At 40.9% G+C, this 279,545-nt stretch overlaps 3 protein-coding genes across 7 annotated transcripts; all 3 read left to right on the top strand.

Annotated features, from left to right (window-relative positions):
- Positions 1 to 18,557: 18,557 nt before the first annotated feature.
- CHRNA1 (cholinergic receptor nicotinic alpha 1 subunit) lies at positions 18,558 to 33,668 on the top strand. The gene is made up of 9 exons (XM_054562466.1): positions 18,558 to 18,668; positions 24,259 to 24,404; positions 24,516 to 24,560; positions 25,624 to 25,733; positions 27,354 to 27,549; positions 28,007 to 28,244; positions 31,104 to 31,327; positions 32,494 to 32,733; positions 33,300 to 33,668. Exons 1-9 carry the CDS (start codon positions 18,626 to 18,628, stop codon positions 33,429 to 33,431), a joined length of 1,374 nt encoding a protein of 457 aa, XP_054418441.1. The 5' UTR covers positions 18,558 to 18,625; the 3' UTR covers positions 33,432 to 33,668.
- Positions 33,669 to 58,186: 24,518 nt separating this feature from the next.
- On the top strand, positions 58,187 to 181,194 carry WIPF1 (WAS/WASL interacting protein family member 1). Of its 5 annotated transcripts, XM_054562464.1 has the most exons (9): positions 104,437 to 104,799; positions 114,876 to 114,979; positions 158,136 to 158,224; positions 161,896 to 162,025; positions 166,462 to 166,656; positions 168,543 to 169,304; positions 173,047 to 173,259; positions 174,224 to 174,337; positions 178,180 to 181,194. In XM_054562464.1, the coding sequence occupies exons 3-9, from the start codon at positions 158,174 to 158,176 to the stop codon at positions 178,233 to 178,235; spliced, it is 1,521 nt and encodes a 506-aa protein (XP_054418439.1). In that variant the 5' UTR covers positions 104,437 to 104,799; positions 114,876 to 114,979; positions 158,136 to 158,173; the 3' UTR covers positions 178,236 to 181,194. The 5 variants fall into 5 exon arrangements, with proteins under 5 accessions (XP_054418436.1, XP_054418439.1, XP_054418437.1 ...); XM_054562461.1 differs by lacking the exons at positions 104,437 to 104,799; positions 114,876 to 114,979 and adding an exon at positions 58,187 to 58,327; XM_054562462.1 differs by lacking the exon at positions 114,876 to 114,979.
- A 52,866-nt stretch (positions 181,195 to 234,060) lies between these two features.
- Positions 234,061 to 275,002, top strand: GPR155 (G protein-coupled receptor 155). The gene is made up of 17 exons (XM_054562696.1): positions 234,061 to 234,272; positions 236,273 to 236,352; positions 238,159 to 238,655; positions 246,203 to 246,602; positions 248,945 to 249,110; positions 250,014 to 250,169; positions 251,741 to 251,824; positions 252,401 to 252,518; positions 255,732 to 255,816; positions 256,494 to 256,584; positions 257,639 to 257,849; positions 261,928 to 262,032; positions 264,582 to 264,718; positions 266,207 to 266,302; positions 268,880 to 268,944; positions 270,477 to 270,614; positions 273,813 to 275,002. Exons 3-17 carry the CDS (start codon positions 238,190 to 238,192, stop codon positions 274,102 to 274,104), a joined length of 2,610 nt encoding a protein of 869 aa, XP_054418671.1. The 5' UTR covers positions 234,061 to 234,272; positions 236,273 to 236,352; positions 238,159 to 238,189; the 3' UTR covers positions 274,105 to 275,002.
- The last annotated feature ends 4,543 nt before the right edge of the window (positions 275,003 to 279,545 follow it).

The following is a 279,545-nucleotide window of genomic DNA, read 5'->3' as shown; positions in this document are numbered from 1 at the left end:
CATGAAAGAAATAATGTTGCACATACTCTTTTAAGATTTGCTTCACTCATTAACTTGATTGTGAGCCACACCCCTGTCCCTGCACCTCGCGGCAGTTACTTCACCTTTGCAGACGTGCCCCCTTCCACCGTACGAGCATAGCTCCATTGATTTGGGGCATAGGTGCTATAAATGCTGACGCACGGAGGCTGCCCCCAGGTCGGAGCTATTAGAAAAGACAGGCCCGTGATCACCCTCGCCCATCTCCAGGATCAGCACTGCCAGGTCGCGGTGTCTGTGTATCGTCACCTCTGCTAGATAACGAGTGCCACCCCGTTTGCCTGCTTCGCTGCGTCATCCTCACGCTCACCTCAGGTGAGAAAGTGCCCGTTGCGCCCCCGTCCTCTGACACGCGGAAGATGCTCTGTCGGCCCACGCACAAGGAGGGCCCACCTGTCTATTCTGCTGGAGCTAAAAAACGTTCCATAGACACATCCATGACCTTAGCAACCTCCAAACCCAAGGACACTAGGAGATCCTTCCGCAGGAGCTGCACCCCAGTTTGGGGGTGACAGGGGTGGGAGAGATGATGCAAGAATCTGAGGGGCAGGCATGAACCAGGGGCTTGCCACTGTCATCCTGGAGCTGTGAACCCGGGAGCCCTAGCCAGCCAGTCATACAAAGTACATCAAAGGCTCGGGATGCCACTGGCTGTGGGTTTAAACAGAGCCCAGGTGTGGCCTATAAACTCCCTCTCGACTCCCTGCAGGGCTGCACGCCTGCCCCGACCGGAGTCTCCGCACCCAGCCTCAGTGCGACCGGGGCGCAGGGCCGCGGGGCCGAGTCTCCCTTGGCCTTCCAGCTGGGAGGGCTCACTTGGGCTCTGGGACGGGTGCTCACCCCCGGAATAGCGCAGAGATGCCCTACTACTCTTTATAAAAATGTACCTCATTATTATAAATTTCAAGCAATAGAGGTAAGTACAAAGAAGAGCACAAACAAATGCATCTGAAAGCTCACCACCCAGAGATAATCATCACAAACATTTGGTCAAGGGCATTCCAGATATCTTTCTGTGCAAATGTACAGATGGACAGAGGGTAAGAAGATGGACGAGTGGATGGATGGGTGGGTAGGTGGATGGACACACCAGTTATACATATAATTTTAGAAAAAAACCTACTGTCATTGGTAGTTGAAAATAAAAATTTATTCTCTTTACAAACTAATATTTGTTGATCTCTTCCTCTAATTATAAGAGTAAGATATTTTCAATGCAGAAACCTGGAAATCACAGAACATAAATGAAATTCATCTGCATCCCACTGCCAGAAGATTACTATTCACAAATGTGCATATACGATGCAATATTCTCATCTATTGGCAATGCCTTTCTCAGAGGAGCACAGCAACGCACCTCTCTCGCCCACCTCCCAGCTCTGCCTGAGCTGTTCACACGGCCCAGCGGCCAAGGACTCTCTGGCAATGCTGGCCACTAGGCCCCACACTAAGCCTGCGCAAACGGACTCGCCCACCGAGGGCTCAACAATAACCAAATCTTGCACTTTCCGATAAGGAGCCAAAAGGACGACGGGCCCAGCCCTCGCTAGTCCAATGGTAGGTGGCAGCACACTTATTTTCTCATAAACAACCATGCACTTGAAGCAAAACAAAGCCAATCCTGACCATTGTGTACGGTCTTACGCAATCTACAGATCTGCATGGCTCAATCCATAGAAAATATCAACGGCAACAGTTTTTTTAATAGCAACTAACTCCATGAATCTTATTGGGGCAATAAACTCCATGAATGCCCTCAGAATACAGACACGGCAGCTCAGAGTGCGGCCTTTGGAGACTGCCCACCCAGAACAGCTGTGGCAGCCCCTCGCACGGTTCCTAAAAAGCACAAAGCCAGACAAAAGTTGAGACCAACTACCTATCTCATCTCCACAGCTACAAGGCCTTGAACCAAACTGTAAAACAAAGCACTTAGGAAATGGAAACAATAAATAAAATTCTGCCTATGTCCGTCCCTACCACCAGCTGGGAGCTACCTCTCCCCTGCGAAGTGAGTTGGCCTCTGAGCTCCCACCGCCATCTCCATGGCCAGTGCTCACCCCAGGAGGCGCCGGGGCCTGCTGTCTGCACCCAGGCTCTTGCGAGAGGCTTCACCAGAGCTTTGGAAAACCAGACCCAAAGGTTTTTAGCTTCCCTCCCATACCACAGAGTGGCGGGGCTGCGCCTGGGGGGTCCTGAGGCCATGGATTGATTGTCCCCACCCCTAATCCCTCATTCCACACCCATTCCATGCTCCCTGGTGCCCCTGGTTACCCAAGAGCCTCATGTGATCCCCACACACAGAGCAGCCACCACCGAAGACCCTCCCCACAGCCCTTCACTCACATCAAAATCTCTCAAACTCCCATCCTCAGAACGGCCCCGTAGCCCACCCATCAGTCATCCCATGGCCAGCTCTGTGGAGGGGACTGAGCTGTTCATGCATTTCGGTTCCCAGGCAACAGGGCTGCATTTCAAGCGGGTCCTGCTGAAAGCTGTGCTCTACTCCGAGAGCGTGGCCGTGCCAGATGCTGCTGCCCTGGGCCTGGCTACTGGGGCTCTGTCTGGGGCGTGTCAGCTGTGGGGACCCTACTGCCTCCATGACTGAGACCAACCTGATTCCAAGGAGTTGGGGAAAGGGAGAAAGGAGGGAGGGCACCTCTCCTTTTCTGTCTCAGCCCCCCTGTGGGGGCGCAGAGCTCACTTGCTCTGTTCAGCCTAGCCACGCACGGCACCAGCTGGTGAGCTTGCTAGATCCTTCTCTATCCCCCATGCCACCTCCTCCTCTCACCTAAAATGGGAGGAGAGAGGGGGAGGAACGTTTTCGTCCTGTGCTGAATTTATCCCAACTGCAGACCGGCTGCAGAAGCTGGGGAGAAGATAAACAGAGGTCTTGTTATAATCTTTCTAAACCTCCCAGCGTTCTCCAGCCCACTCCATTTGCTTCCTACCTTGTTGGGGGAGGAACTCCGGCTTCTACCGCTCCATCCTGCATTGGAAAGGCTGTCCCCTTGCTCATGGAGGTTCTCCTCCCTGTGGGAGCTTCAGAGCCCAGCTTAAGTTTTTTTCATATATTGGGACTGAGTTTTGACAGGAGCTTAGCATTTTCTAACCAGTGCTCCCCTTTGCCTTGGTCACTACAGGCACATCTTGTTTTATTGAGCTTCGCTTTATCAAACTTCACAGATATGGTGTTTTTTTACAAATTGAAGGCAAGACTCTCCACCCAAAAAAAGATTATGAGTCGCTTTATTGCGATAGTCGCTTTGTTAGGGTGGGCTGGAACCTTGCCCGCGAGCCAAGCCCAAGTTATGCCCGCAGTTGACCCTGAGGCCCACCCTGCCCCTGCAAACTCTCCCCAAAGCAATGGCACATTTGGTTTTGTCTCATATCCCCCTTTCTCGCTTCTAAGAAGATATATAATAATGGCCACAGCCTGACAAAGAAAAGGGAAGGACTTGGATATCCACCAAACGGACTATCAGGCTTGGACGCTAGGTGACTGGGTGAAGGGAAAGGATCAGAGAAACTCCAAGGGTCAGAACGCAGTCCCCTTTCATCTCCATGAAAGCTCATAAAGTTCTCCTGCCGGAAACTGGGGGAATTGACATCAAAATTCAGGCATATGGGTGTTTGTCACCTTGCAGTGGGACACAGGCACATGGTCATCCCTGACCATTTAGGGGCCCTGGACTTTGTGAGGAGCCAGAGCTGCGGCCAACCAGGGAGGAGCACTGCGGCAGAGGGGCGGGGCCCTGTGTCTGCAGGGCCCCCAGGCAGCTCTCCCAGCCACGCGGCCAGGTGCAGCCCCCGCGGTCCCTGGAGGAGTTGTGATGCCCACTGGTCACCAGCAGGGGGTGCAGACCCTGCAGGACTGGTGTTCTGCGTGCTTTTGCCTGCGGGCCTGGCTGTAACACAGCCCGTGCCTCTCTTTTCCCAGGCTTGCTCGCCAGCCCTCGGCTGCCCGCTGACCCAGGCCCAGCTGCTCTCGTCACAAGGTGATTTCTACATGGGACTTTTATTTCTGAAAACAAGGTGCCCAGAGCGTAGAGTGCCTTTTTCAGCATGACGGTCCACCTTGCCATGATTAATAATCACCCTAATCCCAATACAATAATGATTTGAAAACTAGGCAAGTGTTTCCTTTTGTGCTTGCCTGTTTGCTTTGGTGTTTTTCTCTCTGCACATACTTTTAGCACCTGCCTGGCAACATTAATTATTTAAACTGATGTGTAGGTGGGCAGAGCGTCCCACGGTGCCCTTGAAGTGACAGTTTGCTTCTGCTCTCAGGAGAGTCAGAACACATGATTCCTTAGTCCTCGGGAGAAGAGAGGAATAACAAGAAACGAAAGGTTTCTCAGTCCATTCAGGTTTGTGGGGAGGGAGCTGAAGGGGGGACCAAGGGGCTGCCCTGGAATGAAGACCTAATGAGTTCTTCTGAGTATCTCTGACTGCGATGCTCCTGGCCCAGGCGCCTTGAGCAGACAGAGCCGGTCTCACATCGTGCATCCTCGAAGGCCGTGTAATTACCCGCAAAGGCGGGCTCTGAAATCAGTGGAACATGTGGGCTCTTTGAGGCTGCAGTCCCCGTGGTCCCCGGGACCCCGCCTTCCGGATGACATCCAGACGTGTCATCATTCTATAGGTCTGATTAGCTGTACGATGTGCTATTTTCATGTTCCCAGGATTCGTCTGAGGTAACTCTGCTGCTAATTGGGTTTGTATCTGGCAGCAGTGACATTGCAAAAAGGTTTTGTAGTCAATTATGTTCCCTGGGAACACACAGAAAAGGGTTGTCCTGTCAATGCTGATGTGGTCTCTACCTTAATGAACTGCCCCAGACAAAGGCACAAAAGGACATTATGGTCCCTGAGTACCTGTCTTTGCAGGTGTCTGTTGAACAAGCAGCGGGGCGTTCTCTGGGCACCGTGCGAGCCCGCTTCCCAGCACCTCCCTTTCACCTGCTGGGAGGAAACACACCTGAGTGTGATCAGGCCTGTCAGAGCCACTTTAAAAAATCTCCCCCAAGGAAATGAAACACTCAGTGCTCTTCCTGCGGCCTAGGGCCAAGGGTTTGGCTTCACTGCACCGAAGCCAGGAAATGGACGGTACCCATCCCACTGCCTCATGACAGAGCCACACGGCACACGCCTGGGGCAAAAGAAGTGGAATTCTTCCCACCAGGTTTGTTTTTCTGGTCCAGAACAAATAATCTTTCAAATGCTTTAACATCCTGGGCGTGGGTGTAAGTGATGTTACTTATGTCTCATGGAGAAGATGGTGTGTTTACGGAAGTTATCTCGCTGGCTGCAAGGGCCGGCCATCACTTGGAGAAAACAGCAAGGCCTCGGCTTCTTTTTTTTTTTTTTTTTTCCTTAGGGCCCTGATGGGTCAACTTCTGCCACATTTTTAGAATACTGGGGGTTTCCAAACCTCTGCCCCAAGGACCTGGAGTCACTTCCTGTTCACAGGGAAATGGAAATGGGAAACTCCAGATCACTGGCTCAGAAAGAAATAGGCCCCCGGGCCTGGGAGTGGCGTGGAGGAAGTGGGCTCTCTCTGGGGCCTGGGGCTCCCTCTGGGTCATGGGGAGCCCCAGTGAGAGTGACCTTCTGAAGAGGTGGCCACCGTCACAGGCAGGGGTGGGCGTGAGCGAGGCTGCGGTCAGCCTGTGGTGAGCAGGCTTCCAGGCGGCGTGGGCAGCACCTCGTGAGTTGGGCCAGGCCAGCCCGGGCCTGAGGTCACCCTGCACCGTGTTTGCCTCCACGATCCCATGACCAGCCTATAAATGGATACAGTGTGGTCCAACCACTCCTGCTATGGGAACTGAAATTGCACATTTCCTGCCTTTCATCTTGATGTGTTGGGGATGAATATGTCAAATAACCTAACCGCAGCGCTGGGGCAACGGGCAGGGCCATTGCTCTGGGACGCAGGGAGGGCTCCAAGGGTATGTGGAGAAGCTTGAGGGTGGCAATAGAGAGGGGCCCCGGGGCTTGCTCCCCTGGGCACCATCTGCCCACACAGGCCATGGGAGGCCTTCTGCTTGGCTGGGTGAGGGATGTGGCTCAGACAAGGTACACGGCTTGTGTGTGGGCATGTGCTGCGGTTGATGAAGCCAGATTGCTAATTCTGGCTTATTTCTGGGTGATGCTGGGAAAGCTTCACTGAGAAATTTTACCATTAGCTCGAGAGCATGGGGCTCTCCCTTGATCTCCTGCCAGGGTAGATTTTTGGAGAAGGGCCTGGCTTTAAAAAAGCAAAATCAGGGAACATAAAGGCAGACCATGAACACGCCAGCTAACTTTGGGGTGATAAAACTGATTTATTTTTTAATTTCAGGACACAGTAAATACAGGGTGGTCACAGGTCCTTGTAGAGCCCCGCACTGGCTGGCTTGCTGAGTTTCCTCCTTAATCCTGATTTGCTTTCTCTCTCCAGCTCTCCACCCCACCCCCGCCTCACGTCTTCATCATACCCCCCACCCCCGCCCACACTCACACACAGGCAGCCAGGTTTTCCCTGCAGCCTCTTATCCTTGAAGGCATGCGTCTTTCTCCCTATACCAGGCCCCATGTAATGACTCCCGTCATAAGCCCAGGAAGCTTCCTGGTGTATCTCTCTTGGGTCTCTGATGACAACCTCTCATTCCCAGAACCTGTTTCTGGTTCTTCCTTAGAATTAGCCCAACCCACTGTCCTTGTTTTCTTAGTTCGTTTGACTCTCTTTGCTCTTCCTCAGCCATATGGCAGGAGGCAGATGATCTGTCTCCATCTCAAGGGTGAATTTCCATCTGCAATGTGTCAGTCTTCATGCACAGGGTACAAGAGAGAGCTACGGTTTAGGGCAAAAAGGGTTATATATACCCTGTCCTGTGTCACTGAAGGGTGGGGGTGTTTGTCACAGAGCCAGACCCTGGAAACACATTCTTAAGGTGACAGTTCTGATAAAGGCACAAGGTCCTCCTTAACTGACATGTGAATTAGCCTCCAGAATAGAAATGAACACAGAAGAACAACCCTTCAAATTGGCTAATTGTTCTTCTCTAAGAAACAGAAATCAAAGATCAGTTTCCAAAAAATTATATTTTTAAGAGGTCAAGCGTGAGGGGCTCTCTGAGGGGGGTCAAATCCTTCAACCCTCCTCCACAATTCATTGAAATGGGACCTGGAACTGGTCTGGCTGGAGCGAAAGACTATCACGTTCAGATCTCGAATTAGGGACTCCCGTGGGGCATTTCTTCCCCCCTACATGTGTTGTGAAAGGCTTCACACAGGAGGAAGGAGGAAAAGGCCAGGTAATAAGACAGCACTTGTTTGTGCAGGACAAGAGGGCCCTGGCCATCCTCAGGCCCCTCCATTCAGTGACAGTCTCAGGCTCAGAAAGGCTTTTCTCGCCACCCTGGGCTCCCTGAGTTTCTGTTGCTGTCCGCATGAGAGGCTGGGTGTGCTGCTGCGCACGTGCCCACAACGCAGCCCCAGTGCCCCGGACCCGGCCTCCTTGCTCTCGGAGCTCCGGCTCCCCCGCACCTGCCACACTGGTTTTATCTTTTTGGAAATGAAAAACAAGCCACATAAAGTGAATGTCACCAAAACAACTTTAAATACTTCTGAAAACAATTTTACAAAACACAAAAAGAAAAGGACCAGTCCCCACAAAATTGTCCCATTTAAGAAAGGGGACTGGTTTTAGTCCTCTGACATTCTGTATGGACTGGGAAACAGGGTAAAGGCACTGCTAGGAGGCAGGATATATGGACGGTGTGGATTTCCTCTGATTCCAGCAGGACACGTACCCTCTGAAGAGCCTTGTCTCCAATTTTGGGGTGGACTTCACCTGCGGCCTGTCACCTTCGCTCTGCACAGATGAACCTCAGACTTTCACTTCTCAAATGTGTCTGCTGGTGGCGTTCTCTTGGCAGAGGAAGACAGGCCACAAACAATAGTGTCTTATATCTTAGACATTTGTGTGAATTCTGCATTTGTATTTATTTTCACAGAAAAAAATCCGACTTTAAATTCTTCATTGGTTGAACCCAGTTTGTAGTACTAGGAGTGAACCACATAAAGGCAGGAACCAGAAGCCTGGATCAGGGCAGAGGGCGGGAACTCCCTCAGCCTGGAACTGGACCTGAGCAAGGCTGCGTTGCCCGCAGTGGGCAGACTGCTGAGGGGTAGGGGGTACCACGAAGGGCCACATAGAGGGATCCCCATCAAAGGTAGGGACTTGGGCACCAGGAGTTGGCAGGTGCCGTGGCCAGGTCTGGGGGAGTAATGGGAACAGCTCTTAGAGGATGTCCTTGAGCCTCAGGGATTCTGCCCAGTGCAAGCTTAGCTGAGGTAGGAGGTAAGTTTCTTCATGGCTCTGCCCGTGCTCTGCTGGTCCAGGTGCTTTAGGATCTCACCTAACGGGATGGATCCTATTCCCTTGGGTTGGAGGTTTCCTTTCCTTCCAACAGTCCTTAGAGTTCCTGCCCAATGACAGACGGCTCGGGCAGGAGACGGGGGCAGCGGGCTCTGGGCTGCTTCACTTGGAGGACTGGCTGGGGCTATGTCCCAACACTCTCCCAGGACGAGTCATATTTTTTTCTTCAGCATCACTAGCTGGTTTATGGCTGGAACTCTGACAGCTAAACACACTTCTTCGTTTACAAGTTGTTCGTCTATTACTGCAAGTATTAGTCAACATTTGGGTTGTAGTCATAACAGAGTTAATGCATAATTTTTCTTGCTTCACAGCATATTAAATAAAGAATTGGCAGCACATTAAATAAAAGGTTAAACTGATTAATTATTTTCCCTGTAAGTCTTCAAGTAGAATCAGAACTCCAGGCAAATGTACCATGTCTATCCAGGAGCTCCAGACACCCCCAGGGATGCGACAAAATGAAGTTAGTGTCACTGATGCATTGAGTCACTGCACAAAGAAGAGATACCAGGGATCTACTGACCCCTGATGGCTATCAGTAGGCTAATGTACTTAAAATTAGTATGACAAATGAAATACCGTATTTTGCCACATATAATGCATACCTTTTGCCCAAATTTTTTCAGGGAAAAATGAGGATGCACATTATACATGGGTGGTACTAATTTCACATCTATATATATGTTTTTAATTCTTTTATTTATGTTTATGCATTAAAAGTGTAACTCCAGAAAGCAATAATGATATCCAATAAGCAAAACAATACCCTGGAATACGATGATCAGTTTTGTTTCTAAGTATAAATAAATAAAAGATTGAATTATAAAATTAAAACAAAAGAGGTTTTTTCCTGAAGGTCTGGGCCAAAGATGTGGACATGCCTCATATATGGGAGTGCATGATACATGGCAAAACATGGCAGTACTTGACTAAAACTCAGTCTTGGCTAGCTCATCTTTCAAAGTCTAGCTAGATAATTATGGAGCTGACATCCATGTTTTAATTTGTTATAAGGCCTCTATAACAGAGAAGGCAAATCCCCATAAATATTAAGAGACATCTACACTCTTTCCCACTGAGCTGCTAGTCCTGTCAGTCGTGCAGTAACATCCAAGGCCCATCTTCGTAATATGTAATTAGCTAAGTGGTCCCGAGACCAAATTACACAGTGCTTGAGAAAATGAGACTGTAGACAAGACTCAAGTTGATCTCTACGCTTGGCAAATTTATCATGCATATTGCAGGCTTTTCACTAAGGAAACCCTCTCACGCATTTATGAATGTATGCGTTTCTGGCCTACACTAGGGCACGCTTGGATGAGTCTCACGTGCAAACTCCTCACAGCATATTCCACTGATGTGTCCAAACCCTCCCTGAATCTCCTTTGATCTTGGTCAGATTTTTAACCCAAAAGTATTCAGAAGACTGGCCCCGATATTGCTGGCCCTTTAAAATTTGGCCACCTTTTAGCCAAAAGGATGTGTGAGTCTTTGCTAGACTAATGTGCTAAAGGTTAGGGAGCAACTAACATCATTGCCTAAAGGACAGGGGAGGAAAGAAGGGAGGCTCGATTTTAAAACTGTAGCAATATTTTTTAAAATTTCTTGTACTGTCTGCTTTATAATATTCTGGGAGCCCTGACAAGCTTTTCTCTTTGGCAGTTCTTTCTGCGAAAGGGTTATTGCTCATCATTTTTTGCTGTGTAATGAATATAGTAACTATTCAGCTAGACAAGTGGTTTCAAAGGCTTAAGAGAGTTGCTGATTTGACTGCATTTCTTGCACTTATGCAAGTAATTCTACTGAAAGATAATTTAAAAATTCCATTGTAAAAAAATTCAGGAGAGGTGAAAAAAGTATTTAAGTGACCTCTTTACCAATGCAATTGTTGCTTTGAGAAACATAATTTAAAAACAAATTTTAAATTGTCTTTGCTGAGATCAACATCATAAAATACTCTATTAGTGAAAGTTTTTTTCTGAAGTGAATTCTTTATTAATTTTACTTTTGATAATTTCTGTCCTTGTGTCAACAGTAGAACATTCTTGGTCCAAATTAAGACAAATTAAAGGTTTAGGGAACACAAGTGAATAACAATGTTTATTAGCATTGCTCAGAATAGAATCTCAAGCAGCAGATGAAATGGACATTGAACAGCATTCATGGTTTTGACTCTTCCAGATCACAGCAAGGACTGAAGTTCATGTAACCAGCATAAACCAAGGGTCCTGCATGGTCCAGGCTTGGCACTGGTCCAGACCTGCAGAAAAGTATAATTGGAAACAAATCAAATCTTTTCTGTCTCTTGAGAAAGTGCCAAAGATAAGAATGGGTGTTAAACATCCAAATATCTCCTTAAAAATACTCTTTAGACCACTGTCTCTCAGTCTCCAGCTCTCTCTCCTTCTGTTTCCCCAACAGCTCCGGGGACCCGGCTTGTGGCTTTTCCCTCCCGCTCCCTCAGCCCTCAGTTCTCCATCTGTGTTTCAACTTGGCCTCACAGGCTTCTTCAGTTTTCCTCTAGGTCATTATTATCCGGATTCTGCGTGGCCAAGAAAAGCTCAAAACACACTGCTACAGGCCGAGGGAGGGAGTAGGGCACACGTTCGAGTCTGCAGCAGATTTATTGTTCTTGATTTCTGTTTGTCCCAGAGAAGATGAGAAGCTGGTTGCAGAATTTTGCTGTCAAATCACTTCCTGAATTAATCAAGTGGTTAGACCCTGGAGGTGCAGGGCCAAGGGCCTGCTCTCAGTTCCTGCCAGCTTTGCCTTGTCTTAGAGCCGCAGAACCCAGTTCACACTTCTACCCAGAGTCAGCGGAGGCAGAAGCTACCTGAGACCGTATGTCCTGCGAGAGGACTCTCAGATCTTTTTCCTTTTTATACTATATACAAATATGGGGAGGGGGAGGCAGAGAGATCTTTAGTTCTTAAAAATCAAAATGCAATTGCTCTCAATGAAGCAAGGGTGGGAAGCGAGAGGCCTCTCCCCTCGGGTCACATGTCCCATTCTGCCTTCCCTTCTCTTGGGGCCACTCTGAGGGGCTCCTTGGAGTGCAGTTGGGGCCATGGGTAGAGTGGATGAGCACCATATTTGGAATCAGAAATGAGAGACTGCTGTCATGTGAGCTCTGCTGCTTATGACCTCAGTGAGCTTGGACACATTACGCTAACACCCGGCCCGCTGGGCTGCCGTGATGGTGAAACGGTAGACAGGGGGACCACAGCAAATGGTGACATCTTCCCTACCCTTCGTCTCAAGGGAACAAAGAAGAGGGCAAAGCTGGGTGTGGGGCAAATCCATCTCTGCCCCCGGAAAAAGCCAGCACCCTCCTGGCTTTTTCCACGAGTGGGCAGCCGCCTGTTTTGTCTGTAATGAGAAGCATTGATGTAATCCAGTGATTAAAGATCCAACAATTACTACCGAACTGGCAGCCCAAACTGCAAGACACTAAGCTGAGATTGAAAAAAAGAAGCAGCAGCAAAACCTGACCATTTTGGATGTACTGAGACAATGACAGAGGCAGGTCAGCTGTGTCATGGATGAAATCTCAGAGCCTGAGGAAGTCCAGATGTTCAGATGAATTTCATTTGGCTCTCGAGCCGTCTGCTCTGGAGTCACTCAGGACTGTAAACCCTGCAAAATGGAAAAGCAGAGCTGACTCTCTCAAGGGCTATGAGCTGACCCCTGATCCTTTCTCTTCTGAGGGGAGACCACTGCTCCAGGGGTCCCTGGGAATGGCCCTGAGCAGCCTGCCCCCACTCGGAAGGGACCCGCTGGCTGGTCTGCAGGACTTTTTTCATGTGGGCAGTGCCTGGGGACAGTAGGTGGCGTCCTAGCCGGGAGAGAGGCCCACAGAGACTGGCCTCTGAAGCTCTCAGCCTCTTTAACAACCATCTGTTGCCACCTGCTGGCCGCTGGGAGGAAGTGCTCAGCGCTGGAAACGGGAGGGTTTGGTAAGGGGCAGGCAGGTGGCCAGGCTCCTGGGAGCTGCATCAAAACGTACGCTTAGATGGAGTATTTTCTCCAAAGGAGTGACCTTGGGGGGGACCCACAATGATTTCATTAGGTAAGCCACACAAGAAGGGGGACTTTTACATTGAATAAAAGCTCTATTCTGCATTCATGTAATATATACTTAGTCAATTATAAACACCTTTGAAGCTATGTACCAGGTACCTTGGAAGGGGCTGGTTGAGATTAATAGTCACACCTCATTATAGCTCCAAATGACATTATCCAGTGTGATCGTCTACCTTTTTTACTGAATTAAGCTCTTCATTCATTCATTCATTCACTCATGGACAGTGCCTGAATGATGCCTGCTATATGAGAGGCGTAGGCCCGCAAGCTGAGGACATGGCCGTGAGCAAAAGCAGGTGCCATCTCTGCCATCACTGGCTTACAGTCTGGGGAAGAGACAGACATTTAGCACAAAATCACATGACACGAATAAACATAACAGTGCACAATTGTGACATGTTGTTGAAAAATATAATTGCGATAAGGGTTGGCCTAAATGAGTTTGATCAATACTAAAATTGGACTATTTGATATGCATTAAGATTATTTTAAATGTTTTCATTGTTTGGCCCAGCACTTCCACTTTTAGGTGCTTATTGGAAGGGAGCAGTGAGAATATTGGGCTGATTTATACGTATAAGGACATCTACTGCATGATCGTTTATAAAGTCAGGAAAGAAAGAAAGAAAGAAAGAAAGAAAGAAAGAAAGAAAGGAAGGAAGGAAGGAAGGAAGGAAGGAAGGAAGGAAGGGAGAGAAAGAGAGAGAGAGAGAAAAAGGAAGAAAGGAAGGAAGGAAGGAAGGAAGGAAGGAAGGAAGAAAGACAGGAAGGAAGAAAATACATTCAAATGTCCAGTAATAAAGGGTTGGTTAAACAAATTATGGTACACTCAAAAAATAGAATATTCTGCAGCCACTTAAAATGAAAATGTAGAGCCACATTATTTGACTAGAGACATATTTATTATGCATTTCGGAAGTTATAGAGGAGTATTACAGTAAATCCAATTTATGAAAACATTTTATGTGTGTTTTCCTTCAGCTCTCTACTACAAAATCAATTTTTATTGTTACTGTTGGATCATTATGATCATCATGCAAATATGCTGTTATTTTTCCCATGCAAAAAAAAGGTCAGAAAACAGAAACTTCAATTAATTAACTTCTGTTGACCCTACATCCCCCACCCACTATCACCTCATTTCTTCGTTACCCTTTGCAGTAAAGCGCCTCTAATTCCTCCCCTCTTAAACGTACTGCAGTGAGGTTTTGTACATGTCAAAGTCACTGTGGCCTTCATATTGCCAAGACCATAGTCATCTCTGTCCTCCTCTCATGGCTCCAGCAGAAGCTTGAACACAGCGACACTGCCACTTTCTTGTCTTCAGCGGGCTCCCCGAGTCCACCGTCTCCCCACTCTCTTCCTGCCCCACACTTCCTCCTCAGTCTGGGCGGCAGCCTCCTCTTCCCAGTTTTTCACCATTAGTTCTCTTCTCTGCCTGTACTCATTCCTTTGACCTTATCCAGCCATGGCTTTCAGCACCACCTGCCCTCGCCTACATCTTTCCCCTAAACTCCTGCCTCATGCGTGCAGCTGCCTACCCATTCCGAACAGACATCTCAAACTCATCAGGTCCCTAACAGAGCTCCTGCTTACGCACCCTGCCCCTCCATTAAACCTGCTTCACTCACTGCCTTCCTTAATTCACTTGTTGGCACCTAAATCCTTCCTGATGTTCGAGCTAAAACCCTGCAAATCATCTTAAATCATCATCCTTTCTTTCTCACAGCCAGATCCAATCCGTGAGAAAATCCCATTAGCCCTAGCGCCAAAATATATTCCCAAATCCAACTGGGTCGCCTCGCCCTCAAGGCAACCGCTCTGGTCCCCTCCACCGCCCTCTACTGCCTGGGCGGCTGCAGTGGCACCTAACCGGTCTCCCCTACAGCCTCTGGTCACCACTGGAGTCACAGCTGTTCTTTTACAACGTATGTCAGATCGTGTCACCCCTCTGCTCAAAAACCCTGCAGGGGCTCCCCATCTCACACAGAATAAAAGTCCACAAGGTGGGCCGCATCCCCCCCTCCCCCTGGCTGTGCTCTGATCTGGTCTCCTAGCCGCCTCCCCATCACTCGCTCTGCGCCAGCGCGGCGGGCTGGCGCTGTGTCTTGAGCACCGCAGGCCATTCCCCTTTGCGAGTTTTCGGGCCCTTCCCTCCACCTGGACTCGCCCGCGGGTATCTGCAGCGCTGTCTGGGCTTTGTCAGACGGCCGGTTCTCGAAGAAGCCGGCCCCTCTCCGGCTCTCCTGGTCCCTTCGCCCTGCTCTACTGTTTCTTTCTTCCTCAGCATTTCTCACCCAATAAGATACTAAACAATTTTCCTTATTAACTATATTCATATTTGTCCATTTATTTTCTCCAACTAGAGTGCATTATTCCTAAGGATCAGAAATCTTTGTTCCGTTTGCTGATGTATCCCAAATGCTTAGGGCTGTGCTTGGCACGTAGCGACGCTCAGTGGAAAAAGTGTTTCATAAAAGAATGCATGGGGGGATTGCTTTCGCAATGAATACCAAAGCATCACACTGTATACTTTAAATATTTTACAACTTTATTGGTCACTTTTACCTTAATAAAGCTGGAAAAGAGATTAATCTGAAAACAGCATTTCCCTAGCAGTGGTTAATCCACAAAAGCCTAAAAATGAAAGGAAATCTTCCGACTTTAAATAACATGAAGTAGGGATATAGGATAGTGAAATACATATAAACATATACATATCCATACCTGGAATTGTCTAAATGGATGTAAAATAACCTATTAACCATGGATATTTCTGGGTAGAAGGTTAGCGGGTAAACATTTTCCTTTTTGTTCATCTGTTTTCTAATTTTTCTATAGTAAATATAAATTACTTGAATAGTAAATTTTCAATGAAAAAATAGGTTTGCTTCCGAGAAAGTTTTGATTTTTTTTTAGTCTACTTTTCACCTCCAGAAGAGAGTTGGTAAGTTACTAGAAATGCGGAAAAGGCACCCATTTCACCAATGGGAAGACCCCCTGCCCAGACAGCGGGAGGGATGCCGTCTTGACTTGAGTTTCCCCAAAAGCAGCCCCTGGACGGAGTTTATCTGAGAGGCGGCGGGCGGGGGCGGGGAAGGGAGAGTGAGGCAGAGAAGAGAAGAAAGACAATAAAGGGAGGGTTGTCGGGCCGTTTCCACCATGGGTAACAGGGACTCGGTCCCACAATGTTCAGCATAGAGTGAGCCTTAGTTACCCCACTATGGGGGTGAGGAAGCTGGGGCATTATCCTTTTTGCAGGGGTTGAGGGTTGTTTCTGGGGGCATCAGGAACTCTTTGGCTATGCAATTCCTCCAAATACTTAGGAAGTTCCTGAAATGTTTGTTTGCAGCCATTTCCATGGGCCAGTGTGCACACATGGGGTTCTCTCCTGGTCTTCATTCTCAAGCTTAACTTCTTGCCTTGGAACCTCTATTCCTCTCCGTCAACCTAACAGCAATCATCCTGAAGCCACCTGGAAAAAACAGGCTTGAGTGCGAAACGATGAAGTGCCCTTAAACTGACCTTCGCTGAGGTGGTGCAACTATCTGCTTACTGAGAATTCTTAATGGGCTTTCGTGGCCCGAAGCCTTTTTTCTTTGTTATCACTTACTCTTTGGAGTTCGAACCAGAGGACTCCAGATTTCTGGACTCCTTCTACTCCCTTTCATTGCTGCTCTTGAAGCAGCCAATTCCTCTCTGAATTTCACTCTCCCTTGTACTGACTCACTAAGCAAAGCCAGTAAGAATCAATGTGCACTAACTTGGGTTTTCCAACCTTTTTGTTGAGAACCACAGGTTCTCAGTAATACTTTGCTTACTAAGTAATCGAGGAACCATTTTATTAAATAACACTTTATTGCATAACATGAGTCTTCATCCTTTCAGCCTCCAGTACCAATTTTCTTGCCTTCCTCTGCAGTGCTACATATTTTAGGGTTTATTCTTAACCACAGGACCCCAATGCAAGGGAGTACATTTTGTATTAATAATGGTAACATTAGCTTCAGAACAAATAAACCCAAGAATGTCAATAGCTTAACACAATGAAAGTTTTGTTCTCATTCATGAAAGAGAGCTGGGTGGTGACCAGGACAATGGGGTGTCCTCTTCCAGGAAGTCATTCAGGGTCCAGGCTGTCAAAAGCAAAGCCCCTTCGACACATGGTTTCCAAGGTTGCCCTGGGGGTCATGTCCATGCCTTGCAGTCAGAAGATGACAAGAGCATGGATGGCTCTGGTAGGAGGTTTGTGAGTCTTGTTAGGTTGGTCTGTGATGTGGCTGTGAAAGAATTCACACAGAGAAGAAAGCGCAGAGAGTAAAGCTTTTATTCACTCTCCAAGACAGGAGAGGGGCATGGTGTGGAGACATACACCAGCCTTGAGGGGTAGGGGCTTTGAGCTTTTATTGAACTATAATTGGGTTATAAAAGGGAGAGGTGCTGCTATGAGGCTCCTGGGCTATTGGGGGTGTTGTAACAGGAGGCTGCCGTTTGTTCCAATGTTATCTTCTGCCTGTTGCTGTACAAAGTGGTTATTCATGTTCTTTTCTTGCTTTCCAGTAATTTCCAGTCTGGGGGCAAGCTCAGGAGAGCGAAGCTGCAGTCACGTTTAACAGGGTCACAGGCCTGCTCGGCAAATGGCGCCATAATAGCAAACGGCGCTGGCTCTGTCCTTTCAAGTCTCATATAATTTCTTCTCACATTTCATTTTCTAGGATTCAGTCACATGAGTTCATCTAGATGCAAGGGGCAAGGTGTGTTGGGGTGGAGGGTGGGGGGCGGGTATAACTCCTTGGCTAGGCAGTCACAGTGCAATGCTGTGTTGAAGGGAGAGAACCATTTTTTTTTACTGGACAATTAGCTGATCTCCCGCAATTTTGAACAGAAAACACATAACTGTAAACTCTCAGCTCTCTCCTCTACCCTCCAACTCCTTTCTCTGATTATTTGGACTCACTGAAATGAGGAATTTGTCAGAATGCTGTCCTTGGGCTTGAGGTGAAGGACCTTCCTCACCTGATTCAACTGGGAAGGAGGGAGAAAAGGAGCAAGCAGTGTATCTTTACCTAACAACTGCCTCCCTGTTTTGGTAAACAAACAAGCAAACCAACAAACCCTCTCAAGCTGAGCAATTACTAACTGCTGGCTTTTAGGATTTTTTTTTTTTAAACAAAGGAAAAGCTGAACCAATCTGCTCTTTGCTTCCCCAGTGAGAGCTGGCGGAGGACTGGCTGGATGGAAGGGAGCAGGAATCTGGAACAAGAGCTTAAGCAGCGGGACACCTTGCTGTTGATTACTGCTCACGTGAATCACAGTATGTGGGCGGTGGGCGGTCTGCTCCGGCGAAGGAACGGCCGCTGCGGGGCAGCCGCGGCCTGAGACAGAGCGGGACTGGGACAGCCGCTCCGGAAGCCAGTAAAACCAACCTTACGGAAGAAGACTCCTTCGTTAAAAACCAAGTGCGATCAAACCTGGACCTCTCCAGCAGTAGATTCAGTGCCAGCCACATGCTTCTCAAATTCATTTTCTCACCAAAGCTCCAGTCAGGCTCAGCCTCGAGTGACCCTGAGCAGTCGAATTCCCTGTGTGCGGAATGTGGACTTCTGGGACTTAAGAGGATCAGTGTGTAATATACACCGCTGACTCTCGCTGCTCAGACCAAGTGACCCTAAACAAATCAATCCACGGAGGTGAGGTTCTCGTTTTCACAACAGGGAGAGCGTTGCTCACTATTCAAAACTAAGAACTTCCCTACTGTAAGTTTTTTTTTTTAAAAAACTAAGATCTGACCCACGATGCATATAAAACATAATGCAGTTCACACTCAACTTGTCAAGGGTATATAGCATTTGTGTGCGGAGAGGCGCTCAGTAACAGTGCAAGGCCTCAGCGACTCCCTGGCCTCCAGAGCTCGGGGCAGCCCAGCTGTCACTGCCGCAAACAGGTGGTGTAAAACAATAGCTCCGCGGAGCCGACTCCCTGTCCAAACCCCTTAGCAGCCAAGTGTCCAGCCAGAGTGCCGGCCAGCAGCACAGGTCACCAGTCTGCCGCCGGTCCGCACCAGCGCCCGCGGCCCATGGAGTCCCGGCCGCTCCTCTTGCTCCTGGGCCTCTGCTCAGGTAGGTGCCGGTGCTGGGGGGCTCTCCTCTGAGGCTGAAGCGCTAGAAACGCACAAACCAGACTCGGGCTTCTTTGATGGGAACACAGAACGGCGGGCTTCAGCAGCCCCAGGCTGCCGTCAGCTTCTCACCAATGTTGGCTTGATTGGGTGTGTGGATAAAGATTTTTCGTTTGTGTTTTCCAAATAAAATAGGAGTTGCTTGGTCTAAGGCTACAAAGTAACAGGCAGGCCTCTCCCTCGATCAGCGCCAGGCATCCGCCGCGCCCGCACGATCACATTGCGCACCGCTCTGCCACCCCGGAGCTGCTTTCAAATTTGAACGACTACAGGCACTTAGTGGGACCCACTGACAGTCCCAAACAATAAGGCTAACAGCGCCTTTTATTGCTCCTGGAGAATTCTGATAATAAAGAGGATTGTCTGTGCTGGAGAGAGAAACCTATTTATATTTGTAATTAAATTCTCTCCATGAGATGAAATATTTTGCAACGTTTTAAACTTCTGAAATTAAAAAAAAAGTTCATATGAATGCATTCTTGCCTATCTTTTTTTTTCTTTTAAAGTTCATTACTATATGTAGGTTTGGATTGGAATTGAAACTGGAAAGGCTTGCGCAGCCCTTGGACTGTATTTAACTCTGGAATGTGTCACAACACAGCAGCGGAAATACTACCCTGAATCCCAGACTTCCGGTGGAGGAAAATAGGAGATGTTTGCTGATTGCTTCATATAAAAGTTTAGCGGTGATATCATCCCAACTGAGAAGCAAGGCAGCTGACATACTGTGACTTCTCTAATATTGCTCTGACAAACACAGGCCTTCTGGGCAAAAGAGGAAAAGAGCTTTATTATTAATGTTTTTCAATAACAGAGTTGAGGGAAATCGCCTAAACTCTGATAAATCCAGATAAATTATATCCTCTGGGATTTGGACGTGATCCAGCCAAATCTGGCCTGGCAGTGGCGGTGGCACCAACGGCGGGTGGTGGTGTGTGCGCCTGTGTGTGTGCAAATGTGACACTCAGTGAAAATTCTTAAGCGATATGCTTATGCCTAAAAATCTTTAGAAGGTCTGTTAGGACACCAACAGCTTCCAAAAAATGCATGCTGAGCTACTTTTAAAAGAATGTGACTTGTATTTAGAGCAATCTTAGAATTTGCTGGTATTGATTCACATAGGTGAATTTAGGGCTGGATGAGGCATTCCAACATCTTCAGTTTTGTATTATAGAGAAACTGAAGCTGGAAGACATGAACTGACCTGCCCAAAATCACTGAATTTATAAATTTGGAACGTGATCTTGTGGAAACTCCGTTTGGTATATGCACAGTCAGAAAACAGCCTGAAATTGCCAAAGGTGGCAAAACAATACAGCACCAGGTCGAGATAAGCATTACCCAAGTTGACTAGTAATAGTAGAGAATTCCTTTTGCCCAACCCAGTGGGCATAAAAATACAAATTGGAACAGTATGGTACAAAAAAACATTTTGAAATTTTGGTTGTGTTCCCCTATTTAGAATCAATCCTTCGTGGGCAAAATTCTCATTCATATCAGGGATATATTTTCCTGCATTAGCTTAACACATAATAATGTCTGTTCTACTTATGAAGCATTTTTTATTACAATCTTTCCTCTCTTCTGTCTCAAAAATCCCAGGTACTTTACTGCCACCTCACTTACAGCATATTACTTTCCAACTTGTTCGCAGCTATTTATGTAAGTGAGAAATGTCAGTCTCCAGGAGGAAGACAGGATTTACGTCAGATTCACCTTTGAATATCTCAAAGCTCTTAAAACAACGTTTAGCACACAGTGAATGCAATAGTTGTTGAACAAATTAAGGTTACCACTATCTGAACAAGGATGATTTTGCTGACAGGGGAGACTTGGACATTATTTATTCATCTGTGTGGTCATTAATTTATACCTTGCATTTTAAAGAAAGTAGTTACTGTGATTCTTTGACTCTATGGGGAACTGGTCCAATTCTCCAGACCACGGTGGATTTAGGAATAGAACTGTAGAATTCTGACTTCAAGACCCATAAGTTTTCTGTCACTTGACCCTGTTTCAAAGAGGAAAAACAGGGACAGAAAACAAATGAACCCAATCTAAGAAACGGAGACCTTTCTGGAAATTCCTGAGAAATTCCCTACGGAAGGAGCCAGGCCCGTTGTTACCGGCCGAGGTGGGAAAGGGGGCAGGAGCGGCACTGGCAAGTTGACCGCACCTGCCTCGCAGCCGCCCGTCTCCCAGGCCCCGCCTCTCCTTAGGGGGCCATAGGGTTGGCCTGCATAGTTTTCCTGCTACATAATGCTCACCATCTGCTCTGTTTGTTGCTTTCCAGTATGTTCTTCCTATCAAACCGGAATAAACCATCACTTGAAAATAAGCAGCCCAAGGCAATGCCAAAGCAATAGCTTCAAATTCAGTGGCCAAGGCACCCAGTGACCCATGCCAGTCGCCTACCCCTATGGGCTGAGTGGGGCCCAGGATAGACAAGCATGGGGGGCAGAGGATTTCCATGTCCCAGCGGCTCAACGGGGTGACTGCAAACACTGGGTCTTTGGACAACATGCTCCTTGGAAGAGTCCTCGAATGCAGGTGTATTTGGGGAGATGCCATACGAAAGGTCTGCATGGACCTTTTTGGGTTCAGGAAATGGAAGAGGCAGGCTAGGTCACGGATTCCCTATAGCGAGTCCAGGGAGGTCATAACGAAGAGCTTGCAGCAACACCGAGAGCTTCAAAAATCCAAATGGAAATGACACATGTACCTTTAGGGAGGTGGCAAAGAGCGCGGGCCCTAGTGTCAGCCTACCCCACTCACAGTCCCATCTCTGACTAGTGGGGAACAATGAATACATCGCCCAGCTGTCCCAACCTCAATTTCCTCACTTGTAATACAGGGCTAAAGACTTGCTTCGTAGGACTGTTACAAGCATCTAATGAGTTTAATACAAACACAGGGCCTTTAACAAAGCTCTGAAGGCTAATTAAAGCATGCTTTTGGGGGGGGATAAAAATGTCTTCAACTTATTGTACAAGTAGGCTATTTCAAGCTGATCTCAAGTTCTGGGTGAGAAATAGTGGCTGAGAGCATGGGCTCTAGATTCGAATACTGGCTCTGCCACTTGGGAAACCTGGGCAAGTCATTTATGCTCTCTGTGCCTCAATTTCCTCATCTGTAAAGTGAGGAGAGAAACAGTACCTACCACACCCCATTATGAAGCTAAAAAGAGTTAGTATATATAAGCATGTAGAAACGTAGTACCTAAGTCGGACATGTCAGTTATTTTTATTAATAAAAATAGGAAGAGTAATTAGTTTTTACTTTATAATTATTTTGTTGACAAACTCTTTCAAACTTAAGATGCATGGATACAACTAATATATTTAAGAAAAAGAAGAAGATCAAAACTATGAACAATACAGTGATAATACATACATATCTGTCACCAATTCAATCTAAAAAACAAACAAGCAAACAGGAAGGATGGAGACAGAATCATGGCTACCAGAGCGTTTTGATGGTTGCCCATGTGAGGGGTGTGGGGGAATGCATGAAGAGGTGAAGCAATTAAGAAGTACAAATAGGTAGTTACAGAATAGCCACGGGGATGTAAAATACTGTATAAGGGACTGGAGTAGCCAGGGGACTTACACGCACGGCCCGCGGACATGAGCAATGGTGGGGGGACTGCCTGAGGGAGTGCGTGTGGGGGTGCTGGGTGGAGGGGGGCAAAGGGAACAATTGGGACAAGTATAATGGCAAAATCAATAAAAAGTAGTTTAAAAAATAACAGTAACTTGTCTTAGAAGTAGTAGGTTAACACTCCTGGGGAAAAAAGAGAAAGCATCTCCTTCATTCAATTTTTCACGTTGTCGTGGTCCAGGGAGGAGGTTGGAGGATTTCAGCAATAACCTGCGGAAAGGGACGATCTGGTTACATGAATCAGGGCCAATGGATCGCGTGTCTGCTTCCTCTCCCAGCCCTGCACAGGCAATCCCCAAGCCACACGAGGCTTGAGTTACAAAAATCTCCCGTAAGGCACTTGCTGGAATCTGGAGTATTTTTCCTAATAGGGATAATGTTGTACAATTTCCAAGACAGCCCGTGACACACTCCTGAGTGACTGCAGGAGCACAGCACAGAGCAGCAGGGCTCTCGCCCGAGCTGCAGGACCTGGCGCAAGTCGTGCATCCTCCCAGAATCCCAGGTGAAAAATGCCAGCCTCACCGGAGGCTGGCGAGGACCACGTGGCATTGGCCCTAGAAGGGCTGCGAGCCCTGAGAGTATGGATGATCATGCTTTCCACCCTGAGAGGGAATTCAGTACAGGCCCCCTGGTATCACTCAAGCGCCACCTGGCAGCCCCAAACCAGGCCAGCAAAGCACAGTTTTCTCTCTCTCTTAATAACGTAAATGGGACATGTACCCACCAGCAGTGACTTTTTTTTAATTATGGTAAAATACACATGATATAAAAATTTACCACAGTAAAATATGCATTACATAAAATGACCATTTTAAAGCGAACTATTTAGTGGCATTAAGTACATTAAAAATGTTATGCAACCATCACCATTATCTAGTTTCATAACTTTTCATAACCCGGAAAGGACACCCTGTACCCATTAGCAGTCACTCCCTATTCCCCTGTCCCTCGGTCCCTGGTAACCACTAATCTGCTCTATGGATTAATTTATTTTGGACATTTCATATAAATGCAGCCATATAATATGTGCCTTTTTGTGTCTGGTTTCTCTCACATAACGCAATGTTTTAAAGGTTAAGCCATGTTATAGGATGTATCAGTACCCCATTCCTTTTTCTGGCTCAATAATATTCCAGTGAATGGTGTTATGCCACTTGTTCATCAACTTACCTGTTGATGGATATTTGGGTTGTTTCGATCTTTTAACTACTGTACATAGTACTGCTATGAACTTTCAGGTACAAGTTTTTGCGTGAACAATTCTTTTGGGATATGCCCAGACGTGGAATTGGTAGGTCGTACACTAATTCTGTGTTGAACTTGGGTGAGGAACCACTGAAATGTTTTCCACAGGGACTGCAAGTCCACATTCTCATCAGCAATATATAAGGGTTCCTGTTTCTCCACGGTGTCACCAATACTTGTCATTTTCAACTTTGTTAATTATGGCCATCCTAAGGGGTATGAGCCAGCACTAATTTTTGGCTGTCCCTCGCCTCGGAGACTAGCCAATCCGAGATTTCATTACACCATGACCAGACTCTGAAATACTGAGACTGGATTTGGGGGGATCTTTCTTCTTGTATGTACATATTCCTAGCAAACTTGATTCAGCCAGAAACTGTGTTAAGGAATGTCCTCTGTCCAAAGTACAAGCGTCACGATAACCTGGCACGCCCCACTGAGAAGGGACCATACCAGCAGCTGTGCTCAGACAGGACTTCAGGAAATACCAGCTGCACTTGGGATCCCTTCAACCAGGGGTCCTGCGTGCCTTCCGTCAGCTGGTCGTGCCTCAATTCCTCGTGTTAGCGTACGTGGAGGTGGGGAGCAGAATCTGACCATGTGTGTGTCATTTGCTGCCTCAGCTGGCCTTGTCCTGGGCTCCGAACACGAGACCCGTCTGGTGGCAAAGCTATTCGAACACTACAACAGCGTGGTGCGGCCAGTGGAAGACCACCGCCAGGCTGTGGAGGTCACCGTGGGCCTGCAGCTGATACAGCTCATCAATGTGGTGAGAGCCGAGTGTTCTGGGCCCCCCACAGCACCCACAGTCTCACCCTGGAGCACCCTCCCCTTTCCTCCCCTCTCTGCCCCCTAAGGATGGGGTCTTATCTTTTTCCAGGATGAAGTAAATCAGATTGTGACAACCAATGTTCGACTAAAACAGGTATTTCAGCTAGATCATTGCATTCATGTTTGTTGTAGTCATCCTGAAATTTAACCCGGACCCACAGTAAATCAATTTCAGTTAAAGGGGTATATACCAAAACGTTAAAGTAAGTACTTGGGGTAGTGGGATTATGGATCGTATTTGTTTGTGTGTGTTTGTTTTCACTTTGTGTTTTTTCTGTGTGTATTAGTTTGCCAGAGCTGCCATAACAAAGCCACAAACTGGGTGGTTCAAACAACAGAGATGTGTCTCATCGTTGTTGAAGCCCAAAGTCCAAAGTTAAGGTGTCAGGAGAATGAGTTTCTTCCGAGGGCTGGGAGGGGGAATCTGCCTCAGCCTCTCTCCTTTGCTTATAGTTAGCTGTCGTCGTGTTCTCATGGCATTTTTCCTGAATATGCATCTGTTGTAAAATGTCCCCTTCTTGTAAGGCCACCACTCATATTGGGTTAGGGCCTACCTTAATGAACTTATTTTAACTTAATAATCTCACGAAAGACCCTATCTCCTAACAGGATCATATTCTGAGGTACCAGGAGTTAGGACTTCAACACATGAATTTTGGGGAGACAAAATTCAATTCATAACATCATATTATCCAAATGTTCTGCATTGGGCATATATTACTTTTATAATACTTTTTAAAAATGATGCTGCTAACTTCAGGAAAAATGTTCACAATAGTGTCATTCTCCTCTCCTGGCGTGGGCGTTGTAGCATGATAGATCTGCCACCACCCAGAGGCATGACTTGGAGGTACCTTTGTTTTCCTGCCTGTAAAATGGGGGCAATGATCACTCTTACCTCACAGGATTGTTGTGAGAACTAAATGATCAATACCAGCAAAATGCTTAAAACAGTGCCTGCATGTAGCCAGTCAGTAGAAGTGTTTGCTGCTATTGTTATCTAAAATGAAAGCTGACGTCTGAAGCAAACCTTTCTTACAATAGAGCACAATTTATGTTGCTATCTGAATGACTATATCCATCAGAGCTCTTGATAACCCTATATTGTTTAAAAAATGTTTTGAGCTTTCTAATCAGCTAAGTGTCTTCATATCTAGCAATGGGTAGATTACAACCTAAAATGGAATCCAGCTGACTATGGCGGCGTGAAAAAAATTCACATCCCCTCTGAAAATATCTGGCGCCCAGACATCGTTCTCTATAACAAGTAAGCAAAACGGACAGGATGGGGCGGGGACTTTCCTGGGGTAGGTGGAGCCCAGCGCCCTAACAGAAGGGCCGCCCCTGTCGGTATGCTTCAAAAACCAAGAGCCAAGCTGCCATGCCAGGGCGCCATATGGTGTCTCGTGTTATGAAGAGGAACAATTATCAGAGCCAAATTGAATCAGGGCGGTGGGTGGAGGACATTTAATCCCTGAGAGCTCCTGAAGGGTGTATGGCAACTATCCAAGGAGCCCAAACTTCCTATAATTGAGTTCCTTGGAACTAAATGTCCTTCCTGCCAGTAGGTCTGAGCCTCCCGGGGTCGTTATTCATCACACCCTCATGGCAGCCGCGCGGCTGACGGCCCGGGACGCCTGCGTAGCCCACCCAGGGACTCTGTGACAGACTGCATGTCACAAAACTATAATGTGATTCAAGACACTCTGCTCTAATGACATGTTCATTATCATACATCCTTCATTTGTCAGGGACTGTGCATCTCAAAGCGCATCCTTCCCAGGCAGGAGCATTTAACACTGGCCTAGAGGATTTGCGCCTGACAGGATGCAGCCCGTGTGTGGGGTGAGCAGACTTACCAGGGAAGGCGGCAGCGGCCAGTGAGTGGAAAGGACACCCTTTATAGCCAACCACCCCTCTTTCAATTTCCTTACTTATATATTTTCCTGTTATAACTGGCATTCAAGCATGAGCCAAATGATCCAATAATTTGTGTAAACTTTTGACAATTATGCTAGTAGGGCCAAGTGTCCTGTGTTCGTTTTCTCTTCCAGTGAGAATGTGAGGGAAGCTATGAACTCCTCTGGTCCTTTTGACAAGCTTGTTGAGGAACACCCCGGTGGGGAGAGAACCCTGTCTGACCTGCTTAAAGGGAGAGGTGTAGATGATGTGGCCCTCTGCTCTTTGGAAAGGCTCAACAGGGCATAGTTTTCTGGATAGATCCCCACTTCTGTTCCAAGGAAAAGTCAATGGGAAGAAAATTTCTTGACTTATGAAGTGAGACAGCAATATATGCTGCATGTCCCTGAAAGCCCACTGAGGCAGACCCCGCCTACCTGTCTGACACCTACATTCTGCCCTTGGCCAAGGCCTGGGACGCAGGCTGTTTATAGGACAAGGACTGCTCACCGAATAAGACCCTCAGAAATGGCCTTTTGTTACTTTTAATATCTACCATGGTGGATATTTTTTAACAAGAAATTACTGCCAACATTTGAAAACTGGGAACTATCACATCAAAATCTAAGTCTTCTAGCCTCTCTAGAAAAACTTGGGATATAAAAATGGAGATTTTTAGCTTCTGAGGAAAAATCCAATAATCTGGAGATTATTACAAATACTGCTAAGCAATGGGAAGAAAAAAACTTGGGATGTAATGGATCAATATTGCTTGTTACTTCTTTAAAACCAAAGGTTCCCACCCCAGGTAATCTGGTTCAGTGCTTCGGTGGTGCTTAGGAATCTATATTTTAACATACAGCCCAGTGGTTCTTATTATCAGACAGATTGGGAAAACATTGGCATAGGTAAGAAGCAAACTGCCTGAGAGAAACCTATGATTAGCACCTGAATAATTAACAGCTACTCCTCTTTGGTCCCATTGTAGTGCAGATGGTGACTTTGCCATTGTCAAGTTCACCAAAGTGCTCCTGGACTATACTGGCCACATCACATGGACACCTCCGGCCATCTTTAAAAGCTACTGTGAAATCATCGTCACCCACTTTCCCTTTGATGAACAGAACTGCAGCATGAAGCTGGGAACCTGGACCTATGACGGCTCTGTGGTGGCCATCAACCCGGTAGGCGGTGACCTCGTGCAATGAGGGTGGATTCAGGAAAAGCATGATTCAGGTCTTCAACTCTGCCCTTGATAATCATGGGCTCCTGGCACCATTGGGAACTTTGGGCATCATCTAGCCAGATGGTTCTCAGTTGGCTGGTAAGGTTCTTGATGTGCTGCCCATGAGAATCACCTGGGAGCTTAAATGAAGCCCCAAGAATTTGGATTTAATCAGTGTGGGGTGAGGTTAGGGCACCAATATGTTTTAAAGCTCCTAAGGTGGCTTGAATCCCAATAGTTCAAACTCTCTTATTGTTTGAGAAAGTAAACTGAGGCCCCAAAGGGGAAGTGACCCAGGGTCCGCTCTGGGTATGTAAGGCACTGGAACCTGTTGCATCGTCACAGATGATTACGAAAACCTGCCCTTCCTCAGGGTGACATGGCTGGGTTTTGAAAGTTTCACTTCATCTTCTCAGGAAAGTGACCAGCCTGACCTGAGCAACTTCATGGAGAGTGGGGAATGGGTGATCAAAGAGGCCCGTGGCTGGAAGCACTGGGTGTTCTACGCCTGCTGCCCCTCCACCCCCTACCTGGACATCACCTACCACTTCGTCATGCAGCGCCTGCCCCTCTACTTCATCGTCAATGTCATCATCCCTTGCCTGCTCTTCTCCTTCTTAACCGGCCTGGTGTTCTACCTGCCCACAGACTCAGGTGGGTGCCGTTGCCATGGCTGCGACTGCTGATGCTGACAGATCTTGTGCTGCTATTTTGGGAAAAGCCAGAAATAATTACAGGCTAATCAACAAGTCCAGGCAGACAGACAGAAACCATCATCACTCGGAGGACACGCTTACTGAGTGGCCGTGGCCAGTGGTGAAAGCCCCCAGGGAGGGAGCTCACAGCCGGAGCAGACGACAGGGCAGGCCGAGAGTGGAACGCGGCCCTGAAGATGCATATAAATAGCTCAGTCTACTTAAAGAGAATGGCCACCCGTAGCTATTTTTTAAATACCTACTGTGTGCCCCGAAGTGTGCTCGGTCCCAGACACACCTCACGCCTCTTCCCCTCCACAGTCACTGCTCTCTACTGACTCATCCAGGTCTTGCCTCTTTTGTTCACTACTGGCCACTTGAAAATAGCTTTTGTGTGTCTGTTTTCCAGATGGCAGCGTCTTTATACACAAGACCATACTTCCCAAGTGGCAATGCTTTCTCACATATCAAGCCAAACAATTTCTTTACCTCCTACTGAGTCATCACATCTGTGACATAATTTCACCAAATATCAACAATCTACAGAAAAGAGGGAAACGGGATATCTGCCTGCCAGCAAGTCACTGCTCATAAACGATCTATGGCTGGCATGAGGGGGAAAAGGAAGATGGTACAGACAATTCTCAGACTTATGACAGGTCTCAATTTTATCAAAATTATTTTTAAAAAACCTCACAAAAGCCTAAATCCAATTTTCCAACAAGGAAAAAAAAAAGATTATGCATTCACTCATTCAACATACAGTACTTGTTGAACAACTGTTACATGGCAGGAATATAGTAGGAAATAAGGCAGATTTTCCCCTTCAGAAAGTATGTTCTAGTAGTGATTGTATTTATTTTTAAAGAAATGATCACAAAAGAGTATTTCTTTTTTTAGCTTTCTAATCAAATGAAGTGTCTTAAAGTGAAGAGAAAACACTAGTTGAGGCAATATGCAAACTAATCCTAGTTTCTATAAATGTTAAATGATTTATGCTTAGAAAAGATTTAGAACAGTGAAACTACTTGATGAATGTTAGCTGTTATAATTATTGCTATTATTAATTCAAGAAATGTGATGTAACTTGATCAACATACCATATTTAAATTGTCTTCTTTTTCACTTTTAAAGGCTTTCTTCCTCAGGAGGTAGAACTGATCATTTCTTGTTTGCACCTGCTCTGTGTCCTGCTCTGTACTCCTAGCATCTGGAAACATCCAGTATGGGAGGGCAAAGCTCCATACTGGAAAGCAGGGCAACACAAGCTCTCCCAGGACACAATCAGCAAGACCAGCCCAAGGAGAGTCCCTACCAATGACTCTCTACTGCCTCTAAGTCCCCACAGAAACATCTCAGTGCCATTCAGTCCCTGCCCTTCTTGTCTGCCATATTTGCCTAGTTGTAGGGCCAGGAGAAAAGGGGGGAGCAGGAGACTCCCTAGTTCCTTACTATGAAGAATAGAACAAAAACCAAATTATCCTCTGTAGATGAAAGTAAGTGGTATGAAATCATTGATTTCATTTCCTCAGTTTGGGTCTTACTGCTTGCTCCCATAATGAGAAAATCATGCATGTACTTGTAGGCTTCATTCTGGAAAAATATACATGGACTGCCCACTCATCTGCAAGGTAACAAGTAGGCCAGGCTTTGGTTCAGTTTTGTGAGGTTTATTATGACATTTTGCTGCAGATGGAAAAACTGCCACTCAGGGTCTAGCATGCCACCCAGTTTGTGTAACTTTGTTCTCTGAGCTCCACCAAGAAATGCAATTCTGACCCTTGCTGATGTGGCTCATTTTGTTGGAGCATCACCCCATACACCAAAAGGTGGTAGGTTCAATCTCCTGTCAGGATGTGTATGGGAGGCAACCAATCAATGTTTCTCTCTCTTTCTTTCTCTCTCTCTCCTTTTTCCTCTCTCTCTAAAATCTATAAACATGCTTTTTTAAATGTTTTTTTAAAGATTTTATTTATTTATTCATTAATTTATTTATTTATTTATTTTAGAGAGGGGAAGGGAGGGAGTAAGAGGGAGAGAAACATCAATGTGCAAGAGAAACATCGATCGGTTGCCTCTTGCATGCCCCCAACCAGGGGCCTGACCTGCAACCCAGGCTTGGGCCCTGATGGAGAATCAAACCAGCAACATTTCGGTTAGCAGGCCAGTGCTGGATCCACTGAACCACTCCAGCCAGGGCTATTTTGAAAATTTTTTTAAAAAAGAAGTAGAATTCTGGGGCATGAGATGAACTAGTCATTTCCTGCTTGGCAGCTTCTAATGAACCTACGACTGTCAGCAGAGTTAAGGTGCTACAGTCTCATAGGAAATTCTATCTGATGAATTTCCCCAGAACGATGCTTTGAGAAATGCTTGTCACATCCCTCTCACCCTGGGGTTTTGGTGGTGTCTTAGTCTGCGAGGGCAGCCATAGCAAAGGACACAGACTGGGTAGTTTTGAAAAAACAGAGATTTATCATCTCACAGCTCTGGAAGGTGAAGTTGGAGATCAAGGTGTCAGTAGGCTGAGTTTCTGCTCGGGTCTCTCTCATTGGCTCACCGGTGGTGGCCTTCTCCTCGTGTCCTCTTATGGTCTTCCCTCTCTCTGTGTACCTGTGTCCTAGTCTCCTCTTCTTATAAGGACACCAGTCGCAATGGATGAGGGCCTGCCACGATACCTCATTTTGGTTACCCCTTTAAAGGCCACGTCTCCAAATACGGTCACTGAGGTGCTGAGGCTTAGGACTTCAGGTTGGAAAGGAGTAACCATTGAAGCCATAACAGGTTGGTGGTTATGTTTCTTCTTCACTTTGTCCAGGAGAGAAGATGACTCTGAGCATCTCTGTCCTGCTGTCTTTAACCGTGTTCCTTCTGGTCATCGTGGAGCTGATCCCTTCCACCTCCAGTGCTGTGCCCTTGATTGGGAAATACATGCTCTTTACCATGGTGTTTGTCATTGCGTCCATCATTATCACTGTCATCGTCATCAACACACACCACCGCTCCCCCAGCACCCACGTCATGCCGGAGTGGGTGCGGAAGGTGAGTGAGCGAGGCCCCTGCCAACTCTGCACAGGGCAGCCGTTCTGCCAAGTGTGCACAAGGCAGGGCTCTCCAGGGCTCCCCCTCGTGGCCTGCGGAATTCTAGCTCACCCCTGTGGTGCTCGGAACTGAAAGTCCTTTCTGGGCTGTAGGGATTTTTGGAAGGAAATTTCTTGGGTCTCTTTCTAGAGATACAGAACTTAGATAGCTTCCTCAGAGGGAGAAGAAAAACAGAATTAACAAAGCTTACCTCTAATTCAAGCTTAAAGAATCTCTTTGATTAGAGAAGATAAATAACTGTTTTGTTTTTTTTTATTGAAATGCTGAGAAATTCTTGAAATTTCTGTTTGACTGTCTCCTAGTCTGTGAACAGGTTGCAAAATTTTTGCCGGTAGAATCATCCGCATAGAATAAGGGCTAGAGATGGAGTAGAGGCTTGAGAGATTGTCAAAAAGTGAGTTTCAATGGGGATCTTGGTCTCAAGTATCTATGTTTTTGAAATTTAAAATATGATAACATTTCAAATATGTCCATTTCTTTTTTTTAATAAAACTTCACAGAGACACAAATACCAGGGTCTTTTGTGTAAAATTCAAAAGATTTGTCATGAATTGACAGAGAAACTACTGCTCACAATTTTTTTTTAAGGAGAAACAGTCCTTGTTTCTATCAAGACTGTTAGTGACTCCTGGCAATACCTATGTCGCATTTTTTCAGAAACAAGAAACAAAAGAAAATAGTCTAGCTGTTTTGTGGTGCCAGAACCTTATCTATTTTTTAGCTCGAGGGACACTTTCCTCAACCATATGGTCATGAGAACTCATCGCTTTGAAAGAAGCAGGTACCTCAAGGAGGCCCAAGCTAATCACTGTTTTCCTGTGAGCATCACTGGTTTCTTGAGTTCGACAGCTGCGCATAGGCTCCCTCCAGTGGTGAAAGGCTCACATGACAGAATCATCACAACCATAGTAATTTGACAGGCCACAGGCTATGCGTGAAGTAATCTATGAGAAAATGTGGTATGGTCCTTTTGTTTTCGGGACAAAGAGGCTGAGGCTCAGAGAAGATGAACGATTGGCCTAAAGTTACATTGCTAATTCAAAGTCAGAGTTGATGCTCGCCTGGCTAGCAATTATTCTCATAAATGGATTTCTTTCTTATGTTAGGTTTTTATTGACACGATCCCAAATATCATGTTCTTCTCCACAATGAAAAGACCATCCAGAGAAAAACAAGACAAAAAGATTTTTACAGAAGACATTGATATTTCTGACATTTCTGGGAAGCCAGGGCCTCCGCCCATGGGCTTCCACTCTCCCCTGATCAAACACCCTGAGGTGAAAAGTGCCATCGAGGGTGTCAAATACATTGCGGAGACCATGAAGTCAGACCAGGAGTCCAATAACGTAAGCTTTGTGCCTTGAAACTCAAAATAATAAATTTGATTATTTCAATAATCAAATGCTCGAGCGCAGATGGATGGTTTTGGCTTGGTGGGCAGGCTGGGGTTTTAGAGGCAGCTATTGCCTAAGATAAGCCTTGGTGCCTGCCTCTAGGCCACCTTGGTAAGTCATCATTGTGAATGATCAATTCAAAAGATAAAGATCTTGCCCTGGCTGGTGTGACTCAGTGGATTGAGTGCAGCCTATGAAACAAAGGGTCGCCAGTTCAATTCCCAGTCAGGGCACATGCCTGGGTTGCGAGTCAGGTCTCCAGTGGGGAGCTCAGGAGAGGCAACCTCACATTTATGTTTCTCTCCCTCTCTTTCTCCCTCCCTTTTCCTCTCTCTAAAAATAAATAAGTAAAATCTTAAAAAAAAAACACACACACACAAAAAAAAACTCCACAATGCCAGCCAAAGGATGTTGAGGACTTCGAGATCTATATATTAAATGGGTTGTAGAAAATTCACAGCATGAACACTGTGAACCTAATGACAATAAGGAAATTCTAACACCTCCTTCTCTCCCAGGCGTCTGAGGAATGGAAGTATGTTGCAATGGTGATGGACCACATTCTCCTTGGAGTCTTCATGGTCGTCTGTATCATTGGAACCCTGGCTGTGTTTGCAGGTCGGCTCATTGAATTAAATCAGCAAGGATGAGCAGGAAGCTGAGCTGAGCCTGGCTTCGCCCAGCACCAGGCAGAGCAGAGAAGACAACTTGTCCACTTGCATGTCAGCTCACTTATCAAACATATTCTGTATTTATGATTAATGATAATAATTTACCCTTATGTAAGGTTGTAGCCTCAAAGTGTTTTCATATTGTTTCTCCCTTCAATTTCAGTCAGTGTGGAGAGTGTTTCCTTTCCAGTAAAGGAAACAGGATCGCTACAAGAAGTATTTGTTGCCAATGGTGTCTGGAAGAGTTTTGCCCAGAATAGCTGAGGTTTTCTGTTGATTTTGTTCTTCTGTTCTTATTTTTTTAAGCAAGGAATGTAGGTTTTGCTTAAAAGCTAGTTTTGTGCCTACGGGGAAAGCCCCATCTACTAGTCCCAAAAAGATAAAGCATTTGATTTGAGAGAAAGAAGGTAGTAGAAAGGCAATAGGTAAATTCTAGAATGGCCACTAAAATACAAGTTGCATCACACCCTCCTGTTTTAACATCCATGTCTAGAACTGGGAGGTGGGGAAGTGTTTCGCAATCTAACACAGCACCTGAATTTGATGCTCAGGGTTTGAGGGAAAACAGGTCCCAACCTGTACTGCGTGGGAAGGCCAGGCACTGAGGGAATCATCTCAGGTACATGATTTATTTCCTCCTCAAGACTCTCCGACAGATAAGAAAACTGACCTTGAGGGAGGTTAATTTCATTGCCTAAACTATCAAAGAGAAGAACTGGGATTTGAACCCAGACCAAATCTGGGCTCCAAGCCGCGCCAGGCTGTATCTGCTCCCCTGTTCCTTGCTCCCCCGGCCACCCCCAGCTCGACCTAGTGCCAGTGTTCACTGCAGCATTATTCACAACCGCCAAACGGTGGAACCAACCCAAGTGTCCATCAGTAGATATGCAAAATATAGTACATCCATACAATGGAATATCATTCAGCCTTCAAGGGGAATGAAATTCTGATAACACGTTATAATATGGATCAACCTTGAAAACATACTAAATGAAATAATCCAGAAACAAAAGGACAAATGCTGTGTGACTCCGCTTACGTGAGGTGCCTAGGATAGGCAAATTCATTGAGATAGAAAGTGGAATGGTGATTACGAGGGTTTAGAAGAAGGGGAGAGTTATTGCGTAATGGGTAGAGTTTCAGTTTGCGATGCTGGAAATGGATAGTGCCGGTGGTTGCACAGCCTCGTGAATGTACTTAGTGCCACAGGGCTGTACACTAAAAGGCAGTTAAAGTGATACAATCTGTGTTATGAATATGTCACCACAATAAAAAGCACTGTTTATAAAGCAAAACCAAACCAAACCATACATCGTTCCTTGCTTATCCTTAAAAATGGTCCCTGGGTGAGGACTGGTTGAGCCCAGGGCCCTGATAGAGAAAATGGTTTCCTCTTGGTGTATTGCCCTCCACTCCGCAAACATCATATGGGGTCCAGCTCCGTCTTAGAACCAAGTCCCAACATATTTTCCCTCAGAGGGTCAGCCTGGAAGCAGAGAACAGGAAAGCTGTCCCCCTTCAAATTGAAACCAGTTTCGGGCGAGCGGCCCACCGCCTGGGAGCCTATCAGGCGGGCAGAGCAGCGAGCAGAGAGGGGCTCCCTGTCCCTTCCTCGGCCAGCGGAGGCCCTGCTAGGGTACTTTGTGTAGAAGTTTATTTTTTAGCCAGAAAAATTAACCTCTTGAGCAATCTTTATTTTATGAACATCAACTTTACATAGTGTTTTAAGCCTATGCTTCCATTCTCCTTCATAGACCACATGTCACTTTACAGCATTTTCTTGGGTCCCTGTCTGATTTCAACTCGCAACTTAGAATCTTTCCAAAGAACAAAGATTCTATTTTACTTATGTTTATATTCTCAGATATTAGGTAAATGCTCAAAAATGTGTTGAATAAATTAAGAGATAAGTGAATGAATGGCTAAGCAATGTGAATCGTCTTGAGAGCCCCCTCATTCTCTAATTAACATCCTACTTGGTATATTGGTCGAAACAAATGGCTTCAGCTGTGTCGATATGGGTTTCTTACACACCTGTGCTTGTTCATATGCTCACCATGGGCTTTACAACCTGTGAATACGCACACTTCTAGGAAAAGCAAGTCTGCGAGCACTTCTTATCCGTCTCTAAAGACAGCTACGCCCGGCACAACTGCCCTGCGTGTGAGAACCTCACCCGGCTGTGAAGGTCCCTCTCGGAGGCCTCGGCCTCCAGGAACGTTCCCCACCACTGCCTGCCCACCAGGGCCGTTGGAAATTTTCCATATCCCATACATCGGGCCTGATGAGGCCCTGCAATGTCGGCTTCACTAATTACTTTATGGATGTCCATCGTCTGTCTTCAACGAGATTGTCCCTCTCTGAAAAAGGAAGTTGGGGTCCTGCCGCCCCTACTTCCTGTGGGACCCTGGGCAAATTACTTAACCCTTCTGAGTTTCAGAGTTAAAAATGTGGATAGTGACGTCTTCTCCAGGGCACTGGGGACGTGGCGACACTCTGCAGAGGCTCCTAAACCAGACTCTCCAGGGCAAAGATCACATCCTAAACCGCTTTCTGTCCTCTCCCAAACCCAGGAGAGGGTTGAGTACCTACTGTGCCCACAAATATTCGTTGAATTTTTCTCTGCACATTTTATTAAGACATTCAGATACCACAAAATTCACCACTTGAAGGTGGTTGCTAGTATATTCACGAGGCAGTGTACCATCATCGCTGCATAATTCCAGTACATTTTCATCAACCCATCTCAGTTATATTTCTTTAAAGCTTTATTTAGTTTTTGATGAATCAAAGTACCTTCTGACTATATCATACTAAATATAATTATTCTACTTTATAATCACTGATAGTATTTACTATATATCAGATATGATTTTGAGTACTTTATAAATAATACATACAGTATGGCAAGTTTCACCAGCATCATCATCCTGTTATTGATGAAGAAATCGAGATGTAGAAAGGACAGGAATCTTGCCCAGGACCACACAGCTTGAAGTGGCAGAGATGGGATTTGAACCCAGGACTCCCTCAGTCTATGCTCCTCACCACTCCTGCTCCCTCTTGACCAGAGCATTAGCATTTACCAACCAACCAGCCGAAACCAAGTAAACATATAATCCTTAAACATTAAGAGCCTGTTTTCTTCCCCAATATGTATTAGTCAACCTTGGTCATTGTTTTTTCTAACTATGAAAGAACTGTCCACTCCTGGCCCCAGTCTAGGCTATGCAGGTGACGCAAACATCAAGAAGGCCTGGTGTTCACCCACCAAAAGCGAATAGTATGAAACAACCACAGGGGTAGAAGGTGATGCACAGATGCCAGCAGTCAGGCTTGGGAGAGCGCAGCCCCAGGTGATGGCAGAGAGCCGGGCCTCCTGTTACAAAAAGGATCGTAAATAATGATGTATTTACGGGAAGACCAAAGGGATTGTTTTCTCTAAGATAAAATTCAGATTCTTAACATAGGTTGAATTTGGTCATGAATTGGGCAAATGTTCTTTCACTTTAAGCTATTTTCTTTTATTCTCAGATAGTAGAAAGCACACAGACCACTGTTTACCTTAACAATACTACCTCCCACATTTTAACTACCTTCCAGTGTCGTTTATAGGGGGCTGCTTTTAGATGATAGCAGCACATACTTTATTTGATAGAAACGGTGTGCGGATTTCATTTTGGTAACTCAAGTTTTTAAAAAATGGACAGTTACTTGGGAGCTTGCTATGGGGAGAAATCTGTGGAGAATCCTTTAGTAAAGCAAGAAATCCCTTAAAAGCATATAATTCTTCCCCAACTTTCCCCTAAGTTCTGTGTTCTTATTTAAGACACACCTGAATTTTAGCTACTTCGTAGTCCATTACTTGCAGCACGTTGTAAAAAGAAATTGTACATCCTAAGTTTGAAGGCCTGGACTCAGCCAGCGTCTCAGCCAGACCCTGACCCTCGTGAACGCTTGGGCCCTTAGAAATGGCCGTTATCTCAGCTTGGCTGCCCACACATGAGGCTCTGAATCATTTTTATAAGTAGAGCTTCCATCACTGGGAGACCCTGAGTTTATTTAGGGCTCTGAAGAGCCCTCCAGCCTGGTCCAGGATATCCATTTATAAAACATTCTAAATGCTACCTTTTTCCCCCTACTAACTGTGTAACTTAGGAGAAATTCCTTTTAGAAAATAATGCACCGCCCAGAACAATTTTATTGCTCTGGCTGCATAGCGCAGTTGGTTAGAGCATCATCCTAATACACCAAGGTTGAGGGTTTGATCTCTGGTCGTGGCACATACAAGAAGCAACCAGTGAGTGCACAAAAAAGTGGAACAGCAAATTGATCTCTTTCCCCCTTCATCTCTCTCTAAAATCAAAGAAAAAAAACCCAATTTTTAAAAGTTAATATTATTGTATTGTAATGGGATATTTTTGGTTGGTGGGTTATTTGGGAGTAAGGTGGTTAAAAGGCTCAAAATACTACACTTAATTTGGGAAGAACTGGGTAAACCTTAAGAAATACTATTTCAGTTAAATAAACTGGGCAGCAGCTCCCTCTTGTGCTGAAAAGTCAGTACTGCAGCCACTGAATTAAAATGTGAGAAAGCATCCCGTAACACACATAAAACTTGCTTTAACTAAGAGTTTTCCCCAAATGCTTTCAGTCTAAGAGAAGCCTTGTGCTTAGAAACTGGTTTAACTGGCATGTTCACTGCCATTAGAGTTTATTTAATTAATCCTTCAAACGCTTACTGAGCACTTACTGGGTGCCAGTTACTGGGGATACCAGGGTGATTACGCAGTCACTGTCCCCCAAGCGCTCACACGGTCTGGTCCATCGACCTTCCTCAGAACGGCCGCCTGGTCCCTGTCCCTGGTGACCTCTGCCTCCTCTGAACTGTCTCCTTTTCCCCTCCTGCTGCCCCTGGAGACTGAGTCATCTCCACCTTCTTGATTATCAGTTATTTTCTTGTCTTCCCACCCGCGAGGCTGCAACTTCTGAGAAGGCAGCCACCGCATCTGATCCACTCTCAGTTTTCCCACAGCTCCTCATGCTGTGATTGTCCAGTTGGTATCCAAGTGCATATTTGTTCAATTTAATTTAATTAAACCAAAACAAAAAGCAACAGAGCTCCAGAGCTAATTAAAAACAGGTTCTTACAGAGAATTGTATTTCAGCTGGTGTGTACATATAATGCTTAAAAATGGAACATGTAGCCATTGTTGTACTGCCATCAAAATGCATGTTGAATTTTTCTCATCCATGTCTGTGGTATAAGGCCAGCAAAAGAAGATAAGAATTGTTTCATCCTGGATTCCATTGTGTCAGAAAGAGTTTGCTTCACCACCTCGCTGCCGGTCGTGAAGGGACACTGGGGTGCAGACGTGGTCCCTGTGGGCTCCGTGTCACGGCCCTGAACGTGAACGCTGCTCTGGCCGAGAGGCCTGGGGTGGCCAAGCTTCTAAATCAGTGCTTCTCAGATTTGGGGATTTCACGGTAAATACTCTTAAAAACATTTTTCAGGGACTAATAGCATGATGTTGCCAAAATCTTATTTTGCTAACTATGCAGTTTTAAAAATTGTCATTTATTACGACCTTCATTTATTAAAAAAATTTTAACACTAAAAAAGTAGGAAGGTCACAATCTCAGAATAAAGAAGTTTTTTCCCTATTAAATACACTGAAACTCAAGTTCTAGGACACACACTTGGATCAAGAAATTGGAGAAAGGAAGCGGAGGGCAGACACGAAGGCTCACACCTGACACCCACCTTCTGCCCACCCTTTTCCTCTGTTCGATCCGAGAGTCTCTTTTCACTTGACACCCCCCGCACTCAGGTTTGCCTCCTAGTGTGTGGAAACGATCAGGAAACCATGGCCCTGGGGACAGAAGCGAGAGCGGACACCAGGGGATGCCGAACCCCCGTAAGGGCAGAAGGCAGGTGTCAGGTGTGTGCCCGCACGTCCGCCCTCCACGTTCTCCAGCTGCTTGAACCAAGTACGTGGCGTGGTTGTTTGGGCAGGAGGGCAGTTTGTGGGACGGCCTCGCATGCGCTGGGGAGGATGGGTAAATGAGACGAAGGAATTCACGCCACTTGCTGGGAGCAGGGTCTCTCCCTTCTCCTGACCACCAGGTAAACAGCACAGAGCAGCCAGTGGTGGTCTCTGCCTTTGCTTTTACAAAAGCCTTTCAAACAGCCTGTTCTACCTGATCCTCTCCACACAAGCACGCCATCTGATTCCAGGAAGGGGCTGAGGTTGGCTTTCTCTTCTTCCCACTTCAGACTGACTAGCAAGGGGAAAGGCTCTCAGTTATGTTTCAGGGCATTGAAAACCCTTCAACTGGACTCTTCGCTGTCCAATCTGCTCTTCATCTTTCCCCCCAGGGGGGCCCTGTTGTCTTAATCTCTTCAGTAAACCTCCAAGCCCTGAAAGGGTCTCAGAGTGTGTTCATGCATTCCTCGGCCCATCTCTTAGTCCCCTTTCCCTCTGGTTTCTCGGGGCCCTCCACCCCCTCCCACCATCCTTCCTCACCCTCATCCGGTTCCTCTTCCCCTCTTCTCCTAAGGCCAACTTCAAAATAACCCCAGTGACTACTGGGGAGAAAAAATTCCAATGCAACAGTTTGTTTATAGTACGCAATCTCTTTCATGGCATTAGTTGTAACAGAGTTTTCCCTTTATAATTTAACCTCCTGTGACCCAATGTTCACAAACAAGAGTTGCCAGATAAAGTTATCCAGTTAAATTTGAATTTCAGATAAACAAAAAATATTTTAGTATAAGTACATTCCATGCAATATTTCAGACGATCTTCTTTGCTAAAACTGGCAATCCTGTGTTAAGCAAATGTAACAATAAATGTGATGCTATCACTCACAGAGCACCTAGTACGTGCCCTTTAATTAGGGAGACCGCAGGTGCAGCTTAGCCAGGGACGCCACGGTCATGCCGAAGGTCCCCGTGTAATGATGGATCGCACCCCGACTCATGCTCTCAAGTGTCTCACTTGGGGCACTTATGCATCTTCCATTCAAATGTCAATCCCCATGATAACCCTATGATTTTGCAGACAAGGCAGCCAATTTTCAGGAGAAATAAATAATTAGCACAAAGTAATAGAGGAAGCGAGGGAGCAGCCGTGCCAGGAATCTGGCGCGGGCCTGGCTGACTCGAAGCCCTTCTTGGCTGGACGCTGTCCCTGCGAGGAGGGAAGCTGTGAAGCTGGTACAAACAGCAGTTTGACTTCCACAGGGACTCACCCCCTGGAAGAGTCGCGTTCCCTTCCTTCCGGACTTGGAAACAAAACTGTGCATGAGATTCTTCTCCAGGCAATGGGCCCCCCTCCTATTTAGCTGAAGTAGATCAACGGTTCTCTGCTGATCTCACAGAAAGAACCAGCCTGGGGGTTGGGGAGACTTGCACATGCCTCAAAAGAACATGCTTCTTGTGGTGACACCAGAGTCACCCAGGGGCACTGTGAGTGTCGGAGGCAACACTGAGAAGGGCAGAACACGGTGTCCTCCCTTCAGTCCCAGCCGCACAGTTTAGCAGGCCCAGGACAGACAGGGGACAGGGAAGGGCTTCCCCTTTGGTCATTATGTTTATAACTACAATATTCACCTGTCTTTTATTTATCCACACAGTACCCCTGGAATACGCACCCACTGTGTGGCAGGAAAAACACTAGATGCTCTCCAAACTCGCTAGTGAGGTAGCTGGGGGCTCCGACCATCACGGGGCTTAGGATCTAGTGGAAAACCAGGTGGGTCAGCCAGGGAGGGGACGGGCCGGCTTACTTTCCCGGCCCCGCCTGCCTCCTGGCCCTCCTCTGGGTACAAGGGCTCGAGCCCAGGGAGTCCCTGCACCTGGTCGGCGGGGCAGCAAGGGACGCTGAGCTCCTACAGGACAGGAACACATTTGAGCCCACTAACGAGGGCCCACAAGGTGCCAAAGCTGCTGGTCCACGGTCACGCTTTGAGCAGCGAGGCTTTGTGCTCCTGGATAATTTGACTACTTTTTATCCTCCATTAAGCTTTTCCAAACGGCTCAAGGTATCAGCAGTCAACGTTTTAGCTAATTTTTATTAAGCACTTACTTTATATCAGGTCTCGTATTAAGTGCTTTCCATGGATTATCTCATTGATTAAATGGAAGTAGGAGACAATGTCCCTGTTTTACACCTGAGGAAATGGAGGCCTAGAGAGTTTAAAGGATTTGGTCAAGGCCACAGAGCCAGCAAGTGGCAATGTGCCTGAGAAGGGAGTGTTGCTAACTCGTTTCGAATGTGGAGAACACCAAGGTGGAGCGTGTTCAACATTTTAAAGCAAAGCCTGGAAACCATCTGGCTCTCATGCCACAAAATCCCAGGCCTTTTCCACCTCCCCCAACGCCCCTCTCCCCCAACCGTGAGCAAATGATTCCAGTAAGAGATTTCTTCCTTCAGACAGATCTGAGGGCGTCCTTAACCAGTCCATCACCATCCCCCAGGGACTTGAACTAAATTTCCTCGCTCAGCTGTCTCTCTTTGCAAAGTACATTTTGCTGGTTAGAGTCCCCAGAGGCCTGCAGCATCTCAGGGAAGTTCTCAGAAGCCTCCAGAGCTCCTGAAAGAGCGCCCCCCCCGCCCCCCCCCCCCCCCCCCAACAGACCAAAGTGCGTCTTCCCAGAGTTACTTATGAGTTCAATCAGCTGCAGCAGCGCCAGGTGCCTTCGAGCCCAAGACCTCCTGTAAACTGTCAGTGACGCTAAGCAACAGCAGGCGCAGCTGTTTTCCTGTCACACCCTCCCCTTCTTCCTCAGCTCCTCTCCCCTCTCTTCTCAGGTGTTGAGGCCCTCCCTTTTTTATTGTACATTCCTTCCTTCTTTTCTGAAACTTGCTTTCTAGGAAGGACCCTTTGTATTCTAAACTGATAATATGTAATAATTGCACCAGTTGAGCCAGGTGCTGGGAATGGGAATAAAGAACTCAGAGATTCGGAAGATTCCTGCCCTAGAGAAATACACAGCTTAGTGAATATCACAGATACGGAATTTCAGCCCACCACAGGTCAATTCTCAGAAGTAGGAGCCTCAAGGGTTTACCCCGTGGCAGCTCTGAGGACTTATCAGAGGAGATGCTATCAAGGGTGAATTCTGAAGATGAGCGCGAGGCGGTAGGTGGAAAGGCATTCCAAGCAGAAGGAACAGCATGAGCACAAGCATGGCGGCATGAAAGAGCTCAGATGTGTCCACTCAGTTCCATCCTCTGGGACATAAAGTGCAAAGCAAGGAGTGGCCAAAGATAAGCCTGGAGAATAAAACAGGGGTAATGTCCAGGGAGTCCCCAAGTGCCCCCTCAAGAGGCGTGGACTTGCTCCTCCAGTGTGTCTCAAATCGTGCCACAGGGTCCATGTGGAAGACCGAGCGTGGACAGACATCCGAGTCCCCACCCGGCCGCCTCCGCTGCCCTCCCATCAGGGCAACTCTGCCCTCATCTTCTTTACACATCTGGTGCTCCGCATAACAGCGAGTAAAGGAAGGCTTCTCTTAAGGCTTCTGTTGTCAAGAGACTTGTGAAACCACCACACTACCTGATGAGGTGGCATCCCAAAGGAACTCGGGATTTCTGGGGTTGGGGGAGGCTACACTGGGGGTTTTTCTCTAATTGGGGGATGCCCCCGGGGTACTCTCTCTGCACAGGCCAGGAAGTGATCATTTCATTTCTTCATTTGATTCTGTGATGTGGAACCTAGAGCTGCTTTCTTCCTCCCAGGATGGCTAACCCGGGTGGACCGCTGACCCGGCAAGCCTCACCAGCCCCACTGGCCCCTCAGGTTCCTCTGAGTCCACTCCCTCAGGGCCAGCCCGTGGGGGTTTGTCCCTACATTGACTCTTGATGCAAAGCTGGAGATTACAGGTATTGACAGACCCCAACGTGACGCCAGAGCTGACCTTTCTGATGAAATCTATCTGTTTTAAAGCTTTGCTGGCTTCCCCGTACCCACCTTTACTTACCTCGTTTACTAAGACCTCGCTTAAGCTGGGCTCGCCTTCCCTCCTGCCCGAGGACCTGGCTTTCCAATGCTCCACGCCTGCCTCCAGGGCTTGCAGGTCACTTGGTCAGGCTATGGATATTCTGGTTCTTTTATGTTCTTCACATCAACCAAGGCCCTCGCCCCGAATCCTGACTGCTGCTCTGCTTTCCTTGGCTTCATACTGGCTGGTGCTGCTTCCACCCCCAGGAAAGCAGCTGGCAATCCACCCTCCAGCACTGCCCTCCAAGGGCTTCACTGAGGAGCCTCCGAAGTTGACTTTCTTCGTGGGAGAGCATTACTTCTGAAAGCTCCAAGTATTGTGAAGATAAAATACTTAAATAAAAATGTTTGAGGATGCACACCCCCCCCCAAATAAATCTATAGTTGATTTACCTATAGATTATAATCACATATTACTGCAATAATCCATTATAAACATTATTAAACATACACAAAAATATAAATTAAAGCAAATGAGTCAAAGGTAAATGATACTTTGCAAAACGTTTTACTTATGGAAACTTTTACTCTCACTTATAAATACAATAAAAGTATTCTTTCTAAGAAGACTATAATGGAAATGCTCAATTAAATATTTTTAATTAGCATACTGCTAACCACCATTATCATCACAGAAAAGAATTATATATAAAGTTTTTAAAAATTTTTATATTTGGTAACATCTTTATGTACTTTTACAAAGATAGGAAATCCTTGCAAATTCCAGATTTTTATAGCCACTCTCATCTAATAAGTTTTGTTTATTAATGTTATTATTGCAATTTTAATGTTTTATAGTTTATATTTTACTTTTGTAATTTTTAAAACATTATTGCAGAAAGTTGAGTTCATCACTCTTTGGAATCCACAACACATTATCATTCTTCAAAATATTCTTGGGACATTTCAGCAAGTGCCCTCATCACCTTCTAAAGAGTTGTCTTTCAAATCAATCATATTTAACAGCATCTTTGTAAAGCATTTTAAAAAATAAATATAAATTTGCCACAAAAAACTATATTAAATAAATTCAGCCTTCCCCGCTCCCTCCCAGCGCCCCCCACGTCAGCAAGCCTGAAGCCTGGAGACAACTGTTCAAACACACCCAGACCTCCACGGGGGCTTCCTGTGGATGCAGAGGCTGAAGGGAAAGGCCCGCCCCGAGTCCTGGATTCACCCCATTTCCTGGTTATGGCATTAAGGTCCCCCTCCTCCAGCTGCGCCGCCTTGTCTCCTGGACCTTGCTCTGGGAGGAGGATGGCATTTGGAAAACCTTGTGCCTTTGGAAGCCCCTAAGGTCTTCGCAGGTACCTGCATTGGCACCTGACCAATGAAGCAAAGTTTAATCATCCGTCAGAGTCATCAGGCTGAGCAAACAGAACAAATGCCTTTTGTGCTATTAAGGTCATTCCCCAGATAAATAAAACCTGCATTCTACATTGGCTTCCTGAGACACATACTCTGGACCCACCTGCTAGCTGTGAGTTTAAATCCCTGTACCTCCATCGCTCGCCCACAGGAAGCCCCTATAGAGGCACCATAAACTCCCCTGAAACTGTGTTTCCCACTGCCAGCCCGTCCCAACCCCTACCCTGAAAACCCAGGATTAACTGCTTTTTAGTCCCTTTTTACGTGATGGGACCATGGTATCACATCCCCAGGAAATATCCCATTAGTGAATAGCTGTGTCTGCCCACACGGACACTTTCCCCTTGCCCTTTAGTCCGGGGGGCTGACCCGAACCGCAGGCGGTGTGGTGGGCTTCCTTGCTCTTTGGCTCCTGGCGGGGCTCACAGGATGGGTGACCCTGGCAGGAGAGGAGGAAAGCCGGGGTATGTACTCCTCTAGTCTCACCCCGCTCGGCACCGTTCTTCTGAAGGGTGCAACTGCTGCTGGGGACAGGAGCCCCGCTCTCCAAGTTCTGGGTACCTCTCGCTCCCCTTCAGGCCTAGGCATGGTAGTGGCTGCCCGGTGGTCTAGCCCCGGAGCAGGGCACCACCCCTTGTCTCTTTCCCTAACCACCTTTGCAAACTATTCCCTTACTACACTTTCCTGGATTACCTCACTTGAGAAGATGTCTTTGTTTCTTTTTCTTTTTTGTGTGAAAAAGTTTTATTTATTTATTTATTTATTTATTTATTTATTTATTTAATGTTCAAATACCTTTGTCTCCACCTTCCCACCACTTTCCCCTGCCCCCCCGCCCCCACCTCCCTCCCTCAATCTGTCCAAATAGCAGCTTTGGTGTAAACGCCAATCTTTGGTTTCCGACGTGATACTGAGTCAAATGGGAAGACAGGTGTGATGATAACAACAGTAATAATAATAAACTTTTCTGGAGTGCTTACTAAAAGTCAGACACCCTGTATCTTCCTTTGCATGCATTAACCCACTTTAACCCCACACCACCGTCCTGAGGGGTATGGTAGGCAGCCTCGGCGATGGCCCCAGTGCCCCCTGCCTGCGGATATTCACACCCTGTGCCACACCCTCCCCTAAGTGTGGGCTGGATTTAGTGACTTGCTTCTCATGACTAGAACACAGCAGAGAGACGGTTCCTTTCAAAATTAGGTTACAAAAATACTATGGCTTCCATCTTGCTCACTTTGAGGGAAAACAGTTTTCATGTTGTGGGCTCTCCTATGAAGACACCCACTGGCAATACACTGATGTCCCCAGCCCATAGACAGAGAGGACCCGAGGGCTGCTGAGAGCCGTGTGAGTCACTCCGAAGCAACTCCTCCTCCAGCCAAGCCTTGCGATGACTGCACCCTGGCTCCCGCGGTGACTGCAGCAGTGAGAGACGCTGACCAAACACACCCAGCGAGGCTACACCCAGATTCCCAACCCACAGAAACGATGACATAGTAAATGTGTGTTTTAAGTCACTAAGCGTTGGAGTAACTTCTTACACAGCAACTGATAACTAATACAAAGAAATGTCATAATTATCATCCACATTTTATTTATTTATACTTTTTTTATTGAATTTATTGGGGTGACATTGGTTAATAAAATTATATAGGTTTCAGGTGTACAGTTCTATACTACATCATCTGTATATTGTATTGTGTGCTCACCACCCCAAGTCAAGCCTCCTCCCATCACCATTTCTCTCTCCTTTACCCTCTTCTACCTCCCCCCTCCCTTCTTTCCCTCTGGTAATCACCATACTGCTTGTTGTCTGTGTCTATGGGGGGTTTTGCTGTTGTTGTTTTCCTTGATCCCTTCATCTTTTTCACCCACCCCCACACTCTCATTTTAGAGATATAGAAACTAAGGTTTAGCTGCCACCTTTCCAAGTCATGCAGTTAGGAAATCAAAGAGCCGAGACTGTCAGCCAGACGGCCAGATTGCGAGTCCACCTAACTATTACACTCTCAGCCTCCTGATGAAACAGTCTTCGAAAGGAATTGAAATACAATAATTAGCCACTTCCATTCTTATATAATGTCATTGGAGATATAAATTGATATTCTCATTTTGGAGAACAATTTGGCAGTATCCATCAAAGGTGTAAACCCTCGTACCCTGCAGTTCCATTGGGTTGGCCAAAAAGTCTGTATTGTTTTTTTCCCTTAAAATAAAAGATACATTTTTCATTTTCACCAATGACTTTATTGATTTGGATATTTTGAGTCTGTCGGCTATCCTCCGCTAGTGACTTCTAGTGGGTACAGGCCAGGGGTTCTGCCAAACATCTTCCAACGCATAAGACAGACCCACAGCAAAGAATTACTTGGCCAAAATGTCAATAGTACCAGCAAACTTTGCAAACCACTTTTGACATGTTCTATCAGTCACAGCACCTTCTCTATACACTGCACAAATCTTTTTTTGCATTTCAGTTGCGTTTTTTCCTTTCTTGAAATGATAAAGCACAGTACACCAAAAATGTTATGTATCTTCTTTCATCTTTAATATGAAAATGGCTGCACAAAAATTCACCAATTTTGATGTTTCTTTTTAAAATGCACACTGATAAGATGGCTGTCACAATACAATCTAACAAAATTGTTTCAAATGAAGTTAAAAGACAACTAGGGACTCCTAGAGCCATCATACAGAAAAAAACCTAACGGACTTTATGGCCACCCCAATACTTGTGGGATACTAACTTACAAAAGTACATAGGTGCATAAGCATTTAAGAACCAAAATGTTTATTGTGCATTTTTAAAAGGCTCTTTAGTTGGAAATAGTAAAAATGCCCACTAATAGGGGATTTGTTTAAATTATAACACATCATACGGTGAAAGACTATGGAATTATTAAATAGAATGACATAGTTTTATACTTTAGGGAGATGGAAAGATAAACCATGATATCTGTGGTAGGATTATAAACCGGTCCCCAGATTCCCGCTCCCCCAGCCTTGTACACAAAATTTCTCCCAGTTGTTCAGCCATGCACTGATATAGGTGCTGCTGTGAAGGGGTTTTGCAGATGTAATTAAGGTCCCAAATCTTTGAGACCTTTGAGAGTTTAAGATAGACTATCTTAAATGTACCTAACCTAATCAGTGAAGCCCTTAAAAGGGACTGGCACAGGACACTGGAGGTGTGAGAGGGATTCACTCGGAGGGAGTTTCTCCACCGCTGACTTTCAAGGTGGAGGAGGCCAGGTGGCAAGAGACATGGGTGGCCTGTGGGAGCTGACAGACAGCAAGGAAACAGGCACCCCAGTCCTACTACCATGAGGAACTTGATTCTGTCAATCACCTGAATGAGCTTGGAGGTGGATTTTTTCTCAGAGCCTCCAGAGGAGTCAGCCTGTCTAAAACTTTGATTTCAGCCTGTGAAACCTTGAACAGAGAACCCAACCATGCCATGTCCAGACTTCTGACCTACAGAATCATGAATAAATCATGTTGATAAATTTAGCTGATAAATTTATGGTAGTGTGTTTGAAAGCCACAAAAAACCAACACAATAGATTATTTAGTAGAGAGAGAAGGTAAATTACAGATGTCTAGTATGATCTCATTTACCTGGCTTTCTATGAATATTTGTTGATTTTTTTAAAAAATGAAGATATGTAGAAAAAACATGGAGAAGAATATACGTCCTTCTATTACAGTGGTTATCTCTGGAGATGAGATACGGAAGTCTTTTGCTTTATGTGTAATATTTATGCTTATGAATACTTGGATTGTTTAGAATAAGAACATTTTTAGTAAGTAAAAAGGACGGCTCCTTTCTGCCCCCCCACACACCCCCTGATTCTCTGAAGCGCCCCCGGCGGAGCATGTGCCCTTGTCCCACGCAGTGTTCCGTTTCCTCCCTGCACTAATTCAGAAGACAGGGCCCACATTACTCAAGTCTTTAACCAGATCTACCTAAATCCCAATCACTCTCTACCAAGATAAATATAATATTTTCTTCTTTTGCTATTTGACACCAAGAAATCTGGATGCTATTCAGTTCAGGTCATTCACATGTGCAGAGGCTCAGTGGTGGAATAAACAAGAAGTAAAGTCAAGAGACAGCATGCATACTAGTTAGAGCAAGCGTATTAGGGTGAAAATAACCCAGATTCTGAAGTTCACAAACTGAGCGATCTTGGGCAGGTTACCTAAGCACTGCAAGGCACAGTTTCCTCACCTGTAAAATGACAACAAATGTCTATTGCAAGGTTGCTGTGAGAATAAAATGAGATACTATCAATATATGTAAAAGGGCCTAGCTTAGTGCTTAGCGTTCATTAATTAAGTGGTAATGAGTACTAAGAGTGTGCCAGGTGTTGGGAATACTATGCTGAATCAGATAGGCAGGTCCTTTTGCACACACCTCCCCCCAACTTGGGACCACTGTCTCTGGGACAAGACAGGCATTTAAAAACTAATTGTTAAAAAAATTTAGTAATTAGTAACAATTACTAATTGTTAAAAAATAGTTAATAGAAGAGGAGAAATTCTAAGGCACCATAGGGCTAGTTTAGAGGTCAGGGTGTGTCGCAAAACAGTAGCTATAGAAAAAGCAAGTATCTATTTAATAATGTTGTACTCTGATAAATTTGTCTTAATATTGCTAATCACAATGTCCTTCTCTCTCCCTCCCTACTCCAGCCTTCCCAAGATAACAGTAACATTTCTTGCCTATCTTTGTCTTCAATCAGCATTCAGGAGGCCATTTTTCTTATTAACTCGTTCATATCAAAGTCTATTTGTACATGACTACAAAGGTTTAGCATAGTGCCTTCGCCTACTACAACCTTCATCCAATATCTTCATTTTAAGGTTTAATTTGGTATCATACTTAAGGTATAACTGATACCTAACCCAAGGGAAGAAGGTATCTTATAAAATTTTAGGGTTTGATCTTTTTTTTAATAAAAGAAATTTTTCAGCTTGAAATTATTTCAAACTTAAAACTAAGTTGCAAAAAAACAGTAAAAAATGTTTAGATGTACACTTCACTCAGCTTTTCCAAGTGTTGATATTGTACGTAACCAGAGCCCACTTATTGGCACTAGAAAAAGTACCACTGATAAAATCCTACTCAAGTTTTGACCTTATTGGAGAGAAGCATTGGTTCTGAGGGGAGAGAGCAGGGGCTTTCTGGACAATTGAGGACTGGCCTGATGGGTGATTTAAAACAGTGGACTATTCAGAACACCATTTACTTTTGGTTTGCAATGATGAAATGATGGGCAGGGCATGTATTTTACCTTCCTAATTTTATGTACACTAATGCAAAAAATTTACATGGATTCTTGAAAAAATGTAAACTCAAGAGTTCTTATCCCAACAAATATTTAATCAATTCCTTAAAAGGCTCCAGGAGCTCTGCTGAACTTTGGGAGAGTCGAAGATATATAAAGACTCCTGTCCTACCGGGGGGCCACTGCTATGCTCCTCTCGAGAGAGATTATCGTATTGAACCCTTACTGCAAACTAAGGTGGTTGGAACTATTTGACTGAAGGAAAAATTGAGGCTTAGAGAGCTAGCAAGGAAACCAGGAAGCTCCTGGGCTAACTTCCATGCCACACTGTGATAACTGCTAGTGATCTGTTTTCAAGACTGGAATAAAAAAAAAAATTGGCATGCAAAATAATGCGCCTTCATTTTATATAAAACAACTTGTGCATAGTAGCATGGAAATGGCTTAAAAAGTCAAATATATGTAGAACCTTTAAAATATGGGTACCTTTAGGGACAAAAGTTTGTCATCAAGAAGAGTTTACCCATGCTACTAAATCTCTTTCCCAAAGGAGTTATTGTATCCCTTAAGAGCATGTCAAGGTACAAGTGTGCTCTTGGGAATGATGTAGGAGCAGAGGCAGCCTGAAGTCAAGGATGAACAACCTCCTCAGCCTAGGACACCAATTCTGAAGTGTATATATTTCCATCTTTTATGCTTTTATTCAAAGGGATATACGGCCTAGGTATTTATACAATATGATTAAATGGTTATTATATTGATCACAACTTGTTCTTTTCAAACGCACATATTCTAATATCTGCGTTGTCTTAATGAGTGTTAATTTTTCTTTGTGGCCAGGAGGTGGGCTTTCAGAGCTGGTCAGCGCCTGGTCATAACAGGCAGCTCTGGCAATAGAATAGAACCTCAGCTTTCTCTAAAAGTTCGCTCTAGATACTACCGCATTTGAGGATACGGGTGGCTGATGATAAATCTATCTCCACTAGCAGCAAACAACAAACTAGTCAAAGGATCCCTAACTCTTTGAGGGGATAATTGGCATCTTTTCACAGGGAGAGCAACACTGTTGTCCCCATGCAGTGGGCAGGGAGACAAATGCATATGGCCTTGGGCCTCCAAGGTGTGAAAAATAATATAAAGGGAGCCACTTCAAAATGGAGTTGGAGCTGCCATCCCAGAGGAACTGCCTTGCTCCTCAAACCTTGAGGATGTTTAAACTGGGCAAAATAGCCTGGGGCTGGTCCAAACCAACAGAGTGTTTCCAAAAACTGTATGAAAAGCTAACAGGAAAGCAGACATTCTGATTACCACACTGAAAATTAAAGACATTCTTTAGAATTAGCACCATTGTGTAGAGCTAAAGAATAACTCAACTTATTTGTAACTATAGAAGTTCCTTCCATGGCTTATCAACACCGATAGATATTCCTATCTTCTACATGTAATTATTCCCCATTCCTGTCACTTAAAAATCTCCTTGTCTCCCTGCCCCCAGCCAGCCCCTGCAAACTGACATGCTTGCGGTCACCAGACTGGCTCTATGTAAACAAATGTATGTGGGTTATAGGCACACGAGGTATAAACCAATGCTAAGGGAATCTTGGAAGCCAACACTGCAAACTGATGGGCATGGATCCAGCATTTAATACTCATTAGGACACTCGCCACCTCAAGCAAAGGCTCCCATGATAGAATAAGTTGGTCACAGAGTAGGTTAGATTGACATCAGAAATCTCAAGAAAAATGACAACCTCAAGAAAAATTCTGTGCAATGAGAATTTTAAAGTGTACACACTCTACAACCGCATGGCACATCCTTCTGAGATCTTAGTATGCCTCCAAAGAAACCAAGGCTTAGTTGTTCACATGCATGTGATTAAATAAATCAATAACGTGGACTTTTACTTTTGATCCCTGCCATCCTGAAATTGTATGTACCAGTGTGCATTTGGCAGTCAAGGTACTTGCGGCTTTATTTTTTTAATTCTTACCCAAAGACATTTTCTCATTACTTTTTAGAGAGAGAGGCAGAGAGAGAGGAAGGGGGAGAAACATTGACATGAGAGAGAAACATTGATTGGTTGCCTCCCTTATTGGCCCAGACCAGGGTTTGAACCCACAACCTAGGTATGTGCCCTGATTGGGAATAAAACCCGCAACCCTTTGGTTATGGGTAGATGGACTGAGCACACAGGCCAGAGCTACCTGTGGCTTTAAATTAATATGTCTTTTGACTTTCTATCTATCCATTAAAGCTTTCAGGAAATTAGTCTTTAACAAGTGATCTTCACTCTCTAAAATTCCCCAAAAGTTCCTTCCTTGGGAATTCAGCAAATTTTATATATATAAACATTTTGATCTCTCCTCTTGTGCCTTTTTAACATAATTGGCCAACTCAGCAGAAGTAATTTAGGGAAATCTGTTTTTTTAAAAAAATCATATTTATTCTATTACAGTTGTCTCAATTTTTCCCCCTTTGCATTCCTCCACCCGGCCCACCCTGCCCCCCTCTCCCACAGTCAATTCCCACTCTGTTGTCCATGTTCATGGGTCATTCATACATGTTCTTTGTTTAGTCTCTTCTCTTTCTTTCCTCCATTGCCCTCCTTTCCCATCCCCTCTGGTCACTTTCAGTCTGCTCCATGTTTCCTTGCCTGTGGTTTATTTTGTTCATTAGTTTATTTTGTCGAATAGATTCCACTTATAGGTGAGATCATATGGTATTTGTCTTTCACTAACTGGCTTATTTCACTTAGTGTAATATTCTCCACTTCCATCCATGTTGTTGCAAAAGGTAGGAGTTCCTTCTTTCTTTCTTTTTTAAATGCAGATTGATTTTATTTATTTATTTTTTAAATGTCAAGATCCATTATAAAACATTAAAAAATGTAAATCCATTATAAAGTCTCAGCAATTATGACACCTGCACAAAATAGTCAAGTAGATCAATGAAATAAAATGAGCATTCTAGAAACAAATGTATATATCTTACTAACAGTGTAATATATGATTAAATTGATATTTCATATCAATGCGGAAAATAAGGCTAATTCAACATATAAGCTGCATGGACCACTATTACTTGAAATAAAACAAATATAGAACCCTATTTCATACATTATACAACAAATATTCAGGTGAGTTAAAAATCAATATGTAAAATCTAAGGAGTTTTAGGAGAAAATAAAAAATGATATTTTTCTTAGCCTGAAGTAACATATTCAAACCCAGAAGCTATAAAGTAAAATATTGATAATATGACTATATTAAGCATTTAAGACTATATGGTAATAGTTATGTAAAAAAAGTTAAAAGAAAAGTAATAGAATAGGAAAGTATTTGCAACACATCTAAAAAAGGGTTAATAGCTGTTTGGTTTGTTTTTTTTTTAAGGGAAAAATTCTACAGACCCTTAATCAAAAAATGGATAAAGAATACCAAAAAGTCATTTAAAGCTTTTTTTAAAAGTAATAAAAATAGGCATGAAATATACAAAAACAGGTTTAGTTTCAACAAATAATGAAGTAACAATGAAAATAACACATCATTGTCACTATCATATTAATAAGCATTAAAAATATTGGTAATATCAAGTATTGGTGACTGTGAAAGGAACTGGGTATTCATAGACTCTTTTTCTTCATCTTCTTAAAGGAGTCCCTTTAGCATATTTTGCAATGTTGGTTTGGTGGAGGTATATTCTTTTAGCCTTGTTTTGTCTGGGAAACTCCTTATTTCGCCTTCCATTTTAATTGAAGAGCCTTGCTAGGTAGAGCAGTCTTGGTTGCAGGCCTTTGTTTTTCATTCCTTGGAGTATTTCTTGCCATTCCCTTCTGGCTTGTAGTGTTTCTGTTGAGAAGTCAGCTGCTAGCCGTAATGGGGCTCCCTTTTATGTTACTACCTCTTTCTCCCTTGCTGTCTTTAGGATTCTCTCTTTGTCTTTGATATTTGCCATTTTAAATATGATGTGTCTTGGAGTGGGCCTCATTGGGTTCTTCTTGAATGGGACCTTCTGTGCTTCCTGGACTTGTGCGACTTTTTCTTTCCTTAAATTAGGGAAGTTTTCCATCATTACTTTTTCAAACAGGTTCTCTATCCCTTGCTCCTCTTCTTCTCCTTCTGGGACACCTATTATACGGATATTATTACGTTCCAAGTTGTCCTACATTTCCCTAAATGCCTCTTCATTCTCTTTGAGTATTTCTTCATTTTCTTGCTCTTTCTGGGAGCTTTTTTCTACCTTCTCCTCCAGCTCACTGATTCTATCCTTGGCTTCATCTAGCCTTCTTTGGATTCCTTCTACTGTGTTCTTCAATTCAGAAATTGTATTCTTCATTTCCTCTTATCTCTTATTGATAGTTTCTATGTCCTTTTTCATGCTGATATAGTTTTCAGTAAGTTCCTCGTAGTTTCCCTGTAGATTTTTGTAATTCTCTCTAAGCTCATTAACCTCCTTAGAACCGTTGTTTTGAACTCAATATCTGATAGTTTACTTGCCCCTTTTTTATTGAGTTCTCTTTCTGGGGATTCCTCCTTTCCCTTTGACTGGGAGGTGTTTCTTTGTCTTACCATTATTTGTGAGACTCTTCTTTTTTGCTTCTGCTTCTTAAATTGATCTGTCTTTATTTCCTGACTTTGTGGTGTGAACTTCTATGGTAGGAGACAGCTGTTTTTTTGTTTTGTTTTTTTCAGGAAAACCTTTGTTTTAAGTCTACTTGATGGCCTTTCCTTAAGGAAAGAATTTCAAATATCTTGGGAACAATGGAATGCATTCTATGACTGATATGTAGAAGTTTCTAAAATACAAAATGACTTCAAAAACAGCTCTAAAAAGATCTAAAGGACACTTTGACCATCTGAGCAGGTAATTTTAACTTAGGCAGTTAAAAGCAAGGGTCTCCTATAAAGTGCTAATGAAAAATTGAAGATATAAGAGGAACCTAAAACAAGACTGTAAGACCAATTGGTCTTTTATCCTTTCTCTCCCTGGAAGAGCCATTGCCCCCTTTTGTGTTCTGAGGGCTTGACAGAACTTTCTGCTTGCTTTGGGACCTGTGGGCCCTCAGTTCTTTCTTTTAACTATCAAAGGAAATGACTCTGGAAGGTTGTAAACTTTGCACATTGTTGGGTCCATGGACTTGTTCTATACTATCAAAAATATTTACTGTTTGTCCCACCTGAGACCTGCCAAGATAATTCATGGAATTTAATAATTCTGTGATCAGGAATTAGGTAGAACTAAAAGTCTGATAGAAAAATTTTTAAGGTTCCCTCAGCAACTCTCTAGGACCTCCTGCGAAAAATCAGGAATGTAGACACAGTTGAAAACTGCTTGTGACTGAGCAAACCAAAGGGAAAAACAATTAGGAGAGAACCTTTAAATGCACAAGCAGCTGAAAAGGTTCCTTTTGCCTAAGCAGCCCCCTCCCTACCCTCCCACACCACCCCCTCTTCCCATCCTTAAGTATTTTGTCAAAGACAAACAGAAACCTTAAAACTCTTCTCTAAATATAGTAAAAGCCTTAGCCATCTAAATAATGAAACTTAGCTTATAACAACTGTTATAAACTAGTGGGTTTCATTTGACATATCAGACTTCAATCCTGACATCTACAATTTTACTTAAGATCTGCCCCTTTTGGTAAACATGAGCTCGCACTTTTTAAAATAATTATAGGTCAACCTATGCATTTACTTTTACCTGCTTTTGTTATCCAATTAAATAAAGGAAATGAAGAAATTCAACACCATAATTTATAACCAGATGAATACACATATTAGAAAAGACACCTTCAGAAGGACTCTTTAACCTAACCAAGATGGAAAGGACCACATCAAGTACTCCTAACTAATTTGCGGGCTGCCATTTTTAAAGTTGCTAACTCTTGGATTCATGTTTCCCTCTTAAAGAAAGTTCCTACACCCAAACTGGACTGCTCAACCACCAGAGGATTTGAAATTAAAAAATACTAGGCCATGAACCAGACAGTATCTGTTGTGGAGAGCTAACCCCAAATTCTAGACTAGGCTTATATAGTCAAACCTTTTTCTTCCTCCCGCCTCCCCTGGCCCCCGCTTATTTTAGTTCCTTCCTATCTCACAAATAATATGAGAGCCTAAGCATTCACTATAATAATTATTGTTTCCTTTTCCCCATAAATTTCTACCTGGATAGATAACTCACCAATGGGCATGATTTTTAACCTACTTCACGGGTCAAAACATGCAACTCGTTGCACACATAGTTAAGGGTTCAATTCAATTCCTGGTGATGCCAATCCCAGTAAGATCAGATTTGAAAGAATACTTTTTCCTTGAGCAGATGTGGCAGTGAATGAATACATGATTAAGAACTTATCAAAACCCTAGAAGAAGTTGTTGGATCTACCACCAAAGTAATAGCCACCCAAGAAAAAAAAAGTCTTTAGATTCCCTGGGCAAGTTGTATTTGACGATGGAATGCTTTTGATCATACCCTAGCTGAAGAGGGTGGGTTTTGCTCTATTGTTAATGTCTCTTGCTGTATTTGGATAAAACACCTCTGCTGAAGTACAGTTGGAACTAGGTAAAATCTGGGCACAAATCGAACGATTAATACAGTACCCACTGACACTCATAGTTCTTTGATATCTTCATCTGATTGCCCTCAGGTATTGCCCCCTGGTTCAGATCTATTCTCCAAATTGGACTGAACATTTTGTTTGTTATTATAAAAATTGTTGCTGTTATAAAAACTGTTCATTTTGCATAGCTTGATGTTATATAGATACTACTCAGATAACGGTTGCTTGTCATTTTCAGATGATTAGCAGATGATTTCAGATGACTAGGGCCTATGGGACCTCATATGAGAAACCTCGAGAAAACATAGATGTTTGTCCTTAAGAGTACGAAGAGAGTTTGATGGTAAAGCCTTCCTGTTCTGGCATTCTTGTTGCTCGTCCGTGGCCTAAGGCTACTCAGGAAACCTCTTTCCCTCCTACGCAAGTCATGATATAGCAGGAATGAACCTTCCCAGCAATGGAGGACCAAGGATGCTTTTCATAAAAGATCAGTGTTGCTTTCAAGGTTGGTTGGTCAGAGATGCTTTCAAGGAAAGATCCTGATCAAACGAGAGAAATGTGAAAAATAATATAAATGGATCCACCTCAAAATGGAGCTGGAGCTGCTACCCCAGAAAAACTGCCTTATAGGACTTATGCCTCAAACCTTTGTAACATGTAAATTGGGCAAAATAAACTTTAGGCCAAACCAACATCATATTCCAGACAAATTTTTGCAAAGCTAACAGGAAAGTAGACTGAAAATTAAAGGGATTCTTTAGAACTGGAACCACCATGTAGAGCTAAAGAATAATTTAGGCTATTCGCATCTATTGAAATTCTTTCCTTGATTTATTTACACCAGTAAAAGTTCCTTCCTTCTATTCAGGTAATTATTCGCCGTCCCTTTCTCATAAAAGCCTATTGCCTTCACCCCCAGCGGAACCACTATTTGGGTTTTTTTCTGCTCGAATCAGCGCTTCTCAAATAGCTATTCTTTTGGATCTCAAATAAATGCTTGTTGCCTCTTACTTTCATCTTTTTTTTTTGTTGTTAGCACTGGGTTCCACTCCATTTTAAAATTCAGTTTGTAAAGTCAATTTGAATTTAAGGTAACTCAAAGCTGGTCTCTCTCTTTTGAGACGAGAAGGCGATGGGAAAAAGCGTTCCCTAGGGGTGGGGGAGGGGAGCCCCAGCAGCGAGAAGCTGGAGAGGATGCGATCTTTGGGGAAGGGCCCTTGGTCGGACACTCTTTCCAGTTCCTCTCTCCTCTGCAAAAGCCGCCGTGTCCCTTCGCACACCCCCCCCACCGCCCTTACCTCAAACCCGCCACGCTCCTCTGCGGAGAGTGGGGGGCACCCGAGGCATTAGGACGCTCAGCCTCAGAACCAAGCTAGGCTGGCGTGGCGCCCTGAGGAGAGGGCCAAGGGCCAGCGGCGGCCTCGCGGCGCGTCCACATGTGGCGGAGCCGCAGGGGGCGGGGGGTACCCGGAGCCGAGGGGGGAGGGTTTACATCTCGGTGAAGTTCCCGGATGGTCGCAGCCTCCCGGCGCTGAGCACTTTTCCTGCCGGGCGGCTCTGCCCTGCAGATCAGGGAAAAGTTTCCCAGAAAAAAATGCCTGGCGCGCCGCGGGGCCCTGGAGCCGCCTGGAGTCGCTGCGCGGTAAGGGACGCGCCGCCGCCTCGGGCGCCACCAGGTTCCGGGGTCTTAAGGCAGCGCCCGTGGGGACCCCCGCGGCTGCCCCGGACGCTTGCAGGGATTGGGCTTGGAATCGGGCTTGGCATTGGGTGGACGCGGGGATGGTACTGCAGCCGGGGACGTCGGGTCTGCCGGAGCTGCATACGCTGCGGGAGGCGGGCGCGCGGCCTCGGGAGGGGCGCGTCTCCCGGCCCCGCGGCCTGCGCGTCCTGCCCGTCCGGCCGATGGGGAGGGAAGGAAGGGGCCGTGGAGAGCGAAGCTCCAGGCGCGGGCGCCTCTCAGGCTGGGCGCGTTCCTGGACTCCGTCGACACCAGAGCCGCCCAGGGTGCTCGGGACCCGTTCCTGCCGTACTTAATCACCGCAGGGGTTTAGCGGAAATGCGTCCGGCTGCATCTATACCCCCAGCTCGGGCCGATGGGGACTTTTAGGCATTCCCCTGGGCCAGTTCATGCCATGAAATCGCCTCGGCTTTTTCGCTGGGGAATCACGCCCATCCCAAACCTCGGTTTCCCCAACTAGCCTCCCTCCGGTGTCCCCACACTGATGCTTGCTCTGTGGTCGGTGTAGATGCGCGCGTTCGATGTATCGGTTGACCTTAAAGGCACTTCCAGTCCCGGTCAGCACTCCGCCACCACCATCATCCCCCGCAACCCCGGCCAGCAGGGCCTCTTCCGAACTTTCTGGACTGCTTCACTTCGGTCTCACTCTCCCTACTTTTTTCTATTGTATTAACATGATCCTTCCTTCCTTCCTTCCTTCCTTCCTTCCTTCCTTCCTTCCTTCCTTCCTTCCTTCCTTCCTTCCTTCCCTCCCTCCCTCCCTCCCTCCCTCCCTTCCCTCTCTCCTCTCTCTCTCTTAAAAAAACAAAACAAAACAGTAAAAGAAAGTTGCAAGTGTAAGAGAAACCAGCTGCCCCACTCGGGGCAGGGTGGGAGGGGGCGATGGCCAGATCTTCAACTGGTGATGAGGTTGAACTATTTGAGATTAACAAAGGGTGTGTCTGTGTGAGGAACCCAACCTGGTCCTGAGTAATCCCCGAGGAATAGCCCCTCCTGGGTTGGGCTCCTGGCCTTATCTCAGTTCTCTAGGAAGCCTCTCAAGTTGTCATCAACGATTGGGTGGACTCGGTCCCTTTTTCTGAAAATTGTGTCACTATTGTCCCCTGGATAGTCATTGGATGCCACTCCCAATCACTGACCGCGTGTAACCCCAGACTCCCGGCGATGCAGCCTCAGAGCCCCTTGGACAGAGGCCCGCTCCGAGTGGGTTTTCTGTTGCCAGTTTCCAAAGGCAATGTCAAACAACACTGTAGCTTCATTCTGAGTCATTGGTGGTATTTTTCCTTTTCAAAAATGTATTTTTCTAGTAATGGATAAATTAATTTCAAGGAAATTCGTATTTTGGTTTTTATAAAACACAGTTTTACTTCTTGAGGTGAAGGAGCCCTCTGTCAGCATTTTTCATCCTAATCCCTCTTCATAGTGCTCAACACACGGCCTTCTGCTCTTGCTGTCTACCTTCCTGCCATCCCCACAATGCGAAGTTTCTCAGGGACCAAACTCCCGGCCACCTGTGGGGAGCCCATTCATTACCATTGAATGGAAGTGTGCAGAGACTAGGCTCTGCAGATGTTATTAAAACATTTTAATGACATCTTTTTACTTGGGACCTACCCAACCTCTGAAAGCATTTTGGCTTCCTGAGAAGCACATAAGCTCTTTTCGGTGTTGGTAATGAAGAGCAAAGGGATTTGTCAGCAAGGACGATCAAATTCTGGGACCTTTAGAGACAATGAGATTACTTCCAGCTGGAGAGATTCAGGTCCTCTTTCATTTGTCCATATCACAAAGTGCCAACTGTGTACCACCTTCTAGTACCCTTACTTATATAGTGCAACTTGAGCCTCAGTTATCTCCTCCAAGAAATGGAGTTGATAATCTTTGTTCTTTCTTTATTATAATGTATGAGGATCGAGTGGGAAAATAGGGTGTGAAATGGCCAAAAGCAGCGTAGCACAAGGCATTAGGGGACACCCAGGCACCATGCAGTATGTAGCACTAAGACACAAGAGGGATAAAGAGCTAACGTGGTGGACTGGGGGCAGTGAAGAGAAGCTTGTATGCCCTACCTCAGGTGCTCTAGCCAGGGACAGGCCCACTTTCACGGGAAGTATTCATAACTGGGTCTGTGTCACTGTCTTTGATATTTCAGGTTGTAGTTTTAGGAACATTTATGGTTTCTACAATGCACATCAGGAGAACAAAACCAAAGTACCTTTTATCTGTTGCTATAATGCTCTCACTTCTGAACACCCAATATTTCGGATTCTACCTTCCAGAGCCATAGTCTTCCTGAAGCCTTACAATGAGGTCAACCAAGTTCCTAATGATTTCCATGCAGAGGTCTCTCTGCCACTGTGTCCCAGCAACCCACAACTATGCTGCAGCACTGGAAGGTTTGGAAGGCCTACTCCTTGTGAATAGCCAGTACCCACATATGTGAATCAAGACACAGTTGGAATCAAGCCAGACACTCATCCAGCATTGAGGGTCCCGGCTAGTGGTCACTGCTGTACTCTGTGCTGGCGGGGAGGGAGAGACGTAGCTCAGAGAGGTGGAGCTTGACCCTGAACGCTTACCTTCTGGTAGAAATGAGACATGGTTTCAAACAGCAGGAATGCAAGACAGAATGTAGTAAATAAGGTTAAAAAAACAAATGGTACAGATCAAATACAGAGAATTTAGAGCAGAGTGAAATTACTTCCAGCTGGAGGGCGTCAGTCTTTCACCCATTTTTTGGTCCATTTAAAAAGTATTCATTAAGTGTCTACTATGTGCCAGGCAGAGGAAGATTAATAGGCACAGCACGTCATGCTTCACCTTCCCTACTCCAGTTCTGAGGAAGAGTTCAGGCACCGCCTCTCTGTGACAAGGGAACACTTCCTCACTCAGCCTCATTGTACTGCCCCGCCCGACATTTGTCAAAGTAATTAACTCAATCTCTTGTATACTTAGGAATAATAAAAACTCTAGGCTCACCAAAGCCCCCAGAATACCTGCAATTAGTTGTGTGATGCTATTCTGCCCAACACACTTCCACCAGTATTAAAGTATGCTGGTCCTTAGTGCTGGGTGTGACTAGAAGCTTATAAAGTTTTGATTCTATTAATCTGGGGTGAGGCCCAGGAATCTAGATTTTTAAAGTCCCCAGGTGATGCTGACGTGCTGCCACAGGCACGGGTCCCTCAAAGTTGAAGCATGGGACAGGAATTAGGACAGGTCTTGCTTCCAGTCCCAACTGTCATTTATGAGTCTGCGACGTCTATTTCTTTACCTTTAAAATCTACCTCGTAATAACATTGTAGTATGTATGTATGGTGTCAGATGGGTACTGGAATTATCGGGGGGATCACTTTGTCCATTATATAATTGTTTAAGCACAAAAAAAATTTATCTTGTCCTGAGTGTGGGATGACGTCATAGGGGTTGATCACTTAGCAGCACTGCTGTTCAGTATCTGCAGGTTGTTGTTCTTATTATTATCAGTGTTAGTTTGTACAAAACATTGTTGATATTCCTCTTTTCATATGGAAATACAAAAAGAACCTAAACATAGGAACTGCTTTTTACGTAAATTAACATTTTAGACAACCCCTCAACTGGCTGTAGTCTGGTGAGAGTTTCACACCCGTCACCTCACATATTCTCTTAACAGTGAAGGAGGAATCTTCTGTCTGAGGACAGAACCTCAGTTTGGGGGGGCTCCCAGCCTGTGGTATCTGCTTACCCAGGGGAGCATATTCTGCTGAGATTATCAGGGCAGATAAGAGGCTGGAAACCAACAATGTGCTACTTTCCTGGCCCTTTGGCACCAGGAAGTGCCAGGGTGACACACTGTGGCCCTCGTGCAGTGACCATCGTCAACATGGGTGACCAGTGGGACTGCTTGCCCCAGGCCAGACTGCTCTGGTCATAGGTATAGCACCTAAGCCCATGGGGTGGTCATCGCACTGCTTTTGTGTTCTCTTTTGGCCAGGGCTCAGGGAACTGTGGTTCCAGGGAAACATGCTTGTTACTGTTCTTCGGATTAGTTATAAACTGGCTTTGCTAATATTCAATAAAAGAAGAACGTAGCTAAAATAAGTAGGCCACACAATTACCTACAGTTTTCATTAGTTTAGAAGCTTCAGTAAACATTGCTATGATGTTACACAAATTTAACATTTAAGCATTGCTTACTGTAGATATATTTTTCTCATCTAATAAGCCATCTTCCCAGTGTAACTCGATTTTTTCTTTTTAATTTTTCTTTTATCTCTTAGTTATATTAATTGCAGTAAATTGGATTTTTAAGGCTTTCTATGACCTGGCCCAAGCTTTAAAAAGTCTCCCTTTTTCTTTCTACCTACTCTACCTCTTTTCCGTCCTGTTTTCTTCTAACATTACCACTCACTATATGTCATTTAATTGGATCATTTATAGTCACACAACCCTATGAGGTAGGTTCTGCTCATATATGTGAAACCTGAGGTTGAGAGTTTACGTCACTTGTCCAAGGCCGTACAGCTAGTTGCAGAGCTACTGCCTGATCTCTAACTCTGCACTTTTAACCCTAATTTCACCTTCCACGGTGTTGTACACGACTCCTCATGCAGCGGGCCCTTTTCCGTTCCCCTGTGTGTGCCTTTGCATTGCCATTTCTTCTCCCTACACTGCCATTTCCTTCACTTAATGTTGAATCCTGTAGATTCTTCAAATTGGCCACAAATACTTGTTGAGGAGAAAAATAATAGACTTTGCTAATAATAAAAGGAGAATATATCTAAAATAAACAAGAGACATAATTGCTTCCGACTTTCACTAGTTTAGTAGCTTCAATCAGTGTGGTTCACATTGTAAAAACATGCTTCTTAAGAAGAACCAAAATACCTGCTTCTGCCTGAGCTGATTCCTGCCTCTCCTGGTCAATTCCCATAGCTGTTTGTTTGGGCCTCACCTGTGGCTCAGAATCCACTCTATCCTGTGCTGGAATCACTTTTATGTGTCTCATCTGCCTCACTAATTGATAAACTCTCTCAAAGCAATAACTTAAAAAAATAATTTTTGTATTTCTTCAAAAACAGTAGATTTTTGTATAGTAAGATCTCAGTTAATGTTGATCGAATGGCAGTTTACTACTGCCATTCTGGTTGTAAGATCTGAGATAAGTAAATTTTTCACGAAGGCAAAGTGGATCTTGATGTTTTACAGAAGAGTATTTGGTTTCTGAAGATGCTAGGAAACAGATTTCATCTTAGAAGTAGTCCTGCAACATCATTGATATGTAATGTATGACATTTTAAATTCATATATATAATTAACTTTATTATTATTATTATTGATTTCAGAGAGAGCAAAACATCAATATGAGAGAAAAACCTCGATTGGTTACCTCCCATCCGTATCTCGACTGGGGATTGAACCCGCAGCCTAGGCATGTGCCCTGACCATGAATCAAACCTGAAACCTTTTTGGTATAGGGGATGGTGTCCTAACCAACTGAGCCACCCGGCCAGGGCTATAATTAGGTTTAAATGCTGTTTATTTTTATATCTTCCAAATTGAACAGTAACAATAATCTTAATAATTAAAGACTAGGATTGTGCATTCTTGTGGAAAGGGTGGGACTTACTATTGTAACGTAGAACCTGAGAAGTGGCACTTCCTGTCTAATACCTGTATCTGGTATCTGGTTCATTTCCACATATATGAGGGTTGGGACTCTGCCATCCACGGAGCTTTCATCGTGTGTGTGTGTGTGTGTGTGTGTGCGCGCGCGCGCGCGCGCGTGTCTCTCTCTCAAAGGCAATACACAACCTGAGAAAGAAGTTTAAGCAAAATTTAAGGCCACTTGCTTCCTCCCAAACTGCCACAGACTCCTTTGAATTGGGGGAATACCCAGTTCTCTCAGGTAAGAGGTGTCTGCAGGAGAAAGAAAATGGTGAATAAAATAGAAAATTTAGAGCCAAATAGTTTCCTGGGACAGTGGAGTCCTTTACAACTTAAAATAAAAGTTTATTTTTATATACTTTCTATTTTTCTTATATAAGCCTAAATGTACTCCATTTAAGTGTATACCTATATATGTTAACATTATGTAAATACATGTTACATTATTTAAATATACTTTTTCTCTCATAAGCAATACTTGATTCCTTTAAATATATGTAGTGTGTATACATACCTTACCTCATTATAACATACAACTACTCTGTTCTTAACAGCTGTGTGGCATTCTGCTGAAGGGATGGGTATGTAAAACTGGTGCATTATTGGCTGTCTACAGTCACCCTGTAGAGTTTGCACTGCCAATTCAGTGACCATCAGCTCACCTGTTAGCTCTTCCTAATGATGCCCAAACAATCCACCCATTGAGTCAAGTCAAACAACCAACTAATTCAGTGAGAGAATAAATATAGTCAGTCATTTCATTGGCATCCACAGACCAAATGAGCAGTTGGTTGGATTTCATGCTTGTCAACCAGTTGTGTGTCTCCTCAACCCATTTCTGAAAACTCCTAAGCATTTTTCTATACACATACACAGAAAATTTAATCTATGAACTGAAGAATTTAGGCCTGGATGGGACCAAGAGAGAAATCTGGCCACATTTTAGAGTGATGCAATGCGAAGTGTTAAACATGTTATCAGATAATATTTTAGGGAACCCTGAGACTGCCCCTGCCCCCATCCGCAGCAGAATAGGTTTTGAAAGTAGAGAACCTCCAGACCTTGGAGAAGATCTCGAGGAAACATGTACTGTAGCTATTTTTTTTTTCTGAAAGTGTAAACAGTGAGATCAGCGTCTTAACCATAACAGTGTGTTGTGGGGATGGATATTTAACTTACGGAGACAATGAGATCTGCCTGAGATATAAAAGGGAAAAATGGGCTGTTAACAGGCCCTTGTCCTGGAAGCCCCACAAGTGAGTGTGGGGGACCGACTTCCAGGCGGACCTCCCGGTGATGGATTGAGAGAGGCCAGTGAGGGGGGCGGGGCTTGAAGACAACGAATCCACTTATCTTTCCCAGATCTCAGACAGCAAGTTAAGGGACATTAAAACAAGTTTTCGCATGGCGCTGAAGTTTCTAGTTTGATTTTTGAGGGTCTAGAAAAAGGCAGAGTAGTTGAAGCTCTTTTAAAACCTCTTAAAAAGTAGTAAAGCAATGAACTTTAGCAGTGCCCACTTTTATTAGAGCCAGAATTTGATTGCCATGTATGGTTTAAGAAATAAGTCAAAGTGTCAATTTAAATAATCTCAGGTTTTGTGGGTAAAATTCCACACTGCTCTTTTCCCTGGTGTTGTTGTATTGTTTTGTTTTTTTTTAAAAAACACCCCACATTTTGTGAGAGAGAAATTCAAAAACTACATTGTTAAATTTGTGTGGAGCCACACAACCTTGCTTGAATGTTGTTGAGAATAAGCTGGATAGAAGGAAAATGAAGAAAAAAAGAAAAGAAAAAGAAAATTGGGGCTTACTTGAGTGATATTTTACAAGATATTGGAGCTAGAACCTTAATCATTAAACATTATAATTCTTTCACCCCTTCATTTTCCCTTTTTGATGAGGAACTGAGAGAAGTATTAAAAAAAAATTCTCAATCGGTTAAAGGACTATGTGGGGGTTATTATGGCATTATTTTAACCATAAAATTCCTTTCGGTACAGAATTTTTGTACATATCCCCTCCACTCTGCTATGATGAAACAACATATCACTAGAGTTAGGAAGAGGTTTTTGTTAACCACCAAGCCAGGCGCTCAGTCTTTGTAATCCAGTCTTTGCTCCCTTGTTCTTGCTGAAAATGTGACTCTTAAAAAATTCAATTTTGTTCAGATAACAGAAGTATTATATGCTTGATACAAGCCAAAAATGAAAGAAGTATATAAAGAAAAAGTTAATTTTTCTCTTATCTTTCTCAAATTCTAACCTCTTCAGGTAATCAATAGTATCAGGATATTTCCTCAACTTTTTTTTTTTTTTTTGCTTGCATAACTATATACAAATATATATGCACACATTTAGTTTTTTCTGTGAAAAATAGAAACATTATACCTATAAGACTACAAGACATTTTTTTTTTGAGATATAATTGACGTAACATTGTGTAAGTTTCAGGTGTACAATGTGTTGATTTGGTGTGCTTGCATTTGCGATGTGATTACCATGATAGCACCAGCTAGCACCTTTTATGTCATATAATTACCTTTTTTGTGGTGAGAACATTTAAAATATAGTCTCTTAGCAACTTTCAAGTATATGATACGGTGTTGTTAACTGTAATCACAATGCTGTGCATTAGGTCCCTAGAATTTATTTATATCCTAAATGCAAGTTTGTACCCTTTGGCCTACATCTCCAATTCCCCCACCCCCCAGCCCCTGGTAACCACCATTCTGCTTTCTGTTTCTGTGAGTTGCGCTTTTTTAGATTCCATGTATAAGTGAGATGATACAGTATTTGTGTTTTTCTGTCTCATTTATTTCACTTAGTTTAATGCCCTCAAGATCCATTTATGTTGTCACAAATGACAGGATTTCCTTTTTTCTCTTGGCTGAATAATATTTCATCGTGTATATATACCTCATCCTCTTTATCCATTCATCTGTTGATGGACACTTCGGTTGTTTCCATAACTTGGCTATTATGAATAATGCTACAATAAACGTGAGGATGCAGATATCTTTTGATATCATGAGCTTTTAAAAATATAACAAGGCATTATAGACATCCTCTCCAAATATTTAAAAAAACTCATTTATATCATGGCTGCTTAATTAATCAGATTGTTTGAAGTTTTGTGCTACTTCAACAGTTGTTCTCTGAATATCCTTGTGTGTGAATTTGACCATGCTACCATACAGAAGCTTTCATTTCTGTCTGTCAGAGTCCCCAAAGTGGTATTACTTTCCAAAAGTTGTAGTAATTCTTAGTTCAACTAACATGATTTGAAAATATCTGTTTCCCCACATTCTTGGCAGCATAATTCATTTTAGAAGTATAAACTTTCTAATCTCTTTTTCCTGTTTTGTTTCAACTTATTTCTTTAGGGAGCACTGGTCGCTATGTTTACCTTTTTATATTTGAATTATTCATGCCCTGTCTTTTCTTTAATTTTCCAATGTGCATATGATTTGTCTTATAGAAGTAGAGGAGAAAATCTTGAACCAAAGTTCACTGAGCTTAATCTTCTGTACTGAAATGAAACAAAACGCTTGATTTCTATTTATTATAAATTAAATATAGACCTTTCAATCCTATTTTTTTTCCTTCTAAAAGTATATCACTTGAGAAATGGTCTCAGGGAATATAAATGTTTTAATGGGAAAAACAGGAACATTACATGCAAAGATGGGAAATTTTAAAGGAGTTTTAATCTTGCAAAGCTAGCTGGGTGTCCCTCTTGAATCCAAAGGTCTGAAGACAAAGATTCTTTGAGAGCATTAGTTATAAGTTATGCTGAATTACATCAAGAGGAAAAAGTGAATCACAGCAGATAGGAATTTAAACCTGGAACATTGTTGAAAGCCCCTGCCCTTATTGCTTCTGCTTGTTTTTTCTGGGAGGTGAGACTAGATTCCATTTCTCCTGTCCTTGTAGTTGCTGAGTTCATTATAAAATTATTTGTATATAACTCCAGCAGTACATTGGCTAATCAGAAACAGCTGTACAACTGGATTCGTTTATATGAACAGAATAACTAAATCAATCAGCAAAATTTCTTGTATTCGGGTTGGTTCGGGCCAACATTGTGTAGCCCAGAATAATAACAGTGCTTTGTAACTAACCTGACACAGATGGCAAAAAGATTGTGTCTGGGCAGCAGAGGTTGGAACTGAAAATTCAGAGACCGTGTGAGTCCTTGGTATCTGCCACAATGAAGTGTAACCCAGTTTTTAATGTGAGTGTTTTAAAAGCGAAAAAGCTTTATGAAGGGGCATCCTATTCAAAAAAGAACACGTGAGGGTTGTATCCTCTAAGGCCTGGGTCTCCTGATGAGGCTGAATTGTCCGGATCAGTGTCCCCTAAAAGATAAGTTTGTACATTCTGCCAAACTGCACAGGCTGAAACAAGCCAAGGTCCCCATGCTGGGAAAATGTCACAGACAAGGCAGACGCACTGTCGTGTCTGACTAGAGGAAGCCACACTAAATCAGGGAGAAGATACAAGTTCCCAAGTGAGATTGAGGCTGAAGTCCTAACATAACATACCAAGAGGAATTCCTCAGAATCTGTGTTCTTGGGCAAAACCCAAAGTTCCATAAGAGCAGAATGAGTTCACAGAATGCAGCCCTGTTCATATGGTTCTTACAGTCCATCTAATGAAGACCTCAATACAGTAAGACGTGAGAGGTCTGATGAGAACAGGACCATCTTTAGACCCTGAGTCTCCATGCTTGGAACAGACTTGAGGAACCCTGAACTCTCTACCACTTAAAAACACATCTCACTCTCAAGGTGGGAAAGCCACTGGCCCCAACTAGCCAGGGTCCCAAGGCTGGGCTGGGCTCCAGGGCCCAGTGGCCTGCTGTGCAGCTAACCTTGGTAGGGAGCTGCTGCTTTAGGTTTTATCCTGTGAGTGGCAGAGTGAGGGAGAAGGCTGCCAGGGAGAACTGGCAGCTCTCCTCTTGCTGCGTTCCATAGTTTTGGCATTGGAATTTGCAAACACATCTTTGTGGGGCCCCATATGCTGATGCCTGCATGGGTGTAATCCCTCTGCCCTCCCTTCACTTTTCCTGCCCCTGGTTTTGGATGGACAGATAGTGTAGATTTTTGAAAATCAGGTCACTTCCAGGTTGAGACCTGATATCAACCAGCTCATTTACTTCATTCCTTTTGCATTGAATCTGCTAAAGGTAAAATGAGTGGTAAGTTGAAAGGAGTGGTAGACGAGGAGTTCACACTTGTATTCTAGTGCCAGCTTTGTTGCCTAGCGGTCATGTGACCTTGACAACAATAAAGTATATGAAAAAAAAGAGCAATCTGTAAGAATGGCGAGAAGATTGAGGCTAGTGATGCCTGTGATAGGACAGACCTAACATCTCCAAATAAGGCACTGTCTAGTATACAACATAACTATTAACATTTTATTTATTTATTTATTTATTTATTTATTTATTTAAAATCCTCACCCGAGGATATGTTTATTGATTTGAGGTGAGGGGGGTGGGGAACGGGGAGAGAGAGAGGGAAACATTGATTGATGTGAGAGAGAAACATCAATTGGTTGCCTCCCTTAACCTGCCTTGACCAGCCATCGAACTCACAACTTAAGTCTGTGCCCTGACCGGTGACTGAACCGGTAACCTTTTTCGGTGTGTGACAGGATGCTTTAACCAACTGAGCCACCTGGCCAGGGCACCAGTTAACGTTTTAACTTACCAGTCGACTTTTTAACTTACCCGTCAGAAATTTGATGAGTCTGAAATGTTACTTTTGCCCTCTTTTGACTATGTATGTGGTAAATAAGGGAGAGAAGTATATGTCTATCACATTGCTCATTTAGCTATAAAATAGTATATGTGTGTTTTGCATAATATATAAATATGAAATTATATTTCAGCAAACTCATCAAGTTCTTCATTTATATTTGAATCTCAGTGTGTACCTGCTGGAAAAGAACATTAACTTACCCTGAGATTTCCTTTGTGATGTTATTTGTGGCAGTGGGATATGAGCTAGATGAGTGTAGGTCTGTCTGCAGATCTCGTTTTGTGTACATGCAGTGGAAATGACACTTCTTCACTATGTGCACACACACACAGTATAGGCACCCTTACTCTCTATTAGTGCATACATGGTCACAACTTGAAACCATCTGTCCTCACCATCTACCACACACAGGCGCATGTGTGCACACATGTGCACGTGTACATCATTGGCCAACTCTTTTTAAATAGCACTTCAGATAGAACCAATTCCAAACTCCATAGGGAAAATACATGTATTGCTGTAGTTTTATATTCACCAGCCTTCGCAGTTTCTTAGAAGGCAGAGGTCATTGCTCACTACAGTGCTCTGTGTACTGTCTCAGGCAAAACACTGTATGCAGGCGACTGTAGGTGCATGCTTTGTAGGATGTTCACTATGATGGTGATGATTCCTGGGAGTGGATAAAAATACCAGTGGGACTTTCCGTTGGGAGTTCTACCATGACTGTTGATTGGTGGTTGCGACTCTCGCTGGTTGAGGCTCTTGTTTGTATTTCTCGCTCCTGCTCTGAGGAACAATACTTTGCTATTTTGGCTCAGAGGCAGACCATTTTGGATGGCATCCAAGAAACTGTGCATTGCCCTTGCTTCTTGGGATCGGTGCTAACATTACAGAGCCAACAGTTGTGCACAGAAAGATCCTGGACCAACACACTGGTCAGTGGTGCCCCTGTGGACTTTCTGTTTTACAGAGAAGCTAGACAGACTTGCCTGCCTGGGAAGCTGAACCTTACAACTGGTGCCCAAGAGAGTCCAGTCACCACGCGTAGATGAGGAGAAAATGCTTTCTGAGTTTCAACCTAGAGGCCCCCAAAAGATGGAGCTCTAGTAGGAGCTTGTACATTCCCCTTCAGCTCTGGCCCCAGCAGCACAGAGCAGGAGAGGAAAAGGGAGGAGGCTCCTGGTGGTGGAGAGAGGGCAGAGGTCAGCAGTGAGAGCAAGGGAAAGAATCCAGTGGTCCTGAGCTACAGGGAGAAGCCCCACAGTGGGATGGGGAGGCAGGGGGTGAAGGGGCCAGGACCCTAAGCTTCCTCTGCAGGTGTGAGAAGCTCCCTGGCCTAATGAAGTTGCTGGGCAGGGGCCCTGGAAGTGCAGGAAAACTTGCCGAGCTGGATTAAGCTGTGGTCTGCCCTTAGAAAGAACTCACAGGAAACATAAAGGGACGCCTGCTCTTCTCATGCTTACACAGAGAGGTCAGGAATGAGGTATTCCTCTTCAGATTGCCACCGATCATTTTTGGACAAGTAATAATAATATCATTTATCATAGGTATTGCTTACTATGTACCAGGCAATCTTCTAAATGCCCTAAATTAAATCAGCAAATCTGTATAACAACTCTGTGAGGCAGGCTCTATCATCTTCATTTTAGAGATGAGGAATTTGGGTTCGTCCCCGTGCCCAAGTTCACACAGCTCACCTGACAGAGTCGAGGTTCAGTCCAGGTCTGAGCTCACTCTGAGCCCAGATGCACCCCTGCTTTTTTCTCCAGTAAGGGATGTCTGTCCAATTGTAAAGAATGTACGTGACCCCAGCTGTTTCCAAGCAGATAGCTGACCGCTGATACAGTGTTCTGGGAAGTAACCTCAGCTTTCTGTTCCTCTCTTTTTCCTGCATGATTCTGGATTAAGGTCACCAACCCACTGCGAAAAGGACAGCCAGAAATAAATCAACCAACTGCTGATCCATGAGCAAAAGGGTCTGCTCTTTGTACCTGAATCACCCACCTTAGCACCTGATGCCCATCACATATATACTTTGTAAGTGACCCCCAGGACTTTGGTGGTCTGTAATAGGGAAAAAAGTTTCCTAGAGTGTCACAAATGCTGCCTGATTAAGATGGGTGTCAGTGACTAGTATCACATTATGTTCTCAAGAATAAATGAATCAGTTATGTTCCCAGCCAGTGGGGAAAGACTATAATACTCAATTGTAAAATGTAGAACTTTTCATAAAATCCCAGAACATTAAAGTTGGGAAGTCAAGTGAAATGGAGATAATTTTGCCTGACCTCCATTTCAAAGGTGAAGACAAAGCATCGCAGAGAAGTTAGATGACTTTCCCAAGGCCAATGGCTGTTTGGTAACGTAGTTGAGACAAGAGCCCAGGCCTGCTGAGTTCCAGTTCAGTTCTCTTTCCCCTGCTTGAGGTGGCATAAATTGTTCTCTAAATTACTTCTTATTAAATTATAGGTGAAGCCCTGGCCGGGTGGCTCGGTTGGAATGTCATCCCGTACACCAAAAGGTTGCGGGTTTGATTCCCAGTTGGTATGCACAAGGGAGGTAAAGGATACATATTTCTCTCTCACATCGCTGTGTTTTTTCTCTCTCTCTCTTTCTTTCTCCCTTTCTCTGTCTCTAAAAACCAATAAACATATCCTTGGGTGAGGATAAAAAGAAAAATTACAGGTGAAGCATAGAATGGTCTGTTTCTTTACTGGGCAGCACCAGGTTAATTTTGCCTTACAGATGTGAGAGATGCAGCTGGACACCTCCTTCCCCGACAGCACACAGGAAGCCCAGGTGAGAAGGCCAGGCAGTGTTGCCGGCAGCTGTCCCCATGGAGTTCGCATTGCTGAGCCTCTGCTTTCTTGACAGACCTGGGTAGGACAGCAGACATCTGTCCCTAGTATCTCTGCTTAAGTCACTCGTTTTGGAGGTGAAGGAATCAAGACAGCTCAGGTTGTAGCAGAGTTCAGTGAGGGGGATGAAGGAGAAGAGGGAAATTGTCGCTTCCTTTCCATAAAGAAAAATATTTCTCAAAACCGTGCTGCTGAGAGTACTTGTGAGCCAAGTGTTGGCTTAGTCGGCACTCGAGAGGTCTGCAAGCCGTAGGGCCCCGGCCGGGCTCCTGGGATGGCGGAGGCCAAGTCCTTCCTGGAAGAACTCTGGGCCGCCGGTGGAGACCTCCCTGGGGAGCTCTGCTTCACCAGCCACCTGGGCGGTACTGCGAGCATCTGAGGCCAACACAAGTCTCACCTGGGGTCAGTGCAAACATTTCTGCGGACGAGGCAACTACAGGTAACCTTGTACCTGCAGAACGATGAACCGGGGGGAAAAGAAAAAAATGGAAAAGAATTCAGTTTTTTGTCAGATACAGACAGAAACCGAGGGCCGGAGGAGCACCCAGAGCCGTTTCCCCCACCTCGGGGCCATGCGTTGAGGTGGGCTCAACGGGGCTGTGACACATCACTGGCTGGGGCTGATTTCAGCCCTGGTCCGGTGTCGTCTCATCCACAGCAAGAGCATTTGAGGGGACTTGAAACTGCGAGGGCAGAGAAGACACTTGCGAGCCATCATCCTCAACCCCGGCAGAGATCTTGACCAGAAGTCCCCGCCAGCACCCTTCTTTGTGGCCCACTGAGGTGATAGGGTGCTTTCTCCCTTCCCGCCTGCCAGGCCCCACAGTGCAGTCAACATCCACGGCAACTCCTCTGCTGGCACTTTATCTGGCCATCTTTTCAACTCCAGGGACAGAGAAAATAAACAAGCTCTCAGAAGAGCTGAAGGTAGAACAAAAGCAACTCGGTTCTTAAGAGCGACTGGGAAGAGTTTCGGGGGGCTGTGCTGTTCATCAGCCCCCAGGGCCTTTCCGGCTGCGCAGCCACAGGCCGATGTTCTCAGTCACAGGGGAAGAGGAACTCATTTTCTCTTGAAACACAGAACCCTCTTAGAGTTAAGAAGAAAAAAAAAAAAAACCACAGGCAAAGCTAGGATTCAAATTTTGAAGTTTCTGATTCCCAGGTCTTTGGTCTGTCTACCTTTTGCTTGATCAGAATGACAGTTTTGGTGACACCTCCTGTCCCTGAGAGTGCAGTTCCAGTGTCAGCCTGCCTCCTGCGATGCCGCTTGGCACATGCGGGCTTCTGACCCATTGCTGCCCCTTTTCCCCCTTACACCTGGATGGTATAGAAAGTGACTTCAGTGTTCCCTCGGAGTGGTCAGGGAGTACGGAGGGCCCTGCTGTGGGCACGGCCCTGAACTTGCTCTCTCAACTGCCATGTAAAGCTATGAACTCTCATGAGACCAGTAGTGACCTACTTCCTTGGAGGAACTAGAGGGCAGGGTGTTCTGTAACTAACCCTATTGCATAAGTCAACACAGTGAGTTCCTCCTTTTTTCCTCTTGAGGTACATCGGAAGGACCCAAGGCCGAAGAGCTGCACGAATGAACTCAGGCCAACAGAGAGAAACGTCTATGGCAGTGCAGATTCTGGGCCTTGGGAAAACGGAAGGTTGGGGGCCCCTTCAATTCTTTCCACAGCCAAAATATTTTTGAGAGAAAATTTAAATTTAAGAGGCTGCAAGTGGTTTAGAGGTAAAACAAGAACAAAAATAAGCATGCTCCGAGCAGAATCCTTTTCCTACAGTTGAATGACAGCTGTGAAGGGAGATGGCACCCAGGCAATATTTGAAAGGAATCTCTGTGAACAGTGAGTACACCATATAAAGAAGCATGTCTAAACGAACGTTTTAAAAACTTTTTTGACTTTGACCATGACCCACAAAAATAGATTTTTCATTGAGATCCAGTACAAGCAGATAGATAGATAGATAGATAGATAATAGAAACAAAAGTTTTATAAAACAATTCCCATTCTCATGAAATGCAATACATTTTTCATTATATATGTATATATATATATGTTTTTAAAAAGGAGCTATTGCAACTTACTAAATTGATTTGACTTTAGAGAATGGGCAGCGACTTGCAGTTTGAAAACTACTGATTAAAATATTGGGTTGGCCAAAAAGTCCATTTAGTTTTTTTCCGTAAAATAAAAGATATTTTTTATTTTCACCAATAACTTTATTGATTTGGATATTTTGAGTCTGTTAGCTATCTCCTGCTATTGGCTTCTAGTGGGTAGAGGCCGGGGTGCTGCTAAATATCTTCCAATGCATAAGACAGCCTCAAAGCAGAGTTATGTGGCCAAAATGTCAGTAGTACCAAGAAATTTCACACATCAGTTTTGACACTTTTGCTCAGTCCCAGCACCTTCTTCTTACACTGCACACATCTTTTTTTGTGTGTTTCAGTTGCATTTTTACCTTTCTTGAAATAATAAAGCATAATACACCAAAAATGTTGCATATATTCTTCCATCTTTAACATTAAAATGTCTGCACAAAAAAATCACCAATTTTGATTGTTTTTTTAAATGCACACTGATAGGTCAGCAGTCACAATACAGTCTAGCAAAATTTTTTCAAATGAAGTTAAAGATAATTAAGAGCTACTAGAGCCATTATACAGAAAAAACTAAATGAGCTTTTTTCGCCAAGAAATGTCAGGCATGTAGAAACCAGTCTGTAGAAGGAGATCCAGTAACACAGGATTCATGGTCCTTGAAGACATTTTCTTCCCTTATCCAATCACTAAAAGTTGGTGGAGCCAGTAATGGTAATGGGACAAAGGAGGGAAGAAGAGGTCTTGCCTGATGGAGGGAGTAGGAGGCTGAGTTTTAATCCTGCTCATGCAGAAAACATGTGAGTGCCCATGATGCATTGTCCGGGTGCAAATAAGACACAGACCCTGCTCACAGTGCCAGGATGCTCACAGTTGAATGGGTGTGCGATGACCCCATCCAATACAGTTTATAGTGAAATGGAAGCATAAGCAGAATGACACAGAGGACCTGAGGTCCTCTGCAATCGCTAGAAGGAGGCACCAAGTTATAGGGTTATCTTCAGTGTTACGTCCCTAGTTCTCTGTCTCATAATAATATTCGGTAAATATTTATTGCAAGACCATGTTATCTGATTAATACTTACAACTAGACTATTAAGATTCCTAATTAAAACATTTTTTGAAGGGCACTTTAACATACCTGATTTATAATGTATCATAAGAGGGGACAGGACAGATAAGAAAGACCCCAAAAAGTTCGGGTTATGTAACAGAATTGCTCAACCCCATCTGGGTTTCAGGCCCTCTGCAAAGCAAGCCTTTAAAGAGTTGAGGTTTGTCACATTTGACCCGTAAGTGAGGCTTAAGACAAGTTGCTCTGGCACTTTGCTTGGAGATGAGAAGTCCAAGCCGGGTGGGGTGAGCTGCCCCGGCCCAGCAGGGGCAGGACCTCGCATGCGTTCGACCCTTCCACCACTGCGCGTCCGGCGCTGCGCTCAGTTTACCCGCCCGGGTCAGGCAGTGCAAGATCATGTGATTCAAGTTTTGGGTTGGAAGATTTCTCTAGAGAGGAGGATGCTAGCAGACCACTCTCTGTTGGATCCTAAATGGAGCCTTTGTTTCAAGTTCTGGGCCAACTCGGCACTAACAGGGCGTTGAGGCTGAGCAGTGATCTGGGGCCATGGAGATCTGGCGTGGGTCCCAGCGTAAAGTGAAAGTAGCCCGGCTGCAGTCCCGCGCCAGGTTTCCTGGAAGCGTCTGGGCCCAAGGGCTGACCTTCAGCACCTGGGCCTGTTGGTCCGGATCCCAATTTGCCATCCTGCTGCGAAACTAAATTAGCTACGCGTCTTTCTTTCAGGCAGTTTCGGGGCTGGGTGGGGTGGGTGGATTGGGAGAGAGAATAGGGGAAGCAGGTGTTTGCAAAGAGAAGAGGGAAAGACAATATGTAACATGAGAAAAAAAGGATGGTTTTCCAAATAAGAGGGTCACGTCAATTGAAGACACTAAGGAGACACACCTAAAAGTGGACACATTTAACCTCAAGATGATTGCTGTGCATTTCAGACATTCATTCAACCCTAGAGAAAATAGCTAAGGACAACTGGGGACAGAGGATAGTTTACACTCTTGAAAAGGTCCCTGGGACCAGCCACAAAGAACAGGTAGCCCTTTGGCTCTGAGGCCTGGACATGGGCATTGGGACCGCGACTATGTGGATGATAGGCCCACATAGCCAATTCTGTCTGTGCTTAAGAATTTCCTTAGTTGTTTACACCTATTTAAGATAAAGAACACTCTTGGATAAGACCAAATCAAAATGGCAAAGAGCATTTAAAATAAGAAAGGCAGGCAGGGAGCCCCAGGTTCTAACTGCAGCTTTGTCACTGTGTGACCTTGGGCCTCAGTTCCCTCATCTATAAATTGGGGAGATTGGAGATGTTCCCTCTGATCTCCCTCAGCTCAGACACTCTGTGGCTCTCTTCAGCCTGAGAAACATTTTTCTGGCAGGAAAGAGAGGCTGCCCAGAGCTGCTTTCTCAGGCAGCCAATGAGCACATCCTTTCCTCTGCCCACATATGGAAGCAATTTCTAGATTATCCAAAGCACTTGTGCTGCTGAGCTCAACCAAGCAGAGAAGCTCAGAGGTGGAAAGTGGAAAAAGACAAAAACCTGCATGCGTTTTCTTACCACCATGTACTTTCATATCTGGAATCCCCGGTTAGCCTGCCTTTCCATGCAATCTCATGGGTGTGCCAGTGGGTTAGGGGGTTTCACAGGTAAAATCCTGGAAGAACAAAACGAGTGTTGATCTCATTGCCTGTCTGCTGAGGCCAAAGGCTAGACTGCCTTTCTCCCCTGGAAGCTTTAAGGGTGGGGCTGGGGAAGACATGAATTCTTGAGTTTTATTCCCACATTTATTGTAATCTTTCTGATCTGTTAAAATGAGGACCATTAATGGCTGCCTTCAGTTGAAAGTTGAATTGGGAAGCGTTAGCCAAGTGCTTTGAAGGGGAAAATGTTTTATTAGTTCCTTCTCTGCCAAGGTAACCCTTTATTCATGTTCCTCTCCTGAACTCCTCGGGGGTTTTGGTAGCAGTTAAACCAAGAAGTCTTGTAAATGAGAGGCATTTACTCTGAAATTCAGGTCTGGAGAATGCCTTTTTCTAGAGCACAGCCTATTCACAAAGCCTCATCTGTGGCCTTGGTTCCATCAGTGGTCCTAAGGACCTGATTTCCTCCATCCCTCTCTTCAATCCTGACCTTAATTCTTGGAAAAGGAGGTTACTGAAAAGGGCGTGTTTATAGAGAACTGTTCTTCGTTCCCCTTTCAGTTCGTCTCTCACTTCTCCACTGCCTAATCCCCCACTGATATTAAAATTTAAAAGTTAATTTGTAAAGCAGAGATATTCTTCCTAGAAATGGAATCTGAGTAATTAGGGATCCACAAACATTTACTAATGCTTATTAAAACTGGTTCATCAATGTTCCCATGGATTCAGGGTATCCCTTTCAAATACTTTCTGGAAAAATATCTGTCAGAATCAAGACAGTAGGCTGATAAATGCCCATAAGCTTTTTAGCAGGAACCACATTTTTTTGTTTGTTGCTGGGTCTCCAGGGCAGACCCTTTGGGTAAAAAGGCCCTCTATTCCCTTCAGAGAGAATATGTTTACAGCTCTGGTTTGCCTCATCTGGGGTTGCTGCTGTCGAGGGCTAGAAATCAAGACGTAAAGATAGAAACACTTAGCAGAACCTCGCATGTGTGGTCACCCTATTTCAGAACACTCAGATAGCTCCACTTGGCTATGAATATGATTGTCATTCCATGCATAGATTTTCCTCCTATGGTTTCTGGCCTATTTTAAAGCAGCTAAACTTTGCCACCCTATTGAACCGTAATCAGGAATGTTTATTTTAAGTCCCATCTCTGTGGTATTCTGTGTTAGATTCTCTGTAACACTTATCAAAGTTCGTTCCACCAACCCACTTCCTATCTGGTAGGTGCTAACAGTCTGAAATACCAATTCGAGAAGAGTTACTGAACACAGGCCTCTTCCTGCCGTAGGTATCTGCGGCGTTAACGTGGGGCCCCCTTAGGTGCTCTGTGCAAGCCAGGGCGATGCAGTTCCCTGCTTTGCTGAGAAGATGAAGACCATTCATTCCATCAGTTCTCCCTCAGGGGCTCTCCTCTCTGTCCAGGGCAGGCAGCATACCCTGCCTCTGGTCTCTAATGCAGCTGCAGGCACACCCACCCAGACACCAGATACCGGGCTCCTGCTGACCAATCAGGTTGAACACCCCCCCCCAGGCCGCCACCAACAAACCTCCTCACTCCTCTGCAGCCTGCTCTTGCTTCAGCTACTCACTCAGCAAACACTGAAGTGCTCACTATTGAGAGTGCTTGTGTTCTAAAAGGGAGAAAGATAGTAAACAAGCAAACAAATAACTACTTAGCCAAATTAATTCATGTTTAATTAATACTTAGATAATTACGAGTGATGAGGGCTAAGGAAAAGGCTGACAGGATGATAGGATGAGAATAGCGGGGATACTACTTGAGGTACAGCTGTGAAGGAAACCTTATGAGAATTGAGGTAGAAATGAGAAGGAGCCAGATGTGAATGTCTGGGGAGAAGCTTGTGTCAGTCAAAGGGAATGTCAATTACAACGGCCCTGAGGTGAGAATAATCTGGACAAATCCAGGAAAAGAAAGAGAGAGCGTGTGGCCGTGAGGAGAGATGTAGGCCAGGGCCCAGTGCCCTGTAAGGACTTTACTAGGGTTTTAGCCAGTGGGTATCATCTGACGTGTGTGTTAATAAAATCACTCTTGCTTCCATCCACCCCCTGCCTGGCTCTGAGCTCACGGCCTTGCTCCCTAACTCGCACCTGCTTGTCCCATCAGGTTACCCCCAGCTCCGCCTGCCGCACCCTGACCCTCCCATTCTGGTTGCCCAAGTTCAGGTCCGTCACTTCCGCAGCCAGGCCCAGGGGTTCAAAGGATGGGTGCAGCAGTCTGCCCCGGGCTGGACTGTAGCACTAGGCAGAGAAGAGAGCGCGGTGCTCATCAGGCGGTGAGACTTTGGGCAGGCTCCTCATTACCCTGACTTCAGCCCCCGCCTCCGTTCCGGTGCTCTGCAGTTGTAGCCTCCAGTGATCGGTGCCATCCTCGTGGTAAGAGTGTTCACCAGGCACTTGCTCTATGCACTTAATCCTCTGTGAGATTGGCATTGTAGTTCTCTCTCTTTTACACTGTAGGAGACTGAGGTCCTGAGAGGTTAAGTAACTTGTCCAGAATATCCAACTAGAATATGGTTGAACCAGGATTCAAAACAGACTGTCTGATAGCCTTATACTCCAAATCAGTTTACTTCACTTTGGCATGGTTTGTTTTTTTGTTTTGGGTTCCCCTCCCCCACCCCTTACCAGTCCTGAATGAGGTTCTTTTCCAGATTGCTCAGCCCAGAGTGCAGCCCCAACGAGGGGCCCGGATGCTCCCACTGGCACACGCTGCCTCAAGCAGTGAGCAGGCCCCACATTAAGTGCTCCACATTAGGATGGCATCTCCAATATCAGCTAAGCAAGGGTTGACTGTCCTCTCCAGGACAAGCCCCGCAATCCTTTTCTGTTCCACACGTGGGAACCTCTATTCTGGGAACATCCACTCCCTGCCAAATAGCAGTAATAACAGTAGGACCAAATGTCCATGGAGTACTTCCTATGTACCTGGATCTCTTTTTATTATTTTTATTTTACCAGTGAAGAAACTGAAGCACAAAAAGGTTAGGTAGGCAGCCAGCTTAAGGTCACAGAGCTAGGAAATGGTAGAACCAGGATTTGGATTCAGGCAGGCTTGCTCCAGAAACCATTTAGTGTACACTTCTTTATACTGAAGAAGAATTCCACTCCTGTAGTTTCCATGTTGTAGTTCATGTTCTAATTCTTATAGCCACAGGATGGTCTGATTTTATTAACACGGGATAAACCTGTAAATATTTGAAGACAGCACATCTATCTTGGTTCCAGATGATCACACCAAGCTCTCAGGGCGCAGTTCTATCCTAGGTCTTCCAGTTCCTCCCAGAAAAGCACGAAGAGTGCTTTATAATTTTCCATCCAAATCCAGACACTTGTGAGAGGCAAGGGAGCAGTATTAATAATTATGCTGGGACAACAGGCATAAATAGAGATTGTCCTGGGTGAACCAGGATGTGGTTCGCCCTACCCCTAGGCAATGGTAGAAATGCCACTTGCTGGCTGTGTCCAAGTGGATTATGGGGAAGTTGAGCTGACTCTACACAGATTCCTTTTTTTTTTTCTTTTTAAAGAATTTATTTACTTACTTTTAGAGAGAAAGAATAAAGGAATGAGAAAGGGAGAGAAACATTGGTGTATGAGAGAAACATCGATCAGCTGCCTCTTGCATGTCCCCAGTCGAGGACCTGGCCCACAACCTGGGCATGTGCCCTGACTGGGAATCAAACTGGCAACCTTTTGGTTTGTGGGACGACACCCAATCCACTGAGCCAGACCAGTCAGAGCTCTACACAGTTTCTCAGTTGGTGGGAATTAGGTTTTAGGAGTCTGCCATTAGTTAAACTGCTTGCAGTGGAAAAGCACTGGATATATAGTGGAGTCCCGCAATTGCTAATGTGCTCTTGAATGAGCCACCTCCCATCCCGAGTTCTCAGTTTTCTCATCTGTGAAATAGGAATTGATAATCTGGAAGCCCCTTCCAGTTCTAAAGCTCCGATCCTGCGTCAGCCTTCCTGACACAAGCTACAGTCTACGCCCTCACTCTCAAGCCACGGACATGGAAGTTGGAATTTCTCTCTTTTTAAAATTATTATTAGTTTTTTTACAATCCTCATCCAAGGATATAGTTATTGATTTTAGAGAGAAAGGAAGTGAGGAAGAGAGAGACAGAGAAATATCAATGTGAGAGAAACATCGACCAGTTGCCTCCTATATACAAACCGACCAGTAATCGAATCGCAACCTAGGTATGCGTCCTGACTAGGACTCAAACCCGCAACCTTTTGCTGTACGGGACAATGCTCTAACCAACTGAGCCACCTGGCCAGGGCTGGCAGTTGGAATTTTTAATCCATTTTCTGTGTTTAGCATTATATGCCATACCCTAGAAGTCAATTTTCAGAGGACCAGTGAGATTCTCTTATTTAGCCTGCTTCTGGGGTGTCCGTGAAATTGTGCCAAGCCCTAAGTACCTTCTTTACATAATACTCTTCCTCTGACAGCCACAGATTTTGTCGATATAAATACGGGAAACAGGCAGCAGGCTGACTTATTGATAAATTTCTTACCTAAAAATTACCTTTTATAATTCCTAAAACCTGTATCTTTGAAATTATTTCAAAGTGTTTTCACGCACTCTTATCTTATTAGATCCTCAGTGTGGCCATGTAAGGGGGTTATTATCTTTGTTTTCTAGATGTTGAAACAGAGGCTCAAGCAGACGTCATGATGTGTGGAAGACACAGCTAGTTAATGGTGAGACTGCAACTCTCGTTCACGTCTGCAGGATCCTTATCCAATAGTCTGTGCCACACAGGTAGTTTTCAGTTTGTTTTTGTTTCTTAAGCAAATAACTCATTTTTTCAAACAGAAGCAAAGCTTTTCCTGGTGAAATAGGTATACCTGCCTTACGCCCCCAACTGAACATGGTTTGAACAACTCTGCACTCTTCTAAGGTGCCTCACACTGTTTTGCCCATTTCAGGGATATAGGATGCTTATGGGATTCTGCACAATTCATCCTTTGTGAACTTGTTGCATTTAATGAACTTCACTGTGATTCCAAGTCACTTGGTCAAAACGTCATGGGACCTGTGTGAGTTGCATGACCATGGTCTTTGCTTGTCCCCCTCCTTCTCCTTTCTCTCCCTTAAACCCTGAGGCTCAGCTCTGACCCTGTCCACCCTGTTTTCCCGACTTACACAGTCTCACCATTACCAGAACCACGACTCCTTCCTGGATATTTCTTTCCTGCCTTCATCATTTATCCTCTCACCCAATAAACACTTATTAAATACCTACCAAATAAAACTGTGTGAAAAGGCCCAGCCTAACCACTAGCATATAAGGAATATGAGTCCCCATCTCCCTACAAAGCACAGCACCCCTTTATTTCCTTGTGTCTGAGGTGATTGACTTCTCCAAGATAATCTCCCAGGTTCTTCCATGGGAAAAACCTCTTGCTGTCATGCCAGCCTGCTCTCTTCCCTAGAAGGTAAACACGGGGTGCTTGGCTCAGGCTCACTGCCTGTGTGTCCTGACCTCTCCCCATAGTCAAAGTATAGCCTGTGCCTCCACCAGAAGCTGCTCTACAGAAGAAGAAAAGTTACAGAACAAGTTCTCCATTCTTTCTGGGGTTGCTGTGTCTCAGGGAGCAGCCAACTGGCATCTATTCAAAGAGCACTCTTATCTAGGGAAGAAAAAATGAATGGGAAATATTTCCCATTTTTTAAGTCTAGAGTTTGCTCGCTCTCAGCTGTTTAAAAAGGGTTCATGCTCAGCTTCACCAACTGACAGGTCATTGACGTTTATGCTTAAAGTTCTGTTTCTCCCACTTGGTGCCTGGAGCTTTCAGACACTGGGGGCTGATTCTTCTCTTTCTAAAATGCAACATTCACGCTGCCAGTTTTTTCCTAAACCCATTCTTTACTTTAATCTCCATCACACACGATTTACTAATTGGAGATAGTTTTAGAAGACATGATATATTCCAAAAAATACACTGACAATTTTACCTATAAGAGAAAACTCAGAAAATTCAAAGCATTAGTCCAGTATAAACTGTTAGGAAATATTCTTGGCATTCTCTCTTTTGATTTTTACAAAAGACAGATATTTTTTGCTTAGACCATGGTTCTTATATAATGATTCTTTTCCTTTCTGAAAGAGCAGCAATTATTGGAAGTAGCAATCCAAAGTTTCACCAAGCCACTATAAATTTAGCAGCCTTTCTCCTCATTCTGCAAATGTGCATGGGTTTTTTAGAATAATAGTTTAGCCATATCCTGGATCATGTAACAGTGTGCGTCAGCTGTCTCCATGGAACACCAATAGTGTGTGTGTGTGTGTGTGTGTGTGTGTGTGTGTGATTGATTGGATGCCTGGCCTAAGGCATGGGCAGCTGTTTATTTCTACTAGTCATTTTGGTCTACTAGTCAAGCTTGGCCATTCTGTTCTTAAGGTAATTTTTCACACAGGACTGAGCATTTGATGGCCAGCCCACCTAAGCCAGCAGCCCCCACAGTGTTCGTCTCCCTGAACACAGTAGCGCCCACGCCCGCATCCACAGCTGCGGATCTGCACTGCTGGGAGTAAGAGGAAATGGAACATCAGGATGGGTTGGCCAGGGGCTAGTTTCCATTCATGTGGTAATGTTCACAGAGCAGCCTTGGTCGGACTTCTTAAAAAAAAAAAAAAAAAGTTGGAAAATCTTTTCATTGGAAAATGTCTTAGAACCAAAGAAAAGTGGCAGAGGAATATTGTGCTATATTGTAAATGGAAGCAGTTGGTATGAGTTCCTCTATATTCTTTTTAATTCTGTTGTTATTTTCTTGGATATGCCTTTTAGAAACTTGGACTCACCTTTGCATGGAATTTATCTTTTGAAATAATTTTTTATTCCCCTTTATTCATAAATTTAGTTTGTTAATTAAATGTTACTATATAATACACATGAGCCCAAAACTTGGTGACTTAAGACAACAACCACTTAACTGCTTATGGGTCTGCAATCTGGGCTTGGCTCAGGTGGGCGGCTCTCTTGCTTTAACCAGACTGGGGTTGCATTCAGACGGCAGGTTAGCTGGGACAGGACAGAGCTGGGAATCAGGGAGGGCTGGGCTTCTCTTTTTCTCCATGGAGCGTCAAGATCTCTCCAAATGGTCTTCTCGTGTGTTCTTTCCATATGATCTGTTCAGCAGGGTCACTGGACTTTTTACATGGTGGTTAGGATCACAAAAACAGAAGCTGCCAGGCCTTCTTAAGGTTCATGCACAGAACTAGCAAGGTGTCACTTCTGCAGCTTTCTTTTGGTTAAAGCAAGTCATAGGTGCAGCCCAATTCAAAGGGAGAAGACTAAACAAGGTATGAAATTCCAGCAGGCATGCTTCATTGGAGGCCACCAATTGAATAGATTACCCCACAGTCATTCTCCTATCAAATGATATTTATCGAGTACATGTCATACACCAGGCATTGAACATACAATGATGAACACGCAATGCATGGTCCTTGCCATTATGGAGTTTATAGTCTGGGAGAGCACAGGAAGCCAGGGTTCAAAAACATACTGTACATGGTGATATGTACGGGGCTGGAAGGAGCGCTAGGGCCCTGGGAGCATGCCTGCACTTTGCGGGCGGATAGAGAGTCATCCCAGGGAGATGAGCAAAGAGGGTTGCTAGCAAAAAACCAGCATGCTCCTAGGCCTAGAACCAAGTGAAAACAGGGCCCTTCCATGGAACTGAAAGAAGTACTGTGTTGCTAGAGAGTAGAGCTATGTGAGTACATTTGGTTGCAGGGAGAGGAGGAGTCACACCTAAGGTTTGCAAAATAGAAGGCTGGAGAGTTAAACAGGAGCCTTTTCACATATTGAGGGCCTGCTAAGCCATGTTAAGAAAGTTAGATTTGATCTCAGTCATAATGGGGAGAGATTTTAAGCAGTACTGCCTTTCAGATAGATCACAGCTACTACAAACTGTGAATGGAGGGGCCTGGGCCTGGAGACCAGGAAAGTGTTTAGGGGCCAGGCAAGGGAGAGCGGTGGATGGCCAAGCGTTTGGAGCACTAAGGATGGATTCCAAAGATACTAGGAGGTAGAATCTACAAGTCTTGGTGATTCATTGGTTGGTTATGTGTCCGAGAGAGGGAAGAGGTGAGAGTGACCCGCAGATTCTTAGCCTGGGGAGCTAGTGATGGTCTCATCCACTCCAGTAGGAAACCCTGGAAGAGGGGCAGGGTTAGATCCCACCGGAATGGGCTGGAAGCAACAAGAAGAGCCAACTGGAACGTACCAAGTTTGATTCCTTTGGGTTTTAGTCCACTGCATGCATTTTTCTGACTAATATGTTGTGAGATCCTTAGATGCATTTAGCTTCTGCTTAACTTCACATGTCTCTCATATACTTTGTTCCTTTCTGCTGCTCCCCTGTCCCCACATGGAAAAGAATAGGATGACCAGGTTTGAGGCAGGAGTGTCCAGGGATGTCACCTTCTTTTACCTTTCACTTTGAGAGCAGTGGGTTGGAGACACTGGTGATGGAGAATGATAGGATTTGGGCTTGTGGCTTGCAGAGAGCAACTTAGGTCACAGGGTTGAGAAGTGCAAAGGCAAGGGGATTAGGGGAAAAAATGGAAAAAGAAGAGAAAAAACCTAAACTGATTAGAAGAAAATTAAGAAGTAACTGAAGACATAATAAAGGCAAAGAAAATGAGTCATCCGTCTGAGGAGAAAAAAAGGAACAGAATAGAAAAGGCAAAGAGAAAGAGATGAATCCTCAGGCTATGACCTTAGTCACGGAAGATTCTAGAATCTTGTTCTTCCATGCCTCTTTTTTGCATTTGCATTCATAAAATAAGCCTCCCCCTCCTCCAAGGCCTCAGTGGGTCTTTAGATAAGCTTTCTAGTTATATAATAAAGGAAATGCGCAGTTAATACATTAAGGTAACCTCTAGTTCTTTTGTCAAAGAAAAGTAATCCTTAGAAAGAAATATACAAACTGTGAAAGTGAATTAAAAAAAAGCCAACCTGTCATCTATTACCAAGTGATGTAACGGAGAAATATCTGTAGCCTGAGAGAATGGAGAGGGAGCAGGTCCTCATGATCAATTTTTAATAAACGAATGGTATAATGAATTATGCATGGAGGAATGTATAAAGCATTAAACAACAAAGGATAAATAATTTAAATGATTAAAGGCTGCATCTATCATACGTTTGATGCATGAGTTTATTTGAGTTTTCTCTTTAAGGAAATAGAAGGGGACTTTTTTAAAGGGGATTTTTTTTAAGGCAGGCTTTTAAAGGGAAAATCATTATGCGGTCTGCCAAGACAGGTTGTTGAGCCCAGACATCCTGACTCCCACGCTGCTGTGCGTACCTCATGCCTCCCTGATAGATCCGTGAGCAGTGCCTTGCTGGCGGACAGTATTGTGTCCTATAGGAGGTCAATGGTGGGAGCACTGCCCATCCTCTAGAAGGCTGAGACTCGAGACTTTTTTTCAAGTGTCCAGAGAAACTTTGTCAGGTCACAAGACTACAGTGGTCACTGTTTCTTATATAGTCTTAAACTTCCAGGACTTCTGGGTAAGAGGTACTTCAGTGCATATTCACTGCTTTGGGTAAACTCCCGTTTCTATCCCAAAATTAGAGCAGCTGGACAGATTACAACCAAAGAAATGTCAGCAAAGGCATCCTCCCCCTTCTTGGGGGTGACTCACCTGTGGTTTCGGGAAGCCACATTCATCAGAAGCACCATATTATAACATGTAGTGGCTAAAGCCATAGGTATAGGGGTCAAACATGTCAAGGTGTGAACCCACTCTACCACTCACTGGTGTTGTCCACCTTTATTATTAATCGACCTCCCTGAACATCAATTTCCTTATTTGTAAAATGGGTTAATTAATACCCCCAAAGAATTGTTAAGCATTAAATAAGATACAAATGTTAACAGCTTAGCTCAGTGTCTGGAACATAGTAAATGCTCAATAAATGTTTATTATTAACTACAGAATTATATATTGGGTGTTTATTTTCCCATCTCAGAGCCGTACAAAATGAACCAAGATCATTAGGCAAAAAAACATAAATCTAGGAAATATCCGTCACCTAATCTAAATTAAAGATCATTAGCTGTAGTCTAAGAGCCAATTCTGGAAAGCATAGTATTTTTAATATAATTCATTTCAGGTACCTTAAGGCAAAAGCTTAAGGTGCTCCAGTGAACCCCAGTCTCCAGTATTTCCATTTGCTTACCCAGCCTGCTTTTACTCCTCTGCCTGCCAAGCTCTGACAGGAGCTTGAGTTTACCACCTCAAGCTGAATCGTTAGTTCTATAAAGTTAAAATGTTTTTAAAATGAATAATTTTGATAAAATTAAATGCCAAATATTTCAGTAGATCTTCTGCCAGTTATTTACTCTGTCATTAGTTCAAATTAATATTTATCTCACACCTGTGTATGCATATCAGAACTATAAACTCACAATTCAGAATCTGATTATCTAGAAATATAACTGCAGCCATTTATGGTTGATATTCTGTAAACACACACACATATATATATAAATAAAAGTTCAAATTCAAATTGTTGGTGCACCAGACCACAGGAAACTGAAGATTCACTGTGAGTGTTTAAAAACGTGGCTGCAAATATATTGACACTTCTGCTAATAAGAGGTGGGTCTCTGTCCCTTTTCTTTGAATCTGGTTGCAGGGAAAGTGTTGTTATTACTTTGACCAAGAGAGTTCCACAGAAACGGTCCCATGTGACTTCCAAGGCTCAGTCACAAAAGACCACACTTCTGCCTTGTTCAGTAGGAACACTTGCTTAGAAGATTTGAACCACCAAGTAAGAAGTCCAACTAGGCCCTGGCTGGGTAGTTCAGTTGGTTACAGTGTCATCCCAATGTGCCAGGGTTGTGGGTTCAATCCCTGTCCAGGGCACATGTAAGAATCAACTAATGAGTGCCTAAATGGGTGCAAAAAAAAATCTCTCTCTCTTCCCACCCTCCAGCCTCCCCCTTCTCCTTTCCTTCCTCCCTTTCTCTCTCTCTCTCAAAATAATTTTAAAAAAGGAGTCCAACTAGGTGCTGGAAAGGCCACATGTAAGTGGACAGTCTTGATTGAGCCTATCCTTAGCCTACCCAGCCTTGCATCAGACATAAAAGAAGAAACTGTCTTGGAAACAGATTCTCCAGCCCTAGTATTCTGGTCCCCAGTTTATCCGTGGTCTCAGCTAAGACCACATAGACATTACGGAATAGAGGAGAGTTGTCTCCACCGTGACATTTCTGAATTCCGACCCACACAATCCATGAAGAAAATGAAATGGTTGTTTTATGCAGCTAAGTTTTAGGGTTGTTGGTTACGCAGCAATAGATAACTGGAGCACTCACCAAGTAGGGTTGCCTGGCTTTATATCTTGAGTGGTTACTGCGAAACATGTGTTTATAAGATCTTAATGGTAAGATCTGGTCCCATCAAAATATGCCAAATTACTGCTAGTTATTTTTCCATACAAGATAAACATGGGAGCTTAGATAATCAGTTAACAGATATTTATTGACTGAGACCCATGGTGAAAGGCAACAAACCAAGCTTTTCTGCAATTTTATAGCTTGCTTGGAAGGGTGTGTTGCTGTTACCTTTCATATTGCAGTAACTCTGTGTCACCACCTCTAAAGTAGAAATAACAGTTTTCCTCAATGATTATGAATTAAACTGCATTAAAAAGCACTTAGGGTTTTTAAAGTTATATTTTATTTATTATGTTATTATAGTTGTCCTTATTTTTCCTCCTTTGACCCCCTTCTACCCAGCACCCCCTACTCCCCCAGGCAATCCCCCCCACCATTTTTTGTGTCCATGGGTCATATGTATAAGTTCTTTGGCTACTCCATTTCCTGTACGGTACTGTACATCCATGGCTATTCTGTAACTACCTATTTGTACTTCTTAATCCCCTCACCTCTTCACCCATTCCCCCAAACCCCCCTCATGCCTGGCAACCATCAAAACACTCTCTGTGTTCATGATTCTGTCTCTGTTCTTCTTGTTTGCTTAATTTGTTTTTTAGGTTCAATTTTTGACAGCTTTGTGTTTTTTACCATTTTATTATTCATGGTTTCGATCCTCTTTTTCTTAAGTAAGTCCCTTTAGCATTTCATATAATAATGGCTTGGTGATGATAAAGTCCTTTAGTTTTTTTGTGTTTAGAAACTCTTTATCTGCCCTTCAATTCTAAATGCCATCTTAGCTGGGTAGAGCAATCTTGGCAGTAGGTTCCTGCTTTCATGGTTTGCCAATCCCTTCTGGCCTGCAGAGTTTCTCTTGAGAAATCAGATGACAGTCTTACGGGAACTCCTGTGTTGGTAACTAACTTCTTTTCTCTTGCTGCTTTTAAGATTCTCTCTTTATCTTTAACCTTTGGCGTTTTAATTATGTTATGTCTTGGAGTGGGCCTCTTTTCATCCATCTTGTTTGGGACTCTGTGTGCTTCCTGGCCTTATGTGTCTATTTTGAAATTACAGAAGTTTTCTTTTACTGTTTTTCCAAATAGATTTCCAATTTCTTGCTCTTTCTCTTTTCATTTTGGCACCCCTGTGATGCGAATGTTGGACCCCTTGAAGTTGTCCCAGAGGCTGCTTGTACTATCCTCATTTTTTTGGATTCTTTTTTTCTTGTTGTTTTTCTGATTGGTTGCTTTGTCATTCCTTACATTCCAAATCATCAATTTGATTCTCAGCTTCATCCACTCTACTGTTGTTTCCCTGTAAATTATTCTTTATTTCAATTAGTGTATTCTTCATTTCTGACTGGATCTTTTTTATGCTGTTGAGGTCCTCACTAAGTTCCTTGAGCATCCTTATAACCAGTATGTTGGAATCAGTGTTTTGAAATGAAGATTGCTTATCTCCATTTTGTTTAGCTCTTTTTCTGGAGTTTTGACCTGTTCTTAAATTTGTCTTCTCGTTTTGGCAGCCTCCCTGCATTTGTTTCTATATACTAGGTAGAGCTGCTTTGACTCCATATCTAGGTAGTACAGCCTAATGTAGTAGGTGTCCTGCGGAGTCCAGTGGCACAGCCTCCCCTATCAACCAAGCTGGGTACTCAGGGTATGTCCTTTGAGTGGGCTAAGTACACCCTCCTCTTGTAGTTGAGCCTTGGTTGCTGTTGGCAGATCAATGGGAGGGACTTACCCAGGCTAAGCAGCAAGGACAGGCTGTGACCACTGACCACCAATCTCTGCCCGCTGTGGAGGATCAGCTGTGCAGGGGCAGGATGGTGGTGCTTCGATGAGATCTGCAGCTCTCCACTGGGTGCGCTGGCTCTGGGATTTCCCAGGTGGTGCAGACCAAGGTCAGTCCTGAACTGTGTTTTGCACGGGGCCACCCTGCCTAAGCTATAAAGCAACCTGAGATGGCTGCTACTTGTGCTGGGCTGGAGATTCCCAGGTGAAGCCAAGATGTGGATCTAGGCTGGATGCTGCTAGTGCCGGGCCTGGGGCTCACTGAGGCCCGCTGTTGCTTGTTTGAGAGGATTTAGGAAGTTGTGCAGCAGGAGCCAACACTAGCCATTCATATGGAAAAGCAGCTTGGGTGGGCCCTTAAGTTGGGTGGGGTGAAGTCTCTGGGGATCTCCAAGGTCAATCAAACAGTATTAGCCAGGTTGATGGAGTCTCAGATATGGCACCTACCTGCCAGCTCTGTTGGGGGAGGGTTTAGAAAAGGGACTTTGGCCTTTGCTCACCTAGATGCCAGACACTTTAGTTCCTCCCTGTGTGCCACTGGAGCCTTTCAAGCTGCTGCCCCAGTGCTGGAGATCAGGGAGTGAGTCGGGAGTAGGTACGAGTCTCTGTGTGGGTTCTTTAAGAGGAACTGCTTGGGGCCCCAGAAGTTTCTTCCACCAACTCAATCCCTGCTGGTTATTGCAGCTAGAAATGGTGGGGACTTATCTTCCTGGCACTGGAACCCTGGGCTGGGGGGCCTGATATGGGGCTGGAACTCCTCGCTCTCCAGATGTCCCTCCTGAATTTTTATCCACCACATGTGGGTGAGGGACTGGCCCATTCCACTTCTGTGCCTCTCCTACCAGTCTGGATGGATGTGGTTTCTTTAATTCTGTAGTTGTCACACTTTCATCCAACTTGACTTTTGATGGTTCTGAGTGATGGTTGTTCTATATTTTAGTTGTAATTTTGCTGTGGTTGTCTGGCAAGCCCTGTCTGCCTATACTGCCATCTTGACCACTTAGGGTTTTAAAAAAATGTATAATACTATTGATACACATAAACACTTGATGTAATAATTATTTTAGGTTAATGGACAATGCTAATAGTGCATGCTATTAGGAGCATTTACAAAGCAATATGAGCATATGCATGAAGATTAGGTTGTTTTAGAGCCTGAGGTAACTCATGCTTTAGAAGCAGCTGAACTGTAATAAGAGTCTTAGTATTTCCATTTGGAATCAGTTTATGGTCTTCTAATGAACAGATAATTCAGTCTGAATTTTGAAAATCAAGGTGTGGCAGATCACAGGGCATATCCCTTCTGAGAGGCTGTGTGGAGAAATCTCTATTCTTTCCAATGCTGCCTTTTCATCCAGCCAGCAACGTAGGACACCAGCACCCAGCTGGTTAAAAGTTACGCTCTGAGGTCAGGGGTAGCAAATCCACAGCACATGTGATCAGTCTATTAGGCTGTCTCGGGACACGTAAGTTCGCCTTGGTGTTGGTTTCATCTAAACAGTGTGGTGATTACACACAAGTTCTCATGGCATTTGGGCATTTCTCATTGCCCGTCCTTCAGAAGGCAGCCAGCCCATGGGTGTGTTGAACAAGAACAAAGATCTCTACAGCACAGGTACGACTGAAGAGAGGTTGGGTGCTTTCTATTTGTCCAAGACTTTCTATTCTTGTTAAAAAAATATTGTCAGGAGGTGTGCTATTTATGTTTAATCTTAAAAGGAAAACTGAAAAGCTAAAGAGAGTTCATACTTTTTGAGAAGAGCAGTTGGAATGGCATTATGATTCAGTGAAAGCTGAAAGTCCAGGGAACACCTCAGCATACAGGAGGTTGTAGAAGGAGAGACAAAGAGAGTTTTATATCCAGTTTCAACCTTAAAGTCTATAAGTTACTAGACAGGTTAATTTAGAATCCAAATCGGCATTTTTTAATTTTGAAGCTCTTATACTTTGTGCATACACAGAGTGGACCATTTATAAAACTGGTGACCTGGACTGCGTGTGTATTTGTGAATGAGGAATTCTTCTGTTCTTTGTTGTCGGGAGGCAGTGATCTTTCCTTCATTCAGCAGACACCTGCAAGGTGCCAGGTTCTTTCCCCCTCCCAGCAGGAGATAGACATGCACAGGAGTGGTGTAGTAGACCGTGGGTGCATTGAAGTGAGGGGCTGTGGCCCTTCCTGAGAGGGTCCAGCAGGAAGAAGTTGATCCCAGATCCAAGACCAAGATTGCGTTGTGGAAACAAACCACTTCTGAGGTACTTATTGCCCTAAGCATTGATCTTTACTGAGAAATGAGAAGTCATTTATTTGTTCTGCTACATATCGTTACAGATATTTTTAAATTTTTATTTATTGAGAGAGAGAAAGAGAGAAACATTGATTTGTCATTCTACTTATTCATGCATTCATTGGCTGCTTCTTGTATGTGCCCTGATTGGGGATAGAATCCTCAACCTTGGTGTATTGGGGCATCACTCTAACCAACTGAGCTACCAGCCAGGGCCTCCAGATAGTTTTAAAGGGATGATAAAGCAGATTGTGGTGTGGGCTTGGTTGTTCCAGTAGCACATTCTCATGTGTGAAAATATTCATCTTTGGAGGTGCCTACTCCTGTTTTCCTTTAAAAGGGCAAATAATGCTCCCAACTTCCTGTCTCCTTTAGAGAGACACGAAACTGTCACAGGTGCTGGGCGGCAATAAGAGGGTTCCGTTTAAAAAAATCTGCCTCAGACCTTCACTTCATCAACTTGGTAGAAGGAGACTATGGGGGAGGGACTGCCCAGAGAGAATGACGGTTTATAACTCAACCTTAAAGTCACTGCAACAGCAGAGTGTCTGAGCCCCTGTTGCTAGTACAGGAGTAGCCAAGTTGAGATAAAGACTGATCTGGTGCAATGCCATTGTAGATTTAGAGCTTGCAGTTGTGGCTGAGGTAGAAATTGCACCTACTCAGAATTACCCTTGATTGCTATTTCTTTGCTTGACCACCAGGTGAAGTGGCTGGCTGCTATTTATGGGTCCTGGCATTTGAAAAATAGGTGTTTTTTAAGGACTGGATTCACACCGGGTGGGGTATACTGGTGATAGCCACAAATTCATGTCTGCGGTCTCAGGATACTCTGGGGACATACTCAATGTGCAGAATGGTGGGTGACATGGCTGTAAAGGAATAAAGTAATCTGCCACAACTAGTAAGTAATGGATTTGGGATTTGAACCCAGGTAGTTTGAGTCCAGAAGCTTTCCTTTTGGAAGTGACATAGCTTGTTTGCCATTTCTGCCCTATTCTATGTGATCTTAAATATGGAAGTAAATATGCATCTGAGTAGGAAGACTGTGCATATATAGGCAGTTAATTAATTAGATGTTCTCTTGGTTTCATGTTAGGTATGTGTGTGATGAAAACACAAATCCTGAATCACAGCCATAAATATATACACTACCATTCATGATCTCTCTGAGCACCCTTAGTACACTTTTGAATTATTTACATTGACTTGTATTCTATTCTCTATTCAATTTAACAGAAAGGAGCAACAAATGTGTGAGAGTGTCTTGGTTCTTAGCAGTGTCTACCACCTCTGGATTTCTGTATTTATTGGGCATCTTAAAATTCGTACTGGGTGAATGGCAAAGCTTTCTATGTGTCCCTAGCCAGTCTTTTTTATGAACAAGGAAATTTGCCATATCATTTCAGTGTTTTGATCAACAACAAAAATGAGAACTTCTGGCCAAGATGGAGGTGTAGGTAGATATACTTTGCCACCTCACACAACCAAAAGAAGGGCAACAACAAATTTAAAAACAAAAAATAACCAGAACTGCAAAAAATTGAACTGTGTGGAAGTCCGACAACCAAGGTGTTAAAGAAGAAACATTCATCCAGGCTGGTAGGAGGGGCGGAGATGGGCAGCTGGAGCAGAGAGGACATGTGACAAGGAGGCAGCTGGAGGACCGGGCAGGGGTGAGGCAGCAGCTCGTGGACCAGGTGGTCCCACATTTGCGTGTGGATAAACTGGAAGGAACAGCTGGGGAGCAAGACAGGTCACACAATCCAGGGCTCCAGTGCATGAAAAGAAAGCCTCAAATCCTCTGGCTGTTAAAACCTGTGGGGGATGAAGCAGTGGGAGAAACTCCCAGCCTCAGAGGAGAGTCCGTTGGAGAGACCCACAGGGTCCTAAAATGTATACAAACCCACCCACTTGGGAATCAGCACTAGAAGGGCCCAATTTGCTTGGAGGGAGCAGGAGAAGTGACTGAAAGCTGGCCCAGAGCTAAGCAAGTGATATTGTTCCCTCTCGGACTCCTCCCCCACATACAGTGTCACAACACAGCGACCTGGGCTGCCCCGCCCTGGCGGATGCCTAAGGCTCTGCCCCTTCCAATGTAAGAGGCATACCGAGACAAATAAATGAAAAGAACAGATCAAAGCTCCAAAAATAGAACTAAGCAATGAAGAGATAGCCAACCTATCAGATGCACAGTTCAAAACACTGGTAATCAGGATGCTCAGAGAATTGGTTGAGTATGGTCACAAAATGGAGGAAAAAGTAAAGGTTATACAAAGTGAAATAAAAATATACAGGGAACCAACAGTAAAGGGAAGGGAACAGAGACTCAAATCAGCAATTTGGAACAGAAGGAAGAGATAAACATCCAACCAGAACAAAATGAAGAAAGAAGAATTGAAAATAAATAAGAAAAGGATTAGGAACCTCTGGGACAACTTCAGATATCCAACATCCAAATCATAGGGGTATCAGAAGGAGAAGAGAAAGAGCAAGAAATTGAAAATTTATTTGAAAAAATAATGAAAGAGAATTTCTCCAATATGGTGAAGGAAATAGACTTCCAGGAGATCCAGAAAGTTCAGAGAGTCTCAAAGAAGTTGGACCCAAGGAAGCACACACCAAGGCATATCATAATTAAGTTACCCAAGATTAAAGACAAGGAGGGAGTCTTAAAAGCAGCAAGGGAAAAGGAGACTGTTAGCTACAAAGGAGTTCCCATAAGACTATCAGCTGATTTCTCAAAGAAACCTTGCAGGCAAGAAGGGGCTGGAAAGAGGTATTCAAAGTCATGAAAGGCAAGGACCTACATCCAAAATTACTCTACCCAGCAAAGCTATCGTTTAGAATGGAAGGGCAGATAAAGTGCTTCCCAGAAAAGGTTAAGTTAAAGGAGTTCATCATCACCAAGCCCTTATTATATGAAATGTGAAAGAGACTTACCTAAGAAAAAAAAGATCAAAAATTATGAACATTAAAATGATAGTAAACTCACAACTATCAACAACTAAACCTAAACAAAAACAAAAACAAAAATAAACTAAGCCAACAACTAGAACAGGAACAGAATCCCAGAAATGGAGATCATATGGGTGAGGAAGTGGGGAGAATGGGGGAAAAGGTTGAGGGAATAAGAAGCATAAATAGTAGATACAAAGTAGACAAAGGAAGTTAAGAATAGCATAGGAAATGGGGAAGCCAACATGTGTGACCCATGGACATGAACTAAAGGTAAGGGGGAATGTTGGTGGGAGAGGAGATGCAGCGTGGAGGGGAATAAAGGGAAGGAAAAAAATGGGACAACTGTAATAGCATAAGCAATAAAATATATATTAAAAATAAAAAAGATTAAAAGAAAACAAAGATGAATGAGAGGCCTAGTTATTTGGAATTCAACTGCATGATATTGGAAAGATACAATTTGGTTGTTGGCATCAGGCCTGTAGAATGCCGAAGAAGAATGAATCTGCTAGGGCTCTGGCTGTGGAAACAGCTAGCCAGGAGTCTTGATAATTCTGGCTTAGATTACATTACAATGGCATAAACAAATGTACCAGAATGCGAGGCATCAGCAAGAGAAGTTTCTCGACCTTTCATCTTCCCTTTAGCTGCTTCAAGGGCTCAAAGAGTGGTGCATGGTGTCTTTTGGCATGATTGCTAATGAGGAAAGCCTTTAACATGACATAATGCTCCAAAAATCCCCCAGGATCAGTGCAGAAACAATTGCTCTGAGGTCTGACTGGACTCCTTGATCTGCACTGTGATGCATTGACTGCCAAGGGCAGGCCTCACTACAGTTCCTCCCTGCACAACATGCATACGGTGTGCATGGGTTTAATTTTCTCTTAGAGGCAGAACAACAAGGAGACAATTTTGGTATATACTGGAAATGACACCAAACTTGTAGTCGGAAGCTTGAGGTTTAATCTAAATTCTATCACTTACTTACTTTGAACAAATCTCTTTAGCTCTTGGAACTTTAGTCTTCCCTTTTATATTATGAGAATGATTAAAAAATAAATTTAACTCATAAAATGTTCATATACCTAAGTTAATTTTGTTAGTTATTATGTTAGAACAGAAATACTCTTTTAAGGTAGTGTATCACTTCTTCTTTGTGGTCCAAACTAGGATCTTAGTCCAGTAAATTGGAAGTAGCTGGCAGGTCTTCCAAGGGCAGGTGCTACACCTTTATCCCTAAACCTCTCTTCTCTCCACCCTGGGATTCTCCATGAAAAATTGAATATGAAATTTTATGTAAACCTTCATTCAAACACATACATATATATTACAAATATGCACAAACAATACTTGCTTAGATATTTTTTGGCCAGAATTTCCCCTATCTCCATGCACTGATATCAAAGCTTTTGAAATGTGGAAACTACCTCATTTTTCAGGCAAAAAAAGTATAGATTCTTGTTGAGTCCTGTGCTTTTGTAACTAGGTGTTAGGAAGCTCAGCATCCTATCCTCGGAGCAAGTCTAGCAAGTTATTTTCTCATTTGAATTCCTTGACTCTTTAGAGAATACGCTTACATTTTTATTATCTTACGGTTAAGCTCTTACCTAATTCTAGAATAGATTCCTTAGATGATGATGACTTCTAGTGACTAGAAGTAAGATAGCAGGAAACCTACCCTTCAAGGTTCCTTTCTGCAGATACACCCACAGACCTCCAGAGTGCCTGCATGTCTCAGAGTCCAAAATTTGCAAAATATTCCACAGGATGTTCCTGGCTATGCACCAGCCACTGGGTTCTTGGCTGTCCCTCTACCCTACACTTACCCACATGATTTGTGAAAGCTATAGCCAGTCCTTGTCATAGGAAAGGGGCAGAGAAATGAATAGAGACCTGACAGTATATTACTTTAGAAATGGTTTCTTTTGCCTGTGTTATGCCATTCCCCCTAACCCACAATTTATTATTGTTATTAATATAAATCTACCATTAAATTTACCAAAACAATGTACTGATCTTACCAGTTAGCAGGGTCCTACTACGTAATTCTCTGATATTCACCAAGAAAGGCCTCATGTAGTTGATCTTTAGAAAAAGGTATAGGTAGGATTTCTAAACCATTAGCTATTAAAACACACACACACAGCTGAGGTAGAGAGTACTGCAATAATAAAAGCATAGCCAATCAGTAAATGTCATGAAAAGGGGAAAAAACAAGAGGAAAACAATATAACAGAATACATGATAAATGGCAGGAGTAAGATAAATGCATAACAATAAATTTGACTAGGTTAAATCCCTCTAACACAGTCCATGACTCTTAGATTGATTAAAAAGATAGTCTAGCCATATGCTATCTTAGGGGTCATATGCATCCCAATATTACACAGAAAGGAAGAAGAGAAAGGGGTTGGTAAATGCTCACTAACAAAAAAAAAATTGGGACGATAATATTAATATTTTAAAAATGTAGGATTAAATATAAAAAGAAATATTAAATAAGACATAAAAGAATAAGAGAGCTAAGTCAGACAAGAAGATTAAATAATAATGAACTTTCATGCACTGAACATCTTAGCACTGGATTAGATATAGCAAAATTTGTTAAAAACACAAGTAAAATAATACAAATACAAATATAAATAAATAAATAAATAATTTAAAAATACAAAGTTTTCCATAGTTATAGTGGGAGACTTTAACAAAATGCTTTCAGAATTTGATCAGGTAGACAAAGCTAAGCAGGAACAGAGCTTTGAATAACATAATTTTTGTTACTGACCTAACCTAACAAATAGGAAATACACACAATTTTTTAAAAGACCATAGAGCATTTACAAAAATTGATGAAATACTAGACCACAAAGAAACTTTACAATTAACTAAAAAGTAGACATATTGGCCACATATGATAATATGATAGCATTGAAAATTAACAGAAGAATCCTCAACAAAATATTGGCAAACTGCATCCAGCAATACAATAAAAAGATCATCCACCATGATCAAGTAGGATTCATCCAGGGATTCAAGGATGGTTCAATATTCACAAATCAATAAATGTAATACATCGCATAAACAAAAGGAAAGACAAAAATCACATGATGGTATCAATAGATGCGGAAAAAGCATTTGATAAGGTACAGTATCCTTTTATGATAAAAACACTCAGCACAATGGGAATAAAGGGCAACACCATAGAAGTCCTAGAGGAGAACATGGGCAAGGAACTCACATACTCCACACAGCAATATTTTCACTGATATGTCCCCTAGAGCAAGGGACATAAAGGAAAGAATAAACAAATGGAACTTCATCAAAATAAGAAGCTCTGCAAGGCTAAAGAAAACATCAGCAAAAAGAAAAGGGAACCAATTGTATGAGACAATATATTTGCCAGTGATACCTTGGGCAAGGGTTTGATCTCTAAAATATATAAAGAACTCACATGACTGTACTCCAGGAAGATACACAATCCAATTAAAAAATGGGCAAAGTACTTGAACAGACACTTCCCCAAGGAGGACATACACAAGGCCCAGAGACATATGAAAGGATGCTCAGCATCACTAGCCATCAGAGAAATGCAAATTAAAACCACAATGAGATACCACTTCATACCATCAGAATGGCCATCATAAACAAATCAACAAACAACAAGTGCTGGCGAGGCTGTGGAGAAAAGGGAACCCTAGTGCACTGTTGGTGGGAATGTAGACTGGTGCAGCCACTGTGGAAAACAGTATGGAATTTCCTCAAAAAGCTAAAAATGGAACCACCTTTTGACCCAGTGATTCCACTGCTGGGATTATACCCTAAGGATCCCAAAACACCAATTCAAAAGAACCTATGCACCCCCAAAAAAAACAAAAAAGAAAGAAAATTAACAGGAGATGGCTCCTACCCCCACCTCCATCCAAGCACTTGGAAACTAAAATATGACCCTTTTAAATACTTGGGTCAAACAGGAAATCATTACTAAAAGACTATTTAATAATTAACAATTAGAATAAAACTCATCGAAATGTGTGGGATAGAACTAATGATATGCATAGATAAAAAGTTAAGGCTTTTATTTAAAAGACCTGAAAGTAAAATATATTTGTAATTTAAAAAGCTGATAAATGAAAAAAATAAAACAAGATGGGGGAGGGGGGAAAGGTAAATTATTTACCTTTATTAGAAAAATTACAGATTTTTTCTAATAAATTTTTTTCTAATAAATTAGAAAAAAATAGATTGGCAGTAAGGCAGAAGGACAGGATTTATGAGAAAGCTGCTAGAAGGAGGTTGGAAAGCTGAGTTAATGGGATGAAAGAAACTGTCCCTGCCCGTAATTGCCACTTAGTTTTGGTTGAGGTGAAAAGCATGTGCAGAAAGTAATCAGAGAACAGGACTACATTCTATAAAGTGCCTGTTTATGAGATATGGATGGTAAACCTATTGACCGCAAAGAGCAGCATTAGGCCCTGCGTCTCTGGTATCAGGCAGAGCTGAGGTTGCATATTGCCTTTAAACTTTTCAAGGGGCACTGGATAGATTATTTAGCGTCTCTAACTTGGTTACCTTTTCTGTAAAGTGGGGATCACAGTACCTACCTCACAGTATTACAGAGAATTAAACCAAAGTATGTATGTAAAGCATTTAGCTCCATGCTTGACATGTGATAAGGGCTTGGTCAATGGTTTCCTAAGAAAGTCAGCACAGCATCTCCTTACAGCCTCTTCTGGAGGTTGGTGAGATGATTAGGGTGCTATCAGAAGCTTAGTCCATTTTATGCAGGAGTGAGACAGAAAATAGTGTTTAGAGTGTCCAAGTTCTGCTTACCTGGATGAAAATATTGGGCATCACTTGGGTGACTGTGACATATACCCATGCTGAATGACTGAACAAGACTCTGTCTATTAAAAGAAAATTTCTAAAAAACATGATGCTTCCAAAGCAGCGGTGGCTCATGAGGTAGAGAGAAGATCCTAGCCACAAAGAAAGGAATGGCCAACTCTGCCAATCTGCAGTCAGCTGGCTTCTCTAAATAGGAAAGACAGAATCAAGGCGTCCTTCCTGTCCTTCCTGACCTGTAAACGCTTTGCTCCCCATTAACATGAGTGAAACATCATTCTTGCAGCCCTTCAATGTCAGCATTAGGCTCCTCAGACATGATGATGGATTCGTAAGATCTTGAAAAGGCAACATGAAAGGAGTCATATAGTAAACACACAAAAATTTGAAAAGAATGTAACGCCCCCTCTTTTATCTATATTTAGGACTTGAGAATTTGTGGTTTGTGGTAAAGGTAGAATAGTCTGGGAGTAGGTGAAAATCTTGAGTTTTAATGTCTGTGGATGCTACACATCAAACCACTTTAATCAACATATGGGCTCAGTGTGTGTGTGGTGGTGGGGGGGGCCCTGGAAATCAGTGGAAGTAGTTAATTGATGTCTCTGCTCCAAATAAGAACGAATTGACTGCTCTATTACCCCATCAGCTGTAAGGTGTACCATCACATTAATGACAGATGAGGAGAGGAAGGACATGATTTTAAATGTACACTTTGATTCCAGGAATGTTGAGCTATGAAGAAAAAAACCCCACCATCAACAAAAACATGCATCTTGGAATTAAGGAAATGCGGGATTTCACTGAGGTGGTATTTTGGTGTTTTCTCACTGGTAGAGGCTAGCACTAATTTTATGAAAGCAATATTTTTTTTTATTAATACATGTGGCAGAACTGATGAAAATTAAAAGCAAAGAAATTTTCTCAGACCCATAGATTTATTTTCTTTCATTCTCTTGTGGAGGCAGAAAAAAGCTGTGGACGGTTGGGGTGGTACTACAAACACTGAGCCTGCAGCATCTTGTAGTATGTCAGAAAATAAGAAAGTCTCAAAAACAAAAAGCAAAGAACCCCAAAAGTGATAGAAGTATGTCAAAGGAGCACAGGAACCACTAAATGAGAGAGCCACCAATGGCCAAACGTGGAAAATATTGAACAAAAAATAGTGTTGAAGTGTAATCCAAAATATAAAATAAATATCTACGAGGCTATACTGATATAAATAAAAGATTGAATAAATTAATAAAGAGGTAAAAAAGACAAATCTTCCATGCAGAAGAATTCCAAATCGTTTACCTAGATACTCCACCCTCAGGTTTTTCTTCCAAACTACATACAGTATGGAAAGGGGAGGGGGACAACTTTACAGTGGAGAAACCCGACATAGACTGATGCAGGTGAGCAAGGCCAACAGCGACAGTAGTAAATTAGCCAGAGAAATATATATCTATGTACACATACATAGATCTATACATGGATATATATTTGATATGATGTGATTAAAATGGCACTTTTCCTCTCTGATTTTACTCCAAATAACCCATAACTCCAGTCTTATAAGAAAAACATCAGAAGACCAATTGTGGGACATTCTACAAAATGCCTGATTAGTACTCAACTGTCAAGGTCATCAAAAAAAGAAAAGTCTAAGAAACTGTCACAACCAAAAGGAACCTAAGGATACATGAGGACTAAATGTAATGTGATGTCCTGGATGGGGTCCTAGAATGAAAGAATGACATAGGGAGAGACTAAGAAAAATCTAAATAAACTATGGGCTTTAGTTCATAATAGTGTATCAATACTTGTTTATTAATTGTTACTGATATATCATTCTAAAGGTAAGATTTTAATAGTGGGGAGACTATGTGCATAAAAAGTGGGAACTCTGTATTATCTTCTTGATTTTCCTGTAACTCTACAACTGTTCTTTAAAAAAAAAAAAAAAAAAAAGTCCAGCCCTGACCAGTGTGGCTCAGTTGGAGCGTCATCCTGAGTCCAAAAGGTTGTGGGTTTGACACCCGGTCCCGGTGTGTACAGGAGGCAACCAATCGATGTTTCTCTCTAGCATCAATGTTTCTCAATTCCCTTCCTCTCTCTCTAAAAAGCAATGAAAAATAAATGCCATCTGGTAAGGATGAAAAAAAGTCTGTTAAAATTTTTTAAATGCCTAAACAGGGGGGAAAAAAACGCTCATGGACAGGACGCCAGGTTAAGAATTTCAAAGGAAAATTATAAAGCATTTTGTTAAGCCCTTTAAAAATTCCACACAGACCAAGGCTTAAAGTAGAACATATGTAACTGCTTAGTTGAAAAATGGAATTGGCAGCTTAACCCAGAATGTGACACTTCTAAATACATTCAAATGGAGTCATTATTATTTATCATCTATGTAGTATTTTGTTTTTTCAAGATGGCAAGGTTTTCCCATTACTCCTAATTTAAAGCTAAGGCCATGCATATATCCATCTTGACTCAACTGGCTAATCTAACTGTTCAGTTCAATCAGAAAACCGGCCATCAGTTGTCAGAATGGTAAAATAGTTATACAGGTTTTCAAAGCCAGAAATGCAATCATGTGGTGAGACTTCAGGGTTTTACTGTTGTCCAAAGTTCTGACTCTCAGGACTCATTTTCTTACTCGGTGTTCTCACATGGAAAACTTCACTGGGGAATTATAGGGTGGTGTTTTTAAGACTTGGAAGAGTAGGCTTGTCTACAGTTACCTTTCTAAAAAATAAACAAAAAATCTCTTTAAAAGCATTTAAAAAAAATGATGCCAAGGTAGCCAAATAGAAACAACTCTGGGGTTCCTGCACTGAGTCAAGTTGTACAAATTGCAGAGTATTCCCCTCGGTCCAGGGCATCGTTTTACTCCCACATACCACTTCCTACATCCACCAATTCCAGCATGTTTGGACCTCCAGAGAGCAAGAGGAATTTTGCAAGGAAAGAGGAAGGCACTGACCACAGAAACAAGAAAGACAGAAAGGGCACCCCTGTGTTTCTTGCTTGGTCCCGCCTCAGATCTTCTCCAGTCTCCCCCTTGTTGGGGACACTGAGGGACACATCCAGGCACTGCCCCCTGGTGTTCTTGCCAGGCCAGTATCAGGGTGCCCCATGGCCAGGGCTCACATGCCACCAGGAATCCACGACCATCCCGCGGGAAGGAGATGTCGATGTCCGCCCTTTGAGCGGAAACCAAAAGGCTGGCATATTTTGGAGACCAGCAGAATGGAAATGTCTGCCAGTTATTTAGCCCTGGGAGGCAGGGAGTGTCGTGACTGGGTTTGCTGAATCAAGAATTAGGGCACTCTGTGTGACAGCAGGACTGAATAGACTGGATGCGAACTTGAGACCGGTCCAGTGAATTCCGGGTGACACCACAGGATCCAGAAATGTGAGCCAAACGTTGGGTGTGCTCCTTGGTGGTGGCGCCCTCTAGAGTGCGGCCTGGGGATATCCTGGGCGCAGAGCCGAGGCCGCCCTTCCACGGCGGTCCCCAGGGCAGGGCGGCTGCACCCGGGCCTGGCCTGATGACCGGAGAACACCCAGCTGCGCTGCGAGGGTCCGCCCCTGTCTCAGCTGCCTCCCCAGCCCCAAGAAGGGGGACCCGCAGCTCAAGAGTGGCTGTCTCTCCCTTTCCCTCTCCCCCTCCTTGTGGAGTCAGAAGTGCCAGGAGTCCAGACATTGCTGTCCCCTGCCTCCCTCCCAGGCTTAGCGCCTCTACCTGTGCCCGAGAGATGCCTAAAATCACCTTTCCGGTACACAACCGTTTTTAAAACACAGGTTACCCTAGTGAGAAACAGGCAGCCAGTGAATCTATCACATGGCTCTGACCGCCGCGGAGAGAGGCAGTCAAAGAAGGTGCAGTGAGGAAGTATAATGTCACATGCAACACTTACAGGAAACTGGCTAGAAGATAGCAGGGGAACTTGAGAAATTCGTCGTTTTCAGCGGATTAAAACAACACAGGTTAGTGCTTTCTTTCCCCCCCCTGAAAAACCTTTCATAGCCACTCTAAAATACCAAACTGGTTCTCTTTCCTTCAACTGTCTTAAACTATTTTTGTGATGTGAGGTAATTGCTCTGGCTCTGAATGTAAAAGCCCGGGCAGAGCTGGTAACCACACGTTGTTAGAGGAACACTCATCCAGCCATTGTGAAAAAGAAATTAGAATCTCTTGCTTCCTTGTGTAGAATTTCTTTGCCTTTAAAGCACAGACCTTCAGATGTGCATTAAATAACTTATTTCTTGGAATTCAGCTGAGCCTCTCCTCATGTTTCACCTATTAGCATAAATCTGAAATGGGACAAATCAGCTTGTGTTTGCAGACAGACGGAGGGTGCTCAAAGGGCGGTGGAAAACACAGGGATATTGTGTGTAAAAACATGCTGCAAGGCTGTCTGCAAAGGTTTGTTGTTTTTATGTGCTTTTCATTTGGTAAAACAAATCTTTTGGCTTGTATTTCTTGTTAAAATAATTTTCATATCTCTATAAATTCTTAAGTTCCCTTTTCTATTTTTTTCTGCCCTCTTTCTTCCCTTTTTCCCTTTCCTTCTTTTACTAACACAAAAACAGGAGTAGAGAAGAAGAGGTAGGGGCAGCTTGAATGTGAGATGAGGAAGTGCCCTGGAGTTTTAGGAAGCAGCACAGCCAGGGGCTGTAGCTGTGCAGGGTCTGAAGAAGCCATGAGGCATGTCTGTCACTAGAGCTTTGTGTCTTCAGCCCTTGCTTCCTATGTAAAGGAAGAGGTGAAGAGTCTAGAGAAGAGCCAGAGGCATAGTTAAAGGATTGGAAATCAGAGCCCAGAAACAACTAAAGGACCAAGATTATTCATCCTGTGGCCACGAGGGACAGTTTAATAAAGAACTTGAAGTCGATAGAAGGTCCCTACACAAAGACTTGCTGCTTTCAGACCTATGTGAAGGTCTCCTATTTGAGTTAGAAGAAGGAAGTTACTACATTCTTGGACTGTTATTAAGGGTTAGCCAGAGGTTGCTGAGCTTTGTTCTGGGCATTTTTGAAAACATAGTAGGTTTCTTCTGTGGTTTTGTGAATGTATTAATAGAGGCAGGGAGAGTAATGAAGAGAGGAGGCCAGCATTGGTATCTTCTTGTTTGATCTCTTCATTCCAGAACATTTTGCAGTGTCTGTACTGAAAAACAAACGACAGAGGGGGGAGGGGGGAGTGGACTCACGTGTTGTTTATATCCCAGTCATGCAAGATAACCAGAACAGTGATGAAAGGGAAAAATCATTGTTTACTTTGTCCTCAGATTGCCACATTTTTCATTTTTTACTACCATGTTGTGTAAGAAAGTAGAGAAGAAGCAGACAGAGTAAAGGAGGATTCTAAATTTGGGACCTCAGCCCAAGTGGTTTCAGAACTGCACACTGGCTCTGACAGAAGCTGCCCACGTTCCCTCCCATCATGGGTAGAGGAGCAGAGGGGAGATTGGAATTTTTTGGTATGTGGAGCCCTTTCCACCAATAAATGCGTGGAGGAAACACACAGGGGAGCTGCAGTTGGCAGGTCTCTTGCACCTGGCACCAGGGACTCTCTGGAGCACCCTCGAGGCTTCCAGCTCAGAGGTGGCTGGTCATCCCTAGAAGGAGCTGCTCTTTCAGTTTTGTTTTGCTTTCTTAGTTGATCATAGGGGTTTACCTTTCAGCGGTTTTTGTATTTTGCTCATCTGCTGCTTGTAATAAAAAAGGGCTTTCTGTTTTGTTAAAGTACTTTCCAGGTGGATCTGACCTTTTTTGTAAATGTATCCTTCCAAAAGCTGTTTGCATTTCTTCTGGGGGCATCTGTTCTCTGGGGTCCATTTCTCACCGCCTTTTCTCCCCTTGTGTTTGAGATGCAAGAAAAGGGGTTTATAGAGTGTCATTATACAGTGCCTCTGATTCCCAAACCTAGAAGTGGCTCTGGGGGAACAAAACAAGGAAGACAGGGGATGGCAGAAGGTGGTAGGTCATGTTGGATGGCAGAGAGCAACTGGGGTATTAGTCTTGCATGTAATTTTTAGGCAGGAATTACTTCCAAGTTAAACACTGAGTTCAGTTTGAAAGTCAAAAGTAGAAAGAGAGAAATGGTCACCTTTTTGCTGGAGAAAAAATGATGAATTTTATGTTACTGAATTCTCTAAATAAAAAGAAAGAAGGGGGCTGACTTTGCAGGTCCCTCTTCTCCTGGATCCTGACATTTAGGCAGGCATCTTCTCCCCAGAATCCCAGAGTCAGCCGCCACCAATGTTCAGGTGGCCTGGACTTCAGAGAGATGCTATGGTGAGATATACAAAACATTCCTGCTAGTAGGGAAAAAGAAAACACAACTCTGATGAGTGCAGCCTTTACAATGAAATTCATCCTGGGTCATCTTTTAGAACTGACATCAGCAAGGCTGGAGGCCCAGTGCTCTGGGCTTCTCAGAGAGACGCTCCTGGGCATGTGTAAGGTGTCATTGTTGTCATCGCCATCATACTGGGAAATACTGGACGTCACAGTTTATTTTTTTAAAGTGTGATAAAATACACATAACATAAAACTTACCATCTTAACCATTAAGTGTGTAGCTCAGTAGTGTTCAGTATATTCACATTGTTGTGGCAACCACGTTCTACTTTCTGGATATGAGTTTGACTACTCTAAGTACCTCATTAGTGGAATCCAACATGGTGGGCAAAAGTAGGTTTCCAGTTGTGCTTATGCAAAACAGAGGTTATCCTTGTGTTATTTTCCATAGGAGCAACTATAAACCTACTTTGCCCGCCCCTACGTTTGTCTTCTTATAACTACTTTATTTCACCTAGTATAATGTCCTCCAGGCACACCCATATTGTAGCATGTGTCAGAATTTACTTCCTTTTTAAGGCTGACTAATATTCCATTACATGAATATACCACATTTTCTTTATCCATTTATCTGTAGATGACATTTGAGTTACTTCTACCTTTGGATATTGTGAATAATGCTGCTGTGAACATGGGTATACAAATATCTCTTTGAGACCCTGCTTTACCCAGAAGTGGAATTTCAGGATCCTATGGGAATTCTATTTTTAATTTTTTTGAGGAACTGCCACACTATTTTCCATAGCGGCTGCACCAATTTACATTCCCACCAACGGTGCCTAGAAGTTCCAGTTCCTCCACATCCTAGCCAATACTTGTTAATTTGTTGGTGGTGGTATTGTTTCGTAGCAGCCATCCTAATGGGTGTAAGATGATATCTCATTTTTATTTGTACTTCCCTAACAATTAGTGATGTTGAGCACCTTTTTATTTGCTTGTTGGCCATTTTCCTTCTTTGGAGAAATGTCTGTTCAATTCTTTTGTCGTTTTTTAAGGAGGTTATTTGTTTTTTGTTGTTGTTATTGTTATTTTCGAGTTGTAGGAGTTCTTTATTCTAGATGTTAGGGAACCATAGGGTTTTTTTTTTGTTTTTTTTTGTGTTTTTTTTTTTTTTTAAGTATTGTATGTTCAAGTTCTAATGTCCACATCATGAGCTAGGTACCTCCTGGTTTACAGCGATGGCAAAGAGCATGAGTTTCAATACGATTTTTTTTTAAACACTATACTTTTTATCTTGATTGTGAAATGCTACACAAAATCTGTCATTTTTAGGTTATAAACAGTTCAGTTTTCAAGTGCTTACAAAGGCAAAGAGAAGGAAAAGAAAGGGAAGAGGTGGCTTGGGGTAATGCTTTTTATTCTTTCTATGACTTCTACTTGTTTGGTTATATAAATGGCAGGAGAAGGCTTTATGCTGGATTCTGTTGACTAAAATCAGACTCATTAGGGTTAAACATAGGTTTTGAGAATGATTTAGTAATTATGTCTTCTTACACCACCCTCCCTCCAAAACCACAGACTTGAAGATAACTCAGATCATACGATCAGTATCATTTTCTTTGTGAATGCCTCAGACAGTATTTTGCTTCTGCATAGTAAGAGGAAGAGAACGTGGGCCGTTGTCCCAGGAAAAGGAATAAGAACAGTGTGACTACTCTGGAGGTGCAGGCATGGTTTTTGTTTAGATTACAGGTTTCCTGGAAGGAAATGGTGGGGAAGAGGTGATGGCAGTTTGACACAGTGCAGTGTGGCTCCTCGTTTGCTGGAAGTGCTGTCTTCTAAATGAGGTATCATTAGTGCTCATTTACACTTATTAATGCTCTGTTACATTTCCAGGGAAGGGATTGCCTTATGCCTGATTGACTTTTCACTCTGCCATTTCAATTGCCCTCCATTTCTTCAGAAATTTGTTTGTTGTTTCCAAAAAAAGAAAAAAAGAAAAGAAACCCCATCTTAGTGTCTCCCCCAACAAAAAAAGGGGGCATGAGAAATTACAAGAATGGTTGCATTTTTTGTTTGTTTGTTTATGAAAGGACAGAGAAAAGCTTTTCCTTGAAAAGAATAAACTGGGAAAAAATGAATCCTTAAAGTGAAACCATGCTATGGTACTAAAAACAATTCAAAAGACACCTATTCAGTTTCACCAGGAGGTATTCATATACTACTAACATTGTAATTTCTCAATACTAATTAGAAGTTACTGCTTTGAGATTGTCTAACTAGCTGGCTACTTACCTAGGTGTCTGTTTTGATACTTTCTGGAATGAATTAGGCTTCCTTTCTACTTTTGTTTGTGTCTGGATTTTAATAATATGTCATATTTTAAATTCACTCATTGTATTGGTTTATAATCTTGTGTGACTTAAAAACAAGGTGTTTTTCTTTTTAATAGTAGAACGTTTGCACATATGTTGTGTGTGCACACACAAATATAAATATCTTTTAATAGGGAAAATTCTTTAGGGCATTTTTTTTCTCCTCAATTAAAGGTCATTGAATAACATCTTGGAACCTACCATTGTTTGGAATATGCTGCTAATTTCAAAGTAAGAGGTGATGTACATTTTATACCTCTAGATTCATTTAGAGGGTTTGCCTGTGAATTGCTGTTCTTTCAGTAAATCACTGATTTGTCAAAGGGTGATTTGGAGCATCGTCTTCCAGGACAGCTATGGAAAGATTTGGTTTTCCTCAAAGGCTTTAGAGACCTGTAGAATAATCCTGACTCCTGAAAACTGGGTGCGGGACCAAGAGAGGGGCTGCCCAATACCCTCAGCAGCTTGCTGCACAGAGGCTACATGGAGAGCGCTGTTAGAGGGAATTAGTGTTTCAAGTCTGCCTTCTTACTGCCGTGCAACTTCTTAGGCAAGTCCCAGTTCCAGCAGTCCTTCACCTACATGGACATTCCTGATGAACTACCACCAGGGCTTTTCCTAAAACCTCTTTCAAAGCAACCAACATGTGCCTTCATTTTTTTTCTCCTTCCCTCTGTGTTTTCTCTTCTTTCCGCTTTCAGCTCTTGCTCCTGCCATTTTGTGCCCATGATGTTGTGAAAATTTTGGACCAGAATCCACCTGCATGGACAGCATGCTTTCCCTCACCATCTTGTCTCTAAGCTTTTTGGTCTTCTTCTCCTGAGCACTAAAGGACCTTCCTTGTGAAATGGACAAATCAAGGCCAATGAGCATAATCACCAGTGTAAAAATGTTTGAGAGGTTTTATGTAGGAAAAATAATTTGGAAAAAATGATATTGTAAGATAGATCTTGACAAATCAGTTAAAAAATGTTTTTCAAACATTTTTAAAGGATTTACACGGAGGTAGCAGTAGGGAAGAGGGAATTGAAAAGGCCAAAGGATAATTTACTCTAAAGGACAAAAATGTTAGGTTATTCAAAAAATATTTTTTTCTCCTACTTCAGTGCCAGGAACATCTGGCCTTGGGGAACGTTTAGGAAAGAGGCTCTCAGATGCTGTTGTCATTATTGAAAACTTAAGGAGGGAGGGAAAAAATAGAATCCTGGATTTTTAGAAATAGAGGGGGCCTTCAAGGATTAAATCTCCTCATTTTTAGATTTGGAAACTGAGGCTCAGAAAGGCCAGGTGATTAGTGAGAATAGTGAGTGTAGACCCAGGCGTCTAACCCCATCATGGGTCACCAGCTCCAATGCTGAGGGGTCTCAAGGACTTGGAATCTGCATTTAGTTGCCCCCCAGGTATCTACACAGGCTAAATCCATGCCTAATGGGAGAAACCAAGAGGCTGAGGAGTTTATGAACTCCCAACACTCCAGCTAAGTGACTTTTACTCAATACTGGAGGACAGCACAGCAATGTGTATAATATAGGGGTTGGCGAAAGGTTTACAGTTGTTCATATGGAAAATAATACAATTAATAGATGGTAATACAAGAATAAACTCTGTATATTACATACTCACAACTGTAAACCTACTTGTGCCCCACCCCTGAATTACAAGTAAACACCTACTCCACCCTTCCTAGAAAAAGTTTGTGAATGGTGATGGTCCCCAGGGAGCAAAAAAAGATGGTCTCCAGGGAGAGGACAGCTCAGAAAGGAAAACTTCCCAGGGGCTATCCAGGATGACCAGCCAGAAGGAGACACCCTGAATCTTGTGGACATGAATATGGATTAAGAGGAGTTGTCCATTGTGATGTGTGGGGGAATATCAGGGCTCACTGTGGTCCAGAGTAAGTAGCCTTCAAGCAGCTTATTCATCCTTAGCTATGATTCCAAGATTTTTGAACCACCTGCTAAACACTAAGTCTGCTTTCTGGGTACCATTATCTCAGAAGAGTGCATTCTGGACAATGGACATGGTCACTAGAAAGAAACAACATCATCTACGAATTTTTGTGTGCCCAGCAGCCCCTTGGGAATTTGTAATATGGGGCAGTCATTCTGAGTCTGATCCCTCAGAACAGATAAAAAGGAGGTTTTGTGACCTCTAGGACAAAGTCCCTGCGCTGGAAGTGTGACGATCTGCCCTCCCTGGTCATGCCACTTTTAGGGGGTCTTTCCTAGGCAAACAGCAGCATCTCCTCAGTGTCAGTCCTTCTTCTTTGTCACTCCTTCTCAAAATATCACAAGCATTATAAAAAGAAGAAAATGATATAGTATGTGAGACCTACTATTGGACACCACAAGGTCCTTTTTGGACAGTGGATGTTTTATGTGGGGTTTTTTTTTTTGGCATTTTCTCTTAATTCAGAAATATTTTTGAGTGCCTTCCATGTGGATCTTCCATGTTAGCTGGGGGATTTGGACAATAGCAATAAACGTAGTAAAATTATGTTAGGTAATATGTTACAAGGTTAGAAAGTAGTAAGGACTGTGGAGAAAGAAGTACAGCAGGGTAAGGAAGAGCAGGCGCTCAGTGGCGGGTGTATGGATTTAAGTGGTGTGGTTAGGGCGACTGTTGTGGACAGGGTGGCATTTGAGTGAAGAGTTAGAAAAGGTCAGAGCATTCTCCTTGCAGGTACCTGGGTAGAAACACAAGGGCCTGAGGCAGGAGCATGCTTGGCATAGTCAAGGAGCCAGGGTGAGTCGGGCAGAGTAAGTGAGGAGGAGACACATAGGCAGTGAGATCCTGGAGGGACTTGTAGGCCACTGTAGGACTCTGACTTTTCCCCAGAGGGAGGGCAAGCTTTGGGAGGACATTGCGCAAAGGAGCGACAATAACCTGGCCTTACACTTTAAAGGACTTGTCTGTAGGAGAGAAAAGAAGAGAGAGACCCGTTAGGAGGCTACCACAGTACTGGGGTGAGAGACAATGGTGGCTTGGACCAGGTGGCAGTGCTAAGGGGTGTTGAGAAGTAAACAACAACACCACCCCTTGGTTATTTTGAAGGTAGAAACAACAAAATTAACCATAGGCTTGAACAATAATAAATAGAAGAGGGAGTCAAGGAAGACCCCAAGGATGGTGACCTAAGCAAAGAAAAAATGGAAATGCCATCAAACTGAGATGGGGACAGATGTAAAGTAGAGCAAATGGCTGGAGGAGAGATATATGGAATTTGCTTTGGGATATGTTGAGTCTGAGATGTCTGTTAGACATTACATGGAATTATTGAGTAGGCAGTTGCATATACATGTCTAAACATAGGAGTTAGAATCCTAGAAGTTAACCTTTCTTAATGGTTTTAATGATTTAATATTATTTCTGAATACATCTGTAGCTTATAAAACTCCTATAAAAAAACATGGAATGGGACTTATTCACTGTTATGTTCATTTGGGTAAACAAGAGAAGGGTGAGGATTTTTGTTTTAGGCCTTGCCTTTCACTGCTTTAGCCCCAGGGATTCCATCATTCTTATTTTAAGGAAAAAAAAAAAAATGCAAGGCAATTGAAGAAAATATTATGAAGTTTTCTTCTTTTTTTAAGTATATTTTATTGATTATGCTATTATAGTTGATCCCAATTTTTCCCCTTTTACACCTCTCCGCCCAGTACCCCCGTTCCCTCCAGTGATTTCCCCCGCCCCCCGCCACACACACCTTAGTTCATGTCCATGGATCATGCATATAAGTTCTTTGGCTTCCCCATTGTCTATACTGTTCTTAACATTCCCCTGTCTATTTTGTTCCTACTCAGTTATGCGTCTAAATCCCTATACCTTTCCTCCCATTCTCCCTCTTCCCCTTCCAGCTGATAACCCTCCAGATGATCTCCATATCTATGATTCTATTGCTGTTCTAGTTGTTTGCTTAGTTTTTATTTTTTAGATTCAGTTGTTGATTGTTGTGAATTTGTTGTCATTTTACTGTTCATAGTTTTGATATTCTTTTTCTTAAATAAGACCCTTTAACATATCATATAATAAGGGCTTGGCGATGATGAACTCCTTTAGCTTTACCTTGTCTGGGAAGCACTTTATCTGTCCTTCAATTTTAAATGATAGCTTTGCTGGATAGAGTTATTTTGATTGTAGGTCCTTGCTTTTCATCACTTTGAATATTTCTTGCCATCTTCTTCTTGCCTGCAAAGCTTCTTTTGAGAAATCAACTGATAGTCTTATGGGAACTCCTTTGTAGGTAACTCTCTGCCTTTCTCTTGCTGCTTTTAAGATTCTCTCTTTATCTTTAACCTTTGGCATTTTAATTATGATGTGTCTTGGTGTGGACCTTTTTGGGTTCAACTTGTTTAAGACTCTCTGTGCTTCCTAGACTTGAATGTCTATTTCCTTCACCAAAGTAGGGAAGTTCTCTTTCATTATTTTTTCAAATAAGTTTTTACATTCTCCCTCTTCCTCTCCCTCTTCTCCTTCTGGTATCCCTATGATTCAGATGTTGGCCCTTTTGGAGTTGTCCCAGAGTCTTCTTAAGCTCTCCTTGTTTTTTTGAATTCTTGTTTCTTCATTTTGTTCTGCTTGATTGTTTATTTCTTCCTTATGTTCCAAATCATTGATTTTGAAGCCTGGCTTCCTTCCCTTCACTGTTAGTTTCCTGTGAATTTTTCTTTACTTCCCTTAGTATATCCTTCATTTCTTTCCTTATTCTTTTGCCATATTCAATGATTACCTTTGAGTATTCTGACCACCAGTGTTTTGAATTCTGCGTCTGATAAGTTGGCTCTCTCTTCACCGCTTAGTGCTTTTTCTGGAGTTCTGTTCTGTTCCTTTATTTGGGCCATATTTGTCTCCTCATTTGACAGCCTCCCTAGTGCAGTCTGTGTAGGAGGTAGAGGTAGGGCCACTTTGATTTCCTGTCCTAGTGCACCAGTTAAGTTGTATGGGGCGGAGTATCGGGTCTTCTCCAGGGTGGAGCAACCTGCTTTGCCGCTTGGAGGCTCGGGGTTGTGGCGTGGGGGTCGGGGGAGGTTCAAAGAGGGGCCAGTGCCACTGCTGGCTGACTTCTGGGGGCTTGCCTGGTGCTCACCCCTTTTCCAGTCACCTCACTCATTCCCGCATGTGACTGGCACCCCTGCCGTTGCTGACTGGGTGGCGGTTCTCAGAGTGGGTGGGTTTGCGCACGTATGTTCCGTACGTTCCGGGCTCTCCTGTGAAGCCGGCGGTTCCTTCCGCCGACCCCACCCTCACTGGGTTTACAGCGAGAGGTTGTGAGGCTCTATTTTCCCAGCGCTGGAATCCTGGGCAGCGCAGTCTGGCTTGGGGCTCGGATCCCTCACTCACGAAGTGTCCCGCTGATTTTTATCCACCTGTCGGCGAATGTAGGACCGCCAGTTCCGCCAGGCGCCTCTTGCCGCTCCCAGCTCACCACCGCCACGCCGCGTCCTCTCCACCAGGACTCCTCATCGTCGCCCCTCCTACGTGTTTGGGTGAATATAGCTTCTTTAAATCCTTGGTTGTTGGACTTTCTGTACAGTTTGGGGTGTTTTTCTGGGTGATTTTCTGGCAGTCTGGGTGTTTTTTGTTTTTAAGTTAGTGTTCCTTCTTATGGTTGTACAGTGAGGCCAAGTATGTCTACCTGTGCCTCCATCTTGACCAGAAGCCCTGTTTTCATCTTTTAATATTTATGTAAATGTTATCTCAATAATTAAAATTTCATTTATTGTCATTGAATCAGCTAGTTATAAAAATATTAATGAATTTATGCTGGTTATTTTCTTGGGGAAAGGAGATATGCTATCTTCATTCAGTAGGGAGCATTCTCAGTTCTCACGGGTTGGATCTGAGTCTGTACAAAATTTACCTTTTGACCTCTTTTAATTCACCTTCTGTCTACTTTTTAGTTAGCATAAGTAAACAAAAGGGATCTATTTTTAAAACACCTAAATTAGTACACTGGAATAACACGGCAATTCCTACCCCAAACAGAAACTAGAAGTTTTTATTCTCAATCTTACACCCAGTTTATAAGATGAGCACCTATCAAACTTGCCTTTATCTCATTAGACTCTCTACCAGCCTATGAGGCAAGCACTATATGAGCCCCATTTGCAAACATGGACATTCCCTCAGAGGGATGAAGTGTCTGGATCACAGTTCTCAGAGCCAGAATTCAGACCCAGGACTATCTGTATGCAAAGCCTGACTCTAATTCCCAGAAACATGGAGCAAAGTAAGACCAACTAGAGCATTTCAGTTATATAAAGTAGACCAAGAGACAATGCAGAATGACCTCTTTTATGACAAACCTTCATCATTGGGCTCTTGTCAAAAATTTCAGGTAGTTGCTAAACCAATCCTTGATATGAAGAGGGTTTGTGAAAAAGTCTGGCTTTTGGTGTTTTTTGTTTTTGTTTTTTTTTGCCTCTACCCCATAGAGTGGTGGGGCTACTTGGGTGGTATGACACCTATGGACTGAAAACCTGCCCCCAATCAAACCCTTAAGGAAGCACCCGACCATCTCTTGCATAGAAATCTATTGGTGCCAGCCGGCAGCAGCTCCAGGCTGCTCCGCGAGGGTGCCGGGGAGCCAGAAGACTGCAGCCAACCAGCCCAGGGAGACCTGAGTTGGGAGTTCTGGGAGCCTCAAAAGTGGTTCAGGAACTGGAGGCACTGACCCCAGTTCAAGGCTCGGAAAGGAGGGCTCTGTTCCCATAGTACAAGCCAGACAGTGTGCTGAAGAGCAACAGGGTCAGCTCCCACGCCAATAAACCTCCATGGGGATCCTTGGGAGGAACAGCCCTCACCTCAGCAGTTTGCAGGGGTATAGCCTTGCTGGTCACTAAAATATTGGGGTGCTTCAAAACTACTTGTTGAATCATCACCAATCTGAGTCAACCCTGTGCACTCTCAGGACCCCTAAGACCTGTCTTATAATTTGGACAACTAAGGTTTAGTGCCGGGCAGTGCGGGGTGCTCCAGGACCCTGCTCCAGCATCAGACATTGTTCTGATTGGTTAGCACCTATGCCTTATTGGCTGTTAAATATTTTGAACGTAACTCCGTCCCACCTGCAATAAAATGAAACACTGAAGGCACTTCTGTGAGCAGGTGATGACAAACCTTGATTGGGGTCCAGGAGGGCAAAATTTAAACCTATAATTGCATCGCAGGTTCACTGGTTCTCTGATAAGGACCTGTTGATAGCATCCCAGACTATTCTTCACTATCTAGAAAGAAAATTCCTACAGTGGTTTTAACTGGAAAGGTAATAAGCAGAGGTCAAGCAGAGCCTAGGAAACATAATTTTGATTCATGTTTTCAGAGGCCCTAAGTTTAAGAAAATTGAATTTTTCAGGAATACAACATCTTCCTACTTGCTTTCTACTCCAATCCTACCTGTCACTAGAGAAATGGTTACTGCTTTGAAACATGACTTGCTTGCTTCCATAGATCAGTTGGTAACCACTTGCCCAGAGGAGGTGAAAGGTTCATATAAGCCGAACTCCACTAATCCTGATTTATTAGTGCCAAACACTTGCCTTTTGCAGCTGTGGGAACAGTTTTCAAGTCGATGTATTTCTGAGCTGAACTAGCAGTACTACACGGCTTAAAAAAAAAAAAAAGGAATCTTTCACAAGTGCAATGGTGGATGTCAGGGGAATGTGAGGAATCCTTGTGCCCATCCTCAAAGCAGTAAACTGATTTTTAGGTGGTGCAAGTCAAGATATGCTGAGTCCTTTAACATCGGGTTTATTTTTACACTTGAACACTGTGAACTGGATGGGGAAAGTAATGCATCTTAGTCTCCACTAACATCTAATTGAAACCTTGCATTTCCTTTAATAAGGAGTGTAGGCAACAAAACGCAGTAAGACTAGCAGCACTTGTGACATCAACGCCAGCAGAAGTCGTAGACTCTGATTATCCAAATTTGTATTTCCATACATAGACCTGTATCTTGCCAGATCTCAAGCTCAATGTGTGCAAATCCCTTCCCACCAAAACCCGGACCTCCTTTCTTCCCCATCTCATGAATGCCACCCATGTCTAATCAATCTCTGTGTCTTATTTCTTCCTATTAAATATTGCTCAGATCCATCTTCTCTTTTATATTTCCCTTGCCTCTTCCCTAATTTAGACCTTCAAAGCCTGTGGGCTGAGCTGATAGGGATGTCTCTTGCCTTCCAAGTCTTTGGTTTTTCCCCATGCTGTCATCAGAGTGAGCCTGATAAAGCACAAATTGTACCACGGTAGCACTCCTTAAACATCTCATGGGACCCCAACATCTCCAGGCAGAAGTCCAAGTTCCTAAATACTGCCTACCCCAGAGTACCTCCTCAGTCTCACCTCCATTGGCCCCCATGTTTCGGCCACATCTGATGAGCAGTCTTCCTCTCTCACTGCCTGCGAAGCTCTTCTCCCTCTCTGCCCAGTAGACGGCTTTCAAGCGCAGGTGCGACTCCTGTGTCTCCAGCTCTGGGAAACCTTCCATATCCATTACTGTACTGATCCCGCAGCACCTTGTGCACCTGTCACCACCGGTCACATGCAGTTTGCTTATCTGCGCATACATCTTCCTGCCCACCACCCGCAAGAAGGGATCCCTTGTTTCTTCAGGGTCCTTTCCCCTGTTACGCCAGCACCCAGCACAGTGCCTGGACACAGTAGATTCTTGGTAAATGTAGGCTGGATAAGAAGAGAATAGATCAATGCTGAATATTTTAATAGTTCCAGGGAAAAAGTTGTAGATTTAAACAGGGATCTTAAGAATAGTCCTTAGATATGAATTTTTGCTTTTGTCTGGAAAACAGTTTATTCTAACTTCGTGTCATGAAGATAAAATCAAGTTTAGAACAATAATGGTTTCTTTTTTCAAATATATTCTTATGCTTCTTTTTTCCTTTATACTTTTACTTTGATGACAGTGGTTTGTTGATTGCATTAGGTTGTCAACTCATTCTAAAATGACTCACAGAAAGAGTCATTTTCGCAAGAAAACTATATTCTAGTTCTTACTTGGATACGTTACTCAGGTCACTTAACCTCTCCAAGCTTTGGTTACTGAAACAGTTTGCTCATTGGGCTCCAGTAATTTCCATTACTAAAATTCTAAAGCAGTTTAAGGCTTCAAAGGCTTGAACTTGAAGACTGCTGATGATAGGCTTGTTTCACTGTTGTTTGTAAGCGGCCCTTGTGAAATTTTACTCAGTAGCATGAGTTCAAATATATGGTCTCTTCTGACCCAGTGAAGAAACCAAACTAAGATAAATATTTTTTTAAAACTATAATATTCAGTGTTGGCAAGCATGTGGTGAATGGAGCATTCTTTTAAGATGCCAGGGTTAGTATCCAAGGCTTCCCAGGGAGCCATTCACACTACATAGCAATCGCTTAAATTCTTTGATCCAATACTTCTGTTTCTATAGTTTATTCTATAGCATAATCCTAACTGAGCATAAAAATTTGTATGTAAGAATACTGATATTAGGGTATTTGTAAAAGCAGAGTAAGAGATAAATAAATGGCCAGTAATAGAGGAATGTGAAATAAATTTTGGTTTAGAAAATCATGTTTTCAAAGAGTATTTAGTGGCATGAAAGATTGACAAAAACTGGGTTCAAAACTACATGCATTGGAATACTAATTTTAAAACATTTTATATATATAAAGACTAGAAGGAAATATTCCAAAAAGTTAACAATGTGTATTTCTACCCAGTCAGATTACAGGTGATTTATCTTCTTTAAACTTACTTGTGTTCACCATTTTCCACAATAGGCTTATGCTATTGTCACAGTTCAGAAACAGTAGTTTAAAGTGTACTCACACCTGTCAGAATGGCTATTAACAAGAAGACAACAAATAAGTATTGAAACGGGTGTGGGAAAAGGGGAACCCTCGTGCACTGTCGGTGGGATTGTAAATTGTTGCAGCCACTATGACAAACACTTTGGTGGTTCCTCAAAAAATTTAAAGTGGAACTACCATATGACCCAGCAATTTCATTTCTAGGCATTTACCTGAAGAAAACAAAGACACTAATTCAAAGATATTTGCACCACTATAATCTTAGCATTATTTACAATAGGCAAGATATGGAAGCAATCTAGGTATTCACCCATTGATGAATTGATAAATTGATATGTGGTTATATGCCCTGGCTGCTGTGGCTCAGTGGATTGAGTGCTGGCCTGCAAACCAAGGGGTCGCTGGTTCGATTCCCAGTCAGGTCACATGCCTGGGTTGCGGGCCAGGTTCCCAGTAGGGCACGTGTGAGAGGCAACGACATATTGATGTTTCTCTCTCTCCCTTCTACTCTGTCTGAAAATAAAGAAATAAAATCTTTTTAAAAAAATTAAAAAGAGAATATGTGGTTATAGATATACAACAGAATATTATTTAGCATGATTAAATCTTGCTTTTTATGACAACACAGATGGACCTAGAGGGTATTATGCTAAGTGAAATAAGTCAGACAGAGAAAGACAAATACTGTAAAATTTCATTTGTATCTGGAATCAGAAAAACAAAACAAAACAAAACAAACTTATAGATACAGAGAATTAACTGATGGCTGCCAGTGGGGAAGAGGTGGGGATAAGAGTGAAAAAAGTGAAGGGGATTAAGAGATACAAACTTCTACTTATAAAATAAGTCACAGGGGTGTGTAGTTTAAACCACAGGAAATATAATCAATCATATAATAACTTTGTACAATGATAGTTATTAGACTTATAGTGGTGATCACTTCATAAGGTATATAAATGTCAAATCACTACGTTGTATATTTGAAGTTATTACATGGCAAATATACTTTAATAATAAAAATATAGATAAATAAGTAAATGTATTCAAGGCCTGTCAAATGCACAGAAGTGTGCTGGGTGCTGTAGGAGTGGAAGAAAAGATGTGCCACCTGGTATCTGGGAGCATCTGTCTCGCAGGCAGTGCAGACCCATATAACGCCTCTTTGGTGATGAGCGAGATCTGTTCTGTGAACAAGTTGCCAACCGTGAGCTACTACAGGGCAGAGGAAGAGGCCATGGTTCATGCTTCAGAGAACTTAACACTGCTCTTCAGTGTCTGTGGAGGACACCACAGCACTTATTCCTTTAGAGCTGTTCTCAGCCAGCTTGAGCGTGATTTGTTGCCATCCCCTTGGTTCTGACCCCGAATCCCAGGAAGGAAAACCTCTGAGGAAGCCTTCTTCACCTAGTTTGTTTTCATTATCATGATTTTTTAAAAAATATATTTTATTGATTATGCCATTACAGTTGTCCCATGTTTTTCCTTCCCTTTATCCCCCTTCAGCCCTGCACTCGGCCTCCCTCCAGCACCCCCTCATTTCTTGTCCATAGGTTGTGCATGTAAGTTCTTTGTCTTTTCCTTTTCCTGTACTATTCTTTACCTACCCCTATTTTGTACCTATCAATTATGCTTCTTATTCCCTCTACCTTTTCCCCCATCTCTCCCCTCCTTCCCTGCTGATAACCCTCCATATGATCTCCATTTCGGTAATTCTGTTCCTGTTCTGGTTGTTGGCTTAGTTTGTTTTTTATTTTGTTTTTTTAGGTTCAGTTGTTGATAGTTATGAGTTTGTTGTCATTTTAATGTTCATAGTTTTGATCTTTTTCTTAGATAAGTCCCTTTAACATTTCATATTATGAGGGGTTGGTGATGATGAACTCCTTTAGCTTTACCTTGTCTGGGAAGCACTTTATCTGCCCTTTCATTCTAAATGATAGCTGGATAGAGTAATCTTAGATGTAGGTCCTGGTTTTTCCTTACTTTGAATATTTCTTTCCAACCCCCTCTTGCTTGTAAGGTTTTTTTTTTTTTGAGAAATCAGCTGATAGTCTTATGGGAACTCCGTTGTACGTAACTCTCTCCTTTTCTCTTGCTGCTTTTAAGAGTCCCTCCTTACTTTAATCTTGGGTAATTTATTTATGATATGTCTTGGTGTGCTCCTCCTTGGGTCCAACTTCTTTGGGACTCTCTGAACTTCCTGGACTTCCTGGAAGTCTATTTTCTTTGCCAGATTGGAGAAGTTTTCCTTCATTATTTTTTTAAGTAAGTTTTCAGTTTCTTGCTCTTCCCTTCTCCTTCTAGTACCTCTGTGATTTGGACATTGGAATGTTTAAAGTTGTCACAGAGGTTCCTAAGCCTTTCCGCATTTTTTGAATTCTTGTCCTGTCATTTCTTTTCCAGTTGAATGTTTATTTCTTCCTTTTGTTCAAAATCAGTGATTTGAGTCCTGGTTTCCTTTTCTTCATTGTTGGTTCCCCGAATATTTTCCTTTATTTCACTTTGTTTAGCCTTCACTTCTTCCTTTATTTTGTGGCCACACTCAACCATTTCTGTGAGCATCCTGATTAGTATTGTTTTGAATTCTGCATCTAATAGGTTGGCTATCTCCTCATTGCTTAGTTCTTTTTCTGAAGTTTTGATCTGTTCTTTCACGTGGGCCATATTTCTTTGTCTTGGCAATCCAGTTACAATGTAAGGGGCAGAGCCTTAGGTATTCACCAGGGCAGGGCAAGCCACATCACTGCGTTATGGCGCTGTATTGTAGGATGAGGTCAGAGAGGGAAGAGTGCCACTTGCTCGACTCTTGCCCCACTACCCACAAGCAAATTATGCCCTTCCAGGTGCTGCCCTGGTGCTGATTCCCAGGTGAGTAGGTCTGTGTACATTGTAGGACCCTGTGGGTCCCTCCAGCATACTCTCCTGTGAGTCTGACAGTTTCTCCCACCATTGCAACCCCCACAGATTTTTATAGCCAGAGGTTTTGAGGCTTTAGTTTCCCACACGGGAGCCCTGGGTTGCACTGTCTGTCTCACTCCTCAGTTGTTCCTCCCTGTGTATCCACACATGAATGTGGGACTGCCCGGTCTTCCAGTCACCACTGTCTCCCACCCAGTCCACCAGCCACTGCCTTGCCATGAGTCCTCTCCACCCCAGCTGCCCATCTCTGCCCCCTACCAGCCTAAAGAAGATGATTGTTTCTTCTTTAATTCTTGGCTGTCTGAGTTCTATTTTCTGGCATTTCTGGGGGATTTTTTTGTTTGTTTTAAATTAGTTCTTATCCTTCTTTTGGTTGCGTGAAGAAGGAAAGCATGTCTACTTATTCCTCCATCTTGGCCAGAATATAGTGATTTTTTTAAATGTGCTTTTTAGACGTTATTTTATCAATGCGCTCAGGATTCAATATATTGTTACACAAAAATAGGATACAGCATGTACGAAGATAGGATATAATGTATATCATACATAAGGTCATGACAGTGTAGAAGGTTCCTGAGAGATAGAATAGGGCTGCTTTGTTAGCTTCCAGAGCTCGTAGCTCATAGCAGTTCCTGGTGCAGAGTAAGCATTACATAATTCTTGAATTAATAAATATATACTTAAGTTACTAAAATTCATAATGAGCATATCTCAGGAAAATGCTGATTGTGAGGCAATAGGGGAGCAAAAAATAGACTGTCAGTTCCTCTTAATAAAGGGGCTTTATTATAAGGATGGACAATAAAGAGGACAGGAAACCCAGGACGATCCCCACAGGGAGGTCCATGCTGGTTGGAAGTATGGACTGTGGAGCAAGGCCATTTGACTTCAGGTTGTGTCTCTGTTGCCTTAGTCAAGCTACTTAACTTGTCTGTGCTTCAGTGCCAGCGCCACCACTACCAGCATCATCAACCTCATAGAATTATTGTGAAAATTGAATTAATATTTGTAGGAGTGCATAGAATGCTTTTTAGCACATAGTAAGGGTGCAATAGATGTTAGCTATTATAATGGTCATTATTGTTAATATTAATCCTATTAGTATTATTCAAAACTAGGATTCGGTTTAGGTATCTGAAAAACCATGATTTTCCCACAGTCCCAGGAGATGGATGCTCTTCTCTCTCAGGTCCACTGCTTAACTAGCTCAGCTATTCTTTTCTGTCTCTTCTCAAGTGTCTGTTGTGAGTAATAGGCTGCTCGTGTCCATGATTCCCACTTCATAATTCCGAGACAAGGAGGAACCTGGCTGCCTTGTTTGAGCAAAGTTTCTCATGCGCAGCCCGCTCACAGTGTGCTCTGTGGCCTGAAGACTGGCCACCTGTGGGCCAGGGGCCAGCTCCTGCCCACTTGGCCGTGACCAGGGTAGGTGCAGCTACAGTCGATCTCAGAAGGGGGACGTAGGCACCAAGGAAGCTCTTATAATTATGGAATTTTAAATTATTCTGAAAAGAGGACTCATAGAATAAAGAAAGGCTAAAAAACAAAAAAAACAGGAGAAGAGACAAAATGACTTTTGGCACTTTCCAACTAGCATACCGATTCATTTTCTAAGGCGCATTTGTTACTGGTAAGATCCACAAAGGAAATTATGTGACTAAGAACTGTGGCACAGAAACGAAACTTCAGAGGCCTTTTTTGAACCTCTGCCTTTTTCTAGGCCATGCCCTTTCCACCTCTGCATCAGTTCACACTGTGACCTGTATACTTTCTGGTGTCTTAATTCAAGTCTTTCCATCTCATGCAGCAGCCAGGAAGACACGATACAATGTATAAACTGCACATAGAGATGCCAGTGGGCTTTCTAATTATTTTCTATAGCTGAGTGAATGCCACCTGTGGGAAAGCTCTTTTGGAGAACAGTAACATCACACAGTGAACGTTCTCTTAGGACCACACCCCTTTCGCTGTCACTGCCGTGGACCCGCATCTTTAACCCCTCCCTGTTTTTTCACTGTAATCTGAACAGCATTTCACTCCCTGGAAGCTGACCATTGCCACTTTAAGACCACCTGAGAGCTGGAGCCAAGTCTGATAAAAATGGCCGTTGGCTGCAATGCCTGTAGTTCAGCGTGAAGCAGACAGCAGGAAATGGGTAGATGAACCTGGGGAGTCAGTACTGTCTAAGATCATTGGTCTCCCTGGGCCATCTCTTCTGCCCAGATGCCTGTGATCTGGTATTTCTCCTGGCCAGACAATACCACTGGAAACATTGAACAGAAAGCATTCTATCCCTTATTACTCAATATGTTTTTTTCCAGAGCAGCCCAGAAGATTATGCTGGGCTTTATGGGCTGCAGAGGATTGCTGATGGGTGTACCACCTAGAAAGACAAACTGCAAAAACTGCAGAGCGTGGGGCTGCCCTTTGAGTTGGCTACTTAGCTGAGACAACAATCTCTGCTTCCTGTGCCCAGCTCGAATATTATGGCCAACATTTGAAGAAGGGAGAGCAGCATTTAAAACATTTTAATTGTCCCCACATGTGATCTGGATACGAAATGTTTTGAACTAAAAAAAATCTTGCTACCCAGTGGAAGGTCAGCGTCACACATTTCTGATATTAAAGATTAATCGCTTTCTCCTGTCTCCTCACGAAAAAGAAAAGAAATAGGCCTTCAGCTGTGAGATGAATTTCCTCAAATGATCAAAATGAGGGGGCTTTTTGAACCCACTTAACCCTGTTAGCAATAAAGATAGCAATACAAACCCTGGACCAAAAACACTATTAAAAGACTTTTCCTGACACATCTAATGATCTCAAGTAAAAGTTATTTGAAAATGAAAACAAGAACCTTCTTAAGGTGTGGGTAGCAATCTCCACCTTTTCTCGCAGAAAAGCAGCTGCATTTTCAGAAAACCCCAAATGGTTTTCAAAGCCAAATATAATGTGATCTTTATTGCTGATGTGTTTGTGTTCATAAAAATATGAAGAATATTTTTAAATGCTCAAAAGTTGAAAATTCAGTATTGGCCATTTTAAAGATTGTGACTGTATTTCAGCCCAAGGTTGACAAATGAAATGACTGTTTTCGGCGCTGTGCTCCTTTCTTAGCTCTGTGCGGACAGCGTTGTGGAACGGCCCACAGAAAGCCTTCAGCGCTGGAGGGACCATGTGTTAGAGGCTCAAGATTAGCTTCCGATCTACTAGTGGCTTCAGGAAAGAACATCAGACTTTCCATTTCGGCAGTGGTCCAGGGCCCACCTGTCTCATAAAAAGGTGTGAAGTCCTCTTATACATGTCTGATTCTCTGTCTGAAGCCATGTGGGGTAGGGTATCTTCTCTTCCTCCTGACCCCAGGATGGGTAAGCCTGCCCTTTTATCCCCTTTGGCACAGAATAAAATCACTGGACAATTGCCGTCCTTCAGTTTCCTGCATGTGTGTATAGCTATGGCCAAGGTAAACCGGTCTCTTGGGTTTATTTGGAGTTAAATTAGCTGAGCTGTTTGTTTCCTCTGAGCCACATGCAGATGCTTTTTGAACTATCTTTGTGTTTGAGGGATTTTTTTCATAGTATCAGCACACCACTTCCTCCAAGTCATTACTTTGAACAGTTTTGCAGAGGGAGATATTTCTGCTGGCCACCAGCCTAGCCAAGCAGAGCGATGATTGAGGGATGGCAGCAAACTTTTACTAGTGTATTTCATGTCTGTGCATGACTTCATGAAATGATTTCTCATCCACTAATTTTGGCAGATAGGGTGGGATGTCATCTGAGCTTAGCAGTAGAAAACTGCATTTTGTAATAACAGGCGTTGGCTCCCCCATTTGAATGATACTCAAGTTCAGGCTAAAATAATGTCCTCAGATGACCTTTTGCCTGTTCTCGTGCCCGCACTCGTGCGCGCGCGCTCGCTCACGCGCGCGCTCTCTCTCTCTCTCTCTCTCTCTCTCTCTCTCTCTTTCTCTCTCTCTCTCAGAATTCCATGGAATTCTTTTGAATGTGGATTTCTACTTAACCTTTGATGTTTCCAGATTCTCTGGTCCTGTTAAATTTTAGAAACTGAAATTTAAGTAAAGCCATTCTTAACTTTCTTTTTATTATACTTTAAATATTTTTAGCAATGACCTTTGAATAGTTTTAAATGTTGTCATACAAACATATACAGTGCTTTTACGAATACATTTTATAAATATTATTCCTTTTTCCTTAGTCATATATGTCTTTTGTCATGAAGCTAGTGATATTTTATAGTATCTCAAGAGTAAATTCTAAATCTTTAAGTACTTTTATGCATATGATAAAGAAAATAAAACTGGAGATTAAAATATATAACGTTAATAAGTTTATAGTGATTTTTATACTCCCAGATTTATGCATTTAAAACACTGATTTGACTTTTACCACACTCTGATTTTACAGTATATGTTTTTATTTTATATTTTATTTATTTTTTTATTGTTCAAGTACAGTTGTCTCCATTTTCCCCACACCACTCTCCTCCTCCTCCCCACCACCCTCCACCTCCCACCCTCAATACCCACTTTGGCTTTGTCCGTGGGTCCTTTATTCATGTTCCTTGACGACCCTTCCCCTCCCCCCTGCCCCGTTTTCCCCCTCCCCTCTCTCTTCTGGTTACTGTCAGTTTGTTCTTTATTTCAATGTCGCTGGTTATAGTATGCTTGCTTGTTTGTTTTGTCAGTTGTGTTCCACTTATAGGTGAGATCATATGGTATTTGTCTTTTACCGCCTGGCTTATTTAACTTAGCATAATGCCCTCCAGTTCCATCCATGCTGTCCTGAAGGGTAGGAGCTCCTTCTCTCTTTCTTGCTGCGTAGTATTCCATTGTGTAAATGTACCATAGTTTTTTTATCCAACTTAGGTTGCTTCCAGCACTTGGCTATTGTAAATTGTGCTGCTATGAACATTGGGGTGCATCGGTTCTTTTGAACTGGTATTTCAGGGTTCTTAGGGTATAATCCCAGCAGTGGAATTGCCAGGTCAAAGGCAGTTCCATTTTTAGCTTTCTGAGAAAATTCCATACTGTCTTCCACAGTGGCTGCTCCAGTCTGCATTTCCACCAACAGTACACTAGGGTTCCCTTTTCTCTACAACCATGCCAGCATTTGTTGTTTGTTGATTTGAGGTATGATGGACTTTCTGACTGGTGCGAAGTGGTATCTTATTGTGGTTTTAATTTGCATATCTCTGATGGCTAGTGATGATGAGCATCCTTTCATATGTCTTTGGGTCCTCTGTATGTCCTCCTTGGAGAAGTGTCTGCTCAGGTTCTTTGCCCATTTTTAATTGGATTATCTTCCTGGTGTGGAGTCATATGAATCCTTTATATATTTGGGAGATCAAACCTTGTCTGAGGTATCATTGGCAAATATATTTTCCCATACGGTTGGTTCCCTTTGCATTTTCCTGATGTTTTTCTTTAGCCGTGCAGAACCTTTTTATTTTGATGAATTTCCATTAGTTTATTCTTTCCTTTATGTCCCTTGCTCCAGGGGATATATTAGTGAAAATATTGCTGCTTGGAACATCTGAGATTTTCCTACCTTTGTTCTTCTCTAGGACTTTTATGGTATTGTGACTTACATGTAAGCCTTTTATCCATCTCGAGTTTATTTTCGTGAATGGTATAAGTTGGTAGTCAAGTTTCACTTTTTTTGCATGTAGCTGTCCAGGTCTCCCAACACCATTTGTTGAAGAGGCTAATTTTACTCCATTTTATGCTTCTGCCCCCTTTGTTGAATATTAATTGACCATAGAGACATGGGTTTGTTTCTGGGCTCTCTATTCTGTTGCATTGATCTATGTTTCTGTTCTTATGCCAGTACCAGGCTGTTTTGATTATACTGGCCTTGTAATATAGTTTAATATCAGGTATTGTGATCGCTCTTACTTTGTTCTTCTTTCTCAAAATTGCTGTGGCTATAAAGGGTCCTTTATGGTTCCATATAAACTTTTTAATGTTTTTTTTAATAGTTTATTTTTATTGTATTTTTCCATCACTATTTATTCTCTTTATACCCTCTTTCACTTCCACCCACTTCCTCCCTCTCGCAATCACCACACTGTTGTCTGTGTCCATTACATTTTTTAAAATGTAATTGCCTTTTCTTGTGGAGAAAAAGTAAGGGCTGGGAGTTACACTTAAAAGAAAATTCATCACTGAGTTGATCCAGTCCTTTTATGAACTTTTTTATAAAAGCCCACCTGTTAGCAAAGTGGTAACAGGTATCAGTTATTGTACTTCACTGAGTAATGTATTGTACACTGTGTTTTACATTGTTTTGGGACATTTTAGAATATATTATAGTTTTAGAACATTTTTAAGATTGATGATATACACATCATGAATAGTCATCTGAAAAAAATTCAGAGTAGAATGCAATTGTGTTTCTGTTGTTCTCCATTACTTACACTTCTCATGTTGCTCAAGATTTTGAGATACTCATCTTTGTGTATCTCTCAGCAATTTTTGAGAAACTCTCATTTATATTTTCAAGACACAAAGCAGGGAAAGCAAAAGAAGAAAACCTTAGCCCCACATTCGTGCAGTTAGAGGTTGAAGAGAATTCATAAGACACCTCTAGTGAAGAATTGTAAGAAATGTGCCTCCACAGAGAGGCTGCGCTGGGAGTAAATCTGGACAGAAAGTCCTGTGCATAGATGCCTTTGTCCTTTGGAAAATAAAATTTTACATCAGTGATCTTCACATTGGTTTTCCATGAATTCCCTGCCAATGAAAGTTGGAAACTTGAACGTGTTTTCTTGTGTGGCATTGAATTTTGCTGAAGCTTTATTCGATTCTTGGCACTGCTGCCTTTCACGTCAGAGGGCCATCATCTTGTGGTGGCTAAACTTGGGCATAATGATAGGAATGTGGTTTTGTTTTCTCACTTGCTCAGAGAAATCCGATCTTACCTCAAGACCTGTTTTCTCTCATTTCAATATATGCCACCCCTGAAAACATTCACAGACCATTACCATTTTCTCTCTTTACTCCTCAATCCCTAAAAAAGAAAAAGCAGCCTTGAAAATAAGCTCTGTCTTCCAGTTCCCAGTTGGTAGATACCGCACCAAAGAGCTTTTGGACATTTTCCTAGTGCACTGAAGGGAAGTCCTGCTCTCTGCCGTGGAGGATTTGGGGACGAGTGGCTCCCATCCTCCTCCTGGAATTTTAACCTCCTGATTGGACCATCTCCAGGTGAAATGGAAATAAGGCAGTGAGCATAAAATCAATTTACTAATCCCTGCTTCTCCTTACCTTTTAGGAGAAACTGTATCTTTAGGAAGTTCCTAGGGCATTTTTCCTGAATTTGTGTTCATTGAGTGTAGTGATACTTGAACTTGCACAAAAGTGCAGAGGCATTCGCGAATGAGAAAGGAAGCAGCACAGATTGAGTGAATCAATGCCAACTTTTTGAAAGAGGCCTCAGAAGATTTGAAAATTAGTTGTAGAACTGATATAAAATGGAGACTCTGAAATTGCTAATACCAAGATTTTCTTCACTATCAAATAGAGTAAATTCTTTGTTCTTACATTGCATTGAATTATCCCTCTGTAAACAGAAGGAGCAACTTTGTCTGCTGTGCTCCCTCCTTACCAAGTAGCATTAACTGGGGACTACCATTACTATTATTAGCTCACTTAATAATAGTAATGGTAGTCGGCACTGTTGAGTGTTTAGTATGCTCCAGGCACCTCACCCCAAAGCACCTGCCTGTCTTATTTAGACATAGCAAAATCTTCTAAGTCCAGGAGAGAACTGTAGAAAGTAAGGAACAGCCCTTGAGTTGGGAAGACACAGGTGGAAAGGAAACCAGAAGATGTCATTCCAACCCAAATTCTTGGATGGATCATCAAGCAGGTTAACTGCAGTTACTTTGATGACCTGTGCTCAGAAAGAGGTCTTGATTGCCAAGTTTTCAAACATTAAAAAAAATTCTAAATTAAATTCTGCTTTTTCCAAAATATTTGCATAATAACTAATAAAGATGGCACAAATAAAGGAAGCTTGGATACTCATTAGGTCAGTCTAAATTACTGCTTAGTTGCTGGGAGCTTTGGCCCTGTGAAAGGTGGAACAGCTGACGCAGGGTCATAATGGTTGCTTTCCGTACTGAAACTTTAGAGGTTTCCACATGTCTGCACATGTGCAATATAAGTCAGGGCATTCCTACTCCTGCCTCTGTGGTAGGAAGAACTATGGTAAGACGTGCCTGACGCTCTGTTCCTTCCTCCCAACGAGGGATGGAAATATTTCCTAGAATGGTGAAAATTCTCATAGGCTGCGCAAACAAGCCACAGCAGCAACCTAAGAGAACTCTTTTGTATGTGTATATGTGTCTGGGATAGAGGGAGTCCTTGATTTATGTAATTTGCTTTATAAACATACAGAAATGGTCACTGCTCACCACCCAGTCCCTTAATGGTTACAACATTTTATTTTGTCTATGAAAATGAAAAGTCATGGAGCTTTTAGGTAATCTATAGGTTCAAAAGTGAAAGAAATAAGGAAAATATTAAAACCCTGTGATTTTAAAAAATCCAGATAATAATTAATGGAGTAAGACATACCAGTAGTAAAGACAATAAATATCTGAAACATTGTCAACCTCATTAATAATCAAAGAAATGAAAATTAAAACTGCCCATACATATAAATTTTTCAAGTTGGCATAGATTTTCAAAAGTGAAAATAGCACGTGTTGAAAAGAAATGAAAACATGAATGCTAAAACTTTGAAAAACAATTTCAGAATATATATCAAGATCTTTAAGAGAAAAACTTCACATCTTCTATTCCAGTATTTGTACTCTAATAAATTCATCCTAAAGAAATAATCTTAAATGACTACATTTAGATACAAGCATATTAATCATAGTAGGATTCATAATAATAAAATTAGATGCAATTTAAATGTCTAACAGTGAAAAATATTTACATAGGTAATAGAACATCCATATGAAATATGCAACTATTAAAATTATGTTAGGAGAAAATTTAATAATATAGGAAAATATGAAAAAGAAGGATATTAAATATTAAACCATATGTGCGTGTGTGTATATATATACATACATATATGTGTGTGTGTATATATAGATACACACAGGATCCCACTTTAGATACAGACACAGAGGGGAAAAAGAAAGACTAGAAGAAAATTTCTTCTCTGGGTACTCATGGATCATATAAAAATTATATTACTTATATTTTCTAAACTTTTCCATGTATGACTTTTTAATTAAAAAAATTCATATGTGAAGGAAGTTAACTCTAAAAAGTGGGAGAAACTCGCCCTGACTGGTGTGGCTCAGTGGATTGAGTGCCAGCCTGCGAACCAAAGGGTCACCAGTTTGATTCCCAGTCAGGGCACATGCCTGGGTTGCGGGCCAGGTCCCCAGCAGGGGACATGCGAGAGGCAACCACACATTGATTCTTTCCCTCTCTTTCTCTCTCCTTTCCTCTCTAAAAATAAATAAATAAAATTTTAAAAAGATGGCTAAAATGGTAATTTTTAAAAAAGAGAGAAACTTAAGGAAGTTAACCCTAGACGATGTGACTCTATGGTGCCTCCATCCAACCAAACGTCTTCTCTTATCTCAACAAAAAGACTACTAATTCACCATTATTTGGGTTAACAATTGCTCTCTCTTAAAAAATAAAACGCAGCAAGTTGATTTTCCCCCTATATCTTGATGAGATATTGTCCTGGGAAAGGGAATTATGACCTATGGGCAAGAGTAACTTTGAGACAGGAGCCCCTTAGGGTCCTGAGTGGAGTCAAGGGAAAGTGTAGGGCTGGCTTAGAGAAGGGGACAGAGGCTGAGGCTGGAGCACTCCAGAGAGAAATGAACCTCTCTTCCCTCCACCACCTCTAAGTCCTTTCCTTTGAGGTCTCGGAAATGAAGCTTCAGTTTGGTCACATACAAATGAAACAGACTTATGTCGGCTGGCCTGTCAGCATACCCTCAAGTATATTTGAAAGGGCTGGTTCTCAGATCGAAATGACTGCCATGCAAGGACTGTGGAGCACTTTACATTCTCATTAGAGTTGGCCTGCGTTCACCCTTCTTCTGGGGGTAATTAATAAGTGTGTCACAGCAGATGAACTGGGCTGAAATGAACACCTGCACTGCACAAAGCGGGGATAAATTTGTGTTCCTTCCATCACATTGTCAAAAGGGCAGAAATAGCAAAAGTAAAACCAATGAATCACCACAGTAGTAATTAGTAAAAGTTTATTGTGCACACACCAAAAAGACAGTTTGCAAACTGGAAGCACAAAAACCGAAACGTGGAATGAGGCTCAGGGCATATTGTTATAAAGCAGCTAATAGAGTAAGAAAGCAGTGACTGTATATTCTTCACAGTGAGTGGTTATGATATTAGAATTTTTTTATATGGTAGGGAATTGATCAATGGTTACTTTATATCAACCTTGGGAAGCAAGTCAAGTTTTGCTTATGATTTCCAGAGGTATAAAAGCAAGAAATGACTCAGGTCAAGCTAATCTTGCAAAATAAGCTAAATTAAGCTTTGCTTGTATGACTAAACTGGTTTTGTCTGCTCAGGGAATTTTCAAAGTTGGCCTTTGTTTTTCATTTTACCAGCATCAACGCAGATATAAATGTAAGCTCTGGGAGGGTGGAGAATTGTGTCCGTTTGAGCACTGCAGCATCCCTGACGCCTCAGACAGGGCCTGCTGCGGGAATGACTGCGCGTGTTGAATGACTGCTCTGCATAGGGGCTCTAACAGTGTCCCTGCTCACTGATTAGCCACTGTCAGACACGTACATAAGGCGAGCAGTTAAAAGATCACAAAATATTTTTATCACCAGAAAGTTACTCTTGTTTGTGTGTGTTTTGTGTGTGTGTGTGTATTTCTTTTGTTTGTGTGTTTGTGGGGCAGAGGGCTGAGAGGTCGAGTGTGGGGCCAGGGGAGGCATTGATGGCAGAGCGTGGAGCTGGAGAAGCTCTAACCCGGGAGGAGGCGGCTGCGGTGATGCGAAGGGGTGGTGGCCAAAGTGGAGGTTATGCTAACAGGTTATTCTTTTTTTAATATTTATTTATTTTTTAGAGAGAGGGGAGGGGGGGAACAAAGAGAAGGAGAGAAACATTGATGTAAGAGAGAAACTTTGATCAGTTGCCTCTCGGGCACACTCCAGCCAGGGACCAAACTTGCAACCTAGGCATGTGTCCTGATCAGAACCGAGCTGGTGGCCTTTCACTTGGCGGGACAGCGCCCAAACGGCGGAGCCACACTGGTCAGGGCGCTAGCAGGTTATTCTTGACCTTAGAGCCACAGTATCCAGACAGCTACTTACTTGCTTTGCTAGGACACTACTTACATCCAAAAGCTAAGGGGGGCATCCTGGTTGGGTTCTGTTTAATTGTTGCTTAGTGTTGTTTTTTGTTTGTTTGTTTAATGATGGTAAGTGAGGCAGGGAGAGACCATTTGGGCTTTTTTAACTGCCCATTTATCTTCCTGAGGGTACCCTACAAAACATAAACCACAAGTGGTTTTCATACCTCAAATATTTGTGGTTGGTTACTCTCAAACTAGTCAATATTTAAATATAGTCATGGACTATATTTAAATGGAGTAAAACATGGAGTTGTTTTTACATAAGCCACCAACTGATCATTCTGGTGGAATGGTTCTGAAGCAGAAGGAGATGGTCCAAGACTGAACGAAGCAGCTCCCGTGGAGCAGGGAAAGTCAGCATTAAGAAAGCACGCACATACGGAATGCTGAAGCTGGTCCTATTGCCCCCGCAGCCCTATTTGGAGCTGAGGGAACAACATATGTACATTTGGTCCGGTAGAAAGCACTTTCTCTTGTTTTTCCTGTGGCTGAAATGGTGGCCATCCCATTAGGGATAACCTGGTAGTGTTTTCCAGCCATTTGGGGAATTCAGAGGCGCTAAATGAGAGGCAGAAAGGTCTTAGAGTAGCGAAGTCACATGGAAACCGGAGGTAGAGCAAATTCTGTTTTGGTCAAGCCACAGAGAAAAGCAGGGCTTGCTAAGAAACAGGAGGAAGAAGCACCTCACACATCTGTGATCATTTGTAATTAAAGAGTAAGCAAGGTTCCCTCCTGGGATTGTAGGGGAGTGGCAGTGGTGGTCCCCACAGGCTCCTCTCGCTGCTTCCCAGGCTGGATGAGCAGAGCCATCAAACCCCATTCATAACTCTAAACAGAGCCCAGGGATACGCAAACACCTGCACAGCACCAGAAGCAGTAGCTGTCAGCCTTGTCTGACCCCATGCCCTCTTCTCATAACAGTATTTTCTAATGTCCCCTTCACAAGCTTCAGTGAACCTTTGTTGATGAAATAATCTGACCTCACACACATAATTTCCTCCAAAATCCATGTAATTTTTTTTTTCTGTAATTACAAAGAGAAATGGCCCTGGCTGGTGTGACTCAGTTGGAGCATTATCCTATAATGAAAAAATTGCAGGTTCGATTCCCGGTCAGGACACATACATAGGTCATGAGTTTGATCCCCAGTCCGGGTGCATATGGGAGACAACCAATTGGTGTTTCCCTCTCACATCAATGTTTCTCTCTCCCTTTCTCTCTGTCTGTACAAGCAATAAAAAAGTGACCTCAGTTGAGGATAAAAAAAATAATAAATTTAAAAACATAGAAATAAGAGGAATGTAATTTATTACAAAAATAACTTCAATTTGGGAGTGATCAGGTACAACTCAGTACATGCAAAATGATGTAAGTGGTCAGGTGTTTGCACCAGGAGTGTCCAACCTGCGGCCCGTGGGCCACATGCAGCCCAGGATGGCTATGAATGCCACCTAACACAAAATTGTAAATTTACTTGAAATCTTTTTTTTTTTTTTTTTTGGCTCTCAGTTTTCATTAGTGTTTTGTATTTAATGAGTGGCCCAAGACAACTCTTCTTCCAGTGTAGCCCGGAGTCGCTAGAAGGTTGGACACCCCTGAATCACCATAAATGAAACAGCTTTAACTTCTGACTAACCTGGGTAAGATAGACTTTTACCTTAAGCGGCAGTGTCTTTGGGCACGTGGTTTTCCAGAAGGGGTGAGCAACTCTTGGTAAAAGCCCAAGTGAAGCATAGTATTTCATTTATATCGTAGTTGCATTACTGCACAATTCAGGAACTAATACAATAGTACAATAATTACTTTAAGTTTATGTGTAAAGTGGAGATAAGATCTAAACTCAGATAACTAGAAACAGTTTTTCCACCTATATCAAGGGCCAAGAAGACCTTTGAAGGTCACATGGGAAAGTTCTTTACTGAGTAGGGCAGTCTGGTACATTGCATGTCATCTAGCATCTGTAGTCCCCAAGTCTGAATCCCAAGAGGGCCCTCCATGGTTGCACTCTCTACAGATGCCCCTGTTTACTGTCCACATGCACAAGAGTGATCGGGCTCGCCTCGCCTAGGTAGCAGCTGCACCAGCCAGGCCTGGCTTCTGTGCGGTCAGGGGTCCCAGGGGAAGTCTCGGGTCGCTGAGCCCTTGCTGCAGTATTCAGGTGGGTGATGTCAGGCCCAAAGGTGCAAAGCTGATAGACCCTTGTTTCCTCCACACCCCAGGGAACTGCTTTCACGTGCACGTGGTTCTCTCCTCCAGTGTAAGACACCATGTAGCCATAGAGCTGGAGAGAAGTCTGAATGAGACACAATATGGCTGTTGTCCCCATCCCAAGAAATGATTGTAAAAACCACATCCTGCTTCATAACTAATGATTGGCAACCAAAAGGAACACACAGCTATCCATATGCCAGTAGTCTCTCCTCGTGTGTGTGCACAAGGTATATGGCAGGATGTGAAAATGGGGCTTTCCACCAGCTTGCCCCTTGAGTTATAAGAAACTTCTCTCTCTATATCACATGGGTTTTCCCCTGGGGGCCACTGGTATTGGATGTTGGTGACCAGCTGGGAAATTTTTGCCTTTTAATTAAATTAAGGGACCTTGTCATATCCCTGACACTGGCAAATAGCCCTGCTTGAAAAAGAGAGTTGTTCAATGTGTCAGCAGGTCCCCGTGTTGTCTTTTTCCACGGCTATCCAGTGTCACGGCCCATCACGGGAGGCAAAAGCCTCCCAGGTCCTTCTGAAGGAGCCGGCCCAGCACAGCTCGGCTCAACCCCGGGAACGTCTTTCCTGGAGCCCCACATGTGGCAGCCTCATCGCAGCCCTCAGCCCTCATGGAATGAAGGATGAAGCTTGGAGTTGGAAGCTTTTAAAATCCATTTACAAGTAGTTGTCAACTCCCTGTGACATGTCAGTTAGTGATCAAAGCCTCTGGGGAGCAGCAGAGAAGAAGACGCATTCTCTGCCCTCACCGAGCTCTCCCCGGGAGGGAAAGGCAGACCACGCATGAGAACGGAGTGAGGGGAACAAGCCAGTTACCAGGAGAAAACTGTCAGCACGAAAGCCCTAAAACAAAGGGATGAGAGCAGGGGGGCAAGGTAGAAAAGGTCCACAGGAGATGAGTAGGGAGTGTCAGATCCCCGGGCCATTGCTAGTCACAGCAAGGACCTTAGATTTTACTTGGTGTGCAGTGGCCAGCTACTGAGGCTTCTGTGAATCTCCTCTGAGGCCCAGCGTGAGGGTGTTCCATATAGGGTCTCGGCTGAGGATTCAAGTCCCGCACTAGGGTTGTGCACGGAGACCCCGGGAGGGAGATGCAACGTTGCTCTATAATTCTCCCGAACACAAGCCCAAGAACACCTAGTCAATGTCCTGTTAGTACTAAGAGGTGGCTCCAAGCAGGATAAACTCTTTTTAGCCCTGAAGCTGTAGCCCTGAGGAGGCTCTTGGCAGCCAAAGGTGGCCCAAGACCTTCCCAGGACTGATGCTGATTGTCTGCCAAGCGTCATCCATGCAGGCCCCCTGCCAGGGAAGAGGATGCGTAAGGGGGGCTCCTGCCCACCAGGCCCCCAGACTCCAGAGCTGTGTTGCCTGGGGTGGTAGTGGCTGTATGTTGCTGGTAGTAAAATACACACCTGGTTTTGAAAAGTTAGAGTGAAAAAAAAGCAGAGTACCTAATTAATGTTTTTTATTGTGAGCACACATAATGATAATATTTTTCAAATACATAGTATATTAAATAAAATGTATTGCAATTTTATTTTTTATTCTTTTTTAATACAGACCTGCGCATATGACCCTAATTATATTTCTACTAATCTAGTTAAAGGGCTGCTGATCGAATGGAAGGTTTTCTTTTGTTCTTTGGTCTGTTGGAATTTGGATTTTTGCATTAAGAGAATCTCAGATTTTGAGAGTTTAATGCTTCTGTGCCGAAGAATTATTTGAGTTCTGAACCATTATGGGGGAGCCCTCAGCCTCTGTCCCATTTCATCCATGAGCCAAAGAGATCGTTTTGAGAGGTAAAAGGTAACTTCTGTAGCTCCCAGGTCGGAGCCTGTGAATGTTAGAGTAAGCAGACTTCCTAAACATTCTCTAGTGGATGAAGAAGGAAGTGAGGCACAAGTCATTTTTATTTTATTTTTTACACTTTTTGTTATGGAAACATTTCAAATGCACACGAAAAGTAATCAGAACGTTATAATAAACTGCCATGTGCACCTCATCCAGCCTCAAGGATGATCATCTCAGGCCATTTTTGTTTCATTTATACCCCTACCCATTTTGCCTGTATTTCCATTTTACTTTGGAGCAAACCCAGACATCATATCATTTCCTCCACAAATATTTCAGTATGTGTCTCTAAAAATTTAAGGATTCTTTGTAAAAAAACAACTTAACCTCAATGACATTATCACACGTAAAATTTAGCAGTAATCTTAATATTATTAAATATTGATCAGTATTCAAATTTCTGGTTGCCTCATATTTTTTAGTTCATTTGTATCAGGATCCAAATACCACGTTGCATCTGATTGCTGTCTCTCTAGAGCCTCAGGCTCCCCGCACAGCTCTTTCCCGCATTGGCTTCATTCCCAGCCTCTGTATGTTTACAGTGTGGCTGTAATGCCACCAGTCCCAGCCCCACGTGTCCTATAGAAAGTCCCATTGCACCTCCTTGGTGCAGAAGCAGTCTGTGCTCTTCTCTGAACCCATCACTGTAGCCAGAGAACCACAGAGCCTAACTGTCCAGGAATGGTCACTTTCTATTCTTGGAGTCAGGATAAAGCTAGCCCAACTGAAGTCAGAACAGCAAAAGAGTAGGAGATCAGTGGTTCTCTCCCCAAAATCTGAGGTTATTACTGTAATTCAAGCGAGTAGATGCTGGACAGCCTGAAACCAACAAATGTGTACTCCATTTTCCTATCCAATATCCACACACACACATATCTTCCCATGATACGATTTCAAAAATGCCCCCACACAATACATTTCATTTACCTTCCTCCCAAAGAGGGACCGTTGATTCAGGTCCAAGTCCAAATTCTCCACAGTCTTGTTGTCAGCTCTAGACATAATAATAGTGTCTTCTGTGTCCAAAGGGTTAAATTCTAAGTTTAATACCCGGTATAGAGTGGTAAAACAGCAGAGGAATTTCGTGATGTAAACTTCCATTTGGGAAAAGAGAGAATGAGACATTGGTCACCAGACATTGGTCGCCAGTCTCTAGCATGTGTTATAGCCCACTGAACAAACTCCACTGGTGCTGTGGATGAGAACTTCGGTCAACCAGAGGCTTACCCTGCTTCTGCTCTCTGGGAGGATCATCCTTATCTGTTACCTTCCAGAGCCATATATAAGAGCCAGGCTACCCCTCTTCCACTTCTTATTCTCCTGGTTACAGGGGATCTTGGGATTGCCTTAGGGTCTAAGCAGTCATAAACTGTTTCTAACAAGTTTGGGGCTTCATCCTGTGGTATCCAGTCCCCAAACTCCATGGGTTAATCACCAAGCTCAAGAATGTGTTAAGTCTAGTCTTTGAATGCCAAACCAAGCCTAGACACTCCTGTCTCCTCGCAGATGAACCATCCTCCACACCCTAATTTTGTGGCCTCTGTCCTGGTCTCTGATTAGGTAAAATTTGAAACAATGGCCTGAGGTGGTAGAACCACTGATAACTTACTCCTTGCTCCTGAGATGAATCCCAGTACGTCACAAGGAAAGTAACTGGCCTTTTGCTCAGATGAGAGTCCATAACGGAATGTCTTTGTAGGGACAGTGGAGAACTGGGCTTCTGCTATATTCCAAAATATTTCCTGATGTGGTTCTTACCTTCTGACACTACGCTATCTAACATGAGCATAACAGAGAGAAATTGGGTTTTCCAGCCCACAGGACTCCAGATTATTTGACTCTCAACTACCGATTGCTTCTAGTCAGTTTCAGCCTAAGTTTTTCTCTTTCATGTGGATTTTACTGAAGGCTGTAAAAAGTAGCCACCACACTCCAGCATTCTACTTTTTTCCTCCAAATCCTTTAATGTTACAACAATGCACGTTTTAGGGTTAGTCACATTCAACATTCATTTCTAGTACTGATTCCATCACTTAAGATAGAAAACCTGACCACACTAGTTTTAACGAAATAGAGAATTTATTTACTATCATGAATTCAAAGTCCAGAAATAAGGCTAGCCTCAGGTATAGACAGATTCAACCAACAAAGTCAGTAGCCAGTCTTTCTCTACCCCCAAGTCCACTCTTTATTGGCCTCAGTTTCAGACTTCATGTGGTCAAAAGTTGAGTGTGGCCATTCCAGCCCCTACGTCCTCACGTACTCAACTCCAGACTCATCCTGCAGGAAGAATCTTCAACTGCGGCCACATGTCCCCTTGGTTTTGATGAGGTGACAGGCATCACCAAAAAAGTCTCTGGGACCAAGTGCATGCAAAGCCCTGCTCTTCTTGTCTCTGGAGTGGGAGTGAATGCCTCTGGACCCACATGGTCTGAGAGTGAGGGAGAGATGATCCTCCAAACAAAAACGGAAGGTCATCATTATAAGTGCTGAGCTGCCAGAACAAAGAAATAAATTCCAAATTTTTCCCCAAGCAAGATTATACTAATTTATATTAATAGAGCATAGAACATAAATTTATTCTATAGGACTTGTTTTAAATTTCTCTATTTTATATATATATATATATTTTATTGATTATGCTATTACAGTTGTCCCATTTTTTTTCCCTTTACTTTATTCCCCTCCGTGCTGCACCCACCCCTCCCATCAGCGCCCCCCCCAACCTTTTGTTCATGTCCATGGGTCATACTTACAAGTTCTTTGGCTTCTTATACTATTCTTAACCTTCCCCTGTCTATTTTGTATCTAATATTTATGCTTCTTATTCCCTGTACCTTTTCTCTCATTCTCCCCACTCTCCTCTGGTCTCCATTTCTGTGATTCTGTTCCTGTTCTCGTTGTTGGCTTAGTTTGTTTTTGTTTTAGGTTCAGTTGATAGTTGTGAGTTTGTTGTCATTTTGCTGTTCATAATATTTTTGATCATCCTCTTTTTCTTAGATAAGTCCCTTTAACATTTCCTATAATAAGGGCTTGGTAATGATGAACTCCTTTAACTTGACCTTATCTGTGAAGCACTTTATTTGCCCTTCCATTCTAAATGATAGCTTTGCTGGGTAGAGTAATTTTGGATGTAGGTCCTTGCCTTTCATGACTTTGAATACTTCTTTCCAGCCCCTTCTTGCCTGCAAGGTTTCTTTTGAGAAATCAGCTGATAGGTTTATGGAGACTTCTTTGTAGGTGACTGCCTCCTTTTCTCTTGCTGCTTTCAAGATTCTCTCCTTATCTTTAATCTTGGGTAATGTAATTATGATGTGCCTTAGTGTGTGCTTCTTTCAGTCCAACTTCTTTGGGAGTCTCTGAGCTTCCTGGGTCTCCTGGAAATCTATTTCCTTTACCAGATTGGGGAAGTTTTCCTTCATTATTTTTTCAAATAAGTTTTCAGTTTCTTGCTCTTCCTCTCTTCTTCTTGCACCCTTATAATTTGGATGTTGGATAGTTTAAAGTTGCCCCAGAGGTTCCTAAGCCTCTCTTTTTTTTTGAATTCTTGTTTCTTCATTCTGTTCTGATTGAATGTTCATCTCTTCCTTCTGCTCCAAATTGTTAATTTGAATCCTGGTTTCCTTCCCTTTACTGTTGGTTCCCTGTATATTTTTCTTTATTTCACTTTGCATAGCTTTTACTTCTTCCTCTATTTTGTGGCCATACTAACCATTTCTGGAGCACCTTGACTACCAGTGTTTTGAACTGTGCATCTGATAGGTTGGCTGCTCTTCATCACTTAGTTCTGTTTTTGGAGCTTTGATCTGTTCTTTCGTTTGGGCTATATTTCTTTGTCTCCGCACTAATTTCTCTATTTTTGAGATTATTTTAAAATGATCAACCTTCTATGTAAATGTGCTGATAATTTTATGGGGAAGAGGGAAATTCATTCATTTCTTTTAAATCACATAATTTCCCTATTTTAATATTTTGAAAGTAAAATTCTTCTCACAACAAATGCACATATTTCATCTGGTACTGTTTCTTATTCCCCTGAAAACTGTAACCGGGGGCATTCTGCTAAATGAAGGTGTTAGAACTGAGGGAATAAAATATTCTGAAACATCTTTCAACCAGGGCAAACACTTACACTATAACAGTGGAAACACAACTTGCAAAGCCAGAGTTATTTTTCTTTAAAAACTGCTCATATTATACACATGTAGCTATTGTCCTGATTTAGTCTCTGTTGATTTTGGGTCACTACAGGAGGGTCATTGGTTGTGACTGATTCTTTTCTGCTTTCCAAGGCTGGTGTTTTCAAGACATGCTGCTGTTTTATAATCTTCTGTTTGCTCTTGGTTTTCATTTCTGTAGATTAATATGGAGGATTCTTTTCCTGAGTGGTCCGAGAGCCTATTGATTATTGCTTTTCTCTGTCATTAAGCTCAGGCTGGTCTATGTAATGAGCAGAAATAAGCACAGTTAAAATCCCTTCAAAGTCCAGAATTGTGATTGTCTTCACTTGCCTCAAGTTTTCAATCCACTTATTTTTGGCCTTTGATTATATTGGGTTGGCCAAGAAGTCCATTTAGTTTTTTCCCATAAAATAAAAGACACATTTTTCATTTTCATCAAAAACTATTGATTTGGATATTTTGACTATTTTGGCTATCTCTTGCATGATACAATGTTGATTGTTCTCAGTTAATGCCTTGATTTAATCATTATCAAGGCCAACTAGTCTACTTGACCATAGAACATTGTCCAACAAGAAATCTCCAGCATAAAACTTCTCAAACCACTTTTGACATGTTCAATCAGTCACAGAAGCCTCTCCATACACTGCGCAAATCTTTTTCTTGCATTTCTGTTGTGTTTTTACCTTTCTTGAAATAATAAAGTATAATATGCTGAAAATGTTGCATATTTTCTTCCATCTTCAATATTAAAATGACTACACAAAAATTCACCGATTTTGATAAGCTTTTTTTTAAATGCACACTGATAGGACAGCTGTCACAATACAATCTAACAAAATTGTTTCAAATGAATTTAAAGACAAGCACTGCTAGAGCCATCTTACAGAAAAAACCAAATGAAATTTTTGGCCAACCCAGTAATAACAGCTCCACAAGCAATCAATATACATACTACCCTCAACTTCTCCCCACCACATCACAACCCTCTCCCTACCCCTGTTTCTTCTGCCTCTTCTTATGCTTATAGAAAAGAATTAAGCAAAATCCTCCTTCTGAACCTTAGAGGAGGCTGACGGCAGTAATGACACTAGGCCACAGAGTGGGAGACTGGGCTTCTGACCCAGCTCAGCTGCTGCCCGCTGTGTGACTTGAGCAGGCCATGTGGTCCCTGGGGACCCCCATTCTTCATCTGGAAATGATGGTGTGGACTTTGATCTCTGTAACCTTAAAATTCCTTATAAGAAAAGGCTGCTGCTGGTCGGGAACACACGCCATCACGGAGGAAGGGTACAAGGCACTTTGAGCCCAGCACCTGTGTGTCGTCCACCGCAGAGCGTGGCCTCCAAGGCCCCTGCGGTCCTGTGATTGGAACTCTTCCTCACCTACCACCTCCTCCCTGCCATGTCTCCCCCTTTTCCTGCCCCACTTCCTTTATCTTTTTATTGCTCCCCTTTCTTTCTGATTGGATTATTTGTTTTCAGCCTCCTTAATCCATTTTTTCCTCCCCACTGCCCAATGGCATAAGCCACCTGCATTGCATGAGGCTCTGCCAAGGCCCCTGGTGGGCTCACCTGCTGATCTGTGGCATCTTCCTTCTAGAGAAGTTCCCATTAGCCTAAGCCTTCTCGAGAAGGTTCAAGTCTAGTTTTGGCCTCCCTTATTCACTGTGCCAGAGGGAACAGTCTTAAGCTCTTAAGGAAATGTTATGTTTTGGTAGAATTTTTAGGAGTTACTGATTTTCTTTTATATTCAACAAACAATATTAATTGAGCATCTAGCAGGTGTCAGATGCTGAGGCGATAGCAGGAAAGAAGGTCCCTGCATTCATGGAACTTGAATTCCACTGGGGAGACACATACAAGTAAATGAACCATTAAGTAAATGAAAAAATGTCAAGTGGTTACATGTGCTGTGCATAAAGAAAGCGGGAGCAGAGATGAGTTATGAATGAGGACTCTTTTGCTGACACCTGAAGAATGAGAAGGAACCTCGTGACAAGTGTACCCAGTGAGAGAGGACTGACAAGTTTGAAGTCCCAAGATGCAAATGAGCTTGGTGCATTTAAGGAACAGAAGGGGCTAGAAGATAAATTAGCCAGAGGGAATGTTACTTGAGATGAGATCAGAGGACTAGGGAGGGGCCAGATATTGGAGGCCTGCCTGAGTTTAGGCAGAGAGTTTGGAGTTTTTAAGTGAAATGAGAAACCAGTGGAGGGTTTTGAGCAGGGGAGGAACATTATCAGATTTAGGTCCTGAGGTGCATGGGAGACCCCATAAATGGGTCCAAGGTTGATTGTGCTTACAAGTTTTCATTAAAGGTGAAATAGACCTAAACTCTAGACGACTACTGCCTTGCATATCTCAGAGGCCCCAGCCTTCTCTGTGACATACTCCCTTCTCACTGACGTGTCGGGGGATAGGAATAACCATGAACCGGAGGCATACTGAGTGTGTGTGTGTTTCTGGGTGTGTTTGGGGTGTCTTCCTTAGAGAACTTAAAAATAATTTTGAAACTACATGGCAAAATCATCATATTGCCTATGTTCTCTTTTTAGACCCAACTATAGTTAGACTTCCGCATAAATTCACTCAGGCATTTACTTGGTAGTTTGTCAAGTTTTCTGCTTTCCTGAGGTTAGTGGAGGGGGAAGGAGATGATAGCTGCAGGTTTCCACCTCCGTCCGGCCCCGCGCCTGCATGTATTATTCATATACTGAGTGTCCCTTGGACTGCAGACCGCATGCTAGGCAAGAGGGATACAGTCATGTCTTCAAGAGGCTCCAGGCAAAGTAGAGACTGTCAGTCACTAATTGTCCCCTGCTCCATGTCCAGGAATCCTGCCAGGGCCTGGCATCATGGTAACTCTGCTTGTGCGGCTGAACTCATAGCACAAAGAATTTAGAGTTTGAAGAAAGAAACTTAGACATCAACTATCTCAGTATCCCTCAGAAGGAGCACGTCTGGTATTTTGTCTTAAGCAGTATAGGATATATTTGTATTCCTGGCTCTGCCCATGAACCCTATAGGCCCCTCCCTCTACCATTCCAACCTACTGTCCCCCACTCTCAACTAAAAATTCCTCCACACATTTCCAACAGTCTCCTGAATCGAGAACGACTGGTTTACCCAGTCCTATCATTTTGTAGGTAAGGGAATATTTGGCAACTTATCTTTTCATGCCATTTCCCTCAGAACCCAGCAAAATCAAGACCCAAAGTTCAAATTTTACAACAAAGTTACTTACTTAAATATGCCTGTTTTTCATTCTTTCAACTGACATTTTATGAGTTACATGGTATGTATTGTTAACATTAAGTCTGATCCTTTCAGATGGACCTAGAAAAAATTACAAACATTTTCAGATTGTTCAAACATATTCAAAATTTTGGTATAATATTTTCTACATATATCCCATTGCCCATCTACCTCTTAGAGTTCTTTAGTGAGAAATCTGATTTTCCTTCCACATTCATTATCTCTGTGTTTTTGTCAAGCATCTCCTGGGAGAGTTATTGTTACCCTGTTAAGTGTGAAGGACAGAAACAAAACATTCTGGCATGGAAAGCTCTGGATCTTCATATACCCTGAGCTGTATATCATGCATCTTGACTTGGGCACCAGAATCACATTTCAAAACTCCTTTGCTTTCATACACCTAACCAGCTTTCTTCACCTTCATTTGTGACTTTCTTCCTTTACACTTAAATGCTCTGTAGATGAGAAAGAATCATTTATCCTATTAGTATATTCGAGAGCTTTTAGTTCTTGCGTGACTCTTTTCCTTAATACTAATTGGTACAGGTAATGTTGAGAGTTATACTTTCAAGTGGAATTTTCCTGAAGGAATCTCAGGTTCCATGAACAATTATTTTTGTGGAGGTGTTTGGAATAAACTTGGGCTATTAATTGGATGGAAGTTCTGATCTCCTTCTGCCACTGTACCAAACAGGTACGTTACACCTTGTGGGAAGGAGAAACATGTAACTTTTTTTAGTTTAGGTTTTGTGTTTTTTAGTTTTTTTTTGGCTTGCTTCTTAAGTAAAACCAATCTAGTTTCTTTTTCTGCAGCAAAGGAGGAACAAACAACAAATTAATCATACAGGAAGCGAATAACCACAGAAGAGCGTCTGTCTCTGACTCAGTATGTCACATTTAACAGGAGGACAGGGCTTGTCCAAAATGGCTGCCCAAAAACGACCCCACATTTGCGTTAGAAGATGATGCCTCTTTCAGGGACAGTTTTCCCTCTGGGCTCATATCTTGCTTGCTCTGTCTGCTTGTGTCCCTGACCATGCCTTCCTACAATATCCTTTAACGGTAAGAAAAATTATATTTAAACTAAATGTATTTTCTTTATCAGCTAGAGAGAAGAACTAAATGGCTTTTAATGGGCCATCATATGTCGAGATAAAGTTTAATTTTTCAGTAGACGACTTTGTCTATTCCTAGCACACAGAATGCCAGTTTTACCAGTATGTTGATTGATGCTGATTCATAATTTGTGTTTTGAGTCAAAATGTAAGTAAGATTATCAGTAGAATTTTTCCTGACCACTAGATAGTTTGGATCCACAGGAACTTTTCCCCCATTTAAAATGGGGGTTCTGTCAGTCAGGAAGTACATCCTTTCTGTGCATGGCGCGGTTGTCCGCACAGTTGTCTTTGAATCGTCGCTTTGGTCAGCAACAGCAAATGCTTTTACAGTAAACAGAGTCACTGGAAGCTTCCAAGGAAATCACCACGGAAGTAAACTGTGGCCATCTATTACTACAGACATGTTACTTAAATTAAAATCCTAAATTCAACCATTTCTAAGCAGAGTCTTTTAAGAAGACAATTTCTCTTCAGAATCATCCCATTCAGCATCCTGACAGTGCAGTGCACAGCCACCACTGCTAATCAAATTCTGTAGCATTCGATATAACTATTTTCATCTAATGTGATTACTGTTTTGGCATAAAATACTGTAGTTTTAAAATTTGAAGCCATGTACCCAGAAACCTGCAGAGCAGGACTAAGGAATTTTTTTTTTTTTTTTTAATCGAAAAGTTGTTTTTTTCCCCCTCTGGGGCACATGCCAATTTAGTCAATAAGTACAAGTTCTTTTAAATGATTCTGTGGCATAACTAGGTACTCAGCAGGAAACAGAGAAGTGGTAAAGTGATGAAAAGGCTGCAGGAAGATTCTAATTAAGGAAAGTAGAACAGCTTGATAGAGATAAAGATGGGTGGGAAGGCTGGAGAAAGAAGATGATGGGATAGTAGCAGGAGACAGTAGAAGCCTGGGAAAGGGTCTGAGGTCAATTCGTGGGGAAAATACCTTTACTATTCACTTGGACTGTGAGTTTTAAGTACTATGCTTTACTTCATAGACTTGTGTTGCTTCTGAATGGAATATCATCTAGTTAAAATTCTTCCTTTAATAGTCTAAAGAAGTTTAAATGACTTACTTAAAGTCACAGTCAGGTTTTCTAATGCTCTTTGAAAAGTTCCTTCATAGGTCAGTTGTTCACAGCTCTTCGATTACTCTAATACCTAAACTCTTTAAGGATTACACATACTGGAATGAATTGCAATTGTTAGAGAAATTCCTATGCTGAAAACCATCCTTGGGGCCCAGTAGCAATTTCACCCTGATCATTGATGAGATCAAATTCTAGACCTGGCCTGCAGGCTGGAAGTTCCCCAGTCTACGATAAAATGTGTGAGGATGTGAGCTACGTAATTCCTGGATCTTTTAAGTTTTATGCCCTTTTGAAGGCTTGCTTAACATTTCAGGAACACGTCATTTACCTTGGAAGTTTCCGGCTGCTCAAGTTTGGCTCATTTTTGTTTTACCAAATTTTCATACATTTATGTCTTGTTGAAAAGAGCATTGCCCCTGCCTGTCATAAATACCTGTCTGTATTTTGCAACCCTCACTTGTGTAAATTAAAACTGAAAAAAAAAAAAACTAGAAGAAGGAATGCCTTAATTAGTATACTGTTTCTGAGAAATTTAAAAATGCACTCTATGCAGGCTTCCCTTCACCATTCATTTGTAATGCAGAGGTTTACGGGGTATGGACAGGTGGGCTAAGGTTTAAGTCAACTCTGGTTTCTCTTTCTCACGGCGAAATAGGGAGAGAGACAGTGTCATTTATTGAGCACTCATTTATTGAGAGACAGTGTCATTTATTGTCACTATGTGTTAGCTTCTTTATTTTTGCTTATTTTGTTTTTTAAAAAATGGCTCACAAAATAAACTAACAAGCAAAATAGAGACAGGCTCATAGAATAGGCTGACAGCTGTCGAGATGGGGAGGTTAGACGAGGAGTGTGTGAAGGGATTGAGAAAAAAAGGAAAAAGAGAGAGAAAAAGTTTGTGGACATGGACAACAGTGTGGTGATTGCCGGTGGGGAAGAAGGACAGGGGAAGGTGGAGGAGGGGATGGGGGGATAAATGGTCACGGGCAAGACTTGGCTTGGGTGGTGAGCACACAATGCAGTGTATAGATCATGTGTTCTGGAATTGTGTGCCTGAAACCTACAAAATTTCGTTAACCAGTATCGCCCCAATAGATCCAATAAAAAGGAAAACATGGCTACAGTTATTAAGCACTTGCCTCATTTAATAATCCTATTTAATTTTCCCCAATTTTCCCCAATTTATTGTGGGAACTGGACTTAAAGGGGCTAAGTAATTTGCCCAAGGCCACCTAACCACCAAATGTGGAGGAAGTGTTCTGTAATTTCAAGAGCCTTTTACCTAAGTGCAGCTTAGAGACAACGAGATGACCTTTTCCAGTCCTGGGAGTTTGGGATTATACAAATGCTTTGTTTTAAATGTCACAGCAACAGTAAATAGCTTTAAAGCGAATAAGACATTTTCGTTTCTAAGACTTTTGACCTTTTCAAAAGTAAGTTTGATAACACTTCTAACTTATATAAAGAAGGCCCCACTTTCAAAAACAAAATGAATAAAATACATCAAGTGTGTTAGTGCAGTGTGTGTGAGTGTGAATATGTGTGTGCGAGAGTGCATGCGTGCGTGCATGTGAATGTGTGTGTTTAGCAGGGAACAGGAGTAGATCGTAATTCCATGATAAAACTGAATGTGACGTCAAGGATCTAGGAAAACTTTAGCTTTGAGATTTTAGCCCCTTAAAGAGGATACTTGGAAGAGATGGAAAGTAGTGTGAGAAGAGCAATACTCTTTAGTTAAGTGGATAAAGTAGAAAAGGTTTCCTTCCGTTTCCCACAATTAAACAAGTAGATGGATCATTCTACTTACCTTCATTTTCTTGCTTTTGAAAAGGTTTGATGTCTATGAATTTGCATTAGGTTTTTTTTTTTTTTTTTGGGAAAGAGAGAGAGATTTGTTGTTCCACTTATTTATGTGTTCATTGGTTGCTTCTTCTATGTGCCTTGACCAGGGATCGAGCTCACAACCTTGGCATTGCGAGGGCGACACTCTAACCAACTGAGCTACTCAGCCAGGGATGAATTTGCATACATTTTTAAATTAAACATATAAGACAGTAGGCTAAAAAAAGTAATTTTACTTCATAGCAGCCTTCATTGCCCTAGCAGTGCAATGCATTTACTCTTACAGTAAAATTGTGAGTCAGTATCATACTAATTGTGATGACATCATAGATGTTTCAAAATGTGTTCTCTGAAAAATGCCTTGCTAACCTCCTCAAATTAATCAGCTCTTATCTAAATAAGTTCTAAAAGAAGTGTTTCTCAAATAGCTCATCTAAATAAATTCTAAACTCTTATCTAAATAAAGTCCAGAAAGAAGTATTTCTAAGATAGCCAAGGACCCTCAAGTACAGTTGAGACACAAGCCCTTCACTGAGAGGACAGCCTATAAGCAGAATAAACTTAAGCTATTATCTTAAATGATGTTCAGCTGAGAAAGGAGCAAGTGCATTCTGGGAGATGAAGGGTTCTATGGACAGAAAGCTCCTGTTCCACATTCAGCTCAGATTGAGAATAACAACCGTAACGAGGTGAGGCTGCTGTTTTCTTATCATAAAGGAAACTCGCTTCTTTTCTTCACCTTTTGCTTCCTCTTGCATTGAGCAGGCTTCTCTGTCTTTCCCCTTGTGTTGATTGCCTCATTGCCTGCAGCCCTCTGAGCTTGGTTGGACCTGAGAAGAGGAAGAGTAGCAATAATAGAAACAAACTTTATGCAAAGATGTTGAATTTTCTAAAATGGCCACAGGACGTGCTACGTGGCGGGGGTGAGGGTTGGGGCACAGAGCTGTTGCACTGTGACTGATATCACAAAATAGAAACTATAGGCAACTGCAGCTGTGAAAAGATTGTGCTAAAGAAACAGGATGGCTGTGGTTTGCTGTGAGCATCAATTTTCCTGTTGAGCATTTTTACAGGAAGTTGAAGAACAAAGCCACCTTCATCTTAATTAGTACTAATGGTTTTCAGATCTTAAACACATCCCATTAAGTTTACATCATGGCGGAGCCTCTAAAGAATAGAATCAAGAATAATTGAGTAGGAATCCCAAAACTACAAGCTTTTTAAAATACAGGATTTTAGCAGCAATTTGAGTTGGCTAAATGACTTTATTTTTACAGGGTAACTTGAAGTGGATTCATTGCTTTATAATGAATGCCTTTGGAGTCTTTTTTTTTTTTTTATGGTTGTTATAACTCAATATAAATTTAAAGCCTTTTCATATTAAAACACTGTTGAGTTATATGTATTATAAATTTTCTTCTATTAGTATTTATTGGTCAAATAATTGTGTGTGTGTGTGTCTGTCTGTCTGTCTGTCTGTGTGTATTTACAAGCTAGAAGGATATACATGGTCTGGCAGAAGTAACGCCTCTGAGTGTGGTAGGTAGGGTACATGAATGTCTCACACAAGATGGACAGCAATTTGAAAACATTTCACCCAAAATGTCATATCACATACTTGAGTGCAATATTGTTATGTTACAGAATTACATGCTTATGAGTTTGTAGTAAAACATTTGGTATAGACCTGGCTGGTGTGGCTCAGTGTATTGAGTGCCGGCCTGTGAACCAAAGGGTTGCCGGTTCAATTCCCAGTCAGGGCACATGGCTGGGTTGCAGGCCAGGTCCCTGGTAGGGGGCATGTGAGAGGCAGCCACACACTGATGTTTCTCTCCCTCTCTTTCTCCCTCCTTCCCCCTCTGTCTAAAAAATAAATATAATCTTTAAAAAAGAAAAAAGATTTGGTATAGATTATCAGTTCATGAAAAGGGGCATTATTTGTGCTAGACCCGGTACACCAAAATGTTAACAAGAATTATCTGGGTATTATTAACCCCAAATCTTTTCACCTAAAATTTAATTATCATCAATTGCTTCTTTCAGTGGTTAAATACCACAGTTGTGTTTAACTTTCATCTTTGTGTGGTTTTTGTGTTGTCTATTGTTTTCTAAATAAATAAATGCTACTTTTGGAAGGAAAAAAATCTCAAAAAATTTCAATCCAAAGAAGACAAGAGCATGTGAAAAATGCATACATAAAAATAATTAAAGAACAATATATATAAAGTAAAACATAAACAAATGTAAACATAAATAAGGTACAGAATAAAAAATAATGAGGACAAGAGAGCATTTAGACCTTTGGATTTGTCTGGTTATATCATTTCTACTATAGCAATCCCCCACTTTAATGCCCCCAACACAAAGCAAATAAAATACTCCTCTGTTGATTCAACCTTTTTGTAAAGAAGGTTTAATTTTCTCCTCTTTGTAGGGTAGTATCTAGGGGTGGCTTTTGGTAAGAATATATATAGCAAGATGCTTTATATTTTTGAATGGTCCAAAATGGTGATAAAACATAAATGGATAAACCTGCTTCTTATCATCTCTAATAGAATGTGGCTGATTCAGCACCGCCCGCCCCCCCCCCCCGCCCCCACTCACGCAGGATGAGGCAGCCTTCTGAGGATTATCCGGTGTTTTCATTGGACAGTATTGGAAATCTCTCCCCTCTTCATGGTATTCTGTACTGTGGGCCTCACATGGCATGATCTAGAATGAATTTAAAGTTGGCTTTGAGAAACTAAGAAACAGTTTATTTAAATAACTCGGCAGTTCTCTTGATTTTAAGAAGGTGGATCATTTACATTCAGAAATCATTTTGCTTTCTCAGATGAGCACCTTGAAGAAGAAACCATAAGTCTCCTGGATTGAACCGTGGGCTATAGTTGAACCTCTAGTTGGCCATGCCTGCAGGGACAATATATCTGGTATAGGGTGAGGAGGGTGCTGAGCAAGTCAGTCTTTCTCTCAAGTGTCCCTCATAACTAGTATCACCTACTGAGGGAATTGCTCTGAGCCACAAGATGCCCTGGTTGGTCTAGGGTCGAAGTGTGATGTTGTCTAGTGTAAGTGTTAATCCATGATGTTGCCATAATGTCATTATAGTAAAACTAACAAAGCCAATCATTTCTTTCACAGAACTAGTAATTCCAGCATTTCTAAATATTGATGTATATTGTGTGTGTGTGTATGTACATGCATGTGTGTAGACAATAAAGAACCAGTTAATGAATTTTTAAGTCACTTATGCAAAATATCCTGCTCTATCCTCTCAACCCATAGAGCCAGTCCCTTTATAAAAGGTTTATTAGTAGATCCCTCCCCTCACCTTAAGTTTTTCACATGAACTTTGATGAGTTTTGAATGGTGTATTCAATTATTAAATAAAACTTTTGCAATCTCTCACATACCCTAGGGTTCTGGATGACTTTTTTTTATATCTTTAATAAATGGCATTCCAGAGATATTTTGGGTAAGAAATCAACTGATGTATTTTTATTCAAAATCCATTATTTTCTAATTTCCACAACGGATAATAGACAAGAAATGTTAAAACTGTGTTTATTAGCTTTCTAGGGCTGCCATAACAAAACTTCAGACTGGGTGGCTCCAGCAGAAGAATTTTATTATCTCACAGTTCTGGAGGCTACAGAGAAGTCCAAGATAAAGGGCTCCACGGGTCTGGTTTTTCCAGAGGGCTGTCTTCTGGGCCACCTTCTCCGTGTGTCCTCACATGGCCTTTTTTTTATGCACATGCATCCCTGGTGTCTCTTCCTTTTCTTACAAGGACCCCCGTCATATTGGATTAGGGTCTCATTTAAACCTGATCACCTCTCTGGATCTTATCTCCAAATAGAACCGCACTCTGAGGTACTAAGGTGTTCAGGCTTCAACATGTGAATTCGGGAGGGGCACAATTCAACCCATAACACTGTAGGAAAACAGAAAAGCCTTTTCCATTTCTCTGGTTTTCTTTGTGCACATAAAATTCAACGCACAAGGTGAACATTTTAGAAGAATCTGGCTTTTCTCTCTCTGATGAAAGTTATTTTAACAGTGAAATGATTCTTCAAAATAATTCTCAGAAGTGAATGTTCTTACAAATGTGATACCTGGGGTGAGGGTCGGGTGGGAGGACAAGGATCAGCAAATGGGCAGGTCAGAGATCCTCCAGCTTTCGGGAGCCTCACCGCAGTGTACGGCAGGACAGAGCAGTCTCCAAAAGCACGCAGCTGATCCTGATGCAAGGGAGAGCCCACGCTTCAGAACACCTGCCCTAGTCCTTTGCCTTGTATGAGGGCTGCCTTTCCAGCCGTGTTCCCATCTCCCAAGGGAGGAACCACATGCAGCAAGGCCACGTCTTCAGGCTGCCTCATTTCCACTTGTGCAGCTCAACCAACACACAACTCTGGGCAAAGCATGGACCTCAGCCAGGTCACCAGCTTGGTCCCTTCTCTGCCAGGTGCTCGAGCGGCACTCACACCAGGGGGACTTGTGCTCACCCTCAAGGGAGAGAGATCTCGAGCCGCCTATTGGTTACTTACTCTACCAGCCATGCTGAGAGCTTGCCGAGCACCATTTCATGCCATCCTCCCAGGAGCTCCCACTTAACAGATGGGAAAGGGAGCTCAGAGACGTTACATTCTTACCTCAGATTATTAGGTAGCAGAGCAAAGATTCAAAATCATATTCTCCTGACCCAGATCTCATGTTCTCAAAGGGATTCTAACTCTTTTCATTCCATAGACCACACTAGTGTCTGGCAAAGCCCAAAGGACTCCTTGGACTGTTGTTAAATGCATAAAACAAAATACAGAGGATTACTAAGGAACTAACTATATAGAAATATGTACAATATCTGTATAGTATAGAAATTTGTGCGATATAGTAATATGTACAAGATCTAAACAGTACCATAATTTCAAGACAGATCTGCAACTATAATATATAATTATAACATGATGTGAAAATAATCATGTGAAAATCTATTGGTGAAAAAGTTTCAGGTACTGTGGTCTGTGGCTTACCTTTGTAATTGAAGGAAATGCTAGTTTTTTGTTAGAGCTCAGGGGATATAAATGTGTCCTTTTTTCCCATCCAAGTTGATGAACCCCTGACTTTGATCCAAAGACCCTGCAGGTGGAAGGATCGAGGTTAGGAACGCCTGGTCCAGTAGGACCTAAGCTGCTTTTGACGCCTGTCACTAAGGCCCAGTTCTAGTTCCTATACGGACTGTTAACTCCAGGAGAGGAGGGAAGCCAGGTGCTCCCAAAGGCTTGGCTTCTGCTCCACTGGCAAAGTCAGGAACTGCCATGAGAGCAAGTCCTGTGCTCAATGCTAGCAAGTCCCGCTGACACGGGGCTGATTCTTTGCCCAAAGCTCAGAATGCAAGGGCTGATGTTGGAGCGGTCAGAGGGGCCATTTGTGTGACACCTGGCTCTTTCACTCAATTCATATTTAATGAGACCTTTACTTTGTGCCAGGTATTAGGGAGACCTAGTGGAGTCCAAAGTCTGGTGGGAAGACAGCCAAGAAGTGGGTCTGGTGTGGGCCCGGCGTGGGGGATGTGGGACTGGTGTTCTTTGACCCATGTGGTGAGGCGGCCGGATCGAGTCAGGTTTCTTGCCATCTTGGGTCCACCCAAGCACCTGTCCAGCTAGGCAGGAGGAAAGAGGCAGTGGGAGCCTCCTTGATCACCTGTCAGCACTGAGGAGGGAATGGGAGTGGTTTATCAGGAAGAGAGTGAGAAATTGGGGGGAGGGAAAAGACTACAGTTGACCTTTGAACCACGCTGGTTTGGACTGGGCAGGTCCACTTATATGCGGATTTCTTTTTCAGAAAATACTGTGAACATACTTTCTCTTCCTTACCATTTTCTTAATAACATTTTCTTTTCTCCAGCTTGCTTTATTGTAAGAATACAGTACATAATACATACATGTATTAATTGACTGTTATCAATAAAACTTTCAGTCAACACCAGGCTATTGGCAGTTCAGTTTTGGGGGAGTCAAAAGTTACATACGGCTGTGCAGGGTCAGCCTCCCTAACCCCTGGTGTTGTTCAGTGTACTCCGGTCTGCATCGCCCTCGCAGAGTTGAGAGCGCTCCCCCACAGAGCTTCTCCCTGTTGTGTAGCTGAGGGGGCTGGGAAGGGAACGCCGGGCCTCTGAGGTCCAGGGGTATATCTACGTCAGTTGGTGCGTAGTCAGAACCATAATAGCAACAACAGAAAACTGTAAAATAATTAAGAGAACCTGAGGATAGCAGTCCCCTGAAAGGGTCCTTTTACCATGGCTTGGTCCCAAAGATGTACAGGACAGAAGTTCAGTGTGACCTTTGCAACCAGAGACTGACTCATGAGAACCAAACCCATATGAAATTCCTGGTGGGTGACCTGAATCCATCCTTCTCGGTATTAGGATAGCAGGTTAGTTGGTGAACATGGGATCAGACAGAATAAATTTGAGTGTTAAGGGGCCTTTCATCCACCGAGCACATGGATGATCTGTTCCATGGACCCCATCTCTTGGGTCCTCTGGGTGGTCCCGGCCACACCGCCCCCTTCCTGAGCCGCTTTCTCCAGCTCTGATAATGCCATCGCTTTGGCTACAGTATGCTTCACAGTCAGCCGGTCCTGAATCCAGTTTCAGGTCCCTGTCCTTCCTCCTGGTCCTAGGACACATCAGACTGCGGCCTCCGAAGGTGCCCTCTGGGGCTGGAGAACCCCCTTTGCAGACCTCCGAGCACAGGCGCCGGCCCTGCTCCCACTGCCCGCCTGGCCTCACGGGTGTATAATTGGCGTCATGCGAAAAACCAATTTAAGGAACCCATTTTAAAAGAATCCTTGTCTGAGACAATCGTTTATTGAAAAACAGATTCTGACCTAGTTTACAAGTGAGCGGTAGCACTGTCAGCTAGCCCTTTAACTGCCTAAAAATGCCTATCTAAAAAGAGCAGGGGTTGAAAGGACTTGATTTGAACAAATTGTGTGGGATTTTGAGTGAGTGCCTTAATTTCTCTGAGTCTTAGTGTCCTCTGTAAAACCAGCAGAATCATCCTACTTTTTCTGTAAAAGGTAGAGATAAGGTAAATAATGCTCCCTGGGTCCAATCAACAGTCAATAAATGAGACCTGCTGTTGCTGCTTGTGGAGTTTTTAAATTTTTATTCTCTAGATGGCCCTCTTGGAACAGAACTATTCCAAGCTGGCCTTGTTCCTTCTTCCAGCAGCTTTGACCAGTCCAGCCATATCTTCTCAGCTTTTCCATCCATTGCTGTTGGCAGAACGCAAGCCATCCAGCGGTACTTCAGTATTGCTAAAAGATTTTCGACCTTTTCTCATCCCATGGCACATATAAACTCATTATTAAAGTTCTAAGGCACACCAAAAAAATTATATCTTTTGCCAGTCTGACAAAAAATAAGGTATAATTTTGATTCATTCACACTGGACAGCTATTGCTGTGTTGACTGTCATCATTTTTTTTATTTGACAGTCTAAGGGAAAAGAGGTCAGTGCCCCTGACTAATTAGTCTGGTATTGCATGTTGTAAAAATTCTTGAGGCACACCAGTTGAGAAGCACTGCTGTAATACAACATACTTGTTTCAAGGTGTAAGTTTTCCCCACTAATTTTTAGTGGTTAAACTCAGTTTAAATTCTAAGAAATTGTTTTCTGCAACTAAGAGACTATTGAGAATGAAAGAAAGATAATTCTGCTGTTTGAAACTGGGGGCACGTGGCCCATAGAAACAGTATTAACTCAGGTGGTCAGCGTCCCAGGCTGCCCACTGGTCTAAGGCTCAAACTCTGCAAACAGGTTTCTGAAATAAGATGAATCACCAAGGGGTCTTGTTCAAATGCTGAAGCAAATTCAGTTGTGGGAAGAGGGGCTGAGATTTGATGTTTCTAACGGCTCTGGGTGGTGCCCGTGCTGCTGATCGGGGACCCCACCGGGAGCGGTGGCCTGGACCAGGTGGAAGGAGCTGGGATTGCTTTGGGTGAGAAAGTGGGTGAGGTGCTGCTGGGGTGGGGACCCAGCAGGCGGAGACCCAGGATGGGACTCCAAGGATTGTGGGAAACAGAGATGGGATTTGTGGCTTCTGTAGCTCCTGGGGCTTCCTCACCGCTGTTTCTTCAGCCCCTGATGTTTGCCTGCTGCCCCCTTCACTGAATGCTGCTACCCACCGGGGTTGCCCTAGCCTCTACCGCCTAGCCCCAGAGTCTTGCCTTTCCTTTGTTCCCAGGGCAATTACACTGTGCACAGAGCTTTCCTAATGAAGCCCATTTCTAGTAAACAGTGCAGGAGGTCATAGAGTTAAGTCCCTGTCTGTTTTCGCTCTTTTTTTCCACGTAGATCCCACAAGGAAATGTCAAGGAGCACAAATACAGCCCGCTCATCCATCATTCTACCTGCTTATGTTACCTTATCTCTGTCTTCTTCCCCTGGAGGACTAGAACTGAAGGCCAGAGCAGAAACAGATTCATCTTTGCATTCATACAGTGGGTACCCAGACCCAGGCAAATGTCAGGAATCTGCTCAGAAAAGAGCAAGGCATGGGATGGAGGGGGAGTGGGAGAGCAAGGAAGGAAATGAGTGAGGAAGAGGAGCCACTTGAGACTCTGCTGGGATACATGTCCAGCAGTATCCTCATCACCTTCCAGCTACCCAAGCACAGGTCGCTCCCCGAGCCCGCTTTGGTGGGTGGTGGAATGGAGCAGCATGAGGTGCCGGATTTTGCTTCCAGTTTCATCAGGTGCTTAGGCTGAGACACCTCCCTGCTAGGGTCCTTCCAGAACAGTCCCATCTTAGCAATGTCAGAAAGGTAATTCCATCTCTTACAAGACGTGGCCTGTGTGAAGAGCTGTCACTTTGGTGGGAACCGGGGAGGAGTAGACAGAGTATTATTAAGAAGTCTATATATGACCGTATTTTGTTTCTATTTTTTTGTTTGATTTTACAGATTTATCAGCAAGACTATTGAAAGCTTAACTGTCCAAGATGCCCGTCCCTCCCCCTCCAGCGCCTCCGCCACCACCCACGTTTGCTTTGGTGAGTGGTTCCTCATCCTCTGTCATCCCAGCATAAAGCAGGCAGATGAAGTCGAACTGACATCATGTGCTTGCTTTTCACGCCTTTGCATTCTGCTTCAATATGACGGGCGCGCATTCCCGGCTCTGGAGTAAGCCAGAGCCTGAGATGTAGTGCATGCAGCAGGGAGGGTTGTGCTGCCCAAGGTCTCATTCAATGCACAGTGCACGTGTGGAATATGGGGGTAGTTAGGTGTCCCCTGCTGTGTCCAGCAAGGGAAGCATCCTGTTCATTCCTAGGTGCTGGCCCAAGACAGGTTTGCAAGGGCAGCTCTGAACTGCTTCCATTCAAATGGGCTCAACTTTTGGCCTTTAACTTCTGGGCAGGACAGTCCAGAAACCCAGGTCTCTGTCTGCAAATGCATCCATTCCAGTGTTCTCCAGACTCGCTCCTTTTTTTTTTTTTTCCTCTGCCATTGGCCGTCTTTCTTCCCACTTTCTGTTTTTGACAAATAACCCCCACTCCTACCATTACCTCAAGTTCCCCTCACACTTATATCCCCCTTTAAATCTGTCCTTGCATTTAGATGTCTGCTTCCCACGGGAATTTCTGCTCTGGGCTCATCCTGGTCCTTGATAGGCCCACCCTCACAAGTTGGTGCACGCTGCTCCGGGAAGCCGGCAGCCCTCCACGCAGTGGTACAGCGGCTCCCAGGCGTGCCCCGTGACAAAGGCCTCCCCCAGTGTGTGAAGCCTTTGTGGCTAAAAAGCCTCCCAGTGATGGGCCCTTCATTTTTCATTTGAGAAAACTGAGGCTCAAAGAGGGAAAGTCTCTTGCCCAGGTTGCCATGGGACACATTTAGGTATAGCCCATCTGAGGTAGGAACCCAGTTGAAAGAACAGATCATCAGTTAGCTCATTGCTATTTAAAGCATGGTCCCCAACTGCTGGTGAGAGTCCCCACAGAGATACGTATCGAAATTGAGAGTAAGCATTTAGAAAGACAGCAACTTGATGGTAGCATTTTGCCTATTGTTTTTAAGATTGCATTTTGTATGTCTTTTTTTTTTTTTTACTAATTAATTTTTCTAATAATTCATCGTTATTGAAAAATTTTCCTTAAAAAATGGTCTTTCACTTAGATAAGATTGAAAAGCTCTGATCTGGCCAACATAGCAGGATTAGTTTATATTTTCCCCAGAATGTAGGTTGTATACCATTGCTGGATAGTACACACCTTAATTTTTGTTTTAATGTCCATGTGTTTGTTTTAATTCGTGTTCTAGAAATTATAACTAGCATACCCAGAGCTTAATAGGGAGTTAATTTAAAAGAAAATGTTCACTGAAAAGCAGTATAGTAAATTACGTAGCGAATAGACTTAATGAAAAATGTAAAACACAGGTAGCATGAGAAAATGACCAAAATCATGAATGTGGTACCAGAATGATTGAAGTTTGGGAAACCCTGTTTTAGCCCATAAACTCATTTCTATCCATTATCGCCTGACTAAAAGCAAGATCTGAGAGAAGTAGGATGTAGAGATAAGTGGAGAGAAAGAAGGGTTAGTGGCCTCATAGGACACAGTGTAGTGGAACGGTGCAGTTAAGGGACCTGGACTGCCACACGGGAGAAGTTAGCACCCAAAGGGGCCAGGGGTCAACGTAAGTGCTGAGGCAGAAGGGGAGGCCATCGAGGGCTGCTGACCCCAAACCAGCGGGAGATCCGGAGTGGATATTTCACTAACCTCTCGGCATCAGGGTTTTTTCTCATCCTTAAAATGAAGACAATAGGTAATTTTAAAAGCTCTTTCCAAGATGTCCAAGGTGTGTTGTTAAGTTATAGAAACAAGTCTCAGAGCAATAGAGGATGATCCCATTAGCAAACGTGAACTATTGGTGCGAAGAGCTTTTCTGGAACTGACTGCTGAGAGGCTCTCAACAGGCTTGTTAGTGGGGAGTGTTTGGGGCCCCTGAGGAAGGGACATTTTATTTATTAATTTTTTTCCATTGAGATATAACTGACAAATAGTGTTGTAGAAGTTTAAGCTGTATGATGTGTTGATTTGACACATTTATATATTATAATTAGCACCATAGCTTTAACTAACACCTCTATCACATCACGTGTTTCTTTGTCGAGAGAACATTTACGGTCTGGCCTCTTAGCCAGATGAGAATGCAGCATTGTTGACTGTAGCCACTGTGCTGTGCATTCGATCTCCAGAACATCATCCTCCAGGTGCAGATTTGTACCTTTAACATCTCCCCAGTTCAGAGAAGGGGCGTTTTAGATCCCACATTTACCCTTCCAACAGATGGTAGGGAAGGCTCTGGAGTCAGACTGCCAGGGTTTAAGTCCTAGTCCCTCCTTGTACTGGCAGGGTGACTGGGGCAACTGATCTGACCTCCCTGTGCCTTAGTTTCCTTCACTCTAAAATGAAAATAAGGGCTCTTGGGTTGATGAAGGCTAAATGGATTTAATAGGCATGAAGTGCTTAAACAGTGCCTGACCCATTGTAAAAAGCTATATAAATGTTAACGGTTATTATCATGAACAAGTAATACTTTAAAAGTTAAGACCCTTGCAGTTTAACACACAGAGATTCTGTGTAGCTTACTTGAGGGTTTTTCTTAGCTCGCCCTCCGCCTCTAACTGTAGTTACTAGCTGGGTGAGGTATGAAGCTAAACTTCCCCGTTTACCCGCCATGACCCTCACTGGCACCTCCAATATCAGACCCTTTCTGAAGGGCTGGGGCCAACCTAGTAGGGCGCTCAGGTCTGCCAGAGGACTCCTCCTGGGGACCAGGCCAGGCCAGACCAGTGCCCACGTGTGACAGACCATGCCGACTTCCAAGCCCGTGTGCTGGGCTCTTCATGTCCCCATTCCCTAAAATAGTCCTGAAGAAACAAGAGCCCAGTTTCATGGTAAGGATCTTTCCCAGGAATTCCAAAAACATAGAAAACACTCAAATATTTTAAGGCAGCACTTCTGTCGGCTCTGCAATCCCTGTGAGCTAAGCTTTCAAAGAAGGGACACAAGGAAGGGTTTGGGGGTGATGGACGTGTTACATATCTTGCTTGGGCAGTGCCTACATGATTGTATGTGTTTAGCAAACTCATAGAACTGTTTGCAAAATATACCTCGAAGCTCCCTTAAATCAAAAAGAAAAAAAAACTTTGGTAATGTGAACAGAGGGAATTATTTTTCTCAAACGTTGATGGATTAGAAAAACGATACAGGTAACCCATTTTGCTAGAGAGACTTTTCTCCGTGCACCAGATTAGTTCTAAAAGGTAAGAGAGAGAAACTGTTCTTCAGGCCACATTCTGGAGAACGAAGCCTCGTGGTACCCCGCAGAACCTCCTCAGACTTAAAATTCCCTTCTCATTTCTAGCCATCCAACCCTTGCTTTGTTGATTACAGCCAGACAGTGGTCTGAATTTTCAAAGACTTTTAACGGGAACTGACTCTTCCTGCATTAAAAATAAATGCAGTTTATTTCTGCATCTGTTCCCCAATGTCCGGGTCTTAAAAAGAATGACATCGGGTCTAAAACTTGTGGAGAATTTGCAGCCCATCGCCAACAACCTTGATAACAATCTTCCAGTGCTCTAGCTGTCCCCACTGAGTGTTGTAGTACATGCCTGTAATTCAAGAGACGGATATGAGTTTGCACGGTTTCCTTTCAGGCCAATACTGAAAAGCCCACCTTGAATAAGTCAGAGCAGGCTGGGAGAAATGCCCTTCTCTCTGACATCAGCAAAGGGAAGAAACTAAAGAAGACGGTCACCAATGACAGGAGCGCACCGATACTGGACAGTAAGTGAAAAAAGTTATTTTCCATGGAGAATAAATGGTTTATGGCCTAACAATCCACCCTGCCTTTTTCTTGGTCAACAACAGCTGCAAAGCTAACAGAATAAGGGACTGTCTCACTCATTATAGGCCAAGGCTTCAGCCTGGGTTCTCTCTAATGCTGCAGGAAGCCAGTATAATAATTCTTTGTCTAAGTCACACACAGCAGCGATTCTCTAAATTATTGAAACACTTTCTGGAAATTAACCCTTTGCTCCTTGCACCACAAATCAAAAGGCAGCATGAAATCAGGACAGAGCCCTAGACTTGGAATCAAAGGATGTGGGTTCAAATCCTGGCACATCTGTCACTTACTATCTCCAAGCCTATTGTTCTTGTAAAGTGTAGATAATACTCTTCTACTGTCCCCACAAGTTCATTGTGAGCATCAAATGACATAATGCTTGTAAAGTGTTTTGTTATCTGCAAGGTGAAATTCAAGTGTAAGATACGATTATTAGAAGCTTGAAGAAAGAGGAAAAGAAATCACAACTTTGCTTATCTACCCATCATAAGTCTGAGATACTCTTTGGAACAAGGCAGGGCATGTATTAACCAACAATTACCCACCACAGGGTTACTTATTAATATTTGCAACGGAAAAAATATATACATGACTAGAATCTACTGAGAGTAATGAGCCCTCAAGACTCTCTCCTCACATTCCACTGCTAGCCAGGTGTCTCCGGAATTCATCCAGATCCCATTTGGACTCAATAGAAAATAGACAAATGAATACTGTAAGATTTTGATCAAGTGGAGGATAAGAGAGGCTTAGGAGGAATTTCCAGGAAAAGTGCCCAATAAGAGAAGGAGAAAGACCAGAGTTAGATGAGAACATTGGTGTCAGGGGTAACTGGAAAAGAGTAAGACCAAGACAAAGACCTTTGAATGTTGTTCTGTTACCAGGCAACGTGGTGCAAATGAGAATGCACTACACCTCAAAAAGGAACTATGGGGTCTTTCACTCTTGATAGTTTTAACTTTAGATCAAAACTGACGTGGTTAATGTATCAGTCTCTTAGTCCTCCTGATCCATGTCAGAAGATTCTCCCAAGGGGAAGACCATCACAGTCACTTATATAAGGGCAGCCTTGATCCAACTCCTAAGTCATAATGCCTAGTGTGGGGCCAGAGGAACAACACAAGTAGCCACCCTCTAGGAAGGAGCCCAGTGGCTGTCTCCACCACGAGCAGGAGGCTCGGCTCCGGAGGGGTGGATGTGAGTTCCCCAGATGTGAAAGGGGGCTGGGCAGTCTGGGGCCTAGTCCTGAAGCCACTAGTGAAAACTCAGTATATTCTTCAAGATCCACTTTTCCCATTAAATGGAAATGTTATTTCTTCTCTCTTCCAACCACTCACTTTGCTTGATGGACACAAAATGCAACTGAATGCATGTCTTTCATTATCCATGCAAGTAGTTGGACACCAAGACTGCTGTTATAAGCTCTTTGCAAGTGACAAAGTCCATCTATGGTTATGTATTTGTTTGCAGGTGAAACCTCCCTGGGCTCCTTATCAAAATGTTGACTGCGGTTAGCCATGACAGAACTCTTAAAAGTCAGCCTTGTCCTACAATTTGATGACTGAGTGACTTGTGCGAGTTAGCTATCTATAACTGCTTTAGCTTCTCTACTGATAACACTCATGGGTGCTGATAGTACATTGATCACTTGGAATGTTCAATACCATTTAAAGGTGTCCAATGGAAATTCAGTATTCCAAAATATATCATTCATCAATGAATTCCTGACAATAATTAAAATCAGCAAAAATTCCAAATTCCTACTATCAGCAGGGTTCCCATAAGCATCCTAAAAGCTCTATACCTAGAAGATACAGAGCTAGCAATGACATGATAAATATAATCCAGAAAAAAGATAACACATGAATAAAATTAGAACTCAAGAAGCAGATAAACTAAGAGATTCAAAGATTTTTTAAAATTAAGGATGCTACAATGAAGTTAGGTGCAAAATCTTTTTGAAATCTTAAATTAATTTTCCAAGAAAAGCATAAATTTACCAATATTCACTCATGAAGCCTCTATCAGCAAAGAAAAAGTTATAAAACTTATCATATTACTTTCCCTCCAAAAAACTTCAGAGGCAGATGATTATATCAGTGAATTCTTTCAGATTATAAGAAGTAGCTAATTCAAATGCTATATAAATTCCCAAACATAGGAAGAGGATGAACGCTACCTGATAGGTGCAATGAGATGGGCAAAACCCTATTATCTCAGTTTGACAAAAGCAACATATACACAAAAAGGAAGCTTATGTATCAGCGTCTCCAGGGGCCTGTGGCAATGTCGGGAGGCATTTTTAGTTGTCGTAAATTGATGAGCTGGGGTTCCCACTGATACCTAGTGGGTAGAGGTCAGCGGTGCTGTAAATATTCTACAAAGAACAAGACAGCCACCCACAAGAAAGAATTACCTGACCCCAAATGTCAGTTGTTCCAAGGGTTAGAAACCCTACAATAGATGGATGACTTATGATGATCGATGAGAAGGCACTAACTAAAAATTAAAAAAATCTAATTCAATATGGATATTTAAAAAATAATTCACCAAGACCAGGATTTATCTCATTTGTAGTGTTAGAAAGTCTATAAATTCATCTTAGCAAAAAAGAAAAACCATATAACTTTGAGACATCAGAGGAACTCTCATTAAAATCAAAATGTTTTCCTTTAGCAATATTAATAATTTACATTATTATGGAAGTCATGAAAGTTATTACTTATATGAAACAGAAATAAGACACACAACTATTTAAAAAGAGGAGGCAAAAACCTTTATTATTTGAAAATCATATGTCTACTAGAAAATCCAAGATAATAAATTTTTTTGTAAATTTTAACTTAAAAGACAGCAAAGTGATTTATTAGATATCAAATGAAATTTCCTCATGCCAATAATAACCAATAACAAAATTTAATAGAAAAAAACACTCTTTTCATGATTTTAACAAACAAGAATATATTTGAAATAACCCTAACAAAAGGCCTATGTGATCCTTTGTAAAAAAAAATTACAAAACTTTACTTAAATCAGAAGACATGGAAAATAAACCATGTTTCCATGAAGTCTAAATATTATAATAAAGTGCCAGGTCCCCTGGATTAATTTGTAGATCTCACGTAACACTCATCAAAGACTCCTCAAGGTTTTCTAGGGGTAGAACTTTAAACAATGCGTAACCTCATAAAACATGCACACGTGAGAATTTTTTGAAGAGGGCATAAAACCATGGCTGTCATGCAGATATAAAATGAATATATATCAAACATTTTGTTTATTAATGAAAATGATGTTTGCTGTTCAAAAGAGAATTCAAAGTACCACACACATACAGGCAGATAAGGTTTGAAGTGAATTTATATAAATAGGTGCTAAATGGGTCACTATCAGTTGCATTCTACTGAACACAACCCATTTGCATTTCTATGGACAATTATCATTTGTATTATTATCATTTTTCTAAAATTTACAGAGTGGTAAAATAGTGCAAAGGCAATGGGAAATAATACAGAAGGTTAGACTTAGTAATCTTTTCCTTCTTCCTTTCATTGCCCATTTCAAAAGCTTTCACAATATTTTGGAAATAAATGCAAAGTAAAACAAAACCTTGGCACTGTCCCAAATTGCAAAGAATTTTTAAAATGTAAAAACCTACTGTTATGTTTAATGATATTAAAAATTAAAATCAACCTAAAAGACCACCAAATAAGTAGATGGTTAAATAAATTACAGTACGTTTCTGTTCTAAAACACAATGCAGTCCTTTAAACTCATGTTTTTAAAGAATATTTAATGACATGGGAAATACTAACAATAAAGTGTTAAGTGAAAAAAAAAAAAAGCAGGCTAAAAACTGTCCAGTGATTTTTGGTCTTAATTTTAAGGGAAAAAAAAATGTATAAAGATGAAAAGATACTGGCAGGGGGAAAAATACACTAAACAGTGTTCCAAGGAGTAAAATTATGAGATCTTTTATTTTTTTAATTTTTACTATTTCCTTTCTTCTCACTTTTTACCGCATACCCCCCTGCCCCCCGCCGCCCCCTGGCCCCTTGAGACTTTGTTCGAAGATCCCTACATTTACACGTCGGTATTAGCTCACATGGCAGCCAGCCAAGTGGGGGTCCGGCAGCCACTCACCACCTATCATCGCTTCTTCTACCACTGGGCCTATGGCTGCCCAGAGAGAGGAAAGGATCCCCTCCTTCCCTGCTAGAGTGGGTGAATCCTTACTACCCTGCATGCTAATAAACTTCCAGTTGTCTAGCATAGGTCCAGGTTTTATCATTATTGTTTACTTGGGCTAGGACTGGTGAAGTATGCTTGTGGTGTTTTCAAACCTGTGTAAAGACTGTGTTTTCTTCCTCTGCAGAACCTAAGGGAGCCAGTGCTGGTGGCGGTGGTGGCTTTGGTGGAGGTGGCGGATTTGGCGGAGGGGGTGGCAGCGGAGGTGGAGGTGGTGGCGGCGGTGGTGGCGGCAGCTTTGGAGGAGGTGGACCACCCGGTTTGGGAGGACTGTTCCAGGCTGGGATGCCGAAGCTGAGATCCACGGCCAACAGGGATAATGGTAAGGAGAGTTTCCTTCTCTCTCAGTCACTGAAGACCAGAGTTTCGTGGTTTGGGGGCTTGGCATCCCCTCTTAGACACTGTCCTTTAGAACATTTTAGAATGTTCAAAATTGTTAACATTTTTATAAGAGAGACTCTATTTAGCATCTTTTAAAAGTTGAATCAGTATCATGCAGCTCCATTGAGCTGTTATATATTTGTCCAGTGTCCTTGGATTTTTTTGTACTTTTCTAAAGGGTGAGCTAGAGTGGGAAGAAAAGAAACAAATGGAACTTGCCACCCCTAGAAACTCTGCCTGGTGACCTGGCAAATTCAGCTTTCTTTGTGAGGTAGCCTGACCCAGCTGTCTAGTTTAGTACATACTTGTGAGCTGCTTTTCACGCAGACTGTGGAGCCTGTCATATGGAATATAATTACCTATCTCACGAAATCTAAAAAGGTGTTTTGCATGATAGACATTTGGCATTTTGGGGCCTGTGATTCTGAGTCTTCTCTGCAGGGAGCCCAGGAAACTAGCCCCACAGGCAGCCTGTGAGCCTGCCGGCAGAGGAAAATTCAACCGGGTAGTGCCTAAATAAGAAACCACACAGGGCATGAGGCGCTCTCCAGACTACCGCAGAAGCTCAAGAGATTGTCCATAGAATTTTCTTTTTTTCATGTTTATTGTTAGAAGAACTTTATTTCTAATTCTGTGGTCTTTTAAGATGTCCACTAGGAAAAGTATGAAATTCTCACATCGATATGAAAATAAAGGCACTGAATCCTCTGGCTTAGCTGACTATTTAGCACTGAATGGTCAAAATCTAGAAAGAGACCCAATTACATGAGAGATTCTATCTTGCTAGACCTGCATTTAAATTTAAATTTATTTATTTAAAATCTGCCAAAAGGATTTGAGGTAGCTGACAAATGCACATGTTTAGTACTTGAATAAAAAGTGAAGAAATTAAGGCAAAAGGCAACTGGAAGTAAAATAATGAAGATGAAATTTAAGTTGGTGCATAAAATGGTATACCAGAAGTATTTGTGTTCACAGTATATTATCCACATAGTGGATCCCATCCATGTAATGTAGTAACTGCAGTTTTAACCTGAACTTGGAAAATGTAACTTACTACAAGTTGGGGAAACAAAAATATACCAAACAGTCAAGGACAAAACATCTTTTTTCTAATACTAAAGTAAAAAAAATTCTAGAGTTCACATTACTCTAATGTATAAATCCATCCAAGTGTCTGTCATTGTGCCTTGGATAAAATCTGAACTCCTTCTGGCCTGCAGGGCCCCTTGGGACCAGGCCCCTGGCGGCGCCCCAGGCTGCGTTTCCCAGGATGCTCATGCTCACTGGGCCCCACGCACACAGGCCTCGGGTTTTGTTTTCTTCATCTGAAGCTCATTCCCACGTCAGGTCCTGTGCACCTGCTGGTCCTTTGCCTAAAGTGTAGTCGTTTACTTCTTTGCAGATTAAGACCATCCACTGGTATTGACTCTTTCAATTAAACTTGGACAGGTTTTTTTTTTTCTCTCTCTCTTCTTATTTCAATCCTAACTCTCCCATTATACTTTTCGACCTTCTCTTGGGAATTTCTCTTCAAAGAGACTAGGTAACCCCTCCTATATGAAGACTTATGCTAGACAATGAATCTCTTCACCCTAAATGGCTGTTGTTTTTTTAGGCCTGAGAGGCACAAGGGCAAGGGGACAGGGATGGTGGTCTGTTCCTCTTCAGGAAAGACCACACAAAACCTGATTTAAATAAATACTACTTACCTATGTTTTATAGCACCTAGGAAAGGACTTCCAGTAGCTGGGAATATACTCTAGTTCCCTGGTTTCTTCTAAGGTTCCTAATTTTTGAACTGAATTTTTCCTCCCTGTTCTTCAGATTCTGGAGGAAGCCGACCTCCGATTTTGCCACCAGGAGGAAGAGCCACATCTGCCAAACCTTTCTCACCCCCAAGTGGCCCAGGGAGGTTCCCTGTGCCTTCTCCAGGCCAGAGAGGCGGACCCCCAGAGCCCCAGAGGAACCGAATGCCTCCCCCCAGGCCCGACGTGGGCTCGAAGCCTGATAGCGTGCCCCCTCCAGTACCGAATACGCCAAGACCCATTCAGTCAAGTCTGCACAACCGGGGGTCCCCGCCGGTGCCTGGGGCCCCCAGGCAGCCTGGCCCTGGGCCGACTCCTCCCCCTTTCTCTGGAAACCGAGGTGCTGCTTTTGGAGGAGGCTCCGTCCGTCAAACCCCCTCAGCCTCCTCTTCCAACAGGCCTCCCCTGCCCCCTACCCCGGGCAGGGCCTTGGATGACAAACCCCCTCCTCCGCCTCCTCCAATGGGCAACAGGCCCTCCATCCACAGGGAAGCTGTCCCACCTCCGCCCCCCCAGAACAGCAAGCCCCCGGTGCCTTCCACGCTGCGGCCTTCCTCCCTGTCACAGGCCCCGCCTCCACCGCCACCCCCCAGCAGGCCTGGGCCTCCCCACCTGCCTCCAGGTTCCAGTGGCGGCGATGAAATCCCAAGGCTCCCGCAGCGGAATGTGTCGCTCTCTTCATCGGCGCCTCCCTTACCTTCACCTGGACGTTCAGGCCCTCTTCCTCCCCCGCCCAGTGAGAGACCCCCTCCTCCGGTGAGGGACCCGCCGGGCAGATCAGGTATGGCAAGACATGGGCCGAGTTGTCTCCCTGAAACCCAGCCTGCCCCGGTGTCACTAATGATCATGCACAGAGTCCAACAGAAAGCTTGAGTGAACCCTCAAACTGCTTTCATCTGTTAGGTGACACTTAACACTACATGATGTCATCTTGACCTCATGTAAAACTCGGAGGAAAGTGGGACTGATATTTCTGTCTGTCCTGGAGATGAGGAGACCATGTAACCAATGAAGTTAAATGATCACAAACTAGTTAACAGAGAAGAGGCTAGAATTTTCATCACCCATCTCACCATTTTACAACCCTGCCTCCCTCAAGTGATTTCAGATGTCTTCATTGGGGAAATAAATTCCCATCTCCTGTAGGAGGGCCCCATCATTCCAACAAGAAGGGCAGTTATTTAAGAGCAAATGAGCTGCTCTTGCATGTCTCTCTTTACCTGGCAAGCTCTCAGGCCATTTCCCTGCCTATTAAAGACGAATGTTAGCATCTGTTTGGCTGTTTGCTAACAGCTCTGACACAGAGATCCCTTGGAGAATCAGATAAAGGAATAGGCTTCTCTTCAGAAAAACGCTCATAAGTATAAACTGGAAATATGAGTGCTTTTCATGCGTAAAAGGACCTGCCGAAGCATATCTGTGGCCTCTGCCGAGGGTTGAGAAACCTGAGCGGGAGGGAGTAATTACTTTCAGAGTATGAAATGTGCGGATTCCCCTGGGTTTGTACTCTCTGCTAATTGTTGATGGTTATTGATGGAGTCAGAGAAACTAAACTACTTTTAAATTTTAACCTTATGCATACAAAATGTTTGGAAATGGGGCATTTTTTTCTTCCTGTGAAGTTAACTGACCTTTGACCCTGTGACCTCAGGAACTTAATAAACACCACTCTTTAAACCAGTAGTCCTCAAACTTGACCCCATGCTGGAGTCACTGTGGAGCTTTAAAACCCACGATGGTCCCTTCTTCAGGGTTTCTGGTTTTTTTGGTCTGAGTTTTAGATGGGGCATCAGGATATTGGGGTTGTAATATCCCAGTGATTATAATGTGCAGACAAGTTAGGGAAACACTCCTTCAAACTGTCCTGCCATGGAGAATAGGCTACAAATATAAAAAGTTACTAATCCATTCAATCCAGTCCCTAGCATGTGCCATCTCGTTAAGTATTCTTCAGTGAATTAACAAGAACAAGTAGTCAGATGAATGAAATGCAATGTTTTCTTTGTATCTAAAAGCTATGGATTTGCCCCTAAAGTGGTTGAGGAGCTGTTTGCATGGCTCTACTAAATAGAGGAATCAACAGGTTAAATCTTCCCGAAAATAGAATAGGCAGTGGCCTAATTATAACATGTTATTGTTCCTTTTGATTATATGTCATACCTGTTTGTTACAGAAGTGCAGAAAAGTAGAAAGAAAATAAATGTCATCTATAATCCTGCCATCACCATCATCCAGAAGTGATCATTGATAACATTTTTTATATATTTTTTCAGGCTTTCTAAAGTGCACATATATACATGTTCACAAAATTAGTATCCCACTACATATATTGGTTGGCAATTTGCTTTTTATTTAACAATATCTTGTTAACATTTTCTGATATGATACAACCTGCCTTTTAATGACTGCCTAATATTAACTCCTACAAAATACCTTGGTTACTTAATTCCTCACTTGGCCATATAGGCCATCTCCAGATTTTTGTTGTTGCTGATAATGCAGGAATACATTCTTGTAGTCAAGTATTTATGCATTTCTCTTATGTATTTCCTTTGGATGAATCCCTAGAAATGGAATTTCTAGGTCATAGGTATGCGCAGTAAGCCATGGATTTATAGGTACTGGCAAATTGGCCTCTAGAAAATTCCTACCAATTTACATCCCCACAAGGAACATGTGACAGGTCATCTAGGGCCACCTGGATTTTGAGAGATGGCTTAGCTTCATAGTTAGGAGAATGGGCTTTCGAATTTGACAGATTTGTACCAAATCCTGGTTCTACCCCTCATTAGCTTCCTGACTTGGTCTTTTTAACTTCCCAACACCTCTGGGATTTCTTCTGCTGCCTCTACACCTTTCAAGTCTGTTGTAAAAATCAAATGAATTAAGGGTATATAGTGGTTATCTTATTTCCCAACATAAATGACCACTTTTATTATTCTGCCAATGGGAAATAGAAATGTTTACTATTATGCTTGCCTAGGCTTGGAGCAGGGGGCTGAAAGGTTGGAGGAGGAACATGAGCATCCATTCAAAGAGAGAAAGATCAAGTCGATCAAGTTACGTAGTACCAGGCCCAATAGTACTGGAAGTCTAGTTGACATTGGGTGACAGTTCTGTGGTGGTAGTACCAGTAAGGTTAAATTCGCAGCATGAGAGACACTCATTTCTGTAATAAACCGACTCCTACTGACTGGGACTCCAGCCATGACCAGCAGATGGGGCAATAAATAAACCCTGCCAGATGAGGTACCGAGACACCTTGAGAGACCAACCAGGGCAGGGCGTGCCTCCTGCCTTCATCGAGTGTCTGAGCCATGACTTCCAGGCCCGGCTATCTGTGATGGGCAAGTCCTTCCCCTTGAGGTCCTCTAGTTGGATTCTGAATATGCAGTGAACAACAGATTGTATTTAGAGCAATTCAAGGCATTGTGTTACATAAAATGTCAGCCTCTGGCAAGTGAAGTACACTGCTAAAGATCAGGAATAATTACTAAAGCCATTTTGGTTTACATGCAAAAATGCTTAACTTCCTCTTTCTTTCTTTCTTTTTTTAATTTAATCATGATCCAAATAGCCTCTGCATTTGGAGAATGGGAAAAGCAAGATAAGTTCCTGTGTGTTACCAAAAAGAATTTACTTTGAATTATTTTTTAGGAACTTAAAAATTTCTGATTATACCATACTACTGCATTTTTAAAGAAGTGGTTTCAAATATTATGTAGCCCTTTTTATCTGCCTTTGACTAAGTATTCCTGGCCACAGTGCTGTGAGAAAGGTGACTATTTGGTGCTCTTTGTAGACAGGAAATCCACCTCCACGGGGTAAGCAGCCTGCTCTGGGTCAGGATCCTGCACCAGCATTTATAACCGTGCACATTGATTAGCTATTTGTCACTCCCTGTGTCAATCTGCCTCCCAAAAGAGGAAGAACCAAGGAGGAACTTCTACTGTTCTCAGGATGACTAACATTGAGTTTCCTGATCCCACTTCTGCCTGGAAACAGATTGTGTGCATCACAGAAACATGTCTGTGGAATTAGAAATAATACTGTGAATTTAAAGAACTTAATCCCTCTGAGGATCTAAAATAACTTCATAACTGTCCTTTCAGAAATTCTTGCATAAAACAGCATTTATTCAATAAGTATCATGCCACAGTAATCAGTTCAATAGCTGTTTAAAAGGATATTAAAATGTATTTTTAAGTGTGGATATGGGTTGTCAGTATGAACAGATTATCACCTGTTCTCAATTTAACTGTATCATCTCCAATCTTAATACCAACTAACGCCAAAACAGCCATTCAGCTCTCCACATGCACTCATTTCACATCATGTACACATACGTGCATTTCTGAGTTTAGGTGTGCCTGCTCCTTTTTTGGCTGAATCTCCTAGGCAGTCTCCACTTCCCCCTGTTCTCCAGTAAAAGGGCATGTACCCGTCAGGCACCCAGTAATTGCACTTTGGTTATGGCCACGGTAAGGTATTGTCCTAAATTGTTGCCTTTTCTTTTGCTCCAGGCCCTCTCCCACCGCCGCCTCCGATAAACAGAAATGGCAGCACGTCCCGCGCCCTGCCTGCCACCCCGCAGCTGCCGTCCAGGGTGGGAGGAGACAGTCCGAGGGCTGGGCCCCGGCCTCCCCTTCCCCCAGACAGGCCTGGCGCTGGGGCCCCTCCGCCACCCCCACCGTCAACGTCAATTAGAAACGGCTTCCAAGACTCTTCAGGCGAAGGTGAGGTGTGGTCCCAGCTCCTCAGAACATACAAGCTATAGGGCAGCGGCTGAATGAGAAATTTGTTTGTGTTTACATACATTTCTTGTTTGCAAGACCCTCCTTGTTATCATGCTGCACTGCTCTAACTTAATGCAGTGATTTTCAACCTTTTTCGTTTCATGGCGCATACAAACTAATCGCTAAAATTCTGCAGCACACCAAAACATATATTTTTGGCCAATCTGAAAAAAAAATAGGTTTAATTCTGATTCATTCACACTGGATGGCTATTGCTGTGTTGGCCGTTGTCATTTTTTTGACAATCTAAGGGAAAAGAGGTTGGTGCCCCTGACCAAGTAGTCAGATACTGCATGTTTTAAAAATTCTTGCAGCACACTGGGTGAAAATCGCTGATATAACCATTTTAGGGCTCACCATGATTTCAAATTAAAGATAGCAACGCCCCCCGCCTCCACTTTTCCAAAAGGCAGATTGTTTCTTTGTTCCTTGAGTCTCATTTTGGTTTCTAGAGATGCCAGAATTCTGAAAAGAACCATTTTTATAGCTTGCTTCATTACCTATCTTTCTAAACAGTTTGCTCTAGGTAAGAGGCCCAGCGGCCTGCAAATTAAGCAGCTTACCTCTGCCTCTGTATCGGAGGGTCCCAAGCATTCCTTCCACTCGTGGGAGAAATAACTAAGAAAGTTGTCCCAAGACTTAGCCCCCAGCTCTGAAGAGAGACTGGCTAGGTCCTGGTCACTCTATTAAAATCACTTGGCTCTGGCTTTGGTTTGATCGGAAGACCAGGATATTTTATTGATATGCAATATCAGTGACACATCTAGCACTTCCAGCTTTTTCCTAAACTTCTAGACATAAAACTAGAAGTGATCTCTTTAGTTCTATTTCATGATATGCCTTTCATTACATCTCTTCATAGCAGATTGTCTGTTACTGAAGATACTGTTTGTCTCTCCCTCAGATGAGTGGGAAAGCAGATTCTACTTCCATCCGATTTCTGATTTGCCACCTCCAGAGCCGTATGTGCCAACCACCAAAACTTACCCTAGTAAATTGGCGAGAAATGAAAGCCGGAGTAAGTATTTCTGCAAGGGCTTTTGGCAGATTCCTACCTGAATAGCCTGGGTTATATACAACTGAGGGGTGCATAGGAAATCCAGGCCTCTTGCCTGGAGTGGGGAGACTTCAGAGAAGTCACATCCAGATTTGAAGCCATCTAAATTCCAGTAAACTCCCCTTCTGCAGACACTGAAGAAAAGCGAGGTAACCCAGACTGCATATGAGAAATGGTTATTTTAATGTATCATTGTAAGCCCAAAATACTTTTAGGTTGCTAGTAGATTAAATTTTATCATTTTGCTTGTTTAGAAAATCTTCCCCCATTTTGATCTTCTATTCCTGTCAGTTTTGAGACTGGCAAATGTCTTATTTAATTATAACAAAAACTTACTGTAACTGCCTTGATCTTTTAAATATATTATAATTATAGCTTTACAGAGCATTACACGAACATTTTAAGTGGACCCATAAACTCTCCACATAACAGATATTTTATCATGTTCTTGTCTAATTTTTATCCATTGAATTCTGGTTAATTTATATGGTTATAATTATAGAGTATAGTATTTTGGTGGTGAGGTTTATATAACACTGCTTAGTAAATACTTCCCTATTTTATCACATGGTTTTTATGATACAAGTTTCTGTCAAATCAGCATTTAATAACTTAGTTTACAATCATTATTGGACACTTCGGTGGTTTCTGGTTTTTGTGGGGTTCTTTGTTTTTTTGGTTTTTTTGTTTTGTTTTTTACTAATATATGTAATGCTAAGGTACCTTAAGAGGTGAGTCACTTTTCCATTAGTGGAAAAGAATGTGAACAAGAAGAGGAATTGGAAAAGCTAATATTTTACAACAATAAATGTATAGAACTGAGAAAGAATTATCATGAAATATACATATGTCACTGATAACTTGTAACAGCTTTAGCATCAGAAACAAACTCCCAAAGCAGAAATGTGTGGAGAAAGTGGTTGAGCATGTCAAATAACTGTTTCTATGTCCCCAGCCTTGTCCTCACTCCCTGGTAGAGCTCCATACACATACTCAGAGCCTACTGACTTTCTTAGCACACAGTTCTTAATTTTTAATTTGTTCCCAACCTTAGAGCAGATCAGTATCAGCTGAACTTGAGGTTGGTTAGAAGCAGTTACTGCCTTCAGGGAGAAGTGGTAGGTGACAGAGGAGATGGGGACACCGAGTTGTGCTATGTCCCAGCACAGGACAGCTTATTAAGGACAGGTCAAATTGTGCTTTGTGCCTCTGTTAAAGAATTCAAAGAATTAGAAAATATTTTAGGAAAATTTCCATGAACAAGTAAGAGAAGTAAATGGAATATTGCTACTTAAGAGAAGTTTAGTCCTGGCTAGTGTAGCTGAGTGGATTGAGCACCAGCCTGTGAACCAAGAGGTTGCTGGTTTGATTCCCAGTCAGGGCACATGCCTGGGTTGTGGGCCAGGTCCCCAGTTGGGAGCGTGTGAGAGGCCACCGATCAACGTATCTCCCGCACATCAATGTTTCTCTCCCGCTCTTTCTCCCTCCCTTCCCCTCTTTCTAAAAAAGAAATAAATAGAATTTTTAAAAAAGAAAGAAGTTTAATTCCTGGGAAAACTCATTTATGTGAAATAATATATTCCTAGACAATGCCTAATAAAAAAAAGGATAACTATAATGAAAACTATCATTACAGGAGTTGGTGGTCGCCTTCACGTGGGGCAAATAACTTTGAGTCCTGTGTGTTTGTGTGTGTATTTGTAGTGTGTGTAGAGTGCGTGTGTTTATGTCATAAGAGGGGCTTCTGGCTGATCAGAGCACAGTCTGTTTTTCTTCCCTTTAAGGATTCTAAATATGTTTTACTGAACTCTTATAAGCATTCTTAATCTGTAAATATTATATATATGTATGTATCTATAGGGGTGGGCAAAAGTGAGTTTACAGTTCTTTGTATGGAAAAAGACATGCAGGTTATAATTATTATAATAGCTTTATTAACTCAAAAGGATGTCACAATGGTACAGTGCACTATCTTTTGCCCACCCCTGTGTGTATGAATGTATGTATATGTGTGTGTATGTCAGTAGCAGAACCATCTTCCCCAACCCCTCTAGATTTTTAATTGAATAGCTGAGCATGTTCCCTCCCCGACGCTCCTGTCTTTTAAGACGTTATGAAGCTCAGAGAATGGAACTACGTGCTGCTCACTATTGCATCTTCCTCGAGTGGCCCAGAGCCTGAAACATTGTAGACACTTAAAACTATTTCTTAAATTAGTGAATTAATTTCCACTGCTCCCAAAAAACTTTCTTTAGATTTCCTTTAAAGTTCCAGCATTGTGCATTTTAACATTTTATACTGATAATGCATAATCTCCCTAAAAAATACACAAAGTATGAAGAAATGGTTTTATTCCACTCCTGTAGCTACCTTGGCCTCAGACGCACAGCGTGGTAGGGCACCGAGGCAGCCCTGAGCAGTGCCTCCTAATTAAATCTTTGCACAAGGCCAGCCCTTGTTTGCTAACCACTAGTGGTATGGCAGTTGCTGGTGAAGGCCCCATGACAAATGGCTGGGTTATACCCAGATGAGCCTTTCCTCAGATGCCTGCCCAAGGAAAGGCTTGGTTGGGACGGGAAGAGGAACAGGCAAGGTGATGGAATGTCAGTGTCTTCCTCTGACCCCTCTCCATGCTCAGAGATTTGCTTCTATCTCAGGAACCCCTGAGTGAGTTGCTGGGGTTGCTGTCAAGGTGCCTGCTGCGGAATCTCTTGATGCCAGCCCCCTGGGTCTCAGAGCAGTGGCCATAGCAGACATATTCTGTTGACACGTGTCCCTGGTAGACCTGTTTATACACCTGACCGCCCACCCCTATGCCTAACGATGGTAAAATCCTCAGAAAAGGGTGTGGGGGACAAATGAATTTGAAAAATTGTGAATGGATTTTAAACCTGGATGGCTCACAAGTAAGCATAGTTTTTAGAAGAACACTACCAACAGAATGAAAAGGGAACCCCTGAAATGTGATAAAATATTTGCAAATCATATAGATGATAAAGAATTAACATGCAGAATGTATAAAGAATTCCTACAATTCAACAACAAAAAACAAACAACCCAATTTTTAAAATGGGTTGAATACTTGAATAGACATTTCTCTGAAGAAGATCTACAGATGGTCAATAAACACATGAAAAGATGTTCAACATCACTAATCATTAGGGAAATACAAATAAAACTACAACAGAGTATCACTTCACACCTATTAGGATTTCTGCTGTAAAAAACACATTGGTTAGAAATTAGAAGATGCCTAAATGCCCAATAAAAGGGGATTCGATGAAAAACTATAGTATACCTCTATAATAGAATGCAGTGTGTCATTAATAATTATATGTGTAAAGGGTAATGACTTTGAAAGATGTTCAAAATGACTATATATCATCCAATTTTTGGAAGAAAAAAGGGAACTGTTTATATGTATAGAAAATTCACAAACATTTTCTGGTTATCTCTGGGTGGTACAAGCGTGGGTGAATTTTTTGTTTTGTTTTCACTCATCTATTTTTTTCTAAACCTATAATAAACACATACTATGTTTGTGATAATAAGAAAAGCATTTTTTTTTTTTTTTTTACTTTTTTAACTTGATGCAAGTACCCAGTAGCCAGTGGTAGATCATCCTCTAATAATACTCGTTCAGATCCTTACTTGCTTCCTCCCTTCACTTCTCACTTCTCATCCACGTGTGCCAGTCATAGGGTTAGGGCTGTGTATACCTTTGCAAACATCTTTGAGTTTCTACAGTGAGAACATAAGCTTTTTAACCAAAAATTTACATTTTGTCTATTTTTTTCATCAAGGTGGATCCAACCGAAGAGAAAGGGGTGCCCCACCCCTTCCTCCCATCCCGAGGTGATCTTGGCCTGCTCTTCTCCGCCGAGCCCCAGACTTCTGTTGTTGCTATCAAGAGTTGCACCCCCTCCTCCCCTTGTTCCCTCCATATAAGGAATAGGGAAGAAGGGAGGGTAATGTGGGAATACGTGTGTGAGGGGTGGGAATCTGATAAAGAAATGCACCTAGATTTTTATTCTATGTATATTCTCAAAGCTATTGCTTGCTTCAGCTACAGCCCAACAGTGTGGACTGCTTAGGGGTCGATTGGCTTTTATGGCAGTAGACAGAGATGGATTTGTCCCAGGTTTCAACCAACCCAATTCAGACATTCACTGTAACTTTGCGACAGATAACTTTGAAGTCCCTGAGAGCGGCTTGCTGCCATGCCTTTTTTGCATGCTTGGCCTCCTGTCTGTTTCCATGAACCACGGACCATCTAAGCAAGTTGCTGAGCAAGGGCTCACATGAAATTTTTGTGGTTATAGATTGTAATCTCTGGCAGTCTGAGGTAGGCTCTAGGATAGAGCTGCCCAATAAAAATATCGTGTGAGCCACATATACATTTAAATAGGTCTAGTAGCTACATTAAAAAAGAAAAAGAATTAGGTGAAATTAATTTTAATATATTTTATCCAAAATACCATCTGACCTGCAATTAAAATCATTATTAATGAGGTATTTTACATTATTTTTTATCTGGTACTAAGTTTTCAAAATCTGGTCTTGTGTTTTGCACTTAAAGCACATCTCTTTTTATACTAGTCACACTTCAAGGGCTTAATGGCCACATGCGGCTGGCGACTACCATACTGGACAGTGCGGGTCTAGAAGACAGAGGATAGCGCAAAATCTCTTGTTTAAAAAAAAAAGAAAGAAAGAAAGATGCGCTTTAACAATTCAAGAGGTAAATAAGAATAAAGTTAGGACCCAACACCTTGTCTGGCAGACAGCTTGACCTTAAGATTTTGTCCCTTCTTTTCCCTCTTCCCTTAATAATCTATGTACAAGTGTTGCTTCAGAACACCAAGATCAGAAGTTGCTATAATAGGGTTTACAGTCATGTGGAATAAAGCCATTGGAAAGAAATTGAAAGCCTGTTGGGGCCTCCGGGCTCAGGACCAGCCATCTGGAGCTCACCTGTCAGCTGCTCTTCTGCCTTGCACGCTGGAGGCCACCTCCCAGCTTGCTCCTCAGGGTCGGGAAGCTCAGTAGTAGGGGGGAAGTCAGGGAAAGGTAGCAAATCAGAAACTTAGAAAAAGGGGCCAGATTTGGGTTGAGGGACAAAACTGTAAAAATCTAAATCTGATGCTTATGAGGTTGAAAGAAAGAGACTGCTACTGGAATTGGAGGGAATTTGAAACTGTCCAGGAGAATGAATCATTTGCCTTGGATCTATGCAAATAAATCTCCCAAATGGACCATCCAGGGAGGAGCCAGCCTTGCCTTTTTTTGTATGATTTTGTTTACAGACTTTACTGGGACTTTTAAATCTAGCTATGGAATTGGGAAAAAAAAAATTTCCATTTAGATATGTTATACAGTTATGTTTGAAATTACCATTACTTATTTTTTTAAAACCATATGGCCACACACATATATGTATATCTACCTAAACTTTGTATCATGGTTTCAGCGTATTGTTCATGTATTACTGGGATATGCTAACTAGAAATCTATCCAAAGAAAATTTTGAAAGAAACATTCCTATTTATAAAAGAAATAATTGTTTCATTTATATAAAAGCAAAAGAACTTAGAGCTCTAGTAAGTGGGATGTCTAATAAATTATGATGTTACCCGTTTGAATATATTGTATTTTTATAACTTGTTTTGCCAAAGTCCTGGGCTTAGCACGTTAGAGATCTTGGGGTTTCCCCCATCCTCTGCCATTCATTTGTCTTTCAGGCTTGGGGTCCTTTACCCAAAGAATCAAGAAATATAAAGGTGTAACAGCCTTGACAGAGTATTTTCAAAAAAAATTTTATTGCTCATATTTTGGTAATATAGCAGCAGCATCATTTTATTCTGGATTCTTTAGTCAGATAGCATTCTTTAATCAACAGCTGATTAAAATTCCTTTAAGAAAGTCTAATGACCCACTCCAGAAAAGAGGCCTTGCTATAGCAAATAAGACAAAGAAATATCTGACCCATAGAAGGTGGGTCTAAATTTTATAAGGGGTAGAAAGAATGACCAATTTTCTTATACACCCCAACTCTGCAGGTACTGTCCTAAAGTGTGAAACAGGATCACAACTCACAGTTGCTACTCACCCAGGATAGAGATATTTTAGAATGTGTTTTTTAAGTGAATGTTTCATTAATACACTTACACTCTTGCTTTGAAAGTTAGCAACCTAATTGCATCCAAAACTTTGAGTAAGTTCTATGCTAATATTTTTAACTATGGTAAACCACAAAAATGAATAATTTTCTTCCCTGAAATCAGAGCTTACATGCGCTTTTTTTTCCATAAAATTTCCAGGTAAATGTATTCAAGAGGCAATACAGTATTTTAACATTCACATATCATTTTATATGGAAATGTATTACAGTATTAAAATTCAGTGTTCAGTATTTATTTCACTATGCATTTTATTTAGTAAAAGCTGAGAAAAGTGTTTAATCCAATGGTGCCTTACTTTGTGATTTGAAAGAAATCAACTTTTTATGTCTAAGTAGCAGATTATTTACATATCTGTAAAAAGTGTTAGGTCTTTATATTTTAACTTGTAATACCAATTTTGTTATCTTAGTAGCAAAAATGGGATGATTGTTAAAGTGCCCCAAAATTTTTGACATGAAATTAATTTTTCCCTGTTTATAGTCAGGGACTGTAAAGGAAGAAAAAAATGTTTTTCATACCACTGCACTATGTAAACATGCACATTTTGGTATCTATGTTATCAGGATAGTTTAAGTGGTGCGATAGAGTCCATTCGAGACATCTGCCTCTTTGTAAGTTAGCCAGACAATAAATAAAAGCAGAATGATATGAGTGTCAGCTGGTGGTTTTTATTTAAGTACTGTCTATGTAATATAAACAAAAAAGCAAGTGTCTGTTTTCTGTCTTATACTCTGGTAAAGAAAGACATTCTCCAAAAAAAAAAGGAGAAAAAAAAAAGACCTGTATAAGTAAATAGTCATTTCATCCACTTTCTGATACCTTGTTTCTTTTTCCTGAGATTCTGTCTCTTCTTCAGAATCTGTTGATGGTTTATTTGAGGCATGTGCTTCTACATTAAGGTAAAGATGAATGGTGGAAGCAATGGAAGATGAAATTACAAAAAGTAGCTTTGACACTTTATGGAAATACAGGAAAGGCCAGTGGGAATTGAGGAGGCCTGATAATTTTTTAAATAATCAGCTGTGTATGTATGTGTGTGCTTATGTACATATATTTCAATATAGTATAATTGACAGGTTAAGAAGTCCTGGCTCCATCTCTTAGTTGGAAGTCACTTGAACTTCTCTAAGCCTCTGCTTCCTTATGCAGAAAGTGGGCTGTCTTATAGCATTAATAAGTGCAGTAAATGAGATAATGCACTCAGTCTGACTTCTGTGAGCACTCAGTCAGTGGTGACCACTATTAGTGTGAACTGGAAACATATATTTATAAAATAGTCTCAAATTAACTAGAACCAAATTGACTAGAAGGGGATTTACTAGTGTACTTTTAAAGGGAAGCAATAAGAGCAAAAAGAATATCCCTATCAGAAATACAGGGCACCCTCCAGACGAAAGTCACCTCACATGTTGTGTCAGTCCCGCACACTTCACAGGCCTGGGAAATGAACATTCATGCTGCTTCAGTCATTAAATAAGTTGTTAGAGTCAACTTGAAATCATAGATACTGAGGCCTAGAAAGAACCATATATAGAGGGCGGCCATAGAATTTATGATCCACAGTAGAACACTCTTAAAAGTGAAAGGGGGAGCTAATACAATTGCCTTGGTGCAACTGGTATAAGTCAGGGCTGTCCTGGCAAATTGGGCCGTGTGGTCTCCCCACTCAGAGGTCATCTATTCCAACTCTGTGGCCTTACAGTTGGGTAACTTAAGGCCCCAAATCACATACTACCAACAGACAAGCAGTATGACTTTTCACCACACCACAGTTCTTTTAATCCCTCCTACCTCTAGGTAAAGTCTGTGTCCTGTGTCTTTCACATTTGCTGGAAAGAAAAGGGGAAATGACAAGTTAAAGAGTCGGAATGAGTCCTGGACACACAAACCTGGCCCTGAAACCTGGCCCTGTCACATGCTCCCCATAAGACAGCAGAAAAGTTAGTGAAGCCCTCCGTGCTCTAGTTTCCTCAATTGCAACATGGTTACAAAGCTTGAATAAATACACAAAATATTTGGCATATGTCAGGCACTCAGTGAAAGTTCCATCCCATTGCCAAATTCCCTTGCCATCAGACCTAGGCCATATTCAGGAAAAATATACCAATGCATTTAAAGGAGTCTGATAAAATTTAAATACAGAACTCTGAGGATTCTTAGGGAAACGAGGCTAGTCATTACGAGCTGAAGTTTGGCTTAAATCTTGACTACGAAGGTGCCAGCCAGGACACATGGACTATATCCGTCATGGACCTAACTGTGTTTTAGTAATGGGGAACTTCTACTTTTTTCCTGTTTGCTGTCTTTCTTAGCAAGTTAGTAAGTTACAGGTCGCCTGTCAGAATGCTATCTATTTCAGATAGGTACCTGAAACAGATAATTGGGAAAACCTTAATGCTTTATGGAGCTATTATATTCCTTGTTTTACATCTATTCATTCAAATCATCAGCAAACACTGATGACAATTTAAGCATTGGAAATACAAAGTTACACATTATACAATAGGGGAGTTCTAGTCCTAGAACCAAGGGTGTATGTTGAAATTCTAGACCCAAGAAGAACTTCAGCCAGTAGGCACAAGCCTACTCTATCACCAATTCTGGAATGCTCCTAACCACTGACACAGGGCTCTTGGGCCGGCTGTGTGTATGAAAGGGAAAGTGCCCTAGTGCCTTCTGCTGAGAATTGCTCCTGGGACAAAGGCATGGATAGGTCCCAATTCCATGAGGCCACCATGGAATAAATGAAAAAAACATCAAACACAGTCGTGAAAACAACTTTATACCATCAACATTCCATCTAATTTACTTATCTAGTGACAACACTTATGTATTGTCTTTGTTCTTCATCTAACCACTTCCGATTATTAATCACCTACTATGTGCAACAAATCGTGCTAAGGTCTTTGCAAATATTATTGCATATGTTATTGTTAATCTTTGTGACTTTACACATGGAGAAATCAAAACCTGAATGGATTAGAAATTTGACTCAAGCCACTTCGCATGCACTGATCCGGAATTCAAACTTTAGGCTGAGTAAATAAATTCAAATGGAGAGTCATAATATCATTGTCAACTTTTCATTCACCAGTTTAAAAATATACTGCCATTTTGTACAAGCAAGGACATTTTAAAAAGGCCAAAACAAGGAAAGACCTAGTCTTAGAATAGAACACAGTAGGCTCAATTGAGTAAATACAGCTTCATGGAAAACTCACTGCGTGTACGTGGTCCTTATTTTCCTCATTGAGCTAGACCGGCTCTAGTCCTGGACCGGCATTTGCCACCGGGCACATCGCCACTTGTAAGTGATCTAATTTCTTTCAGTTCTTGGGTTCTGTGCAGCTTGGGGGGTAGTCATAATACCACCTTCAGTTTTTTAAAGGAATGTTACATACTTGCACTTGTCCTCTCATCAGACACCTGCTACCTTTTTAGAGCTCTCAGGGCAGCCACTGAAATTCAGACGTCATTTCATTAAACATTTGCAGACTTCTGAAAGTCATCTCAGGGTCGAACGGCACTGCAAATAGTTACCGTGCTCCCCTGCGTATCTCCCTTCGTTATCTGTGGGGTACCTCTTCCATTTGTATTATAAATTTTTAGTATTTAATTGATTGTTTACTCTCCTGGAAGTTGGGAAAGTCATGTGTTTCTTTTAAATTCCAAATAATAGCGTTTGCTTTTCCATTAGGGCCAGAAGTGAGGTTTCTGTTCTTTGCCGCGGTCATACAACCTAGCACTCATTCACAGCAGAAACAGAGTTAGAGCAAACTGACAGTCATGTTTTAAAAAAAATTAAAGTAAGTGGTTTTACAATTTTAAAGCGTTTTCACACATTACCTTATTTTTACCCCTCAGCAGCCCCGTGAAAGAGGAAAACTTATCTCCCACGTTACAAGGTCTCACAGCTTCGTGGGTGAAAGGGGCCAAAAGAAAACACTCTGACTGTTTCAATTACACTGTTTGAATTTCATTTTTAAACTTATTGCCTTCATCCACTTGACAAGTAATTACCGAGCACCTTCTCAATAATGAGAAGGCCCAGGGTAAGCTGAGCTGAATGCACAAAGGTGAGCGTACCACGTAATTCCTGTGTTTCAGGGAGCTGACAGTCTTCAGGAGGACTAAGGCAAATACACAAATAACTCTAGAACTAGGCAGAATAAATGTGCTACTCATAAAGCTTGAAATAATGCATTGCAAGGATCCAAAACAGGCACAACTCCTGTGAAACTGAGCTTTACCATCTCACGCTTGTGCACTTCCCCCCCTTCCTGAGTTAGCCTCAGTGTGCCTCAGAATGAATGTGAAGGACCACCTGCACAAGAACTACCTGGAGCGCTTGTTACAGACAGATTCCTGGGCTCCACCTCACACCTACCAATATAAAAATCTCTTGGAATCCAGGCACTTTGTATTTTTAACAAGCTTAAAGTTCATTCTGATGCACATTCAGGGGTCAGACCCACTGTTCTAAAAGTTTGCCCTTGCACTGGGGCCTTTAAAAAGAATATATTCAAACACAGAATACATGAAATAACATTAAGATTAAATCACAAGATGGCGTTTACTGTTTGTCATGCTCATTGACTTCATTTAACACTACTCCCTGCATGCTGATTCATTAGAATATTATTTGTCTCTAAAAACACTTCCCCTAAAAAATTATCTCTATCTCTATTTATTTATCTAATAATCTATTACCAAACTCAGTGATACAGTTCTCTCAAGCTAAGAGCTACCATACCTTTTCAGCTAAAGAAAGATTATGTAATGACAACATTACACAGTCCTGGCCAGTGAGCTTCAGCTCTTTGTGTTAAGTGTTTGTTCTACTGTGTTATCTTGAATTAAGTGTGCTTGCAATGTCGTCTCACTCCATACCATTTTCTGGTGAGTTCTGGTAAATAATTGTGACCTATAGGTCACATAATTCTGCCATAAAGAAATATAAAAGAGTATTATGTTGGATGTTAGATTTTTCAAGCAGCTCAAAGTGACTTCAAGGAAATGGCTATCGCAGGAAAGAGAGTAGTAGGGATTCAGGCTGGTGTAAATCTTTGGACATTATGAAGGGTATCATAACATCCCTTCTATCAGAGAGAATGAACTGTCAATTATGACTGGTAATAGGAAGAAACTATGGCTTGTGAGCTCAGGAGATTTAAAAACAAAGTCTACTTAAGAGGAACCCTTGGACTCAAGGACTTGGCCAAAAGAGTCTGTTCACTGGAACACACCTGCAGTTAACAGGGGTGCTTATAGTGTTGCTGTTGCTACAGGTGCCATACTTGCCAATGTTTCACTGTAGCCAATGGAAATAGTTACAAGATGTTAGAGTAGTGGTTCTCAAGCCTCAGAGAATCACCTGGAGGGCTTGTTAAGAGAGTCCTGTGCCCCACTTCTAGAGATGTAGCAAGTCTGGGGTGGGGCCTGAGAATTTGCATCTTTTAGGTGACGCTTAATGCTGCTGGTTCACAGACCACACTTTGGCACCAATCACTATCTGTAGTAATTGAACAGTTTTCCTTGCATTAAACCAATATGTGTTCATAGCATCAGGCCTAAATACTGTGTCCATTCTTTGCATCATAGCTGAAGAAACTGAGCTGATTAAAGTAGAAAACCAGTGGGCATAGCACTGTTGTACATGAAGCATAATTTCGTCTTCTAATTACCTAACACACCCTCTTTGACCATTAATCATATCTATTAATCTTTTTTGGTTTTGCCCCGCCCACATATCATGGTGGGGAGGGGATCCACATGTTAATAAGTGTTAATTACGGAGTTTTAAAAATCAAATCAAAACAGCCAAATCATAAAAAGAAAGTAATTCATGAAAGCTGACAAGCCTTTACCGTTAATCATCATCTCAAGGTTAAATAATGATCAGAATTCTTTCAGTTGAAGCACTTATGCTGCATCCTGATGTTTGACTATCATATAAATATAACGGTGCTATTAGGCTCTATTTTTCATTGCAGATGAAATTGATGCATCTTTGTGTGGTGTAGTCTGACATAGTGAAATTGTTACTCTCTAGGTAGGATATTCATAAAAATGTAATTATCGTAATCAGAACGGTCTTTAAGCTCATGAGAGGGGATTGCCAGATTTGTGATTGGCAGTTTTCAATCACTTCACACATAATAAAGAAACTTCTTAAAGCAGTCTTTGGATCATTGATGTCTTACAGGGGAAACTCTGCTGATCAAACAACAAAGGGTGTTAGGAGATGCTGATGAGGACTCCAGTTGGCTTCCTCTGCCAGCTTTGGTCAGGATTTGACAGGATCTTTTAACATACTTTGTTCAGTTTACTCACCAACAGGTTCAGCAGCAGTGCCGTTTGTTAGCAGCGTGCTTTGAGAAGAAAGAAATCCAGGAAGATCACTGTCACTAACTAGAATGCATTTATCATTTTCCTTCTTGAATTCAAAATTCGCCGGAGGACTAGCCCCGGAGTTGCTGTGCACCATGCTACCTGGGAAAATGTAGTAGCAAGTCCATCTGTGGGATTCAGCCCTTGGTCAGTTCGAGTCTCTAGTGTTGTTAATGTTCCAAATGCTGGTCCAGGCAGCATGTTTAACAGATGTAGAAATACCACCAAAAATCCCATGTTGGTGGGCTACAGCAATAACACCCAACAAAATAAAGTCAATAGGCTGTTCAATGTGAAGGAGAAAATAACCTATTCATAACAGAGAGCAACCTTGTTTTTGATATGTCTTTTAAAATTATTCAGTGGGCCCTGGCTGGTGTGGCTCAGTGGACTGAGCGCTGGCCTGCAAACCAAAGGGTCACTGGTTTGATTCACAGTCAGGGCACAGGCCTGGGTTGCAGGCCAGGTGCCCGGTTTGGGACAACTGGTCTTTCACACATCGATGTCTCTTCCCCTCTCTTTTTCCCTCCCTTCCCATCTCTCTAAAAATAAATAAATAAAATCTAAAAAAAAATTATTCAGTAGGAGAAACTTCTTTCTCTTGCCACTGGATGAAAACAGCCATATGCCTATGACTGGTTTTTAAATACTCTTAAGTAATAAAAAGGTCCTATGGGCACTGTAAGTCTCCAACACAGTCTCAATGGAAACGTCAGAATAGCCAGTCTTGTGTAATAATCATCTCTTGGAATCAGATTTAAAAGTGAGACTTTTCCCTTCACCCATCTGGGGGCTTCTGCAGCCAAGACACCAGGGAAGGGGACAGGGTTCTTCTTTTCCTTTCCTCTACCTAGTGTTCCCAACTGTCAGCCCCCATTTTACTAACCATGGTTTGTTCCAGAATCAAAGCGGGAAGAGGGAAGAGAAATAAAGGGAAAAAGAGAAAGAAAAAATCTTAATTGGTCAGTTGTCCCACTAGGTGGCTTCTCTTTTTCTGGGCTAAGCCACAACATTGAAAGCCACCTGTTCTTCATGTGGAGTGCTCTCATGGATTCTTCGTCAGAAACGCCACTATCCCCCATTGCTGGGGGCCTCTCACCTGAAGTTCCTTTCATCACCTAAACCTCCTCTGTGTCAAACCTCCAGCTTTTCCCTCCTGAAGCCTAAGAGCTCCTCTAGGTGGCCCTGTTGGACAGCAGCTAGGTTTCTCTTCTGTGTCTCTGTCTCTCTCTGTCTCTCTCTCAAATTCTGGCCCACCCAGTCCAGCCACCTCTCCTTCATGCCCACTGTTAGAATTCTCTTTTCTTGTAGAATTTCCAGGTGAGAACCAAACCCCAGTCCTCAGCATCCTCGGCAGGCACTCTCCGAGCCTCAGAAGTACAGGAAGCCCTCTGACGGAAGCCTTTTCAATGGGAAAGCGACTCTGGGGTGGGAGGGGCTGTCAGAATAATCTCCTGCTCACAAATCCTCTTCACAAATTTTCCCTCACAATCTTCAACCCCTCTTTTCAATCCAGGAAACGGCTGTCCCTACTCCGGTGGAGAGTCCTGCACTAGCAGTGACACTAGGGACTCTTCATGGCACCATTTAGCACCACTATTCATGTGCAGGGAAAGCGTGGCCTGGCCCTGCTTCTTCCTCCTGTAGTGGTCCTGCCCTCGGGCATTTGCCTGTTCTGCTAAGAAGGCGGGCCCAAAACTGGGGTTCCATGAACAGCCCCACTTGGCTGCCAGTCTAAGCCCTGCCTTCCAGCTCAGCCTTTTTCAGTAATGAAGGTGACATTTTAGCCTTGATCTTCTACCTTTCATTTTGTTTCTCAGTTTGTTGAGAACCTGGGTAGGGAAGACAGGTGCTATTTATTGAGTCCCTTCAGAGCTCCAACATCTCTTTACCTTGAATGTGGGCAAAGGATTTGAGTCATGTTACCACTTTTTGGATAACCACCTTGAAGTTTTCTCTTTTTATGGCTGTTCTCTTTGATATCTTGGTGAGACTCTCTTATTTAACTCCTGAAATGTGTCATATAGAAAATAACTAGCTAAAAGCTTTTAAAGTGTTCTTAAGAAGTAATTGATTATAGCAACTATTTGAGGCCTGTCTGGAAAAAGTCCAGCCATTGTTAATATAATCCTTTTTGCATGACATTGATGTAACCTGGCATTGGAATGCACATTCATTAACAATGACAACTTCACTGTACTAGTCGGTGGGGGCAGTAGACGCCCTTGAGTGAGCATATGTACTGTGTGGCTATTGCATTTGAAATGACCGAGTGAGGAGAGCAACAAATCTGTATCAAATTTTGTGTTAAGCTTGAACATTCCTCTGTGAAAACTATTCAGATGATTCAGAAGGCTGCCGCTATTGGCAACTGGTGATTGGCCGCTTCATCACGACAACGCGCCCACTCATGCATCTTGCCTCGTGTAGAGTATTTTGGCGAAACATCAGGTCACCCAGGTGACTCAGCTCCACTACAGCCCAGATTTGGCACCCTGTGACTTCTAGCTTTTCCCCAAACTAAAATCACCTTTGAAAGGGAAGAGATTTCAGATCATCGATAAGATCCAGAAAAATATGACAGGGCACCTGATGGCGACTGGGAGAACTGAGTGAGGTCCCAAGGTGTCTACTTTGGAGGGGACTGAGGTGTCATTGTCCTATGTACAATGTTTCTTGTATCTTCTTCAGTAAATGTCTGTTTTTCATATTACATGGCTGGACACCTTCTGGACAGACTATAAACATAAATAAATAAATATTTATGTGAAATGAAAATATTTTAGATAAAATTTTTAAATACTTCAGGAAGAAAGAAATGATTTTTAAGGAAACTCTCATTTTTTTCTTGGCTTTGCAGAAGACTAGCTATATGACATTGGGGAAGTCATTCCATCTCTCCAGATCCCAATTTTTTCATCTACAAAATAAAAAGTTTGACCTAAATATCTCTCAGATCCTTTTCAAATGCTTACTATAATTTTTTGAGACCCTGAAAGGAAGCAGGAGAACATTTCTCTTGCTTAGCAGGCAATGCTGGTGATATGGGCATGAAGGTTAATAATACAGGCTCCCCACGGTATTCATAAATGCGGCCCTTCCTCCACTCACTTAGAAACACTTCCGAGTGCACACATTTGTATACTAAGAGATATTTGGGTGCATAAGATTTAATCCTTTATCCAAGGGACTTATGAATATGAAGAAGCCACACTGTTCACAAATATTGCTTAACAATACATGATAGTTTATTTACCGAACAAACATTTACTGACCACCTACCGTTCTGTGTACCGTATTCCTCCTGTTATCCATGTGAGATATGTTTCAAGATCCCCAGTGGATGCCTGAAATCATGGATAGTACTGAACCCGATATATACTATGTTCTTTCCAATACCTACACACCTATGATAAAGTTTAACTTATAAATTAGGCACAGTAACAGATTAACAACAGTGACCAATAATAAAACAGAACAGTTATAACAATATGCTGTAATAAAAGTTTGTGAATATGCTTTCTCTCTCTCTCTCAAAATATCTTATTGTACTGTACATAAAACACGGAGTCACAGACACGGAGGTGGTTCACATTCCGGACAGGATGGAACAGCACAGCATGAGATTTCATCACACTACTCAGGATGTCACGCAGTTTAAAACTTAACGATTGCTTATTTCTGGAATTTTCCCTTTAAGAATTTTTGGACTGCAGTTGACTGCAGGTAACTGGAACTTTGGAAAACAAAATTGTACATCAAGAGGAACTACTGTCAAAATACTGTGGGATTGTGCTTAGGGTGCAGTGGGTAGGGACATTCTTCTCAGAGCACCATGCTTACATATGCAAACAGACCGGCACAGAGCCCATAATCAGGATGGGTTGAAAGCAGAGCAAAGGCCATGTGACAGTTCACAGCCCAAGACCTGTCTTCTCACCCTTGGTCCAGTGCTTCCAAGGACAGAGACAAAAGACATTGCCATTAGGAAAATGGTGGTGCTTCTCTTCTCTCTTTTTTTGTAGGATGTGACAGTCAGGATTCGCTGTTTACAGTTTGACTACTTCATAGAAAAATGTGTCTATAAAACGCCTGGTAGTTGTAAAAAGGCTTGGGTAAAGGCCCAAGGAGCCAAATAAATATATGTTATTTATTCAGCTGTTCTAAGACATTACCAATCTCCTTACACCAAAGGATTGCCTGTCCTCTCTTAAATTTTATTTGGAATATTCTTGCTTTGTGGTCAGGTAAAAAAAAAAAAAAAAAAAAAAATCTGTAAAATCAAAGCTATACTTCCCTGAAAAACTATCTTCATGTACAAACATTCTTCATGGCATTTCAGGTATTCTTTGATCCTCTGAACCGGAAAGATTATAACAATGAATTTATCTGATATGGCAAACACAGTAAATACAATCAAAGTTACTTGTCATTATAGGTCAGCAAGTATCTCCTAAGCACCTTTGGTGTACCTAGCTCACTGCATTAAGGACCTAGACGATAACAGAGATTCTAGTATGTTCTCTGAGCCACAGTGTCAGAGTTAATGGTGAGCCCACTGCCTGACTTACATCCTGTTGACAGCAGTTCTGCCTCAAGTGGGCTGGAAGTTTGCTCTTTGCTCTAGTATGATCTTCAAAGCTGAACTCTAACCCTGCGTTTTCCTTCAGTGACTTTTCCAAGGTGTTTTATCTTCACCAGCTCAAATGCATCACCTTACGCATTTTTAAAGGCTTTGAACTTTATTGTAATAATAGACATTTAAGTCACTCAGAATTTGATCAGGTAGCTTTTCATAGGCAGATAGGCTCTTGCCTTACTTTGTCTAATTTTCATATTGACTATGTTAAAGTCCCTTCTAGCCAGGATCTCTAAAAAGAAGGCATTTCCACTGAAGACACATGGGGAATTTTACTTACTGGGCAAAGAAGAAAAGACATCACCTAAAGAGGTACCCCAAAAAATGAGACATGTGGGGAAACCTCCAAGCAGCAGAGGAGTGGCAAGGGGTTGTGCCATAATTAAGGTGATCATATTTTCCTAATCAGACACCAGGGCAGATGGCTTGACACATGGTCTGAAACAGGACAGATTATTTTTTTAACTCTGGGATGTATGATCACCATATTCACAGAGAATGAAACCAGCAAGAGCCAGCAGCTGTTCAGTGAAGGTCGTGAACAATGAGTGTCTGTGCGCTGGAAGATCCAGAGGAGAGGGTGGGAAGCCTGCTGATGTCACTCCTCCGTGAGCCAGACCTTCCTCACACACACAAAGAGGGTTTGTTAATGAGGGTTTCCTGGAACCGCTGCCATCACCTGGCCTGCAAGGACAAAGGTGCAATCTACTGACCAAAAAAAAAAAAAAAAAAAAAAAAGAAGAAGAAGGAAAGAAAGAAAAAGAAAAACAATGAAGCTTTTCTTCCAAATAACACAGTCTGGGAATGCAAAATACAAGAAGCAGGAACATAATGTTATAATGTCAATTACATCTCAATTTTTTAAAAAAGGAGGAACAAGTACAGGACAGACCATCAGCTGTCCTTTACTTTTTCAGTTCTATAGCTGCTTCTTACACATCATACTATTTTTTAATTAAATTCTCATCACTCTGCCTGTTAATCTTATTCACTCAGTTTAAAATTTGGGAATTGTTTTGCTGCAAGGAAGGAGATTCATAAATTCCAATTCCACTACTTAATGAGAATGTTAAGTCCAGCATAATGTAATGGCAGAAAAGTTTCCCTTTGTGGCCAACACTCAAAGTCAACTCTGAGTTATGTGCTTTGAGAATGATCCTTGGAAAATATTTTCACTCCAACTCTTATCACTGACATAGAAGTCTGTAGGCCTCTCTTTCCAGTTTTAAGTTACTGTATGCTTTTTCAACTTATATCTTATCAAAAGCTGATAGTTTTAAAAGTAAGCCATCATAATAAGTTAATTTTGATGATTCAATACTGTGTGCTATCTGTATCATTTTACCACTCTTAGAGTGGATAAGAAAAACTGATTTTATAGGAAACTCAAGATCAAGGTCTATAGGTTTTTTTCCCCTCTAAATCAATACTTTAAATAGCAAGCAGAACTATAAAAGAGATTTATTTGAATATACCTTGTATGTTGGTCAGGTTGTTTATAGCTTCAAATGATCAACAAAAAGTAGATTAAGTTTATAATCTCACATAAGTCTGGAGGTATGGCATTTGCAGCGTTGGCTATTTCAATGGCTCAGTGACTTATGAAGACCTGGGCTCTTCCCACATTTCCAACCCATCACCTGGCACACTGATGTCCATCCTCAAGCTCGCCCGCATGGTCAGAAGTTGGCCTCAAATAATAACCTCATACGTCATCTAGAGGCCAAAAGCCAAGGATATCCTAAGAAGGAAAGTATTTCCCAGAAACCAGTCGGGCTTTGAAAAGTAAAGAGCTGGTCAGCCTCTTAAGTGGGAAGTGGGCTGTGCCAGCACATTACAAGGGTGGGAGGGATGGCATTTGAATAGATAACCAACAGTGTTGCCATAGGTGTGAACTGAGAAAAATTCCATTTACCTATGCTGAAGGTTAATGGCGCCTTCTGACTATTTTCCAAGGAAATTATGTCTTTGGAGCAAGCTTACAACCAAGTAACCATTTTCTAATCAGTTAAATTGGTACAAAGGAGCAGGTTTGAGTGAGGTGTGTTGGGAGGAGGGCTGGAGCTTGATGGTTGGGTTGAGGGGTGGTCAAAAATGAAGAAGGAAATCTTTCAGCAGTGATGATCAGTGCCTGCTAAATCATTTGCCTTCCTATGGGATTGTACAATGCCACCCACAAAGCGGCAAATCCACTGCTGAATCCAAATACATGTTTATGTTTTTTTAAGAGTCCATATCTTTTTTTTCTCCTTACCCAAGGATATGTTTTATTGATTTTAGAGAGAGAGGAAGAGAGAGGGAGGGAGAGAGAGAGAGAAACATCGATGTGAGAGAAAAACATTAACTGGTTACCGCCCATTTGCACCCTGACCAGGGATCGAACCAGCAATGTAGGTATATGCCCTGACCAGGATCAAACCCACAACCTTTTGGTGTATAGACGATGCTACAACCAGCTGAGCCACCCAGCCAAGGCAAGAGTCCATACTAAAGTATTTATAGCAGAAAAGATATCACATTTGAAATTTACTTCAAATGCCTCAAAATAATGTAATGGAAGTGTGTATGGGGGGTAAATATGAGGGGCATGACAGGATATAAAGACTTACAGTCATTATTCCCTTTCATGTAAAGGCCCTTTTCATTTTGAAAAGGTATAAGACTGGTGCACTTAGAACCAAAAAAACTTAATTGTTAAACTTTGTTTCTTTACTATAAATGATAGCAAAAAACAAAAATCAAACCTCTTAACAACAGTAAGCCAGCTTTCCTCCACTAAGACTTCATTATTCAAACTCTCCAAAAAGAAACAAATGCAACACATACATACAAAACAGCACATTCAGGCAATATTCAACTTTTCTCAAAAATATGAGTGATGAAGACACTCTCCAAGCTCCAGACTGTTGGCAAAAGATCTATGAGGATGGTCCCCAATAAGGTATCTAAAAATTACATATGATACATCTAGGTATTTTCCTGAATATACCCCAGAATTTCCTAGATTTCTACCTGAGTCATTTTGAAACTAGCTCAAGAAACTAGATTCATTCTCACTTTTATCAGGATGAAATGGTGACAAGAGGTAGGGAAAACTGGGACGGGAATTGCCCAGCAAAGACAATAAGGGCCTAAAGGAAGCCATACAGTTGATCTCGCTTTTCAAAAGTTCACATTATACCACTCTGCCCTTACAAAAGACCTACTTTAGTACCAGTTTTTGCTAACAGGGAGAAATCTGAACAGGATTTATACTTTTGTGGGGAAAAAAAAAAAAAGGGCAAAAAGCCAAAACAGCTTTCAGCATTTGTTTTGCAGAGAGTCTTTACAGAGGCGGCACTCGACTGAGCAGCGAGAGTGGTACCGCCAGCTCCTTCCCGGGAAGCCACACTGGGCGTCTCAGCGCAGCTCTGAACTGTGTCTGTGGGCATCTGTGCTTTGGTCTCTAAACATACTGCTCATCCAACTCACCTGAAGATTTTTTTTAAATCAATATTTTCATCTGCCCCGTCCCTACTAAATCAAAATCTCAGCCAGGGTAGGAGAAAGTAAGGGGCTAGGGTAGAAATGTTTTTAAATTCTCCATGTAATTCTAATGGACAGTCAGGTTTGGGCACTAATGTTGAGGGCACGGAAGGACCGCCCGGTACCTTCTAAGCCGTACCATCCCCTGCTTGGAACTGTAAAGAGAAGGAAAGAAAAGTCCACGTGGGCCCCTGCCTGCTTCCCACCAGTCTGGCAAAATGCATCACCTCTTTGTTCTCAGAGCCTGGTAATCTGGGCCACCCAATCCAGATACTCAGGCTTCACACAAGCAGGTGATTCCTCCTGTAGAAAAAAAGAAAGAAAATACACTTATTAGAACCCTAAGTATCAAATTTTACAAATCGCTAATTTCATTTACTGATGACAATGTCCTTGTAAAGTTGGCATCAGCCCCATTTTTGAGTTGAAACGGGGGCTGCTCCCGCAGTAGGGAGGAGACACAGAACCTAGTGGCGCAGGATAGATGACCGATGTAGTCGTTTGTGCCCTCTTATTATTTCTACTGGAGACTTCTTTGACGGAAGGAAAGTATGATTTTTCTCCTTTTTATCCCTCTCTAAAAGGAAAACGGCTTTTTGTTCTAAGGCGCAGGAACCTCTTATGCTCAGGTGTAAGAGGTTTAAGAGCTTATTTGTGTTTCAAAAGCTATTCTGAAAAAAGCCCCAACAAGGACTGTGAGAGTTCTTGGCTCTTCCGGGAAAGAAGCCAGAATTATCGTAAAAAGGGAGGAGGTGGAAGGCAGTGTTTCAAAGGGAGGAGAGATATGCCTCTGTTCTGGGAAGATGCGTTCCCAGAAGCTGGAGTGAGGTGCGGACAATTCCTGCAGCCCAGTGTGTAGAATAATTCAGCGTTTTCCACTGCACTACAGCTGCAAAAGGGCAAAGAAGGGGCGACCCTCAAGTGAAGTTAGGCAGTTGTCCCCTCTTAAAACCTGATTCATGGAGAACCGCAGGCGTAGAATGTACTCCCTTGAGAACGTGCAAAGTGACGTAAGAAAGGCCTATACGCATGTAACTGTCAACTGCCAAGAACATCAAATAGGAGCCAATGAATCCACATGTCAGCATGTTCAGTTATTCTTAGGCAGCCCATGGAAAGTACTGGAATGAGAACAATGATACAAGAGAAGGTCACCCACAACACAGCTATAGAGTACCGGGAATGTTTACCTCGAAGTCCCAGTCCCGAGAGCCTCCACAAGGTGTTGAGAAGAAGGAAGCCCTGCCCGAGCTGGTTTTTTCTCCTCTTTCCCAGGCCCCACAGCCAGACCCAGATCACAAAAAGTTCTGCTTGTGTACAGAGCCCTTGGGGTCACACTCGGAGACCATAGCTATCTGCTCACAGAGTCTGGTCATCTGCTCACAGATTCATGGCCTTAAAGCATCTGATTCTTTATCAAAATAAAAAACAAAGTAAAAGAAACTAGACACAAAAGAGCACAAACTGTATGTTCCATCGAAATGAAGTTCAAAACAGGACTAAAATCACCTGTGATGATAAAAGTTAGTACAGCAGGTATTAACTTGGGCGGGGCACAAGTGGGACTTCTAGGGGCTAGAAACTTTCTGTATCTTGATCTGGATAGTGATTACACAGGTGTAAACATATGTGACAATTCATTGAGCTGTACACTTAAGATATGTGTAGTTGACTGTTAGGTAAATTTTACCTCCGTAAAATAACACATAATAAAAGCAAACAAGCCAACACAGATACTAAACAATAATCTACAATTATCAGCTAGCTCCAGCTTGACTATTACTGAGGCCACTTGCTCCTCTTTTGCTGACTCAATCTCTTCCCAATTCCCAAAACGAATCTGTCTCCCTACCCCAAGACTGCACAGAAAAATATAAAAGCCAGAGAAGAGCAGTCAGCCACAAAGCCTTCATCCATGGGTTAATCCGTAGCATTGTGTGTGTACAAAGATGGCAGAGCCAGATGACCCAGGTTCAGGTCCCTGCTCGGCCACTTGATGATCACAGCCTTAAGCAGCTTACTTAAATTCTCTCTATCTCAGTTTCCTGATCTATGTACTAGACTAAATAATCAGGATTAAACAAGAATAATCCATGAAATGTACTGAGTAAATACCCAAAATTATGGTATGCCAAGCATACGGTAAGCATTTTACCACTATTATCTTGTTTAATCTTTGCAGTAACCTACTGATAGATGTTATCCCCATTTTACAAATGAAGAAATTGAAGCTTACAGCAGCTAACCCTGCCTAAAGATACATAGCTGGCAAGAGGCAAAATGGAGGTTTGAACCCAGTTCTGTTCTCTCTTTCCCTGTTAAGGGACTTCCCTGCTGTCCACTGGATCCTCTCAAGCAGGTGTTCCATCTGCTTTCTCCTTGGATGGTCCCAGAGGTTAACGCACCAGTAACCTGCTCTCAGGCAGTGGTCCACGTGGCCCACCCTTCAGGGGAGTTTTTAGTCCTTTGGATTCTAAGTCCCAGGTACAGAACACGCAGTCTAAATAATAGGACCATGCCCCGCTTCCATTCAGATTTTCTTATACTGACAGGAGGAAAGTGTTGTTCTTAAGGAAGAAATCCACGCAGCACCGGTAAACGGGAAAAAAACCACGATTGTTAGAAACTTTTGAAGCATCTGGAAGATAGAGTTAAATGAAGTGAATATTGACAAGACTGAAGAAAAACCACATCTCACAACTGGCTACAGAAAATGAACCAAATAAACGATTAAAATAATGAGAAGATAAGAGCAAATCCAGAGAGATTCCAAACTCAGGTGGACATTTACAATAACACAGAAGAAAGCTCTGAATCAGCCACCAGGATATTTTTTAAAGAACTGTATCCAGAACACGGGGCCCCTTGAGCTTCCCCTGCCGCTAAGCTGGCAGGAAGAAAACGCCAGCGGTGTTTGGCGTGGGGAAGGGAGGCAGGAGTGGAGGTAGGGGGCTGGGGGTGCACAGGAGGAACTGTTAGGAGATGACAAGGTTGTTCTGCAAGAAAAAAAAAATGTGTAGTCTGCCACCAGAGTGAAATCTTCCTTACTTTAGCATCATGGTGGGGAAATACTTTAAATTATTGTGCATTGGTTTTCCATTGCTGCCATAACATATTTCCACAAACTTAGTGTCTATAAACAACACAAATTTATTATTCTACTGTTCTGTAGGCATGAAGTCGGGGGCTAAAATCAAGGTCAGCATTCCTTTCTGGAGGCTACAGAAGAATTGGTTTTTTGCATTTCTCAGCTACTTGGGGTCAGCATATTTCTTAGCTCATGGCCCCTTCCTCTATCCTCAATGACAGAAAACTTGCATCTCTCTGGCCTTTCTTGTCTCCCTCTCATCATAGCTGAGAAAGCTCCTCCACTTTTAAGGAATCCTGTAATAAGACCAACCAGGATAATACAGGATAATTGCCCTTGCTCAAATTGTTTAACTTAATCATGTTTGCAAAGTTCCTTTTACCATGTGAGGAAACATGTTCATAGGTTCCAGGGATTAGGCCATAGGCATCTTTGGGGCCATTTTTTCTGCCTCCCACATGGGGGTACCTGGCAGATAACCCTGCTTCCTTGTTTGGCAATTGCAGTGCTGGCTGTTCCACCTAGGACCTGAATCTGGAGTGACACCCACAAAGACTGAGCAATGACCTAACCAAACCACTTCTGCAGATCGTCCTTAGCTCCTGCTGGTTTTCCAAGCCTGATTTTCAGCCTTCTGGTCAATTCTGTGAACCATCCAATAGCCTGCTAATGTTATTTTTCTGCATAAATTAGCCAGACCCAGTTTCTGTTATTTATAATCAAGAACTCTGACTGATATGAAATGTTCTACCTACCTGCCTGCTCCATACCCATTCATTTTTACCTAAATGTTTCCTGGGGACATTCCCCACCCACCTACAGAGAACTTAGATCCTGCATTCAGAGGAGAGGCCTGTCAGATAGCACACCCACGCAAAAGCAGACAAAACCCAAGCCACTCACCTATAGTAATCAACCCAGTCCTTCACTTGTAAAAGGATCACCCGACATTGAAAACACCACCAACCACAGCACGAGAGTAAAGTAGACAAAAAGGAGCAAATAGGCCTCCTTTCTTCTCCTGGAAGAAAAAAAGTTTAGAATAAAATGTCTATCTTAGACCAAAAAACAGAGTGCATTTGGTACATTCAGAGATGTTTGAAAATATTTTGCCTACATACAAGAGCATTCAGAGAGTAAGAATTATTGGAAAATAAAAATCCAGTAAGAGGACTTCATTCGCCATTGAATGTCGGCATTTAAAATAATGCCCGGCACATAGTAGGCGCTCATTAAATATTTGTTGAATGAATGCATGATCAATGGAAACTGTACAACTGAAAATCAAATTAATAATCCAAAAGATAAAGATAAATCTGCCAAAAGTTGAAATAAAAAAGACAAAGTAATGTAAAATATCAGTAAGAACTTAAGCAATGTGGAAAACTAACCAAGGTGATCTGAAATCCATATAATAGAAGCTCCAGAAAGAAAGTATGGAAACAATGAAAGAAGAAATCACCAAGAAAAGAATTAAAATTTCCCTGAGCTGAAGAAAACACAATTTTAGATTATAAGGGCCCACTGACAAATCCTGGTGAAATTTAAGAAACCTGAAGATAAAGAACATGATACTGAAAAATTCCACATGAATAAAATCTACAAAGGAACAAGAAGCAGATTAGCATCAGATTTCTCATCAGCAACCCCGGTGCCAAAAACACCAGAGTGATATCTTAAAAATTCTGAAGGGAAATAATGTTGAACCTACAAATCTATACCAAGGCAAACTAACGATCAAGTGTAAGAGCAAATTGGAAACATTTTGAACACACGATGACTCAGAAGTTTTGTCACAAACCCACTATCTCTAAAATAATTAGTGCTCAAAACTGCACTTGAACAAAATAATGACAAAAAGTAATCCAAAGGAAAAAAAGGTGAGTCAGAAAAAAACAAATAGTATTATTTCAGCTAGAATAAAACTAATTTGGTAAAATTGCTTACACTTGCAGAGGTAGTGCGGCAAAAGGAAGTTAGAGAATATAAATTTCTTGCTTGATGGGAATAAAGATGAATTAATTCTAGATGCTGACAAAAAACATGTATAACCATGAGAGTTCAACTTTTAAATTAACCGTTTAAATAACTGAAACTAAATACATAACTTTGTTGACCTTAAAGAAAAACAAGCAGAACAAAGAAAACTTGATCAAGCTAAAAAAAAAACAAGAAAAGGAGAAAGAAAAGACAGCAAAAAAAAGCAACCTTAACAGAAAACATAAACCCAGATAACAAATATATTTAGAGATGTTAACAATAAAAATGTGAATGAGTCAAGTGCCCATTTTTTTAAAATGAGTTTTGATTTGTAGTAAAAAAAAAAAAAAAAAATGGCTCTATGCCATTCACAAAAGAGACTCCTAAAACATTAAAGAGAAAGAAGGCTACTTTCAAATTTTAAAAAAATCACAATTCACTAATAAGACATGGGAGTCATTATTCACTTAGTATAGAACTTTACTATTTAGAAAACAAAATACATTAGAAATATAAAAAATTAAAATTGTTCAATCTACAATGACAGTGGAAAATTTTAATACATATGTTTCAGAAATTGATAAATCAAAAAAAAATTTAAGCAATATATTTGAGTACAGTAATACATTTAACCACGGAGATCAACTTTGCAAAGATCACAGGGACCTCCATTGCACAAAATAGAACGGCCTTCATCTTACTCCATCTCTCAGCAGCAGCTGATGAGTTTGCCAGGCCTTCTCTGGAAAACGCTCTCTCCCTGGGCTCCAGAGAGGCTGTGTCCTCCAGACTTTCTTACTACTTTGTGTGCCTGCTCAGCTCTGCTGGCTCCTCCTATTCCTGACCTCATAGTTTCAAGGTAGTTCAGGACTCAGTCTTCTTCTCTCTTTACCCAGCGTCCTAGGTGGTCTCACCCAGTCCTCCTGTCTTTAAATGCCATACCTAATATTCTGACACCCAGATTTATTTCTCCAGTCCTGAATTTTCCCCTGAGCTCCAGATTCCTCCATCTATCTCTACTTGAATGTCTTATAGGCACTTCACTTTTAATATGTCCTGAACTCAACTCTTGAGTTTCCCTACATACATTCTAAAATTTTTGTTGTTATCTAAAAAATTTTTATTGTGGTAAAATTCATATAACATAACATTTACCATTTTGAAGTGTATAATTCCATGGTACTTAGTACATTCATGATGTAGTACAACCATCTCTACTATCTAGCTCCAGAACTTTTTCATCACCCCTAAGGGAAAACTCCATTAAGCAGTCCCCCCCACCCCCATTACCCCTTCCCACCCTGAGCCACTGGCAAACACTAATTTACTTTCTGGCTCTATAGATTTGCTTATTCTAGTTATTTTATATTAATGGAATCATATAATATGTGACCTTTTGTGTCTGGTTTCTTTCACTTAGCACATTTTCAAGGTTTGGCCATGTATCAAGATCTCATTACTTTTCATAGCTGAATAAGATTTCATTGTACCGATGCACTTCATTTTGTTTATCCATTCATCGGTTAACAGACATTGGGTTGTTCCGCTTATATACTCCGACGTTTTTTTTCTTCCATTGCTCCCACCCCCATTTCCCTCCCCAGCCATCTCTATCTCAGTTGGTGGCACTAACGGTGATGCAGTTGTTTAGGCCCCAAACCTAGGAATCACTTCGGACATCCAAGCCATCAGCAAGTCCTGTTCTATCATCCAGATATGTCCCAATATTCGTCCCACCCAATATGTCCCACATTTCACCCCCACCCAGCTACCACCTCGTCCAGGTTACTATTTCTTTGGACACAAGGTCTTTTTGCTTCCTTTCATCCCCCTCCAATTCATTACCCCACAGCAATCAAAATTAATATAAGTATAAATTCAATCATGTCACATCAGTGCTGAAGACCCTTCGATGGCTTCCCATTTCATTGGAACAAAATCTAAATGTCTTGTTATGGCTGAAAAAGTTAGCATGACCTAGTCCCTGCCTACCTCCCTGAGCATCTCTCCTACATTCTGCAGCCACACCGGCCGGTCTCTGAGTCTCGGCCACGCCTGATCTAGGGCCTTCGCACTCCCTGAGCTTCTGCGGGGGACACACACTTTCCCTCAAACTTTGCTCAGCTTCCCCTCTGCAAAGAGGCCTCCCTTGATTCTCCTAACTGAACTAAAGTCCTCACCCTTAGTTTCTCTCTAACACTTTAACCTACTGAGTTTTTCCCTCATACAACTTAAAACCCTATATAGCATTACATTATTTTCCTTAAAACCCTATAACATTACATTATTTTTCTATCTGTTTATTATCTGTCTTTCCTTCACAAGAATGTAAGCTCTAAGAAAGTAGGTACTTTGCCTTCAGCCAAGTCCCCAGGGCCTAGAGTAGTACCTAGAATGTATGAGGCATTCACTAAATACTTGTTGCTTGAGTTATAAATGGATTGCATTATATACGTACATAGAAAGAGGATTTTGTGCTCAATAAACATAGTATCCCTTCTTTTGAAACATCCTTGAACATTTATGTGAACAGACCATGAAGTGCTTTACACACTGTTGGTGAGAGTATAAATGAGTATAAGCTCTCTGGTGAATAATTTGATAATATCTATCTAATTTTAAAAAGCACATATCTTTTGAACAAATACTGTGTATTGAAAAGCCCTCCGTTACCCCATTAATTTCATTGGCACCATTGCGCTAAACCAAGTGATCTTCTATGCATGGGCCTATTTCTGGACTCTATTTTGTCCTGTTTACCTATTGCCTATTTGATTTCTTTCAAGGATAATACAGAGATTCATATGAATCTGGGGAAAGTTTTCTTTCTACAGTATTATTTTTGTCTACTGCTCTGTGTCCTAGAATTGATTATACAAAAATAGATTTAGTAAAAATTTAATCACAATGGTAATATAGAGAATACTTTTGGTTTGGGTAAGAAGATTTTTAACATATTTAGGAGAATATTCTAGAACATTGTATTCCTGGACCTTGGTGTGTGTCTGGACGGGGAAATAAAATTTTTTTTGATTAAAGAACTTACACTTTGCCTTTTCATATTGTTATCAAATATTTCTCTCCCCTCCCAAAGATTCTAAAGGACATTGAAATGATCCTTGTTGCAAATTATACTGAAATGGTAACATGTTTTGAATAGCACTCAGGTATTAGAAATGAAATATCTTACAAAACCAACTTTTGGTTTGAGAAATTGTCATTATGGTCCATGGTGCTAAAGCAACTTGGTAGCCATGTAGAAATATAAATAGGACAAGAATCAAACTCTTAGTTTGTTCACTATACAGAGAGGGGAGAGTCAAGGATCCTCTTCTAATTTTACAGGGCAACTCTGATAATGTTTATACCACTAGATGTGAATTACAGCATTAGCACCAGGGTAACAAATAAGATTATCTTAGCAAGTCATAACAAGAAGACAGAATTACAGATGTCATTGAAGGTTATGTTCATATAATGTGGCAACAATTTCTAAAATCTCTAGCATATACAAGACTCCTTTTTCAAATAATAATTCCAATGTTAGGTTAATTTTAGAGAGAAAGAACGAGCTGGTAGCAGTTGTGAATATTTGCACAAATATTCATATTGTATAGGAAACAAGACTAATGTCCTTATGAAAGTACAAATTTAAAATCCTACCTCATGAGATCCTCTGTGTTTTCAGATGAGAAAGAATACCTCCATTTGTAGCTTCAGTAAAGAAGAGAGACGTTTTTCATTTTTTATTAGACTTTTTCTTTTTATTTAAAGTTTTATATTTTCAGAAATAGGCTCTGAAATTTCATTAGTTACCATTAAAAGCAGGATGCTGACCTATAGGGCTCAGACTTCTCATCAGCAAACACAGGTACTAAAACAGGAAATAAACACCAAGTTCCTTGGCAACATGATTATATACTAGAATATGGTATCCAGGCAAACACAATTAAGGGTGACAGTGGAATGAAGACCTATGAGACATGCAAGCGTTTGGAACATTTACCTCCTACATGCTCAGTTTAGTGAGGTTGCCTGAAAATATTCTGCAGTAAAATAAGGGGAAATGAAAGGGGAAAACTCAGGAAACAGTGAAACAAACCCCCAGAGCAAGAAAGGGAAGTTCAAATAAGATTTGCTGTGGAGCAAGATGAAAGAGCAACCAGGAGAGATTGGAGAAGAATGTGATGTCCAGGAGGGAGGGTATCAGGGGAAAGAAGGTGTGTGGAGGAAGGGAATAAGTGATAGAATAATTAATAAAATGAAATATCTGGGGGAAAGTTCAAACTATTATAATTATAAAGGCAAGCGGCACAACAGACCAAAAAATGAAAAAAGTGGGGGAGCAAATAGAAATACCAGAAATTCCCACACAATTTTAAAAAAGAAATGGAAATATACTTTGTCCCTTAGTTCAAATTATAAAGAGACCTACCCTTCAGGGGTGAGAATTTGGTGTTAAAGTGTTAGTGGCCCAACAAATTGAAGGGATAAAGTCAGTGTAAATTATAGCAGGCCTTCAAAGCTAGGCTCAGAGATTTGTGCCCATGGTCTGATAAGCACGAGAGAGCCATAACTAGTTCTTGAGGAAAAGAATGAAAAGTTAAAGGCAGCATTTCAACAATGTCAGCCTGGCAGGAGAAGAGGCAGGAAGCTGAAGGATAAGTCTGTTGCAATTTTTCAGGCAAGAGGTAAAGGAATAAACAGACAATAGAGAAGGAAAGAAGAGCACAACAGAAAGGCATTTCAAAGGAGGACTACGGGACTCGGGACTCGGGTATCAGGACTAGACAAAGGGGTGGGGATAGCTCTCAAGCTTTCTGGCCTGTGAAGTGGAACAGTGGTGGTTTTTAATCTAGTATTGCTATTTTATTATGACACACATACTTTCCATCCTCCTCTTCTTCCCCCTCCTCCTTCCCCCACACTTCCTCCTCTTTCTTCTTCTCCTCTTCCTCTTTTCTCTTCTCCTTTTTCTCTCTCCAAGTTGGTAAAGATCTCCTTGATGGTAGATACTGAAGCCTATGTTTGTTTCTTTGACACCAGCATTAGATCCTACAATAAGAGCTACTCAGCTCTGCTGTGCTTGTGACCCATGGGTGGCGGAGGTAGTGGTGATGATGATGGCGATGACAACAATGCTTTAAAGATAAGAAAATTGGAAACAGCAGTGACTTTGGTGAATAAATAATTGATAATGTTATTAGAGCTTTAGTGAGATGTCAGCTCCCATTGGGTGTTAGAAGAAAATGTTTTTTGAAAATATTGCTGTTACTTTAGTGAAATGCCTTGATTTTTCCTTTCTTTAATATCCTTTACTTAAATCCATCTATAAGTAGAATCAAAATCAAGCAGTATTGGGGTGTGGCTCAGCAGATTGACTGCCAGCCTGCGAACCAAAGGGTTTTCAGTTTGAATTCTACTCAGGGCATGTGCCTGCGTTGTGGGCCAGGTCCCCAGTGAGGGGCGTGCAAAAGGCAACCACACACTGATGTTTCTGTCCCTCTCTTTCTTTCTCCCTTCCTCTCCCTCTAAAAATACACAAATAAAATTTTTAAAAAACGCAGTATTGGGAGACCTGCCGAAAGTCAAGTAAAACTTCCAAATTCTTATTTCAAATCCTTTTTTGACTGAAAATAAACAGACTATTTTAGGAAGCAGAGCTATTTAAAGAGCTCTGCCTTAAGACTATGGACCTTGTATATGTTGTTTTGTTCTTGTTTCCAAAGATAAAAAATGTTATCTTCAAAAAAAGCTCTAGGTGGCACTTGTGATATATTCAATAGTTAGCTCAGATCCTTTTTGGAAAAGGTTTGGGGGGGGGGGGGACGGGGAGAAGCAATAAATATTAAAATGGGGAAATCTTCATTACAATAATGAAGATCGGTATCTTAATGATTGTGTTTACCATCTTACTATGTATGAGCAATATCTTTATGCAGTGCTTGCATTTAAAATCTGGGCTTTACTTCCTTTATAAAAACTGCAAGAGAGGAACCAGTATTTCTACAATATGTGGAAACTCCATATCACTAAAATAATAAATAAGAAAGTAATGTTTGATTTGCAAAAGGATTGACTATGGGTGTTCTTTTAAATTGTCAGTTCCTCTATTCTATTTAAAATATTTCAGTTTGTAAAAATAGATTATAAAATTAGTTTTCCAATTCCATCTATTGTGTAAAGCAAAATAGTTATCATTCATTTAAAATAAGGCACTACAGCTTAATTTTTTTTTTAATAATAGTAACCAAAAAAGAAAAGAAAAGAAATTTAAAGCAGATGTCTTAGGGATGTCTTTTTTACCTACGTGATAACATAATGACTTCCAGCAAATGTATTGTCTTTTCTGTTATTTGGTTAGGCTGGTTCCTCCTGTGTAGCAAGCTGCTTAAATGTCTCCTGGTCCCACTTTACTGCAGAGGGATTGCAAGCTCTTTTAACAGAAATGCAGGTTGAGAAGGTCTATTTCCAGTAGAAAATATTGTTGCCAAACACCATGGCCTGAGAACCCTGTCACGTTACTGCGTCTTTCCTCTACCTTTATCGACACCTCCATAGCCACTATTTTAGGGATTAAGTTCACTTGTGGCTCCATCTTACTTCTCTACCCTTATTTTCCCTTCGCCTCACTTTTTTTTTTCTTATTTTATTTTATTTTTTCTTGTGCTGTGTAAGATAATTTAACACAATGAAATCTTGGAACAAGATGGGTTATAAATTAATTAATAATAATGCTAATATGCTGTCTTGTAGTTGCACTATTTGTAGGTTTTGGATGAAAATGACATTTTGAAGGTAGTATCTCACGTAGTAGTAAATTCATCAGGTCAGAACTCAGAGCTAAATATGCAAATACACACCAGTGCTGAAAAAAATCTTGGCTCTCAGAGTAACATTTGAGGGTTTTTTGCTGAGAAAAATAGGAATGGATTCTGGCTAACCTAAGCAAAAAGAGACAGAATGCTAGCCAGGAACGCATGGGATATGCAGGGGACTGGAGGACAGGCCTGGACACAAAGCAAGAGTGAGAATAGCTCCTGTTGTCCAGGCAGCATGAAGAAATTAACAGATCTTGTCAAGGTGCACTCCCTTTATTTTCCATCCTGTGCGCCTCTGTTCAAGATTGAAAGTTCTACAAGTCCAGGTTTTTTAATGTATTCTGTGCTTTCACAGATTTCCAGTGTCAAAATCATGGGAAATCCAGGATGGAATATAAGCTAGAATCTTGAAAGATTGCCAAAATAGAAAGACAGATAAATTTTGAAAAATAAAATATCCTAGGATCCAGTTGTCTTCCCTTGGGTCATATATGGTTTCTTGGTTACTGTAGAATAAGGAGTATTAATTCACATCTCAACCAAGACTGCCTTCGGTTGGAGAGGTAATTCCCCAACAGGAAATTGGGGTGTTCCGAAGGAGGGAGAATGGTTACTGGACGCTAAAAACCAATCCATGTCACTACACGACAGCAAGAATAGATTGCTAGTGTCTGTGTTGTGTTGTAAACTCCTGTAGTGGGTTGAATAGTGTCCCCCCAAAATTCATGTCCACACAGAACCTTAGAATGTGAACTTATTTGGAAGTAGGGTCACTGCAGATGTAATTAGTTAAAGATCAAATGAGATCTTACTGGATCAGGGTGGGCTCTAAATTCAGAGAGAGTGCCCTTATAAGAGACAGAAGAGGACACAAAAGGGCACACAAAGGAGGTGATGCAAAGATGGAGGGAGAGATTGGAGTGATGCATCTACAAGTCACGGAATGCCAAAGACGGCTGGAAAAGCTAGGAATGAGGCATGGGCTGGGTTCTCCCTCAGAGTCTCCAGAAGGAGCAAATCCTGTGAACACTTGATTTCAGACTTCTGGCCTTCTGAAAAGTGAGAGAATAAATTTCCGTTGTTTTAAGCCATTCATTTTGTGATTACTTGTTATAGCAGCCCTAAGTGGTAATACCAGGAAAGTAGGTGCTTAGTAAATGCATTTTTATGGGAGTGAATAAAAATTCATTTTTCAATTTCAAAAGAAAATAAATCTATAGCCCTGGCTGTTGTGGCTTAGTGGATTGAGTGCTGGCCTGCAAACCAAAGAGTTGCTGGTTCAATTCCCAGTCAGGGCATATGCCTGGGTTGTGGGCCAAGCCCTAGTAGAGGATGCACAAGAGGCAACCACACATTGCTGTTTCTCTCCCTCTCTCCTCCCTTCCTTTCCCTCTCCCTAAAAACAAATAAATAAAATCTTTAAAAAAAAGAAAAGGAAAGAAATCTATAAATGGTTTTGGTTATTTATTCCACTCAAAGCTATTGACTACCTCTTATGCACTGGGCATAGTTCTAAGGGCTGAAAATAGTGCAGTGAACACACTAGGTAAGCTCACAAAGCCTGCATTTCGAAGAAAAAGAGAAACAGGTGAATGAGACATATTCTGTTAAGAAGTGAAACTAGATGATATGATCTAGAGTTGCATACAGGAAGTGGGGACAAGTATAGACTGGGTTGTCAAGCAAGGGAGAGAGAACTGAGACCCGAATGATGAGAGGGAGCCAGGCATTCATGACATGGGAAAGAACATTCCAGAAAGAGGGAACTAAGAGAACCCAGAGTGATATGACCACTGACAAATAAAGGGGGATAAACTGGGAGATTGAGGCAGAGACAGATCACAACTTCTAATCTAAAATATGCCATAGAAGTGGAGGATTGTAAGTAGGAGAGTAACATAATCCGATTTAAACATTGGTGTGTGGGGAAAAGATTGCAGGGTACCAGAAGAAGCAGGAGGCACGTGGGAAGCTGAAGCATTAAGCTAGATTAGGGTGGTATAGTGGGGGTGTCGAGTAGTGGGCTAATTCTGGATATGTGTGAGACAGAGTTTGAGAAGAATAGTATTAGTTAAGTGTCTTCTCTTGGTCCAGCAGTGCTTAAAATTCTATAAGAGAGCCAAAATGTTATATTACCAAGACTCTAGTATCCAGAAGTTTTGTATTTAATTGGACAGATAAGATAATTTATATAATTGTGCAACTCAGACCACTATTACCACTGACACTAAATTTAATCGACACCTTAGAGTATGTGGAGGATATAATATTAATTTACAAAGGTCTTAGTTTGACTGGGTAGTAGCAGCCTGGTAATTAAGATACATCTCCATGCAAAACAGTAGGGGAAAACTGCTTATTTAAAAATTAGGAATATTGACTATGACCTATGATAGGGGACAGATATCCTCATCACTACATGCAGAAGCAACAGAACAAATTTAAAAAACATCTTAAAAGATGCACCTCTGCAGGACAGAACAGCATTATTTGCATTATATGCAGGCACCAGGAACACAGAAGAGCTCACTGACTTAAGAAGTAGGTCAAGATAAAAGTTATAACTTTAATACTAATGCATATAGATAAAGTAGGCTATACTAATGTATAAACCAAATCAACACAGACTACATAGAACTGAATTTACAAGACACTTTGGTCATCTAAGCAATTTAGACCACCACCCTTTAATCCAAATTATAAAAACAAATACTCAGTTAGAAACCCCAGAAACAATTGTGGCAGAGGCATAAAAACAGCCAACCTTTTAGAGGAAATACACCTACAGAGATTCAACAGAAAATGGATTTAATAACCTATTTATTGTAAATAAAAACCCCTTTAAAAAACCTAACCCCATTAATAGACAAGCCATTTACAAAGAAAGGAGAAGAAACCCAATGAGTCCCCTGTAGGAGCTTAGCATTCCCCTGGCCCAAGCCAGAAACAATCATCCATATGTTACTGTGACCATTACGATAGAAACACCTTTATTAATAAAAACACTATTTATACTACTATGTTATTAGATACAGGAGCCCAAGTAACAATGATACAAGAATATCCTACTAATTATTATTTTTTACTTTATTTTTATTGTTTACACTATTACAGATGATTCCATTTTCCTCCTCTTTGCCCACCCCCACCCAGCCCTCATCCCCTACTAATTAGAACTTTAAAAATAAAATAGGACTAGTTGAAGGATTAGGAGGAAAATTAACCCCAAGTACATGTGTACATGGATTCCTAACAATTGATATAGACCACCCATTAACGCTAAATGTTTTGTAAGTCCCAATACAGAAAACATTCCTGGAATGAACAAAGGGGACATCATATAACAAAGAAAGATGCAACAATTCCTAAAACTAATTTGGCTATATCAAAATAAGGTGCAATTAAATTGCTTCTCCCACCTAAAATAACAAATATACCCAATATGATTTTAATGGAGGACATACTCATAATAAGGAAAAAATTCTGGAACTCCTACAGGAACAAATTATTGTGCCTAGTACTATTTTACCACATAATCATCCAGTCTGGCCTGTTAAAAAGCCAGATGAATCATATAGTTTTATAGTAAATTATAAGAATTTAAACAAACACTCTTCCAAAATTGAGGGAGAATTCTCAGATACAGGCACTAACATAAATATTACCACTGGATCTGGAAATTATAATACAGTAATAGATTTATCTGACATGTCTTATCCTATACCTATTGATGAAAAGAGCCAACCCATGTATTCACATGGGCAGGTAGACAGTATCAGTTTCCTGAGTTACCACAAGGCTATCTTAACAGCCCAAGATATAGGCCACAACCTTCTTACACAGATATCTAGGCCTCCCAAGAATACAAAACACATATACAAACCATTATTTCTTATGTTGGTGACATCTTTATTTATGGTGATAACTTAGAAGAACAAACTAGAGTCCAAATAGACTTAATTGAATTTCTTACACTCAGAGGATGGACAACCGAGGTAAAACCTAGGGACCTCAAACTATAGTAAAATATCTAAGCATAATTTTGTCCTCTGAAGGTAGGAAAATGCCAAATCCATTCATAAACAAGATAGATTGTATACCAACTCCTACCACTAAAGCAGCACCTCAGAAACTGATAGGATTGTTTGGATACTGGAAACAGCACATAGTACATATGAAAATAATATTGAAGTCCATCTATGAAATGACTAGAAAAAGCAGGAAATTTAGATATCCAGAGATTCAAGAGGCAGCCTTTACCTATTTGAAAAACACTATTTAAACTTTTAAAATACTAACACCGGGTAATGTGGACTCTAAATATAAACTAGAGTGCCTATATTCACAAGGGTTTGCAACATGATCACTATGAAATAAAACTACCGGACTCCAAGTTTACCCAAGTGGGTTTTAGACTAAGAAGTTCCCCAGGTCTGAGAGCATACCAACCAATCAAAAGGCTTATCTGGGCATTCTGTGGGACCATACAAAATGCAAAGCCACTAACAAAAAATAAACCAATTATACTTAAACTCCAATAGCCTGTTCTGCGGTGGCTCTATAACCATATGTAAACAGGAAGGACAATGGAACAGAAAACTCAAACACACAGAGCCAAATGATAGAATCGCGTGGGCATATCACCAAACAGGCGAGGCCGGTGCACATGGCTCCAGAACATGGTTAGGTAAAAGAAATGTGTACGCCTACCAAATACCTTCAATTTCAAATTAAGAAATGTTAGAATTGCTGAAAGTTTGAAGCTTGGAAGTTTCATGTAAGAATACTTCATATAAGATCAAAGAAGACAGGCCCTTCCAAATTATACAAATTGATTATACAGGACCCTTGTTTATATCAGAAAATAAATTATATGCATGCACTATTGTAGATACATGGTCTGGAATAAATTACCCTATCCCTGCAGGAAAAGTGATCAGAAATTCACCATCAGGGCATTGAAAATCTGGATTGCTTGCTATAATTACCTCAACTATTATAGAATTAGATTAGGTCACTCATTTCACAGGAAAGCTAATACAAGATTGGATCAAAGAACAGGGCCTAATGTGGCATTTCCATTTAACCTACAACCCAACTGCCTCTGGATCAATTGATAGGTATAGAGGTTTGCTCATGCAAAAGCTCAGGTTGCTTACTAACAACATAGATATGGAAGCATGTACTAAAGCAATCTGAGATGTGGGAAGATCTCTAAATCATATATATGAAAGGGATGGAAAAACAATATATTGCAATTTCCCACAGAGATAAGAATTAACATTGACAACAACCCACAATCTAAGTTAAAAGAGAGTGGGTCCTGGGTGGGTTGCTCAGTTGGTTGGAACATTGTCCCAAGCACCAAAATGTTGCACGTTTGATCCCAGGTCTGGGAGGGCTGGGGAGGGTTCGTGGGGTGGGAGTTGGTGGCATATAGGAGACAACCAATTGATGTGTCTTTCTCACATTTCTCTCTCTCTCCCTCTCTCTCTCTCTCTTCCTCTCTCTCTCTCATCTCTCAAATCAAAAAACATTTTCAGGTGAGATGAGGATTAAAAAAATAAAAAATAAATAAATGAAAAATTTTAAAAGAGAGTAGGGGGGGAGATGGGATAAAGATGTGAAAGGGTCTAAAAAGTACAAACTGTCAGTTATAAAATTAGTTGTGGGGATGTAATGTATAGCACAGGGACTATAGTCAATTGTATTAATTATGTGTGGTGACAAATAGTTACCAGACTTATCATGGTGATCATTTCATAAGGTATATAAATGCTTAATCACTATTTTGTACACCTGAAACTACTATAATATTGCATTAATATGTCAACTATAATTTAAAAATAAATTTTAAAAATAAATTAAAAGGAAAAGTATTCATTTAAAAACATAATGATATATGTAGTACTGGGGAAATTAGAGCACCTGCCACAAATAAAATCTACCTGGTAACTGAAAGAAAAGGGATACTACATCAAATTAAAAAACATGATGCCTCTTTAAAATTTTAATAGTGGACATGTTTTTGTATGGCATCATTATTAGATAACTACTATTTACCCTAGCATGATGATTTGGAGCAACATTCACAGTAATGGCCATGATAACTATAGATTTCCTAAAGTGGCAAGAATAACAACTAGGTATAATTAGAAATTAATAGGGAATTATTTTATTTTGCAGTCATAAATCTGCTAAGCATCAGAAAACTTTTAAATACAGTTGACCCTTGAACAACACAGGTTTGAACTACTCATGTCCACTTATACAGATAGTTTTCAATATATACAGTAAATGTATTTTCTCTTCCTTATGATTTTTTAAATAACATTTTCTTTTCTCTAACTTACTTTATTTTAAGAATATAGTATATAATACACATAACATGCAAAATATGTGCTAATCAACTGTTCATGTTATTGGTAAGGCTTCTGGTCAACAATAGGCTATTAGTAGTTAAGTTTGTGGGGAGTCAAAAGTTACGCACAGATTTCTGAATGAATAGGGGTTCAATGCTCCTAAGCCCAGAGTCGTTCAAATTTATTTCTAAATGGGTCAGTGCCACATGTTGCCTGCTGGCCATACTGTTTTGCTTATTGCTCACTGTTGCATGCTGTATTCTTTACAGCTGTAAATTCTTCTCTGATAGCTGCAGCAATAGCAGTCATGCCAGCATGCCAAGCGAGAATGCCACTGTCTTCTGTGACATCCTCTACTTCCTCCAGGGATCTCCATCCCAGTCACCTTATTGCAACTGAGGACTCACCAAGCACAACACTTCTACCCTACCCTTACCATCAGCACCATCACTTGCTGGGAAACCGTCAATCAGTGGAGAATGAGTACTGAGGGAAGATTAGGAAACCATGGAAACATCTCCTTCAACTTCCACAAGAATCAACGAGGATCCTGAACAACTCCCCCTACTAGACACTGACTTGGAGGATGGAGATGGGCCTAAACTACTAACCAACTCTTGGTTTTGTAGCCCAACACATATGGCGAGATAACCAGGTACTAACTTTGTACTCTTCCCTTACTTTATCTCACTGAATTAGGAGCATGATCAGATCAGTGTAAAAACCTTTGTTAGACTAACAATATCTCAAAAATGCCAATTGGGGCAGGATCTTACTCTATTTCTGGAACAGGACACATGAAGAATCAATAAATAGTGCAAACCAAGGATGAGAAGTAAAATTTAAATTAAAAATTTAGGGTAACTTAGAAAAGCTATTAAAATGTACAGATAAGTTTAGCACATGGAATACTAAATATAAAGTTCCAGCCATGGTAATGATGATACTTTAGGAATAGATGTTGTCATAGCACATCCATATGAGGGAAATTGGGCAATTGTATTTTAAATATAAATAGGCCAAAAATTGATCATTTACGACACTCCTAACTTACACTGCTTAAACCATATTCACCTATGAGAAAATCAGCAATAGATCCATGGCCACTATGTCCAGACTTCAAGACAAAAGGAAAACTATGTCAGGTATATAGAGGACACACAGGGAATTTAGTGTATAACATATATCATTATCCTCGGTGATTTGCATTAGGCTTCTCTCTCCCACCACAGACTTCTATCCCAAGAATATGTGAACCTGTGCTAACAATACCTCTCACACTTATATTGGAACCTACAATAGTAGTTTACACCTTGACATTTAATATACACAAGATTTTCAAGCCAAGTACAGATCCTCAAATTCTGCTCAGTTTTACCCGCCTTCTTTTATGTCCACTTTACAACCTATGCTAAAGATAAATTTGCTGAAGGAAAGAACACCTTTGTAGTTCCTTTTTGAACTGGGAGGAGGTTTAACTTGAGGACAATGGCAGCTGCTTTTTCCCAATTCCAAATTGATCAAATCTCATTAGATTTTTAAAACTTTGAAACCAAAGGAAAAAAAAAATCTCAATTTAACATACAGGCAATGGCAGCTTTATCATTGCTATGTACACAGATGGATTAAATTAGCAATACATTGCCAAACATAAGTGAATTTCATATAGAAGTAAATAGAGCAAGGGAAATTCTACATAAAGCAGTTGGAGAAAATGCTTTAAAAAATGAAATACTAAAAAATGACATAAAAGATGTTTCTCTATGTGTAGATGGTCAATTATTGCAGTTAAGCTTGGTTGATATGTGGAATACTCTTAGACTAGCTATGATCTCAGAGCAACACTGGTCACCTGAGAAAATAGACAAGCCAACCAGAAGTATATACCACACAATCCTAATGGCTGTCATTCCTTGGGTAACTGTGAAGTTAGGGTATTGGCACGTAAAAGAGAAAACATGGCATCGGGTTATCAACCTTTTGTGGTTCCCCAATATCAAAAGGGAGAGTGGAGCCTACAAGCCACAGACATATCTCCTTATAATAAAAGGAAAACACGCATCTAAGGAGATGTTAGTGGAATGGAACACAAATACTTTTATTACTGTTAGACCTTTAGATATACCTATGGTACAAGTATCCCTGACTATCCTGACTATGGCCTTGATGCCACCTCAATCAGAATATATAATATGAGAAATTGGACCATGATAGTATACTGTAAGCCAAAACTTACCCTAACCTATTGGGGCCAAGGGAAAAATAAGGGACTCAACATGATGGATTGTGTAAAAATAGAACAGGTAATGAATATGACAAAAGAAGGAAAAAGATATTATTCAAGGTCAATGGAAGATAAACTGTTAAAATAACCAGAGAAATATTGCACACTGAACCTCCTAAAATTAATCTAATAAGTGTAAATCATACATTAGAACACTGAAGACAGGTAGAAGAACATTGGGAAGATGAGACTAAGAAAGTCAAAATAACTTCAGGAAGTGAAAAAAGAACAGAAACATGCATTTTTCCAAAATAACAATAGCCTTAAATTCTGATGTATGGCAATCAAACACGTGCTTGATATTGCTATGCAATATCCCCTGGAGTTTTATAAAACTTGCTTTTAGCCCTGGCTGGTGGCTCAGTGGACTGAGAGTTGGCCTACGAACCAAAGGATCTCCAGTTTGATTCTTAGTGCAGGGCACATGCTTGGGTTGCAGGCCTGGTACCCGGTAGGGGGCACAGAAGGTGCAACCACACACTGATGTTTCTCTCCCTCTCTTTCTCCCTTTCTTCTCCTCTCTAAAAATAAATAAATAAAATCTTTAAAACAAACACACACACACACAAACCCTGGCTTTTACATGGAAACAAAATTGTCAAGGAAGCTTAACTGAGTGGTTTAAGGAACTTCATTTCTGGTCTTTTCGTGATTGGATATTGCATCATGTTAATGAGTTCTTTACTATGCTTATATTGATGATATTAGGAATATGGTTACTTACATTGGTCATTAAACTATGGCATAAAGGAATGCGTGTCAAAAGAAAAACATGCACGAAACATGATTGCGATTAGATCCTTAAGTTGATATAGAATCACAGGTTGGACTGATATTTTTGTGAAATTAGATTTGTACAGAACATTAGGCCCTTAGGATTAATTAGTGTGTGAGTGATTTAAAATCACAGGATGGACTGTTACATAATGATTTAATACAATTTCAAATCTACTTGTTTTTGACTTAAGTTGCTTTAATCCACTTATTTATGACAAAGACCAAAAAAAGTTGTTTTTAGGAGTAAGCTATTTTGATAGAAGAATAACGTAAGTCTCATCAGGATGTCATAGTCTCATCTGTTGTCATTGATAAAGCCCAGCTGCTCAGGATCCACTGTGGGAGTTTGTGGATAAAAACGTGGAAAAGCAGTTACGGCAATGGGACATATAGACTATAAATACTGAGAGTTTCTGAGGTTTATTTGAGAGTTATAGTTTGGGCAAGGCAACTCTTTGCTAACTGAGGAAACTCCCCTGAGGACCCGAGAAGCATTAGCTCCCACTGTGTAAGGACTACTCTCTTTTCAGCAGTGGTGAAAACCTGGCAGGGGTCCCACGGAGGATGCATGCCAACACCAGCATCTTCGGTCCTTAGCAATGAGCTCTGTGTAGCAACAGGGAACCTTTCCCTTTGCACGAGTAGCTGGACACCAGCTCTCAGTTGGTAAAGCTGGCTTCCCCAAGAAATGAAACTCATATAAAAACGCACACCTCTATGAAATTTTGGACTTTATTCTTTTTAGCTCCTCTTGCCTGGAACAAGAGTGTAATTAATCTGTCACCTGTTTGAAGTATGTTATTTCTTTATTTGGCTTATTAAGAGATCTTATCCTGTATGCTATTGGCTTATGAAAATATTATAATTCCTACAGAAAACCTATGATAAATAAATTGCTGGCCAAGACAGAATTAGTCTCTGAGTATAACTTTGCCACCTCCTCCCAAAACAAAGACAAAACAGATGGGTCTTCAAAGATACATAAGACTGAAGGCAAGCATTCAGGTTGGATGAGGCATGAACAAAAGAGAAAAGTGGAGAATAAATGTGCATTATTGGGGTAGGTGAATAAACGAATCCCGCTGGAGTAGGGGGCTTACATACAGTGAATAATGCCAACTAAATTACGTCAGTGAACTGATAATCAATGAGAGCGGGCTCTGAAATCCAGAATGAGTTTACACTTAATCTTCTAGGCCAGGGGTCAGTAAACTTTTTCTGAAAGGGCCAAATTATAAATACTTTAGGTTTTGCAGTCCATGTGGTCTCTGTCACAGCTATTTCAACTCTTTTGCTGTGGTGTGAAAACACCCAGAAATGATACTTTTTAAGTAAGTATGGCTGTGTTTCAATAAAACTTTATTTATAAAAACAGGTGGCAGGCCAGATTTGGTCCTTGAACTAGAGCAGCAGAGCAAATAAAATAAAAATTGGGTTTAAGTTTTGAAATAACTGTGCACAAGGACGGGGGGCATTACTTAGTTACTTAGCATCCATCTCCCCCATTCTCCTTCCTTATAGTTTCTAGACTCCTAGTCAGGTATCAACTTCTGTTACATGGTCAGGGAGAAGCTAAGTGAAATCTCAGCTCTAGAAGTTGTCTCAGATTGGTCTAAATTATCAGGTCAGTCCACTCCTCTTTCCACAGTGACTGATTTGTGTAACTGACACCTAAGGCACATGATGTTGGTTCAGGAAGGGTATCTGGACTAATTTTGGCCGGTAACATACAATGTGCCCTTTATAGTACTGGAGTTTCTAGCAAAGAAGATTTCTCATTTCTTTGGAAGAGCCACCAAAAGTAATACTCTCTCTCTTCCTGGGTAGGATGGTATATAGATATGAAACTTGGATTTCTGAATTCATTTTGCCACTCTAAGAGAAACCAGATTTGGAACTATGCTGATGAGCCAGAAGGCAGAGCAGAGAAAGGTAAAGAAGCCAGGTCTTTGATGACATGGTTGATCTATTAAATAAAACCAACTCTGAAGCCTGTCCTACTCTGGACTTTTTAGTTCTATTAGCCAATAAATCACTTTCATTGCTTGAATCTGTTTGAGCTGAGTTTTTCTGTTAGAGATTAAAAGTAATCCACTATCACAGAAAAATAATATGGAATAGGAAACACTGAAAGGAGTTAGACCATATGAAAGACTAGGCATAAAGTAATGCAAGACAGCAGTGAGAAGAGTCATTGAAAAGAGAGAATTACTATGTGAGGCTAATGTATATTAATATGTCAGGAATTCCCACATTAAATAAAAGGCAAAGGGAAAAATTTAAAGAATACAGAAAGTAAGGAATTTGAGCCCACTCACAAAAAAATACATATGAAACTTAAGATTATTGAAAGGCTAAAGATGAAAGAGACTTTTATTTGAAGCCTCAGCCCAATCATCGTGCAAAAGATAAAACTGTGACAAACTGTAAGTATGGTAAAAAGAAAAAAAAAAGTTTGTGAAAAAAAGGATAAACTAATGGAACTTTTGGATTATATTTTTGAATGGAATATTACCAGATGTCAGATTAAGAAACCAAATGAAAGAGGGACAGGGTAGTTGTATGACAGATTGGAAAACTTTTACTAGAAAGGGTAGGACTGATCGAGCCATTCCCATTATTTATATTTTTGGCTAGGGAATGTTCTCTCAACAGAACAAGTAATCCATTGACATATATAGCTTCTGGTGGCCTCCGTGAAAGAATAGGGCAAACCAGGGAAAGAGAAGAGAACTGCTGGAGGAAAGAGACCTAGCAATGATTCACAGAGAATTACTGAGTCTCTTCAGAGCTCAGTGATGAAATGGTAAAGAAGAGACTTCTGGATTCTGGTAGGGTATGTAAGAAGCTTGGAAGTTGCTACTCCATCCTAACAACTAGTAAAAAGCTGAACAAACTGAAAAATCAACAACTCTACTTGGATCCGAAAGAGAAGTGAGGTCTCAGGTCAAAATCCTGCTACTGAAGTTGGAGATACCAATAGACAAATACAGAGAATCACAACTTGCTGGATGAGCAGCCTTGGTGGGAACCAGCACTAGGGAAGGAGAGGCTGAACAGGAATTGATGAATTGTTGGGGGCTCAGTGAGAGTTTAAAACTCTAGGGGGACCAAACCATTGCAGGCCCCACATATTTGTGAGTTTTACCTCCTGGATATCTACCAGATTCTTGTGGTAAATACTGGAAATCACACACCCACTTCCCCACCATGCTTCCGGCAGGGGGAAGGGAAAAAGAACCATATTGAAATACACTGGACTAAGCGTTCTGTTTTTAACTAGGTCTGCCTTCAAGAGAAACTAATTAACCAGAGCCTAGCCTGCTGGAGGTTTATCAGAGCCTAATCGGCCTGGGAAAGGGAGATTCCCACCTTCAGCCCCCTCCAGCTATCCTGTCCCACCTCAGGGTATGGGGTGTGGGGACCTGAGGAGAAGAACTTATGAAGTTCACAGTCCAGAGGCACAGGCACACTAAAGGACTGAGCCCTAATCACAGGACTACAGAACACTTCCCTTCCCCTTTACAATACCCCACATCACTAAAGGTCTATTTACAGCAATACCTTTTACTCAGTACACCACACCCGACTACCAAGGAAAAAACTACAAGATATACTAAAAAGCAAGTATCACAGGTGGAAGAGACAGAGCAAGTCTCAGAACCAGGCTTAGATATGGCAGGGATGTTGGAATTATCAGACCAGCAATTAAAGACAACTATCATTAATATGCTAAGGCTTTACTGGATAAAGTGCACAACATTCAAGAACAGATGGGCAATGTAAGCAGAGAAATGGAAATTTTAAGAAAGAACCAAAAAGAAATGCTAGTGATAAGACTTTAACAGATATAAAGAATGCCTTTGATGGACTTAGACTAGACATAGCTGGAACAAAAAAATCTCTGAGCTTGAGGATATTTCAATAGAAACCTCCAAAACTGAAAAGCCACAAGAAAAAAAAAAGACTGATAAAAACAAAAAAGAATATCCAAAAATGGTGGAACAACTACAAAATGTATAACATGCATAATAGAAATATCAGAGGAAAAGAAAAAAAAATGAACAGAAGAAATGTTTGAAACAATAATAACTAGGAAATGCCCCCGAATTAATGTCAGTCACCAAATGGCAGATTCAGGAAACTCAGAAAACACCAAGCAGGATCGGATCCAGGCAGACCGGCTTTGGAGTCTATGCACATAAACTGCCACTGCCAGGGCCCAGAGTGGGAGGAGTCATATTCAGGAAAGACTAGTGAGCACAGAAATTAGTGGCTGGCTTTAGCGGCCCAATTGCTCTCTCTCTTAGTACTTTGGCCACCAAACCTTCAGCTCTCCCTCTTACTCCATCAGTTTGCTGACTTCAGCATATTTGTTCATTGTTTCCTCTGCCAGACACCATGCTCAGTCAGACCAGCTTGTCCAAAGAAAATTCCGACAACTGACCACATCCTCTATTAACTTGTCTGCTACCATGTACCTTCCTCATCTCCAAGACATACAAAGACAGAATCTCCCCCAAGACTGAGCGTCCTTATTCTTATCAAGTCTTATTGAGCACTGACTGTGTGTAGGGAACTAAGCTAAATGCTAGGGACCTAAAAGGGGGGTTATAATCTAGTTGGAAAGACATACACTAAGGGCAATTATGCTTTTAAAGGATGGCATTAATTTAGTTTGTGAATAGTCTGGTTTGTTGGTGTTCCTATAAAAACATGTGTGGTAGGCTGAATAGTGGCCCTCCAAAACCCATGGCCTAAACCACAGAACCTGTTAACACAACAAAAGGGGCTGTGGGAAAAAAGTATACAAAGCAAATGTGATTAAGTGTAGACCCAATCTAATCATATGAGTCTTTAAAAGTGAAGAACCTTCCTAAACTGTGGTCAGAGGGAGATGTGACTATAAACAGAAGGTCAGAAAAATGCAACATTGCTGGTTCTGAATATGGTACAAGGGAGTCACAAGCCAAGGGATGAGGGTAGCCTCTAGAACCCGGAAAAGGCAAGGACCTGGGCTCTTCCCTAGAGCCTCCAGAAGAAACCAGCCCTGCCGCCACCTTGACTTTAACCCAGTGACGATTTTGGACTTTTGATTTGCAGAACTGTAAGGTAAGTAAGTCTGTGTTGTCCCGGCCAGGTGGCTCAGTTGGTTGGAGCGTCGTCCTGCACACCAAAAGTGTTCTTTCGATTCCCTGTCAGGGCACATACCTACTTTGCAGGTTTCATCCCCAGTTAGGGTACATATGGGAGGCAACCAAGCAATGTTTCTCTCTCATATTGATGTTTTCTCTCTCTCCCTTCTTCTCTCTCTAAAATCAATGAATGTATCATCAGCTGAGGATTAAAAAAATAAAATAAATAAAAATATTAAGGGTCTTTTAAAAAAATAATAAAATGAGTCTGTGTTGTTTTAAGCCACTAAGTGCGTGGTGATGTGTTATAGCAATAGTAGGAAACTAATACAATGTGCATATGATGGCGCTGGACCCAAAAGGCCTACCAAGGATTCCGTGGGTCTGAAGTGTACATAAAAGGTTATACTGAGGCCAGATTCCTCTTGGGAAGAACATCACATAGGGGTCTCAGTGAATGCCTCGCTACTAGAGTTGGGGAATTGCTGGGGAGAAAGAAGATCCACTCCCTTTAAGCCTCGCCTTGGTCATATGCACATGCTGATTCCTGGCACAGGATAGGGGGAGTTACCGAGGATAGCCCCCATAATGAGATGGTGCTACTCCTAAGTGATCTAGTTTGCATGCCCAGGACAAAGCTGTAAATTCTAAGTAACTGGAATACCTTGCGGAGCTTACAGAGAAACTAACTCAGGGGTTAATAGAGTTGAGGTTTACCAGCAGAAAGGCAGCACTGAGAGTGGTAATAGCTCACTGGGATTGTCAAGCCAATGGAAGAGAACTCCAGGCCGATAGTTCTTAAAGATAGCTAGGCTGCTTGCAGGGCTTTGGTGACAGATAAGATCTATATGTGTCCTGAGAGCTCCTCCGGCACAAGCCCTGCTTTTTTAGTCTTTTAGGATGCCAACCAATGCGGGTGTTACGTGGCCCAGGTGAGAATCTATAGGCAATGACTATAAGAGAGAAGGAGATTTGGGGGGATCTAAGATGGCAAGGCCACAGATTTGGGAGCTATCCAGGGCAGAGAGAATTTGCAAGTGGCAGAAATGAAATGATGTCAGGCTGTGCCTTTTGACTGAGAAGGCAGACTTGCAGAAAAGAACAGGACGTAGTGAGGAAGGAAAGGGCAGGCCAAGGCAGCTAAACCAGCCCTGTCGGTTCTTTGTCACATTCAGAGGCCCATCCTCTCCAAGGCTAATTCACAGTGCCAGCAGTAACCTTGTTGTAGTAGACAGTAGGGAAGCTGAAGCTGTTAGTGGGGAGGACGAGAATCATCCCTTGAGCCCACCCAACTGTCGCACATTCCTCTCACATTTACTTAGTGAGAGGAATGCAGGTCTTTCCACAAAGGGTGGTGCTATTCATGAAGCCCAGATTAACAGGAGTCACACCTTTGAAAATAGATTATTTTATATCGATAGGAATGACTCCTTTGCTGGGATGATTATCAATTAAACCACTTGAGTACATGAAGAACATCCTTAAGGTTTGGCTTCGCAAGTGCAAATAATTGCCTCTACGTGGTAACAGTTGGAAAGTTATGGCTGGAAATTTATTCTCATCGGCTTGAGATGGTATAAGGGATCCTACAGGGAGGTCTCATAATTCTGACTAGATAGGGTGTGCAAGTAAGCCGAGTCAGTCACATGCAGGCAAAGCTGGGTGTCTGACAAAAGCCTCATGGCAGGCAGAAGACAGTAGATACTAGGTATTCATAAAGCAGTGCAGCTGGAGCCCAGTTCCATAGTTGAGACAAGAACCTAAGAAAGTAGATGGGTACAGGAGGCCAGAGCAGGGGTTCAGAAATGGAGCCCCTAGGAATTGTATCAAAAGATTACTTTGCCTGAGGTCGTTGTCTTTTTATTAGACCTGACATGGAGCTGTAAGGTCACTTTTACACAAGGGCATGTTAAAGGTTCTGCTAGACATTTGACAAACATGATAAGTAATCCCTCCTAGACATTTGACAAACATGCGATAAGCATATTCACAGCATGATTACCAGCCATGTGTCCACACATCCTGCATTTGCTCACTCTCTTCAAGGCTTAAGGCCTTACTGCTTCAGTATCTCTAGGGGAAATATACATTGACTTTGAGATAATTTATATTTCCATTAGCTGATACTGCTCTGCTATCTTCTTTGAACACATTTCGTAGATCTTTTTACCTCTTTGTACAGTCTCATTTTATTGTATTCTGCATTGAGGACTTTTTTTTTTTTTTTAATCTAGGCTTAGTAGCAGGAGCTACAGAAATATTCTCTGTGTTGGATAGGAACACTCTACACTCTGAGTCTAGAATGCGGCTTTAATTACACATACGAATTTGAAAAATGGTACATAGAATAACAATTTTAAAAACTTTTAAACTTTTAGGAAAAAATATAGGTGAATATCATGATGATATTGGTTCAGGAGAGGCTTTTTTAAAGACACCAAGTGTACAAACTATAAAGAAAAAGATTAATAAAAAGTCATTTCTTAGGATATAATATCTTTGAAGAGCTAAAGCTTTAAGAGATAGAGAAATGACTGAACTGGGGTTTTGCTATATAATCCACTGTACTGTAAATGTTGTTGGCTTAGTTGTTGATTGTGTCAGAAAATTACTTCATCCAGTTTCACTCATAATGTGAATTTTCTGACTGGGATCTAAAAATAACACTATAGTGAAGACACGGTGTATATATACAAGAAATGAATACAGTAATCAGTTTTGTTTTGTTTTTCTCCATAAAGGGCAAAACAAAACAAAACAAAAAAACCATAGGTTTCACAAGAGGAAGAATATCTTGATAAGAAAACAGCTATTGAAATGGGTTTCTGAAGGAAGTTGCCAGGCTCAATGTGCCCTTTTTCCTATGAGAACACATTTCTCCCCATAGACCACTGAGAATCTAGAAAAATGAAAAATATTCTGCGGCTCTCTAAGGCAAACATTCCTGTCTGACTTTGAAACAGATATATAATTTCTAGTTTATTCCCAGAAACAGCTCTTACCTGCAAATTTGCATTAAAATTATCTGCAGAATCTGGAAAAAAATACATAACTAGGACCCAATCTCAACGATATTGATTGATTAAGTCTGACTGGGACCCTGGTATCTACATTTTGAAAAATTATATTCTCCAAGAGCAACCATGTCAAAACCTAGTGCCCATGCCTCTTTCTGGCTTGATCTGACAAATGCTCGGGTAATTCAGTAGTCTTAAGGTCCCTTTCCTGTTTGTTTTTTGGAATGGTTCAGGGAAAGCTTATGTGGAAGTTAGGGTGACAGGAAAGTCTAAATAACTTCTGGAATTTTAGGGGCATTTAAATATTTGTAGAATTAATTATTGGGACATTATCTTATTTAGTCTGTGTCACAACCAATGAGGACTCCCCCATGATTTATTCTGTTTCAGCCATTGTCAGCCACAGAAAACAATTTGATTCCTCTGCTGCCACATAGAGACTAGTGTTCTGATACTTCTTGGTCAGTTACTTTCGTTGATGCTTGAAGAAGCAGAATAAGAGAGAGTAAAAGGAAAAAGGACTCATGGACAACAGTGTGGTGATTGCAGAGAGGTGGTTATAAGGGGGCTAATTGGTAATGGAAAAAATACAATAAAAGATACACACACACAAAAAGGCTAGGTGTTTCCATTTTAAAATGACTCTCTAAATACAGCAACCTCACAAACTTGTTTGGCTGGCATTCCAAGAGTTAGTAGGTCAATAAATATTTCTTAAGTGCCTGCTATGTGCCAAGCACTGCTCCAGGCACTGAAAATATTATGGAAATCAGTAGAGTACTTGCCCCTTCAAGGAGGGAAAGAGACTGGAACTCATGAAATACTCTACTGAAAGAGTGCTTCTGACTTCTGTGGTTAATTCTTATGCTGAGGGTGTGATAGCTTTTTTAAAGCTACATATTTACTCAAAAGTTCCACCCATGTTTTAACTATTGGGTTGGTCAAAAAGTCCATTTAGTTTTTCCCATAAAATAAACGACACATTTTTCATTTTCCCCAATAACTTTATTGATTTAGATATTTTGAGTATATTGACTATCTCCTGTGTGGTATAACTTTGATTGTTCTCAGTTAGTGTCTTGATTTGATCACTGTCTACTTCAACAGGTCTAACTGACCCTGGAGCATTGTCCAGGAAGAAATCTTCAGCATGAAATTTTGCAAACCACTTTTGACATGTTCTACCAGTCACAGCACCTTCTCCATATACTGCACAAATTTTTTGTTGTGTTTCAGTTGTGTTTTCACCTTGTTTGAATTAAAAAAACATAATATACCAAAAACGTTGCATATTTTCTTCCATCTTCAATATTAAAACGGTCATGCAAAAATTCACCAATTTTGATGTTTTTTTAAAAATGCACATTGATATGACAACTGTCACAATACAATCTAACAAAATTGTTTTGAATGAAGTTAAAGACAACTAAGCCCTACTAGAGCTATCTCACAGAAAAAAAATGAACTTTTTGGCCAACCCAATAGAATAAGCTAAAAATCTTATTCCAAAGTCAAAATTAAATCTGAGGTTTTCTCCACTTCCTCTTTATATCTTACAAAGTTACCTAGTTTTAGTGTTTCATCTTAGAGATTATTCAAATGACAAAATGCTCTACACATTTATAAGACTCTTTGTTTAAATATTGCCGGTTACATAACCTTGTCTCTGAGCACATTTTTAAGTGAACCAACTAGTGGTAAAAATGGGAGTATTTTGTTTGTTTTCAATGTTCATGTTCTGGATGTCTAACCCATTTCAGTAAACAAGTACCAAGAAGCTATATCTGAAACAGGAAAAGTTGGTATTCATACTGCCTGTTGCTACTACAGAACTAATTAGTAGAGACAAAGATTGAATATTTATGGGTGCTTTATTCAGATGCTAGTGATCTGAGAATACTGTGGGTATGTACCTTACAAACTGTGTCAACATCTCGTCTCAAGCCAACCTTTTTATAAGGAGAAGAAAAGGGTAGGTAAAGGGTTTGGAAAAACGTTAATCAGGTAAGAGCTGCAGTCCAGCAGCAGCGATTTTCCTAGTACTTCTTTATCTACTGATGAACAATTCTTTGTCTGCATCACTGACATTCCCTCCCTGGAACACAATGGCTCAGACACCATCTCCGTCGCTTGCAGGCCTCCTCGGTCACAAAAGTTGAATTGCTTGTCAACCTCCTGGAGTCACATAGGTTACGTATTTCAGTTCCTGGACCAATAGTTTTCCATGTGCATTAATCACTCAAGCCTATCAACTATAGCTAAGGCTAAAACTTTTAACTCTTGAGTTCCCCTATCATATCCATCCTGGAACAAAATGAATGAGCCACTGAAGTCATCATGCTTCTGTTGTGTGGCTTCTTTGCCCTACCTTACCAAAGTCATTGACTTAACTTTCAGATTCATAATCTAATTCTGACTTCATTGCTTTTCTGTTTAACTTTGTTTTTACTTTAAATAATTTTTATTTTTCAATTACACTTGATGTACAATATTACATTAGCTTCAGGTGTACAACCCAGTGTTTAGACATTATATAACTTACTAAGTGATCACCCCAATAAATCTAGTACCCAGCGACACCATACATAATTATTATAATATTATTGACTATGCTTCTTATACTGTACTTTACATCCCCATGACTATTCTGTAACTACCAATTTGTACTTCTTAATGCCCTGACCTTTTCCACCCAGTCTCCCAACCCTCCTGTCATCTGCCAACTGTCAAAACGTTTTCTGTATCTATGAGTCTGTTTCTGTTCTGCCTGTTTATTTTGTTTTTGAGATTCTACATATAAGTGAAATCATATGGCATTTGTCTTCTTTTGTCTGACTTATTACACTCAGCACAATATCCTCTAAGTCCACCCATTTTGTTACGAATGACAAGATTTCATTTTTTACAGCTAAGTAATATTCCGTTATATAGATATCTATACACACACACAAGGTCTGTCCAGAAAAAGTCCAACCGTTGTTAATGTAATGAGAATGGTTTGTGTGACATCTCTGTAACCTGGCAGCCAAGGAGAGTGGACTGGAGTATACATGTATGAACAATGATGGCTTCACTGTACTGGTCAGTGAAGGCAGGAGACACTGTGCAGTGAGCATGTGTACTGTGGGGCAGTCACATTTAAAAGCACTGAGCGAGTAGAGCAACAAATCTGCATCAGATTTTGCAATGAGCTTGAACATTCCTCTGCGGAAACTATTCAGATGATTCAGAAGGCTGCAGCTATGGGCAACTGGTGATTGGCAGCTTCATCACAACAACACACTCTCTCATGTGTCAAGTCTCATGCAGTTTTTGGTGACCTAGCCCCCTTACAACCAAGATTTGGTGGCTTGTAACTTCTGGCTTTTCCCAAAACCAAAATCCCCTTTGAAAGGGAAGAGATTTCAGACTGTAGATGAGATTCAGGAAAATACAATGGGGCAGCTGACAATGATTGGGAGAACTGTGTGAGGTCCCAATGTGCCTACTTTGAAGGGGACTAAGGCATCATTGTCCCATGTACAAGGTTTCTTGTATCTTGTATCTTCAATAAATGTCTCTATTTTTCATAGTACATGGCTGGATACTTTCTGGACAGGCATATTATAAACACAACTTCTTATTTATCCACTTAGCTATTGGTGGACACTTAGGTTTTTTCCATATCTTGGCTATTGTAAATAATGCTGCAATGAACATGTGGATGTATGTCTTTTAGATTTAGTTTTTTGGGTTTCTTCAGATAAATACCCAGAAGTGGAATTGCTGGGTCCTTTGTCTATGTAGTCTTTGTTGTAAAGTCTATTTTGCCTGGTATAAGTATTGCTACCTCAGCTTTTTTTGGTTTGTCTCTATTTTCATAAGATATCTTTTTCCATCCCTATACTTTCAGTCTCTGTGTGTCTTCTGATGTAAAGTGTCTCTTATAGATAGTATATCTAAGGGTCTTTTTTTGTTATCCATTCAGCATCCACATGTCTTGATCAGAGCATTTAATCCAATTGCATTTAAAGTAATTATTAATAGATACACATTCATTGTCATTTTAGTATCCATATATTTTATCTTTTCTTCTTTTTCTTAAAGAAGACCCTTCAACGACATTTCTTGTAATACTGCTTTGGTGGTGATGAGCTCCTTTAGCTTTTTCTTGTCTGGGAACCTCTTTATCTGTACTTCGGTTCTAAATGATAGCTTTACTGGGTAGGCTAATCGTAGTTTTAGGTCCTTGCTTTTCATTACTTTGGATATTTCTGGCCAATCTCTTCTGGCCTGCAAAGTTTCTGTTGAGAAATCACCTGACAGTCTTATATGGGCGCTCCCTTGTAGATACCTAACTGCTTTTCTTTTGCTGCTTTTAAGAGTCTCTTTTTGTCTTTAACCTTTGGCATTTTAATTATAATTCTGCTTAACTTCTTAAATGCTAGCTCAGAGAAAAGCCTCTACCTATTTAACCACAACTGAGTCTTACCTGAGGTTAATAAGATTAGTAATAAGGTGATATATTTAGATTCTACTTTCCCTCATTGCTTTTGTAAGAAAATATATACATATGTATATATATTTACATTTACCAGTTTAGTATAAAAATATGACAACAGATACAGATGAACATCTAGGTGGAAGAGAAGCATAGGTCAAAGTATGTGGGGAAGGGCAGGGCTTCTGTACCTTCTCCAGAAACACCACTCTCCCAGCACCTCCACATGGTCAGCAACCTGGAACCTTCATAAAAATACTTTAATAATGAATTAAAAAGGGTTGAGGGGAAGCTAGTATATATTTATGAAAACACAAGTAGACATACATATATTGTATATATTAAATTAAAAGATAATTTTCATGCCCTGGCTAGTGTGGGTCAGTTGGTTGGAGCATTGACCTGTAACCAAAAAGTTGCAGGTTTGGTTTCCAGTTGAGGCACATACATAGGTTGTGGGTTCAATCCTTGGGTCCTGGAGTATATGATCCCCAGTGCAGGAGCATATGGAAGGCAACCAATCAATTTTTCTTTCTTACATGGATGTCCCTCGCTCTCCCTTTCTCTCCCTTAAAAAGCAATGAAAAAAAATCCTTGGGTGAGGATTTTTAAAAAAGATAATTTTCAGAGTTTTAGCTTGACAGATCAGAAATTAAATTATTTAATTATAGCATTTAAAATAACAAAAAGCCACAGTTTGGAATACCACTGATATTTAAATAAGGCTGTAAACCGGGACCAAGTGAAAAGCTGGAAAAAATAAGAAATCAGATACTATAAGAGAACTATACCACAGTTGCTTGTATCGAAGAGTTCACCTTGAATAGAAATACATGTTAACATCCTGGTCAGCTGGTAAATAGCTACTGGTATGTTTTATTTAACTATTCACAAACCATTTATGGAACACCTAATGTATATATCAGGGAATGCACTATTGTAAGTACTAGGGATACAAAGATTAACAAAAACAAGGCCTTAGCATTACAAGTTGATATATAGCACTACTGTAGTGCTCTTAAACTGTTTTATATTTTATGGGTAAATTTTGTATACCTAGCTGGTTTAATACATAATGGTGGCTTTTAAGTTTATTTTAGAAAAGTATTTACTATTAGGTATTGTTCACCATTTCTTTATCAGCAAAAATATACACTTTATGACTTGTTTTAGACTTTATCCTGATAAAATTAATACACACTTTTTGGTAGAAATTTTGAGAACTTTTCTACAAAAGAAAAAATAATCATGTATTTTTACTATTCCGATAATTACTGTTGGCATTTTCTTCTAAAACTTTTCGCTATTGATTTCAAGTAACAGAAAACTCAATTCAAACTTGTTTGAACAATAAAGAAAATTTATTGCCTCAATTAAACCTTAAAGTTACAGTTCCCAGTTGTACAACTAGCGGGAATCAGATTAACAATGAACAATACTGAGTGCTTTTAATGGAAAGTAGATAGCCCATGTTAAAATAATAATAACAATACCACCCATCAGTGGGAACCCATCTCATGATCAGATTGTGAAAAGTGAAGATATGTATGGTTATGCCCTCACACTATAAGTAAATGTTAGGCTAGATGCAAAATATATAAAAGTGAAACAGGCCACAAAATTTGGGTCATGATAGCATGCAGGTTAGAAATGATCCAGAGTGTTGTTGTTCTTGTTTTTAATGAAGGCCCATAAGTCCTGACCACCTCCCATTTACCTGCCTTTCCTTTTCAAGAAAAATTTGGCCTTGACTTCCATCCCAGATTACAGTCTTGCCCATTCCCAATGCTCCACCATTTTCAGCAAGACAAACGCTGATTCTAAGATTTTCTAGGAATGAACCTGCCTAGCAACATGGGACCACAGTATCCATCAGAGATGACCAAAACGGGGAAACTGTGGTCCAGGAGAGAAGCCACATACTAGACCTAACAAGCTCAGGGGAGGTCTGCATGGTTGGCCTTACAAACTCAGAGACTGAATGTAAGCACATAGGATAGTCAGAACATAAAAATTCCTAATTAAAGGCAAGTCATGGTGGTAGTCAACTCCTAGGCCTGCAGCTTCCGTAACAAAGGTTGACCTTTACATTAAGTGAACCTGTCTATTCTCTTTTTGCATCTAAGATAACATACCTTTGAGATGTCACAGTAATCTTTTTCCAGAACCTTCAAGGCACAACCACAGCACGAGAGCACGGAACCCTTCATTCGTTTTCCTGTACCATCTCTATGTGATGTAAATGTTAACTATTAACCACCCTATACCCACCAACATAAAAAAAGGATGTTTCTTTTCATTTTACTGTAAAAAAAATTTATTTATTTTAATTTTAGACAGAGGGGAAGCAGGGGAGAAAGAGAGAGAGAGGGAGAGAAACACCAATGTGTGGTTGCCTCTTGTGTGCCCCTTACTGGGGAACTGGCCCCCAACCCAGGCATGTGCCCTGACTGGGAATCGAACCAGTGACCCTTTGGTTTGCAGGCCGGCACTCAATCCACTGAGCCACATCAGCCAGGGCCCCATTTTACTTTTTATCTAGTTGCAGAGATTTCCCTCCTGTTTTGCTTTCTCCCACCCCCTTAAACTACCACCAATGGATTTCATGTAACCCTCCTTATGTCTCTCCCTTTATTCTGATGTTTAAAATAAACTGCAGAAAGCTCTGGAACATTTTCTTAATCCGTTGTGATTTTGCTTCCTGGGAACTGTCAGTTTGACTCAAATAAACTCATAACAATTTTTAAAAATATTGGTTGGCTCACAAAAATAAAAAGTCCACAGGCTGACTTGGCTTCAGGTGAGGCTTGATTCTACAACTCAATTTTTCATCAAGGATCCATTTATTTCCTTCTCTCTGCTGTGCTCTCCTTGGTGTCTGCATCATTCTAAGACCGATCCCTCTCATGGTCTCAGGATGGGTCCCAGCATCCTCTTGTCCATGAGGAAAGAGAACCTCAGCATTTTCGTCAAAAGTCCTGAGTCATTGTCTCAGACTACCTTAGAGCCAATGCCTACCATGACTCAATCATTGAGTCCAAAGGGATGGATTGTGCTGATGGGATACGTAGGTTAGTTATATCACCTCTGAAGGCGTAGTGAAGTCGACGTCTCTGAAGGTATATGAATGCCTAAAGAGAAATTGGTGCTATTGGGAAGGGGATGAGAGTTAAAAGAAACTAAATAATTTTAAAGAAATTTGAAATCATGTTAGACCTATTTAATTTAAGTATATGTGCTGCTAAAGCAAGCACTAGATATAATCAAATAACAAATTTTAAATTACTCTAATCATTCGTACTACTTTATCTTCCTCTTATTTACTCATCTTTCATTAGACTTTATGAATGGTTGAGTTCCCACTTTTTCAAGGAAAATTATCCTCAAATATCAATAGGGAATTTCTTGGTAGGTATTAAAAACTATGATATAGATCTAAATTTATGGATAGAAGTTCATTATATATTATTAATGAAAAATGTTACTAAAAGGCATGTGCAGAAAAAATCATATCTATTTTATGATGCTATTTTTCTTAAGTCTACATATACAGTAGAAAAAATGATACATATAATAAAACATTATCAGTAGGTGTTAATTTTCACTTTCTTCATTGCTTTTTGTATTATCTGAATACAGGGTGGAGCAAAAGTAGGTTTACGGTTGTGAGTATGCCAAACACAGAGTTTATTCTTATATTATTATTTATGATTGTATTATTTTTCCATGGACCTGTAAACCTACTTTTGCCCCACACTCATTACTCATTTTATGTAATTTATAATTACTCATTACATTCATAATCAGAAAGAAAAAAAACCCTAGAAACTTAAACTGCAATTATGCTAAGTTAGCCCCATTTTGGGGCCTGTGGTTTTCAACAATTGAGAACAGAGGGGCAGTAAGAACAGGAGCAGAATACATGACTTTTCCATAGTTTAGTTTCTGGCAATTTTTCTCCTGGTTAGTTTTCAGAGCCTTTTGTAAAACCTTAGCTTACTGTGATTCTTAAAGTTATATTCTTGTATCTTTACACTAAAATTACCAAGATGATAGGAAGACACTGAAGTTGCAGGACAAAAAATTAAGGATGCCAAAAATTAGAGGCTTTACAAAGGACAGATTCTTATGGAGATTATTGAGATTTGCTTATAAATATTTCTAAGTTTGAAATAATTTTAATTCCAAAAGACTAATCCAGATACAGGACTCCTTCTAGTTTCAAAACAGGTCTATACAGTAAGTCCTCACTTGACATTATGGTTAGAGTCTTGGACCTAAAGGAAAACAACATACAAAGAAACCAATTTATCATAGACTAATTAATATGAACAAGAGTTACATTCTTGGCACTTCACCAACGTTGTAACAAGATTGAAAGAAAAGCCATTATTGGAAGACCTACTGTACTTGAGACCCCTTTCTTTCAAGAAGCTCTGGAAGTTTCCAACAATACAACCAGTTTCCTCTTGGTAGACGAAGGGGGTATGCATATAGTTTCTTCCGTAGTAGAAACACAAGCAGTCAGGGACTGGGAGCTTATTCTAAATCAAACACAGTGCTAAATCTTCACAGATATTTTAAACTCTGATTTAGGAAAGTCAAGGTCACACTGCCTCGGGAAAGTGGAATGTTGGTATTCCGACCCAGGTCTGACTCTTTAACTCCTTGCGTTTAAACTGTGTGCTATACACATGACTAGGTTAACTAAAAGAGGAACTGACGGATCACATACGCTGGGTTGGGGGAGAAAAACTAAAAGCCACTGCACTGAGTTTAGAAAAACGAGACTAGAAATATGAACTACAGCCGCCATCTTGGAACAGCCGGGTAGCCGGAAGTCCCGCCGCCAGAGTCTAGCGACTGGGCCGCTAGCTGGGGGCGGGGGCGCGGACCCAGTGTGTTGGCGAGCCGGCTGAACGGGGCGGGAGGGCCGAGAGACAGTGCGGCTCGGAGGCTCGCAGGGAAGGGCGTGGCCCGGGGCGGGGCCTGAAGGTGGGGCGGAGCCGCTGGGCAGGCGCCGGGTGGAGCTGACCCGGCCGCGACTTCCAAGCACCTCACTTTCGTGGAACGTGACTGAGCTGCTGAAGCCGACAGCCGGCAGCTCTCTGCTCTGAGGGCTATGGGTGGAAAATGACGGTGATTTCCTCCCTGTTTGGCCCACTGCGAGCACCGACTTCCTTCACCTCGCGGCCCCGGGGCTGCGGACGTAGCAGGTGAGATGAACCCCCGATGCCCCTGCCCCCGGGGTCTGAGTAGGTGGGCAGCGCCCAGGCCCGCAGCCCACTGCCTGCGCCTTCCCGCGTCTTCCCCGCAGTGCCCACCTCTAGGATGTGTGGGGCCACTCGGGAGGGCTTACGTAGGGGAGGAGGCGGCTCGCTTGTCCCCTTCGGCGGCAGAATTGCCATTCCCTAGTTTGAGGAGCACTTCATTTCACCCTGTCATTCGGACTCTTTTCCCGTAGCCCGAAGGTGGTCTCAGTCTCTGCCCTCCTTGGAGCTCCTGCCCATATACTTGGAGAGTTGCCCCCAATTTTCTCCCTTACCCCCGTTTAGAGCATGTCAGTTACTCCGACGTTCTGACTCCCCTGCCTTGGGGAAGCTGAAGGACCAACTTTTCACTCCAGCCGCAGACCCCAGGCTCGGTTTCCACTGCGCTGCTGCCTGCCCAGACACTGGGTGGTAGCTGTCGTGCGGGCGGCCTGTGTGGCTAGCGACTCTCCACACCCTTATCTTGGAGGGCCAAAGTCTATCCCTGACGACAAGGGAAGAGCAGTGCTCAGGGCTCCCCACCCTAGGTCTCCAGGGAGGACGTTTGGTCCCCTCCAAGTAGGTGGGAGTGGGTGGATAGTGTGACTGTTGGTTGAAGGGTGCGTTAACTGGCACCCACACCGGATGGTGCTTTTCCCACAGGATGGAGGATATTGGGTGCTTAAGAACGAGACAGCCGAAGAGTTTAAAGCTTTCTCTTGGAAGTTAATCAGAACACTCTTCCCCATTTTTACTTAATACCAGTTGTTTACAATTTCAGTGGTTCTGTGTTATATGAACCAAAAAATGAAGTAGCCCGAAGTGGTTTAAATAGCTCCACTCCCTGCTCCATTGAGTGGTCAGTGAGTGTTTTTTTACTCTGACAGATCAGCTTGTTTGTTCCATAACAAGCTTTGTTTTAATGAGATGAAAAGATTGGATGTAACCTAAAAAACAACTGAAAAAAAGAAAAAAGAAACTTCCGTTACTGTGGCTCCTGTTCATTTTAGAAGAATGCTTTAGAAAGCATCTTTTCCTCCCATGATGGGTAGGGGATTAAGATGAGACAAGTCCTTTCTGGTTATTTTGACTTTCCCTCAACTAGCAGGCATTGCTTTTATAATATTGAGGAACACTAAAAGAAACCTCATGGAGAGAGGCAAATTACTTTTCAGTTTTTCTCTTAATTTTCAACTAACTGAAAGTTAAATCTGGTCATTACAACAACTATTTGACCATCACCTTGAGAAAAATGAAGAGCTCTCTCTTCCCTGCTAACAACTATTTAAGATCAAACTATATTAAATTGAACTGCTCTTAATTGTTTAGTATAAAATAAAAACAATAACGTTGTGGCCCATCCTGTTCCTCTCTTGTAGTTGGAGGATCTTTACTACCAAGTATTGTTTGAAGAAGTGGCATAGAACAATGAACTATATTTAATTTGTTACCATTCTTAATATTATTAGGGCTACAATTCCTAATAGCAATCGCTACTATTTCTTGAAAGCCTACTTTGTGATAAACTACTGAGTTAAGCTAAGTATAAAATTTCCAGTCCTCACAATATTTTTCTAAGGAGGTTTTTTCTCAATTTTATAATTGAGGAAGCTAAGGTCCTAAAAGGCTGGGTAACTTGCGCAAAGAATTGATAAGCGATAAGACCCAAAGTTGGGTTCAGAGCTTTTTTACTCTTTTTTACTGAACAACTGCTAGTTTAGTTAAACTGTTGGTCTAAAAAACATTGAAATTCATTGATATTGTGAATGTGGTGGAAATAAGGGGTAGTGAGCAGTATTAATTACTAAATCTCCAGGCAAAGAAATATAGGGAACTTTGAAAACAAAAACAAAAAACAACAACAGAAGACTGGGCTAATAAATCACCTTATTCTTTAGCAGTGATTTTTCAAGTCCACATCTTCAAGGGCTCCAAATGTTTAACACCTTTGTTTAATTGTTTAACAGCTCCTACTTCAACTATGGGTACCTGTACCAGCTGGTAGCTTTCCCAGGATATAATTTGTCACTTACTTGCTAAACTTCAGGTATGTGAATATTGTAGGTTTTGTATATATTGACCACTCCTATCTAATCCCACTAGAAAAACTCATCCTGATCCAGATTAAATGTAAGTTTTTAAATAGTTCAGTTAACACTGGGGTAGCACAAAGAAAATTATCTTGTTCACATCCCTGACTATCGGTTATTGTAGGTCTTTGACCTGCCATCTGAGTCTTTTTAATGTGATGTGCTTGTTTGAGAACTTAACCTGTGCATTGTAAATTTCAGGAATGGGTTTTTTTACTTTCTGCCTTATGTAAGATCACTTTAGATGATTAATGCAGAGTAATTATAACTAGGCAGTTGTTGCCATGTTAATTTCAAGTTACTAATAAGAGCTGATTATTTGCAGTTGTCTAAACCTCATGTTCACGTGTCTGTGGCAGCAAGAGGGGAGTCTGATAAGTACTGTAATAACAGCAATAAAGAACTCTCTCTTGCTTTAGCATTTTTCTGAACATCTTTAGAACAGTTTACAACACATTTTGTGTTCCTAACATTTTATGAACAGCTTTAGAACACATTGTGTGGTCTTGGGCCTGTTGCTATAGTGAAAAACTTAGAATACTTTATCATTCAAAAGAGAGAAATTTCTGTCCATGAACTAGTTCCTAAAAGACAATGTTGATTCACTAAAAGGTGAAATAAATATACACATATGGAGTCTCCTGTGTGCCATCTACTGTGTTAGGTGTCAGGGACACAACTGTAAGCAGAAACATGGACAGATCCAATTTCTGTAGCACTTAAAGTCTAGCATAGAAGATACACATAAAATAAATATTCACACTAATGCATAGTATAATTATAAAATGAGAAGAGTGGCCTAAAGGTAAGGAACATATTTCTATTTGAGAAAGACTCCTGGCGTGGCTGTGGGGTCAAAGAAGCCCTCACCTGATAAAAGTGACTCCTGAACTATATGATTTGGAGGATAAATAGGTGTTATGTGTAGGGAGTGATGGGTGGGTAAAGAGGACATTTTTAGAATTAACTGCATGTGCAAAGTCCATTTAGTGCAGAGGGACTGTGGAACATTCAAAAAGGCCAATACGTGAGGCTAGTTAAAAGGAACTAAGAGTAGGCCGGTGGGATGCCATCGTTTTTTTGTTTCATTCTCTCTCTTAATATATTACCAAAATTATATTTAACTTTTGTTAAGCAATTTCTTTGTGCCAGATGTGATAGTATGGACTTTACTTGAATCATCTCAAGTTCTGAGGAGGTAGGCACAATTATTACCATTACACAGATGAGGAAAATGAGACACAGAAAATAAAAGTTACTGCTTCAAAGTTTGTAAGTGATACTCTACTATCCCCTTTTTCCTATCCTATCGTCAAGTATGAACACAGGCTGGAAAGGTCCCTTCTGTCTAGTGTGTCTCCTTGATGTAACCTTGAGAACTTAAGAAATTTCTGGAGAATCTGGACGCAGGCGAACATTCAGCAGAGACTCTGAGCTCCATGCTCTTAATCATTAGGTGGGATTTGAGGGTGGATCACTGGGGAAGACCCCAGCACATCACTGCAGCTGTGTTACTCAGATCTGATACTGAATATAGGACAGCAACACAAAAATTTTGTGCTGACCCGTCTTTGAGAGTAAAGAGAATATTGTTAGCAAGGAAACACTCCCACCATTTTTTTTTAAACTTTTTTTTTTTTTCCTAGTGGTAGTTGAAGAAAAGTATATGTAGTTAGCCATTTAATAAATCTAGGTTTGCCAGTGTATTCTTTCAACTAGAATTCTTCCTACTGATTGTTACACTGAATCTTCTTTCTTTCTAGAGATCTGGTTGGAGTTGGAGAGTGAAAGAAAATGAATTCTTATTCTGATTTACCTGCCAAGAACTTAACCATTGCCATCAATATGACCAAGACTTTGTCCTCAACAGTAATGCATGGATTTAATGCTACCAATGACCCACCTTCAATGTCGATAACAAGGCTTTTTCCAGCCTTGCTAGAATGCTTTGGCATAGTCTTATGTGGCTATATAGCAGGAAGGGCCAATGTCATAACATCAACACAGGCCAAAGGACTGGGAAACTTTGTCTCCAGATTTGCACTTCCAGCTTTGTTATTCAAAAACATGGTTGTACTTAATTTTTCCAATGTGGATTGGTCTTTCCTGTATAGCATCTTAATTGCCAAAGCTTCTGTATTTTTTGTTGTATGTGTACTAACCTTATTAGTTGCCAGCCCTGATAGTCGATTTAGTAAAGCCGGACTATTCCCTATTTTTGCTACCCAAAGTAATGACTTTGCATTGGGATATCCTATAGGTAAGTTGTTTTTTTTTTTTACTTTTCAATTTTTTAAATTTAAGATTTTAGAAGGTACCAAAATTTAAGCCTTTTTATTTACCTAAGCATTTGTTAGTGATAGAAATTTACTCTTAAATCTAAGAGATCTTTCATGTTTTTTTCCTTAAATATGTCTTAAAATAGGATGAATTATATTTTTCCTTAACTTCCGAGTTTGAGGCTTCTTGAAAGTTCTGCCTAAACAAATGGTCATATCCAAATAAACTTTGTGAATTTTCTTTCTAATAGTATTTTTTTCTTCTCAATAATCACATATGAAAGATGTTTAATTTCCAGAAGAGATCAGATTCTGATTTAAATTATGTAAAAAACATAGACATTTGTCTGTATAAAAACAATCATTATTAAATGTTAGCAGTGGAATTTTATGAGTGACTAAAAAAGTCACTGTTTTCCTCTTATTTTTCTTACCATCTGGAATATATACTATTTTACATTAATGCTCATTTTTGAGCTTGCTTTTCAAAATGTCAATGTACTTTAGTTGAAGTTAATTTCTTGTTTAAGAACAAAAATGGTGAGGGTTTTTTCACCTTTCCAACTTTTCCTCCTTCACTTTGCTAAATCTTTAAGCAGGCTAATTTTATGTTTCTATGTGTGTATATTTTCAGATATACAGTAAAATACCAGTTTGGGATATTGAAAGATCTCGAAACATCCTTTTTTTCCAGATATTCTGCCACTAAGAAAATGTATACTTAGTAACAGCTTTTTTATATTTTTATTTTTAGATAAATGTTTATATTGTGCTTTGATCATGTTTCATAATGTGAGGACCTGAATATTATGGATACACTCATTCACTCATTCATTCACTCATTCATAGGAACCCCTTATATACCAGTGACTGTGTTAGCTGTGGGAATACACCTGTGAACAACATTCTTATACATATTGAATTTACATTTTAATTGAAAATAAAATTAAAATAATATCGAGTAATGAAAAGGGCCATAAAAACAAGTAATGTAATATAGAGGTATAGCAATGAGGAGGTACTACTTAAGGTAGGGAATCAGTAAACGCCTTTCTGATGATACAGCTCCTGAGGAGAGACAAAGAAAACTTAAAATGACTACTGAAATTTACCATTAACTTTCAGATTTCTTATCCAGTAGTTGTAATCCCCACCCCCAGTTATTTCACCTCTGGCACCAAAAGGATTCTGGAGGACTATCCGTTTTCAGCTCTCTCCTCCTTTGACCCTTCTCCATCTCGTTTACCAGAAACAGAGATCTACCTTAAAAATTAAATAACTATGAGTAAAGCAGGAGGTTTATGAGAGAGGAAAAACTCTTAACTAAGATAACTAAGTTATAAATAGTCAGAAACTAGATAGGTATTTCTTTAAGGGTAGTGCATTTTAAAATTAAGAATGAACCAAGCATTTTAATAAAGACTTACCTATCTCTTCAGAGGCATTAATAATGTAAGTTCATCAAGGTATTTATGATATAAGAATCTAAGAAGTGGCCGAAGTGGCTCAGCATCATAGTATTAAATATTTAATGAATATTGCTACATCTTAATTTAGACATAAACTGTAAGTATATAGTTTCATGTTCTCATAGATTAGTAAGCCCATGACTAAATAGAGCTAACACTTGTAACTTTATAGAGGTCTTTCTTACTATCTCATTTGAGGTAGGACAGATATTATTATCCTCATTTTTAAATAAGGAGACAGGCTTACAGAGATTTAATTGCCTTATCTCAGGTCACATAGCTTACAGGTGCCTGAGATCCAAACATAAGTCTTCTGGTTCTAAATCCTGGGCATTCTCTTATGCTACACAGTTACAGAACATTTAATCTTCAGAAGACCAACTAGCCCTTGTAATATATTACTTTCACAGAGAATCAACATTTTATTATCTTTAATCTAAAATATTTCATAAAATGAGTAGTAGTGGAAAAATACCTATCAAATGAGTTTATCCATTTTCATATCGAGGCAGAATCTCCAAATGAAAAATGTGGTCAGCCACATTGATCCCTGCTTTTCTTATGTTCTACGTTAAATCAGTGAATCTGGTAATAATCATATTTCCATCAGTGTGCTGGCCCAATTTCCCTGATGATTATGCTCATAGATTTTTTTTTTAAGTCCTCACCCAAGAATATGCTAATTGATTTTGGAGAGGGAGGGAGAGAGAGAGAAGGAAACATCAATGTGAGAGAGAAACATGGATTGATTGCCTCCCATATGCACCTCAAGTGGGGATTGAACTCACAGCCAAGGTTTGTGCCCTGACTTTGGATTGAACCTACAACCCTTGGTGCACAGAATGGTACTCCAACCAACTGAGCCACCTGGGCTATGCTCATAGATTATGAGTTCCACTATTTTTTTTTAATTTTTAAATCACAAATAATGTAAGAGCTGTTGTAACATTAGATTATAGAAAGTAACTTTACCAGAATCCAATACTATAGACTGAAGCACTTTTCCATATGCCTGCAGATTGGAAGGTATGAAACACAACTGCAGGGCTGTGTATCCGCTCCAGTGAGGTGATCATTATTGCTGTCCATGCCCATCTGCCTTCTGGCGTTGTTCAGTGTGAACAGAGAAGACTTTGTCTCTAGAGAGGAGACCCTTTCAGTTTGTTATGTGGCCTCTCTCAGGAATCGCCACTCTCTTGTTTACAGATAAACATCATAGCTTGTAAGAATTGACCTTTTTAAAACTGTTTTACAACATCAGCCCAGTTTACAGGTGACTCAGGAGAAGGCAGATAACTAAAAAAGAAAAAGGACAGTCATGTTCCCTTTTTCTCTATACTATGACAATTATAATAGTCTGTGAAACTACATTAAAATCATTTATCCACACTGAAGTGACAGAAAACTACAGTACCTTATTACAAACTGAAGAAGCTGTTTTTTTTTTTTAAACAATTCTTTTCAAAGGTACTTAAAGAAATCTGAGTGTGAGAAGAAACCAAGGTGAAATGTTGATTTCAGCAAATCAGAATGGTTCCCTGCCTTGGTCATTAAAAGATACTGATAGGGCATAGTTAAATCCTATAATTTATTCCTCAAAACAATGCTGATAACATAAGTACCCTGACTAATCATAATTATGCTCTAGTGCTTGAGCTGTAAACAAAAAGAAAATGAAGCATTTAACTATATGCCATTAAATAATAGAATGATCTTGTCTGGGTCTTTGTGTTATTTGCTAAGGATTGAAAAACCTGCCAGAATCAAAATAGGAGCCACAGTGGGTGGCTAATTTTGTCTTAGTTCTCAGAGCTATATAGTAATTCCTCAAAGTGGATTTCTCTCCTCCCCCTCAAGAGCCTTATTTCTAAGTACTAATTAATTAGAACTTAATAGTTTATATAATGATTATACATCTAATTTGTTAGTAGGGGTCATTCCTTCATTTTTTTTTTTCAGAATTGAAAAACCATATTCAGATTGGTAACAGAAGAATAGCACTACCAATTTATAAAGACATAATGTTAAGTTATGACCAGTGTGGCTCGGTTGAATGTTGTCGCACAATGTGAAAAGTTACTGGTTCAATTCCCCGTACAGGCACATGCCTGGGTTGTGAGCCAGGTCCCCAGTTGGGGCGTGCGCAAGAGGCAACCAATCGATGTTCCTCTTACAAATTGCTGTTTCTCTCTCTCTCTTTCTCCCTTCCCCTCTCTCTAAAAATAAATAATTTTTAAAAAAGACAGTATTAAGTAATTAAGCAAATGAGTGGCAGAAACGGGCTGAAATTTCCATGTTTAACCATATTTTTATAGTAATTTAACAAGTATTTATTCCTCATGTTTCGCTATCCCGCTAGACTACTTCTGCCTTCAAGTACCTGTTCAACCGACTTAAAAATAGCCTAGTAATAACCTGCTTTATAAATATTCAGAATATAAAGAAAAGAAAATTCGGATATAAAAAGAAAACGGGTTAACAAACTAGATACAAATTACTGTGTGTTACGAAATACATTTTTATTCTGTCTGAAACCTTTGACATTCATTGATGTGTTACTTCCATTCAGCAACTATTTTCAGATTTGCTCAGTGCTGTGCTCTGACAGTTATAATATCATGCCTTCAAAGAACTTAGAATTACTTGAGGTGGCACTAGTATGAAACAAGTTACCAGAGCCACCCAGAGAAGAGGATATCCAAGATACAGACTGAAGACTTGGTGGAAGGAGTAGTGCCTGCGGCAGGCCTTAAACAGTGGGCAAGATTTAGATAAGAAAGGAGAGATTTCAAGAAGTTGGGGGGTGATGATCAGTATGTACAGTTAGTTATGAACCTGGTATTTGTCTGGTCTAACTATGAAGTTAAAGTGGCTGACAGAGGCTTTGCACTAAGGAATAGGTAGATATTTCGAGAGAGATGAGCTGGGCCAGTTGTGGAGTCTGGACTGTGAATGTGGAAAGAAAGGTTTTATAGCTGTTCTTGTGGGTGGTGAGAACTTTGGCAAAGCCTTATTTTTTGAAAGTTAAGATTTAGATGATACTGTCATCAGTGAATAAGATGGATGAAGGAGGTGACCAAGAAAAATCAAAAGGATATTGGTTGGAAACCCATTAAATAATCCAGTTTTGAAATTTTTGACCAGTGGTGGTGGTAGGAATCAAGAGGAGAAAATATGAAAGATCCTGAAAAAAAGAGAAAGCACTTGGTGATTGGCTACCCATAGATAATAAAGACTGTTTCTCAAATTTGTATTGAGATTTAAAACAATCTAAAGTCTATTAAATGCTAGTGTGCCAAGGAAGGACTGTACTTTGCCATGTATAATGCACTCCCTTGTATAATGCACACCTACATTTTTGTGTGCATTATACGTGGGATTATTATATCCATTATACCCATACCATGTAATCATTACACCCATGTATAGTGTGCATCCTTATTTCCCTCAAAAATTTGGGCAATTTACACATGCAAATTATACACAGCAAAAAATGTAAATTTGGGGGAAAAAGCATTAACTTAAGAGGCTTCATGTGCTGTAAGTTTATACATTTTATCAAAGTTTATGCATTTCATCTTGGGCATTTGGGAAAATTCTGATGCACAGGTTGAAAACACAAGGCTTTTCCAAAATATAATATCTATTTTTAAAATTAGGTGTTGGGCAGATATGGATGTCTTTCTCTTAGAAATAGAATATCTGATCAAAAAAAGTGACACTACCTTGAAATAGTTTCAAAAGTGCTGCTTCTTTTTTATTTAAAAGATAAAACCTTATGAAACATGAAAGAAAACCACTGAGAGTTATAGAGCTAGTATATCTAGTGTGGAAATCGGAAAGAATTTATGAAATTTTATGTGATCAAATGTGTTTTGTTTAACTGCTGTATCATTTCAGGGATATAGACCTCTGCATGTGCTTAACTAAAAAGAAGGGAATTGATTCTTATAAAAAGTAGTTTTTAGCTAATGAGAACAAGGTGAACTTTTACAGGTTATATAATCTAGTTACACAACTTTAACAGGATGTGTGTATGACATTAAGTGAAGCTTACATGTCCTGAGTAAACAAATATATTTTCCCACCTGGGTCACTTTATCTTAATGTAAATTGAGAAAGCTAATCTTCTACATTTTTTTTCACATGATTGCCTCTCTCCTTGTAAGTGATTGTGGCTATTCTTTTGTCTTTTTTAACCTCAAATCATTTATGAATCAGGCTTTATGTGTTAGGTTGAATAATTTCAGCACTCACTGCCAAAAATGTGCCTAGACACCAGGTTGCTTGCTTCCAGGCTCAAATTCCCCTGATTAATCCACAACCTCATCACCAACCCTCCCTTTCACCAAGAAACTGCTGTAAGTCTTTTCTGACCCGCCATACCCCTTTCTAAGGCTTGACTTATGCAGTGGTTAGGTTCTAAGTCATCATGTACAGTCAAACCCTTGAAAAATCCCTTAAATCACCTATAAAATACAGCACATATACCTTGTGTATACTCATAAGTCTAACACAGCTTGATTTTTTTTTCTCTAGCATTGTTCTTCAGTGTACAGCAAGTGAAGTAATTCATTTGCATCTGGAAACATGCTTTATGGGGTGGGGGAAGCTTTCATTTTCCTAGAGAGAGTAGTTGAATTTGTTTTAGTTAAATGTGCATTCTATGACTCCACTGTATTCCCCTTCCAAACATTTCTTACCCACCTTTCCATCCGTAATTCTTCACCATCTTCCCTGGTCTTCCTTGCAACCCTGCATTCCCTTTCATTCCTCTCAAATGGAGACTGCCCATTTTCTCATCACCTGCATACTACGTGAGCAGTGGTAGATAGGACTGGCATCCTCATAACCACCTTGTACTGTTGCTACACCACTATATGCTCTTTTGTAAAAATTGCCTCTTCGAGGCTCATGCTTGGCCTCATTGCTGTCATCTACTGACCTTATTCTAGTCATTCCTTCTCATTCATTGAAGACTTGAATATCTGGCTCACTGTTACCTCCTCTGCTGCCAAATTTTGCTATTATCTTGTTTGACTTGAGTGTCCATGTGAACTACCCATCAAATTCTCTGTCCTCGAAGTTCCTTGACCTCCTTATCACCAGTGATATTTTTCTCTACTCCATTTCAGCCACCAACTGACATGACCATACTAGGTTATCCTAAACCTACTCGTCTTGGAAATATTAAATTCAATAGCTTATTATCTCATATACTCTAAAGTCCTAAACTTCCAACCACATCTAATTCTTAGACCTCATAGGGAACTCCAGTTCTCTTTTCTGTAGTTAACCATCGTCCGTCTTCTGTATAGCTTGGATTTCATCACTTCAGTACTCATTTTTGAGTTTGTCATCTGCTCCTTGCTTCTCTATCCTCTGTACCCTGACTTCTGCCTCATTGCTCCTGTGAGACTTCTCTCTCAAGGGTACCAACAGCCAGCCACCTGTTGCTATCACTACTTAAATGCTTTGTTACAAGAATTTTATTTTGAATTGTTTCTTTTAAGAATTCTACAGTTCACCCTGGCTGGTGTGGCTCAGTTGGAGCATCATCCTGTACACCAAAAGGTTGTGGGTTCAGTTCCTGATCAGGGCACATACCTCGGTTATGGGTTTGATCCCAGGTTGGAGCACATATGGGGAAAAAAAACCCAATCAATGTTTCTCACATTGATGTTTCTCTCTCTTTATCCCTTCGTCTCTCTCTAAAATCAATAAACATTTTGAAAAAAGAATTCTACAATTCTTCCAGTTTATTGTGATGAGTCAAGCCTCTACTCCATAAAATGTAGGGGGTATTACTAAAAATTTGTAGAAGTTGATTATCATTTTATGAGCTAATTACTATTTAACATACTATGTTTTTCTTTTTTTTTCAACTTTCCTACTAAGATATTCTTTTTATAAAACAAGGCTAATGAGGTCATTCTGCACTATTTAGGTTTAATTTACAATATGCTATAATTATGCACAGAAAATGTTATACACTTAATTTATTAATGTGTTTCTATAGTAATCATTTTAAAAATCAATTTTAATTTTTTGTTTTGCAGTTGAAGCTTTGTATCAAACTACATACCCAGAATATCTCCAGTACATTTATTTGGTAGCACCTATATCTCTTATGATGTTAAACCCAATAGGATTCATTTTCTGTGAAATCCAGAAGTGGAAAGACAGTCAAAATTCTTCTCAGAACAAAGTGAAAATTGTGGGACTTGGACTTCTGCGAGTATTACAGAACCCAATAGTATTTATGGTCTTCATTGGCATTGCCTTCAATTTTATTCTTGACCAAAAGGTGCCCGAATATATGGAAAATTTTCTTGATGGACTTGCAAATTCTTTTTCTGGATCAGCTCTATTTTATCTTGGTCTTACAATGGTAGGAAAAATAAAGAAACTGAAGAAGTCAGCATTTGTTGTTCTAATTCTTCTCATCACAGCTAAACTGTAAGTTTCACTTATTTAACTTGGGGATTATAGTTTATGAAAGTTTTATTTAGCCAGTTCATTGGAATGTCTGCAACTATTTTCTCTTTAAATAGTTTGATAATAATAATTCCTCCTAACTGAATAATTGTGATTTAAAGGAAAATATGATGTTGGTGTATTTTGTAAAGTCATTTTCTTATTTCATGTAAGTTATCCTTTCCATTTTACTGTTAAAGAATAAAGACTATTGGTTTCCCTTCAGCTTTTATATAATTTCACTTAATATCTCCTCATGTCCAAGTGTGATGATATTTTTTAAGGAATTTTGCAGGATTTCTGAATTTTCTAAATTTGTCAAAATCCTAAAGTCAGAAGCATCTTAGTCATAATAAGAAGAAGAATTTTAAAAATAAACAGTTTTTATCATGAATTTGGGGAAAATATTCTATAATACTGAGGGTGGTTGAAATTTCTAAATAGAAGTTAATATGAATGATCATTATCAACCATCTGATCCTAGCCTGTCAAATAGAGTTGTCAGCCCCTTAGTTAATAGTTAGTTCTTCAGCGTAATTAGCTCCTTCGCCATGGAGTTATACTTCATGGTGCAAGTGACATCAACTTTACTGCCAGATTATCCCAAGATACTTGGGACATTCTTAACTATTGAGTTTAGCTCTTGTGTTGACAGTTAAATTTATGATACTAGTGAAAAACAGTACAAATGAATTATATTTTCAAAATAATATAAAAGAATATAAATTCCAAATATTATTTATGATGGCATAATGCTCCTCAGAAATAAAATATTAATTAGTATTGATACAGTAATAATGTGGTTCTAACAGTAATAGTATTGTTGACTTATAAGTAAAATTTAAATATTCTCATTTTTTAAAAATTATTTAAATCCTCACCGAGGATATGTTTATCAATTTTAGAGAGAGAGAGAAAGGGAGAGAGAAAGAAACATCAATGAGAGAGAGAAGCATCGATGGGTTGCCTCCTGGATGCGCCCTAACTGGGGATTGAATCTGCAACCTAGATACATGCCCTGACCGGGGATCAAACCCTCATCCTTTTGGTGTACGGGATGACGCTCCAGCCAATGGAGCCACCCAGCCAAGGCTAAATATTCTTATTTTTTAACATCTTTTTTCTGGGTCTTTGATCCCTATTTAATATTTTCATTTATTTTTTAACTTTTATTTATTTAACTTTATAGAGAGGGGAAGGGAGAAAGCAAGGGAGAAAAACACCGATATGTGAGTGAAAGATTGATTAGTTGCCCCTTGCATGCCCGCCACGGGGGACCTGGCCCACAACCCAGGCGTATGTCCTGGCTGGTAATTGAACTGGTAACCTTTCTGCTGGTGGGAGGACACCCATCCCACTGAGCCACACCAGTCAGGACTTATCTATTTTTTTAATTAAAAATATACCCAGAAGAATTCCTTATCTTAAAGCATCTCTCTAAGTGCTACTGTGACAATATCATCAACCTTGGTCTTATTCTTTGGAAGGGGAAGCTCTGTTAGCTCAGCTACTATTGATAATACTCTTTCTACGGAATCCCGAAGGATTTGTTTAATAATTGACTCTGTACCTTGTCCAGATTTCACTAATTTTCTGCTATATTTGAATTGTTTCATTTTCTTTGCTAAACCTTTGCTTTTCCAAAGATGAAGAGCGAATTGTAAGATACCTGCTTTTCTACTGTTTTTGAAAGCCTAATTGAGCAGCATTATTATCTTTACCTGAACCATGGAAACCCCTAATCAAAATAAACATCAGCTTTGTTTTTCAAAAAGGAGTTTAGTCATTTTCTTTTAAAAAGTTTACTCAGATTGTCAGTCTTTTTTCTTTTAACATTTCAATGAACTAATAGAGGAAACAAGAAACAGCAGCTATTACAACTTTTACATGTTTTTAGCAAGAAAATTATTTGTAGAACAAAAGTCTGATTTTCAAAAAGGAGTTTAGTAATTTTTTTTTAAAAAGTTTACTCAGTCTTTTTTCTTTTAACATTTCAATGAACTAATAGAGGAAACAAGAAACAGCAACTATTACAACTTTTACATGCTTTTAGCAAGAAAATTATTTGTAGAACAAAAGTCTGATTTTCTTCTTCCTAATTCCTAATGTTTGAAGTATTTTTAGAATATTATTACACTTTATATGGCTCTAAGTTCTTTCAATAAAATGTCCACAAGAAAGCATACAGAGAATATGTGCATGCAAATAAATATGGCTTCCAGGAAGAAGAAAAGTAATCTAATGCCAAGTTCACTAGAGGAACTTACCACTTGGGGACGAGCATGCTTGGATATCAAGTTATAATGCATTTCTTGTTTCTTCAGCCTGGTGTTGCCACTTCTGTGCAGAGAAATGGTGGAAGTCTTGGACAAGGGCGACAGTGTAGTGAACCATACAAGTTTATCAAATTACGCATTTTTGTATGGTGTCTTTCCTGTAGCACCGGGAGTGGCTATCTTTGCAACACAGTTCAACATGGAAGTAGAGATTGTATGTATATACTATACTTTCTAAGTTTGATTGTTTGTGTCGTTAACAGAAAATGAATTTTCAAAAAACAGAAGTCAACATTTTTTATGAGAACTTGGTATCTATAAGTTACTTCATGGTGTATAAGGAAGACATCCTGTAACATCATGTACAAGTTATATAACCTAGGCTCTTTATTCAGCCAGGACGTTTTTCATTAATCTTGTTTAGTTTCAAGTATTTTATTCCTGTACTTATATTTAAGCCTAACGGTTATTTATGGAAGGGTAACTTGAAATTTCAAGGGAAAAAATTCTATTTCACTCATTGATAATTCAGCCTCCAAATGCAAAATACCACATACTCAACTGCACGAAATAGCTAAAGTCAATTAACACCAAATTGTTATCAGTGTCTAAGCATTTACTCTACAACATTAGAGTGAATTATTTTGAAATATAACATGAAGGTACTAAATTATTTAACAAAGGTCAGTTCCATTTTTAATCTGTAAAATGTTTGCATAGTAATTTTTCTCTTTTTTAACTTGCTTTTATTGACATATATTTTATGAAGTAGTATGGGAAGAAACTGATCATCATTTTAATCAGATAATTAATATGATTTTACTCTTTAGAACCTAGAAGATAACCATCAGCCATGGAATGTCTACTATTTGTTATGTGAAAATATAAACTAAGCATAGATTGGAAAAGGAGCCAAGGGGACGTAACGGTATTTTCTTTTAAGAGCTCTCAGAAAGGGGGAATATGGTATGAAATAACATGCTGGATTCTGTGATGTCTTTTTACAGACTCTTGCTTTTTTTTCAGAATGCGTTACTATGCTGTGGCTATGTAAAGTTTAAGGTAATTGTTTCAGTGTGACTGTGACCCTTTCCTCCATTTGATTTTATTTTTGCAGATAACCTCAGGGATGGTAATAAGCACATTCGTTTCTGCACCAATCATGTACGTTTCTGCCTGGTTACTGACCTTTCCCTCAATGGACCCTAAGCCATTGGCCTATGCCATCCAGAATGTTAGTTTTGATATAAGTATTATCAGCCTGGTCTCCTTGGTAAGTACGTTTTAGTGTACAAATGAAAGAAAACCACAGAATGAGTTTGCAAATAGCTTGCTAACAGAAATTTAGGGATTTAAAAATCTAATTTTGTAGGCAGTAGAGAACACTGAAGCCTACCCCTGCAATATAATATCAGTCTTCTGAGATTTGTCTTTCAGACTGGGAGTTAGAGTTGTACGGCAGACATGGCACGAGATTTAGTCAGACCTGAATCTGACTCTGGCTGTATCACAAACTAGCTGTATGTCTCTGTGGAGTTACTCTGACTCCTCTAAGCTTCAGTTTTCTCAGCTATAAAGTAGAGATAATAATTTTACCTATTTCCTTTGGTTGCTTTAAGGATCACATGAGACAGTATGTGTAAAAAGCATTCGGTACGTGGTGAATCACTATACAAATACTAGCTGTCACAGAATCATAGGGTTGAGGGATCCTTGGGATCATATCCATCCACCCATTTAATGTTAATGAAAACTTTTTGGATATATCTTCTTAAGTTAAATACTTAGACACTTGACAACTAGAGTATTTTATGAATTAAGTTGTCTATTGAATTCAAGCAGTATTTTGGTTGGAAAAAGAAAGACAGCTTTTACTGTTAAAGGAAAGGAGGTGGGGATGAATATGTATATTGCTAACAAATGTGTAATAAATGTAATCTTTAGGAAATTTCACTGCTGTTACACATTCTTAAAAATCTATGCCCATTGGTAAGAGGGCAGTGTGGGGAGAGAGATAATATAAGTTTTGATGGACAATAAGGGGAGCAGAAAGAAGGAAATTAACCAGCATACTTGGCTGGCCACTGTATACATAGAATAGAAACCCAATAGTTTTCACTGTAAGGAATGCAAGACAATCTTAAGGTAGGCAGTGTGTATTGTTTGAAGGAAGATAGCCTGGAATTTAGATACCACATGAATCAGTGGAATCAAAAAGGGAGAATATAGCCCTGACCGATATGGCTAAGTTGGTTGGGCGTCATCCTGCAAAGCGAAAGGTCACCCGTTCAATTCCTGGTCAAAGAACATGCTTGGGTTGTGAGTTCAGTCTCTGGTCGGGATGTGTACGAGAAGCAACTGATCAGTGTTTCTCTTGCACATCGATGTTTCTCTCCCTCTCTTTCTTCCTCCCTTCCCCTCTCTCTAAAAATAAATACATAAACTCTTTAAAGGAATGAGAGAGCTTGGTGCATTATGGCTACATCTCCCACTAAAGCTCTCTTCCTGAATAGTTGGCTATGAACATGTGTCCCATCCCAGCCACCAAAGGCAGAGGAAGTAAGAACATGGCCCTGGTCAAGGCATTAGTTCTCAAAGACCTGTCACTTTGGACAGTTCATTTATGATAGCACCTCTCCGTGCTTTTTATTTTACCTTGGATATAGTAATTTACCTTGATACCCTTTGGGAAACTAGACAGATTAAAGTAAATAAAATGCTGGAATTTTTTTTCTGAACCAGGATAAAGTGGATTCTTTATAGAGGCTAATCAATTAATTAAATAAGTAATTGAATTATAAAGATTAAGAAACTTGAATAACTTTTGAACCTTTTGTCTTTAAGATCTGGTCTCTGGCTATTCTTCTCTTGAGTAAAAAATATAAACAGCTTCCTCATATGCTTACAACCAATTTACTCATCGCTCAGGTTAGTAAACCTATACATATGAAAACTATGGCTTTCTCGTTGATTATACAACTACAGAGAAGAAATTACTTCTCTATGTTTTTCCACTTCTAAAGTCAGAAATATTTTTTACCAAATGCAAGCAATTACAATTTGATTACACTTAATTTATGCCTAATTTACTAAATATTATAATGGGTCTTGAACTATATAAAGTTGAGATTAATAATGGCATTTGATGATAATTTTGCATTTTTAATAGAAATAATTGAATCGTTAAAAATTGAACCCTCACGGTCTTATTTTTCTTGTTGTCTTTGCGTGTCTCAAATTATAATGGAAAGAAGATTAGCATTTTCTGTGTAAACCATAAGGTTAATATTTAGAATGTCATCTGTTTTAATTGAATATGTACATTGTTAAAGAATCTGTATAAGAAGGGGTTTTTTACCATAAAACTTGAAGTTTTAGTATAACCAGTATGCAGTCATTGATAATTATTCAGCAGTAACTTACACTGAATAATTTTATTTGCTGTGAATAAAACATTAGTATGACTCATGTGAATGTGACTTTTGTTTATATGTTTTTCTTCAGTCTATTGTCTGTGCTGGAATGATAATATGGAATTTTGTTAAAGAAAAAAATTTTATTGGACAAATTCTGGTGTTTGTTCTATTGTACAGCTCCCTCTATAGCACCTACTTATGGGCAGGTAAGTTGGGTCATGAATGGAAATTTAGGTCTGTCCCCTCTCCATCACTATAAGCCCTCAGCCTCTAGGTTCTATTTGAAGTTTCCTAGTACAGGAGTAAGGTATTCTCTCAGGCATTTACACCTACTAACATGCAGTCTGCAAAGCTGAGTTTGTTTGCTGATACATTCTATTTCCACATAGGTTAGGGCAGTTTCCCCTCATGTGGCCCTTTGCCTCAGAGTCTTTGGCTCCAGGCCACAGTCAGCACCGCTCCGCTTTGGACACCCCAAGAGGGCAGGCACTGAAGGCAGGTAGAGAATGTAGGGAATAGGCAGCGAGGTATGAAGCATGTAAGGTGTGTTCCAGAGCTCACTATTAGAGTTCAGCTAAGTGAATCAAAAAATTTGCACTCTGCCTTAAGCAAATAAATGACTTGACTTTTGCAGTGTCTGTTTCCTCACCTGTTAAGACTAGGTCATTTTACCTTACAGAGTTATTTTGAGAATTAAATGAAATATGGGTATTTATACCTGGTATGTGGTAGGCACTCAACAAATAGAACTGTAGTATTAAATAGAGGGGAAAAAATGGTAATATGAGGACAAGTAAAGAAAGGAATAAGAAGGTATGGAAACAGAAGAGTACCCAGTAAGAAAGACTGTTTCTCATTTCAACTGGCTCCAGAAAGGATATTCAAAATGATTTAGCAAATTGCTATTTTGAAGTATACTTATTTGGATACATTCTGGTATTTTTTGAAACATTCTGTCTGGCTATTTTGTATTCATACCACAAACATGAATCTGAAAAATGGCACATAAAAGGAAATTGTAGAATGGTAGGGTTGGTGACAGCCACTGTTAGGAGGCAGGTGTCAGGAAGTGGCTGTGAGGAACAGGTCTTTGATTTCATGCCTTCAGCATCAAAAGCAGTGCCCAAACTAAGTCAACAGCCTCTTGAAATGAAGCAACAATGTGATGAGGAATTACACAATGAAAAATTCAGTGCAAAGAGGAAAAGTTTTGAGCTTTTTAAAGGCAAGTACACCTTGCATAGCATGAGAGAGTTCATCAAATGCCAAGTTAAAACAGCTTAAAGCCTTTATTTCCACCTAAAGATAAACCAACTTGATCTCTAATACCTGGATTTATTAAGGTTAAATTTATAATAAGAAAGCAGCAAATAGATCAATGTATCAAAAAGCCCCAAGTCTCCCTGAAATACTCATCAAGCACGAATGCCAAAATCTATCAAAAATGTTCTGAATTCCCTATCCCCAATGAAGGGGACCTTTAACCTTGAGATTATTATGATATAACAGAATTTTAGCCCTCAGGTGTCATTTTAAATCATCCCATTCAGCCTTTTTTAATTTTACTCATTTACATACCATCTTCATGGTTTTTGCCATATCTGCATAGTATATGGCCTTGTTTTTCCTTAAAATTGGCTCACTTTTTTTTTTCACTTTTATCAGTAAAATTCCAGGTTTCATATGCTAGTTAAAATTTTTTGAAGCACACATTAAACATATAACTAGTCAAAAAATTTTCACTCTTGTGCCACCTTTTATCTGTGGTCTTCAGAGACACTGGTCTGGTTTCAGTCTTTCATTTTTCCAATGAGGAAAACAAGTCCCAAAGAGTTTAACTGATTCAGGCAAGAGCTCTCACAACTTTGTCAGTGAGAGATCCAGGGCCAGATTGGATCTGTTCCTGTATCAGTCTTTTCACAAGGAAGAAATAATGAACATCAGAATTTTAAAGAGTACCCTTGGTACTGTAACACACTTGGCACACTTTTGTGATTGGTTACTTTTTTCCCTGGCCCTTTGAAAACCTGAAATGACAGAGTATGCAAATATATTTGGAGAAAAGCAGTGGTATTATTGTGTCTTTTGAACTTGAGTAATGTGTGATCCCTGTAAAGAAAAGTAATTCTCGAGGAACTTAATGTTGATTTATATTATTTTTAGCACAAGTTTACTTAATCTGTACAACCTTAAATCTAGGTATGAATTCCTTATAGACAGCTAATATGTAACTTTAAAACCAAAGCAAATTCACAGATGAGATACAAGCAAAACCATAAACTCAGTAATTCTGATTTGCAACATTTATCTGCATGACAAAGGATCTTGTTTTGCTAATCTGAGTCATAGCTTGAAATGTAAAATGGGACTCCTGTGATTAGGGTTTTTTTGTTTTGTTTTAAGTTTGGCCCACCTTTATTTTCATGTGTGGATTTATGATCTAGTTTTCTAGTTGCTTTTCTCTCTTCAAACTACCATAAAACCTTCATTTGGACCATGTGTTTGCCTTCATTTGGCTCAAACTGAATATAAAGCAAATGTAAGCCCTGAAATCGTAAGAGTGTATTCTGGTTATAAGATGGGCAATTAGGTGATTACCTTTGAAAATACACCAAAAAGACTTAAAATTTCTCAGAAATTTCCAGATCCTGATGAGTATGTCTGAGGAACCATCGGGGTCCATGCATCTGAGTTTTAGAAACATTACTCAGCAGACTTGCCTCAGATCATGTGGCTGGGTTCCCAGTCCTGCTCTGCCCTCTGCTGGCTGCGTGGGTTGGGCTAACCCTTGTTTCTGGATGTGTGCAATGAAGGTGTAAATTTACAACAGCGGTCCCTCCCAATCCTAAAGCTCTAAGATTCTATAGCTATGCAGAATTTGTTAAATAAGACATTACTTGCATAAATAATTAAAATATGGTATAAGGAAAGCTAAAGAGCTTTAAAACATTTGTTTCTGTAGTAAATTCATATTGTATTTGTACTGTTAGATCATTTATGTTTGTGGCATTTTCCAAAAACAAAACATGTGTAAAAATTCCATGTACTTTCTTAGCACTGATAGAATGGGAGTGTTTTTATTCTCAGAATTGTTTTGTAACCACTTAAAAAATTCCTTTTTCCAAATATACTTAGATTTCAAAGATAGTAGTCAAAAGAATAAGATGATTTTGGGTTTTTGAAAAAAATCCTCATGTGTAAAACAAAAATATTTGAGTAAAGACACAATGTAAGAGGAAAAACAAATGATTTTGAATTAAGAAAACCTTCAAAATATTGGGGACAGTGTTTACTAGGAGTAAATTTTAGGGCAAAAACTATAGATTGCTACTGAAAGAAGCTTGATTAAATAAATTTCCATGAACTCTGATCAACATCAAGTAATTATGTATCCTTCAACCTCTATTTCTTATTGTTAGGACTTCTAGCAGTTTCTTTGTTTCTTTTGAAAAAGAAAGAGAGGGTACAAATTCCTGTTGGAATCATCATAATCTGTGGCTGGGGGTAAGTTGGTAGTTTTCTGTTTGCTTACATGTTTTTGTATATGCAGCGTTAAACAAAAAATTTTGACTTGCACGGCTGAAAGTATTTTTAAAAGAAAGGGTTTGATAGGCCATTGCTAGCAAAAGAAAAGACCAGTCTTGGGGCATGGAATCTAAACCACCAGCTGCATGGCTAGGTAGGAAAGACTGCATGTCCATCATCTCGGAGTTTACAAATGTTTTGTGCATTAGGTAAGGGAAAGGGGGAAGAAAGGTGTAAGGTGTTGAAATAATTTATATTAGCCGTAGGCAAAGGGGTGGGAGAAAGTGAAGCATACCATCTCCGGGAGAGGCGTGGAGTCCGCAAAAAAAAATGTCCACCCCTGTGGATTGGCTGTGGGCGGCAGTGCAATAAGCCCATGGGTAAACAAAAGGCAGAGACTCCTGAAGCTTGATGGTGCCTGACTAAAAAATAATCTGTGAAAATAGCCACATAGATATCCACCCAAAATTCCAGCAGATACATAGAAATGTGAGCAGTCTTTTCTTAGTTGGCCCACAGCCATTAATAGACTAATAGTTCTGTCTTTTTCTCTTGCTCTTCAGCTGCTCTAATTTAATTTAGAACATCTCAGAATTTTCTTCCTGTAAATAGTTACTATTCATGCTCTTTTTCTCTCTAAACCCTTGTTATTCTAGAATTCCTGCTCTCCTTGTTGGTGTTCTTTTGATAACTGGAAAACATAATGGAGATAGCATTGACTCAGCCTTCTTTTATGGAAGAGAGCAGGTGAGAAGGGTGTATTGACAGTTCTGTTCTTGAGGATGTCTCTTTTTAGCGTGCTAATGTGTTTTGCTATGCTTACATTGAAATTAATTTTGAAAATCTGTTCCAATGTACTGCATATCACACTGGTGATCCTACAATTCCCTTTGTTAAGTCACACCTCAAAATGTGGTAAAGGTTTTATGTATGTAAGTTTGTTTTTAGCTAAGTATTTCCATATGTTTGAAACTTAACTGAGTTTTCTTAAACACACTTACGAATTGTATTTCCTCTACTGTAGGAAAGAGTGATTAATTTAAAGCTATTTGATGAGATAGTAATAATAAAAGCCAGGTTAGCAGTAATAATAAAATATGTTCTTGACTTTCAATCCTGTAATAAATGTAAATTTCAGAACAAAAAGTATCTGTGAGAAAGTGTGCTTGAAAAGCTATAGAGAAGAAGATTTTTGGGACCTGCTGAATCAGAAATTCTCCAGGGGGTAGGGCCCATAGATGTGTTTATGAAAAACTTCCTCAAATTCTTCGACTTCTTTTTTTGTTTTGTAATTTTGGATTTTATTGAGTTGCTGTGAGAATAAATAAGATTATATATAAAGGACTTAGATTAGAATTGCCATATAATTTATATTCGGTAAATATTAGCTATAATTACTTATTTTTGGTATTATTGCCATAAAAGAATCTCTAGTCGAAGTATGGTTGAACTATGTATTAAAGCAAGCAAAAACTTTGAAGAAAAGGTCTGTAAACAATTATTTAAATTACTTGTGGATGAAACCATGGCATTGATGGGTAGTGAAAAAAGAATTTAGAAATCTTATATGATTACAAGCAAACTCTTAATTTTTCTACAGGTAACTTACATCCCTTCCATAGTCTTTCTCTTTTTTAAGAACCACTGTTCTAGAGTATTTATAGCTATGAAGATACTAGAGTATTTATAGCTATGAAGATACTGCATTTTCCACCAAAAATATTACCCTTGACCTGTTCTATTAAGATTATCAAGATGGATTAGTGAAAAGTGGCTTAATGTCTTTTTGCAATGTTGGCAGATGATCATCACATCAGTCACCCTGTTCTGCAGCATTGCGACGGCCAGCATATCACTCATGTGCATGAACCGCAACACCCAAGCGGGGCACTATGAATGTTTCAACCAGTCTCAGAACCACAAAGCAGCAGAACCTGGAAATACTGCTTTTGAGGAGAGTCCAGTGCCAATAAATGAGCCCTTACCTTTTACAAGCTCTATCCCAGAAACAAGTATGATCCTTAATATAAAGAAACTCTTATATGCCTGTATAGCGTGCATCTTAAATGCTTTGTTTAAGGGAACTTCTTTGAACTATCTTGAATATTACCTTGCTTCAGGTATTTGTCAGATGAGGAACTTGAATGAAAGTCAGTAATAGAAAGAGGTTGCAAGTTCATTCATTAGTTCTTGAGAGAGAGAGAGAGAGCGCGCGCACACACGAGCGCTCTACTTTTGTTTTGTTTTGTTTTGTTTTTGTGAGGATAATCTTTTCTTAAACCTTAAACTCCTCAGACCTGAGAGTTTTAGAAAAAAGTAACAACCAGCCATTTTAAGGAAACTACACACCTGCATTTGTTGATTTAACAACTTGTATCAGGCAAGCACCATCAATAAAATGCTCAAGGAAGCCTGACTGAAGCAGGGTTTATGGTGTAAGTCAGGAGTTGGCAAACTACAGTCGACAGGCCAAATCTTGTCAGTCGTCTGTTTTTGTATGGCCCAAGAGGTAAGAATAGTTTGTGCATTTTTTAAGGGTTGAAGAAAAAAATTTTAAAGACAAATACTTTGTACCACTTGAAAGTTATATGAAATTTAAATGTCAGTGTCCATAATGCTTTATTGGAATATAGCCATGCTCGTTCATTTATGTATTATTGTCTGTGGCTGCTTTCACGCTATGTTGGTGGAGATGAGTTGTTGAACAGAGACCCAGTGGTCTGCAAAATATTTGTCATCTGGCCCTTTATAGAAAATGTTTATCAGTCCTTGGTATAAGTCCTTGGTATATGACCCTAATTAATGACTTTGTTAATAAGTGCTAATGATTGTTATGGGGTTTGCTTTAATTCATGAAGGAACTCAGCAATAGAATATACATTTTGGATTCACAGACAAAATACTGTGCTAGGAAGTATAAATGATGGTACATATTTTGTTTAGAGATTTCGTGGAGTCAAGAGATGATTAATCTCAAAACTATTAGTTGTAAACATCAAAAAGTAAAAAAAAGAAAGGGAGCATAAAGGGAGAAAAGATTTTAAAAAAAATTTTAACTGTTTTTTATCTTAAAAGGAAAACAATCCCACAAATCTTAGAAGCCATTTTACATTGCCTCCTTTCTCCTACTCTCTCTTTCTCTGTCTCAAACCGGAAATATATAGTCTGGTGCTTAAAAACCAGGAACTGAAGCCAGGCTGCCTGGGCTCATGTCCTAACTCCACAGTTCCCTAATGTTTGAACTTCCGCAAGCTCCTCCTGCCTCGATTTCTATATCTGATCCTGATAATACCTACTTTGTAGGCTGCTGGGTCCTACTACATAGAGCTGTGGTTTGCCAACTCCTGGCCTACACCATTAACCTTGCTTCAGTCAGGTCTCCATTAATTTATTTTATTGAAGGTACTCACTAATTTGTTACAGCTTTTGTGATTATATCATCACCATCCTTTTGAGCCTTCTTGGCCATTTTCCCTTTTAAAACAGTAGTTCAAGAAGTACATTTATGTTTTCACTAAAATTTTAAAAGCTGCTTTTCCTAAGTCTAGAGTGTTTTTTTGGTTACACCCAGCATCCTCTCCTTCCTCATGTTTTTGGGGACTCTTACATTCATGCTATAAACCTGTTTACTGTTTGTTTTCATTTAGGGCTTGAAGACCACCATTTCCAGGCGGCTCTCTGTCTTCCTTTCCCACAGGTGTTTCAGAACAGGCTGCAGAAGGCCTGAGAACATCTGTGGGGATCCCTAACTAAGTGTCCTAAGCCTAGAGACTTTTGCTGCTACCTCTTTACATGTCTTTTAAAAATAGCAAAAAATCTGTACCGTAGATGTTCTTTAAATGCTGCGTCTCATCTCCAGCAGGAAAACTAGTTTGTGCCTTTAGTATACATGAGTGGGGGACGGGAAGACAGATCTCACCTCCATAGGAAACCCTCTGCAATGTTTATATTTCCCTTTCCTCTTATGTCTCTTTTATAGTTGCTTTCTAAATTATCTGTGTATCCCACTAGACTGCAAGTGCTGTGACTGACTTGCCTGTTATTATAGCTTCAGCACCTAGCATAGTATCAGGCTTACTGTACGTGTTCAGTAATATTTACTAAATGGACAGTAATATTTACTAAATGGATGGATAGATGGGTAGGGTGGATAAGATAGGCCATGATTTTGTGAAGCTACCCTGGAAACTGCCATGGCAGAATTCTTGCTTACTTGCCTATTCACCTGTGTGCCTAAGGAAAAGGTCTTTAAACCCATCTGGTTATTTTCCTTTCCTAAATCCTGCTCTATTCTGCTTTGCTAGTAACATTAACAGATAATACATTAGATGTTCAGCATAGCCTCCGCATACCTCAGTAACCCAAAATAGTTCACTCACCTTGACCCCTTGGCACGCATTTATCAGAGACCCATGCTATTCACATGTTATAGTATAGAATTATGATTGAAAGGAAAATTAGCTTATTTTAATATAAAATCAAAGTCTCAAGTAATAAAAGAGAAGGCTGGTGGGCTGCTTATATATCCAACTTATATTTGAAGGAAAACACTCACTGCTTTAGTACAATAACTTTCATGGTGGCCATAATCTGTATGTGTGTGTGTGTGTGTGTGTGTGTTTTCCGTATTCTGTGTCATTGGAGTGGGCTGGCTTTATATCTGTTTTCTCAATAATTTTATCTTAGCTGATTTAAGCTTTCAAGTTTCTAAAGATAAGAGGGCTGGGCCAGATGATCTCTGTATTTTCTTTTCTATTATTCTGGGGCTCTATTTTTTAACCTTGAGGTAGTGTCATTATCTTAAATTTATGAAGACATTTGTAATAGCTTATTATATATTATAGTTTTCATACTTTTGAAATCTTTTTTTTTAAGAATGCTATTGAAGAATTAAAGCACATTATCAATGAAAGGTTCAGCACAGGAACTATTTTTTCCAGCATATTTAATATAGTAGATTACTGAAGTTATTGTTCTATTATAATCCATGTCAAGAAACGCCGTGTCTATGTATGTGTGAAATGTTTTAAAGGACAGAGCATGCACTTCTCTGACTAAATAGAGGAAAACTTACACCTCTGCAGCAGATATCTCAGTGTGGCTTCTGTGAACCAATCTACCTATAAACCAGCAAGAGATTTTCAGCAGTATACTTTTGAAAAGAATATCATTGTTTTTACTACATCGTCTGGACTAGTAGGAAACACATTCTTGAAAGCAAAGAGTTTTGAGCTAAACCTAAAAGGAGGAAAGTGTTTAGATGAATTAACAAAAATAGTCTAAGTTCCTGTCAAACTAGGCCTGGAGACCCAAATAAGTATGGGGTTTGTAGAGGCCAGTAAAGAATTGTTCTAAGCCCTGCTGGTGTGGCTTAGTGGGCTGAGTACCAGCCTGTGAACTGAAAGGTCTCTCTCTGGTTCAATTCCCAGTCAAGGCATATGCCTGCGTTGCTGGCCAGGTATCCATTTGGGGACATGCGAGAGGCAACCTATCGATGCATCTCTGGTACATTGACGTTTCTCTCCCTCCCTTTCTCTCTCCCCCTCTCTAATAAATAAATAAAATCCTTTCAAAAAAAAAAAAAAAAGGATTGTTCTGAAAGAAGGGAAGGGTCTTTGCTGAATGGTGGGAGCAGTTGCATAGGGAGAGAGGGGCCAAGCCCTAGAGAACTTTCAAATTCAGGCAGAGGAATTTGAATGAACTACCATTAAGCAATAGAACGCTTTAGGAAAGCAGCGTTCATATTCTAAGTTCCCCAAACACAGTGGAAACTAATCAAACACCAAGGATGGAAACATTTTTCCTTGTCTCAGTGAGGAGGCAGTATTTAAAGGAGCTGATCCTGTCTGCCACTCTAAATGTTAACTTTTCTCTATAAGCACATCTGAATACTTTTTTGATAGATACCATGTGACATTTCCATTGTGACTGCATGAGAAATTTGTGTGTGTATAAATGGATTTGTTTGTGTTTTGTGTTGTTTGGTTGGTTGTTTGCTTTGGTTCTGGTTTGTTCTGTCTGGCATCTCTTGACATTGCCCATTTCTGTTATGATTGGGCTCTATCTTCACATGTTATATTGTCTATATAGGTTGCTGCTCCTGCTCCATGCGAAATGGAGAATTATGCTGCTCATCCACAGAGCCAGTAGCAAACATAAGCCCCAGTGGACCTGGGACTCCTTCGTTTGAGAAAAGTAGGTACCTCTGGGCTATAAGGATGGGCCTGAGGAATAGAAGTTTCCTCATCCTTATGCGTAAATGAACCCAGTGTAGCCTGGCTGGATAGCTCAGTTGGTTAGAGCAGCATCCCAGTCTGCCACAGATGCAGGTTCGATCCCCAGTCCAGGCACCTACAAGAAGCAACTAATGAATAGATAAATAAATTGGACAACAAATTAATGTTTCTTTCTCATCCTTTCTCTCTCTAAAATCAATTAAGAAAAAAATTTTATGAAAGAATTCTACATAGAATTTCTGTAAAAGCACACTGTTTAAGACGTGTTCTCAGATAAGATGGGGGAAGTACTAATGGAATAATCATGCGTAAATAGACTACTCAGTTAAAAAAAATAAAGTTATTATAGTAATAGGGAGTATTACACACACACACACACACATCAATTTTTCCAATAAATTTAACCCAAGTGATAATTCCAAGGAGTTTGTCCTAAGCATCACTATTTTTTTTGGCCTTATTTCTAGTTTTAGAAACTGGTATTTCCCCCGACCCCTGCCCTCCTTCCCGAGGGCTAGGACTAATTAATTAGGGCTTAATTACATTTTGAATCCATATACTTAAAATATACCCTTCCTTATAAAAAGAAAAATCTCTTAAAAAGTAATAACCTTTTGGCATACAAACTAAGAGACTGAATCACATTTGTGGTCTGAATTTCTAATTATTTAAAACAATTATTTAGAATACACTTATGTGAAGTTACATTGCACTTTTAGTTGATTATACTTATTTGTAATTAAATTTGAAATGTAAACCGCAGAAAGTCCTCTTTTTAAAAGAAGCATTATGTCAACAGTATTGTTGCCAAAGGCATTATGTTTTTATATAACAAATGTTGTGAGGATTATAAGAAATCATGTATGCAAATCACTTGGCATAGTAAGTGATGTTCAAAGTAAGTGCTCAATAAACACCACAGTAGTGGTAGTAGTTGTTTTCAGGGAGGGTTTAAATTTCGTTGTCATTTGCTGACTAGAAATGAATCTTATATAGTAGAATTTGTATTCCCACAGAAAGAAGTAAAATATATCCAATGTTGGGCCTTCACTGACTTTCTTTTGGGAAACTGATTTTGGCATTCAGTTAGTCTTTCAGTTTTTACTTGCGTACCCCTTTTCTGAAGCTAATGTTTCTTTATGTCAGAATTCCCAAGGCTTTCTGCCTTATTTTTTTCTCCCTATACAATATACCTAATAGTAAAGTCCATTGACAAATCTGTCATGTACTTTAATAAGTGTTTTTTGCCTCCAAAAATCTCCTTATGCTTTTCTTATCTGTCATTTTCTTTACTAATAATGCCGATTCTTAAAAACAAAAGGGATTTCTTAGATTCTCTGATCATATTTTGTGAAAATTATGTAGGATAGGAGCCATTATAAATGGACTCCATCTGCTCCCACAGTTTAGTACCATTCCTAAGCCTGAAGTCTAAGAGAAATCAAACCAAGAACACATGACAAATTTTAGAGTTTAATAATATAATTAATTGCTCATTCCTAAACACTGGCACAGTACAAAGACAAAATAAATATTGCAGTGTATAAAAAAGGCAAATAAAAGATCCTGAAATTTATTTTTATCCATTTTATAATATTTGGACATATATTTTAAGACCAGGTTATTATGTATACTGTAGAATTTTCCTACACCAAAATAGGCACAAATAATTTTTACTAAAATAGCCTCATACTACAGAGATAGTTTGGCAGCTTATTTTGTTTTTACTTAGCAACATTGCGAACTTCTCCACATGCCATTAGCTATTATGCTATTCCATGTTTAATGCTCTGGGGACGTAAGACTTTTTCTGAAAAGTGGCTTTAGGAAATAAAATTTTTATTGTTAACTTGAGGTTAAGAGCTGTAAAACTCTGTGTTTTAGCCATTGACTTTCTGAAACAAGACTGTATGTTAGAAATATATTTTGTAAAAATATTTTCCCCTGCTTTTGGAGCTACATACAGTGGAACTGAGGTAGGAAAGCAGGTTGCTTGGGAAAGGCCCCTCACCTCTCTTTCAGGCCAGAGCAGAGTCATGCCTGTGATTTTATTTGGTTCCGTATGTGAATCAAGTCTATATTTTTTATTTGGTACCTTAAACATCTTTCCTAAGGCAAGTTTTAAACTCTTTAATGAAAGGCAAGTACTGGTAGTAAATTTGTTATACATTAGCCAAAATAGGGTATTCATGACCAATATGTAGATTTATTACAAGTGAAACTTGAATTACTAATGTAGCCTTAAATATGTACATACATATTACATTGTTGAGTAGTGTAGAAGGGAACTGTTGCATACCACTCATGTTTTTTCAGATAAAAACACCCTACAAGTAGAACTCTCCTGAAACAACGTGAAGTAGCCTTCCTCAGATTTCATCTAAAATAATATACTGATACTGAGCTGAATGTGCATATGTGGTAGTTTGCTTAGGAAGTCATTATGAATTTAAAGTGCATTCAAATAAAAAGCTCTGATTACAAATTGTTGTACTTACTGTTTTACAGATGATCATTGTGTGAGTCGCTGTAACTCCCAGAGCTGCATATTAGCCCAGGAAGAAGAACACTATCTACAGAGTGGAGACCAGCAACTGACTCGCCATGTGTTGCTGTGTTTACTTCTTATTATTGGCCTGTTTGCGGTAAGTGTTTCTTCTGATTTTGTTTTGGGGCCATTTCTTTAAATGTTTGGCAAAGGTTTTATGCAGGTATCTGGGAGAAACAGCCACTACTTCCCAGAGCGGGGGCGGGGTGGCAGCTAGGCTATCTGAATCCTAATCTTGAGCTAAATGTTTTGGAGGAAAAGAGGAATGAATAATTCACATTACTCTGTTGCCTAAATGCTCCAGTATCTTATTTTGCCTAGAATCCCTTTCTCTTTCTATGCTCTGACCCTAGAATTTGGTAAGATGAGGTATTTCCATGATGTGTGCAGGGCCACTTATTCCTAATAGATTCCTTGACTGACCTCAGGGGATAAATGCCTATGTGGTTTCTCAGACAATATTCCTCAGATCAATAAACTTTAAAAAATAATTTTTAAATTATCAAAGCATCATAACCACTTCATATAATAGATACTTACAAAATAAAGAGGAAAAAATATCCATCATACTACTGTGTTCTATTTTTTAATATTTTTCATGGTTCTAATCATACATACAGATTTATATCCTGCTTTGTCACTTAAGTCAAGCATTTTCATTTTGCTACATAGTTGTGCATAACCATCACTTTAAATAGCTCCTCAATAAACCATAGAGGAGATACATTGTATAATTAATGAATTCCTTATGGATTGTTCGTAGTTTTTAAAAATGCTCTAATAAACATCTCCATGCAGTATATTTCTTTACGATAGATTCTCAAAGTTGGGAAACTGGATTAAAGAGTATATGTAAATATTTCTGTGCCTTTGGAGGCATTTTGCTAAACCGTTTTCCAAAGGAATAATATAGGTTTGTAAAGTATTCTCACCAACACTAATACAAAGATTTCAGTTTGATAATTTTGTAGGCGAAACATAGCACTTTACTTTTAAATGCATTTTTTTTTTTTACTGCTAAAGGGTTTTTAAATTGCTTTTATGCCCTCTTTTGTGAATTGTCAGTTATTTTTATATAATTCTTTAAGATGGTTCAAGAGCAACTTGTCTAGAGGTAGGAAATGGACCATATAACCTACGGTCCCTCTTTCCATTTTCACACTGGGATGCTCATTACACAGAATGATATCAGCCAGCACCATTTTAACTGCTTTAAGAACAAAAATCAGAAGTGCTGCCAAGTATTGTTGCTTAGTGATCTGATTGTTTTCATTGTGAAGAACTAATTTTAAAATCAGCCCTGTCTTAGGCTAGTCTGCAGTCCTCACATGTTACATAAGCTTCTGTATTATGGCTTATGTCTTCTTGTTTCAAATCTGATCAGAATAGGTGATGTTTGAGTGACATCTGTCAAGAGGAGAAGTTGAAACCTCTTGTTTGAAAGACAAAGACTCTATGTTCTTGGTGTTTTTCCCTTTAGTGTTCTTCTTCCTAATTACTAAGTAGGTAAGTTATTGTTCTGTGTTATAGAGAAAAATGATTAGCTTATTTCATTTAAAAATACTATTTTCTCCTTCCTTTACAGAATCTTTCCAGTTGTTTATGGTGGCTATTTAACCAAGAGCCTGGAAGACTGTATGTTGAGTTACAGTTTTTCTGTGCTGTATTTAACTTTGGTCAGGTATTTATTTACTGAGAACTATGAGGGGTGTTTGTTTGCCTGGATGGGTTGATTGGGGCTAGTGCGGATGTTGTTTTCTTTTAAATCAAAAGGGTTCAGTTTGTTAGCCATCTGCTGGTATGCATGACAGCTGCCAGCTGCTGCCTGTCTCCTAGTAAAGATGAATTATTATATTGGTTAAAGTCATCAGAATGCACACTGAGTGTTGCAGTCAGAAGTAGTTTTTTTTTTTTTTTTTTGCTTTGGTTTTGAGATAAAGAATGATAATGTAAGCTGTGACAAGATGTTCCAAGTACTTCCAAGTACTTTTAAAACTTTGTTGTGGTCTTACTAAATCACTTTAGGAAAATGACTATCTTCTCTGAGCCTTTAGTTTAGTCACTTAAATTGGTTTATACTGTTTCACTTATATTTTGATATTTCTTGAACAATAGGTACTTAAATCTTTTCTAAAGTTATAAATTGGTGTATAAGTAAATTTTGGCCAGGTATAGTAGTCACTTATCCTTCCTTGAGAGGATACACTATACTGCACATTGTTAAGCATTTTATATTAACTATCTTATTTAAATATCACAATACTTGCAAAGTAGACATTATTATCCCTAGTTTAAAAATTAGAAACTGAATTTCTATGAATAACTAATACAACAGTGCTGTTATCTTTATTTATGTCATTATAAAAATGGATACTTAAGGACAAATGGCATTTTACATATTGGGAAAATGTTTTTATATGCAAATTTTGAAGTTTGATTCTGTATTCACCCTTTTTTAAAAAAAAATTATTTTTTGAGAGAGAGGAAGGGAAGGAGAAAAAGAGGGAGAGAAATATCAATGTGTGGTTGCCTTTCATGTGCCCCATCAGGAACCTGGCCCTCAACCCAGGCCTGTGCCCTGACTGGGAATCAAGCTGGTGACGCTTTGGTTCACACGCCAGCGCTCAGTCCCCTGAGCCACACCAGCCAGGGCTCAATCCCTTACTTTTTAATTAGAGAATAGCAGTGTGCTGATTATCAGGTTGAAAAAGTACTGTTTGAAATTATTGGGTTTGCCTGTGAAATCTAAGGTAATTCGCCATATGAGTTAGTTAGCATTTATCAGATGTTTGTACAAGTTTTTCCCTAACATTAATTTTTTGAAATATTTTTGTTTTGCCATAATTGTGGGAGCAAAACTGGCCATGTCTAGGTAGACAGATGACCTCAATCAGTTTATTACAGACAGACAATGAGCCCAAGGGCTACTTGATGCCCACCTCATTTTAGGATACTGTTTAAGATCAGATTTTGTATTCAAGAACTACAAAATACTAGGTTGAAAAATCATAGTCTCACTCAGCATTTTGCATTTTTTTTTCTTTGCCTGAGGACATGGTTATTGATTTTAGAAAGAGGGGGAGAGAGGGAGGGGAGTGGGGAGAGGGAGAGGGAAAGGAACATCAAAGGTTGCCTCTCGTACATAGCTGTACCTGAGACCAAACCCAAAACCTAAACTTGTGCCCTGGCCAGGAATCGAATCCATGGTCTTTTGATTTATGGGGTGAAGCTTCAGCTTCAACCAAGCCGCACTGGCCAGGGCACAGAATTTTGCATTTTGAAAGCCCACTCCAAGCTGAGCCTTCCCAGGACAGAGACAGAAAGCTTTATAAACAGAAATGAATACTGAGGATGTTGCATTTGAAATGCTGTCCCATAGCTATGACTCAAGGAGGGAGAAAGACACCACAACACCTCTCGACCAACACACACACACACACACACACTCTCTCTCTCTCTCTCTCTCTCCCTCTCCCTCCCCTCTCTCTCTCTCTCTCTCTCTCTCTCTCTCTCTCTCTCTCATCCCATTTTCTCTTATGGAGGTATTGAGGAGTCTAGTAGATCATCCCCTTTTGGTTATTTACAGTTCGGGTGGAGAAAGGCATATCCTTCATGTAATATATTGCATTCTCCAGCCCACCTCCCATCCCCCACTCCCACCCGCACTTAGATCCTTATCCCACCGAGCCTAACAAATGGCAATTCCCAACCTCCTGTCTCCCTCCTCGCACTGATCTGTGGCTGATGATACCTGGTGCCAGTTTGCCTCATCACCCCTTTTCAAGCCCTTCTCCTAACCACTATCCAGTTTCATTTCACATACATTTTGTTCAATTGCTGTATTATATTCAAATACTGCAGCATTTTTAAATTCTGTAATTTCTGACATTTTAACAAAAAAAGTAATTACTTAAGCACAATGTGAAATATTTTATTTTCTATGTAAAAAGGAAAACACAAAGACAAGAAGTGCTGAATGTTTTTGGTTTTCATTTTCTTCAGTAAGCTAGCATGCACATGCAGTTGCTCAGCACTGGTTTATATCACCCATCATCATTAGGGCAGATGATTGGGAAGAGGCAATCCAGTGCCTCCAGGCACTGAATTTTATAAAGAAGTCTGCCTGTGTGTTCCATTTAAAATGTTGCTCTCATCATACAGGTTTGCTTCCCCAAGCACTAAATTTGGTGGTTTCCGTAATTTCTGTCTTGAAATTTTATTTTTGTATTCACAAAGTCTAACTTTTTTTTTTCCATAGGGATTTATTTCCTTTGGCATCTTTGGATTGGACAAACATTTAATCATCCGACCTTTCAAAAGAAGGTAAATTTATTTGAAAAAGAAATCTCTATCTATAAATATAATGAGAAAGCCATTCTAGTAAATTACTAATATTTTTAAACCTCTAGTAAATGACTGCTGGGAGGCCACAGAAAAGGTAAACTTAACACCATTGAAAGGTTATCTGTCCACATATTTGTTATAAATAATTACAGAGAAGATATGAGAAGAACTGTTATTGATCCAACATTGTAATTTGCATTTTAACAAGATATGATGGGTGCTGGCTTCTGTCTGTGCCATTAACTATATAAAGTAAAATGAAATTTGAAAGTTTATTTAGAAATGGAAGTAATAAGTGATGTGCCCCCCAAAAATCTATATTTGATTATCTTTCTCCTTTGACAACCAGATTTCTCTATCAAAATCACAATTTATAGAAAACTCATTTTCTTTATAAATTTTTGGGTTTTCATTAGCATAGTGAAACTAATTCATTAGCTTTGAATTCAGATCAGGAATATCTTTATGAAAAATAATGAAGTAGGAACACTCCAGTGTGAGGGAGGGAGAAACAGGTAGGATGGAAGGGTTACAAAGCCTTGTACTTCTTGGTTTGTTTTCAAAGTTGAAATTACTAGAAACTAGAAGTGCTAATGGAATTTCTCCTACTAATGATATAAAAAGTGCCCAGTAAATGGTAACTGTTCTTTCTTACTTCTTCTCCTTCTTTCTCCTCATCATTAAGATCATCATTATTAATATATAGGTGCTAGGGTCATAAACTTTTCATGGGAGGGGGAAAGCATAATAGGAAAGTCACTGAATTTAGTTACCAGCTTCATAATTTTGATTAATTAAAATAGTCAATAGATTTGTCATGGCTGCTGTTGCTCAGTGGGTTGACCATTAGCCTGTAAACTGAAAGTTTGCTGGTTCAATCCCTGGTCAGAGCTCATGACGGGGTTGTGGGCCAGGTCCCTGGTTGAGGGTATGCGAGAGGCAACTAACCAGTATTTCTCTTGTACATTGATGTTTCTCTCCCTCTCTTTCTCCTTTCCTTCTCCTCTCTCTAAAAGTAAATAAATAACATCTTTTAAAAAAATTAGTCAACAGATGTACTGTCTGGGCTGGCAGAAACAGAATTGTTCTGAACTCCAGATCACATTATGTGTCTCTTGGGTATTGGAGCTGGAAAATGATTAAGTGAAGTAGTTGATATTTGTAAGTTATTTTTGCATTTCAAACAGTAGAATGTAGAATAAGAAACTTCATTTATAGTAGAAACTGAAATGCATCAAACATGTCTGGAGAGTGTTTTATAAAATATCCAGAACAATTTTATTAAATACCCCGCCCCACCCCACCTCTCCCCGACCCCAGCCTGCTTTGAATAGAAAACCAAAATGTAAGCTAAGTATGCTTCTGTTTCAGACACTCACAATGTCTGGGTGTTGTAACTTTGGTAACTGACAGCTTTGGAACAGCCATTGTGATGGAGTAATAAGCAGGAAGAGTTCTCTCTCAGTGCTTTTCTTTCCTTAAAAACAGCCTCCTTAAATTTTGATTTTCAGACTTGGATTTCTGTGGAACAATAAAGAAACAGCAGAAAACAGGGATTCTCCTGTTCCAGAGGAAATAAAAATGACATGTCAACAATTTATCCATTATCACCGTGACCTCTGTATCCGAAATATTGTCAAAGAAAGACGGTAAGTATAGGTTCCAGATAATTATATTTTAGATGATAATTTTGGTGTGTAACAGGTTAAGTAATGTGATTGTTACTACATGATCTTTTAATATTAAATATACATGTAGAAATTAAAATAGCTATGAGTCAGTTTATATTTTAAGAAACAGCATATATAAAAGAGCCATTACCATTTCTTTTTTATATTTTTAAATGTCATGTAACTTCCGATTTCCATATAAAATGTGAAAACTTTAGAAGGAACCAAAATGTAGTTGAATAGTATCATTCACTTCATGTTGACTATTAGTGTTTCTCACAACTATTGGATTTAGAAGTGATTTTGTATTACCCATCTCCTAGTGGTATATTTCATATCGCTAATGATATTGTCAAGAAAATGAAATGAAATTAATTTCATTGATTCTGCTGCTTGCTATTTACAATAGCCAAGATATGGAAGCAACCTAAGTGCCCATCAATAGATGAGTAGGTAAAAAATGTGAGATGAGTAGGTACAAATGAACAGTGGGACATTACTTGGCCATAAAAGAGAATGAAATCTTACCATTTGCAACAGCATGGATGGACCTAGAGGGTGAAATAAGTCAGACAGAGAGGACAAATACCTCATGATTTCACTTATATGTGGAATCTAAAGAACTAAATAAATAAACAAACCAAATAGACTCATAGTTGCAGAGAACAGACTGGTGGTTGCCAGAGGAGAGGGATATTGTGGGACTGGGTGAAAATGGTGAAAGGATTACGAAATACAAATTGGTAGTTACAAAATAGTCACAGGGATGGAAAGTACAGCACAGGGAATACAAGTATACTCAGCAATGTTGTAATTATGTACGGTGCCAAGTGGGTATTGAAACATCAGGGGATCACTTTGTAAAGTATGTGATTGTCTAACCACTATGCTGTACACCTGAAACTAATACAAAATAATGCTGAATGTAAACTGTAATTGAAAAATAAAAATTAAAATGTTAGAAAGCTTTATTTTTTAAAAAGTTTTAGGTTCGCAGCAAAATTAAGAAGTAGAAAAGAAGTGGACTAAAATGTTTTTATTCTCATCTAATTTCAGAATTCTCTGTCTTCCTCAGCACATAAAACATTTTTTTACCATTTGCATCACAGTTCACATTAGCGTGTAGAGGACAATAAAAATCACTCTTGACCTTGATCTCTGCTTTCCAGTAGCGTAACCAGTTGTGGCTATTGAGCCCTTAAAATAGGGCTAGTGTGATGGAGTAACTGAATATCTACTTTTAGTGCTTACTTTTAATAAACTTATATTTAAAACTGAAAAAAATTAATTCTGCTTATTTTTCACCTCAAGTCCTATCTTCAGTCTGTGACATCATATTTATTCTTCTAATGCTCAAATAATGGCGTATGCAGCAGAAAATAGAAAAACAAATGTTACCAATATTTTCAATTGGTAAAGAAAAAAACAAAACATCTTAAAAAACCAAATACTTTTTTATGCCTGTGAAAATTTAGAAGTTTTTTAAAATTGCCATTTAGGATAATTTACTTACATATTATTATGTCACTATTTTAGTAGTACCAGAGGTAGCCTGCTATAGCTAAGGGAGAGAGGACTCACTGTGCGGGGACTAATACTAGAACTCAACTCCTAGATATGCCACTGATTAGCTGTGTGACACTGGGCAAGTTCATTTCTCCAAATCTTAGTTTTCTCTTTTTTAAAATATCTGGGTCTCTGAGTTGTTTGGGTTCAGTTTCTGGAAATGGTAAACTATGAAGAAAAGTTAGTTTCCCACCCTTAAAGAGCCCAACACGATTATTTCAAAAAACTGCTTTTTAAAATTAAAAAAGGGAACTCCCTGTTAGCTCTGCCAGGCCCACTGTGCTCGCTGACAATCAGGAAGCAAAGCTCTTGCCATTTCCAGGGCTGCTGTGTGGCCGGGGCCCTGGCTGGTAGCAGTTCTGCTCTGCACCCTGCACAGTGGCCCATTCTGTGCCTCTGAACAGTCCGTGAGCAGTGGTGGGAGCTGCCTGATCCATCATCAGGAAGCAAATATTATTCCCTTGGTGTTGGATAGATGATGTGGGGCTAGAAATTAAAAATCAGCAAGCAGGAAAAAGGCTCAAACTTAGGTTGTAATAGGCTTCTGTTGAAAGTGATGTTTTTAGTTGCAAAGCATAAATTAAGATATCTTACTCCTAAGTAAAATACTGATGTTAAAATATTGTGATTTTATGTACTTCAGGAACATTTTTATGTATATTAACCTCTTTTCTAATTTTTATATGAAAACGTATATTCATTTGTGGTTAAAAGGCTTAAAATTTTTGTAACCTATTCCTCCTTTTATCTTGATTTTCACCCACTGTTTCCTAGGGTCGGGCACTTTGGGTTTTACAGTTTGACTGATACTTCTGTCTAACTGATTCATGTAGTCATTGTGTATTTGTAAGAAAATGTACAGAATTCATTTAATTTTTTTTTTTTACATTTCTCTTTCCCTTGTTTATTTGTCGATACCTGAGACACCCCATATTTGCATGAGGAAAATATTGATAATCAAGAAGTATATTCATAAAGTACATTTTCAAAATCTTAGATTTGTAACAAGAGAGATCTCACTTATTCTTCCCTTGCTCCTTAATGCAGCAAATTGCTAACATATAAGTAAAATTGTCTTGGCTGCTGATGGCAAGAAGAAAGGCTGTTCATGGGCACTATATTAGCAGGAAGTATACAGTTTGACTTGAGCAACTTAGTTAAAATTGTCCTTAAGAGCTTGTAAAAATATTATTTAATGTTCCTGAGACAAAATACTTATTTTGAGTATACATTACAAAATATGTAATATTCAGCTGTCTATAGAATGCATTTGAACATAAAAGGCTGTGTACTATGGCCTTTTTTGTCAGTCTGTGTAGGTGAATTTACATCATCTAAGTCTTCTTTCTTTCTTCTTCTTTTTTTTTTTTTTTTTTGGCTTAAGCATGTCTGTCTTCACAGGCGTTACTGGTGTTTTTTCTTTTTCTCCAGTGGGTCTTTCTAGGGTCAGGTGAGGCAGACCCTTTATATTCAGAACAATTTCGTTTCTGCACACTTTTAACTATCATGCTATTTTTCCCTGTCTCCTATTTTTCCTTGCTTGTCCTCTATCATGCAGTGCTGATACCAGATTTACAGAACATATGGGTGAATCATTCCTTTGACATACAGGTGTGGTGCAAAGACTTCTGCTGGGACCTTCTGTGGCTGTGACCTGGTGAACTGGCTAATTGAAGTTGGCCTTGCCTCTGACCGTGGTGAAGCTGTGATATATGGAGACAGACTGGTGCAAGGGGGAGTCATCCAACATATCACCAACGACTATGAATTTCGGGATGAGTACTTGTTTTACAGATTTCTTCAAAAGAGCCCTGAACAGAGTCTTCCTGCCATTAATGCAACTACTCCCCAGCAGGAAAGATATAAAGAAATTGAGGATCCATCCCTATCCCCTAAGACGTAAATTATGAAGGAGAGAACCCCACATGAAGTCATATTCTAGCCCCAGATCTGTTACTTACTAGCTGTGTGCCCTCGGGCAAATCACAATCTCTCTGACCCTCAGGTGCCTCTTCTGTACAATTGGATGAGATGCATTCTCATCCTATGCTAACATTCTGTGATTTTATGTGTATGTAAAGCACACAGAAAACTGACTTAGGAAAAAGAAAAACAAAAAAAATCAAAATTTAAAGTTCTGAATGAATATAATAATTACTAATTGTTAAATAATTATATAAAACCAATTATGCTATTATTTTAAAACATTGCCTCTTGCAGCTGTTTGCTGTAATTTCAAAGTCACCGTCCAATTTAATATCCCTTTAAATTGCCAAATTTGGCAGGTATATCACTGGAAGAAAATGGACCTTAAATTATGACAACTTTGCACCTATTGATAGCACCTCCTAAAAAAGATTTTTACTGATTCTAATAAGAGGCCTTCTTATTACATTTTCCCATTTCCTTGACAAATAGTAATCATTAATAACTGGAAACATGATTTTTTTCTATCCAGAATGTCCATAAATTTTATCACCTACAAAATCCATCAACAAAAGTCTAGTCTAATCTTTCTCTTCTGTGCTAAAAATAATTTGAGATTTGTTTAAATTTTATCAACAAAATTATTACCATGTGATGTATCATTTCTGATGTTTGCACAAAGCATCATGGTGCAGAAGGATAACCTTATTACCTTATTCCTTGCAGTTAAAAAGAAGAAAACATTATATATTTCAAGCCAAGATTTTAAAACCCTAAGCCTAACATCCTACTTTTACATTTAGAATTTAGTCTTTCTTTTGTCCATGTATAAAAATCAATAAACTTGAAAGTTACTAAATGTCGCCCTCAGATAAGCTTTATGTTCTTCAGTAAATTAAAAAGAGATCCACAAGATCTTTGAATCTCTACTTATTAGGTGTCAGTTTTAACTTATTTAAAACATGTTTTAAATATTTTTCTCACACTTTTAGTGTCTCATAGAAAAGTCATTTAGAAAATAATTTATAGGGTTAAATCATTTAATATGTAATTTTCTTAAAACCTGCATGGAAGCCTAATGTATTTAACAAGTACGGGCATACCTTGGAGATATTGCGGGTTAGGTTCCAGACCACCATAATAAAGCAAATATCACAATAAAGTGAGTCACATAAAGTTTTGGTTTCCCAGTGCCTATAAAAGTTATGTTTACCCTATACTATAGTCTAGTAGGTGTGCAATAGCATTATGTCTGAAAAACAATGTGCATACCTTAATTAAAACATACTTTATTGCTTTAAAATGTTAACCATCATCTGAGCCTTCAGAGAGTCATAACCTTTTTACTGGTGGAGGGTCTTACTTTCAATTTGTAAAAACCACAGTATCTGTGAAGTGCAATAAAGTGAAGCTCAATAAAACAAGGTATGCCCGTAAATTATACTTTAGTGTGTAGTATTAACCTGTACCAATTTAAAGTTATGATTAGGGAATGGGGATGTTTTTCAGCAGAACTGTCTTGCTGCAGAACTTTTTTTTTTTTTTAATATGACCACAATGTAACTCTCAGAATGCTCAGGCAATAGCATAAAACCTCATTGCTGTGTGCCAGGAGACTTTTATAGCTACAGCAATGGAGAGAGTAATTCACATGCATGCAGGCAACTCAAAACTCAAGTGGAGAATTTGTTGTGTGTGTGAACAAGTCATATTATTTGCACGAAGGGAATCAGCAGCATCTTTTTCCATGGGAGCTATTAAAAGATCGTTCCTGGGTTGGAATGATCTGCTCTTTTAGAAAATAAAGGCTTTTAAGAGATGTTTTTAGGATTAAGGATACGCTAATTTTATTAAATGAAAATATTTGTAACTTCTACTCTGTCACTGACAAAGCAAGTTTCTCAATAAAATACCTATTTTAAATTGCATTGCCAACATCTTTTCTTTGAGTAATCTGTGTAGTGCAGAAGCCATCATAGAAAGGTCTTTTAAGTTTTCAATGTTTTCTTAAGTGGGTCTCCTGATATTGTTCTATTCTTCGTGAGCCTGTGGGATCTGTGCACAGGGTCTTGCTCAGTTATGCATTCAGTAAACACTATTTATTAATGACTCAATGTAACATTAGGGTCCTTTTCACATATTTCGTAATTTTTAATATTCAGGGTCACAGCTAGGAAAATTATGATACAATTTTGAAAAAAAATCTTTTATCCTAATTTTCAGCATGATCAATTGTTTTTTCCTTTGTTCTCAATAATTCCATGCCTAGCCTGTGCTTAAACTAATATTTTTAGAATAAGGTAAAGTGTGCTTGGAATTTTAAGAATAGCAATTAATGATCGATAAGTTTCTAAAAGATAGAAAAAACATAAAACTATTATTTAGTATGTCTTCTATGCAGCAGAATACAGCTCTTAGTTTTTGTCCCTTCATATCTCATATCATGTAAAATACTATATTACTTTAGACCACTGAACACTGATAGTCAAGTGATGAATGATGGTTGGAAGCATTTCAGGATCAGAAGTGTTATCACCATCCTTCAGGAAAAGATAAGGATGATAAATTTCTACAAATGGTATGATAAAATTCTGAAGTAATGAATTAAAAAGAGAAAACATTCATTCTGTAGAACCTGTTTTTGGCAAATTTTATAAGTAGGCACTAAATTTCCAAAATTCTAGGCTGCATAATTATTTCAACAGCAGAATTTTTGGTTGAAGATTAATATATTAATGATTTCATCAAAGATCAAACAAACTAGCTTTCTCTAAAATAGTTTTTTGGATTACTTCTTTTATTTAGTAATGATAAATAATAAAAAACATCATTTAAGGGATGACCCCCCCAAAAAGCTTAATTTTAGCTGCTACATATTTTACTTTTAAGAAATACATGAAATTTTAAGAAAATCATACATTTTATTCAAGTGTAGCAACATTCTCATCATGGAAGGGCCAGAAGCAGAAGAGAGCAAGCAAGAAATTGAAAACCTATTTGAAAAAATTATGACAGCAAACTTTCCTAACCTGGTGAAAGAAATAGGCATACAAGTCCAGGAAGCACAGAGAGTCACAAACAAGATAAACCAAAAGAGGCCCATATCAAGACACATCATCATTAAAATGCCAAAGGTTAAAGACAAAGAGAGAATCTTAAAAGCAGCAAGAGAAAAGCAGTTAGTTACCTACAAGGGAGCTCCCATAAGATTGTCAGCTGATTTATCAAGAGAAACTTTGCAGGCTACAAGGGACCAGCAAAAATATTCAGTTATGAAAAGCGAGGGCCTACAACCAAGATTACTCTACCCAACAAGCTATCATTTAGAATCAAAGGACAGATAAAGAGTTTCCCAGACAAGAAAAAGCTAAAGGAGTTTATCACCACCAAACCAATATTACATGAAATGTTAGAGGGTCTTCTTTAAGAGAAGGAAAAAAAAGATCAAGCATATGAACAACAAAATGGCAAAAAATACATACCTATCAACAATTGAATCTAAAAAACTAAATAATCAGGCAGGAAAAAAAATACTCATAGCCAGAGAACATTTTGATGGTTGCCAGATGGGAGGGGGTTGGGAGATTGCGTGAAAATGGTGAAGGGGTTAAGAAGTACAAATTGGTTGTTACAATATATTCATGGGGATGTAAAGTACAGCATAGGGAATAGAGTCAAACCTTAGTTCTTGAACGTCTTGGAGTTCTTCATTTTCGAACAATTTGGTTCTCAACCAAGTTATTCAAGGCAAAAATGTCTCACTTGTCGAACAAAACTTTGGGTCTCAATTCCCTACCCTACAACCACTTCATGCTCGTACATTAATGATCGGTCACACACCTCTCAGGCAACAAACAAAGAAGATTTGGTTTTTGAACAAATTGCTTGTCAGTTCTGGAATGAATTAAATTCAAGAACCTAGGTCCCACTGTATAGTCAATAATATTCTAATAACTATGTATGGTGTCAGATGGGTATGAGATTTATTGGTATGACCACTTAATAAGTTATATAATGTCTAATCACTGGGGTGTCCACCTGAAACTAAAATATTGTATGTTAACTGTAATCGAAAAATAATTTTTAAAATGGTGAATGTATAAGAAGATAGGGACAAATAAGCAGGATCTTGTTGATAGTCATTAAGAATTTGGACTTATCTCAATGACCCTATATAAAAGTTTCAGACTCAACAATAAGGAAATGAACAATCTGATTTTAAAAATGAAAAAAAAGATCTTAACAGCTATACAGATGGCAAATAAACATATCAAAATATGTTCTCCGTCATGTCATCAGGTAAATGCAAATTAAAACAATGAGATACCACTACAAACCTTTGGAAATGGCCAAAATCCAAAACACTGACAACTCCAAAGGTGGGCAAGGATGTGGAGCAATAGGAACTCTTATTCATTACTGGTGGAATGCAAAATGGTAGTCACTTTAGAAGAGTTTGACAGTTTCTTACAAAACTAAATATGCTCTTACCATACCATTTAGCGCTCATGTTTCTGCGTATATTTACCCAAATGGGCTGAAAATTTATGTCTACACAAAAATATGCAGACAGGTATTTATAACAGCTTTATTCATAACTGCCAAATGATGGACACAACCAAGATGTCTTTCAGTAGTGCATACTAGCAGGCAAGCTATCCAGACAATGGAATATTATTTAGTACTTAAAAACTATCAAGCCATGAAAACACATGGAAGAATTTATATGCATATTACTAAGTGAAAAGGCCAACCTAAAAAGGCTATATACTGTATGATTCCAACTATATGACATTCTGGTAAAAGCAAAACTGGAGACAATAAAAAAAACTGGTTGCTAGAGGTTAGGGGTAGGGAGGGATGAATAGGTGGAACACAAAGGATATTTAGAGCAATGAAACTGCTCTATATGATACTATGATTATGGATACATGTCATTATACATTTGCCCAAACCCATAGAAAGTACAAGTGAACTGTAATGTAAACTATGGATTTGGAGTGATGATGTGTCAGTGTAGGTTCATCAGTTGTAACAAATGTACCATGCTGGTGTGGGATGTTGATATTGGGGGGGGGGGAATAGTACAAGGGGATACAAGAGCTCTGTACTTTCTGCTTAGTTCTGCTCTAAACCTAAAACTGCTAAATAAAAAAAAAAAGGGTCTTTTTTTTTTTAAGTTTTAGGAGGAAAATTCATGATCAAATTCACATTTTTTAATAGATCGTCACTCTGGCTACACTAATTCACATGAATGGAGATAAAGACCAAATACAGGTTTAGAAGAACAGTTAACTGCAATTGTCTAAGTGAGAGATGGTGCTAGTTTAGTCTCAGGTAGTGTTGAAAGAGAAAGTGAAAATGTGCTGCCCTTACAGAGAGAAATAAGATACAATTATGTGTCCCTGGATAAATCAA

Source organism: Pteronotus mesoamericanus, unplaced genomic scaffold, assembly GCF_021234165.1.
Source record: "Pteronotus mesoamericanus isolate MK-2021 breed Mesoamerican mustached bat unplaced genomic scaffold, CSHL_Meso_final scaffold_651, whole genome shotgun sequence".
Lineage (NCBI taxonomy): Eukaryota > Metazoa > Chordata > Mammalia > Chiroptera > Mormoopidae > Pteronotus > Pteronotus mesoamericanus.
This window is presented reverse-complemented; position numbering and strand designations above follow the sequence as displayed.

Bases quoted from the DNA above. Each gene is read 5' to 3' on its own strand.
- WIPF1 (XM_054562461.1), top strand. From the start codon at position 158,174: ATGCCCGTCCCTCCCCCTCCAGCGCCTCCGCCACCACCCACGTTTGCT. The intron at 166,657-168,542 runs GTAAGGAGAGTT...CCTGTTCTTCAG, and splicing joins CACGGCCAACAGGGATAATG to ATTCTGGAGGAAGCCGACCT. The intron at 174,338-178,179 runs GTAAGTATTTCT...TTTTTCATCAAG, and splicing joins GGCGAGAAATGAAAGCCGGA to GTGGATCCAACCGAAGAGAA.
- GPR155 (XM_054562696.1), top strand. From the start codon at position 238,190: ATGAATTCTTATTCTGATTTACCTGCCAAGAACTTAACCATTGCCATC. The intron at 252,519-255,731 runs GTAAGTTGGGTC...TCTTATTGTTAG, and splicing joins TAGCACCTACTTATGGGCAG to GACTTCTAGCAGTTTCTTTG. The intron at 270,615-273,812 runs GTAAGTATAGGT...TTTGACATACAG, and splicing joins AATATTGTCAAAGAAAGACG to GTGTGGTGCAAAGACTTCTG.
- CHRNA1 (XM_054562466.1), top strand. From the start codon at position 18,626: ATGGAGTCCCGGCCGCTCCTCTTGCTCCTGGGCCTCTGCTCAG. The intron at 25,734-27,353 runs GTAAGCAAAACG...GTCCCATTGTAG, and splicing joins GACATCGTTCTCTATAACAA to TGCAGATGGTGACTTTGCCA. The intron at 28,245-31,103 runs GTGGGTGCCGTT...CACTTTGTCCAG, and splicing joins CTACCTGCCCACAGACTCAG to GAGAGAAGATGACTCTGAGC.